We start from the raw sequence: 288,358 nt of genomic DNA on the forward strand, positions 1-288,358 counted from the left end.
AGTTAAACATGATTTGCCCTTAACAAATCCGTGCTGGATTCCTTAACTAATCCACATTTGTCCATGACTGTTAATTTTGTCCTGCATTATTGTTTCTAAAACTTTTCCCATCACCGAGGTTAAACTGACTGACTTGTAGTTGCTGGGCTTGTCCTTACTCTTTTTTGAACAAAAGTGCAACATTTACAATTCTCCAGTTCTCTGGCACCACACCTGAATCTAAGGAAGGTTGAAAGATTATGATCAGTGCCTCTACAATTTCCACTCTTACTTCCCTCTGTGTCCTTGGATGCAACTGATCTGGTCCTGGTGACTTATCAACTTTAAATGCAAACAGTCTTTATGATATCTCCTCTTAATCAATTTTTTGCCCATCCAATGTCTCAGCTGCTTCCTCTTTCACTATGACTTTGGCAGCATCTTCTTCCTTAGTAAAGACAGATGCAAAGTATTCATTTCGTGCTTTAGCTGTGCCCCCAAGCATAAATTTCTTTTTTGGACCCTAATCAGTCCATTGCTTCTTTTACTACCCTTTTACTATTTATATACCTTTACAGAAGAATTTTGGATTTTCTTTTATATTAGCTGCCAGTCTCTTCTCATACTCTCTCTTTGCTGCTCTTATTTCTTTTTTCACTTCCCCTCTGAACTTCATATATGTAGACTGGTTCTCAGTGTATTATTTAGATAAGATGTTAAACCAAGATCCCATTTGCTTAGCTAGATGGACATCATCCAATCCATAGCACTAGTTGAAGAAGAGCTGGGAGTATGTGGAGAGGCTAGACAATCATGGATTGTTCCCCTTACAGCAGTGAAGGTTAAAGGGAGATTTAATAGAGGTGTTCAAAATTATGAAGGGTTTTTTATAGAGTAGATAAGGAGAAACTGTTTCCACTGGCAGGAGGGTTGAGAACTAGTGGACACAGATTTAAGATAAAAGGACTAGAAAAGGAGATGAGGAGAATCATTTTTACACAGTGAGTTGTTCTGATCTGGATCGCACTGTGTGAAAGGGTGGTGGAATCAGATTCCATAGTAACTTTCAAAGGAGAATTGGATAAATAACTGAAAAGGAAAACATTGGGGAAAGGGCAGGTGAGTGCGACTAATTGGATAGCTGCTTCAAAGAGCCAGGATGGGCTGACTGGCCTTCGTTTGTGCTGCATAATTCCATGATTCTCCCAGGCTCCATTCCTCCCTCAACCATTGCCACCAAAAGCAAATTACCTGGTCAATTCTCTCAACTGATGTTTGTTGGGACCTATGTGAGGCCTCATACAAAATGGCTGCCACGTCTGTCTCACTAATAGCAACTAAACTTAAAATTGATGCATTAGTTGAGACACATTTTGGGAGAACATGATAATTTGCTGAACATCAATTCAAGTTCCTTCTTCAAAGAAACATCCTAATGCATTTCACAAACTGGAGAGGGGGGCAATTGAACTTCAAGCAAGGGTAAGAGTAGAGTAGCAAAGTGGTTATTGTTACTGTGCTAGTAATTCAGAGGCTAGGGTAATTATGCTAAGACATGAGTTCAAACCCCACCACAGCACCTGGGGGATTTTAAATAAGTCTGGAATTAAAAAGATAGTATCTGTACTGGTGGCCATGAAGCTATCAGATTGTTGCAAAATCCCATTTGGTTCCTAAATGCCCTTCAGGGAAGGTAATCTGCGTTCCTTACTGTGTCTGGCGCTGGACCCACAGCAATGTGGTTGACCCGTCAGTGGCCTAACAAGCCAATCAGCTGTATTGAAGGAGGTAGCTCACCACCTGTAGATGAGGAGAAACGGTTTCCAAAAGGTCAGAGAGAGGGGAGCAGAGGTTTAAAGAGCATGCCAAAAGCCTGGAGACAGAGAGGAGCATGGCAGGAGCAGAGGTTTAAAAAATGTGCCGACAGAGAGGGCAGGAGCAGAGCAGGAAAAAAAATCAAAAAGTGACATTACAATCAACAGTGAGAGCAGGGAAACAGACAGCTGCTGGGGTGAGTATACAGGTAAGCATTTAATTTAAATCAAACATAGCATCAAACATCACAGGCAAGCAGGTAGGTGATTGGTTTGGAAAGAAGCTACCTGTTTGGTGAGTATCTGTTCAGTGATTAAGGTCCATTTTAATGCTAACGTTTAAAATAGTAAAGGAACTAGTAGTAAGCTTAATAAAATATATTTTTAAAAGTGGAATAAAATAATGAAGTAGTTAATCAAAACACATTAAGGATGGCAGGACAGGTGATGTGTCACGGCTGCAGCATGTGGGAGCTCCTGGATACCAGTGTGATCCAGGGCAAACACGTCTGTAGTAAGTGTTTGAGGCTCGAAGAGCTTCGGCTCAGAGTCATTGAACTGGAGTCCGAGCTGCAGACACTGCGACACATCAGGGAGGGAGAAAGTTACCTGGACATTTTGTACCAGGAGGCGGTCACACCCCTTAGGATAGGGTCTTCTGTTGGTCTGTGGTTAGGGACAGGAGAGTGTGGCTGCAGCTGAGGCAGGTAAGGGGACCCAGAGGGCAGGAGTACAGGAGCCTCAGCCTTTGAGATTGCCCAACAGGTTTGAGGTTCTTTCAGCTTGTTTGGATGAGAGTGGGGGCTGCCGGGTGGGTGAGCAACCTGACCATGGCACCATGATACAGGAAGCCATTCGAATGGAGGAAGAAAAAAGGAATGTAGTGGTAGTAGGGGACAGTATAGTTGGGGGGATTGGCACTTTTCTCTGCAGCAAAGAGCAAGAGTCCAGATGGCTGTGTTGCCTGCCCAGTGCCAGGGTTCAGGAAATCTGCTCAGAGCTGGAGAGGAACTTACAGTGGGAGAGGGAGGATCCAGTCATCGTGGTCCTTGTAGGTACCAATGACCTAGGCAGGACAAGGAAAGAGGTTCTGCATAGTCAGTACGAGGAACTAGGTACCAAATTAAGAAGCAGAACCTCAAAGGTAATAATCTCTGGATTAAGAGAAATGAATGCATGGCTCAAAGACTGGTGTTGTAGAAGTGGGTTCCATTTTTTTTAATTCATGGGATGTGGGCGTCGCTGGCTAGGCCAGCATTTATTGTCCATCCCTAATTGCCCTTGAGAAGATGGTGGTGGGCTGCCTTCTTGAACCGCTGCAGTCCATGTGGGGTAGGTATACCCACAATGCAGTGAGGAAGGGAGTTTCAGGATTTTGACCCAGCGACAGTGAAGGAACGGCGATATAGTTCCAAGTCAGGATGTTGTGTGACTTGGAGGGGAACTTGCAGGTGGTGGTGTTCCCATGTATTTGCTGCCCTTGTCCTTCTAGTTGGTAGAGGTCACGGGTTTGGAAGGTGCTGTCTAAGGAACCTTGATGTGATGCTGCAGTGTATCTTGTAGATGGTACACACTGCTGCCACTGTGCGTCGGTGGTGGAGGGAGTGAATGTTTGTGAATGGTCTGCCAATCAAGCGGGCTGCTTTGTCCTGGATGGTGTCGAGCTTCTTGATTGTTGTTGGAGCTGCAGCCGTCCACGCAAGTGAAGAGTATTCCGTCACGCTCCTGACTTGTGCCTTGCAGATGGTGGACAGGCTAAGGGGAGTCAGGAGATGAGTTACTAGCGGCAGGATTCCTAGCCTCTGACCTGCTCTTGTAGCCATGGTATTTATATGGCGACTTCAGTTCAGTTTCTGGTCAATGGTAGCCTCTAGGGATTCAGCGATGGTAATGCCATTGGATGTCAAGGGGAGATGGTTAGATTCTCTCTTGTTGGAGATGGTCATTGCCTGGTACTTGTGTGGTGTGAATGTTACTTGCCACTTATCAGCCCAAGCCTGGATATTGTCCAAGTCTTGCTGCATTTCTACACGGACTGCTTCAGTATCTGAGGAGTCACGAATGGTGCTGATCAATGTGCAATCATCAGCAAACATCCCCTCTTCTGACCTTATGATTGAAGACGGTCATTGATGAAGCAGCTGAAGATGGTTGGGCCTAGGACACTACCCTGAGGAACTCCTGCAGTGATGTCGTGGAGCTCAGATGATTGAACTCCAACAACCACAACCATCTTCATTTGCATTAGGTATGCCTCTAACCAGCAGAGAGTTTTCCCCCTGATTCCCATTGACCTCAGTTTTGCTAGGGCTCCTTGATGCCATACTCGGTCAAATACTGCCTTGATATCAAGGGCAATCACTCTCACCTCACCTCTGGAGTTCAGCTCTTTTGTCCATGTTTGAACCAAGGCTGTAATGAGGTCAGGAGCAGAGTGGCCCTGGCGGAACCCAAACTGAGCGCCACTGAGCAGGTTATTGATAAGCAAATGTCGCTTAATGGCACTGTTGATGACCCCTTCCATCACTTTACTGATGATTGAGAGTAGGCTGATGGGGCGGTAATTGGCCGGGTTGGACTTGTCCTGCTTTTTGTGTACAGGACATGTCTGGGCAATTTTCCACATTGCCAGGTAGATGCCAGTGTTGTGGGACACTGGCACCAATACTGGGAAAAATGGTGGCTGTACCGTTTGGACAGTCTACACCTGAACCGTGCTGGGGCTGGTGTTCTAGCAAGCCACATAACTAGGGAAGTAGAGAGGGTTTTAAACTGAATAGTGGGGGCAAGGGATTAAATTTGGGAAAATATGGTAAATTGAAGGAGTAGAGACAAGGCAAGAGAGAAAGGTTTTAATACCTTTGGGAAATGATAAACAGACTGTGACAGGAAGGGACAGAGCGTACAAAGCTAAGAGTAAATCAACAGATAAGGCTAAAGGTTACAAAAATAATAAAAGGACAAAACTAAAGGCTCTGTATCTGAATGCACATAGCATCCAAAACAAAACAGATGAACTGAGAGCGTGAATAGAAATAAATAAGTACGATCTGATAGCCATTACAGAGACATGGCTGCAGACAACATAAATTGGGACCTGAATATTGAAGGGTACATGGCATTTAGGAAGGACAGGAAGCTAGGAAAAGGTGGAGTGGTAGCTCTGTTAATTCATGATGGTATTAGCGCAATAGAGAGGGATGACCTAAGTTCAGGAGATCAGGATGTAGAAGCAGTTTGGGTAGAGATGAGAAATCATAAAGGCAAAAAGTCACTTGTGGGAGTGGTGTACAGGTCACCTAACATCAACCACACCATAGGACAGGGGATAAAGGAAGAAATAATGGCAGTTTGTCGGAAAGGTACTGCGATAATTACGGGGAATTTTAACCTACATATAGACTGGAAAAATCAGATGGGCAGAGGGAGCCTAAATAAGGAGTACATAGAATGTTTTCGGGATAATTTCTTGGAACAATACGTTCTGGAGCCAACCAGAGAGCAGGCTATACTAGACCATAGTTAAGGTGCCCCTAGGTAGCAATGATCATAATATGATTTAATTTTACATTCAGTTTGAGGGAGAGAAGAATCAGTCCAAGACTAGTATTTTAAACTTAAATAAGGGCAATTATGAGGGTATGAAAGCCGAGCTCGCTAAAGTGAACTGGCAAATCAGGTTAAGGGATATGTCAATAGAGATGCAGTGGCAGACATTTAAGAGGATATTTCAGAATATACAGAACAGATACATTTCAACGAGAAAGAAAAATTCCAAAGGTGGGACCCGCCATCCCTGATTAACTAAAACAGTTAAAGATAGTATCAGACTTAAAGAAAAAGCCTATAATTGCGCTAAGATGGAAGGCAGGTCAGAAGATTGGACAGAATATAAAAAACAGCAAAGAATGTCTGAACAATTGATAAGGAAGGTATAATTAGAGTACGAGAGATAGCTAGCTGGAAATATAAAGACAGATAGTAAAAGTTTCTATAGATATTTGAAAAAGAAAAGTTAACAAAGTGAGCATTGGTCCTATAGAAAGTGAGTCTGGGGAACTAATAATGGATAATAAGGAGATGGCAGATGAATTGAACAGTTCTTTTTCATTGGTCTTCACTATTGAGGATACAAGTAACATCCCAGTATTAGCTGTAAGTCAGGAAATGGGAGGGAGCGAGGAACTTAAGAAAATTACAATCACCAGGGAAGTGGTACTGAACAAATTATTGGAGCTGTGGGCTGACAAGTCCCCGGATCCTGATGGTCTTCATCCTAGGGTGTTAAAAGAAGTGGCTAGTGAGATAATTGATGCGTTAGTTTTAATTTTCCAAAATTCCCTAGATTCTAGGAAGTTTCCATTAGATTGGAAAATAGCAAATGTAACTCCTTTATTCAAAAAGGGAGGGAGACAGAAAGCAGGAAACTACAGGCCAGTTAGCTTAACATCTGTCTCAGGGAAAATATCAAAAGCTATTATTGAAGGCATTTTGGCAGAGCATTTAGAAAAATTCAAGGTAATCAGGCAGAGTCAACATGGATTTGCGAAAGGGAAATCATGTTTAACCAATTTATTGGAGTTCTTTGAGGGAGTTACATGTGCTGTGGATTAAGGAGAACTGGTGGATGTATTGTACTTAGATTTCCAGAAGGCATTTGATTAAGTGTCACATCAAAGGTTATTGCAGAAAATAAAAGCTCATGGTGTAGGGCTTAACATATTGGCATGGATAGAAGATTCGATAGCTAACGGGAAACAGAGAGTAGGCATAAATGGGTCATTTTCTGGTTGGCAAGAAGTAACGAGTGGTGTGCCACAGGGATCTGTGCTGGGCCTGAACATTTTACAATTTATATAAATGACTTAGATGAAGGGAGCGAAGGTATAGCTGCTAAATTTGCTGATGACACAAAGATAGGTAGGAAAGTAACTTGTGAAGAGGACATAAGGGGGCTACAAAGGGATATAGATAGGTTGAGTGAGTGGGCAAAGACCTGGCAAATGGAGTATAATGTGGGAAAGTGTGAAATTGACCACTTTGGCAGGAAGAATAAAAAAGAAGCATATTATCTAAATGGTGAAAGATTGCAGAGCTCTGAGATGCAGGGGGATCTGGGTGTCCTAGTGTATGAATCGCAAAAGGTTAGTATGCAGGCACAGCAGGTAATTAGGAAAGCTAATAGAATGTTATTGCGAAGGAATTGAATATAAAAGTAGGGAGGTTATGCTTCAGCTATAAAGGGCATTGGTGAGACCACATCTAGAGTACTGTGTACAGTATTGTTCTCCTTATTTAAGGAAGGATGTAAAGGAGGCAGTACAGAGAAGGTTTACTCGACTAACACCTGAAATGGGCGGGATGTCTTATGAGGAAAGATTGGACAAGCTAGGCTTGTATCCGTTGGAATTTAGAAGAGTAAGAGGCGACTTGATTGAAACATATGAGATCCTGAGGGGTCTTGACAGGGTGGATGAGGAAAGGATGTATCCCTTTGTGGGAGAACCTAGAACTAGGGGTCACTGTTTAAAAATAAGGGGTCGCCCATTTAAGACAGAGATGAGGAGAAATGTTTTCTCTGAAGGTCGTGAGTCTTTGGAATTCTGTTTCTCAAAAGGCGGTGGAAGCAGAGTCTTTGAATATTTTTAAGGCAGAGGTAAATTCCTGATAAGCAAGGGGGTGAAAGGTTATGGGGCTAGGTGGTGGCAGAGCAGGCTCGAAGGATCGAGTGGCTCCCAATTTGGTATGTTCATATGTTCGTATGTACCTTCACAAGGGCAATAAATTCACCCAGAGAATGAATGGGGAAAACAATGTGAAGACTTGGAGGGTGGGTGTTTGGGAAATGAGCAATGACAGAAGAACATATTTGCAAGTATGGAGGGATGTAGCCAGGGGTTTAGACGAGAAACGTACAAAGTTCAGAACCCCTTACTATTGCCAACATTCTCAAAGCCACCATTGGCATTGAACTCCTATGAAGAAGATAAAGGCAGAGGTTGCTCTGCTCAGCAGATTAATCTCTTGATGTGTTGTTAGTCCTTAACAACAAGGGTTTTCTCTGTGCAACTTTCCTTTTTTCCTGCTTGTTTATTCATTACTTGCTCTTTGAAGTAGTTATTATATTACAAAGAGTGAGATTTCTACCTAGAAGTGCCTATTAAAGTGATAACTAATCTTGTTTACAGATTTGTTTAGATTTGATGCTGCAATGATCAAAGAATAAAATCACAGAAACCTCAAGTAATCCCAGCATTCAAACAGACAGAATTTTAAGAAAAGGAAAGGTTTATTAATTAACTCTTTCCTACAACCAGAGAGTATGGCAGATAATCAGGATTGTGTTCAAAGCCATGAAGAATCATAGAATATTATCGCACAGAAGGGGAAATTCGACCTGCCATGCCTGTGCTTGCTCTTTGAAAGAGTTGCCCATTTACTGAATGACCTTCATCAAAGGTCTCTCCGTTACTTCATCAAAGAACTGCTACTGATCCAATGGTTCTATGATCTGCAAAAGGAGTCTCAAAGGTCCTCACATTGGAGGAAAGATGGACATGCGCAGGAGGTGATGGGAGAAACCTATGCACAGTCAAAGAGATATATTTTTAAGAACATAAGAAATAGGAGCAGGAGTAGGCCATTCAGCCCCTTGAGTCTGTTCTGCTATTCGATAAGACTATGGCTGATCTTCTACCTCAACTTCAATTTCCTGCCCCATCCCCATACCCATTGATTACATTAGTGTCCAAAATTCTATCGATCACTGTCTGAACATACTCAATGACTGAGCATCCACAGCTGGTTGGTTAGAGAATCCCAAAGATTCACAACCCTCTGAATGAAGAAATTTTCTCCTCATTTTTTTTAAAGGGAGGCAGATAGGTCTCCATGGATGTAGTAATGTCCCCAAGACTGATGGGGAATAATCCAGGCAGAGGGACAGAGGTGGGGCATCAGGCTGATAACATTTCCCCTCCTCCAGTTAAGGTGGGACAAGGCTGGGCATGGATTTGAAAACAAGAATGATCATCTCAAAATCAGTTTGTCAGGTAGAGAGAGCCAGAATAGCTTGGTGAGGACAGAGGGAAGAGATCTTTATAGTCAATAAAGTACTTTTTGAAGTGGAGTCACTGTTGTAATGTAGGAAACGTGGCAGCCAATCTGTGCACAGCAAGCTCCCACAAACAGCAATGTTTTTTTTTTATTTCCAAAATATACTTTATTCATAAAAATCTGCAAAAATTACATTGCCAAACAGTTTCAAACAGCATCAAAAAATACAAACATTGCAAGGGAGATCAGTTTCCTTCTATACTATCATGAGATTCTTCACAACCCTTCCCTTTCACAATTGTCATGCCAATTACAGTTTTACATTTACAGCAAATGAAAATATCAACGATACAGTTCGAGGGGTTTCCCATGGATCCAGCCTCTCAGTTCAGCTTGGTGGGGGGACCTTACACTGTGGTCTTTCCCCATTGAACCTTTGCTGCGGCTGCCCCAAGCTTTAGTGCGTCCCTCAGCACGTAGTCCTGGACCTTGGAATGTGCCAGTCTGCAACATTCGGTGGTGGACAACTCTTTGCGCTGGAAGACCAGCAAGTTTCGGGCAGACCAAAGGGCGTCTTTCACCGAATTGATAGTCCTCCAGCAGCAGTTGATGTTTGTCTCGGTGTGCGTCCCTGGGAACAGCCCGTAGAGCACAGACTCCTGTGTTACAGAGCTGCTTGGGATGAACCTCGACAAAAACCACTGCATCTCTTTCCACACCTGCTTTGCAAAGACACATTCCAGGAGGAGGTGGGCGACCGTCTCTTCCCCACCACAGCCAATGCGGGGGCACTGAGCGGAGGGGGCGAGACTTCGGGTGTGCATGAAGGATCTGACGGGGAGGGCCCTTCGCACCACCAGCCAATCTACGTCTTGGTGCTTGTTTGAAAGTTCTTGTGATGAGGCATTCCGCCAAATGACTTTGACGGTTTGCTCGGGGAACCATCCGACAGGATCCACCGTCTCCTTTTCCCGTAGGGCCTTGAGGACATTCCGTGCAGACCACTGCCTGATGGACCGGTGGTCAAAGGTGTTTTCCCGCAGAAACTGCTCCACGAAGGATAGGTGGTACGGCACAGCCCAACTGCATGGAGCGTTCCGCGGCAATGTGCCCAGGCCCATCCTTCGCAACACCGGGGACAGATAGAACCTCAGCACGTAGTGACACTTGGAGTTTGCGTACTGGAGGTCTACACACAGCTTGATGCAGCCGCACACGAAGGTGATCATCAGGATGAGGGCCACGTTGGGTACATTTTTCCCACCCTTGTCCAGAGATTTGAACATCGTGTCCCTCCGGACCCGGTCCATTTTAGATCCCCAGATGAAGCGGAAAATGGCTCGGGTGACTGCCACGGCGCAGGAGTGGGGTATGGGCCAGACCTGCGCCACGTAGAGCAACAACGTGAGCGCCTCGCACCTGATGACCAGGTTCTTCCCCACAATGGAGAGAGATCGCTGCCCCCACATGCCCAACTTTTGTCGTACCTTGGCTACTCGCTCCTCCCATGTTTTGGTGCACGCCCCGGCCCTTCCGAACCATATCCCCAGCACCTTCAGGTAATCTGACCTGACGGTGAAGGGGACAAAGGATCGGTCAGCCCAGTTCCCAAAAAACATGGCCTCGCTCTTGCCGTGGTTAACTTTGGCTCCCGAGGCCAGTTCGAACTGGTCGCAGATGCTCATCAGTCTGCGCACGGACAGCGGATCCGAGCAGAAGACGGCGACGTCATCCATGTACAGGGAGGTTTTAACCTGAGTGCCTCCGCTGCCTGGGATTGTCACCCCTCCTATGCTCGCATCCTTCCTAATGGACTCAGCAAAGGGTTCAATACAGCAAACAAACAAGACCGGGGAGAGAGGACAGCCCTGTCTGACTCCAGATTTGATCGGGAAACTTTCCGATTCCCACCCGTTGATTGAGACTGCGCTACTGATGTTTGTGTAGAGCAGTTGGATCCAATTGCAGATTCCCTCCCCAAACCCCATTTTGGAAAGCACGTCCATCATGTAGGTGTGCGATATCCTGTCAAAAGCCTTCTCCTGGTCCAGGCTGATGAGGCAGGTGTCCACCCTCCTGTCCCGTACATAGGCGATCGTATCCCTGAGTAGCGCAAGACTATCAGAGATCTTCCTGCCGGGTACAGTACAGGTCTGATCGGGGTGAATCACCAACTCCAGAGCAGATTTGACTCGACTGGCTATGGCTTTGGACAGAATCTTGTAGTCAACATTAAGCAGTGAGATGGGCCGCCAATTTCTGATTTCTGCCCTCTCCCCCTTCTGCTTGTAAATGAGGGTGATGATGCCTTTCCTCATGGATTCTGCCATGCTGCCGGCCAAGAGCATACTCTCGTATACTTCCAGCAGGTCCGGGCCGACCCAGTCCCACAGGGCCGAGTACAACTCGACCGGTAAGCCGTCGCTCCCGGGAGTTTTACTCGTCTCGAAGGACTCGACGGCCTTTGTCAGCTCGTCCAGAGTTAGCGGCTTGTCCAATCTCTCCCTCCTGCTGTCATCTAAGACCTCTGTGATAGATGACAGGAAGGACTGGGAGGCTCTGCTGTCTGTGGTCTTCGCGTCATACAGCCCAGCATAAAAGGATTTGCTGATCCTTAGTATGTCGGACTGCGAAGACGTTACCGAGCCATCTTCTTCCTTTAGGCTGCTGATAACAGAGCTCTTTCTGTGTACCTTTTGGAAGAAGTAACGCGAGCACGTCTCATCCTGCTCGATGGAGCGAACTCTGGACCGGAAGATGATCTTGGAGCCCTCGTTGGCAAAGAGCGAGGCCTGCTGGCTCTTCACCTCTTGGAGGTCCTCTTTGACCTCGACCCCCATTGACTGCAACCGGAGTAGATTTTGCATAATTTTCTGGAGTCGGGACATTTCCCTCTGTCTCTCTCTCGCCCTCTGAACACCTTTGTGGATGAAGAACCTCTTGATGTTCTCCTTGATCGCTTCCCACCAGTGAACTGGAGACTCAAAGAGGGGTTTCACGGTCCTCCAACCTTTGTAATCCCTTTTGAGTTCCTCAACGTTCTCTGGGGTCAGCAGTGTAGCATTGAGCTTCCACGTCCCTCTGCCAACCCGCTGGTCGTCCTGTAAGTGACAGTCGGCCAGTAAGAGGCAGTGGTCGGAGAAGAACACCGGCTTGACGTCGGTGGATCCGGCCGTGACAGCACGGGACACAAACAGGAAGTCAATCCTGGAACGGGCAGACCCGTCCGATCTTGACCATGTGTATCTGCGCTGCGCTCCGTCTGCAGGTTTGCTGAAGACGTCGTGCAGTTTGGCATCTTTAACTGTTTCCATTAGGAATCTGGACGTAGCGTCCAGTTTGCTGTCGTCAGTGCCGGATCGTCCAGCCGCATCGATGATGCAGTTGAAGTCACCGCCTTGGATGACCGGCCTGGACGTCACCAGCAGCAGTGGGAGCTGCTGGAAGACGGTCAGCCGCTCGCTGCGTTGTACCGGGGCGTACACGTTGATCAACCGGAGCGGAGCGTTGTTGTACATCACGTCTGCTACGAGGAGGCGACCACCCACCACCTCCTTAACTTCGGAGATGGTGAAGTTACCTCCCCGCACAAACAGCAATGTGATAATGACCACGCCATTCCTTTTAATGATGTTGATTGAAGAATAAATATTGGCCAGGGCACTGGGAGAACTCCCCTGCTCTTCTTGGAAATAGTGGCTGTGTAATCTTTTACATTCACCTGAGAGGGCAGAAAGACGGCACCTCTGGCAGTGCAGCACTCCCACCGAGTCTTCTTTTTGGTTTCAGCAGTGAAGCTTTGGAGATAGGAAGGCGAGTTTGGAAAGCGTGCTGGGATATGAGGTGGTGAATAGATTGGAGCTGCTTTGCAGCGAAGTGACTTTTGATTGAGGAGGTGAGAATGACTGGCTCCACAAAACGTGCTGAAGTTTCAATGTTTTGGGGAGATGTTTCCAGTAGGATGTGGGGCTGGTTTAAAACAATAAATCTGAGTTCAAATAGAACTTTTCAAATTGGATGAAACTGAGTAATTCGCCCCTCCTCCTAACAACTCCCCTGACAACTCTATGAGTTTCTCCAGCGGGTGAGCCATATAGAAAGGAAAGGTCCCAGACTCAATTTCCCAGCCTGACCAGATACCAGCTGAGGAGGTGACTAAGGGCCCAGTCATTGGTTTGAGGGATAAAAACAAGAAATGCTGGAACCACTCAGCAGGTCTGGCAGCATCTGTGAAAAGAGAAGCAGAGTTAACGTTTCGGGTCAGTGACCCTTCTTCGGAACTGTGTCACTGACCCGAAACGTTAACTCTGTTTCTCTTTTCACAGATGCTGCCAGACCCGCTGAGTGGTTCCAGCATTTCTTGTTTTTATTTCAGATTTCCAGCATCTGCAGTATTTTGCTTTTATATTGGTTTGAGGGAGATGGAAATTAGCTGAGATTTCCAGCCTCCTGTTCAGCGAATCATTGAACCTTACAGTGCAGAAGGAGGCCATTCATCCCATCGTAACTGTGGCAGCTCTTTGAAAGAACCATCCAATTAGTCCCACTCCCCTGCTTTTTCTCCATAGCCCTACAAATGTTTTACTTTTTAAGTATTTATCCAATTCCCTTTTGAAAGTTACTACTGAATCTGCTTCCACCACCATTTCAGGCAGCGCGTTCCAGATCACAACTCCAGTGCAAAAAAAAAATTCTTCATCTCCCTCTCTGGTTCTTTTTGTCAATTATCTTCAATCTGTGTCCTTTGGTTACTGAATCTCCTGCCAGTGGAAACAATTTCTCCCTGTCTCCTTCTTCAAAACATCTCATAACTTTTAACACCTCTATCAAATCTCCCCTTAACCTTCTTTGCTTTGAGGCGAGCAATCCCAGTTTCTCTTGTCTCGCCGCATAACTGAAGGCCCTCGTCTCTGGTTCCAAAATGATGAATCTCCTCTATGTTCTATCCGGGGAAGAAGTTTTACTACAGCTGTGTAAAGCCCTTGGTCGGACTGCACTGTCAGAGGTGCCTTCTTTTGGATGAGGCATTGAACCGAGGCCCTGTCTGCTTTCTCAGGTGGATGTAAAAGATCCCATGGCCAGTATTTTTGAAGAGCAGATGAATTCTCCTCAGTGTCCTGACCAAAATGTATCCTTCAACCAGTATCACTAAAACAAATTATCTGATCATTTCTGTTTGTGGGAGCTTGCTGTGGACAAATTGGCTGCTGTGTTTCCTATGTTACAAGAGTGACTACACTTCAAAAGTTCTTCATTGGATGTAAAACACTTTGGAGTGGCCTGAGGTCATGAAAGGCACTATAGAAATGCAAGTTCTTTCTTTTCTTTATGTCAACAATGATGTTTGACTCTTAACATGTAGGTTTTTATAGGGGTCCTGGAGATGATCCATGTACTTGGCTCTGACAATATCGTAGAGATGCATAAAAGCTCACTGTACATTCTGGGAATCCACCTTGAGGATCCCTAGGCTGCAGAAGGTCCAGGAATGTTATTTTCAGCAGTAAAACTAAGTTTGGTGGGGACTGTGAACGTTCTCCATTAACCGTGGTAATGTAGGAGTCCAGTGAGCCTTACACTCCTCAGGGATTTAAGACTTTGAAACGTGGGTGTTCGTTCAACATTTTAAACAAGAGTGTGGGGAGTAAATACAAAGAGAGCAATGTGGACAAGCGAGAGAGGGAATTACTTCTTGTGAAAAGCATCATTTGTTCCATCTCCAAGGTGTTGAAATGTCATCAACCTGAGTCAGCATCTTCGGGGAGAGGAAGTGAGAAAATGGGGGAGGAGGGGAAAGGAGGGATGTTAATGAGGTGTAAACACCCAGTCGGGATTGAACAAAACATGGGGTTCATGCCAGTGTCAAGGAAGCGGACTGCCACAACGCTTCAAGGATATCAATCAAGCAGCACAAAAGGGATACTGGAGCCTGGTGTCAGCAGTCATTTACATTACAGCTGAAAACTATTTAACACAGCCCGTTGCCCTTTGGATGGTTGCCATGGTGAGGAACTGTCATACACGCTCTGTAACACGCGTTACAAAGTAAGTGTGGAGGAAAATGAATTGGCTGCGATTGAGGAGTGACTCTGACAGCTCTGGAGCACACAGCTCTCGCACTGTGCTTCCCTGGGACACATTCTGAGCCAGACGTTGACTATTGCTACAATATTATGAATCTGGCCCAAGATGTTCTATGGTCTGCTCAGTATCTGCCAGTTCTCCTAATAGATATTGACTGGCATGGTCCATGCTCTGGGATTAAGGTGTTTAGGAATGTAATGAAGCTCAGTCCAACGCCTCCAAGGAGAATATCGTGACTGACTGCCTCCTAAATTCGATGCAGTTATGTGCAAAACCTGAGAGTATCCGTAATGCACCTTTCAGTTGGAAGCAATCAACAAAAGATGTTTTATCCCATTGAACAAAATGTGCATCGAACCTTAAGGCAGCTTTGGGTGTGTCTTTTGCTATTGTGTGATTTAAAAATCCCCTTCTATAGTATAAAGTTGTTGTTTTCCCTTACATTGGTATTCTTGAGGATTGTCCTGATGAGTGCAAGACGTCTCGACAACATGTCTCTATTTTCAGCAATCCCCTTCTCTTGACTTAATTGACACTGAAATATTTCCATTTGAAACCTTCCAAGTGTCAGCTTGGCTCATTTGGTTTTCAAGGTATTTGCTGAGGTTCAGTAAGCAACACTGTCATCCCTGAGTCAGATAGTTGTGGGCTCAATCCCACTCCAGAGACTTGAGCATAAACTCTAAGCTGAGGGAGTGCTGTCCTGTCAGAGGTGCCATTGTTGAAATGAGTTGTTAAACTGAAGCCCGCCTACCCTCTCATGGGGATATAAAAGATTCCGTGGCACTATTTCAATGACGAGCAGGGGAATTCCCCCTGGTGTCCTGGGTACATCTCATTTTCTATTTGTGGGAACTTTCTGTGCAATAATTCACTGCTATGTTTACTGCGCGTAACATGCAATTCATTGGCTGTGAAGTACATTGGAATATTCTAAGGATGTGAAAGGTGCTATATAAAGGAATGTTCTTTCTTTATGCAGTGAAAAGCTCCCACTAATCTTCCCTGATATGATTTAATCTCGACCTTACAACCTCCTCACCACCCCAGTGCAGGAACAGAAATATTCCTTACACCAAGGCCAAGATATTTGACAACACCCATCTTGAGCCTTGGGCTTCATTGCAACAACAATAACTTGCATTTAAATAGCACCTTTAACGTAGTAAAACATCCCAAGGTATTATCAGACAAAATTGACAGTGAGTCACATACGGAGATATTGGGACAGAGAAGTTGGTCAAAGTGGTAGGTTTTAATGGAGCATCTTAAAGGAGAAGAGAGAGAGAGAGAGATGGAGATGCAGAAATGTTTAGAGAGGGAATTTCAGAGATAAGGGCTAGACAGCTGATGGTGCAGCCAGCAATGGTGGGGCGATTAACATGAGGGATGGTTAAGAGGCCATTACCGCTGACTGGCGACTTGAAGACATTAAAAGGCACTTCATCACCACGTGGGCCTCAGATAGTTGGGGAAGGATGAGGGTGGATGACACGGAAAGGGGTTATCAGGTCAGGAAGGACACGGGCGGTTGTGTTGTGGAGGAGGTAGCAATGACTTTCAAGAGGAACAGTGGCCAACAGCAACCCACGTTCTTTCAATGGGGGGTGGGGTCAGGAGGAACACTTAACTTGTTGGTCTCATTCCTATCATCCCTATGCTTGCTGACCTACATTTACTCCTGGTTAAGCATCTCCTCAATTTTAAAACTCTCATCCTTGTTTTCAATCCCTCCAGGGCCTTGCCCCTCCCTATCTCTGTAATCTCCTCTCCAGCCCTACAATCCTCTAGGATATCCACGCTCCTCCAATTCTGGCCTCTTGAGTATTCCTACTTTTAATCATTGGCGGCCTTGTCTTCAGCTGCTTAGGCCTTAAGCTCTGGAATTCCCTCCCTAAACCTCTCCGCCTCTCTTTCCTTTTTTAAGACGCTCCTTAAAACCGACCATCACACCAAGCTTTTGCTCATCTGCCCTAATGTCTCCTTATGTGCCTCAGTGTCAAATTCTGTTTGCCAATTCTCCTGTGGAGTGCCTTAGGATGTTTGGCTATTTTAAAGGCACTATATAAATACAAGTTGTTGTTGTTAGTTGTGGGCTGTCGTGGTCCCTTTAAGGGTGGCTTATCAGGCTGCAGGCAGGCCAGGTTTTCCTGAGAGCTGCGTGGGGCCAAACAATCTTGCCGTGGGGGCACTCAACTAGGGATTAAGCCCATTACCTGAATACGCAAATGAACCCAATGCGTGTTTCAGGCGCAGGCACTGCAGGTTGCTTTTGGTCTCGGGCCGTAACCGATACGGGAGCAGGTGAACCAGGCTTGCGTAGGGGGGGGATTCATGGCCCAGTGTGTCTTTTTGACCTTCCTGAGGGAGAGGAGATTGTCAACTTGATGCCAGTATGGGTGCTGAATTGGAAAGGGTCAGATTTGAGACACCCACATGTTTGCCGTCACAGACATCAAAGAGCACAGGTATTTCATCCCATCAATCTTTTGGATTTGAAACCCAGATCCCAGAGATGAAAGGGCAATGTTCGAATGTCAAACGCGCCAAGCGGCCTCTCTTTCTCTCCCCCTGCCTCTTGTGGTTTCAAATAAAGAGCTGGGACTGAGCCCAGATCAGTGTGGTAGCCATGGCAATGAGGCACCCACTTAGCCTACTGCAAGGCTGTCTGGCCTTAATATTATCTTTTCCCACCTTTGCTGCATCCAAAATTACATATGACTAGAAAGTATCCAATCTGCAGGGCTAAAACATGAGAGTGTTATGTATTCCCCACTGCATTTAGGTGGAATGAGTGGTGGTGTTAGGGAGGTAGGGGAGGGGGGAGGTGGTGGTGGTTGTAGGTGGGAGGTGTACTGTCTCTATCACTGCCAAGTCTCATATATCAAAACAGGGCCACTTTTAGAACCTGTGTTTGGAGCCAAAATTCTGTTGTGAAGATCAAAGACAACCTGGAACTGGGTTGGCATCTGTCCACCAGCTCTTCACATTTCAACTGGAAAACAAACCATCTCACTAATGCCACAGGTTGTTTCAAGGGAGGGGGATATCAGTGTCTTAATGGGTTTTCTGTACATCCCCACCCTCACTGCTTTTACTTACTGAGAAAGAACTAATACAAACTTCAACAGGGAATAGGCTGCTTATTTCTGAAGACTTTTTGGCCAGTTTTCCAAGGCCTCACCTTACTGGAAAATTGTTGACTGTGATTTTTAGTCCACTAAATCCTGAAAATTCCATCCATGAGCCATTGACAATTGTGTAGGTTGTGGGTTCAAGTCCGACTCCTGGCCTTGATCACAAAATCTAGACTGACACTCTAGTGCAATACTGAGGGAGTGCTGCACTGTTGGAGGTGGCCGTGCCTTCAGCTGCCGGTCTTTCAGATGAGATATTAATCCGAGGTAACGTCTGCCCTCTCAGGTTGACGTAAAAGATCGCTTGATGCTATTTGAAGAGCAGGTGAGTTCTCCCCAGTGTCCTGACTAATATTTAGCCCTCAATCAACCTCAGTAAAACAGATGGTGTGCTTAAGGATCCCAAGTGTTTACTGCTGGACTTTAACCAGCCTTTTTTTAATTCTTTCATGGGACGTGGGCATTGCTGGCCCATCCCTAATTAACTGAGTGGCTTTCTAAGCCATTTCAGAGGGCTGTTAAGAGTCAATCACATTGCTGTGGGTCTGGAGTCACATGTAGGCCAGACCAGGTAAGGACGGCAGGTTTCCTTCCCTAAAGGACATTAGTGAATCAGATGGGTTTTTACAACTATCGATATGGCACCATAACCGAGACGAACTTTCAATTCCAGATCTTTATTAATTAATTGAATTTAAATTCCACTCGCTGCTGTGGTGGGATTTGAAACCATGTCCCCTATGGCATTAGTCTGGGCCTTTGGATTACTAGTTCAGTGACATTATCACATAGGTACATAAAGATACAGCAAGCAGTTAGGAAGGCAAATGGTATGTTATCTTTTGTTACAAACGCTTTGGAGTATAAGAGTAAAAAAAAATCTTACAACAATTATACAGGGCATTGGTAAGACAACATCTGGACATACATGCCCTGGAGAGGGTGCAATGAAGATTCACTGGATCGGTTTCTGGGATGAGGGGATTGTCCTGTGGGGAGGGATTGGGTAAACTAGGCCTATATTCCCTGGAGTTTAGAGGAATGAGAGGTGATCTCATTGAAACATATAAAATTCTTAAGTGGTTTGACAGGCTAGATGCTGAGAAAATGTTTCCCTTGGCTGAGGAATTTAGAACATGGAGTCACAGTCTCAGAGCAAAGGGTCGGCCATTTAGGACTGAGATGAAGAGAAATTTCTTCTCTCAGGAGGTTGTGAATCGTTGGAATTCTCTACCCCAGAGGCTGTGGATGCTCAGTTGTTGAGTATATTCAAAACAGAGGTCAATAGAAATTGAGAGATATGGAGATAGTGCAGCTTGTGCAAAACAGTACTCCACCATCGACATGCAGAATTTGTCTTCCAAATTTTTTCACTCGATGTGCTGCAGTAATGGTTGTGGCCGTTCTTGATTTGCTCTATCTGGTATTCTCACTTGTCAGCTAATACTTGAGACTGCTTCTCTCAGAAAATGCCCTCCCTCAGCTACGAATCAGCGAGTTGAGCCTTGTGTCAATCACTAAAATGTACAATGTTCGCAACATGTTCAGCCATCAGTGAGGTGAACCTTGTGTCAATGAATAAAACACGCGAAGTTCACAAATGGCCGATTTCATGGTGGACCCGAGATTTCATGGTCCGTGACGCATTTTCCATGGCTGTGAATTGGTAGGGCCCTATGTCTAAATGCAAGTCTTTATTTCCACCTTAAAATGAGTCTGGTGGTGAGAAATTCTCTCGAGGTGTTCTCTTTTGTCTGTGTATAATCCTACTTAAATGTTCATTTTGTTCAAAGCCGAAACTTTTCCTCCATTAGTTTCTATGGGAACGTGTCCTGGGTAATACATACACACAATGCATTGTAGTTTAATGGCCCAGTTATAACATGATCTGTTAATGGTTTATCTTAATAAGTGATTCAACATTGCAGATTACTGAGATGAAATGCCTTTCAAGTCTATCTCTGGTCTATCCATACTTTCTGCATTCTCACAGCTAGGGATTCCCTCACTTTAACAGACTAATTATTTGTCGTGCTAAGAATCTTGAAACTGCACCAAACATTTGTTTTGAAGTTTTCTCCCCTGCCCCTCCTCACCCCCACAGCCCCGCTCTCCCAAAGACATGGAATGGGGAGACTGCAAGATCTATGCCCAGTCCAGCAACAAAAATAAAACTCAGGTTCAAATTGGTCATATCCTCACCCCCCTCTATCTCTGTAACCTCCTCCAGCCCTACGACCTTCCAAGATCTCTGCACTCCTCCAATCCTTTTCTCTTGCGCATCCACAATCTCCAATGGCTAACGGTGACCATACCTTCAGCTGCCTGGGTCCTAAGCTCTGGAATTCCTTTCCTAAACCTCTCCATTTCTCTACCTCTCTCTTCTCCTATAAGATGCTTCTTAAAACCTACCTCTCTCACCAAGCTTTCGGTCAACTGCCCTAATATTGCCTTAAGTGGTTCTGTGTCAAAATGTTGACGCGCTATGTTAAAGCTGGAGTCTTTTTGATGAGTTAACGGAGAGGATTGATGAGGGCAATGCTGTAGTTGTGGTGTACCTGGACTTCCAAAAATAATTCGATGAAGTGCCGCACAACAGATTTGTGAGAAAAGTTATAGCTCATGGACTAAAAGGGACAGTAGCAACATGGATACGAAATTGGCTGAGTGATAAGAAACAGAGAGGAGTGGTTAATGGATGTTTTTCGGACTGGAGGAAGGTTTATAGTGGAGTTCCCCAAATGTTAGAACCCTTGCTGTTCCTGATATATATTAATGATCTAGACCTTGGTGTACAGGGCACAATTTCAAAATTTGCAGATGATGCGAAACTTGGAAACATTATGAACTATGACAAGGATAGTGTAGAACTTCAAAAGGACATAAACTGGTTGGTGGAATGGGCAGACAGGTGGCAGATTCAGTTTAGTGCAGAGAAATGGGAAGTGATTCATTTTGGTAGGAAGAATGCGGAGAGACAATATAAAATAAAGGTTGCAATTCTAAAAGGGGGTGCAGGAGTAGAGGGACCTAGGTGTATATGTGTGTAAATCATTGAAGGTGGCAGGACAGGTTGAGAGAGCGGTCAATCGAGTATACAGCATCCTAGGCTTTATAAACAGTGGCTTAGAAAAGATTCACGAGAATGGTTCCAGGGATAGATTGGAGAAGTTGGGACTGTTTTCTTTGGAGACGGAATCAAAATCATGAGGGGTCTGGACAGAGTAGATAGAGAAAAATTGTCCCTATTAGTGGAAGGATCGAGAACAAGAGGGCACAGATTAAAGGTAATTGGCAAAAGAAGCAATGGTGAGGAAAAACGTTTTTACGCAGCAGGTGGTTGGGATCTGGAGTGCACTGCCTGAGAGTGCGATGGAGGCAGATTCAATCCAGGCCTTCAAGAGGGAATTGGATTATTATCTGAAAAGGAAGAATGTGAGGGCGACTGGGAGAAGGCGGTGGAGTGGCACTCGGTAAGTTGCTCTTTCACAGAGCCAGAACAGACACAACGGACCAAATGGCCTCCTTCTGAGCTGTAACAATTCTGTGATTCAGTGACTTGGGTCGTTAGAGTGTGAAGGAGCAGCAGAATCTTCTCCAAAAGGCCATCTTAGTAGTTGGGATGGGAGCTAGGTGTCAGCAAGTAAATGCATTGAGTTTGTTACTAAAGGAAGTGTGACAGCAGGATGCATTCAGCAGTGGGGTTGGATCTAAGCTAATAGTCTCCCTTTATGAGCTGGTCCCACAGCAGTCTGACCAAGGCACAATAAGGAATGAGTCTCCACTACCTTCTCTAGAATCCTATTCCAAAGCTCAATCACCTTCTGGGAATAATAAAACCTTTGGACAGAAAATTCCCCCCCCCCGCTCCCTCAGTTTGTACGGGTATATATTAGGTGTTATGTAGAGCATTTCACAACCTCACCACGTGCCAAAGTGCTTTACAGCCAATGGAGTGCCTTTTGAAGTGTAGTCACTGTTGTAATGTAGTAAACATGGCAGCCCATTTTCACACAGCAAGATCCCACAAACAGCAATGAGATGAAAGACCAGATAATCTGTTTTAGAGATAAATATTGGCCAGGACACTGAATAGAAGTCCCCTGTTCTTTTTCAGACAGTAGCCATAGGATCATTTACCTGAGAATGCAGACAGGGCCTCAGTTTAACATCTCAACCAAAAGGAACTACCTCCGACAGTGCAGCACTCCCTCAATACTGCACTGGGAGTGTCAGTATTTGACCAGTTCATCTGTCATCCTGAGTCTAACACACTCCAGCTTCCGCTTATTGCACTTACATTGTCAAAAAGTCAGAATATGACTATAGTCCTTGCCACAGGTCATTGAACAAAAGATAGAACTAGGTTCATAAGCAATAAAATAACACGCAGAAATTGCTTGAGGGATTCTGTGGGATCAGAACAAGCCGGGAAAGGGATTTGGTTCCATCTGGAATGTTTCTCCCATCTGATAACTATTAAATAATATTTCACACATGTCAGTTATTACTTTTCCATTTTGACTGTGTGATTGATGAGTCATCTAACTGTCATACACCTGACAGCATTCAAACATAATTCTGGCTTCAAAGTTTTTGAGTTACCAAATCAAATTTTTGTTTTAGCCTTCCGAGAACTTAAATCAACAAACTGACTCCCAGTACTGAGCCTCTTCTGCAAAGAGGTGAAATATTGGCAGGTAGACTGTTTTGTTGTTATACACATCACGCAACACATTCCGAGGAACAACACTGGCCCCTTTCGGTGCGTTTTTTAAAGGCATTTTACTCCATGTTTCCTCCCCTGCTCTTCAGATGACCCTATCCCTATAGCCTCCTCCAGCCCTACAACCCTTCAAGATCTCTGCATCTCTCCAATTCCGGCCTCTTGAGCATCCTGGGGAGGTGGTGATGTCATGGTATTGTCACTGGACTATTAACCCAGAGAACCCTGGGTATTGCTCTGGGGACATGGGTTTGAATCCCACCACGGCAGAAGGTAGAATTTGAATTCAATTAATAAATCTGGAATTAAAAAAGCGAGTCTACCCATCGGGTTCACTAATGCTCTTTAGGAAAGGAAATCTGCTGGTATGGCCTACATGTGACCCCAGACCCACCACAATGTGGTTGACTCTTAAATGGCCTAGCAAGCCACTCAGTTATCAAATTGCTACAAAGTCAAACTCCCTTCCTAACTGCACTGTGGGTGTACCTACCCCACATGGACTGCAGTGGTTCAAGAAGGCGGCTCACCACCAGCTTCTCAAGGGCAATTAGGGATGGGTAATAAATGCTAAGATAGCCAGTGACACCCACATACCATGAACGAATAAAAAAAAGCCCTGTTTTAATCGCTCCATTATTGGTGGCTGTGCCTTCAGCTGCCTCGGCCCAAAACCCTGGAATTCCCTCCCTAAACCTCTCCTTCTCTCATCTTTCCTGTTTTAAGACACTCCTTAAAACCCATATCTTTAACCAAGCTTTTGGTCAATTGTCCTAATGTGGCTTGGTCCCAAATTCTGATTGACAACACTCCTGAGAAGGGCCTTGGGACGTTTTACTGTATTAAAGGTGCTATATAAATGCAATTGTTGTTATTGATCTAGCTGCTGGGGTGTACTGTGGCACTCTACTGCTACCCTGCCTAAAATCTGCTCACCTACAAACACAAAAGACTGCAGAGAATTGGAACCCACTCCCCAAAAAAGTTATGGACGCTGGGGAACCACCAAGGCTTTCAAGACTGACCTCACTAGACCTTTGTTGGGTAAAGGTATCAAGGGATATGATGCAAAGGTGGAGGAATGGAGTTGAGACGTTGATCAGCCTTGATCTACCTGAATGGCAGAGCAGATTTGAGGGATTGGATTGCCTACTCCTCTTCCTGTTTTCTTATAAATGGTACAGAACCAGACTGGACAGTCTACCCATTGAAGCTCGTTGCCAGCCAAGTGATGAACTTGCATATAGTTAGGAGGTTTGAGCATGGAGCAGAGATTTTTAGACCAGAGAATTATAGAATGGTTAAAGCACAGAAGGAGACCATTCAGCCCATCACGTCACAGAATCACAGAATAATACAGTGCAGAAGAGGCCCTTCAGCCCATCAAGTCTGCACCGATGCATTAAAGACACCTGACCTGTCTATCTAATCCCATTTGCCAGCACTTGGCCCAAAGCCTTGAATGTTATGACGTGCCAAGTGCTCATCCAGGTACTTTTTAAAGGATGTGAGGCAACCCGCCTCTACCACCCTCCCAGGCAGTGCATTCCAGACCGTCACCACCCTCTGGGTAAATAGTTCTTCCTCAAATCCCCCTTAAACCTCCTGCCCCTCACCTTAAACTTGTGTCCCCTAGTAACTGACCCTTCAACTAAAGGGAACAGCTGCTCCCTATCCACCCTGTCCATGCCCCTCATAATCTTGTACACCTCGATCAGGTCACCCCTCAGTCTTCTCTGCTCCAGCGAAAACAACCCAAGCCTATCCAACCTCTCTTCATAGCTTAAATGTTCCATCCCAGGCGACATCCTGGTGAATCGCCTCTGCACCCCCTCCAGTGCAATCACATCCTTCCTATAATGTGGCGACCAGAATTGCACACAGTACTCCAGCTGTGGCCTTACCAAAGTTCTGTACAACTCCAACATGACCTCCCTGCTTTTGTAATCTATGCCTCGATTGATAAAGGCAAGTGTCCCATATGCCTTTTTCACCACCCTATTAACCTGCCCTTCTGCCTTCAGAGATCTATGGACAAACACGCCAAGGTCCCTTTGTTCCTCGGAACTTCCCAGTGTCAGGCCATTCATTGAATACTTCCATGTCTCTGCAAGAGCAACTCAGTGAGTCCCACGCCCCCTGCCCTTTCCCTGTAGCCCTGCAAATTTTTTCCCTTCAAGTACTTATCCAATTCCCTTTTGATAGCCACAATTTAATCTGCCTCCACCACAACCTCAGGCAGTGCATTGCAGAACCTAACTACTCACTGCATTAAAAATGTTTTTCCTCGTGTCGCCATTAGTTCATTTGCCAATCACCTTGAATCGGTGTCCTCTAATTCTTGATCCTTCCGACATGGGAACAGCTTCTCCCTATCTGCACTGTCCAGACCCTTTATGATTTTGAACACCTCTATCAAATCTCCTCTCAGCCGTCACTTCTCTAAGAAGAACAACCCCAGCTTCTCCAATCTATTCATGTAACTGGAGTCCCTCATCCCTCGAAACATTTTCATAAATTTTTTCCGCACCCTCTCTAATGCCTTCACAGAAACTTCACCGTTCGGCATTTTAGTACTGCAGTGCAGTCTGTGTTAAATACTGAGTGTACATTGGGGTCATGAAGTGGGGAGGGGGGGCCAGTTGTGGAAGAAAGGATTTAATAAGAAGTTAACAGTAGGAGAAATGGCAAACCTCTGACAGCTGTTTCTCGCTGATTAATCACCTTGTTGTGACAGGTTTTGTGATGGAAATTTTCACTGAAGACCCCCATTTAAGGGACTGTCAAATAAACACTCGGCTGATGGCCTGTTGTGTAGTCCCTGTTGGGAGTGTGGTGACCAAGTGTTTGAATGCTATATCACACTCCTGCTAACACTTTACAATCCACATTATCTGGCTTTCTCATAGAGAGAAACTTCCTCCCTTGAACAATACCTTGCAGTGAAGGTGACTTTTGAATTCATTTGCCAGTTTTCTCTTCCATTCTCTTTGTCTGTCACTGGGGTTTAGCTCCACAGGCTAATTCTGTCCTCATCAGTCATCCAGTATCCCACACTTTCCACTAGAAGTCACTGGACAGTGACCAGAAAGATAGACATTCAAGACCTTTGGATGTCCCAAGACTTTACAGCCAATGAAGTACTTTTGACTGTAATAAATATATTAATTTGTAGAATGACAGCAGAAAAAAACTTCTATTTTTTATTATTAAAAATCTTCAAACTCTCACTCCTACCTGATCCAGCCTATCTGTTATTTTATGTCATTCCATGTTATGTGATTGATTGTTAATACCCTCAAGGGAGCTAGGATGGGCAAGAGATATTGCCTTGTCAGTGTTGCCCACATGTCTCAGAAGAGCAGGGGGGTACTCCCCAGTGTCCTGGCCAATATTTATCCCTCAATCAACATCACAAAAAAGTAAATGATCTGATCATTACCACATTGCTTTTTGTGGGAGCTTGCTGTGTGCAAATTGGCTGTTGTATTTCCTACTTTACTACAAAGACTACATTTCAAAAGTGCTCCATTGGCTTTGGGACGTCCTGAGGCTGTGAAAGGCACTATAGAAATGCAAGTTCTTTCCTTTTTATTGTTTCCTTCTTTCATTGTCTTCGGTCCCCACTCCAAATTCCGTTCCCTAGCCACTGATTCCGTCCCTCTCCCTGGTAAACGTCTGCGGCTGAACCAGACTGTTCGCAAACCTAGTGTCATATTCTGACCACATACCTGCCTCATCATCAACACTGTCTATTTTCACCCCCATAACATCACCCAATCCTGTGCCTGTCTCAGTTTATCTACTGCTGAAACCCTCATTCATGCCTTTCTTACCTGTAGACTTGACTATTCCAATGCACTCCTGCCTGGTCTCCCGCCTTCTACTCTCTGTAAACTTGAGGTCATCCAAAACTCTGCTGCCCATGTCCTAACTCGCATGAAGGCTCAATCACTGGCCATTTCTCTGCTTGCTAACCTACATTGGATCCCAGTTATACAACACTGCGATTTTAAAACTTTTAACCTTGTTTTCGAATCTCTCCGTGGCCTTTCCCCTCTCTATCTCTGTAATCTCCTCAACCCCACAACCCTCCATGATATCTGTGCTCCTCTAATTCTGGCCTCTTGAGCACCCCTGATTTTAATCGCTCCACCATTGGTGGCCGTGCCATCTGCTGCCTGGGTCCCAAGCTCTGGAATTCCCTCCCTCCACTTCTCTTTTCTCCTTTAAGACCCTCCTTAAAACCTACCTCTTTAACCAAGCATTTGGTCACCTGTCCTAATATCTCCTTATGTGAATCAGTGTCAAATTTTGCTTGATAACTGTGAAACACCTTGGGGCAGTCTGACTGAACTGGCCACTAAAGGAATGCTGAATGCTGAATGGTGTGGTGACATTGACTGGAGTGAGCTTTTTTCTCACTTGAAGCTGCCAAAAGGATGCACACGGTTTGCTTTTGGGTCAGTTGGATAGGCAATGGAGCAATGAGACAAGGAAAGATAAGGAGAGAGAAGTACGTCAGAGATGCTTTCTTTATAATTAGCAGAGCTTGTGACACCTAATACACATCCCACAGCAGTGCAGTAATGTATGGAGCTCAACACAGAAACACTATCATGTCATCCACAAGTAATTCTGGATATTGCTGTGTATTCAGCCTCCTTGTCACTAGATATCTTTGACCAAAAACACCAAGGAAATAGGACATTGGCCATTCGCACACCATTAAACGTTAACAATTGTTGGGTCTTGTTTGGGCGTTTTTCTCTCTGCACCCTCCCCTTTACTGAGGAGTGAATAAACACTGAACAAAGGTGAGAAACTGTAACACTGACTCTCATTTTACAAAATGACCAGACTGAAACCTTGTGTTTGCACAACAGATTTTCTTTCAGTCAGGTTCCTGCCACTGCGAGTTCTTGTGTATTTTCGGCTGAAACTTCAATGTAGTATCAAGGGAGCGTTGCACTGTTACCTTTCCAATGAGAGTTTAAACTGAGGCTCTATCTACCCTCTCAGGTGGACTTAAAAGATTACATGACACTATTTGAAGTAGAGCAGGGGAGTTTGCCCGGATGTCCTGGCTAATATTTATTCCTCAACCAATAACTAAAAAAAAAGATTATCTGGGTATTAGCTGTATTTATATAGCACCTTTAACATAGTGGAACATCCCAAGGTGCTTCACAGGAGCATTATCAACCAAACTTTGAGGCCATATAAGGAGATATTATGGCAGACAGCCAAAAGCTTGGTCAGAGAGATCTTAAAGGAGGAGATAGAGGTAGAGAGGCAGAGAGAGATTTACAGAGAGTATTCCAAATCTTAGTGCCTAGGCAGTTGAAGGCACAGATTCCAAAGGTGTAGTGAGTAACATTGGGGATGTGCAAGAGACTAGAATTAGAGGAGTGAAGAGATCTCAGAGGGTTGTAGGACTGGAGAAGGTTATAGACATGGGGAGGGGCAAAGTAATGGAGGGATTTGAACACAAGGATGAGAATTTTAAACTCAAGTTCGTTGCTGGACTGGGAACCAAAGTAAATCAGCAAACACAGGCAATGGGTGAACAGGTGTTGGTGTGGGATAGGATACAGGCAGCAGAGTACTGAACGAGCTCATAAAGCCAGAGATGCTTGGTACCAGACTTCTTCTTCTTTGGCCTCCTTGTCACGAGAGACAATGGGTAAGCACCTGTAGGTGGTCATTGGTTTGTGAAGCAGCGCCTGGAGTGGCTATAAAGGCCAATTCTAGAGTGACAGACTCTTCCACAGGTGCTGCAGATAAAATTGGTTGTCGGGGCTGTTACACAGTTGGCTCTCCCCTTGCGCTTTTGTCTTTTTTCCTGCCAACTGCTAAGTCTCTTTGACTCGCCACACTTTAGCCCCGCCTTTATGGCTGCCCGCCAGCTCTGGTGATCACTGGCAACTGACTCCCACGACTTGTGATCAGTGTCACAGGATTTCATGTCACGTTTGCAGACGTCTTTAAAGCGGAGACATGGACGGCCGGTGGGTCTGATACCAGTGACGAGCTCGCTGTACAATGTGTCCTTGGGGATCCTGCCATCTTCCATGCGGCTCACATGGCCAAGCCATCTCAAGCTCCGCTGGCTCAGTAGAGTGTATATGCTGGGGATGTTGGCCGCCTCGAGGACTTCTGTGTTGGAGATACGGTCCTGCCACCTGATGCCAAGGATTCTCCGGAGGCACCAGACTGATGAGTACCTATACCCACCAGGCCATGTTTGTTCTTTAAGATGTAAGCCTAGAACTTAGAACTGCCGCATTAATGAACAAACATCAAACATGCTTATTTGGCATTCCTCTGCTAAAGCAGCAGAGGATTAGGATCTTAGTGCCTGCATTTAAACAGTAGACAGAGGAATGTCATAGGAAAGCATTAAGCATTCATCTCTGAATGTTGGCATCAATAATCTCTGGAATTCCTCGAAGAAAGACTTTGCTTTTATATGAACCTTATCACATCACAGCAATGAGAGGAATGGTTTTCTTATATGGTGTTGGAATGAGGGATGAACATCACCTTGTCCTTCTTCAAACCTTGGTTTAACATTTCAGTTGAAGGAAAGCACCCATGGCTCCTAGGAACACAAAAACAGGAATATAATAGAAAATGCTGGGAATACTCAGCAGATCTGGCAGCACCTGTGGCGAGAGAAACAGAGCCAAAGGCCAGAATTCTATGTGGAGGCGGAGGCCCCCAGCCACCATCTTAAAAGTCAGGGGAGAGCCCGTCTCCACTGGCTCAGGCCTTTAATTCACCTCAGGCGGGAATTCCGCCAATCAGCGGGCTGGCAGCTCTTCAGTCCCAGCAGTGCCACCGGGAGCCACTCCTGGGGCTGCACCCAGCGTGAGGAGCAGCATGGATGCCAGCCCTGTAAAAGGTAAGTGGGGTTTCGGGCTTTGCTGGGGACAATTGTTTGTGCCCCGGCGAGGGGGGTGGGAGTCAATCAGGAGGACAAGGGGAGGTGCTCTGAGGGTGGGTGGCTTGTGCTCCTGGGGGGGGGGGGCGTCCCTTTGTGTGGAACAGGGTGCCCGATCAGGAGGGTCCCACCTCCTCCTCCCAGGACCCACAAGGAGGCCACCTACTATTACTGGGCAGCTTCCTCAGCTGACAAGTGATCTGCCACCGTTGATAAGATATCAGCGGCGGTGGGAGGAGGCCCTTAAGTGGTAAGTAATTGGCCGCTTAAGGGCCCCAATTGGCCTGGGACGGGCGGGCTATTTGCCACCTCCCCCGTTGCTGGTAAAATGGCAGCGGGGGTGGGTAGGTGACAGGAATGGCACTCCCCGCTTTCCACGTGACGTTATGCCCCCCTCCCCACTCCAACCCTGCCTTCAGCCCGCTCGCAGGAGGGGCGTCAAATTCCGGCCAATGTTTCAGGTTGATGACCTTTTATCAGAACTGGGAAAAGTTAGAAATATAACAGGTTTTAAGCAAGTAGAGAAGCAGGGAAAGAATGGAGTGAGTGAAAGAACAAAGGGAAAGGTCTGTAATAGGGCGGAAGGCAGGAGAAATTAAAGGTCAAAAGGGCTGATGGTGCAAGGCCAAAGGAGATGAAAACGGGACAAGAAAAGAAACAAAAGATGGATCTAGAGGAGGTGTGAATGGCCACAGCAGAATCATTACCAGCACCTGTCTGCAAAAATGGGAGCGGAGGTTATGATCTGAAATTGTTGAACCTGATGTTGAGCCCAGAAGGTTGTAAAGTACCTAATTAAAAGATGAGGTGCTGTTCCTCATGCTTATGTTGAGCTTCATTGGAACAGTGCAGGAGGCTGAGGAACAGAGGGGCCGGGGTGGGACGGATAATTAAAATGACAAGTGAGCAGAAGCTCAGGGTCACGTGTGTGGACTGAACAGGGGTATTCAGCCAAAGTGATCATCCAATCTGTGCTTGGTCTCTCCATTGTGAACAGCAAACACAATATACTAAACTGAAAGACATACAAGTAAATCACTGTTTCACCTGGAAGGAGCGTTTGGGGCTTTGGATGGAGGGAAGGAAGAAAATGAAATGGCAGGTGGTGCAAGAATAGGATGAGGCCATTCAGTCCCTCGAGGATATTCCACCATTCGATTAGATCGTGACTGATAAGTATCTTAACTCCATTTACCTGCCTTGGTTCCATACCCCTTAATATCCTTAGTAACAAAAATCTATGATTCTCAGTTTTGAAATTTATAATTAACCCCCAGCTTCAATAATTTTTTTTTGTGGGGGGACGCGAGTTCCAATTTTCGCTACCTTTTGTGTGAAGAAAACATCATCCTTGAACAGCCTGGCTCTAATTTTAATGTTCTGCTTCCGTGTTTTGGATTCTCCCACCAGAGCAAATAGTTTCTCTGAATTTACCCTATCAACTCTTTAATCATCTTAAAACACCTCAATTAGATCACCCCTTAATCTTCGACACTCAAGGGAATACAAGCCTTGTCTATGCAACCTGTGCTTATCATTTAACTGCATTAGCCCCCGATCTTTTTCTGGTGAATCTGCGTTGCACCCCAAGGCCGTTATATCCTTCCTAAGGTGTGGTGCCCAGAACTGAATATAGTTACTCCAGATATGGTTTAACCAGAACTTTATACAATTCCATTAATCATTTTAATTATATTTTTGTACCTGTCAACTCTCTTTCACTGACTTCTGTATACGGACCCCTAAATCTCTCCAATCCTTCGCTACGCCCCAAGTCCGGAAGAGAGTTCCAAAGCCACAGCCTTCTGACTCAAGAGATAAGAATGCAACTAACTGAGCCAAGCTTACACTCAAGCTGCGATCTTAAGAACCCCTGGTACTCATTAAGTGCATTTAAACATGGAACAGTTTCTTCCTAAAGACAGATCTTGTTGGGCCTCTTGTGTGTGTGTGTCTGTGTGTGTGTGAACTGGCAGTGTCTGAAAGTATTTAGCCTGTCATTAAAGTATTTTTTTACTAAAGGTTCCACATCTATACTATCAGAACAATAAAACTATCAGCAGCTCTTTGAAATTAGATGAGAAAGATGGGGGGGGCGGGGGCGGGGGGGGGGGGAAGGGGGTGGGATCGCAATTCAACACCTTGTGCTCCACAGCTTTTTATTTCTTCGCTTAAAAAAATCTCATACATGGGAAACCCATTTGCTCAAAAACACACTTTTATCTCAGAGAACAGTGAAGGATTGCTTTTAATAAAATGGGAACTCGAAACCAGCGTTAAGGGGATAATTAATAAAATCAGTTGGACAGCTTAGTGCCGGATCGAGGAAAGAGCAACATACATATGTGCCAGCATTGCCAAGTAGAGCCATTCTATAGAGAGTCTTCTTAAGAGTAAGGCGGCAGACCTGTGATAGTGTGGGGTGTAGGTGAGGGTACAGGGAAGGGATGGTAGGAGGGCCGGGGGGGATCTAGGGTGTAACTACAGGCAGATATTAGAAATTGATATGCAACAACATGAAAGCATGGCTCAAATGGTCTTTTGTTTTCAGACTAAACTGCTCGACAATGCACACAACCTGTGCGTAGTATCAATTACACTTGTGTTATTAAAATAATTTATCATCATGACCTTGTGGAATATCATGAAAGTTTCATTCTCTGCCACTTGGTGCCCCCATTCTAGCATTTTGCTCCAAGTAGGTATTTGTTTTGAGGTGTGCTTGCCCTAGCTCACTGCAAGCTCAGTCACCAAATGCTTCTCTTCTCTCCTCTTTCTCTCCTACTTTCCTTTTCAAGAGGCAGTGTCAGCTCTGTGCTTGATTGTAATGGTTCACAGAAGCCTGTTGCATGTGACAGAGCTAGGCAGGTTCAGCGAGCGGGGCTGACTGGGAGTATTTGAAGGGGTGGGGGAGGAGGTGCGGGCAGTGGGTGAGGGTGCAGGGTGTGTCGGGGGCTTTCTAGGCAGGTCATTCCACAGGGGAGTACAGAGTCATTTACAGCTCAGAAGGAGGCCATTCGGCCCATCGAGTCTATGCTGGAGACTTACTGCCTTCTCTGAGATGTGAGAAAGGCAAAAAATGGAGGAGACTAAAATGACAACGGGCAACTGTCCAGTGCACAGTCGAGCTGTGCAGACCAGGAAGGACTCATGTTCAAACCCTAGATACTGGTTGAGAAGTAAGATTGGGCTCAGTTGTGGTCAGATGATGGCTTTTAGCCTCCTGTGTCAGTCATGGCTCAGTAGGTTCAACCTGAGCCAGAGAGTTATGGATTCAAGTCTCCTTCCGGAGACTTCAGCACAAAAATCTAGGCTGATGCTCCCTGTGCAGTACTGAGAGAATGCTGCATTGTCAGAGGTACAGTCCCTTAAATAAGATATTAAACTGATGCCCCATCTACTCTCTTGAGTAGATGTGAAAAAGCGCATCACACAACAGAGTTCTCCCTGGTAGCCTGGCCAGCATTTATCTCAACCAACATCAATAAAACAGATTATCTGGTCATTTATTTCATTATCGGGTAAATAGCACCTTGATTTTAAAATTCTCATCTTTATTTCAAATCCCTCCACAGCCTCTTCCCTCCCTATCTCAGTAATATCCTCCAGCCCTACAACCCTCCGAGATTTATGCGCTCATCTAATTCTGGCCTCTTGCGCATCCCTGATTTTAATCGCCCCACCATTGGCGGCTGTACCTTCTGCTGCCTGGACCCCAAGCTCTGGAATTCCCTCCCTAAACCTCTCTGCCTCTCTATCACTCTTTCTTTCTTTAAGACATTCCTTATAACCCACCTCTTTGATCAAGATTTCGGACATCTGCCCTAATATCGTCAGTGTTGCATGTTGTTTTATAATACTCCTGCAAAGCACCTTGGGACGTTTTATCACGTTAAATGCTCCATATAAATACCAGTTGTTGTTTTTGTTGTTGCTACTGTTTGTGGGAGCAAATTGGCATTTCTTATGTTACAACAGTGACCACACTTCAAAATTATTACATTGGTCATGAAGCACTTTGGGGTGTTCTGAGGTCATGAAAGATGTCGTGCAAATGCAACCTCTTTCTCTCTCTCCCTTGCTGTGGGTGTTGCAAACTTGGCTGCTGCATTTGCCTACATAACAGGGCCTGTACTTCAAAGGCCAAGTGATTCATTGGGTAGGCAACACTTTGGAATGTTGTGAGGGCATTAAAGTCTCCACATGGTGAGTGTCCAATCTCACCTAGCCGTCTGATGTTTGCACTTTATTCTGAGCTTCAATCACCTCCTGCTTTCCGCACTTTATTTTTAATCAGTGAATAATGACTCCTTTTTGCTTGTAAGGTCTCCTAATGCCTAATGAGCTCGTCCTCCCAACCATCATCTGGGGCGAGACAGAGCCTCAGCCGTCATGAATCAACTTGGGGAAGGACACACTCAAAATAGAAGGAATGACTTGCATTTATATAGTGTCTTTCATGATGTCCCAAAGTGCTTTACAGCCAATGAAATACTTTTGAAGTGTAGTCACTGTTGTAATGTAGAAAACACAGAAGCCAATTTGCTCACAGCAAGCAAGGTGATAATGACCAGAATATCTATTTTTCCAGTGTTGATTGAGGGATAAATATTGCCAAGTACCCCAGGGAGAACTCCACTGCTCTATGAAATAGTACCATGAGATTTTTTTACACCCATCTGAAAAACAGCACCTCCATCACTGCAGCACTCCAGTGTTGGCATTGATTTTTATGCTTAAATCCTGGATTAGAATTCAAATCCACAACTATCTCATCCAGAAGTGAGTGCTACCCACTGAGCCACAGCTGACAATGGCTAGCAGAGTCGTCGCCTCACAGCCTGCAGTCTGACTGCAATGATACCCTTAAAGTAGTAATAGGAGCTGACCACCTGCTTCTCCATATCCACGAGTGCTGAGATGTAAGGAAGTGGCTGCTTTTCTTGCTTGACACATTTAAACGGTCTCTGATGTGTAGGTGGTGACAGGTAGTCATAGCAGCGTAAAGTGTCAGCTTACTGGAAATGTTGATGCATAAGATTCCCTCACGTCTGGAGTGGGTTTGTGAAGCGTTTGTAGAAGCATCGGCTGTGGCTGTGTGGATAGCGTTTGCACCTCCAAGTGAGAAGATTGTGGATTCAAGCTGCACTCCAGAGACATGACCACCTAGCCCAGGCCAATACTCCCAGCACCAGTACCGAGGGGATGCTGCACTGGCAGAGCTACTGCTGTTTGGATGAGATGTTAGCCCCTGTCTTGCTCTCTCAACTGGATACAAAAGATCCCTCGGCACAGTGGCGCAGTGGTTAGCACCGCAGCCTCACAGCCCCAGGGACCCGGGTTCGATTCTGGGTACTGCCTGTGCGGAGTTTGCAAGTTCTCCCTGTGTCTGTGTGGGTTTCCTCCCGGTGCTCCGGTTTCCTCCCACGTCCAAAGACTTGCAGGTGATAGGTAAATTGGCCGTTGTAAATTGCCCCCAGTGTAGGGAGGTGATAGGGAATATGGGATTACTGTAGGGTTAGTATAAATGTGTGGTTGTTGGTCGGCACAGACTTGGTGGGCCGAAGGGCCTGTTTCAGTGCGGTATCTCTAAATAAAAAAATAAATAAATAATTTAAAAAGCCGTGGAATTCTCCCTAGTGTCACATCAACACGGAGAGGCTCCTGAACCCATTCTGCCATTCAATGAGATCAAGGCTGCTCTGTACCTTAACTCCACCCACCTGTCTTACTCCCAATTCCTTAATATCCTTAGCTACCAAAACTCTATTGATCTCAGCTTTAAATGTATTAATTGAGCATTTAACTGCTTTTTGTGGGAGAGAATTTCACACACTTCTACCACCCTTTGTGTGAAGAAGTCTTTCCTAACTTTTCTCCTGACTGGCCTGGCTCTGATTTTAACATTATGCCCCTTTTTCCTAGATTCCCCCAACCAATGGAATATTGTTCCATCCACTTTATCAATTTCTTTCAAAATCCTAAAAGTCTCGATCAAATCGCCCCTTAACCTTTAATATTCCAGGGAATACAAGCTTAGTTTATGTAATCTCTCCTTATAATGTAACCCTTAGTGCCCTAGTAACATTCTGGTGAACACAGCAGCCAATTTCCCCTCTGTGAGATCCCAAAATCAGCAATGGGACGTATCTAATTCTTAAAAAAATGATTCATGGGATGTGGGCCCATGCCTTGTTGTCCTGAGTATTAAGAATGAACATAGCATGGAGCTGGAGTCGACTGGAGGTCAGAAAGGAGGGAGAGAGAAAATAGGGAGCTATAGGCCAGTTAGTCCAACATCAGGAGTAGGGACAAAAACTGGAATCTATTATTAAGCCAATTATAAAAAGGCACTTGGAAAATCACAATATCATTGGGCAGAGTCAGCACAGCTTTATGAAAGGGATTTTATGTTTAACAAAGCTATTTGAGGGTGCACTAGCAGGTTAGATAAGGGGGAACCAGTGGATATAGTATACTTGGATTTTCTGAAGGCATATGATAAGGTGCTACACAAGAGGTTGTTAGAGTCATAGAGTGATACAGCACTGAAACAGGCCCTTCAGCCCACCAAGTCTGTGCTGACCATCAACCACCCATTTTTACTAATCCTACATTAATCCCACATTCCCTACCTTCCCTCAATTCTCCTACCACCTACCTACACTAGGGGCAATTTACAATGGCCAATTTACCTATCAACCTGCAAGTCTTTGGACGTGGGAGGAAACCGGAGCACCGGGCGGAAACCCATGCGGTCACAGGGAGAACTTGCAAACTCCGCACAGGCAGTACCCAGAACCTCACCCGGGTCGCTGGAGCTGTGAGGCTGCGGTGCTAACCACTGCGCCGCCCATGGGATTGGGGGATTTGTGCCCATGGGATTGGGGGCAATATACTAGCATGGATTGAGGATTGGTTAATGGACAGGAAACAGAGAGTGGGAATAATTGGTTCATTTTCAGGATGGTAGGCTGCAACTCGGGAGGGCTGCAAGGATCAGTTGTTAGGCCTCAACTATTTACAATCTATATCAATGAGATAGACGAAGAGACTGAGTGTAATATATTCAAGTTTGCTGATGATACAAAGCTAGGTGGGAAAGTAAGCTGTGAGGAGGATGCAAAGAGGCTGGAAAGAGATGTAGACCAGTTAAGTGATTGGGCAAGAAGCTAGAAGGAGCAAAATGTAGGGAAGGGTGAAATTAACCAATTTGATAGGAAGAATAAAGAAGCAGAATATTTTTATAAGGCAAGAGACGAGTATATGTTGGTATTCAGAAGGATTTTGGGGATCCCTGTACACATATTACAGAAAGCTAACGTGCAGGTACAGCAAGCAATTAGGAAAGCAAATGGAATGATACAATAACTCGGAAAGAAAAGCAGAAAGTGCTGGAAATACGCAGCAGGTCAGGCGGCATCTGTGGAGAGAGAAACAGAGTTAATGTTTCAGGTCAGTTCTGATGAAAGGTGACAGACTTGGAATGCTAACTCCGTTTCTCTCTCTACAGATGCTAGCAGACCTGCTGCATATTTCCAGCACTATCTGTTTTTATTTATTATTATAAATGGAATGTTAGCCTTTATTGTAAGGGGATTGGATTATAAGAATAAGGAAGGCTCACTGCAATTGTACAGATCTTTGGTGAGACCCAAGAGTACTGTGCGCAGTTTTGGTCTCCTTACCTAAGATATACTTACTTTAGAGGAGGTGAAACGAAAGTTCCTGATTGATACTTGGCATGAGAGACTGAGTAGAATGGGCCTATATTCTCTGGACTTGAGAATATGCGGTTCTTTCACTGAAATGTATAAAATTGTTAGAGGACGTGACAGGGTAGATGCTGAAAGGCTATTTCTCCCTGGCTGGAGTCTAGGGGTTAAAGCTTCAGGATAAGGAGCCGACCTTTTCGGACTGAGATAAGGAGAAACTTCTTCACGCAGAGGGTTATGAATCTTTGGAATTCTCTATCCCAGAGAGCTGCGGATTGGTTTGATGGATGGTCAGTCGTTGAGTATATTCAAGACAGATATTGATAGAATTTTGGGCACGAAGGAAATCAAGGGATATGGGGATGAGGCAGGAAAGTGGAGTTGCGGTAGAAGATCAGACGTCATCTTATTGATTGCGGAGCAGGCTCGATAGGATGAATGGGCTACTTTTTTTTTTCATTCATGGGATGTGGGCGTCCCTGGCCAGGCCAGCATTTATTGCCCATCCCTAATTGCCCTAACTGAGTGGTTTTTTAGGCCATTTCAGAGGGCATGTAAGAGTCAACCACATTGTTGTGGCTCTGTTTCCTGTAGGACAGACCAGCTAAGGACAGCAGATTTCCTTCCCTAAAGGACATTAGTAAATCAGATGTGTTTTTAGAGCAATCGACGATGGTTTCATGGCCATCATTAGACTAGCTTTTTAATCCCAGATTAATTAATTGAATTCAAATTCCACCTTCTGCTGTGGTGGGATTTGAACCCATGTCCCCAGAGCAATACCCTGGGTCTCTGGGTTACTAGTCCAGTGACAATACCACTATGCCACCGCCTCCTGTTCTGCTGAAAATATTGTTGTTGGTTCTTTAGCTTCCACTTAAACACATAGATATACTTCAGATTAACATCTTATCCAAAGGACAACAGCTCCAACACTGCAGCACTCCCTCAGTACTGCACAGAAGTGTCTTGATTAGCCTTCTGACTCAATAAAGGCACAGGTTCCACCAACTGAGCCAAGCTGACACATCAGTACAGTATGTCAGAGAACTTAAGCCATGACGTTCTTTCCTATCTTGTCACCTCTCCCCGTCCTAACCTTCTATGGACTTGTCAAAACACATTTGAGGACATCTGGTGAGGGTATCATCAGGAACTCTTAGATGTCCACTTTCCCTCATCCCCCCCCTTGCACCACCCCACCACCCCCCCCCCCCCCGCCCCCCCCCGCCTCACTGATACCCCCATCCACCACCCGGACTTCAGGAAAGAAGGATGGCCATGTAGGACACACCATGGAAAATAAAGAGAATTGGAATGTGCAATTTCAAATTTTGTGAATGACAGCAAATTTGGGAGGGGGGGGGGGGTGCGGAGGTGTGGTTAATACAGAGGAGAACTGCAAAAAAATACAGGAAGACATTAATAAACTTACAGAATGAGTGTATAATTGGCAAATGAACTTCATTATAGATAGTCACTTGGTGGTACAGAACTTGAGTATTGCTGAAAAAAGAGACATGAGTCAAAGCTTTTCATCTTGCACACATCAGGACAGATGCAAGAATACCACATTGACAAGACCTGTCCTCTGCAGGCAAAAGGAACATGTCCAGGCTTTGTGCCTTTCTTGAAGTAATCAAAAGCGTGAGGGACAATAGTTCCCTGGCACATTCTCCAAGGCAATGCCTCAACTAATCTTGACAACCAATCAGCACCCCTTTTCTCATGCAATATAAATTGTTGCTATTTTGAAATTTGGCATTCTTGCATCTGTCCTGATGAGTGCAAGACAAAAATCTTCAACAACGTGTCTCTTTTTTCAGCAATATTTCATTCTAGCTAAGTGTGAGGTGGTAGATTTTGGTAGGAGCAATAAGGAGATCACATACTTGTAAAATAAGTGCCTAAATGGGGTAGAGGAACAGAGGGATCTGGGGATACAGATACAGCGATCAATAAATGTAGTGATGGAGGTTAACAAGGCCATAAAAAAGCAAAGCTCTGGGGTTTATTGCTGGAGGGTTGGAATTGAGAAAGAGAGATGTTAATCTTGTATAGAACGGTTATACCACACATAGATTATTGCACACCATTCTGTTCTCCATAATTATAAAAAGCTTATAGAGGCACTGGAGAGGGTGCAAAAAGGATTTACTAGACTGATACCAGGACTGAGAGGTTATTGAAGAGGCTGGGCTCCTTTCTCCAGAAAAACTGAGGGGTGACCTGATAGAGGTCTTTTAAATTATGAAACAGTTTGATAGGGTAGACTTAGAGAAGATGTTTCAACTGGGGGGGGAGGGGGGGGGGGGTGGTGGTGGGGGGGACACCAGAACTAGGGGCCATAAGTATAAGATACTCACTAATAAATCCAAACATCTTTACCCAGAGAGTGGTGAGAATATGGAACTTGCTACCACGTGGAGTAGTTGAGACAAATAGCACAGCTGGATTTAAGGGGAAGCTGGATAACACATGGGGAAGAAAGGAATAAAATGTTATGCTGAAAGGGTGAGATGAGCAGGGGTTGGAGGAGGCCTATGTGGACCAGTTAGGTTGAATGGCCTGTCTCTGTGCTGTGCATTCAGATAACCAAAGACTGATACACCACAGAAGGGGCCACTTGGCCCATCATACCTATGCCAGCTCTTTGGTAGAATTATCCAATTAGTCCCAAATGCCCTGCTGCTTCCCCACAGTCTTGCAAATTATTTTCCTTCCAGTGTTTGTCCAGTCCCCTTTTCAAAATTAGGAATCTGTTCCCACCTTCCTTTCAAGCAGTGCATTCCAGATCATAGCATCGCGCTGTGTAAAAAAAAAACGTTTTGTCATGTTGCCTCTGGTTCTTTTATCAATTACCTTAAATCTGTGTCGTCTGCTTACCAGCCCTTCTGCAACTGGAAATATCCTTATTTACTCGATCTAAACCAATCATGATTTTGAACACCTCCATCAAATCTCTCTGTAAGCTTCCCTGCTGTAAGTAAGGAGAACAAACCCAGCTTCTCTTGTCCACATACCTGATGGGCCTCATCCTGGTTCTATGTAATTATAATTCACGATCTCAGGACATCTCAAAGTGCTTTCCAGCCAATGACGTATATTTGAAGCATAGTCACTGTTGTAATGTAGGAATGGTTTTGGTTGACCCTGGATACACATTCCAGCATCCGACCCAGGAAAGAGAGGAAAATTGGGAAAAACTAACCTGTGGAAACAGTATTTCAGTGAGCGAGTGGACAATCTCTAGGGAGACGGTGGAAGCAGATAGTATTAACATTCAAATACAAATTAGATAGATTTTCAGAAAGTAACAAATTGGGATACAGTATGGAAATAATTTGAGACATGATGTGTGAGGAATGTAGCGAGCTCAGGAGGAACAGGTGACTTTGACTTTGAATGGTTCCCAAAGCTCCCCACCACTGGGCGGTTCCCTCACCTCATGTCTGGGTCTGTTGTAGACTCGTTGATGGAGATTGGTCGCTGTGATTAGTCAACGACTCCATTATCGTTGTATTGCATGACTGTCAGAGTGGTAGAAGGTGAATTAGATGGGCCTTGGGTCTTTATTTGTCTGGCAATTCCCATGTTGCTAAGAAAGAAGTTGATTAACAGCAGCAGATGGGTGTAATGATGTCCTGGCTTGGCACTCTCCTGTTTATAAGGTAATGCATCTTGTAAGACACTTTACCTCATGATCCTACCTCTTTAACCTTTCGACCACCTTTAAGTTCTAAGAGTTTCGTTTTTGTTTTCAATCCCAGCAGGAACCCCGTCTCCACTCACTCACACCCGAGCTGAGAACAGCCCAATGGCTCCAACCCAGTGCCAGTGTTGTGTGGTCTGAAACACGGCTCGAGTGCTGGTCCAACATCTTCCCTATATCGTCTTTCTCTCCCGCTGTGCAAACTCTTCCAGAATGATACATGCTACCCTCCCGCTGCCCAGTGACAGTTGACATCAGCTGGGAGGTCAAAGGTCAACACCCCCAACCCGGAATCCAGATATTAAGTACTGTGAATGCCTTTGGATGGGGGAGAGGCTTTTGAACAGGCCGCCTGATGGATGCCTTTTACGTGATATGTATCATCAAACTCAAAAGCTCAGAAGAAGGCAGAACAGTTCTGCTCAGCATGGAACTGTCACTGAATGATTTAAGTTCTTAAGTACTGTAATGAGATAGAAAGTTGCAACTTTAAAGGGGGGGGGGGGGGGGAGGTGGTCAGACAGTCACATAATTTTTGCGGCATTCCTACCTTTTGTGGAACAGACTTAAAGGAGGCCAATGTATCAACAGCTTTTGTATTTATAGAGTGCCAAAATAGCCCAAAGTGCTTCACAGGACAAGAACTTGGTCAAACAGGTAGATTTTAAGGAGTCTCCTAAAGGAGGGACGGTAGAGAGGTGGAGAGGTTTAGGGATGGAATTCCAGAGCTTAAGGCCTAGGCAGATGAAGGCATGGCCGCCAATAGTGGAACGATTAAAACCAGGGACGTGCAAGAGGCCAGAATGGAGGAGGGCAAAGATATCAGAGGTTACGGAGATGGAAAGGGAGTGAGCTCATGGAAGGATTTGAAAACAAATGAGAGAATTTTAAAATTGAGGCGTCGCCAGACTGGGAGCCAAGGTAAAGTCACCGAGTATAGGGATGATGAGTGAATGGGACTCGCTGCAAGTTAGAATACAGGCAACATATTGGATGACATGTAGTGAAAGTTGGTTCAGTCACAGTCCAATTAAAGTGGCCACCTATTGGTTGTTATCGGGGATACATGGCACAAAGTGTACAGTTATGGAAAATGAACCACGAAGTGGTCCAGCTGCACATAGAATCACAGGAGGAGGCCATTCAGCCTGTGCCAGCTCTTTGAAAGATCGATCCAATTAGTCCCATTCCCCCTTCTCTTTCCCCATAGCCTGCAAATTCCCTTTTGAAAATTACTATTGAATCTGCTTCCAACTCCCTTTCGGGCAGCGCATTCCAGATCATAACAACTCGCTGCATTAAAATAAAACATTCTCCTCATCTACCCCTCTGGTTCTTTTGCCAATTATCTTAAATCCGTGTCCAGGGATTTCCGACCCTCCTGCCAGTTGAAACAGTTTCGCTTATCTACTTTATCAAAACTCCTCATGATTTTGAACACCGCTATTCGTATATTTTAAAATGCTGGTAGTTTTTTTAAAAAAACATCATTCTCAGGATGTGGGCCTGGCTAGCAAGTCCTGCGTAAATTGCCTATCCCAAGATGCCCTTGAGAAGGTGGTGGTGTGCATTCATGTATGTGGCCAGGTGAGTACAGGATCATGGTTGGCTCTGATAGCCTGCTGATACTCACTGTCAATAATCATTGTCAGTTGGGTAAAATATCAGAGATCGCAGTTAATTGTGGAACTGCATCTCAGTAAATGGTCAAGCCCCACTCAAGGACTTCAGCACAAAAATCAAGGCTGACACTCCCGTGCAGTACAGAGAGAGAGGGCTGCACTGTCCGAGGCGCCATCTTTCGGATGAGATGTTAAACCAATGTCTGCCCTCTCAGGTGAACGTTAAAGATCCCATTTCAATTTCAAAGACGAGCAGGAGAGTCCCCCTTTGTGTCCTGGGCCAATATTTAACCCTCAACCAACATCACCATTGTCATGTCATGGTCATTGTCACATTGCTGTTTGTGGGAGCTTGCTATGCGCAAATTGGCTGTTGGCTTTCCTACATTACAGCAGTGACTGCAAACACAAACCATTGGTTGTAAACCATTTTGGAACATTCCAAGGAGTTGATAAGGCATTTTATGAATTCAAGTCCTTGATTTTTGTAGATACGATTGCTAAAGATTGATCAGGGATTTGTTGGTGTTTGACGTCTGGATTGTGGCACCTGCACTCAAAATTTTTACACAATTAGTTAGATGAACAGAATGCATAAAATAGAAAGCAATTTGAAGACATAATAAAAGTGATTTCCTAAAGCACATCTCGGTCATCAAAACACCACGCAAAAAACTTCTTTCACTTCTGAATGGCTTTTTGGGCAAAAAATTTAAGGAATTGCACCCTCTTGTGGCAATCATTAGTAATTCAGATATTTTCACCCTTTCGATGCTAATCTTTATCTCTCACTTCTTTTAAACTTGAACTTACAGCACAGAAACAGGCCGTTTGGCCCAACTGGTCCATGCTGGTATTTATGCTCCACATGAGCCTCCTTCCACCTCTCTTCACCTAACCCTATCAGCATATCCTTCTGTTCCTTTCTCCCTGGTGGTTATTTTGCTTTCCCTTAAACGCTATTCGCCTCAACCACTCGGTGTGGTAGCGAGTTCTACATTGCCACCACTCTCTGGGTAAAGAAATTTCTTCTGAATTTCCTATTTGATTTATTAGTGACTACTTTATGGACCCTAGTTCTGGTCTCCCCCACAAGTGGAAACATATTTACTATGTCTACCCCTATCAAACTCCTTCATAATTTTAAAGACCTCTATTAGGTCACTCCTCAGTCTTCTCTTTTATAGTCAGGAGCAATAAGTGTGTGATTAAAAAAATCTTTAAAAATGTAACTCCGTTGCCAAACTCAAATTTTTTCTCCATTCCCTTGTCTCCTTAGGTGCTGACTCCTTGTCGAAGTCTGAATCTTCAGTTCATCTCATTCTGAGCAGGGTTACTATTGCAAGAACACACCATCAGCAGAGTTAACAAAAATGGAAAATACTGCAGATGCTGGAAATTTGACATAAAAACCAAAAATGCTGGAAATGGCAGATCTGGCAGTATCTGTGGAGACAGAAACAGAGTTAACATTTTACATTAACATTAGGGAAAGGCAACATAATGGTAATCCAGGGACATAAGTTCAAATCCCATTATGGCAGCTGGGGAAATAAAATTCAGTTAATAAATACATTTAGAATTTAAAAAAAATCTAGTCTCAGTAATGGTGACCATGAAATACTGGATTGTTGTAAAAATCCATTTGGTTCATTAATGGCCTTCAGAAAAGGAAATCTGTTGTCTTTACCTGGTCTGGGCTACATGTGACTCCTGACACACAGCAATGTGCTTGGCTCTTAATTGCCCTCTGAAATGGCCTAGCAAGCAAGCAGTTAATTAGAGATAGGTAATAAATGCTGGCCTTACCTGGGATGTCCACATGCTGTGAATGAATAAAAAGGCTGATGACTTTTTGTCAGTAGGGTAAAACTAGCCTGCCTCACTGGTATAAACCCAGCTCATGATCCCTATTAGATTTTTTTTGATTTAGAGATACAGCACTGAAACAGGCCCTTCGGCCCACCGAGTCTGTGCTGACCATTAACCACCCATTTATACTAATCCGACACTAATCCCATATTCCTACCACATCCCCACCTGTCCCTACATTCCCCTACCACCTACCTACACTAGGGGCAATTTATAATGGCCAATTTACCTATCAACCTGCAAGTCTTTCAGCTGTGGGAGGAAACCGGAGCACCCGGAGGAAACCCACGCAGACACAGGGAGAACTTGCAAACTCCACACAGGCAGTACCCAGAATTGAACCCGGGTCGCTGGAGCTGTGAGGCTGCGGTGCTAACCACTGTGCCACCTATTAGTGGGTGAGCAATCCAATGCTTGGTGAATCTTACTTTGCAATGACAGGAAGAGCTGTGATTGCTAGTATAGTCAGGCTTGCATAGGTGTATACTTGTCATGTGTGAAACTAGACACAGCAGTATCAACTGTGGCTCTGTGGTAGCACTCATGCCTCTAAATTGGGAGATTATGGGTTCTAGTCCCACTCCAGCACTTAAACACCAAAATCTAGGCTGACATTTCAGTACTGAGAGAGTACTGCCTTTCAGAGGAAACTCTAAATAGAGCCTCCACCTGCCTAGTCAGGTGGATGTAGAAGATCTTATGTCACTATTTCAAAAGAGCAGGGGAGTTATCCATGGTGTCCTCACCCAATATTTATCCCTCAAACAACATCACAAAAAAAAATTATATGTTCATTATCATATTGCTATTTGTGGGTGCTTGCTGTGTGAAAATTGGCTGCTACATTTCTTTTATTACAACAGTGACTACACTTCAAAAATACTTCATTGGCTGTAAGTGCTTTGGTACATCCTGTGGTTGTGCAAGTGCCATAGGAATGCAAGTCTTTGTTTTTCCTGACAGTTCTGGAAAACTGTCCACAAGTTCTAACAGGTTATTCAACCAAAGTGCAGGAGGGAAGCATCAAGGAGAAGCTAATCTGGAAGGTTACTGGGTTTGCAGATTTCACAGTAAATGGGCAAAATAGTAGAACACAATTCCCAAAACACCAGCGGGAAAAAATCCAGTCTTTAACCTAGTAAAACATCTCAAGGCGCTTTGCAGGAGCGTAATCAGATAAGAACCGACACTGAGCAAATGAAGACGATATTAGGACATGTAATCAAAAGTTTAGTCAAAGAGGTAGGTCTTAAGGAGCATCTCAAAGCCAAGTCTGATCCTCCTCTTATTCAATGAGCGTGGGGAACTTTCAACAGCAATTACTGGATCACAATCAGGAGCATGAACCCTGAATGGTCAATTCACCTCTCCCCCCACACTACCCCACCTCCCAGCTCCAAGGAACAATGGGAAACTGCTAGACCATAAGAACATAAGAAATAGGAGCAGGAGTAGGTCATTCAGCCCCTCAAGCCTGCCCCGCCATTCAATAAGATCATGGCTGATCTGCCCCAGACCTCAGCTCTCCTTTCGTGCCAGCTCCTCATAGCCCTCAACTCCCCGAGATTTCAAAAATCTATCCACCTCCTCTTTAAATATTTTCAGTGATCTAGCCTCCACAACTCTCTGGGGTAGAGAATTCCAGACATTCACTACCCTGAGAGAAGAAATTCCTTTGCATCTCAGTTTTAAATGAGTGTCCCCTTATTCTGTAACTATAGAGTCAAAAAGAAATACAGCACTGAAACAGGCCCTTCGGCCCACCAACAGCCACCCATTTATACTAATCTTACATTAACCCCATACTCCCTGCCACATCCCCACCTCCCCTCAAATATCCTACCACCTACCTACACTAGGGGCAATTTACAATGTCCAATTTACCTAGCAATCTGCAAGTCTTTGGCTGTGGGACGAAACTGGAGCACCCAACGGAAACCCACACGGTCACAGGGAGAACTTGCAAACTCTGCACAGACAATACCCAGAACCAAACCCGAGTCACTGGAGCTGTGAGGTTGCAGTGCTAATCACTGCGCCACTGTGCCACCCCTAAAACTATGTCCCCTAGTTCAAGATTCCCCCACTAGTGGAAACATCTTCTCAACATCTACCCTGTCAAGCCCCCTCAGAATCTTGTATGTTTCAATAAGATCACCCCTCTTTCTTCTAAACTCTAATGACTAAAGGCCTAACCTGTTTAGCCGTTCTTGATAAGTCAACCCCTTCATCCCAGGAATCAGCCTAGTGAATCTCTTTTGAACTGCCTCCAATGCCAGTATATCCTTTCTTAAATACAGGGACCAAAACTGTACACAGTGCTCCAGGTGCGGCCTCACCAACACCCTGTACAGTTGTAAAAAGACTTCCCTACTTTTAAACTCCAACCCCAGCATTAAAGGCCAAAATTCCATTTGCCTTCTTAATTACTTGCTGCACCTGCAAGCTAACTTTTTGTGTTTTATGCACAAGAACACCCAGATCCCTCTGTGCTGCACTTTTTGAAGACTCTCCCCATTTAAATAATAGTCTTCCTACCACTTCCTACCAAAGTGCATCACCTCACACTTTCTTACATTAAACCAGGTTTTTGCCCACCCACTCAACCTATCTATATCTCCTTGCAGATTCCTTATGTCCTCATCACAACATGCCCTCCCACCTACTTTTGTATCATCAGCAAATTTGGATATATTACACTCTGCCCCCTCCTCCAAGTCATTAATATAGACAGTAAATAATTGAGGCCCCAGGACCGATCCTTGTGGCACTCCACTAGTTACGTCTTTCCAACCTGAAAAAGACCCATTAATCCCGACTCTGTTTTCTGTGAGTTAACCAATCCTCAATCCATGCTAATACATTACCTCTAAGACTGTGAGCTCCTATCTTTTGTTATAACCTTTTATGTGGCACCTTATCAAATGCCTTCTGGAAATCTAAATACACTACATCTACTGGTTCCCCTTTATCAACTCTGCTTGTTATATCCTCAAAGAACTCTAGCAAATTTGTCAAACATAATTTCCCTTTCACAAAACCACGTTGACTCTGTTTGATTGCGCTAAGCTTTTCTAAATGTCCTGCTATTTCTTCCTTAATAATGGACCATTTTCCCAACAACCGATGTTAGGCTGACTGGCCAAAAGTTTCCTGCTTTTTGTCTTCCACCCTTCTTGAACAGGGGCGTCAGCTAGGACCCTCCTGGAATCCAATGCATTCTGGAATATTTCAACCAATGCCTCCACTATCTCTGCAGCCACTTCCTTTAAAACCCTTGGATGTAGGCCATCAGGTCCTGGCGACTTGTCTTCCTTTAGTACCATTAGTTTGTCGAATACTTTGTCCCTCATGATAGAGACTGTTACAAGATCTTTCCTCCCATTAGCTCCTTTCTTATCTGATATCTGTGGGATGTTTATAGTGTCTTCCACTGTGAAGACCGATGCAAAATATTGGTTTTAATTATCTGCCATTTCCCTGTTATCAATTCTCCAGTCGCATCCTACAAGGGTCCCACGCTCACTTTAGCTACTCTTTTTATATACCCATAGAAGCTCTTGCTGTTTGTTTTTATATTTCTTGCCAATTTACTTTCATAATCAATTTTCTCCCTCTTTATTAGCTTTTTAGTCATCCGCTGCAGGTTCTTAAAAAATTCCCAATCCTCTGGCCTACCACTAGTTTTCGCTGCTTTGTATGCCTTAGTTTTTGATTGGATACTCTCCTTGACCGCCTTTGTTAACCATGGGTGGTTCATCTTCTCATCGAGTCCTTCTTTTTGACCGGGATAAATTTTTGCTGAGTGTTATGAAATATCTGCTTAAATGTCTGCCAGTGCTCATCCACTGACCTTCCCCTTAGTCTATTTTCACAGTCTGCTTTAGACAACTCTTTCTTCATACCTCCGTAATTGCCCTTGTTTAAGTTGAAGACACTGGCTTGAGACTCGAGTTGCTCGCCCTCAAACTGACGCAGCATAACCCCAGGATTCAATATGGGATTTCTGGTCTATTTGGAATGTTGTATCATGGAGAGCAACATAGCTGGATCCAGTCCTCATCTGAGTTGGCAGCACTCTCACCTCTCTGAGTCACAAGGTTCCAGGTTTAAGTCCTGCTTCAGGGCTTAAGCACAAAAAACAAGCCTGACACTCCATTGAAGTACTGAGAGTGCTGCACAGTAGCAGCTGTCAAGTTTCAGATGAGATCTCAAACCAAGGCCTGTCTGCTCTGTCAGGTGAATGGAAAAGATCTCATGGCACTATTCTGAAGAAGAGCAGGGGAGTTCTCCCTGGTGTCCTGGCCAATATTTATCCCTCGATCAACATCACAAAAGCAGATTATTACATTGCCGTTGGTGGGATCTTGCTATGTGCAAATTGGCTGCTGCGTTTTCTACATTAAAATAGTGACTACACTTCAAAAGTTTTTCATTGGCTATAAAGCGCTTTGAGATGGTCGGTGGTCATGAAAAGCGCTATATAAATGCAAGTCTTTTTTAATCTGCGATCCACAGATGCAACATTTCCAGCAGGGATCACTGCATCAGTGAAGAAGCCTGACTTACTTCACACCAGGAAAAGGAAGGGAAGGAAGGTGAAAGAAGGGAAGGATAGGACAAAAGGAAGAGAGGGAAGGAAGGAAGAAGAGTGCCTGAGTCCATGACCTCAGGACCAAAGCACTTTAAAGTCAATGAAATATTTTTGAGGTATATTCACTGTTGTAATAGAGAAAACAAATGAATTAGAACCTCTAAGCTGACTTGAGCCACTGCAGCTGACAGTTTATCTGCTTCCCTTCTGTTGTCTCTGGGACCATACCTAGTTGTGACCTCCTGCCAGTCCTTTATGAATAACAGTCTGTACACAGCCACTGGAAATCATTGGTCTCTGGCCACCTCTTGGTAATTCACTGTGTGGCAAAATAACTTTGAGCCTTTACAAAAAAATTAATTATTTGGATGTGGGCAAGGCTGGCATTTATTGCCCATCCCTTGAGAAGGTGGCAGTGAGTCTTCTTCTCGAATCATTACAGTCCAACAGCGTTTAAGTAGGGTGTTCAAGGGTTTTGATCCAGTGGTAACACTGGGTTGCCTAAGAAATGATGGATACAAATACCAAGTCTGTTGCTCACCAATACCTCTCCTTGGCCAATGCCTGAGGCTGAACCAGACCGTCCTCAATCTTGGTGTCCTATTTGACCCTGAGACAAGCTAGTATCCACATTTCCAATCCTTCAACAAAATCGTCTACTTCCACCTCCATAACTTTGCAGTCTCCAGCCCTGTCTCAGCTTATCTACTGCTGAAACCCTCGTCCATGCCTTTGTTACTTCTAGACTTAACCATTCCAATGCTCTCCTGGTCAGCCTGCCATATTCCACCCTCCATAAAGTTGGTCTCATTAAAGAAAACTCTGCTCTTTCTATCCTAACTTGCATCAAGTTCCGTTCATCCATCACCCCCCCTGCTCGCTGACCTACATTGATTCCAGGTCCAGCAATGATTTAAAAATTCTCTTCTTGCTTGCTTTCAATCCCTCTATGGCCTTGCCTCTCCCAATTTCTGTAACCTCCTCCAGGCTCATCACATTTTTTCTGTGCTCCTCCAATTCTGACCTCTTAGCCATCACCAATTTTAATCGCACCACCATTGGCAGCTGTTCCATCAGCTGCCCAGGGTCCGAAGCTCTGGAATTCCCTCCCTCTACCTCTCCGTTTCTCTCTAATCCGTTAAGACCTTAAAAACTACCTCTTCAACCAAGATCTTGGTCACCTGCCCACATATCTCCCTCCTTATGTGGCTCAGTGTTAAATATTGTTGGATTATGCTCCTGTGAAGTGCCTTGAGATGTTTCACTATGTCAAAGGTGCTATATAAATGCAAGTTGTTGTCAAACCTGTCTTGTATAAAATAGCAATCCTTCTGGGGTGGCAAAAGTATTACTCCTCTAAAAACAATGAAAGAAAGAACAGATTCCTCCCTGCCATGGCCTAATGGGTAAAGGCACTGTGCAATACCACACTAAATCATACAGTAATCAGGACAGGTCCAATTCCAACTCTGAGCGGAGCTCATTGATCTCTGGTGTGGGCTCAGCTGCTATGCCCTCATAGATCAGACATGAAAAAAAGGATGCTGGACCAGATGCTGGAGAGCTCTTCACAGCTGTGAAACTACCAGGTCAAGAATCAGTGGCTGCATGATATAATCTTGGGTGGGAAAAATAATGTATTTTTCAAACTATTTAACCAAAACCCCCATACATATATGTAAAATGGTCTTGTTACTTTTCCTTCCAATTTTCTCCCCTTACTCACCACCCTCTGGTGAAGGTGACTGATGCTGGCTTTTTAACAACCAGTGGTAGTGGACTTGCAATTTTTAGCATTTGCAGTCGTACCAATGAACACAGCTGAAAGGATGCAGTTCATCTAAAAATACTTGCATTCATATAGCGCCTTTCACAACCTCAGCATGCTCCCAAGTGCTTTCCAGTCAATGAAGTACTTTTGAAGTATAGTCTCATCCTCTTTTGGATGAAATGTTTAGCTGAGGCCCTGTCTTTCCTCAGGTGGACATAATCGATCCCATGATTACTATTTCCAAGTACAGCAGTGGAGCTTTCCCCAGTGCCCTGGCCAATGATTACCCCTCAATAAACATTGCTAAAAAAAAATTATCTGGTCATTATCACATTGTGGTCTGTGGGATTTTGCTGTGTGCAAATTGTCTGCTGCGTTTCCTACATTACAACAGTGACTACACTTCACAAGTACATCATTGGCTGTAAAGTGCCCTAGGAAGTCATGAGAGGCGCTATATAAATGTCTTTTTTTTCTTTAATGCAGGAAATACAGCGGCCAATTTTCACAGAGTAACGTTCCACCAACAGCCATGAGATTATGACAGGATTATCTGTTTTAGTGAAGTTTGTTGAGGGATAAATATTAGTCAGCACACCTGAGGGAACTTCCCTGCTCTTCTTCGAAACTGCGTCATGGGATCTCTTATGTCCACCTGAGCGAGCAGAAGGGGCCGGGGTTTAACGCCTCATCTTAAGGACAGGACACAGGATAGTGCAGCACTCCCTCAGTACTGCACTGAGAGCATCAGACTAAATTTTGCACTCAGGTCTTGAACCCACAACTTTCTGACTCAGAGTGCTACCAACTGAACCATGCCTGACACCTAAACAGGGTCTTGTACTGTTTTCCAGCAAGCCCTGGTATCCTCTAGCAATCTATTTCAAATTGTTTTTCACAAAGCCCTTAACTATTGACTGGACTATTGCTAACTCTGGAAAACTATCATCTAGATTTTTTTTATTAACAAACTTAGGCAAGATTGAAGAGCAGGTAAGTAAGAAGTATTAGCTGGGTAATGTCTACAGCTTTTAAAATCCTACAGACTGTGTTTTAAGAGGTGTCAAGAGGAGAAGCATTTGGTATGTAACAGGTAGTGGATCTGAGGGAAACCTGCACTGTCAGAGATGCTATCTATCAGATGAGATGTTAAACTGAGGCCCCATCTGCCATCTCAGGTGGATGTGAAAGATTCCACAGCGCTATTTGAAGAGCAGAAGAAGTCTCCCTTGTCCTGCCCAATCTCTGGACCAACATCACTAAGTTTTTAATTGGTCATTGGTTGCATTGCTGTTTGTGTGCAAACTGACTGCCCCATTTCTCTACATTAAGGCAGCGATGAAACTTCAAAAGCAATTAATTGGTCGATGAGAACTTTGGGAGGTTGTGAAATACAGGTTCTTTCTTTACCACAAGGTAATTTAATGCTTTTGACAAAATAAATCTTAAAAAAAGAATAGAGGGGAGAAAAGGTGGACTTAGAGCATTGACGACAAAGCAATGAGTCTTTACAGCATAGATAGAACATTACACATATCAATCTCACTTTTCTTTCCATTTGAAGGCCACTCAGATTTTATTCCAGCACTGTGTTTACTGAAAGTCTTCTTTCCAAGTCCGCCTGAGTAAGCTTGGGTTCTTTCATGAATGAATTCTTTCCATTTACCTGTCAGCTTTGATGTCACGTTCCCCCTTTGATCTGCTATACACAAGGCTTTGCAAGAGAGATGGTCATGGAAACTTCAATGAGAAAAATAAACTGCCGAACAGATTGCTAATCACACGGCTGTTTACACTGACCTTTAGATCCAGTGGTAAACTGTAGGCTTAGGCTGTTAATCCATGTGTAGTGCTCTGTGGCTTTACGTTGTGAACGAGTATGAGAGAGCAGCTGGATGCTGAAGGCCCATTTAAGCATCAAAAATTCCAACAACTTAATCTTGTGAAGGCATTGCCTACTATAGTATGAAGTCTTACAGACTTGATAGTGCTTGGTCGAAGCTGTCTAACTTTGCTGGTGCAGCAGCTGAGTGCTGCCATTTGTCTTAGGGCACCTGGGCTAAGGAGGATACAAATCACTAGACGTACCCAATTTCTATCCAAAAAATTCACGCACGTCTATAAGATGAAAAGGAAATCATTTGCTGTGATACTGTCCATTCAGCCTACCTGGGCTATACTAGTATTTATGCTCCACACAAGCCTCCTCCCACCCTTCTTTAACTAGCTCAATGGTGCTCAAACTGGGGTTCGCAGACCCCTGGGGTTCCATTAAGATGTTCCAAAAAGTGCTTATGTGGGCAGTGGAGGCGGGAGCTGAGTGCAGCCATCACATGTGCAGGCTGCTGTCTCACCTAGGAGGGGAGCATGCATGGAGAAGTGCACGATCAGTATATTTTAAATCTGAAAATACTTTTGAAGTATTAAAACACTCTTCGCATGTAACACTTTCATTGAATATTATATTGTATTATAATTTAGATGGGCAGCCCATGATTGCTTATCCATTAGAAAAGGGGTCCTTCGACCAAGAGTTTGAGAACCACTGATCTAACCCAACCAGCATATCCTTCTATTTCCTTTCCTCCCTCATGTGCTTATCTAACTTCTCACTAAATGTACAGAGTGGCCTGCCAACACTCAATAGCTAGACACAGCATATTAAGACTGGCTTCCTTTTTCTTCCATTTTGGAGATAACTGTTACATGCCAACACAAGCCCCAATATGCCAGTCTGGCTCACATCTGTTGCACCATATCCTGCTGCCAGTTGGCAGCCATCTGGCTGCTTACTCTGGATTAATGAAGGCAAGATAAAAGATAAAAAGACAAAAAAAAATTGCACACATCAGTAAAGAAAATGTGATAGCCATGGGGAGTCAATTCTGTGACAAATTAAGGTCAGCGTAGTGCCTTGCCGCCAACTGACTTGAGGCTAACCAATCTGACTTTACATGGTTATGGGGAAAGAGCAAGGGGTGGAACAAATTGGATAGCTTTCAAAAAGCTGGCCTTGGTATGATGGGCTGAATGGCCTCCTTCCGTGCAGCTGTCAAGAATTGTTGGAGCTTGACACTCAGAAGTTCAGAAAATGGGAAGCCCAGAGCCAAGCAAGCAGAGACTAAATCCTTCTTCAATTACTATAGATCTTTATTAAAATGAAAATCTTAAAAATAATACCCTCTGGATAATCTTAAACCCTAATTTGGATGATCAGATTACACCTTGGGATTCATTTTGAAACACTCTGAACAAATAGATGAGCTTGCCTGGTGGCTCAGAGATTTTAATCAATGAGTAATTGAACCATACAGGCTAAAAAGGTATGAGGCTTGCTCCCTAATTTGTGCCGTTAGCCAGTCTCAATTTGGCAAGTGATGGGGTGGTTATGGCAGTCCTCAGTGTCCCAGGAACACAGGACAAATCAACCAGAAAGCAAAATTTTATACAAAAAAAGTTAACACCCCTCATCCAGCAAATATTGTTGGGAATGCATTGGGTTTTACCACCTTGTCTCCTCTTAACTGAAATTATTGACACTTGGTGGGTTACAGTCCCATAGATACTGAAGAAGTTCCCAGGTTTAATTTCTGGCCTGTGTAACAATAACTCATCTCTGATGAATAAGTGTACAACAACAAATTACTATGTTAAAGGCATTCTATAAGAGCAAAGCATCCCAAGGCACTTCAAAGGAGGATAATTTGGCAAAATCTGACAGTGAGCCACAGATATTAGGGATCGGTGACCAAAAGCTTAAGGAGTGACTTAAACGAGGAAAAAGAGAGACAGAGAGGTTTCGGGAGGGAATTTCAGAACTAAGGACACAAGAGGCCAAAATTGCAGGAAAGCAGGGATGTTGGAGGAGCTAGGGCTGGAGGTTAGAGATAGGGAGAGGTAAGGCCTTGGTGGGATTTGAAAACAGGAATAGAATTTTAAAACTGAAGCATTTGCAAGACAGAAGCCAACATGGGATGATGGGTGAGTGTGGGACTTGGTGCAAGTTAGGATAAAGCCAGCAGAGTTTTGGATGAGCTCAAATTTAGGAGGGTAGTAGGTGGGAGGCCTGCAAGGAGAACATTGGAATAGGTGGGGAGGCAGTGGCGTAGTGGTAATGTCACTAGACTAGTAACCCAGGCTAATGCTCTGCGGATATGGGTTTGAATCCTACCACAGCAGATGGTGGAATTTCAATTCAAATGATAAATCTGGAATTTTTTAAAAAAGCTAGTCCAGTGGTGATCATGAAACCATTGTCGATTGCTTGCCCCTTAGGGAAGGAAATCTGCCATCCTTACATGGTCTGGCCCACTTGTGACTCCAGACCCACAGCAATGCCCTCTGAAATGGCAGCAAGCCATTCAGTTGTATGAAACCGCAACAAAGTCTAAGAAAAGGAATGAAACTGGATGGACCACCCGGCATCGACCTAGGCACTGGAAACGACTATAGCAAACCCAGCCCTGTTGACCCTGCAAAGTCCTCCTTACTAACATCTGGGGGCCTGTGCCAAAATTGGGAGAGCTGTCCCACAGACTAGTCAAGCAACAGCCTGACATAGTCATATTCACAGAATCATACCTTGCAGACAATGTCCCAGATACCTCCATCCCCAGGTATATCCTGCTCCACGGGCAGGACAGACCAACCAGAGGTGGTGGCACAGTGGTATATAGTTGGGAGGGAGTTACCCTGGGAGTCCTCAACATTGACTCTGGACCCCATGAAGTCTCATGACATCAGATCAATCATGGGCAAGGAAACATCCTGCTGATTAACACCTACCGCTCCCCCCTTGGCTGATGAATCAGTGCTTCTCCATGTTGAACACCACTTGGAGGAAGCACTGAGAGTAGCAAGGGCACAAAATGTACTCTGGTGTACTCCAATGTCCATCACCAAGAGTGGCTTGGTAGCACCACTACTGACTGAGCTGGCCGAGTCCTAAAGGACATAGCTGCTAGATTGGTGGTGAGGGAACCAACAAAGGGAAAAACATACTTGACCTCACGCTCACCAATCTACCTGTGGCAGATGCATCTGTCCATGACAGTATTAGTAGGAGGGATCACCGCACAGTCCTTGTGGAGACCAAGTTCTGCCTTCACACTGAGGGTACCCACCATCGTGTTGTGTGGCACTACTTCTTCTTTGGCCTCCTTATCTCGAGAGACAATGGGTAAGAGCCTGGAGGTGGTCAGTGGTGTGTGGAGCAGCGCCTGGAGTGGCTATAAAGGCCAATTCTAGAGTGGCAGGCTCTTCCACAGGTGCTGCAGAAAAATTTGTTTGTCGGGGCTGTTACACAGTTGGCTCTCCCCTTGCGCTTTTGTCTTTTTTCCTGCCAACTGCTAAGTCTCTTCGACTCGCCACACTTTAGCCCTGCCTTTACGGCTGCCCGCCAGCTCTGGCGAGCGCTGGCAACTGACTCCCACGAATTGTGATCAATGTCACAGGACTTCATGTCGCGTTTGCAGACGTCTTTAAAGCCACTGTGCTAAATGGGATAGATTTCGAACAGATCTAGCAACTCAAAACGGGGCATCCATGAGGCGCTGTGAGCCATCAGCGGCAGCAGCAGAATTGTATTCAACTTTGGAAGATCCAATTCAAGAGTGAACTATACAGTAAATGGAAAAGTCCTGGGGAAAATTGATGTCCAGAGAGATTTGGGTGTTCAGGTCCACTGTTCCCTGAAGGTGGCAACGCAGGTAAATAGAGTGATCAAGAAGGCATACGGCATGCTTTCCTTCATCGGACGGGGCATTGAGTACAAGAGTTGGCAGGTCATGTTACAGTTGTATAGGACTTTGGTTCGGCCACATTTGGAATACTGCGTACAGTTCTGGTCGCCACATTATCAAAAGGATGTGGATGCTTTGGAGAGGGTGCAGAGGAGGTTCACCAGGATGTTGCCTGGTATGGAGGGCGCTAGCTATGAAGAGAGGTTGAGTAGATTAGGATTATTTTCATTAGAAAGACGGAGGTTGAGGGGGGACCTGATTGAGGTGTACAAAATCATGAGAGGTATAGACAGGGTGGATAGCAAGAGGCTTTTTCCCAGAGTGGGGGTTTCAATTACTAGAGGACACGAGTTCAAAGTGAAAGGGGAAATGTTTAGGGGGGATATGCGTGGAAAGTTCTTTACGCAGAGGGTGGTGGGCACCTGGAACGCATTGCCAGCGGAGGTGGTAGATGCGGGCACGATGGAGTCTTTTAAGATGTATCTAGACAGATACATGAATGGGCAGGAAGAAAAGAGATACAGAACCTTAGAAAATAGGCGACATGTTTAGAGAGGATCTGGATCGGCGCAGGCTTGGAGGGCCGAAGGGCCTGTTCCTGTGCTGTAATTATCTTTGTTCTTTGTTCTTTGTTCACAATCTGTAACCTCATAGCCCGGCATAGCCCCCACTCTATCATTACCATCAAGCCGTGGGACCAACCCTGGTTCAATGAAGAGTGCAGGAGGGCATGCCAGGAGCAACACCAGGTATACCTAAAAATGAGATGTCAGCCTGAAGAAGCTACTTGCATGCCAAATAGCGTAAGCAGCATTCAATAGACAGGGCTAAGTGATCCCACAACCATGGATTGGATCTAAGGTCTGCAGTCCTGCCACATCCAGTGATGAATAGTGGTGGGCAATTAAACAAGTGACAGAAGGAGGAAGCTCCACAAACATCCCCATCCTCAACGATGGAGGAGCCCAGCACATCAGTGCAAAAGGCATGGTTGGAGCATTTGCATTAATCTTCAGCCTGAAATGTTGAGTGGATGATCCATCTCGGCCTCCTCCTGGGTCCCCAGCATCACAGATGCCAGTCTTCGGCCAATCTGATTCACTCTACGTGATGTCAAGAAACAGCTGAAGGCACTGGATACTGCAAAGGCTATGGGGCCTGACAACATTCTGGTGATAGTACTGAAGGCTTGTGCTCCAGAACTTGCCGCGCCCCTTTCCAAGCTGTTCCAGTACAGCCACAACCCTGGCATCTACCCGGCAATGTGGAAAATTGCCCAGGTATGTTCTGTGCACAAAAAGCAGGACAAATACAACCTGGCCAATCAACGTCCTATCGGTCTACTCCCGATCATCAGCAAAGTGATGGAAGGGGTCGTCGATAGTGCTATCAAGCGGCACTTACTCAGCAATAACCTGCTCAGTGACGCTCAAAACTGCCAGGGCCACTCAGCTCCTGACCTCATTACAGCCTTGGTCCAAACATGGACAAAAGTGCTGAACTTCAGAGGTGAGGCGAGAGTGACTGCCCTTGACATCAAGGCAGCATTTGACCGAATATGGCATCAAGGAGCCCAAGTAAAAGTGGAGTCAATGGGAATTAGGTGAAAACTCTCTGCTGGTTGGCGTCATATCTAGCACAAAGGAAGATGGTTGTGGTTGTTGGAGAACAATCATTTCAGTCCCAAGACATTACTGCAGGAGTTCCTCAGAAGAGTGTCCTAGGCCCAACCATCTTCAGCTGCTTCATTAATGACCTTCCCTCCATCATAAGTTCGGAAGTGGGATGTTCGTTGATGATTGCACAATGTTCAGCACCATTCGCAACTCATCAGATACTGAAGCAGCCCGTGTCCAGATGCAGCAATACCTGGACAACATCCAAACTTAGGCTGATATGTGGCAAGTAACATTCGCGCCACACATGTGCCAGGCAATGACCATCTCCAACAAGAGAGAATCTAACTGTCTCCGCTTGACATTCAATGGCATTACCATCACTGAATCGCCAACTATCAACATCCTGGGGGTTACTATTGACCAGAAACTGAACTGAATCAGCCATATAAATACCGTGGCTACAAGAACAGGTCAGAGGCCAGGAATTCTTTGGCGGGCAGCTCACCTCCTAACTCCCCAATGCCTGTCCACCATCTACAAGGCACAAGTCAGGTGTGTGATGGAATACTCTCCACTTGCCTGGATGGGTGCAGCTCCAACAACTCAAGAAGCTCGACACCAACCAGGACAAAGCAGCCCACTTGATTGGCACCTCATCTACAAACATTCACTCCCTCCACCACCGACGCACAGTGGCAGCAGTGTGTACCATCTACAAGATGTACTGCAGCAATTCATCAAGGCTCCTTCAACAGCACCTGGACAAGGGTAGCACATGCATGGGAACACCACCATCTACAAGTTCCCCTCCAAGCCACACACCATCCTGACTTGGAACTATATCGCCATTCCTTCACTGTCATTGGGTCAAAATCCTGGAACTCCCTTCCTAACAGCACTGTGGGTGTACCTACACTGAAGGACTGCAGCAGTTCAAGAAAGCAGCTCACCACCACCTTCTCAAGGGTAATTAGGGATGGACAATAAATGCTTGCCTAGCCAGTGATGCCCAGTGGCAAAATTAGAGTACAAGAGAAAGCTGGCAAGAAATATAAAGACAGATAGTAAGAGTTTCTAGATTCAAAAAAGAGTTAACAAAGTGAGTGTTTGTCCTATAGAAAGTGAGTCTGGGGAATTAATATGGGAAAATAAGGATATGGCAGGTGAATTGAACAGATATTTTGCATCGGTCTTCACCATAGGGGATACAAATAACATCCCAGAATTAGCTGTAAATCAGGAAATGGAACAAAGGGAGGAACTCAAGAAAATTACAATCAGCAGGGAAGTGGTACTGAACAAATTGTTGGAGCTGCGGGCTAACAAGTCCCCGGACCCTGATGGACTTCATCATAGGGTCTTAAAAGTGGCTACTGAGATAGCTGATGCGTTAGTTTTAATTTTCCAAAATTCCCGAGATTCAGAGAAGGCTCCATTAGATTGGAAAATAGTGAATGTAACTCTTTTATTCAAAAAGGGAGACAGAAAGCAGGAAACTACAGGCCAGTTAGCTTAACATCTGTCATAGGGAAAATGTTAGAAGCTATTATTAAAGAAGTCATAGCAGGCAATTTAGACAACTTCATGGTAATCAGGCAGAGTCAACATAGTTTTGTGAAAGGGAAATGATGTTTAACCAATTTATTGGAGTTCTTTGAAGAAGTAACATGTGCTGTGGATAATGGGGAACCAGTGGATGCACTGTAGATTTCCAGAGGCATTTGATCAGGTGCCACATCAAAGGTTTTTGCGAAAAATAAAAGCTCATGGTGTAGGGGGTAACATTGGCATGGATAGAAGATTGGCTAGCTAACAGGATACAAAGTAGGCATAAATGGGTCATTTTCTGGTTGGCAAGATGTAATGAGTGGTGAGCCACAGGGATCTGTGCTGGGGCCTCAACTTTTTACAATTTATATAAATGACTTGGATGAAGGGACTGTAGGTATGGTTGCTAAATTAGCTGATGACACAAAGATAGGAAGAAAAGTAAGTTGTGAAGAGGACATAAGATGCTGAGAGGTGACCTGGTGAAAGTGGACTGGATACGGCTACTTGAAGGAAAATCAGTGGCAAACAGTAAGAGGCATTCAAAAGTGAGATTCTACAGGCACAGCGTAGGCATGTCCCCACAAAGATAAAGGGTGGTACTGCCAAATCTAGAGCCCCCTGGTTATCTAGCGGCTCACAGGGTAAGTTAAAGCAGAAAAAGAAAGCTTATGACGATCACAAAAATTTTAATACTTTAGAAAGCCTAGAGGAGTATAGAAAGTGCAGGGGTGAAGTAAAAAAGGAAATTAGAAATGCAAAGAGAGGACAAGAAAAATTATTGGCAGGTAAAATCAAGGAAAACCCAGAGATGTTTTATCAGTACATGAAGAGCAAGAGAATAACTAAGGAAAGGGTAGGGCCTATCAGAGATGTACAAAGTAACTTATGCGTGGATGCAGACATGGGCAGGGTTCTTAATGAGTTTTTTTGTCTCTGTCTTCACAAAGGAGAGGTTTGATGTAGACATTGTAGTTAAAGAGGAAGAGTATGAAATATTAGATATGATAAGCAAAATGAGAGAGGAAGTACTATAGGGTCTGACATCCTCGAAAGAGGATAAATCGCCAGGGCCAGATGGATTGCTTCCTAGGTTGTTAAAAGAAGCTAGTGAGGAAATAGCGGACACGCTGAGGATCATTTTCAAATCCTCACTGGATACAGGAGGTACCAGACGATTGGAGATCTGCAAACATTGTACCATTGTCTAAAAAGGGTGCGAGGGATAGGCCAAATAATTATAGGCCAGTCAGTCTGACCTCAATAGTGGGTAAATTGTTAGAGTCTATTCTGAGGGACAAGATAAACTGCCACTTAGAAAGGCACGGATTAATTAGGGATAGTCAGAATGGATTTGTTAAGGGAAGGTCATGTCTTACTAACTTGACTGAGTTTTTTTGAGGAAGTAACAAGAAGGATTGATGAGGGAAGTGCAGTGGATGTTGTATTTATGGATTTTAGTAAGGCATTTGACAAGGTCCCACATGGCAGACTGGTCAGTAAAATGAAAGCCCATGGGATACAGGAGAATGTTGCAGGTTGGATCCAGGAGTAGCTCAGGGACAGGAAACGAAGGGTAGTAGTCAATGGAGGTTTTTGTGAATGGAAAGCTGTTTCCAATGGTGTTCCATAGGGCTGTGTGGAGTCCCTTGCTGCTTGTGGTATATATTAATGATTTGGACTTAAATGTGGGAGGCATGATTGGAAAATTTGCTGATGACACCAAAATTGGCCATGTAGTTAATAATGAAGAGGACAGCCGTAGACTCCAGAAAGATATCAGTGGTTTGGTCGAGTGGGCGGAAAAGTGGCAAATGGAATTCAATCCAAGTAAGTGTGAGGTAATGCATTTGGGAAGGGTAAATAAAGCGAGGGATTACACAAACAGTATTGTGTACAGTTCTGGCCACCACATTTCAGAAAGGACATAATTGCTCTGGAAAGAGTACAGAGGAGATTTACAAGAATGTTGCCAGGGCTTGAAATTTACAGCCATGAGGAAAGATTGGAGAGGCTAGGGTCGGTTTCCTTAGAACAGAGAGGCTGAGGGGTGACTTAATAGAGGTGTACAAAATTATAAGGGGCCTAGATAGAGCAAACAGGAAGGACCTGCTTCCCCTAGTGGAGAGGTCAATTACCAGGGGGGTCACAGATTTAAGGTGATTGGTAGAAGGATTAGACGAGACAGGAGGAAAAACTTTTTCACCCAGAGGGTGTCTGGAATTCACTGCCAGGAACAGTGGTGGGGCAGGAACCCTCAATTCTTTTAAAAAGGTACCTGGACATGCACCTGAAGTGCTGTAACTGGCAAGGCTACGGACCAGGTGCTGCACAGTGGGATTAGATTGGGTGGCTATTTTTTTCTGCTGGCATGAACATGACGGGCTGAATGGCCTCCTTCTGTGCTGTAATTTTTCTTTTGGTTCTATAAAGCGGATACAAAAGGGATATAGATTGGTTAAGTCAGCGGGCAAAGATCTGGGGTATAATGTGGGAAAATGTGAAATCGTCTGTTTTGGCAGGAGTAATACAGAAGCATATTATCTAAATAGTGAGAGATTACAGAGCTCTGAGATGAAGAGGGATCTGGATGTCCTAGTGCATGAATCGCAAATGGTTAGTACGCAGGTACTGCAAGTAATTAGGAAAGCAAATAGAATGTTATAATTTATTGCAAGGGGAATTGAATACAAAAGTAGGGAGGTTATGCTTCAGTTATACATGACATTGGTGGAGTACTGTGTACCGTATTGGAGGCAGTTCAGAGAAGAATTACTAGACTATCACCTGGAATGGGCCAGCTGTCTTATGAGGAAAGGTTGGACAGGCTAGGCTTGTATCCGTTAGAGTTTAGAAGAGTAAAAGGTGACTCAATTGAAACATATAAGATTCGGAGGGGTCTTGGCAGGGTTGATGTGGAAAGGGAGTTTTCTCTTTTGGGAGAATCTAGAATTAGGGATGACTATTTAAAAATAAGGGGTTGCCCATTTGAGACAGAGATGAGGAGAATTTCTTTCTCTCAGAGGGTCATGACTCTTTGGAACTTTCTTCCTCAAAAGGTGGTGGAAGGAGAGTCTTTGAATATTTTTAAGGCAGTGGTAGATAGGTTCTTGATAAGCAAGGGGGTGAAAAGTTATTAGGGGTAGGTGGGAACGTGGTGTTGAGGTTACAATCAGATCAGCCATGATCTTATTGAATGGCGGAGCAGGTTCGAAGGCCGAGTGGCCTACTCCTGCTCCTAATTCGTAACTTTGTATCTAACAAATTAAAAAAAAAGTCAAGTTTGAAGGTAACAAAGACATGCATAAGGGTTTCAGCAGTAGATGGGCTGACATAGGGGCAGAGACAGGCAATGTTAGAGAGGTGTTAGTAAACAGTCTTGGTGATGGAGAAATTGTGGGTTTGGAAGCTCAGATAAGGATCCAACGGCTAAGCGAAATTGCAAACAGTATAAAGAACAAAGAACAAAGATAATTACAGCACAGGAACAGGCCCTTCGGCCCTCCAAGCCTGCGCCGATCCAGATCCTCTCTCTAAACATGTTGCCTATTTTCTAAGGTTCTGTATCTCTTTTCTTCCTGCCCATTCATGTATCTGTCTAGATACATCTTAAAAGACTCCATCGTGCCCGCATCTACCACCTCCGCTGGCAATGCGTTCCAGGTGCCCACCACCCTCTGCGTAAAGAACTTTCCACGCATATCCCCCCTAAACTTTTCCCCTTTCACTTTGAACTCGTGTCCTCTAGTAATTGAAACCCCCACTCTGGGAAAAAGCCTCTTGCTATCCACCCTGTCTATACCTCTCATGATTTTGTATGATTCAGCCTCAGTAGCCAGGGTGGGGTGCAGCAGGGTTGGAGTTGGTGGCTAGGGTACAGAGTTTGTGGTGATGACCAAAGACAAAGGCTTCCATCTTCCCAAAATTTAATAGGAGAAAATTTCTGCTCATCCAATATTCAAATATCTGACAAGCAGTGTGACAAATCAGAATCAAGGGAGGGGGTTCAGAGAAGTAGCGTAGTGCTACCATTGGCTTTAGCAAACCCTGCCCATAGGGCCAGATAGTCTGTTGCCATTGTGCCCTGACTCACAAATGAAGAAAGGCGTCCTACAAGGTACTAGAAACAGTGGAACTCTACCCAGACTCAAGTTCATGAGGACAGGAGAGGAGAAAAGGGGGATTGGGGTGGGTGACAGGGAGGGTGGTGAGAGGGATTTCTGAAAAGAAAACAACAGTCATTCATCTAAGTTTTCAATTTATTGTAAAATACAGATACACAAATGTATACAACGTCTAGACTGCAGAAATAAGCCAAATTAGGAGTTTTTGCAACACTGAACATAAAACGAACACAGAAATGTGACTTATTCCATTGCATTCACATACTACAAAAGGTAACTATTCTGACAAGGTTCTTTCATAATTAATGTAAAAAGTTACAAGATTAAACAAGTGTGGGAGGTTTTTCTCTCAATATTTTATAGTTCAGGGCCCAGTGGTACATTGAAGTACAAGACCTGTAAGGCGCAGCACATAAAAGAGATGGCCTGAACAACGAACTTGCTGGCTATTTAAAAGGAAAACATCAGTAACAACACCAATGATCACGGTCACTCACACCAGGAGCTGTTAATATGCACTGCTTATTGTCGTGAAGAGTTTTAAAAAAAAATAAGGACAAAAACGACAGAGCAAAAGACATTCTCCATAAGCTTTGCAAGTTGAAAACAAAGACTGTTCATTTTATTTCCAGTTGGGGGTGGGGAAGAGATAGAAGTGGAAGAGACACACCATAGCGCTTCTCCAAAGCAGCACTGTATGCAGGAAGTGGGAGAAGGCAAAATCTCATTTCAGTGATGTCAGCATAAATTAAATACAAATGACTACTATCAGCATACAACACTGATTGCTGGAGAAAGACGACTTTTTGGGTGTATGTGGACTTCCACTACTAGGATAGTACAACATTACTAGTAAGTTTTAATGTGCCTTTTACTCTCCTCCTCCAGGAATTTCTCTTTTATGCGTTTTCTATTGAAATTAAAACTCACAACAGCCTTACCACTTATTGCAAGTGAACATTTACCTTGTTGCAGCTAATTACTGAACAGCACCGCTAACTACTAAAGATCAGCAAAAGTTTATTCTAAGACCCCCCCCCCCATCAACACTCAAAATTAGAAATGATGTCTTGTCCAGAAACTGACATATTATACATCATTTGAACATTCATTCCTGTATCGCACCCAAATTGCCTTCATTTGAGCGCAAGCCTTGACAGTGCGTCAGAAACCTACCTGACTATGAAGCTCAACAACACCTGCTTTCAAACCTGCCCTCACCCTGCGTCCAGCAAGCTGCTGCTGGATAGCAAATGGAAGCAGGAGCCTTGACCAAACCTTTTTCTTCACTTAAGCTGGAGGAATCTTTTGCCTTAGCTGTGCTCAGCGAACCCGGCTAAGATTGAAAATCAAACGAGAGACCTTCTAGTCAGAGGTAGTCCTTTGACCTCTAAGCCAAGATTATACTCATATCACTTTATCTGAAACACCTTTGACAAGTACACACGATACAGGGTGTTACAAAAAAAACTTTCCACATTAGAAACTGGCTTAAGGAACTCTCAAATGGGTGAGTTTTTTAAAAATACAAATTAAAGGGTAGTATGAATAGCAAGCCTTTAACTGTAATTCAAAAGACTCAACATTAATTTTAAAGTATTTCACAGAAATAAATTTCTAACACAGTTAACAGGAAAGCAAGTGGCAGCAAAACTTAAATTGCATTAAAACCATCAGCTCATTTTAACAAGTGAATAGTTAATTAAGCTACACAATGACATGCCTTTAAACATTAAAATGCTGCTCCTTTCGCGCCAGTGTGTTAAAGTTAAGCATCTCACTAATGTAATTTTTTTTTACATAAATAGAAACAGGTCAAGTAATCAACTCAACACTATGCTGGAAAAATCCACTCAACCCTTTAAAAACTGGATTCAAAGAAGTTGGTGTACTGCATCATTAAATTCTCTAAGACTACTTACATTCATTAAATTCTCTAAGACTACCTACATGGAGCATGAGGACAGCTCCCTCCAATGGCCTAGTATAGAAGTGCACCATCCACTGCAGTGTTTGGTCCCAGGTTTAATATCTGTTCCATGCTGAGCTAATTTGATTTTCAGCTAGGCAACTGAAGCTGGGGTGGAAAAAGGAATCAGCCTGATTTCCTGTCCCCGACTGCCATCCAGGCAAATTATGTGCCAGTCAAGATGTCAAATGAGGGCAAGATTAGATTCAACTATGACGGTTGCATGGGATGCTGATGCTTGCTTCCCAGGTTCATGTGAGAAATATCTACACGGGGCCTCTGGAAAAATATCTGCACATGGACTCAGTACACCCACCTCCTCCAGTGTTCTCCTGTCTCTTTACTTTGGTCAGTTCCTCTTCCTGTAACAAGCTCTGATGAACAGCCACAGCCCAATGCATTAATCCTTTACAAATTAGCCCACAGCATTTGAGGTTTTTATTTGAAGTCAGTATTTATAGTTCCCCCCATCCCACCCCCCGTTTAAGGGATTGCTTAATCTAGAATAGGAAAATACTCCCTAAATTCTCTAGTTTACTAGTCAGCATTCCAATACTTTCCAGTGGGTTTGTCTCCAGTTAAGAATAATTGCAGCTACAAATGTACATCACTGCACAGCCCTAAATGGGAGATGCCACCAATACTCAATTTACCGTAACCAATATCCCCTTTCTGCTCCCAAGATGCTGACACATGCTGGAATGCAGTTCCACAGGCAGCAGCAAGCGCATCCCTCATCCAAGTGTTCATTTTTCACGGAGTGTAGCATTGACTGAATACAGGCAGGCAACAAGACTAGAAGGGGAGGGACCACAGCTGGAGTCCTTATGCTGCATTGACGCATATACTGCAGTTAGCAGATAGCAACAGTGAACAGAAATCCTGACACGATTTCACCTCCTCCACACCTTCCAATAATCCACAGGCACTGAAACTGACTGTAGTCTTAACTTGGCACAGACCAGGGATGGAACATAAGCTGTTATGTGGCGCTCAGTTGCACCCTGCTTTTAGTTCTACAACAGTCTTGAATACATACCCCAATCTTAAATTTTGCTTAAAAGTCTTTAACCCAGGAAGTGACATTGAGCATTTCCCCCAGTCATTTTAATCAAGCTTTCAGCAGGTGTGGTCACTTTCTCTTCAGCTCCAGTGTGTCGATTCAAGAAAAAGGCAAAAACTCCATCCAGTGTAAGCAGTGGATTCCACCTTTCCCTGAATGAGCCAGTTACCGCAAATCGCTGAACAACCAGCACATTAAAAAGGGGAATTAAACCCAAACTATGAAGTAATTCTGGTATTTTCTCAGTAATGTGGGACCTTGCTGCATGCAAAACTGCCAGATTCACCTCCAATGCAGTAATGCAATTTAGAAGAAACTAACTGTATTCTTAGATGCCTTGAAATGCAAGTCAGCACAATTTAAAACGCAAAATTTTATTTACCATTTCATTCTTTCAAATCATGAGTTGATGTCGTACTTGGGTTTCCTGGGTAACCATGATGCATCTTGCTGCACTTTATTGGTAAGTTCTGTCACTAAGACACTTACTGTAAAGCTCATCCCAAGCAAGAGCAGTTAAACCAACATCTAAAATTATTAGATGCTTTGATGGATCAGAAGGAAAAGTCTTAATTGAGGAAAGTGGCCTTTTCTCATACTCGACCATTTTTGGTGGAATATCAAATGTGTTGTTGGAATCATTATCCTTCAAGCCCAAAACACCAGCTGAATAAAGAAACTGGATTGTTACAGCGGTTAAATGAACATGTCCTTTTGTCTCCGAGACACAGATTTCAATTCATCTCAGAATAACGACAAAATATTTATTTTTCTGTCTTCCCTCCTCTTTTATAATCAGTGACTAATGCAGGGGTCAGGTCCACAGACATCAGCTGTACTAATGTTCCGAAGAAGGGTCGCTGACCCGAAACGTTAACTCTGCTTCTCTTTCCACAGATGCTGCCAGATCTGCTGAGTGATTCCAGCATTTCTTGTTTTTGTTTCAATGTTCTCACCCTGTTGGGCTCTGTTAGCAGGCTATTAAAATCCTGGAGATCATTCCATTCACACCCATGTCTCAGCAGGCATTACTGGATACAGGGGAGCCAGATTTTCACCCTCAGCTACGCCAGCGGAGACTGGGTCAATTATATTTCCATTTCTGTTGCCATGGTTGAGATTAACTAACTCAGCACAGGTCAGATCAGAAACTTTTCCCCATCTGTATATTTCAACACCACACCACACCACCAACCCAACCCACTGGTCTTTGCCTGGTGACTGCAAGCATCCTAAGTGCGATGATTATCAGCAGTTTCAACCCAATTCCTTAGTAAATAGAGGGCACAAATTGGCCATCTCAGAGCCCATCAGAATGGTTGGCCTGGGAAGTGGAAAAATTCAAGATTACTGTACTGGAAAGTGCTCCTTCAAAATTTGGAATAAGGGAGGTTGCTGCAGAAGCATCGAGAAAACTTTATTCTGCATCTATCAAAACCTATCATGGCTTTAAGAGTACCGGATGTTCAGGACAGTCTTTCAAAAGTAGGAAAAATGTTTTGCGTCTCAGTAGAGACATCTCTCACCTTTAGTCTTTACTTCCCCTAGCCCTAAAACATGTCAAGTAAATTTCTGAAACATTCCTCATCTTAATCAGGATGGTGGCTCCACCTGCTGTCAGTACACATGGACTAGGGTGGACTGAAGAAAAGTAAAACCAGTGTCTCAGAGAAAAAAAAGAACACGCTCCAATAATTACCAACATTCAGTTTCTTTACTAAGCTGGTGTCCAGTGTTTGCAGGATGGCTAGCCAAGGTTCCCACCCCAAGTTGCTATCCAGTGCTCCCTGCTGCTTGTGGGGGCATGCGTAGACATGGATGAAGACAAGATCAGGGTCAGCTGAGCTGGTTAACACTCCCTGTCTAGGCGCAGATTGGAGGAGTGGCCACTTGGCCTAGCAGTGAAAGGTGTCAAGCACAAAAGTACCTATATACCAGAAGAGTAGGGGGGAGAAAAAGAGAGAGAAATTTAAGTGGAAGATAATTTCTGAAACCATTCATGAATCTTGATTTCCAATTATCATCTAACGGCACGTGGTTGTCTCTGATCCCCATTTTCCTGGTAGTGTGGACTAGGAGGACAGGCACGACAGTCTCACTCACTACTATATCCACCACTGAATCTGATGCAGAGACAGGATGCATCAAGGAAAGCTGACTGAACCGAAGGCGTCCAATGAAAACTACTGCCGAACAGTTGGACCGAGGAAATATGGAAACACTTAATTAAAAATAAACTTTCATTAAATAAGCTTGACTGGTCACCAACGAATGCTGCATTACAGCCACATAGCCAGAAAGTTAATAGGCTCAATCGTTGATCTTATTGTCTCCATACTAGTTGAGAGGAGAGGGGAAAAGGAGAAGAGAGCACTAAAAAAAAAGAGCCAGAGTTTGCACTCCTGGTAAGTAGCAGGTACAGATGTTGCGTAATTCACTGTATGAGCTCGTACAAGTACCAGAGGAATGTCACACAACCATATTCCAGCATAAGTCAATGGCTTAAGGATAAGCAAATTCAACCTCCAGTACCAAATGTACCTAGAGGAGGATGTGGTGCTTGAACAATGTTGCTCATGAATAATGTTCAGTCACATATATATCTACCTCTGCATGACTTTTTTTAAACTTAATTTTTGCAATTTCAACAGAGGCTAAAGTTACATTTTTTTAAAAAAAGCTCAGTGCTCCTTTAAATAAGTATCATGGGCAGGCAAGTTTCACATGCGGACCTGTCTTTGGCAAGATTATCTTCCTGGGACAAAATAAAAAGCAAAAGAATGCTTAAATCAGAGGTAATCGGAGATGGGCGGGAAGACATCAATGGTGCTCAAAGGGAGGGGGTAATAAAATAATGAATGAAAATACATCAAAATTGTAATTTATTTCCCCCTTAGATGAACATCTTGGAGAACCCCATGCAGGTGTCTTCAAATTTAAACATGCCCAAACTGACTTGGTTACAGGTTTAGGTGTAGACTGTTACGAATATACCCAAAGTAGCATAATGAATCATTTTATTGTACAGCTACTTCAGAACTATTTACATTACTTACATTAGAAATGTTCATTTCTGAATTGCTTTCTTCTGAATTTTTAATTTCCAAAATCTTTATTCCCTCACCATTTACATCCTGATTGCACACACTCACATTGTCTACTTCCACTGTGCCTGCTTCTGGATGGTTCTGCAACTCCATTGCCTCTGGACGGTTCTCTAGCTCCACCGTGCCTGCCTGAGGACATTGTTCCAGCTCCTCGGCGCTCGAAATCGGATGGGGATCCAATTCCAGAGCACTTTCACCTGAATGGTGCTCTAATTCCACTGTGCTCAACTCTGGATGGCCCTCCAACACAGTATTAGACTCCAGATGGTGCTGTAACTCCACTGTGCTAGCTTCTGGATGATGCTGTAAGTCCACAGCACTAGGCTCCAGATGGTTCTGTATTTCTGTAGCAACAGCCTCCAGATGGTGCTGTATCTCTGTAGCAACAGGGTCTGGGTGGTGCTGGATTTCCATGGTGCCAAGCTCTGTATGGTGTTGTATCTCTGTAGCAACAGGTTCCGGATGGTGCTGTATCTCCACCTCACCAGGCTGCAGATGGTGTTGTATCTCTGTAGCAACAGGTTCCGGATGGTGCTGTATCTCCACCTCACCAGGCTGCAGATGGTGTTGTATCTCTGTAGCAACAGGCTCCTGATGGTGCTGTATCTCCACCTCATCAGGCTGCAGATGGTGTTGTAGATCTGTAGCAACAGGCTCCGCATGGTGCTGCATCTCCACCTCACCAGACTGCAGATGGTGTTGTATCTCTGTAGCAACAGGTTCCGCATGGTGCTGTATCTCCACCTCACCAGACTGCAGATGGTGTTGTATCTCTGTAGCAACAGGCTCCTGATGGTGATGTATCTCCACCTCACCAGGCTGCAGATGGTGTTGTATCTCTGTAACAACAGACTCCTGATGGTGCTGTATCTCCACCTCACCAGGCTGCAGATGGTGTTGTATTTCCGTAGCAACAGACTCCTGATGGTGCTGTATCTCCACCTCACCTGGCTGCAGATGGTGTTGCATCTCTGTAGCAACAGACTCCTGATGGTGCTGTATCCCTGCCTCATCAGGCTCCAGATGGTGGTGATGAAATTCTATGGCACTGGGCTGCGAATGTTGCTGTAACTCTGTGGCACTCTGTTCAGGACAATGATCAACCTCCATAGTGCTCTCTTCTATACAGTGGCTCAACTCCATATCACTTGTCTCTGGCTGTAGTTCCACAGTACTTTCCTCCAGATGGTGCTGCAGTGTCATAGCACCCTCCTGTACATGGTGCTGCAACTCCACAGTGCTGGTCTCCAACTGTGGCTGGAGCTCCACTGCTCTCACCTCAATAACTTCGCCTTCTGTATGGTGCTGCAATTCTACACCATTCACTTCTGAGTGATGTTGTAATTCTACACCATTCACTTCTGGATGGTGGATCACCTCCACCACTCTTCCCTCTATGTGGTGCTGCAGTTCCACACTGCTTTCTACAGGCTGCTGGCTGACCTCAGCCTCTTCTGGATGGTGTTGCAATTCCACACTGGGCTCGGCCGAATGCTGGGTCACAATCATGGTGCTTCTCACTGGAAACTGTTGCAGCTCTAAATCACTCCCCACAGTATGCTCGGTCACTTCTATGATAGTCTTGTCTGGATTTTGACAGACCTCCATAAGACTTCCCGCTGACTGGTGATGCAATACCACTCTGCTCCCCACTGTGTGGCTCGCCACCTCCATGCAGTCACCATCTACTTCATACACTGTTCGAGTACCTGTATTCAAATTATTTATCTCCATACTGCTTCCATCATGATTGTTTACATTCACATTATCTGAATCAGTCACATGGGGCAGCTGCATTTTCTCTGGGTACAGCTTAGCATAGGTATCGACCATCATGTCATAGTCATGCTTTGCATCATAATTGATATGGATCAGTGCCAGACTGCTCGTCCTCTCCTCGACCGGAGTGACTTTCAAATATGCTTTGAGTCGTTTCCGTCCTATTTCACACTTATCAGTTTCAAGCTTAATAATAGGCAGGTTGGAGACAATTTTAAGCAAAGTGTATACATTTGGAAAGAACTTGATGTCAGGATGGCGCAGCGTATCAAAAATCGTGCTAGGAAGTTCGACATCTCTGCTTCGATGCTTCCATTTTATCTTCCAACAGTGAAGTTCTGCAGAAAGGGTATCTGGATTTGGGAGATCGTCTTTATATAAATCAGCCATGTTTTCCTCCCCAGTGTTATATTTCAGCTGTGCCATGACGGAAGGCACCAATGACAGGCACTTGAGGGCCTTTAACTGCTGCTCAGAGAACATGTCTTTGATTTCCAATATAATGTGGTCCAGAAATGGTGCAGTGATTGCTTCTTTGTAGTAATTTTCAGGAGTCTCCTCAGAAACCTCTTCACTTTGAGGTTGCCTGCGGCACCTCCATGGCAACTTTACTTCAATCCCCATTTTAAATGACAAATTGGTGGCTTCCTCTAACCAGAACTCATGATACACGTCAATATTGTCCCTCATTTCATTTAACGAGTGCAGAACTGCAGTCAAAGTGCTCGAGGCAAAATAGGTGTCCGATGCTTGACCCTGGAGATTTTTGCCAAAGGCTCTTGTGTACGAGAGGACGTTCTTCAGGACCATAAGAGAGACAACTATTTCAAAATCTCTCATGGTTGAGGACAGCATGCTAGCCTGGGTTGCTATCTCAGCGTTCCACCTACCACATGTATCATAGCTGATCTCATCCAAACAGGTCACCAGTATTTCATAAAGATCTGCCAAGATCTCAAAAGTATCATGTCTTTCATACCAATTGATTTGAAAAAGTTTTTTCAGCTCCTTCGCCTTTTCCTCATTTGTTTGATAGATGCTGTCAATGCCAACATCAAAAACCTTCTGGAGCTGAGGTGACAAACTAAAAAACGATACAATGTTCTCCATCAAGCTCAATACCATGTTAATACCAAAAATCAGGCTGGACTTTGCTATCCATATGTTTAGGGGGTAGGAGGAACACGGGGTACACAGTGCCTTTGGGCACTGCTGTAAAATGCTTGCCACAACAACTCGCTTTTTGTAAGACATTGTCCCTGAGCCATTATACGCTTGTCCGCGACAGTAATACATGTTCAGACCCCACTTTTCTGTAAGCGTCTCGTGGATCCGACTCGCCAAGAACTCTCCATCAAGCTCACATGGTATGAACCCAACAAACTCTTGCCTCAGACAGTCAGAGTCATCGACAAACCTAATCAGCAGGGACACGTGGTCGATGCCTGCTACACTGATCACTTCATCAGTCACAATTGAGAAGAAGTTGCTGTCACGGACTTCTCGGAGTACCTCCTCCCGTATGCACATCTCACTGATGTCTAACAGGTCTTTCTGCAAGTTCTTTGGACAGTACACTGCATTCACAGCAGTCGTCTCAAACCTTTTCCTAAGAATTTCATCACCTGCATTCATTCTGAACTCTAGCAGCGCTTGAATGTTGTCAGGAGTATTGCACAAATTACTCAAGTTTTCAGTAGCAGATCCGCCCAATGGAACATTTTGCCTCCCCAACAGCAGTACAGTTTCAAATAAAACTTTGAGAAACTCTTTGTTCCCTTTCTCTTCAGGTGTCAAGTTCAAAGATTCGTCCAGGAGAGCAGATTCCTCAAGGCTTTCTGTGGCTCCTTCCAGGTCTGTTTTGTCTAGTTCATCGATTGCCTCCTGCTTACACTGCAGACCTCTCAAGACATCACAGTCGGCTTAAAATATAAAAAAAAAGTTTATGAGGCTATTGTAAAACATTAATATCACACATTAATATAAACCTAAAAGTAAAAAAGTTGACTCTACAAACTTCGAAGAATGACACTATGCTAGAAGTAGATTCTAACACAAGGGCCAGATACTCATCCAATTGACATCACTGCCCCTGGTCAGGAAATCAGTTTTTAAAAAATAAAATCTATACATAATTATAAATAATTGGAAGCAAGAAAGCTATAATTCAAAAATCTCAAGAAATGTTGACCAGTTACCAACCCAATTAAATTACTAGTTTGCCTCACTTTTGTCACCTTTAATTTCTAATCTCAAAAAATGAGAATAAAATTAACAATGGCTGAAAGTAGCGCTGAAATAAATACTGATTGAAAACTGAGTGGCCATTATTATTCCATCACTGTACAATTTCACAATTCGAAAGGCATGGGAGGAGAAAACTGCAAGGGAATTTCCAGATTTATGGTGATGCAGCATTTAAGGTCAGTAAGCACTGACATATGTCCTAAATAAACGAAAAAGGATTAGAACAAAGAACAGTACAGCACAGGAACAGGCCATTCGGCCCTCCAAACCTGCGCCTATCATGATGCCTGCCTGCCTAAACTAAAACCTTCTGCACTTCCGGGGTCCGTATCCCTCTATTCCCATCCTATTCATGAATTTATCAAGATGCCTCTTAAACGTCGCTATCGTACCTGCTTCCACCACCTCCCCCGGCAGCAAGTTCCAGGCACTCACCACCCTCTGTGTAAAGAACTTGCCTCACACATCCCCTCTAAACTTTGCCCCTCTCACCTTAAACCTATGTCCCCTAGTAACTGACTCTTCCACCCTGGGAAAAAGCTTCTGACTATCTACTCTGTCCATGCCTCTCATAACTTTGTAAACCTCTATCATGTCGCCCCTCCACCTCCGTCGTTCCAGTGAAAACAATCCGAGTTTATCCAACCTCTCCTCATAGCTAATGCCCTCCAGACCAGGCAACATCCAGGTAAACCTCTTCTGTACCCTCTCCAAAGCCTCCACGTCCTTCTGGTAGTGTGGCGACCAGAACTGCACGCAATATTCTAAGTGTGGCCTAACTAAAGTTCTGTACAGCTGCAGCATGACTGGCCAATTTTTATACTCTATGCCCCAACCGATGAAGGCAAGCATGCCGTTTGCCTTCTTGACTACCTTATCCACCTGCGTCGCCACTTTCAGTGACCTGTGGACCTGTACGCCCAGATCTCTCTGCCTGTCAATACTCCTAAGGGTTCTGCCATTTACTGTATACTTCCCACCTGCATTAGACCTTCCAAAATGCATTACCTCACATTTGTCCGGATTAAACTCCATCTGCCATTTCTCCGCTCAAGTCTCCAACCGATCTATATCCTGCTGCATCCTCTGACAATCCTCATCACGATCCGCAACTCCACCAACCTTTGTGTCGTCCGCAAACTTACTAATCAGACCAGCTACATTTTCCTCCAAATCATTTATAAACTACAAACAGCAAAGGTCCCAACACTGATCCCTGCGGAACACCACTAGTCACATCCCTCCATTCAGAAAAGCACCCTTCCACTGCTACCCTCTGTCTTCTTTGACAGAGCCAGTTCTGTATCCATCTTGCCAGCTCCCTTCTGATCCCGTCTGACTTCACCTTTTGTACCAGTCTGCCATGAGGGACCTTGTCAAAGGCTTTACTGAAGTCCATATAGATAACATCCACTGCCCTCCCTTCATCAATCATCTTTGTCACTTCCTCAAAAAACTCAATCAAATTAGTGAGACACGACCTCCCCTTCACTAAACCATGCTGCCTCTCGCTAATAAGTTTGTTTGTTTCCAAATGGGAGTAAATCCTGTCCCGAAGAATCCTCTCTAATAATTTCCCTACCACTGACGTAAGGCTCACCGGCCTATAATTTCCTGGATTATCCTTGCTACCCTTCATAAACAAAAGGAACATTGGCTATTCTCCAGTCCTCTAGGACCTCACCTGTAGCCAATGAGGAAGCAAAGATTTCTGACAAGGCCCCGGCAATTTCTTCCCTTGTCTCCCTCAGTATTCTGGGGTAGATCCCATCAGGCCCTGGGGACTTATCTACTTTAATGCTTTGCAAGACACCCAACACCTCCGCCTTTTTGAGAATGAGATGACTGAGACTATCTACACTCCCTTCCCTAGGCTCATCATCCATCAAGTCCTTCTCCTTGGTGAATACTGATGCAAAGTACTCATTTAGTACCTCGCCCATTTCCTCTGGCTCCACACATAGATTCCCTTCTCTGTCCTTGAGTGGGCCAACCCTTTCCCTAGTTACCCTCTTGCTCTTTATATACGTATAAAAAGCCTTGGGATTTTCCTTAATCCTGTTTGCCAATGACTTTTCATGAACCCTTTTAGCCCTCCTGACTCCTTACTTAAGTTCCTTCCTATTGTCTTTATATTCTCAAGGGATTCGTCTGTTCCTAGCCTTCCAGCCCTTACGAATGCTTCCTTTTTCTTTTTGCCGAGGCCCACAATATCCCGCGTTATCCAAGGTTCCCGAAACTTGCCAAACTTATCCTTCTTCCTCACAGGAACGTGCTGGTCCTGGATTCTAATCAACTGACGTTTGAAAGACTCCCACATGTCAGATGTTGATTTACCCTCAAACAGCCGCCCCCAATCTAAATTCTTCAGTTCCTGCCTAATATTATAATTAGCCTTCCCCCAATTTAGCACCTTCACCCGAGGACTACTCATCCTTATCCACAAGTACCTTAAAACTTATGGAATTATGGTCACTGTTCCCGAAATGCTCCCCTACTGAAACTTCGACCACCTGGCCGGGCTCATTCCCCAATACCAGGTACACTGCGGCCCCATCCCTAGTTGGACTATCTACATATTGTTTCAAGAGGCCCTCCTGGATGCTCCTTACAAATTCTGCCCCATCTAAGCCCCTAGTACTAAGTTGGTTCCAGTCAATATAGGGGAAGTTAAAATCACCCACCACTACAACCCTGTTACCTTTACATCTTTCCAAAATCTGTCTACATATCTGCGCCTCTACCTCCCGCTGGCTGTTGGGAGGCCTGTAGAAAACCCCCAACATCGTGACGGCACCCTTCCTATTCCTGTGCTCCACCTATATTGCCTCGCTGCACGACCCCTCCGAGGTGTCCTCCCCCAGTACAGCTGCGATATTCTCCTTAACAAGTAATGCAACTCCCCCACCCCTTTTACATCCCCCTCTTTCCCGCCTGAAGCTTCTAAATCCTGGAACATTTAGCTGCCAATCCTGTCCTTCCCTCAACCAAGTTTCTGTAATAGCAACAACATCATAGTTCCAAGTACTAATCCAAGCTCTAAGTTCATCTGCCTTACCTGTTATACTTCTCGAATCGAAACAAATGCACTCAGACCACCAGTCCTGCTGTGCTCCGCAACATCTCCCTGCCTGCTCTTCCTCTTACTGGCCTTATTTACTCGTTCCCCCTCATTTATTTCACTTGCTGTCCTACTGCTCTGGTTCCCACCCCCCTGCCACACTAGTTTAAACCCTCCCGAGTGACGCTAGCAAACCTCACAGCCAGGATATTTGTGCCCCTCCAGTTTAGATGCAACCCGTTCTTCTTGTACAGGTCCCATCTGTCCCTGAAGAGATCCCAATGGTCCAGATATATGAAACCCTCCCTTCTACACCAGCTGTTCAGCTGCACTATCTTCCTATTTGTAGCCTCACTGGCACGCGGCACAGGGAGTAATCCCGCGATTACAACCCTAGCGGTCCAGTCTTTTAACTTTCTACCTAACTCCCCCTGCAGGACCTCATCACTCTACCTGCCTATGTCATTGGTACCGATGTGTACCACAACCTCTGGCTGTTCACCCTCCCCCTTCAGAATGCCCCCTGTCCATTCAGAGACATCCTTGACCCTGGCACCAGGGAAGCAACATACCATCCTGGAGTCTCTTTCACGTCCACAGAGCGCCTATCTGTGCCCCTGACGTTAGAGTCCCCTATAACTATTGCTCTTCTGCGCTTTGTCCCTTCCTGCTGAACAGTGCCAGCCGTGGTGCCACTGCTCTGGCTGCTGCTGTTTTCCTCTGATAGGCCATCCCCCCCAACAGTATCTAAAACGGTATACTTGTAAGAGAGGGGGATAGCCACAGGGGATTCCTGCACTGACTGCCTGCCCCTTCTAGCAGTCACCCAACTATCTGCCTGCTCCTTGGGTGTAACCACTTCTCTAAAACTCCTGTCTATGACGCTTTCTGCCACCTGCATGCTCCTAAGTGCATCAAGTTGCCGCTCCAACCGATCCATGCGGTCTGTGAGGAGCTGCAACTGGGTACACTTCATGCAGGTGTAGTCGTCCGGAACGCTGGAAGCGTCACGGACCTCCCACATCTCTCAGGTGAAGCACTTCACCCCTCTAACTTACATTTCTAGCACTAATTAATTAATTTAAAATAAATACTTACCATTATCACTGAATCGGGGTATACTAGGTACTCGAGCATGGTAAATATACATTATGAGAAAGCAATTGGACTAGAGCGACAATGGTGAGTGTATCAGCTTCAGACTGCTGGAAATAACAACCATGGCATTTACTGAGTGCTTAGACTCTTTGGTCATTTATATTTCTAGTTGGTACATTTTCAGCAATTATTCAAATGTGAATATGGAAAAGTTAAATCTGGAAATTACTTTAAACTGTTAGTGAGAAACAATGAATTGAAGGTTTAAACAAGTAAAAGGCATATTTAGGACGGATATCAGGAAATCTTTACAATGAATGAATACTCAGAAAAGAATAATGGAAGCCTGAATCCTAGCATCATTTAAGAATCACATTAAGCAATGCACCAAGGCTCCTTAGACAGCATCTTCCAAAGCCGCGACCTCTACCAACTAGAAGGACAAGGGCAGAAAATGTATGGGAACACCAGCACCTGCAAGTTCCCCTCCAAGTCACACACCATCCTGACTTGGAACTATATCGCCGTTCCTTCACTGTCGCTGGGTCAAAATCCTGGAACTCCCTTCCTAACAGCACTGTGGGTACATCTACTCCAAATGGACTGCAGCGGTTCAAGAAGGCAGCTCACCACCAGCTTCTCAAGGGCAATTAAGGATGGGCAATAAATGCTGGCCTAGCCAGCGACGCCCACATCCCTGAATGAATTTTTTAAAAAACATGGCTGTTGCAATGGGGAAGAGTTTAAGGTTGTTTTGGAGGACGCACCAAATGACCTCTCTCATCTGTTATTATCTTGTTTGAGCTGCTGCTTACAAACATCAACATCCAATAGGTTCAGGTTAATTGGAAATGCACTAAGGGGATATTGCGGATAGATGGTCCAAAGGTCTTGCCTCAAAATGTTGTGTTACTATTATGGAAAACAACAGAATGGTATCTAACCCAGAGAAAAGCTTGGAGGTGTCTACACGTTAAAAACATTTCCCCTGATGTCCTAGTTATTAAACAGCCACCAAGTATGAAGCAATGTAAATTTCTCAAGTCCTTCTCGCTTCCCTTAGCATCTATACCCAGCAACTCTCAGCTGGTGATTTCAATCTGAACTTCAACACCCTTTGCTCTTCTCCTCAAAATTCACTCCACCTTTCAAGGGCAACAGATGCATAGGAACACCACCTGCAAAGTCCATACATGTCACACACCATCCTGGCTTAGAACTATATCACTGTTCCTTCACTGTCGCTGGGTATAAATCCTGGAACTTCTTCCCTAAAAGCACTATGGGTATACCTATACCACATGGACTGCAGTGGTTCAAGGTAGCTCACCACCACTTTCTCAAGGGCAATAAATGCTGGCCTTGCCAGCGAAACTCACATCCCAAGAACAAATTTTTTAAAAAGCTCCCCATTGTAGGCTGCCCACTCAATCCCGTAATCGCTCATGGTCACTCCGCACACAGTCTCTTGACAAGGATTTCTCTGATGTACGAACTAGGAGCAGGAGTAGGCCACTCAGCCCCTCAAGCCTGCTCCGCCATTCAATAAATTCATGGCTGAACTGATTACTCCACATTCCCACCTACCCCTGATAACCTTTCACCCGCTTGCTTATCAAGAATCTATCTACCTCTGCCTTAAAAATATTCAAAGACTCTGCTTCCATTGCATTTTCAGAAAGAGAGTTCCAAAGACTCACGACATTCAGAGAAATGTTTTTCCTCATCTCTGTCTTATATGGACGACCCCTAGTTCTAAATTCTCCCACAAGAGGAAACATCCTTTCCATATCAGCCCTGTCAAGACCCCTCAGAATCTCTTATGTTTCAATCATGTTGCCTCTTACTCTTCTAAACTCCAGCAGATACAAGTCTAGCTTGTCCAACCTTTCCTCATAAGACAACCCTCCCATTCCAGGTATCAGTCTAGTAAACTTTTTCTGAACTGCCTCCAACGTATTTACATCCTTCCTTAAATACGGAGACTAATACTGTACACAGTACTCTAGATGTGGTCTCACCAACGCCCTGTATAACTGAAGCATAGCCTCCTTACTTTTGTATTTAATTCCCATTGCGATAAACGATAACATTCTATTAGCTTTCCTAATTACTTCCTGTAACTGCAAACTAACCTTCTGCGATTCATGCACTAGGACACCCAGATCCCCCTGCATCTCAGAGCTCTGCAATCTCTCACCATTTAGATGATATGCTTCTTTTTTATTCTTCCTGCCAAAGTGGACAATTTCACATTTTCCTACATTCTTCTCCATTTGCCAGCTCACTTAACCCTTTGTAGCCTCCTGACATCCTCTTCACAACTTACTTTCCTACCTATCTTTGTGTCATCAGCAAACTTAGCAACCATTCGGTCCCCTCATCCAAGTCATTTATATAAATTGTAAAACGTTGAGGCCCCAGCAATGATCCCTGTGGCACACCACTCGTTACACAGGCGGCGCAGTGGTTAGCACCACAGCCTCACAGCTCCAGGTACCCGGGTTCGATTCCGGTTCATGCCTGTGTGGAGTTTGCAAGTTCTCCCTGTGTCTGCGTGGGTTTTCTCCGGGTGCTCCAGTTTCCTCCCACAAGCCAAAAGACTTGCAGGTTGATAGGTAAATTGGCCATTATAAATTGTCACTAGTATAGGTAGGTGGTAGGGAAATATAGGGACAGGTGGGGATGTTTGGTAGGAATATGGGATTAGTGTAGGATTAGTATAAATGGGTGGTTGGTGTTCGGCACAGACTCGGTGGGCCGAAGGGCCTGTTTCAGTGCTGTATCTCTAATCTTGCCAACCAGAAAATGACCCATTTATGCCTACTCTCTGGTTCCTGTTAGCCAATCTTCTATCCATGCCAATATGTTATCCCCTACACAATGAGCTTTTATTTTCGCAATAATCTTTGATGTGGCACCTTATCAAATGCCTTCTGGAAATCTATGTACAATACATCCACCTGTTCCCCTTCACCCACAGCACGTTACTGCCTCAAAGAACTCCAATAAATTGGTTAAACATAATTTCCCTGCCACAAAACCATGTTGACTCTGTCTGATTACCTTGAATTTTTCTAAGTGCCCTGCTATAACGTCTTTAATAACAGCTTCTAACATTTTCCCCATGACCCCCATGACAGATGCTAAGCTAACTGGCCTACAATTTCCTGTTTTGTGTCTCCCTCCCTTTTGAATAAAGGAGTTACATTCGCTATTTTCCAATCTAATGGAACTTTCCTGAATCTAGGGAATTTTGGAAAATTAAAACCAACTCATCAACTATCTCAGTAGCCACTTCTTTTAAGACTCTAGGATGAGGTCCATCAAGATCCGTGAACTTGTCAGCCCACAGCTCCAACAATTTGTTCAGTACCACTTCCCTGGTGATTGTAATTTTTTTGAGTTCCTCCCTCCCTTCCATCTCCTGATTTACAGCCTGTTCTGGGATGTCACTTGCATCCTATATAGTGAAGATCGATGCAAAATACCTGTTCAATTTGTCTGCCATCTCCTCATTATTATTAATTCCCTAGACTCACTTTCTACAGCACCAATGCTCACTTTGTTAACTCTTTTAAATCTCTACAGAAACTCTTACTGTCTTTATATTTCTAGCGAGCTTTCTCTCGTATTCCAATTTTACCTTCCTTATCAATTGTTTAGTCAATCTTGGCTGTTTTTTATATTCTGTCCAATCTTCTGACCAGCTACCCATCTTTGTGTAATTATATGCTTTTTATGTTTGATACTAACTACCTTTAACTTTTTTTTTTAAGTTAACCTCAGATGGTAGTTACTCCCCTTGGAATTTTTCTTTCTCATTGGAATGTATCTATTCTATGCATTCTGAAATATCCCCTTAAATGTCTGCCACTGCATCTCTGTTGACCTATCCTTTAACCTAACTTTCCAGTTCCTCACCTCCCTTACCCTCCTCCAATCCCACTTTCACCATCGACACATAAAATTCTCCGTTCAGCTTACTTACACCCACACTACCCCCCAGATCCCTCAGTTTTGACCCTGTCCTTGTCATGACAACACTGCAGCTGCCAGCTTGCTAAACTGCTGCTCATCCCTACCTACAGTGATCTTATCCCCAGCAAAACAATCACCATCTTCCATTCCAAGTTGGCAGATTCCAAACTTAAGCGTATGTAACACACAACTATCCTAGTTCTTGATCAATAGACCAAGCTTAGCCTGTCAAGCGCTCTCCCACCACCAAAATCAAAGCCATACATGACCTTTTGAGGGCGGCACAGTGGCGCAGTGGTTAGCACTGCAGCCTCACAGCTCCAGGGACCCGGGTTCGATTCCGGGTACTGCCTGTGTGGAGTTTGCAAGTTCTCCCTGTGTCTGCGTGGGTTTTCTCCGGGTGCTCCAGTTTCCTCCCACAAGCCAAAAGACTTGCAGGTTGATAGGTAAATTGGCCATTATAAATTGTCACTAGTATAGGTAGGTGGTAGGGAAATATAGGGACAGGTGGGGATGTTTGGTAGGAATATGGGATTAGTGTAGGATTAGTATAAATGGGTGGTTGATGTTCGGCACAGACTCGGTGGGCCGAAGGGCCTGTTTCAGTGCTGTATCTCTAATCTAATCTAATCTAATCTACATCTACTTAGTTTTTCACTCCTCTTGATCCAGGACCTAAATTCCCCCATCTCACCCTCCGCCATGTCCCTCATTCACTCCAGCCCTAAGCTCTAGTTCTCTACAGTTTCACTTCTGCCCTCTCCAAGCTTATCTCATTCATGAAACCTACCTCCTGTTCTCTTGATTCTCTCTCCTAACCAACCACCTCCCCTTCCTGGCCCTCAAGCTAGCTGGTATCATCAATGCTTTCCTCTCTGGCAATATCTTCTTTTCAAAACTGCTATTATCGCTCTCTGCTCAAAAAAACTCAACTCTTCCACTAGTGCCCAGTAGCCCACATCTCAACTTCCCTTCCTTCTTATTTATTGCTTTGGAATGTTCCAAGGTTGTGAAAGGAGCATTTTTATTTTCTTTGCAACTTTCAATTAGTCCTCCTATTCGCTTCTTTTCTGGCTTGGCATCCTAGTTCTATATTCTTATAAAGGACATACTCTGAAAGGCATTATATAAATGCACATTGTTATAGTTCAGCTACTCATCATCATAACTAGCTGAGCAATCAGGATGCATTTTCGAAAACATGGAAAAGCTAACTATTTTACAAATGTTTTCAATGCTGAAATAACTTCCTTTGATTTCAAACTTAAATATCCAGTTAATTTGCCTACCACAAAAAATACTAGCCCCAGAACATAGATGATCTGTACACATATTTCCTGGGTCGCATGCTTTCATTGTGTAATGGAGCTACTTACTTCTTGGTGCCTTCACCCTCAACAGATCTTCCTCAGTCTATAACAAGAAGGGAGAAAAGGAAAAGACTTTACACTATCTTAACATATCAAAAGGTACACAAAATGAGATACCACACAAGTGACGATCATCGTTGTGAATTGTATAAAGGCAATATCTTACCAATTCTTTTATCCTCTTGTGCTTTCTGTGTTTGCCTTCGGGTTTATTGAGATGACTTGTTAAGTCAAACAAAGTTGGCACTGCATTATCCTTAAGGACTGTTCTGTAAGGGCTCTGGAAACAAGTTAATGGTTTTAAATAACACTAGATGATTTATTGTTGATGTCAAATGCTTTTCTAAAACAAAAATCTTTTAGTTCTCCCATCTACAATTTCTCCATTGCTCTCTCATAAGTTCTAACAGACCTCTAATTCTTCAGTCAGTTCCTCATGTTTAAGCCAGACAATGAGCACTACAAGCGATTTGACAGTTACAGACATCAGAGTCCACCAATTACAATAATGCCTGGCCACAATGAGTAAAGCAATTAGGACGTTGGGATGAATTAAGAGGCTAATATTCAGCCGAAATAGTAAACTAATTCTGCTACTTTATAAATCTCAGTTCTAGACAGTTTAATAAGAATATTGCACCTCTCGAGCTGATACAGATGACAGCAACCAGACTGACTGACGGGATACAGGAACCAAATTATTTTTATTTAGAGATACAGCACTGAAACAGGCCCTTCGGCCCACCAAGTCTGTGCCGACCATCAAACACCCATTTTATACTAATCCTACATTAATCCCATATTCCCTACCACATCCCCACAATTCTCCTACCACCTACCTAGACTGGGGGCAATTTACAATGGCCAATTTACCTATCAACCTGCAAGTCTTTGGCTGTGGGAGGAAACCGGAGCACCCGGCGGAAACCCACGCGGTCACAGGGAGAACTTACAAACTCCACACAGACAGTACCCAGAATTGAACCCGGGTCGCTGGAGCTGTGAGGCTGCGGTGCTAGCCACTGCGCCGCCCAAGCGTGATTATGCAAATTGGTCTGTTGTCACTGGAAAAAGGAAGCTTGAGGGGTGTTATGATTTCTGATTTTAAGATTTTATAGGAAATAGATAATGTAGACCAGGACAGGCTGCTTTATTTTATCTGGGTCAGTAAAAGGAAAAGGCATGGCATGCAAATTTAAAACAAATCCACAGAAACAATATTTCAGTGAGCGCAAAATCAATCTAATGAACTGGCTCCTTAGAGAGACTGGGCATGCAGAAAGTGCCGATTCATTCAAATGCAAATTGGATTGATATTTTTCAGTATAATATTTTGGAATATGGTACATGAGTAATTTGAGACATGATGATAGGTGTGACATGCTTGGGAGGAACAGGTGACCTTGCTCCTACAGTTTCCAAAGCTCTCCACCACTGGAGGTTTTCCTCAGCTCATGTCTGGGCCTGTTGTAAACTAACTGACAGAAACTGATTGCTATGACTAAGTCATTAACTCCATTATCACCTTCATGACACTACCAGGCCAGTGGAAGACAAATAAGACAGACATCGGTCTTTTTCATCCAACAATTGCTACATATATTCATTATCAGGAACCTGTCCTCTGCAGGCAAAAAGGAACATGTCAAGGCGTTGCACCTTTTTTTTTTTGAATTAAACAAAGCTTGGGGGACATAAGTTTCCTGGTGCATTCTCCATGGCAACGCCTTGACCAGAGTCAACTTGCCAAACAATCAGCACCTTTTTCCTCATGCAGTATAAACTATTGCTCCCTTTGAAATTTGGCATTCTTGCGCCTGTCCTGATGAGTGCAAGACAGAAGCTTCGACAACATGTCTCTTTTCTTCAGCAACACTCAAGTTCTGTACTACCAAACAACTAATTGCTATGGTCCTAATTGTGAATGTCTGAGGAAAACTAGCACTAAACCTTCCAGCAGGGATTATAGTATTTCAATCACAGGCAAGAAAGAACGTTGATCAATTTTTCTCCTCATGCGTCCTGAAATTATGAGGCCAACTGTAGAATTCCTATGGCTGGCTTGCCCAAATTGGCACAAGCTAAGAACTGAACCAGAACTAGCTATATTGTATGGCTTAGTTCTGCACTTAGCAGTAAGTTTGGCCGCTAAGCCATTGGGAGAATATTTCAGTTTTTATAATCACAACCAACTTAGCTCTATGCTCAGCGAAAGGTGATACAACATTTCCCCCCCCAAAAAAGTTGGTCATTTCCCCCCCCCAAAAAAGTTGGTCACTGAAACAAGGAAACAGAACTAGTCTGAAAACAAATTCTAGCAGTTTCAAGAATTTCTATATTACATGTTGATGAAAAGGCCATAAAATTTGAAAAGTCTCCATTTAAAAAAAATTTATTCCCCACCTCGCTCGACTTTAGTGCCTTTACGACCCCCCCTCACTTCAGTACTTCTCCTTCAATTTTGTTTCCCCCATTCTGTTCCATTTTTGTTAAATCAGTTCACTTCCTTTCCATTTGTCATTTTGCCTGCTTGTCTCTGCAACCGTGGGCAAGAAGTGGCAGTAGCACCTGCACTGAAATTAGCACACAGATTATAAAAAACAGCATCAGTGGTCACTGTGTCAGAGGATATTGGGAAGGGATGTTAGGTTTTATTAGGTAAATGCACGAAAGAGTGTAGAACAAAGGTGGATAAATGGAGTTGAAGTACAAATCAGCCACAATCTAAATGAATGGTGAGCAGGCTTGAGGGGTGAACGGCCTACCCCTAGAGCAGTACAGCCAGGAACATGAGATGCATGCCAATCAAGTGCATCACTGCCAAGAAGGTCTGCAGTACAGTCTGATTTTTTTTTTAAATTTCTGTAACCTTACAGAGGAGTCTTTTCTGCTGGAAGATCAAATAGTCAAGCTACAAACTTGATTAGATTTAGAAGCAGGTTGGGATTTGGGCATCTAGATTAGTTTTACACAATTGTTGGGATTTGGGCATCTAGATTAGTTTTACACAATTATTCCAACTATTCGTTATTATTGTGAACAGTTTAGTTTAGAGATACAGCACTGAAACAGGCCCTTCGACCTACCGCGTCTGTGCCGACCATCAACCACCCATTTATACTAATCCTACACTAATTCCATATTCCTACCACATCCCCACCTGTCCCTATATTTCTCTACCACCTACCTATACTAGGGGCAATTTATAATGGCCAATTAACCTATCAACCAGCAAGTCTTTGGCATGTGGGAGGAAACCGGAGCGCCCGGAGGAAACCCACGCAGACATAGGGAGAACTTGCAAACTCCACACAGGCAGTACCCAGAATTGAACCCGGGTCGCTGGAGCTGTGAGGCTGCGGTGCTAACCACTGCGCCGCCCTGTGTCATAGTATTGTCATAGTATAAGCTGGAAAAATTCCAACTTACGTTTGTGCATATCAAGGATTGTTCGAAGTGTCTCGCACATAGTCTGTATTGCTTGTGAAGCTGTTCAGCAGACCTGTTCTCCAAGTCTGCTCGCCGACAATTCTCTACCCACTTCTGACACCTGCAATAACACAAGAAAAACAATGATTTTTAATACCCAATATCTGATAAAGCATTTTGCAGTTCAGTCTCCTTAATTGACAATAAATGTGCACATTGAGTACATTTTCTTTGTAGGATATTAAATGTAATTTTTTTTTCAAACAACTGTCCCTGTACATGCCAAAGAACAAAGAACATTACAGCACAGGAACAGGCCCTTCGGCCCTCCAAGCCTGCGCCGATCCAGATCCTCTATCTAAACATGTCGCCTATTTTCTAAGGGTCTGTATCTCTTTGCTTCCTGCCCATTCATGTAACCGTCTAGATACATCTTAAAAGACGCTATCGTGCCCGCGTCTACCACCTCCGCTGGCAACGCGTTCCAGGCACCCACCACCCTCTGCGTAAAGAACTTTCCACGCATATCCCCCCTAAACTTTTCCCCTCTCACTTTGAACTCGAGACCCCTAGTAATTGAATTGGGAAAAAGCTTCTTGCTATCCACCCTGTCTATACCTCTCATGATTTTGTACACCTCAATCAGGTCCCCCCTCAACCTCCGTCTTTCTAATGAAAATAATCCTAATCTACTCAACCTCTCTTCATAGCTAGCGCCCTCCATACCAGGCAACATCCTGGTGAACCTCCTCTGCACCCTCTCCAAAGCATCTACATCCTTTTGGTAATGTGACGACCAGAACTGCACGCAGTATTCCAAATGTGGCCGAACCAAAGTCTTTACAACTGTAACATGACCTGCCAACTCTTGTACTCAATACCCCGTCCGATGAAGGAAAGCATGCCGTATGCCTTCTTGACCACTCTATTGACCTGCGTTGCCACCTTCAGGGAACAATGGACCTGAACACCCAAATCTCTCTGTACATCAATTTTCCCCAGGACTTTTCCATTTACTGTATAGATCACTCTTAAATTAGATCTTCCAAAATGCATCACCTCGCATTTGCCCTGATTGAACTCCATCTGCCATTTCTCTGCCCAACTCTCCAATCTATCTATATTCTGCTGTATTCTCTGACAGTCCCCATCACTATCTGCTACTCCACCAATCTTAGTGTCGTCTGCAAACCTGCTAATCAGACCACCTATACTTTCCTCCAAATCATTTATGTATATCACAAACAACAGTGGTCCCAGCACGGATCCCTGTGGAACACCACTGGTCACACGTCTCCATTTTGAGAAACTCCCTTCCACTGCTACTCTCTGTCTCCTGTTGCCCAGCCAGTTCTTTATCCATCTCGCTAGTACACCCTGGACCCCATGCGACTTCACTTTCTCCATCAGCCTACCATGGGGAACCTTATCAAACGCCTTACTGAAGTCCATGTATATGACATCTACAGCCCTTCCCTCATCAATCAACTTTGTCACTTCCTCAAAGAATTCTATTAAGTTGGTAAGACATGACCTTCCCTGCACAAAACCATGTTGCCCATCACTGATAAGCCCATTTTCTTCCAAATGGGAATAGATCCTATCCCTCAGAAAACCACAAGAGGCATGGCTTCAGCCCTAGATGACAGTAATCTAGACCTAGTTAAAGTCTGAAACTTTTGCTGCTTATCGCAAGGTTCCCTTCTCTCTTTCCCTCCCCACAGTAGGAGGTTGCAACCTTCCCCATGATATATATACACAATTAAGACACCTTACGATATATGCAATCCAAAACAAATGTCAATTCTTGTCTGCTTGCACTCCTGTGGTTTCCTCCATTAAAAGTGCTAGATAAATTTTAATTTTTGCTGTTGGCCTCTACCTAAATTGGGAATACCAAGCAGTTTAGGACATCATCTTGGAGAAAAAACTTGATACTCTTCCCTCATTTCTCCCCCCCACTCCCGCACAGCAGTACGGCTGACCTAACAGGAGTTGAAAATGGAGCACAGAAGAGGAAACAAGCCAGAAAGTGTGACTCGCTTAAAGAGAGGCAACGACAGTGACTCGCACCAATGACTGACAGGTAAAACTTGCCCCACTGCCAACAAGATCCTAATTACATTGACCTAATAGAACACAGGGAGCTATCAAGAACTTTTACTCTATCAGAGATACTCATCCTAAAGCACTTTTATGTAATAAGAATGCAGCAGATGGCGAGAGACCTCCCTTGGCTGCACTTCACAGCATCAACAAGCCTAGCTGCCTTATCTCAAAAGCTGAATTATAGATTCACATTTTCTAGTCGAGGCAGTGGAGTTGATTTTAGTAAACAGAGAATCACCCTATATGTTTTCCGGCCACGGGATTTGGTACAAAAGTGAAACCCAGCGTGCCAAAGGAGACACTCACCCAGCTCCAAATCTAGAAGCAGTATCGCTCCCAAAAAGCAGGGTCACCATTGAAATGCAAGTTTTTGTATTACAACAATGCACTGCTCCTAAGCACACTTTATGGAGAAATAAATACATACTTATGTTCTTATATATATATATATATATACACACACACACAAAAAACATAATGTAAAAATATTTTGTGCTGGAAGTGCAAGAGGTCTATGGGCAAACAGCAAAGGAATGGGGCTAATTGGATAGCTCTGTGCTACTAGAGAGTAGTTAGAATGTGTAATTCAGTACCAAATGGAGTAATTGAGGCAAACAGCATAACCGCATTTAAGGGGAATGAAACAGAAATGCTGGAAATACTCAGTACATTTGGCAGCATCAATGGAGAAACAACAGTTAATGTTTCAGCATGATGACCTTTTGTCAGAACTGGGAAATGTTAGAGATGTTACAGGTTTTAAGCAAATACACAAGCAAGGAAAGAGAACAAAGAGGGAAGATCTTTGATAGGGCGGAAGGCACGAGAGATTAAATGATAAAGGGGGTAGTAATGGGACAAGTGAAGAAATAAAAAGATGTATCTTGAGGTGCAAATGGGAAAAGCAGAAATCATTACTAATATCTGCCATCCAAAAACAAAAATAAACCCAAAAATGGAGGCAGAAATTATAATTTGAAATCTTTCAACTTAATGTTGAGTTTGGAAGGTGGCAAAATGAAGTGCTGTTCCTCAAGCTTACATTGAGCTTCACTGAAACAGTGTTGGAGGTGGAGGACAGAGTAGGAGTGGAGCAGAAAATTGAAATGACAGGCAGCTGGAAGCTTGAGGCAACACTTGCAGGCTGAATGGAAGTGTTCCACAAATTTGAGTTTGGTTTCCCCAGTGTGCAGAAGACTGCATCGTGTGTAATGAGCACAGTACATTAAATTGAAAGAGTACATTTAAATCACTGTTTCACCTGGAAGTAGTATTTGGGGCCCTGGGGAGTAAGAAGGGAGGAGGTAAAAGGCCAGGTGTTGCAACTCCTGTGCTTGCACAGGAAGGTGTTGTGGGCAGGGGAGGGGGTGTTGGGGATAATTAAGGAGTGGACCAGGGTGTCATGGAGAGAACGGTCCCTACAGAATGCTAAAAAGGGAAGGGGAGGGGAAGACATGTTTGGGAGTGGCATCACGCTGGAAGTAACGGAAAATCATACCTTGAATGTGGAGGCTGGTACAGAGAGAGAGAGGCGAGGACAAAGGGAACCATATAGTGGTTCTGGGGTTTGGTGGGGGTGCGGGGTAACAGGGAAGCGAGGGCATAAGTGCTGGTGGTGGGACGAACACAGTTGAGGGTCCTATCAACCACAGTGGGGGGAATCCTCCGTAGAGGAAAATAATGTAGCAGAAGCTCTGGTAAAGTGTTGCATTGTCAGAACAGATACCACGGAGACTGAGAAACCGGGAGAACAAAAGTGAGCCCGTCCAGGATGCTGGGGGTGAGGAACTGCAGCCAAGTAGCAGGAGTCAGTGCGCTTTACAGTGAACAATGGGGGGGGAGGGGGGGGGGGAGGAGAGGAAGAGAAGCTGAATAAACTTGAGGGAGAAAGGATATGTTGATAGGGTGAAATGAAGAAAGGTGGGAGAAGGTTCGTGTAGTGCATGAACATAGGATGGAGCAGTGGGGTCTGTTTGATATACATTCTGATACACAATATGGGGGGGAGGGATTGTTGGTTCTGCGCATGCGCCCTTCCTGCCGCCCACCCTGGACGGCAAGGCCTAGCGACGGAAAGTGGAAACACAAGCCCGAGATAAATTTTGAAGCAACATCCCCACTCGCACAGCTAAAACCCGTTACCAGCTGCCGAATAATGCTCATGATCCCTGAACTAGCCACTGCATATTTTTGTTAAAAAAGATTTAAATAGGAGAATGCTTTTATTTAAAATTAAACTATATTTATAAATGGTCAGTCCTCACCTCTCGGGGTCTCTGGGGAACCTGAAGAAAGGTAGGTCTGGATAGTTGGTGCTCCCCCTGCTACAGTTCGGAGCCGCGCAGAAATTCGGCATTTTTCTACAGTTTTTATTATTATTCCTTGTCCTTTTGATTTAAAGACAGGAGTTTTCCCCCAAAAAGGCAACGATGCCTGTCCTTTCGCCGCGTTGCTCTGCTACAGATGCTGACTGGGAGCTCAAGCTGCTCCTCCGCTATACCACAATGCGCAGCGCCAACGCGCCAAAATGTATACAGATTATTGCAATTTATCAGCTTCAAGCTGTCACTGCACTGACATTCAGAAGGCTGCAGGCAATGGCAACTGCAATGCCACCAAGAGATTCAAAATGTCTTATCATCAAAGATGTTCCAAATTATTTCCAATTTTAAAATTAATTCTGTAACGACCAGTGATTTGAGGGGTAGGGAAAACCGCTACTTTTGTTTTAGGAGGTGATAATGAAAATTCACAACGCATCAACCCAACTGTATTTAAAAGATTTTGCTGTGAAAAATATATTTTCAATTGGACTCAACTTTCATCCCATTTAATACATTTATTTTAATTGGCGTTTTATAAAGCTGTAGAATGTTAAAGGTCAGACATGGCATCTCTCAATTACTGTAAACAGTGACTACACTTCAAAAGTACTTCATTGGCTGTAAAGCACTTTGGGATGTTCCGATAGTGTGAAAAGCACTATATAAATGCAAGTTCTTTTCTTTCTTTATAGAAATCTTTTTCATAGATCAAGCCTACCTATTTGCCAAATGGTTCATTAATGTCCTTCGGAGAAGGGAACCTACCACACCTACCCTACCCATGATTTTAGCGCAATACTAAAAGTCCTCTTAAAAATGAATTGAGGTAACATGTTCTCCTGAATTACAATAGTGGGTGTCACACCTGTTTGCCTGAAGGGGCTGAATTTTTTTAAATCATAGTACCTCGCTCAAATAACTGGTGCAATAGTGCTGCCTGTTAGGTTGTAGTGAAGATAAGAGCACACAAAGGCGGTCAATAAAGGTGATTGAGAAATTACAAGGAAAGGTTAAGGAAGCTGGGCCTCTTGGGAAAGGAGAAATTTTAATGATATAATTGAAGTTTTCAGGTCTAACTAGTGAACTGAAAAAACGACCCAAGAAAATTGTTCCAATATGATTAAAGATTAGAGGAGCATAAAAGGATATCAGGGATTGCTTTTCCCAAAGGGCAAAAGGATTGTGGAATTAGCTGGTAAGAGCAATGAAGTAAACAACATTAATGGGTTCACAAGAGAACTGTTGACACTTCTGGAGAGAGGGGGATTGAAGGGGTATGGTGAGAAGGCAAGTTGGTAGGCTTAATCTATGAAAAAGGTATCTAAAGAAAGAAAAAGAACTTGCATTTATATTGTGCTTTTCACAACGTCAGAATATCCCAAAGCACTTTACAGCCAATGAGGTACTTTTGAGAAACACAACAGCCAACTTGCACATAGCAAGCTCCCACGAACAGCAATGTGATACAAAAGGTGGTAGAAGCCTGGAGTTCTCCTGCCAACAGCAACGGACGCGAGATCAATTGTGAATTTGAAATCCAAGATTGAAAAACAGGTATATGGAGTTAGGTCACAGATCAGCCACAATCTCATTTGAATGGCAGAACAAACTCGAACAAATCAAATTTCCTTAAAAATTGGATTGCAAGCTTTTGCACAAAACTGGATAAAGGCCATGGAAGTGACTGGTATCAGTTTGAGTTCTGATAAATTTTAATTAAAAATTGTCACATCTTAAACTTTGCAAAACATGGCTAAAATCCTATTGAGCTCTTCGAATCAATTTTTACAAGACCCTTGAGTCTTGATCAAGCAGGGTAAAGTAGTTAATTCGATGTCAAGTACCTGGTAGAATTTAGTATCTTTGTAACTCTTGAAGCTAGTGTCGGCATTGGGTCCAAGAATTGGTGCACTAGCATATATAATTTTTTAAATGGAAACGATTTAGAAACTCAATTAGGTAATCTCAATAAACGAAACAAAAGCTAAAAAAAGCACAGTACAACCTAAAGGAAGACTTCCTGCCTACTGAATTCTAATATAGTCTTATCCTCACATTTAACAAGATGTTTTGCTCTACTCATCTTTATTTTATTTATGACAAACTACATCAAAAGCTCTGTGTCCAGCCGACCAGTTCCTCTTTTCTGAAATTGGTTACTGTAAACAGAGAAAGACCCAGAAATATTGTGTGAGGAGGGTTATGCAAACCAAGTCTTGGATGCCTTAACGCACACTCAAATAATGCTAGTCAGCAAAGTGACAGTGCTGGAATGTAGCTCCATTGGCACTGAGACCTCTGTTACCTCGCTTGAATGAGAGAGCCTGGACAGCAACTGCTAGCCAGCTACTGGCCATGAACGTACTGCTGCCAAGTTTAATCCAATCCTCATCAGATAACCACACATGCACTTTTCAACAATTAACTGGATAGCTATCAGGAGCAGGCACCCTGGATAATTTCCCTTCCCTAGTGATATTTAAGGCAATTGCAGTGCCTATACTGCCAAGCCAGCTAAGATCAGCTAACTCAGCATAGACAAGTAATCTCATTTCCAATAATCTGATCTGTGAAGTTTATTTTATTTTTTATTTATTTAGAGATACAGCACTGAAACAGGCCCTTCGGCCCACCGAGTCTGTGCTGACCATCAACCACCCATTTATACTAATCCTACATTCCTACCACATCCCCACCTTCTCTGTATTCCCCTACCACCTACCTATACTAGAGGCAATTTATAATGGCCAATTTACCTATCAACCTGCAAGTCTTTGGCTGTGGGAGGAAACCGGAGCACCCAGCAAAAACCCACGTGGTCCACAGGGAGAACTTGCAAACTCCACACAGGCAGTACCCAGAATTGAACCTGGGTCGCTGGAGCTGTGAGGCTGCAGTGCAAACCACTGCGCCGCCCAAGTTCAGTGACATATTCTCTTCATCAAGCAAGCAATCAGGCAGGTAATAGTTGCTATACCTTGGGTATTTTACAGCTCACTTAACACAAGCTTATTATAATTTTGGAAGGTCGGCTTGTATTAATTTTTTATAAAAATATCACACAGTTGCCCAGTGCTCCAGAACCAGATGAATGCACCCAAGCTGATCTGAAGAGCTGTAAAACAACATCTGGCCTCAATGCCATTGGAAAAGGTGATACAGAGAAAGCAGCAAGGATTCTAACTCCCGATTACTATCTAGTAACTTCTGTTGCAAGATTTCTGGGTGCAGACATCAGATAACAGCACACTGGGTTCAGCAGCAATGGCAGAGTGGCCTCTGACATTCACCTAACCTTTATAAAGGCACCTATGTAACCATCCCAACAAAAGTGAACAGCATCAGCACTTCAGAGAACGTTGGCAAAATTAAAAGCATTAAGGCAGAAGGATGATCCCTGAGCTTAAGTTCTGGCAATATGACCTTTATGGCAGAATTGAGAACTGGCAAATCTTACCTCAAAGTGGGGATCCCAAAATGACGCAGATTATAGGGCAATATGTTAGAAGTTTTACATATTACAAAAAGATGAGACAGGGAAGCTAGAAGGAAACAGTTTCCAGTAGTTGAGTGGCCAAGAGCAAAAGGTCATATATACAAGATTAAATGTAAAAAAAATTCAAACAGAGAGCAGGAGAAACCTCTTTATGGAAGTGTGAGGATGTGCAATACACTTCCAGGGATAATGAGTTAGGCAGTTCCAACTCAGCCTCAGCTAAAATTCACCTGATATTGCTGAAATTGTTTGTAAATGGATAAGCCAAAGTGAAAATTAAGGCCTGCAATGCAGCATACTACCAAGATTGAGGCAAGGGGGGGTGGTGCGGGGGGTGTAGGGCAAGAAAGCACTCCCAGATAGTCAGCTAATTTACCCAGAGAGAACAGACCAGATTGCAGTCAGAGCAGAGAAAATGAGGTAAATCAGGAAAGTCATTAGGTAGTAACTAACTTGAGTCTTAAAAGTCTGAAGATTGTAGTTGGAAGGATTGAAGTTTCACAATTTTGAGGTTCTGAGAAAGAATGTAGTTAGTGTAGGAGATCTATTAAACTTGCTGGTTTAAAGCTTAAACTATGTACCAATCCTGGGGATTATCATTGACCAGAAGCTGAACTGGACCAGCCATTTAAATATTGTGGCTACAAGAGCAGGTCAGAAGCTGGGAATTCTGCAGCGAGTAACTCACCTCCTGACTCCCCAAAGCCTGTCCACCATCTACAAGGCACAAATCAGGGGCGTGATGGATACTCTCCACTTGCCTGGATGAGCACTGCTCCAACAACACTCGAATCTCAACACCATCCAGGACAAAGCAGTCCGCTTGATCGGCACCCCATCCACCAATTTAAACATTCGCTCCCTCCACCACTGGTGCGTGGTAGTAGCGTGTACCATCTACAAGATACACTGCAGCAACTCACCAAGGCTCCTTCGACAGCAGCTTCCAAACCACGACCTCTACTATCTAGGAGGACAAAGGCAGCAGACGCATGGGAGCACCACCACCTGCAAGTTCCCCTCCAAGCCACACATCACCTGACCCCAAGGAAAGACTACTGAGCATTTCCAACCATAATTGACTCCAGTTCCCAAAGCCATCACATAGACTCCCCTTCCCCCTAGAAAGGATAATAAAAGTTAAGATTTATTTCTCATTAAATGATTATTGAGGGTTTTAAGTTCCATTTTTATTTACTGAATTGTAGCCAGAGTATCAGCTGCAAAGACTTCTCTTCATACTCCTGCACCATTACCTGTGGAGTTCCCCCAAAGATCTATCCTTGGCCCCATTCTGCCTTTCACCAACCTGCTGCCATTCAGCAATATCATCCAAAAACACATCAGGTTGCACATGTACACTGGCAATACTCAACTCCATATCATCACCTCTCTCGACCCCTCCACCTCCTCTGATTTGTCATATTGCTTGTCCAACATCTAGTACTGGAATTTCCTCCAACTAAATATTGGGAAGACCAATTGTTTTTGGTCCAGCCGCAAACTCCATTCCCTAAATTCCAACTCCACCCCTTTCACTGGCAACTGTCTGAGCCTGAACTAGACGGTTCCCAACCTTTTGACATTTGACCCCAAGATGAGCTTTCCACCACATATTGCTGGTTTCGCTAAGAATGCCTATTTCCACCTCCGTTGCATTGCTCTACTTTGTTCCTTCCTCAGCACATCTACTGTTGAAACTCTAATCCATAGCTTTATCATCTCTAATCCTTGTTCCAATGCTCTCTCGGCCAGCCTCTCATCTTCCACCCTACATAAACTGGTGCTCATTCAAAATTTGTTACCTGTATCTTAACTTGCACCACGTCTCATTCACTCATCACCTATGTGCTTCCTGACAGACACCAGTTCTCAGTCCAACAATGCCTCAATTCTAAAATTCTCATGTTTTTTTCAAATCCCTCCATGGTCTCAACCAACTCCACACCCCAAACATCTCTGTAACCTCCTCAGTCCCCACCAGCCTTCAGGATCTCTTTGCTCCTCTAATTCTGGCCTCTCCAGCATCCCTGATTTTAATCACTCCACCACTGACAGCTATACTTTCATCTGCCTTGGCCCAAGCTCTGGAATTCCCTCCCTAAACCTCTCTCTCCTCCTTTAAGATGCTCTTTGACCAAGTTTTTGGTCATCTGTACAGAGGTCTCCTTCTGTGGCTCAGTATCAATTTTTTTTTTTAATTGATTGTTTATTGATGATATACAGTACAGAAACAGACTATTCGGCCCAACCAGTCTATGTCAGCATTTACATTCCACTCGAGCTTCCTCCTGCTTTTCCTCGTCTAACTAGAGCATAACCCTCTATTCCCTTCGACCTCGTATGCGTATCTGCCTCCCCTTAAATGCATCTATACTATTCTATGATAGCGAGTTGCACATTCTCACCACTCTCTGGGGAAAATTTCTTCTGAATTCCCCATTTGATTTTTTGATGATTAACCATGGCCTCCAGTTTGGCTCATCCCCCTAACTGGAAATATTCTTTGTGTCTATCCTAAAATGATTAAAGGTTTTAATAAAGACCTCAATTAGGTTACCCCTCAACCTTTTTTTTAAAAAAGAGAAAAAGAGACCAAGCCTGTTCATCCTCTCTTGACATTCCTGGTATTATCCATGTAAATGTTTTTTTGCACTTGCTCCAATGCCTCTTTTTTATAAGATGTATAGCAGAATTATATTAATTTGTACACTATATAGGAAGAAAGGTGGGAGGAGGCTCATGTGGAGATATATAATCTTGCCTCAGGTGCACCTCCTGCAAGTACACCTTACTTCCAGTTACATTTCAGACATTACAATCTCCTCGGAGATTGATTTATTGTTACTAACTCATTCTATTTATTGTATAGTTATCTACATCAGTACCATTCTTGATATCACTGGCTCAGTCTCCCAGCCCAGGTGGGGTGGAGGGGAAGGGGAACTCAATTAAACATCAGTCGAGCAGTCCTCCAGCAGATTTTCTGAGGAACTACAAGGAAATAACCATGGCCCAGTGGCAACTCTCTCGTTTGAGTTAGGTTGTCACATTAAGTCCAATTCCAGGAACTTCAGCACCCAATCTAAACTGATACTGAAACACTGTCAGAGATGTCATTTTTCAGATCAGATGTAAACCCGAGGCCCCCTTGCAGATGGATGTAAAAACGCTACAGCACTATTTCAAAGAAAAGCAGAGCAGCTATCCCCCAATGAACCTAACTGAAACAGATGATCTGACCTTTAAGTCAGTGTCATTTGTGGGACCTTGCTGTGCACTCAAAACTGGTTGTCATGATTCCCTACATCACAACGACAACCACACTTCAAATCGCCTCCATGTGAAAGCCCTTTGGAGTGCACGAAGGTGGGAGCAAGTGCTGAATAAATGCAAATTTCTTTAGCTAACACCACCCTAAGCTGACTCAGCACAGGGCACTTCCGGGCTGGGCAGAGCAAATCACCTCAAATCACAAAGTGGAAGGCTTGTGGGGGGGGGGGGGTGTAGAAAAGAGAAAGATTTTCCCCAGTGTGGGGACTGTGAAGTGTGTGATGGTGCTGGGTGGGAGTGTCCCTTTAAGAAGGAGAACAGCGCGCTTACGCACTTCTCACCATCCGACATGTTGGGAGAGGCCTGGGGAAGGATGAAGAAAATAAACCGAGGAACATAGATAAAGATTAAACAAAAAGCAAGGAAATGATTTCTATCCATTACTCCCTTCCATATCTTTTGCAGGCGGTAGAACATTCCAGCAACAGACAGACACAAACCCGCCTCACCTCTCGGGGTCTTTGGGAAACCTGAAGAAAGGGATGTCGGGGCAGTTGGTGCTTTTCCTGCTACAATTCGGCGCCGCGCAGAAGTTCGGCATCGTCTTTGATATTTAATAATTATTTTGGGTTTTTCCCCCAGCGCCAACCTCTTTCCAACACTCTGCTTAAAAATGACAGACGGCCACCGCCGAACGATTGAAAATCGCCAGAGCTCCGGGGCTTTGATGCGTCCTGCCACTACACGTACGTGATACTACGTCAGCACGCACGCAGGAGGAGCTCCCGGTCTTCCTGTATCCCACAGTGCCACGCGCTTCATGGTATCTTTTGTTGCAAATGCGTTCTATTATGTCCATGTAGCAGCTTGAAGCGTTGGCTCTGCTTCTGTCTTCACAGATGCTGCCAGACCTGCTAAGTATTTCCAACATTTTTATTTCACATTTCCAGTATCTGAAGTATTTTGCTTTTATCATGCATCTGACTGCTCACTGCCTCTGGTCCAGTGCACTTACTCAGCATCTATGCTCCAACACGCTGCTCCCCACCTGAAGTTAAAGACTAGTTCTACGAGGGAATCCATAATATCATTAGTAGCATTCCTATTAACAAACATTTGTCCCTGTTGGGGGACTTTAACGCCAGGGTTGGTGCCGACCATGACTCATGGCCCTCCTGCCTCGGGCGCGATGGCATTGGAAGGATGAATGAGAATGGACAGAGACTGCTTGAGTTGTGCATCTATCACAACCTCTGCATCACCAACTCATTCGTTCAAACTAAACCCTGTTACCAAGTTTCATGGAGACACCCAAGATTAGATTAGATTAGATTAGATTAGAGATACAGCACTGAAACAGGCCCTTCGGCCCACCGAGTCTGTGCTGACCATCAACCACCCATTTATACTAATCCTACACTAATCCCATATTCCTACCAAACATCCCCACCTGTCCCTATATTTCCCTACCACCTACCTATACTAGTGACAATTTATAATGGCCAATTTACCTATCAACCTGCAAGTCTTTTGGCTTGTGGGAGGAAACCGGAGCACCCGGAGAAAACCCACGCAGACACAGGGAGAACTTGCAAACTCCACACAGGCAGTACCCGGAATCGAACCCGGGTCCCCGGAGCTGTGAGGCTGCGGTGCTAACCACTGCGCCACTGTGCCGCCCCCATCATGTCATTGGCACCAGCTGGACCTCATTGTCACAAGGCGAGCCTCTATAAACAGTGTCCAAATCACACGCAGCTTCCACAGTGCGGACTGTGACACCGACCACAACAAAGTTAGACTCAAACCAAAGAAGCTACATCACTCCAAGCAGAAGGGCCGCCCGCGCATCAGAATTTCTTACCCACAGCTGTCACAAAAGTTTCTTAATTCACTTGGAAAAGCCCTTCAAAAACACTCCTGCAGAGGTTGCAGAGACCAAGTGGGCCCACATCTGAGACACCATCTATAACTCAGCAATGACCACCTTTGGCAAGCATGAGAAGCAGAATGCAAACTGGTTTCAATCACATTCTGAAGAGATGGAACCTGTCACAGCCACTAAACGCACTGCAAAGCTGAACTACGAGAAAGCCCCCAGCGAGTTAACATCCTTAGCACTTAAAACCGCCAGAAGCACTGTGCAAAAGAACAGCCAGGCGCTGTGCAAATGACTACTGGCAACACCTATGCAGTCGTATTAAGCTGGCCTCTGACACGGAAACATCAGAGGAATGTATGATGGCATTAAGAGAGCTTTTGGGCCAACCATCAAGAAGATGCCCCCCTCAGGTCTAAATCAGGGGAAACGAACACTGACCAACGCAAGCAAATGGACCGCTGGGTGGAGCACTACCTAGAACTTCTTTTCTTTTTTCTTTCTTTTGGGCCTCCTTATCTCGAGAGACAATGGATACGCGCCTGGAGGTGGTCAGTGGTTTGTGAAGCAGCGCCTGGAGTGGCTATAAAGGCCAATTCTGGAGTGACAGGCTCTTCCACAGGTGCTGCAGAGAAATTTGTTTGTTGGGGCTGTTGCACAGTTGGCTCTCCCCTTGCGCCTCTGTCTTTTTTCCTGCCAACTACTAAGTCTCTTCGACTCGCCACAATTTAGCCCTGTCTTAGAACCTAGAACTGTACTCCAGGGAAAATAATGTCACTGATACCATCCTCATTGCAGCCCAGTCTCTGACACTCATGGATGAACTGGAGGAACAGCCAACAAAATCGGAACTCAGTAATGCCATTGATTCGCTAGCCAGTGGAAAAGCCCCTGGAAAGAACGGCATTACTCCTGAAATAATCAAGAGTGCCAAGCCTGCTATACTCTCAGCACTCCATGAACTACTTTGCCTGTGCTGGGATGAGGGAACAGTACCACAGGACAAGCGCGATGCCAATATCATCACCCTGTATCAGAACGAGAGTGACTGCAACAACTACCGTGGAATCTCCTTGCTCAGCACAGTGGGGAAAGTCTTCGCTTGAGTTGTTTTAAACAGACTCCAGAAGCTGGCTGAGCGTGTCTACCCTGAGGCACAGTGCGGCTTTCGAGCAGAGAGATCCACCATTGACTTGCTGTTCTCCCTTCGACAGCTACAGGAGAAATGCTGCGAACAACAGATGCCCCTCTGCGTTGTCTTCATAGATCTCACCAAAGCTTTTGACTTCGTCAGCAGATGTGGTCTCTTCAGACTACTAGCAAAGATCAGATGTCCACTAAAGCTACTAAGTATCATCACTTCATTCCATGACAATATGAAAGGCACAATTCAGCATAGCGGTGCCCCATCAGACCCCTTTCCTTTCCTGAGTGGTGTGAAACAGGGCTGTGTTCTCGCACCTACACTGTTTGGGATCTTCTCACTGCTGCTCTCACGTGCATTCAAGTCTTCTGAAGAAGGAATTTTTCTCCACACAAGATCAGATGGCAGGTTGTTCCACCTTGCCTGTCCTAGAGCAAAGACCAAAGTACAGAAAGTCCTCATCAGGGAACTCATCTTTGCTGACGATGCTGCATTAACATCCCACATGGAAGAGTGTCTGCAGAGACTCAGCGACAGGATTGCGACTGCCTGCACCAAATTTGGCCTAACCATCAGCCTCAAGAAAACGAACATCTTGGGACAGGATGTCAGAAATGCTCCATCCAACAATATCGGTGACCAGGCTCTGGAAGTGGTTCAAGAGTTCACCTACCGCTATAAAGGCGGGGCTAAAGAGAGGCGAGTCGAAGAGACTTAGCAGTTAGCAGGAAAAGAGACAGAAGTGTAAGGAGAGAGCCAACTGTGTAACAGCTCCGACTTCCAATTTTATCTGCAGCGCCTGTGGAAGAGTCTGTCACTCCAGAATTGGCTTTTAGAGCAACTCCAGGCGCTGCTCCACAAACCACCTCTAGGCGCTTACCCATTGTCTCTTGAGACAAGGAGGCCAAAGAAAAGAAAAAGAAAACAGATGATCAGGCCATCATCACATTGCTATTTATGGGAGCTTGCTGTGCATAGATTGGCTGCCATGTCTTCTACATTACGACAGTGGCTGCAACGATAACAACTTGTATATATGTTGTACAGATAATGCAGTAAAACGTTCCGAGTGATCAAACACAATTTGACACCGAGCCACATAAGGAGGTAACCAAAACCTTAATTAATGAGGTAGCTGTTCAGGAGCATCTATAGGAGAAAAGAAAGGTAGAGAACCGGAGAGATTTCGGAAGGGAATTCTAGAGCTTAGAGCCTAAGCAACTGAAGGCACAACTGCCAAAGATGGAACAATTAAAATTGGAATTGCGCAAAAGGCTAGAATTGGAGGAACGCAAAGATCTCTGAGTGTTGTAGGGCTGGAGGAGATTGCAAAGATAGGGAGAGATGAGGCCATGGAGGATTTTAAAACAAGGATAAGAATTTTAAAATTGATACTTGCTGGACAATGTACGACAAAAGTACTTCATTGGCTGTGAAGCGCTTTGGGATGAATAGAGATCATGGATGAATATGCTCTACACGAGCCTCCTCCCACCCTAATACATCCAAACCTATCATAACCATCTATTCCTTTATCGCATATCTGGCCTACCCTTAAATGTATCTATACTAGGGGAGGCAGTGGCATACTGGTATTGTCACTGGACTAGTAACCCAGAGACCCAGGTATTGCTCTGGGGACATGGGTTTGAATCCCACCACAGCAGAAGGTGGAATTTGAATTCAATTAATAAAAAAAAAATCTGGAATTTAAAGCTAGTCTAATGATGGCCATGAAACCATTGTCGATTGTTGTAAAAACCCATCTGGTTCACAAATGTCCTTTAGGGAAGGAAATCTGTCCTTACCCGGTCTGGCCTACATGTGACTCCAGATCCACAGCAATGTGGTTGACTCTTATATTCCCTTGAAATGCCCAGTTCAAGGGCAATTAGGGATGGGCAATAAATGCTGACCTGGCCTGCGACGCCCACATCCCATGAAAGAATTAAAAAAGAACTATTCACCTCAACTGCTTTAGGAATTGGTGGATAATGATCAGGACTGGGAAACCTGTCCGTTCTTTCCCGTCCAGTGGTGCACAGGCTAATTTTGCCATGGATCATCTAGCTCAACAATATTAATTAGGAAGAATGAAGAACTTGCATTTATAAAACCCCTTTCACCTCAAGATTTCCTAAAGTTCTGTAATCACTGTTGTTCTGTAGGAAATGCAGGAGCCAATTTGTGCACAGCAAGATCCCATGAACAGTGCTGAACTGATAACCAGATAACCTGCTTTTTGTGTTGTTGGTTGTGGTCATGGATGCATTTCAAGGTAAGCACAAGGATTTTGAAATTGGCTTGAAGAGGCACAGGGTGTCAGTGGAGCTTGCCCAGAACCAAGATGATGGAAAGTCTGTAGTTTGAGTGAGTAAGGATGTGGACAGCAACATTCTGAAAGAAACGTAATTAATGAAGAGCAAAAGCAGGAAGGCCGACTAGAGAAGTATTTGAAACCCCGAGCCTTAAGGTGATAAAAGCATGAATTTGAATCTCAGTAGTAGTTGGGAATTTACATACGAACTTACGAATTAGGAGCAGGAGTAGACCACTCGGCCCTTCGAGCCTGCTCCGCCATTCAGTAAGTTCATGGCTGAACTGATTACTGCACATTTCCCACTACCCCCGATAACCTTCCACTCCCATGCTGATCAAGAATCTATCTACCTCTGCTTAAAAAATATTCAAAGACTCTGCGTCCACCGCCTTTTGAGGAAGAGAATTCCAAAGTCTCATGATCTTCTGAGAGAAAATATTTCTCCTCATCTCTGTCTTAAATAGGCGACCCCTTATTTTTGAACAGTGACCCCTAGTTCTAGATTCTCTCACAAGGGTAAACATCCTTTCCGCATCCACCCTGTCAAGACCCCTCAGGATCTTATATTTCAATCAAGTCACCTTTTACTCTTCTAAATTTCAGCGGATATAAGCCTAGCCTGTCCAATCTTTCCTAGTAAGACGGCCTGCCCATTCCAGGTATTAGTCCAGTAAACCTTCTCTGTCCTGCCACCAACATATTTACATCCTTCCTTAAATAAGGAGACCAGTACTGTACACAGTACTCCAGATGTGGTCTCACCAATGCCCTGTATAGCTGAAGCTATACTTTTGTATTCAATTCCCCTTGCGATAAACTATAACATTCTATTAGTTTTCCTAATAACGTGCTGTGCCTGCATACTAACCTTTTGCGATTCATGCACTAGGACACCCAGATCCCTCTGTATCTCAGAGCTCTGCAATCTCTCACCATTTAGATAATATGCTTCTTTTTTATTCTTCTTGCCAAAGTGGACAATTTCCCACTTTCCCACATTATATTCCATTTGCCAGGTATTTGCCCACTCACTTTCTCTATCTATATCCCTTTGTAGCCCCCTGATGTCCTCTTCACAAGTTACTTTCCGACCTATCTTTGTGACATCAGCAAATTTAGCAACCATACCTTCGGTCCCTTCATCTAAGTAATTTATATAAATTGTAAAAAGTTGAGGCCCCAGCACAGATCCCTGTGGCACACCGCTCGTTACATCTTGCCAACCGGAAAATGACCCATTTATGCCTACTCTCTGTTTCCTGTTATCTAGCCAATCTTCTATCCATGCCAGTATGTTACCCCTACACCATGAGCTTTTATTTTCTACAATAACCTTTGATTTGGCACCTTACCAAATGCCTTCTGGAAATCTAAGTAAAATACATCCACTGGTTCCCCATTATCCACAGCACATGTAACTCCCTCAAACAACTCCAATAAATTGGTTAAACATGATTTCCCTTTCACAAAACCATGTTGACTCTGCCTGATTACCTTGAATTTTTCTAAATGCCCTGCTATAACGTCTTTAATAATAGCTTCTAACATGTTCCCTAAGACAGATGTTAAGCTAACTGTCCTATAGTTTCCTGTTTTCTGCCTCCCTCCCTTTTTGAATAAAGGAGTTACATTTGCTATTTTCCAACCTAATGGAACCTTCTCCAAATCTAGAGAATGTTGAAAAATTAAAACTAACTCATCAACTATCTCAATGGCCACTTCTTTTAACACCCTAGGATGAAGTCCATCAGGACCGGGGACTTGTCAGCCCGCAGCTCCAACAATTTGTTCAGTACCACTTTCCTGGTGATGGTAATATTCTTGCGTTGCTCCCTCCCATTTCCTGACTTACATATATACTGGGATGTTACTTGTATCCTCAATAGTGAAGACCGATGCAAAATATCTGCTCAATTCATCTGCCATCTCCTTATTATCCATTATTAATTCCCCATACTCACTTTCTATAGGACCAATGCTCACTTGGTTAACTCTTTTTAAAATATCTACAGACACTCTCACCCCCTCACAACCCCGTCCCAGCCCGCCCCCCCCTCGCACCATCTTCACCCCGCACCCCCTTCCCCTGCACCCCCCCCCTCCTCCCTCTACCCCTCCCCCTTGCATCCCCTCCTCCCACCGGCACCATCCTACACCTGTGTAGGGGCCCCAACAACCCCACTGCCTTGTGGGCGTCTCGGGAGAGACCAAGGCTAAGGGAGTAAACCCTAACAGAAAATCCGGAGCGGAACCTCGTAGGCGGTCATGTGTCACCTTTGGCATGTTTCCGGCAGTTCCTGCAGCCATACTGGTGCCAAACGTCGTGTCCTGCACTCCTTTGGACCCCACCAGAAAGGCCGAGAGGGGGGTTTTGACGACTGGGCAACTCTCAACCTCCATAAATTTGCCCAGGCATGCGCCGGCGCGTATCCATTGTCTCTCGAGATAAGGAGGCCCAAAGAAGAAGAAGACAGACACTCTTACTATCTGTCTTTATATTTCTAGTTAGCTTTCTCTCGTACTCTAATTTTACCTTCCTTATCAATCTTTTAGTCATTCTTTGCTGTTTTTAATATTCTGTCCAATCTTCTGACCTGCCTCCCATCTTTGCGCAATTATAGGCTTTTTCTTTAAGTTTGATTCTTTAACCGTTTCAGTTCACCATGGATGGTGGGCCCCACCCTTGGAATCTTTCTTTCTTGTTGAAATGTATCTATTCTGTGTATTCTGAAATATCCCCTGAAATGTCTGCCACTGCATCCCTATTGACCTATCCCTTAACCTGATTTGCCAGTTCACTTTAGCTAGCTCTGCTTTCATGCCCTCATAATTTCCTTTATTTAAGTTTAAAATACTAGTCTTGGACCCACTCTTCGCTCCCTCAAGGGCGGAGGTAGGCAATGTAAAGACATTGAAGGCTATCTTCAGAATCAAGCAGCATATTAATATTGTGTATCAGAATGATACCAGAACTGAGAGTTTATACCTATTAGTAAAGATTGAACAGGTTGGTACTCTTTTTTTCTCGAAAAGAGCAGACTGAGGGATGACCCGATAGAGGTCTTTAAGATTAAGAAAGCGTTTGATAGGATAGAGAAGATATTTCCCTTTCTGGGAAGGCTAAAACTAGAGGCCATAAATATAAAACAGCCACTAATAAATCCAATAGGGAGTTCAGGAGCGGCTTCTTTACCCAGAGAGTGGTGAGAATGTGGAATTTGCTACTACAAGGAGTAGTTGAGGTGAATAGTAGAGATGCATTTAAGGGGAGGATACATAAGCACATGAGGGAGAAAGGTATAGAAGGACTTGGTTATGGAGTTCAATGAAAAGGCTGGGAGGAGGCTTGTGTGGAGTACAAACATCAGCATGGACCATTTAGGTCGAATGACCTATTTCTGTGGTGTAAATACTTTGTAATCACTGCACTTAGCCTGAAATAGTAGTCAGGAAAGTTGATGGTATTAATGGAGACGTGCAGGAGCTAATGGGAACCAAAAGGCATGCTGTTATGAATTCAGGACAGACCTAGGATATCTTCTTGAGTTCAATGGCGGTGGTCACTCCCTAAAGCCGCCTGAGCGTCTTTATGGGAGTTGAGACACTGTTGTTTACTCCTCGTAGCATAACCCAGGGAGATGTAACAATTACATCTTATTACAATCTGGACCAATAAAGTATTATCACATGTGTTTTTTTGTTAATACCACCCACCCCCCCCCCCCCCCCCCACAAGTTGGACCAATTTAACCCTAGGTTTGAAACATTAAGCTACTTTATTCCACAGAAACGTGAACGTAAAGATCAACAGTTATGTTCAAGTTCATTTCTTTCAATCAGTATGACTTCTTATTACGAAATTATACCAAATAAAGAAGAAGCCGCACTCTCCCACTTGACACCTACTTGACTTATTTGACTTGCTCCACTAACTTCATCAGGGGAGCTTGGCAGATATGAGTTCTGAGAGCACCTTTTCAGTCCTTCTCTAATCAAGTGACATTTATGTTTGCATTAATAATCTTTCTGCTGTTCATTGCATGCATATGTAGTGGAATATTATTTTCATACAATTGTCATTGTTTGTATCTGTGTCCTCACATTTATTTTCTTTCTATATACTGGAATGCGCTGCCTGAAAGAGTGATGGTAGAAGATTGAATAGTAATTTTCAAAAGGGAATTGGATATATACTTGAAAAGGAAAAAAATTACATCGCTGTAGGGTGGAGCTGAGGAGAGAAACTAATTGGATAGGTCTTTCAAAGAGCTGGCACAAGCACGCTGGGCTGGATGACCACCTTCTATGCTATTAGTTTCTATGATTTCACTATCCTTCAATGTGTGCTGTGTTCTGCTGCTACAGATTCCTCTCCACGAAACAGCTTCATGTTATCTCAGCCAGAATGTACTGAATACCATACAGGAAGTTGTGGTGAATGTAGATATGCTTGTGTGGGCTGTATATTTGCATTTAATTAAAAAAAAACCTTTGCACACTGTACTGGAAATTCTGACATGATAATTCGTAACCAGCACTGCCTTACGAACTATGTGAATGGAGGACATCCTAAGGAAGAAGAGGTTTGCAATTGTGAATCTTTAAAAAAACGCAGATTACAATCATTAAATTCAAAATGATAGAATCTTAGAAAATAAAATTGTACAGCATAGAAAGAGGTCATTTGGCCCATCATGCTTGTGCTGACTCTCTGGGAGCTATCCCCTGCTCTTTCCCAGATTTTTCCCTTTAAAGTACTTATCAAACTCCCTGTTGAATTAGAAGAAATGCCTTTTTTTTTTGCTGCTGACTGTTTTCGTTTTCCCAATTTTCCTGAAAGAGAGCACCAGAAGTGGCTGCTAGCTTGTTCAACTGGCTGCTGTGTGTGTATGAGCCTGAATAGTAAATGCCTGTAGGTAATTTGAACACAGAAAGCACAAGGCTAAACTGATCCTTTGATTGCCAGGTTCATTAGAAAGAGAACAGAAAGGGGAGCCCAGGCTGTGTTTTCTGCTGCAAAGTTGCTGAGTTCAATTATGCCCTCACAACCATGCTGGGTTTAATCGGCTAGCTCAGTGCTATAGCATACCGAGGGGCTGGAACCCATGTAAAATGCCTCAGGTTGTATGCACCACAGAATATTTGACATGGAATGTAAATGTACATTGTAAATATAACCTGTAAAGGCAAGTGTCGTGAGGCACCTCATGTACTGTATTGAAAGAAACTGATCTGTGTTGCACTTTATGCAATGTCAAATTTGAACTGTTGTGTAATGTATTTTTACAAATTTTCTGTATAAAATATATTTTGGGGGAAAATCCAGTAGCTCATTGTTCTCTGGGAATAATATCTATCAAGAGCTCAAATGGGGGTGTGCTAGCCAGAACTATGGGGTCTGGTAGTGCAGTGGTTATGTTACTGCCCTGGTAATCTAAAGATTGGGAGTTCAAATCCCACTAAGGTGGTTTGAGAATTGGAATTCAATTTTAAAAAAACAGTAAAAGTGACCTTAAAGCTGTTGGATTGTTGCTAAACAAAAAAGAACTAATGCCCTTTAGGGAGGGAAAAATGCCATCCTTAGCCTGTATGTGACTGCAGTTCCACACCAATGCAAGTAAGTCTTAACTGATCAGTTGCATCGCTGCTCAGGACACTGAGTGATGGGCAATAAATGTGGGCCTTGCCATTGATGCCCTCATCTGAGAATTATAAAAAGAGAAGAAAGCCTAGAGGCTGAAAGATTATCCAGGATACGTTTTGGTATCTTTTGACTGCCTTCCCCAACAGCCCTCCCCCCCCCCACCACACCCCTAACCTAAGTCTGATCTTTTAAGAATCCTGGTGCAAGCCCCATCATCAAATTTTTTTGGATGCTCCACCGACAAAATCAGAAAAAAGTGAAATGACAATACAACTGACATTTATATAGCATATATATAAAACATGGAAAAACATCCTAAGGTGTTTCATGTAAGCATAATCAGACAAAATCGACACCAAGCCAAAGTAGGAGGAGTGAACAAACTCTTGATCAAAGATGTGGGTTTTAAGGAGGATTTTAAAGGAAAAGCTGTGACTCAGTTTGTAACACTCTTATCTCTGAGGCAGTAGGTTGTGGGATCAAGTTCTGTTCCAGAGATTTGAGCATATAATCTATGTCTCCTGGCAAATATTTATCCCTCAAACAACATGACTGTAACAGATAAACTGGTAATTTATTTCATTGCTGTTTGTGGGTACTGTTATGTACAAATTGCCAGTTTTCATACATTACAACAGTGATTAAAGCACTCTAATGGTTGTAAAGATGTCCAGAGGTCATGAAAGGTGCTACATAAATGTAAGTCCTTCTTTTAAAGGAGGAGAGTGAAGTGTAAAAGCAGAGACTTTTTGGGGGGAAGCTCTTGTGGCTAAGGGAGTTGAAGTTCTCAGAGGGTTGTAGGGATGAAAGAAGGTTATGGAGATAGGGAAAGACCAGGTCCTGAAGGGATTTGAACATGAGGATGAAAAATTAATTTGAAGCATTGGCGGACCACAAGTCAATGTAGGTCAAAGAGCAGTGGGTGATTGGGACTTGGTGCCATTAGGATACAGCAGACTGTTGGATGAGCTGAAGTTTATGGAGAGTAGAGGTTGCGAGGCCAGCCAAGAGAGCATGGAATAGTTAAGTCTGGAAATGACCATGAAATGGATGAGGTTTCATCAGCAGATGAGCTGAGGCAGAGGGGGTTGATGCTACGGAATTGGAAGTAAGCGGTCTTTGCAACTATGAGGATATGGGGTCGAGAGCTCGGCTTAGGATCAACCCGCATGCCTTGGTCACCTTTGGTTTACCTTGAGGCAATGGCTGTGGAAGGGGATGGAATTGGCAGGAAGGGGACGGAGTTTGATGTGGTAGTGGGTGGGGGTGCGGGCTGCTGAAAATAATGGTCTTCTCAATGATTGATTGTAGAAAATTGCAGCTCACCCAGCACTGGATGTCGAACAGTTCGACACCAGGTAAGAAAGGATGGGAAGCAGTAAATGCCCTTGCAATCTCATTTGGATCTTTCTGCAGTTGTAGGCTCAGTTATGTTGAATTGGAGAAGCTCCAGAAATCTTGCAGCAGCATAATGGAACAATACCTTGGCACAATGGGTCTTCTCCCCATTTGTTCTTTGTTACGTTTGGACACTGAGTGCTCCCTAAGGCTCCACAAAGCGGAAAATCATTCCAGTCAGCTCTGCGGGCTGTAAATTTAGAATAGTATACACTCATGCCAAATGTGAAGAAGGGAGTTTGGTAATTGAGGGAATTCAGTAGGAGGGGAACCATAAATTAAGAAGAAAATAAATTTGAGTACACAGAGTGCAAGGTGGGAGTTAGGTGCGTGAGGCAGAAGCTCCTTTTTTTCTTTCTTTCTTCTACCTTTTTTCAGCCTCCAGTAGCTGCCTCTCTCTTCGGTACAGGGAAGAAGTTGATTGGTGAGTAACTGGTAAGTTATTTTACTACTCATTGTAATAAAAAGTTTTTAAAGTTACGTTACGGCAGGTCAGCTCGGCCAAGTGGAATGTACATCCTGCAGTATGTAGGATGTCATGGACGCACCATGTGTCCTAGATGAATAGATCTGCAGGAAGTGTCACCAACTGCAGAAGCTTGAACTCCGGGTTTCGGAACTCGAGCGGCGGCTGGAGTCACTGTTATGCATCCGCGAGGCGGAGGACTATGTGGATAGCACGTTTATGGAGGTTAGGAGCATGCAGGCAGAGAGGGAATGGAAGGCAGTCTAAGAGAACCAGGCAGGCAGTGCAGGAGTCCCCTGAGTCTATCTTGTTTGCTAATCGGTTTTCCATTTTGGATACTGGTGAGAGCGATGGTTCCTCAGGGGAATGCGGCCAGCGCAATGTCCGTGGCACCACGGGCGGCTCAGCTGCACAGGAGGGGAGGAAGAAGAGTGGAAGAGCAACAGTGATAGGGGATTCAATAGTCAGGGGATCAGACAGGCATTTCTGTGGCAGTAAACGTGACTCCAGGATGGTGTGTTGCCTCCCTGGGGCCAGGGTCAAGGATGTCACGGAGCAGCTGCAGGCCATTCTTCTGGAGGGGGGTGAACAGCCGGAGGTCGTGGTCCACATTGGTACCAATGACAGAGGTAGGAAGAGGGACGAGGTCCTGAAAGCAGATTTTAGGGAGTTAGGAAGGAAATTAAAAAACAGGCTCTCCAAAGCAGTAATCTCAGGATTACTCCCAGTGCCACGTGCTAGTGAGCATAGGAATAGGAGGATTGATCGATTGAACACGTGGCTGGAGAATTGGTGTGGGAGGGAGGACATCAGATTTCTGAGGTATTGGGACCAGTTCTGGGGCAGGTGGAACCTGTACAAGATGGACGGGCTACACCTTAACAGAACCGAAACTAACATCCTCGCGGGGAGATTTGCTAATGCTGTTGGGAAGATTTAAACTAGCTTGTCAGGGGATGGAAACCTGAGGGGTACTTCAAATTGGAAGGAAGTAAATCTGGTAACAGGAGGTAGAAAAGTAGCAAGTGACATTAGAAGGCAGTCGAAACAAAGGCGAGCATTAACTAGGCTTTGAATGCAGGATGTCAAGAAGACAAGGTTAAGGGCACTCTACCTGAATGCATGCAGCATTCGCAACAAGGTAGATTACTTAAAGGCCCAAATAGAGGTAAATGGGTAGGATCTAATTGCCATAACAGAAACGTGGCTACAGGGTGACTAAGACTGGGAACTGAATATTCAAGGATATTTGACATTTGGGAAGGACAGGCAAGGAAAAGGAGGTGGTGTTGCGCTGATAATAAGGGATGGGATCAGCACATTAGTAAGGGAGGATTTCCAATTGGAAGAACAAAAATGTGAAATCTGTTTGGGTGGAGCTAAGAAACAGCAAGAGGCAGCAAACATTGGTAGGAGTTGTTTATAGGCCACCAAACAGTAGTGGTAATGTAGGGCATGGTATAAATCAAGAGAGTAGAGAAGCATATAGCATGGGTAATACAATAATCATGGGTGACTTCAATCTGCATATAGACTGGGTAAACCTAATGAGCACTAATGCTGTGAAGGACGAGTTTCTGGAGTGTGTTAGGGATGGTTTTCTAGTGCAGTATGTTGAGGAACTGATTAGAGAACAGGCTATTTTAGATCTAATATTATATAATGAGAAAGGGCTAATTAATAATCTTGTTGTAAAAGAACCTTTAGGGATGAGTGACCATAATATAATAGAATTTTACATTATGTTTGAAAGTAAGGTAGTTCAATCTGAAGCCAGGGAGTTAAATTTGAACAAAGGAAATTATGAAGGTATGAGGGGCAAATTGGATGAGGTGGATTGGGAAAATACATTAAAAGGTATAACAGTGCATAGGCAAAGGATAGTATTTAAAGAAATATTACATAATTTACAGCAACTATACATTCCTTCAAGGCACAAAACTCCAAAAGTAAAGGCAGTCAACCGTGGATAACAAAGGAAGTCAAGTATTGTATAAGATTAAAAGAAAAGGCCTATAAAGTTGCCAGAAATAGTAGTAAACCTGAGAATTGAGAGGATTTTAGAATACAGCAAAGGAGGACAAAGAAACTGATAAAGAAAGAACAGAATATGAATGTAAGCGAGCAAAAAATATAAAAACAGACTGTGAAAGCATCTATAGGTACGTACAAAGGAAACATTTGGCTAAGAAATTAGGGATAGCATTAGATCCAAGGAGGAGAAATATAAAAATGGCCAGAACAAGCAGCAAACCTGAGGATTGGGAGCAGTTTGGAAATCAGCAAAAGAGGACAAAGGGATTGATTAAGAAGGGGAAAATAGAGTATGAGAGTAAGCGTGCAGAGAACATAAAAACTGACTGTAAAAGTTTCTACAGATATGTGAAGAGAAAAAGATTAGTGAAGACAAATGTGGATTTCTTACAGTCAGAAACAGGGAATTTATAATGGAGAACAAAGAAATGGCAGACTAATTAAATACATACTTTGGTTCAGCCTTCACAAAAGAGGACACAAATTACCCCCAGAAATGTTGGGGAACATGGGTCTAGTGAGAAGGAGGAACTGTATGAAATCAGTATTAGTAGGGAAATGGTGTTAGGGAAATTGATGGGATTGAAGGCCAATAAATCCTCAGGGCCTGATAATCTACATCCCAGAGTACTTAAGGAAGTGGCCCTTGAAATAGTAGATGCATTGCTGGTCATTTTTCAAAATTCTATAGACTCTGGAACAGTTCCAACGGATTGGAGGGTAGCTAATGTAATCCCACTATTTAAAAAAGGAGGCAGAAAGAAAACAGGGAATTATAGACCGGTTAGCCTGACATCATTTATTTATTTATTTAGAGATACAGCACTGAAACAGGCCCTTCGGCCCACCGTGTGTGTGCCGACCAACAACCACCCATTTATACTAACCCTGCAGTAATCCCATATTCCCTACCACCTACCTATACTAGGGGCAATTTACAATGGCCAATTTACGTATCAACCTGCAAATCTTTGGCTGTGGGAGGAAACCGGAGCACCCGGCGAAAACCCACATGGTCACAGGGAGAACTTGCAAACTGTGCACAGGCAGTACCCAGAATTGAACCCGGGTCCCTGGAGCTGTGAGGCTGCAGTGCTAACCACTGCGCTGCCCTGTGGGGAAAATGCTAGAGTCCATTATAAAAGATGTAATAGCAGAGAACTTGGAAAACAATGACAGAATCGGACAAAATCAATCATGGAGTCATATGTCATGCTTGACAAATCTACTGGAATTAGTATAGTAGATAAGGGAGAACCAGTGGATGTGGTGTATTTGGACTTTCAGACGGCTTTCGATAAGGTCTCACATAAGAGATTAGCGTGCAAAATTAAAGCACATGGGATTGGGGTAAGGTACTGACATGGATAGAGAACTGGTTGGCAGACAGGAAACAAAGAGTAGGAATAAATGGGTCTTTTTCCGAGTGGCAGGCAGTGACTAGTGGGGTACCGCAGGGGTCAGTGCTAGGACCCCAGCTATTCACAATATATATTAATGATATAGATGAGGGAATTAAATGTAATATATCCAAGTTTGCAGATGACACAAAGCTGGGTGGGAGTGTGAGCTGTGAGGAGGATGCAGAGAAGCTCCAGTGTGATTTGGACAGGTTGAGTGAGTGGGCAAATGCATGGCAGATAATGTGGATAAATGTGAGGTTATCCACTTTGATGGCAAAAACAGAAAGGCAGATTATTATCTGAACGGTGATAGATTAGGAAAGCGGGAGGTGCAGCGAGACCTGGGTGTCCTTGTACACCAGTCGCTGAAAGTAAGCAGGCAAGCGCAGCAGGCAGTTAAGAAGGCAAATGGTATGTTGGCCTTCATAGTGAGAGGATTCGAGTACAGGAACAAGGATGTCTTGCTGCAATTATACAAGGCTTGGTGAGACCACATCTGGAGTATTGTGTGCAGTTTTCGTCTCCTTATCTGAGGAAGGATGTTCTTGCTATGGAGGGAGTGCAGCGAAGGTTCACCAGACTGATTCCTAGGATGGCAGGACTGACGTATGAAGAGAGATTGGGTCAATTAGGCTTGTATTCGCTAGAGTTTAGAAGAATGAGAGGGGATCTCATAGAAACCTACAAAATTCTAACAAGACTGGACAGACTAGATGCAGGAAGGATGTTCCCGATGGTGGGGGCTCCAGGACTGGGGCCACAGTCTAAGGATAAGAGGTAAGCCATTTAGGACTGAGATGAGGAGGGATTTCTTCACCCAAAGAGTGATGAACCTGTGGAATTTTTTACCACAGAAAGCAGTTGAGGCCAAATCATTAAATATATTCAAGAAAGAGTTAGATAAAGTTCTTAGGGCTAAAGGGATCAAGGGATACGGGGAGAAAGCGGGAACAGGGTACTGAGTTTGGATGATCAGCCATGATCGTATTGAATAGTGGTACGGGCTCGAATGGCCTACTCCTGCTCCTATTTTTCTATGTTTCTACGTTTCTAAGACAAATGTGGGTCCATTACAGGCAGAGTCAGGAGAATTTATAATGGGGAATAGAGAAATGACAGAGAAGCTAAATGAGTACTTTGTGTCTGTCTTCACTGAGGAAGATACAAGAAATCTCCCAGAATTAGAGATCCAAGGGATTAGGGGGAATGAGGAATTGAAGGAAATTAATATTAGTAAGAAGGTTGTATTGAGATATTAATGGGGCTGAAGGTTTATAAGTCCCCAGGACCTGATGGTCTACATCCTAGAGTGTTGAAAGAGATAGCTATGGAGATAGTGGATGCATTGGTGATCATCTTCCAAAATTCTATAGATTCTGGAACGGTTCCTGCAGATTGGAAGGTTGTAAATGTCACCCCACTATTTAAGAAGGGAGGGAGAGAGAAAACAGGGAATTACAGACATGTTAGCCTTACATCAGTCATTGGGAAAATGCTAGAATCTATTCTAAAGAATGTGATAAATGGACAGTTGGAAAATAATGATATGATTGGGCATAGTCAACATGGATTTATGAATGGGAAATCATGTTTGATGAACTGTTGGAGTTTTTTGAGGATGTTTCGAACAGAATTGATAAAGGAGACTCAGTGGACGTGGCATACTTGGATTTTCAAAAGGCCTTTGATAAAGTCCTCCAGAGGAGGTTGGTTAGCAAAATTAAAGCACATGGGATAGTAGGTAATATACTGGCATGGATTAAGGATTGGTTAACAGGCAGAAAACAGAGAGTAGGAATAAATGGGTTATTCTCGCATTGGCAGGCTGTGACTCGTGGGGAACCGCAGAGATCAGTACTTGGGCCCCAGCTGTTCACAATATATATCACTGATTTGGATGGGGGGACCAATTGTAGTACTTCAAAGTTCACAGATGACACAAAACTAGGTGGGAATGTGTGTCGTGAGGAAGATGGAAAGCGGCTTCAAGGAGATTTGGAAAGACTTAGTGAGTGGGCAAGAATGTTGCAGATGGAATATAATGTGGAAAAATGTGAGGTTATCCACTTTGGTAGGAGGAATAGATGTGCAGAGTATTTCTTAAATGGTAAGAGATTAGAAAGTGTAGATGTACAAAGGGACTTGGATGTGCTTGTCAATAAGTCACTGAAAGCTGACATGGAGGTGCAGTAAGCAATTAAGAAGGCTAATGGTATGTTGGCCTTTATCGCAAGAGGATTTGAGTACAGGAGTAGTGAAGTCTTGCTTCAATTGTATAGAACCTTTGTTAGACCACACCTGGAGTACTGTGTGCAGTTTTGTTCCCCTTATCTTATTGCCATAGAGGGAGCGCAATGAAGGTTCACCAGACTTGTTCCTGGGATGGCGAGACTGTCCTATAAAGAGAGATTGGGGAAACTGGGCCTGTATTCTCTAGAGTTTCTAAGAATGAGAAGTGATCTAATTGAAACCTATAAAATAGTTAAAGGGATAGACAGGGTAGATGCAGCTAAGGTGTTTCCCCTGGTTGGGGAGTCTAGAACCAGGGGACACAATTTCAAAATAAGGGGGAAGCCACTAAGGACAGAGAAGAGGAGAAATTTCTTTACTCAGAGGGTTGTGAAACTTTGGATTTCTCTACCCCAGAGGGCTGTGGAAGCTCTGTCACTGAGTATGTTTGCAGAGATTGACAGATTTGTAAATACAAATGACATAAGGGGATGTGCGGGTAGTGTGGGAAAAAAGCATTGAAGTGGATGATCAGCCATGATCGTATTGAATGGCAGAGCAGGCTCGATGGGCTGAATGGCCTACTCCTGCTCTTATGTTGCTTCTGACCACCCTCTATGGTGGTATCTTTCTATGGGGCCTGGACCAATTTAATTGAAGCAAAAATTTTGTTAGTGGTTTACCCAATGTCACTGGGAAAGAAACCAACACGATAAGCACAGAATGAAACAAAATTACAATTTCATTGTTGTAATCAATAATGCACTTAACATTGGGCACTGCCCACCAATTGTGGAATATATATGACCGAGAATTGTGCTGCCTTGCATTCTTTATATTTTTGCATTTAAATGGTGCACTCTAGTAAATTTTAAAAACCCTTTGATACTTTACAACTGGTAGGATTTTTATGCTTATGTTACAACCAAGGTCTTTTCTAGTCCCACTTCTCTGCAGGTCACAACATATATTTTAAAAATGTTTATCCAGTTACCAATTCAGTCAATCATATACTCTACTTTTTGTCCCAGAATAAAATAGACCAACCAGGTTTCTTTAATAAACAACAAAATTACCAGTTTATTATAAAACAAGACTTATCCAGTAATGAAGCAAAGCATTAACACAAATTGAGATATGAAAGTTCCCTTTTTAAACCCCACAAACACTGAAAATAAATACAGAAGTTATCTCTGCAGACGTCTGCTTAAAAAAAAGACAAAAGAAACTTTGGCCAAATACTTGCTAATTCTTGCAGAAAAAAGAGAAGATATGGAAGGACGTCAGTTGCCCCTTTTTTGGTCTGGCGTCTGTGTATACAGAGACAGGTCACTGGGATCTTTTCTAAAGCAGTTCTTTTCAGGCGGCGTTGAGAATTAAACTGGTAGGTTTTTCCAGCTTATCAGGAGAGACACAGCACCAAGGATTTTAGCTCTCCCACACTGGATCTTTGCAGGGTTTCTTCAAAGAGGTGGAGAAAAAGGTGAGCTGAGTGGTTTTCCCAGTGCAAGTGGATCTCCAACTATCTACAAAACAGTTCACACCCCAACTGAACCAAAATAATCTCTCAGAAACAAAACCACAAACAGAAATTCAACCTCCTGATCTCCATAAACCTTGACATGTGGCTTCTCTGTAAATATCTTTCCCAGATCACTGAGGTTTCTTTTGTTTATTGAGCTTAAAGCACATGATTTCCAGCAAAGGTTGTTTTCAAACAACATCTCGTGTCCTTTCAGTGAACTTGGTTAAAAATAATCCATGGAATCTTTTCAGTTTTAAAACACAAGTCCTCAAAAACAAAAGAAAAAGTGGAAGCACTTTTGTAAAATGTACAAAATATTTAATGTGTGAGCCTTGGTTCAATGGTAGCCCTCTTGCCACTGAGTAGAAGGTTGTTCAAGCCCAGTGCAGAACACATAATCTGACCTTTAACGTAGCACCGAGAGAATGTTGCATTGTTAGAGGTGTCAGTCTGTATCAGACGTTTTGGAACGTTGTCGTCGATTTGACCCTGAACTGAGCTTCTGCCCACCTATCTACTCCATCATCAAAACTGCCTCCTTCCACCTCTGTAAAATTCCTCTGCAATCCGTCAGGTCACAGAATCGTTACAGCGCAGGAGGCCATTTGGCGCATCATGTCGGCACCAGCTCTCTGAAAGAGCAACTTCCTCAGTTCCATTACTCTGATTTCTCCCCGTAACCCTGCACATTCTTCCTTTTCATATAACTGTCTAATTCTCTTTTGAATGCTTTAATTAAACCTACCTCCACCACGTTCTCAGGCAGTGCATTCCAGACCTTAACCACTTGCTGTGTGAAAAAGTTTTTCCTCATGTCACTTTTGCTTCTTTTACCAAATGCTTTAAATCTGTGCCCTCTCGTTCTCGAACCATTCATGAGTGGGAACAGTTTCTCTCTATCTACTCTGTCCAGACCCCTCATGATTTTGAATACCTCTATCAAATCAGCTGTTAGTCTTCTCTTCAAGGAAAACAGTCCTAACTTCTCCAATCTATTTTCATAACTGAAATTCCTCATCCCTGGAACCATTCTTGTGAATGTTTTCTGTACTCTCTCCAATGTCCTCACGTCTTTCCTCAAGTGCTGCGCCAAGAATTGGACGCAATACTCCAGCTGAGGCTGAATTAGTGTCTTATACAAGTTCAACATTAATTCCTTGCTCTTGTACTCCAGGATACTGTATGCTTTCTTAACTGCTCTCTCAACTGTCCTGCCACCTTCAATGGCTTATGCACAGAAACACCTCTGCTCCTGCACCCGCTTTAGAATTGTACTCTTTATTTTATAATGTCCCTCCATGTTCTTCCGAACAAAATGAATCACTTCACATTTCTCTGCATTGAACTTCATCTGCCACCTGTCTGCCCATTCCACCAGCTTGTCTATGTCCTTTTGAAGTTCTACACCATACTCCTCACAGTTCACAATGCTTCCAAGTTTCGTATCATCTGCAAACTTTGAAATTGTACCCTTTACACCAAGGTCTAGGTCATTAATATATATCAGGAAAAGCGAGGGTCCCAACACTGATCCCTGGGGAACTCCACTACAAACCTTCCTCCAGCCCGAAAAACATCCAATACACCACTACTCTTTGTTTCCTGTCAATCAGCCAGTTTTGTATTCATGTTGCTACTGTTCCTTTTATTCCATGAGCTACAAGTTTGTTCACGGGTCTGTTGTGTGGCACTGTATCAAACGCGTTTTGAAAGTCCAGGTACACCACATCAACAGCATTGCCCTAATCAACTCTCTCTGTTACCTCCTGAAAAGTTTAGAGATACAGCACTGAAACAGGCCCTTCGGCCCACTGAGTCTGTGCCGACCATCAACCACCCATTTATACTAATCCTACACTAATTCCATATTCCTACCACATCCCCACCTGTCTCTATATTTCCCTACCACCTACCTATACTAGGGGCAATTTATAATGGCTAATTAACCTATCAACCTGCAAGTCTTTGGCATGTGGGAGGAAATCGGAGCACCCGGAGGAAACCCACGCAGACACAGGGAGAACTTGCAAACTCCACACAGGCAGTACCCAGAATTGAACCCGGGTCACTGGAGCTGCGAGGCTGCGGTGCTAACCATTGCGCCACTGTGCCGCCCAGCAAGTTGATTAAACGTGACTTTCCCTTAAGAAATCTATGCTGGCTTTCCTTAATTAACTCACATTTGTCCATCTGACTATTGATTTTGTCTCAAATTATTTTTTTCTAGAAGTTTTCCCACCACCGAAGTTAAATTTTAAATTAAAAAAATTCTCGTCGCCGGCCAGATGGCTTGCGAGGCTATTTCAGAGGGCATGTAAGAGTCAACCACATTGCTACGGATCTGGAGTCACATGTAGGCCAGACCAGGTAAAGACAGCAGATTTCCTTCCCTAAAGGACATTAGTGAACCAGATGGGGTTTTACAACAATCAACATCATTAGACTAGCTTTAAATTCCAGATTTATTAATTGAATTCAAATTCCACCTTCTGCTGTGGTGGGATTCGAACCCACGTCCCCAGAGCAATACCTGGGTCTCTGGGTTACTAGTCCAGCCTGGTTCTCAATAGTATTTTCTACCTGGCATCTGTCTTAAGCACACTTTTTGTTCTTTATCTTAATCTTTACCTATATTGTCATCCAGGGAGCTCTGGATTTGTTTGCCCTACTTTTCCCCTTCAAAGGAACATACCTTGACTGTGCCCGAACTCTCTCTTCTTTGAAAGTAGCCCATTGTTCATCTACCAGTTTTCCTGTCAGCTTTTGACACAATTTATTCGCCCCAGCTCTATTCTTACCCCATTGAAGTTAGCCTTCCCCCAGTTAATTATTTTTACCCTGGATTGCTCTTTGTCCTTTTCCATAGTCAGCCTAAACCTTATGATACATTGATTACTATCCCCTAAATGCTCTCCTCCTGATACTTGATCCACTAGGCCCACCTCACTCCAAAGAACCAGGTCAAGCTGTGCTTCCTTTCTCCAACATACTGTAGAACTTTTTCCTGAACACACTCTAAGAACTCTTGCCCCTCATTGTCCTTTACACTACTATCATCCCAGTCTATGTTTGGATAATTAAGTCCCCTTTTATAACTATCCTATAATTTTTGCACCTCTCTGTGTGCAAATATGTTCCTCCATGTCCTTCCCACTAGCTGTTTGTGGGAAATTGCTGTGCAAAAGTGACTACCCTTCAATCAGCTGCTCCCTCCCTTCAAACTGCTCTGCCCTCAATTGCATTGGGTTCAATGGGAAAGGGGAGGGAACAGCTGATTGGCCACGGCCCCGTCCTGCCTAAGCCCCGCCCCTTTGGGAGTTTACGCTGTGCACTGTGGGATAGTGGAGGAGCTGACAATTTGTTGGCGGCCACTGTTTTCTTAGCCGACAGCGGTAGTGTGGAAGCCGGGAACTTTAATTTGTTTTAAAATAAGATCTACACTATTCCCCCTTTCCCCTGCGTGGGGAAAAGAAAACAAACTAAAGGATGTCGAGTTTTTGCACAACCCCCGAACCGCAACAGGATCAGCGCCGAGCTCCGTTGCCCAGAGACGCCGAGAGGTGAGGGCGGTTCTTGTGTGTTTTTTCTTCTTACTTGAGACCGGGGGGCACTTCATGGAATGTTCTAGAGAGGGGGAAAATAGCCATTGCTGCTCGGTTACGGATTGACTCCGAGTTTTATATTTAACCATCGCCCGGTTTGGCCTTTTTTAAATTTGATTTTATTTCCCCTCTTCTGACTGGGCCGCTCCGGGCCCGCTCAGTGCGGGAGGTAAACATTGGCCACTACGCATGCGCGCTCCTCGGCCATTGAAGGAAGGGAACACTTGATTTTATTCATTCACTGGCAAGGCCAGCATTTCTTGCCCATCCTTAATTGCCCTTGAGAAAGTGGTGGTGAGCCTCCTTTTTAAATACAACTGAGTGACTTGGCCATTTCAGAGGGTAGTTAAGAATCAGCCATAGTGCCTGTGGGTCTGGAGTCACATAGGCCAGAGTTGGGTAAGGATGGCAGATTTCATTCCCAAAACTACAGTAGGGCACCAGATGGTTTGTACAATAATCTGGTTATTTTGTGGTCACCATTACTGATGGTAGCTTTTTATTTCTGATTTGTTTAATGGACTGAATTTAAATTCTTTAACTGCTATCTTTTAACTAGGGTTGTTAGATAAGGCTTTAAACTAAATAGTTGAAAGGAAGTTTAAAAAGTCGATAAGTAACGAGAGGGCAGAGGTGCAGGGTAGTGAAGAAGCATACATTTATCAGAGTGTGGCAGGAAGGGACAGAGAATACAAGCATAAGAATACAGCAGAAATTAGAACCAGAGTAGGTAAAAATGGTAAAAAGTCAAAACTTAAGGCTCTTTATCTGAATGCACGTAGCATTTGTAACATGATAGATGAGCTGATGGCACAGATAGAAACAAATGAATATGATTTGACAGTTATCACAGAGACGTGGTTGCAGGATGACCAGGACTGGAAACTCAATGTTCAAGGATATACGACATTCCAGAAGAATAGGCAGAAAGGAAAAGGAGGTGGGGTAGCTTTGTTATTAAAGGAAGGGATCGGTGCAGTTGTGAGTAACGACATAGGTGTAATAGATCGTGATGTAGAATCAGTTTGGGTGGAAATAAGGAATAGCAAGGGAAAGAAATCACTGGTGGGAGTGGTCTCTTTGTAGGACAAAATATGAATCAGGAAATAATGGAGGCGTGTAAGAAGGGCACTGCAATTATCATGAGTGATTTTAATCTGCATATAGACTGGACCAATCAAATTGGCAAGGGTAGCATGGAATACGAATTTGTAGAGTGCATCAGGGATTGTTTCTTAGAACAATACATTGCAGAACCTACCCAGGAACAGGCTATTTTAGATTTGGTAATGTGTAATGAGGTAGGATTAATAAGAGATCTCGTAGTTAAGGATCCTCTAGGGGGAAGCGATCATAACATGGTAGAATTTCAAATTCAGTTTGAGGCTGAGCAACTCGGGTCTCAAACCAGTGTCTTCAACTTAAAAAGGGCACTTACAGAGGTATGAAGAAAGAGTTGTCTTCAGCGGGCTGGGAAAATAGACTACAGGGAAAGTCAGTAGAGGAGCAGTGGCTTTTAAGCAGATATTTCATAACATTCAACAAACATTTATTCCGGTCAGAAGGAAAGACTCGATGAGAACGATGAATCACCCGTGGATAACAAAGGAAGTTAAGGAGAGTATCAAATCAAAAACAAAGGCGTACAAATCGGCAAAAGCTAGTGGTAGGCCAGAGGATTGGGAATTTTTTAGAAACCAGCAGCATACCATCAGGCCCTGGGGTAATAAAAGCAAAATACTGCGGATGCTGGAAATCTGAAGTAAAAACAAGAAATGCTGGAAATACTCAGCAGGTCTGGCAGCATCTGTGGAAAGAGAAGCAGAATTAACGTTTCAGGTCAGTGACCCTTCTTCTGAACTGGCAAGTATTAGAAATGTAAAAGGTTATAAGCAAGTAAAGCTGGGGTGGGGCAAGCGATAACAAAGGAGAAGGTGTAGTTATCTCTTGTCTCTACATCTTCTCCTTTTGTTATCTCTTGCCTCTGCACCTCCTTTGTTATCTCTTGCCCCACCCCTGCATTATTTGCTTATTACCTTTTACATTTCTAATATTTGCTAGTTCTGAAGAAGGGTCACTGATCTGAAATGTTAACTCTACTTCTCTCTCCACAGATGCTGCCAGACCTGCTGAGTATTTCCAGCATTTCTAGTTTTTATTTCAGATTTCCAGCATCTGCAGTATTTTGCTTTTATTACCCCAAGGCCTGATGGTATGCATCCCAGAATACTTAAGGAAGTGGCCCTAGTAATAGTGGATGTGTTGCTGGTCATCTTCCAAGATTCTATAGACTCTGGAACAGTTCCTACAGATTGGAGGGTAGCTAATGTAACCCCACTATTTAAAAAGGGAGGTAGAGAGAAAGCAGGTAATTATAGACCAGTCAGCCTGACGTCGGTGGTGGGGAAAATTCTATAGTCCATTATCAAAGATTTTATAGCAGAGCACTTAGAGAACAGTGGTAGAATCGGGCAGAGTCAGCATGGATTTACGCAAGGGAAATCATGCTTGACAAATCTACTAGAATTCTTCGAGGATGTAACTAGTAGAGTTGATGAGGGGGAGCCAATGGATGTGGTTTATTTGGACTTTCAGTAGGCTTTCAACAAAGTCCCACATAAGAGATTAGCATGTAAAATTAAAGCACATGGGATTGGGAGTAGTGTATTGCGATGGATAGAAAATTGGTTGGCATTCAGGAAACAAAAGGTAGGGATAAATGGGTCTTTTACTGAATGGCAGGCAGTGACTAGTGGGGTACTGCAGGGATCGGTGCTGGGACCCCAGCTATTCACAATATATATTAATGATTTAGATGAGGGAATTAAATGTAATATTTCCAAATTTGCAGATGACAAAACTGGGTGGGAGAGTGGCAGAGAGGCTTCAGGGTGATTTGGAGAAGTTGAGTGAGTGGGCTAATGCATGGCAAATGCAGTATAGTGTGGATAAATGTGAGGTTGTCTACTTTGGTAGCAAAAACAGGAAGGCAGATTATTATCTGAACGGCTATAAACTGAGCGAGGGGAATATGCAGCGAGACCTGGGTGTTCTCATACACCAGTCGCTGAAGGTAAGCATGCAGGTGCAACAGGTGGTAAAAAAGGCAAATGGTATGTCGGCCTTCATAGCGAGAGGATTTGAGTACAGGAGCAGGAATGTCTTGTTGCAATTATACAGGGCCTTGGTGAGGCTACACCTGGAATATTGTGTGCAGTTTTGGTCTCCTTATCTGAGGAAGGATGTTCCTGCTATACAGGGAGTGCAGTGAAGGTTTACCAGACTGATTCCTGGGATGGCGGGACTGACTTATGAGGAGAGATTGAGTCGGTTGGGATTATATTTGCTGGAGTTCAGAAGAGTGAGGGGGGGGATCTCAGAGAAACCTATAAAATTCTAACAAGACTTGACAGGGTAGATGCAGGAAGGATGTTCCTGATGGTGGGAGAGTCCAGAACCAGGGGTCATAGTCTAAGGATACGGGGTAGACATTTCAGGACTGAGATGAGGAGAAATTTCTTCACCCAGAGAGTGGTGAGCCTGTGGAATTCGCTACCACAGAAAGCAGTTGAGGCCAAAACATTGTATGTTTTCAAGAAGGAGTTAGATATAACTCTTGGATCTAAAGGGATCAAAGGGTATGGGACATAAGCGGGAACAGATTACTGAGTTGGATGATCAGCCATGATCATAATGAATGGCGGAGCAGGGTTGAAGGGCCGAATGGCCTACTCCTGCTCCTATTTTCTATGTTTCTGTGTTTCTGTCTATTGTGCATACACCCACAGTGCTGTTAGGAAGGGAGTTCCAGGACTTTGGCCCAGCGGCAGTAGAGGACTGGCGATATATTTCCAAGTCGGGGTGGTGTGTGACTTGGAGGGGAACTTGCCAGCGGTGGTGTTCCCATGCATCTGCTGTCCTTGTTCTTCTAGGTGGAAGAGGTCAAGAGTTTGGAAGTTGCTGTCTAAGGAGTTTTGGTGAGTTGTTGCAATGCATCTTGTATATGGTACACACTGCTGCCACTGTGCATCGGGGTGGAGGGAGTGAATGTTTAAGGTGGTGGATTGGGTGCCAATCAAGCAAGCTGCTTTGTTCTGGATGGTGTTGAGCTTCCTGAGTGTTGTTGGAGCTGCACTCATCCAGGCAAGTATTCCATCACACTTCTGACTTGTGCCTTGTAGATGATGGACAGGCTTTAGGGAGAGAGGAGGTGGGTTACCCACCACACAATTCCCAGCCTCTGACCTGCTCTTGTAGTCACAGTATTTATGTGGCTGTTCCAGTTCAGTTTCTGGTCAGTGGTAACCCAGGATGTTGGTTGTGGGGGATTCAGCAATGTTAATGCCCTTGAATGTCAAGGATAGATGATTGGATTTTCTCTCATTAGAGATGGTTATTGCCCGGCACTTGTGTGGCACAAATGTTCCTTGCTACTTATCAGCCCAAACTTCAGTGTTGTTCAAGTCCTGCTGCATTTGGACACGTGCTGCTTCAGTATCTGAGGAGTTGCGAATTGTACTGAGCATTGTATAGTCTTGGGCATCCCTGATTTTAATCGCTCCACCGTTAGTCTTAGCGCCATCAGTTGCCTAGGCCCAGTTCTGGAATACCCTCTCTGCCTCTCCACCTCACTTTCCTCCTTTAGGACACTCCTTAAAACCTACCTGTTTGTCCAGGCTTTGGGTCATCTGCCCTAATATCTCCTTTTGTGTCTCGGTCTCAAATTTTGTTTTATAATGTTCCTGTGAAGCGCATTAAAATGTTTTATTATGTTAAAGGCGCTATATAAATATAAGTTGTTGTTGCAGTTGGTCTCTGTGACCCTAGCTAAGGAAGGGAGAAAAATTCTCCATGGCTGCACTAATACGTGTTTGCGCTTCAGGTAAAGATAGGAGCAGGTTTGAATTTGAGTTCTATGGTTAATTAGCCGCTGACTCGCTATCTAAGTGTATAGCAGCTTGACCGTGGTCCCAGAATATTGTTGGTATTTGATACTGTATCGAGCAAAGTCTAAACCTTCAAAAAATGAAACTTCTACATTTTAAACTTTTTTGGATTTATGTTGCAATTAATTGCATATTTTCCTGTTATGGACAAAGATTTTTCTGCAGTCACTCCCAAAAAGTGTTGGTATTTTGAAAATAAAGTAAGGAATTGCGAATGAGTTCACTGAAAGAGCTTTAATATTTGACAGTACCATTTCATATTTAGAAAGAGTGAAAATACATGAATGGGTTGCATTTTGGAGGGATAGATGTATGTTTATTTGTCATTGTTGGTGATATTTTCCTCCCAGTGATTTACACATTTGTCTAAAGCTTTTAAATGGAAGAACTAAATCTGCCCAACACTGTTGGGAGGGAATGTTAGGTCAAAATTCAAACTTGCAGCATATTTTTTCATAAATATTTTTACCTTTGGGAAATGCATTAGGAAATTATTGAATCCTGTCCTTACCATTTTTTTCCTTGCCTGAAGGAAATGAAACCTTTCTGGGATTCTGTTCCATAGATGCTGGCTGGCTGGATGCCTCCTAATAGTCAATGTTCATCTCGGAATCTTAATGATCAGTGTTGGCAGAGTGTTCGCCATGGAGAGTATCACAGCTAAGGCTGACCCTGACTATAATCTGATGTCTGCTTTATGTATACGTTCAGTGGAAGTTGCTGGATAGTAATCAGAAGTAAGGTTTTCTATTGTCCTGTCTGGAATCCACTAACTGAGTGCAGTATAGGGATCAAGAGGTTCCTTATCAAAGTATATTTATTTTCTCCCCTTTCTGTGGACGCAATGTACCTCTGAGGATGGTTGACCTTCCACTGGTCTGTAAGTTTTTAGGAAAACTGGCTGCTATCGATGTTGCTTCCTTGTACTCCCCTTATCAAAGTGCCTTTCACTGACCCTATCTCTCTTGATCAAAACCTCAGCATTGTGGGAATACACTTGTCCCGTCACTTGTGAGCTTCATTGTACAGTCCATGGTAATCTAGTTCATAATGCATTTGCCACTAACTTGTGGTTATGATTACAGTGGACTTATAATTAGTTATTTTCATCTGGTTGATTGATAGTGGTGTAAAGTTGGACTGGTATTTGTATTCCTCACCATCCCCTGCCACAATGCAAATTGAATATACAAATTTTTAAAATTTGTTCTTAGGATGTGTACAATATTAGAGAAGCTACATTTTTGCTTATTCATAGTTGCTCTGAGAAAGTAGTGGCAGCCCTTCTTGAACTGCTACAGTCCTTGTGCTGATGGTGTTAGGTAGGAAGTTTCAGGATTATGACCTAGAAATAGTGAAGAAATGGAGGTATCAGATCAAGATGGTGTGGGAGTTGGAAATGATATTGTTCCCGTGATCTTGCTTTTGCCATGCTTTACAGAAAATCCACTTGGGCAGGTATGTTTTTTAAATGAAGATGGCCCATGGTGCAGGATACAATTGGCCTTGAAAGGTTGAATAAAGAAGTAGAGGTTATATGACTATATAGAGCTTAGGATCAAAAGTTACCTTCCTCTTGCATAGTTTAGACATCATAGGAACGAGTAAGTTGGATAATGTGAGCTGAGCCTTAATTGCGATATAAGTGGCAGTTCGATGTGTTTTTGAAATATAGTAGGGACGAGCGAAGAAATTTCAGAGGAGCAATGGCCGTAATTTCAATTAAAATTAAGACAAATGGATGTTTAAAGCCGGAGGTGTACACTTTTTTTGGGAGAACGTATCCTATGGAAGTGGAGCTGAGAATGAATGTGATGAGAGAAAGTCCAAGGGTCTGAATAGATGGAATGGAAAAGGACAAAGAAGGAGGGGAAAAAAAGCAGTCATTTAAACTCAGAGAAAGTATGCAGGACAAAGATGTGCATGACCATGTATTGCATTGCTGATTGCAATGAGGAGTAGATGCTCACTTATACGTTCTAAAGAAGCTTCAGGAGTGGCGCTATAGTTGCTGAAGTACAGAAATAGTCTTTTTGGAATCAATCTTTACCTTGGTGTTGCAACCTTGGCACTATTGGAAAAGCTTCAAAAATTCTAAGCAAGATCTAAACGTTTTTACATAATCTTTGCAAATTTTGAAAACTCATTCACATAAAAGTCCAAACTTTTTGAAATCTAGGGCTGGAATTTACCAAGCCCACAACGTCAGGCTCTGTGGTGACTGGGTGGGGAATTGTTCTGGCAGAGGCCCGCTATGGAGGCCGACGCCAGGAGGGCTTGGCCCGACCCTCCGGGCGGCGGCAAGTCTCCGTGGCGCCCCCCCCCGCCCCGCCCCCAATGCCGCTGGGAGACAGGACCTGGATTTAAATAATTAAATTACTGACATGCATACATTTAAATCAACTTTCCCTAAATCCTCCGGGCTCGTGGCGGCTGGCATTCCCGCGCCTTCAATTCTCCGTCTGGGGAAAGCTGGCGTGACGCTGTTGGGAGGGGAAAGGAGTTAAGATTTTCAGTGCAGGGGTGGGGTAACAAGGTCAAATAAACATAATGGGTGTTGGGGGAGGTGGGAAGGATGAATTTTAAACTTTGTGCAGTCTGGGGGCGGGGAGGTCAGATTTAAAAGCTAAATGTTTTGGGGGGGAAGGGCAATTAGTTAATGTGATTGTTATTTGGGGGTGGGAAAGGGGCATCAGAAATTTATTGTATAAATTTTGGGGCGATACTGCTTTAACAATTCAAATTGACTAGCAGGGCTGGCTGCCCTTTAAAAATGGCGCCTGCGCACAGGCAACTGGCACCATTGCCGGGGAAAGACAGCCTGCCCCCTCCATGTGATTGGGGGGGGGATTTAGTGGGGGGGGGATTTAGTGGGGGGGGGATTTGGGGGGGGGGGCGGGCCACCTGGCTATTTAAATGAGCCACCTTGCAGGAGATAGCGGTGGCTCTTTGACATGCGGGCCGCCATTTTGTGAGCAAGTGTTAAACTGGCTTCTGAATGTACAGCGGAGATGACGTAGTGGTAATCTTTCGGAACTAGTATTCCAGAGACCCAGGCTAATGCCCTGGGGACACATTTTCCATTTCCACCATGCCACCTACTGGAATTTAAATTCAATTAATTAATAAAAATCTGGAATTGAAAGCTATTCTCAGTTTCATGGCACCATTACTATCATCAATTGTCGTAAAAGCCCAGCTGGTTCACTAATTTCCTTTAGAGAAGAAAATCTGACATCCTTACCTGGTCTGGCCTACATGTGACTCCAGATCCACAGCAATGTGGTTGACTCTTAACTGCCCTCTGAAATAGCCTAGCAAGCCACTCAGTCGTCATGGACAATAAATGCTGGCCTTGCCAGTGACGGCCACATCCCATGAAAGAATAAAAAAAGTATTGCTTATCTGTTCTAGCAGTGATTTTTACACTGTCATGTTTATGAAGTAAACATTTTTTATAAGAAAGATTTTTAAGTTACATTCTTTTTTTATTGTTGCCAATGACAGCTCTATCACCATGAGCTCTTCATCCTAGTTCAAACTTTTCTTCAGCCACAAACCGCGTTGGACAAGATAAAATCTGTAATTGTGTTGCTAGTTATTTTTCATGGTTGTCATGGGCTGAGTGTGAAACTTTTACACACTATTAATTTTTGGTGAATTCTTAACAGTAACACTGGACCTAAAGAGGGAGTGTTTCTTGTAGTGTTGATGAGTTTACATGATGAATTGTAGTTTCTACTTCATTTGGAAAATGCTTCAAAATAAACGTGGAGTCTTGCAACTTCAGTTGAAACGGAGATTTTTCTACTATTTCAGTGTTATAAACTCATGTCACTTCTATTTCAAAAATGTTTGTGTACATTAGTTTCTTATTTCAAAAAAAATTGCTGTGTTGTGACAGAGGAGTTAAACCTCATTCTTTTCAATTTAGTTGCAGAGTTAGGCTGACCCTGTAGGACACCGCCCACCGCTATGCCTGCTGTTTGGCCAACTCTTCTGGACCTCAGCAGGGATGAGTGCAAGAGAATACTCCGAAAACTTGGTAAAACATTGTGGATTATTTTTTCTTCTGCTACAATCAACTTCTGTTTAGTGAATAACTGGTTTTCCAGATTCAGTCTGTTAACTCAACTGATCTTTACAGGGACGTGGTAATGGTGTTACAATTGGTCTCAATGTCCCTGAATCAGGAAGAGAGGGAAAATATTCGGCCACGGTTCTTGCTCCTGATGAGTATATCCAGTGATCTCCCATTGATAAATCTATGTGTAGACATTAAGTGATGAAAGCATTGCACCTGGATTTGATGTGAATTGTGTTCAAGTAGTCTGCCATTTACTATCAAGGATGGAGTATGAGTAGTGAGGCACCGGTGGTGGGGTGCAGGCATCAAGGAGAGAAATGGAGAAAATTGATTGGGATGATGAACTGTTTTTTCCTCCAGCAGTTTATTTACTTATTAGGAAAATTGTAGAGAGGAAATGCCTTATCTTTTCTTGCATGCTTTGAATAGAATAAAAGATTGTAGAATACTAACCTGCTTAAGTTTGGTGTTGTGTTGAAGTGGGTTGTTCAGAAGGTGTAAGTTCTAAATCTGTTGTTACAGCCGTGGCTACAAATTGAAAATGATTTCAGATTTTTGCTTCTTGTAATTGGATTTAATTTCCTGTAAATCCATATTCAAAATTATACTTTCTGTGTATAATGCTGGAGTCAAACTAATGTTAGAGTTACTAGTCATAGGCTAGAAGCTGGAAGTTATTCTGAGCAGAAGCACTGAACCAAAATATTCCTTTGTGTTCAGCTTTTAAAATGCTGAGAGACTGGCCACCTGGTAGCTCCTTGGTATTTTCAAAGAGTGGAATTTGCTGTCTTCTATAAAATCCTTCTGTCGCTTTTGGAGTGAGCATTCAGTATGGCTCCTTGTGTGGATGAATCGGGTTGGGGAACTATACTTTGAAATAGTAGGTTCGACAGGCATACGTTGAGTGAAAAATTTTGAAGAAATAAAGGAAGATCTTAAATAGTTGCAAAATCAATTGATTGGTAAGCATACACAATGCAGCAGAATGTTAACATTTTCCTGGGATGAATGGGAAGTATGTAGGTTAGAAATGTGATTTGCTGTTTTATTCTCTTACATTTTAGAACTGGAAGCTTATGCTGGCGCTATCAGTGCGCTCCGTGCACAAGGCGACCTTACAAAAGAAAAGAAGGACCTCCTTGGAGAATTGGCCAAGGTTCTTAGGTAAATGTTATAAGGAGCCAAAATCTGTTTTGATAAGTTTTGCTTTGGTTTCGTGCTCACAATTTGTCGCTTTTAAAAATCCTCATCACACCCTCTCAAATTCAGTGAGAATGTATTTCTTTTTTTTATTCTTTCACGGGATGTGGGTGTCACTGGGCCAGCTAGCTAGGCTAGCCCATCCCTAATTGCCCTTGAGAAGGTGGTGGTGCGCCACCTTCTTGAACCGCTGCAGTCCATGTGATGTAGATTCACCCACAGTGCTGTTAGGGAGGGAGTTCCAGGATTTTGATCCAGCAACAGTGAAGGAACAGGGATATTGTTCCATCAAGATGCTGTGTGACTTGGAGGGGAACCTGCAGCTGGTGGTGTTCCCATCTATCTGCTGCCCTTGTCTTTCTAGGTGGTATAGATCGCCGGTTTGGAAGCTGCTATCGAAGGAATCTTGGTGAGTTGCTGCAGTGCATCTTGTAGATGCTACACACTGCGCCAGTGTGCATCGGTGGTGGAGGGAGTGAATGTTGAAGGTGGTGGATGGGGTGCCAATCAAGTGGGCTGCTTTGTATTGGATGGTGTCGAGCTTCTTGGCTGTAGTTGGAGCTGAACTCATCCAGGCAAGTGGAGAGTATTCCATCACACTCCTGACTTGTGCCTTGCAGATGGTGGACAGGCTTTGGGGAGTCAGGAGGTGGGTTACTCGCTGTAGAATTCCCAACCTGTAACCTGCTCTTCTAGCCAAAGTACTTATATGGCTGGTCCATTCAGTTTCCGGTCAGTGGTAACCCCCAGGTGTTGATAGTGGGGGATTCAGCGATGGTAATGCCATTGAATGTCATGGGGAGATGGTTGGATTCTCTCTTTGAGATAGTCATTGCCTGGCACTTGTATAGCATGAATATAACTTGCCACTTATCAGCTCAAGCCTAATTGTTGTCCAGGTCTTGCTGCATATGGACACGGACTGCTTCAGTGTCTTTCATGCCTTTTTAATAGCAGTTTTGAAATTATTGTGGGCATGTTGTTTACAGTGATCTTGCAATGGCTTTGCTTTTATATTAAATTGTTTTTTGCTTTTTTTTTCCCCTGTGGAGAAATCCCTAGCCTTTGATTGTGACACTCAACAATGTTTGTATTTATGTGTAGCACCTTATCACATCAAAATGCCTCAAAGCGCTTCACATAAATTGCTTTTGTTGTGTTGTGATTTATGAAAACAGATCATTTCACATGTAAAATTCTTCAAATGCTAGTTCTGTCAAAAGGAAGAACATCAGTAATACAGTTGCAGTAATGGAAAAGATCCTCTCCATGAATTAAGAAGATGTGATTATATATGTCCTATCTCCTGTTTCTCCAGCAAGGTTGTTTAGAAGCGAGTGGCAGTCTGAAATATAAAAACACAGCAACACTTGTATTTATATAGATCCTTTAACATAGCATAATATCCCAAGACACTTCCCAAGTGTGTTGTTAATCAAAATTTCACACTGAGGCACAGATGGAGATATCAGGGCAATTGACCAAAAGATTGGTCAAAGAGATAGATTTTAAGGAACATCTTAAAGCACAGAAGGGTGGAAAGGTTTTTGGAGAGAATTCCAACGTTTAGAGCCTAGGCAGCTGAAGGCTTGGGCCCCCACTGGTAGACTGGTTAAAATTGGGGGTGCGCAAGATGTCAGAATTGGAAGAGCGCAGAAATCTTGAAGGCTTGTGGGGGTGGACGAGGTTCCAGAGATTGGGAGGGTGAAACCATGGACGTATTTGAAAACCATGGTGAGAATTTTTAAATGGATGCTATGCTGGAGCGAGAGCCAGTGTAGGTCAGCAAGCATAGGAGTGATGGGTCAACAGGACTTGGTGTGAGTTAAGATATGGGCAGCAGAGTTTTGGATGAGCACAAGTTGATGTAGATGGGAGGCCCAGGCTGGAGGACATTGGAATAGGCAAAAACTACATCTGTTATCGATGAATAAATTGAAGATTTTTCTTTTCTTTAATAATAGCATTTCGACAGAACGTCACCGTGCAGAAGTCCGTAGAGCAGTTAATGATGAAAGACTAATGACCATTGCACATCAGTAAGTTTCTTTGCAAAGATTCTATTTATTTTCTCAAGAATTTTCTTTACAGTTTGCCTGACTTTAGAAGTTAAAATCAGTTGTATTGTTCAGTACAACATAATAGTTTCCTAGCAGGGCTGTTTTCCACAGCACTTTTAACTTGTATTGGCATGTGTGCAGCGGCATCATATCCTTAATTCCCACTACCCATTGTAAATATGTTATCTTCTGAATTGAATCCCACAGTTACCAACTGATTTGGACTCAGTAACTGCCCAGCTGAGACAGAAGTTTTGCACGGGTCTGTGTGTTTTGAGGATGAGATATAAAAAAAAATTCCCTCTAATTTTCTCAGAGGAACATGCTGATCAATAGTATGGTATTGTTTTACAGGAACCAGAAGCCCTCTGCACCTCACTCAAGTGGTCATTCATTGTCTAGACTGACTCTGGAAGAATGTCAGCAGGACTGAAGAGGGGTTGTGGGGGTTGGTGTTGGTGGGTGGGATGGCAGAGAGGGAAGACACCACAGCTGAAGTCAATCCTATTCCTATAAATGCTCATTATAAACATGTTTTCTATTTTCCAGCAATGGTCAGAAGATAGTCTAGGGTATAGAGACAAGTTGTGGTTCCCCTGCTGCCATCAACTGAGATTAGTTAACTATACAAACTGGGATTCAATCCTGAGACCTGTTGGTCAGGATTGCTGAGCTACAGACTCCCTTTATCAGCTGAGCCACTGGGGGAGCTAAGACTTCTTGTTATTAACACATTGTTTCCCTCAGCGTGCATTGCTTGGCTTGAGGGCTGCAAATTTGTCCAGGACCTTTGCTCTGAAGCAGGCAACTAGGAAGCGCATCTCCCTACAATGGCACAGCTGAGAACAGGAAATCAATGTGCAACAGAAATTCAGCCACGACCCATATTGTCCAAGTCTGATGCATCATCAAAGGAAAACTATGGTCTTGTGATGTTGCTATTACGGTCGCTAATCTGGTGACAAATGTGAAATAAAAGGGATTGACTAGAGTCTTTCCACAAAATATCAACTCGTGCATGTAATTGACAAATAGCGAATGTAAAATTGTCATTTTTGTAAATAAGAACAAATTGTTTCTTTTTCATTGGCATCAATTTTCTTTAAAGCAACAATATGTTTTTTTTTGCTCACCAAGAGTAGATGAGGGAATCTTCCTATTTAGGTTGCTTTCTGTCTTAAGGGATATATGTTAGCTGAAATCCCCTTGTTCAATGCAAAAATACTGTTTCTTAGAAAGAGGTGAGTATGGTTCTCCGAACTTGGTTTTGGGGGGTAAGGGGGGAGTGAGAAGAAGGTGGAGTGATAGCAAAAAGAAGTTTGAGAACTTCTGCACTAGTACATTTCCTGTAGTGTTGCTTGTGGATTTATAAGAATTCAACTCCTGTCGTTGACCCCACATCAGGTGTTGGTCCTTGATGCATTTTGGTCAGAAATGGAATCATTCCTGTCTCCCTATGATATGTTAGTTCATAATTTCTTCTGCCTACTCCACGCTTTGCTTAGTGTCTATCCTTTTCTATTTTCCATTCCTTTTTCTTGAAAACAGTTCAAATAATGGTTAGAAGTCAGCTGACTAATGGGTCCTAGCATTGGTGCTCTGGCTGCTGGGAATTGTAATCTCACTGGGGGATGTGTTTTTGAGGTCACCAAAGTGGGTCAGCTGGGTAGGTGTGTGTGCATGTGCACTTGGAGCCCAGATGTTTAGAGGCTCAGCAGGGCATGTTAGTGCATTGTTTTTGAAGTGCAAAGGAAAGTTAATGGGGCAACCTTATAAGTAATTTGTGTTTGTATCGCTTTAAATCTTGAGTTGTGGAACAAGCAGGTGACTGAATCTTGGCTGATTTTTTTTTTCTTGATGGAATTGATTGGGAAGAAACATTTTTCGTCGTCATGATCGGAAAATGGTGATAGCAAAAAATAAAAAGGAGAAAAATGCAACTACTTAAGCACTTAACAAATGAGGAGGAAGGAATTCACCAGCTTGACCTAATTGGGTTTTGCTCCTGACAAACAAAACCTTATAATAAAGATGTATAAAATTTTCTGCAATGTATTTCAGTTTTAGGATTTAAAATAATTAAGCAGGTAGCAACTTAAAGTTGCATCTTCTGATGAACAGCATAAACAAAAGAAAACGTGGTTGTGTGTTGGACGAATATATCATGTACTCTTCTATTATCTGCAGCATGTCTGGGCCTAACAGCTCTGCTGAATGGTCCATTGAAGGTCGTCGACTTGTCCCTCTCATGCCCAGGCTGGTTCCTCAGACAGCATTCACAGTGACAGCAAATGCAGTAGCTAATGTGGCAGCTCTGCATAATGCCACTCTTCCATCACCAGCTGAAACTGGAAACAAAGAAGGTGAGTTTTTTTTTATTGGCCCAAGATTAGTCTTTTTACAATTTGTTTTTGAAACTAAGAAACATATAGCTTGCTATTTAGAAAGAGGAGGGGGTTACAGATGATGCAGTGAATTAGTCACACGGCAATTTAGTTTTGGAATTAATTCTAATTCGGCTCAGACTAATGGGATGACAATGCTATTTCTCGTCAGCATGAAGCATTTATTTGTATTTCTTTTGATTTTTGCAACTGCTTAGCTCAAATCTCATATAAAGCAGCAACAAATGGTACATTAACCGCCTATTCAATTGCAGTGAGAAATGGGCAGTCAGCAAACAACAACCATTAAAATGAGAAATGAAATCAAAGAAGTGTCTGCGTGGGTTTCCTCCGGGTGCTCCGGTTTCCTCCCACATGCCAAAGACTTGCAGGGTGATAGGTTAATTGGCCATTATAAATTGCCCCTAGTATAGGTAGGTGGTAGGGAAATATAGGAACAGGTGGGGATGTGGTAGGAATATGGAATTAGGGTAGGATTAGTATAAGTGGGTGGTTGATGGTCGGCACAGACTCGGTGGGCCGAAGGGCCTGTTTCAGTGCTGTATCTCTAATTAAAAAAAAAAAGTCTCTCCTAATACTTTTGCAAACCTTCTGACCATCATCTTGTTTTCTCAGTAATCAGAGTATGAACTGCTGAAGATAAGCTTTGTATCATAATTAATCAAGGCTATTAACATTGTGAAGCATTTTGATAGGGTCCTTTTGGAAAAGACTTTTTCTAGTACGATTGTTGTCCAATGTTTTTGGTTGAAGAAGCTCTTTTAAAATGGATTTGTCATCACGGGCCCCCCATCTAAATTGTAATATATAATGTTCAGTATAAAACTACTGCATGTAAAGAGTGTTTTAATAATGCTTTTAAGAAAACATGTATTTACCTATAGATATCAGTGAGGATGGGTGTGCTTGCTTCCCACTGCAGACTCTGTCTATCCTATGCGATCCCCATCTGTCTACACATGTAGCGGCTGCGCTTCATTCCCTCCTCCAAACTCGCATTTTGAGGACCCCCTGGAAATTCTCTACAGGTACCGGGCGGCACAGTGGCGCAGTGGTTACCACCGCAGCCTCACAGCTCCAGCGACCCGGGTTCGATTCTGGGTACTGCCTGTGCGGAGTTTGCAAGTTCTCCCTGTGTCTGCGTGGGTTTCCGCCGGGTGCTCCGGTTTCCTCCCACCTCCAAAAGACTTGCAGGTTGATAGGTAAATTGGCCATTGTAAATTGCTCCTAGTATTAGTAGGTGGTAGGAGAATGGTGGGGATCTGGTAGAGAATTTGGGGTTAGTGTAGGGTTAGTATAAATGGGTGGTTGTTGGTTGGCACAGACTCGGTGGGCCGAAGGGCCTGTTTCAGTGCTGTATCTCTAAATAAAATAAATAAATACCGGTTTGAGAACCACTGCTCTAGTTTGGGGGAATTCATGATGAGGGATTGTCTGTAAAATCCCCACTGAGTGAGGACAGTGATTAAGGAACAGTTTCTTTATTCAGAGTGTTATGACCAAGGTGGGAGAAGAGCACTGTCTTTTCTAGTTCCACTTCTCCACAGGTCACAACATATATTTAAATGTTCACCCAGTTACCGATACAGTCAATCATAGACTCTACATTTTATCCCAGAATAATGTACACCAACCAGGTGTCTTTTATAAACAACAAAATTATCAGCTTATATAACAAGACTTAACCAGTAACAAAGCAAAGCATTAACATACAGAGTGAAATATGAAAATTCTCTTTTACCGTGGCCTCACCCCACCCCACCCACACACACATACCCCCCCCACCCACACACACGTTAACCAAATAAATAGAGATTGTCTCTTTCAAGCTCTGTTACAAAAAAACTTTGGCCAAATACTTTCAAATTCTTGAAGAAAAAACAGACGATATGGAAAGATGCCAGTTGTCCCTTTTTAGTTTGGCATCCCAAATACACGTAGATGGCTGTCACTGGGATCTTTCTAGAACATTTCAGGTGATGTTGAAGGCCAGTTTGGCAGGTTTTCTAGGAGAAATGCGACAACAGGGGTTTCTGGCATGCTTTTCAGGAACTGTGATTAATAATCAGCTAATAGAGCAGTCACCATCAGCACCCTCTTCTATCTCCGAGAACTTCCTGAGAATCAAGTGCACAAAATAGAGAAACTGATGCTGCATTTCTCCTGAAAATCATGCCAGAAACCCCTGTTGTCGCATTTCGCCTAGAAAACCTGCCAAACTGGCCTTCAACTCCAATAAGAAGAAATTTTATAGTTGCATAAAGGGAAAGCGGGTGATCAAGAAAAATGTAGGCCCACTAAAAGCTGAAAATTGAGATATTGTCATTGATAATGGGGAAATGGCAGACATGTTGAACAATTACTTTGCCTCAGTATTTACAGTTGAAAAGGAGGATAACTTGCCGGAAGTCCCGAAAAAATTAATAGCTGATAGGGGACAGGGACTTAATACAATTAACGTAAGTAAAATATCAGTAACAGTGAAATTAATGGAACTAAAGAGTGAGAAAACCCCAGGACCTGACGGTTTCCATCCGAGGGTGTTAAAGGAAGTAGGGGAGCACATTGTAGATGCCCTAACTATAGTCTTCCAGAGTTCCCAAGATTCAGGAGTGGTCCCTCTGGATTGGAAAGTTGCACATGTCACTCCACTTTTAAGAAGGGTGAAAGGGGGAACCAAGGAAATTACAGACCAGTTAGCCAGACATCTGCGGTGGGCAAGTTGCTGGAGTCTATAATCAAGGATAGGGTGACTGAACACCGAGAAAAATTTCAGTTAATCAGGGACAGCCTGCATGGATTCATGATGGGAAGGTCATACCTGACAAATCTCATTGAATTTTTTGAAGAGGTGACTAAGGTAGTGGACAGGGGAATGTCTATGGATGTTATTTATATGGACTTCCAGAAGGCATTTGATAAAGTCCCACAGAAGAGACTGTTAACTAAGATAGAAGCCCATGGAGTTGAGGGCAAATTATTGACGTGGTTAGGACGTTGGTTGAGTGGTAGGCGACAGAGAGTGGGGATAATGGGTAAATACTCCGATTGGCAAGATGTGAGTCGTGGTGTCCCGCAGGGATCTGTGTTGGGGCCTCAATTATTCACATTATTCATTAATGACTTGGATGATGGCATAGTAAGTCATATATCCAAATTTACTGATGATACAAAGTTAGGCGGCATTGTAGACAGTCTAAATGATAGCATAAAATTGCAAAGAGATATTGACAGACTAGGTGAGTGGGCAAAACTGTGGCAGATGGATTTCATTGCGGGCAAGTGTGAGATTATCCATTTTGGACCAAAAAATGATAGAGCAGGGTACTTTATAAATGGGAAGAGGTTAAGTACAGTGGATGTCCAAAGAGACTTGAGGGTTCAGGTGCATGGATCTTTAAAATGCCAAGAGTCAATGCAGAAAATAATCAAAAAGGCTAATGGAATGCTAGCCTTTGTATCTAGAGGATTGGAGTATAAAGACACAGAGGTTATGTTGCAGCTGTACAAAACCCTGGTTAGACCCCACTTGAAGTACTGTGAGCAGTTCTGGGCACACTCACCTTAGGAAGGATACATTGGCCTTGGAGGGAGTGCAGCGTAGGTTTACAAAAATGATACCTGGACTACAGGGGTTAAGTTACGAGGAGAGATTGCACAAATTAGGTTTGTTTTTGCTAGAATTTAGAAAGTTAAGGGATGATCTGATTGAAGTCTTCAAGATATTAACAGGAAAAGACAGGCTAGATATAGATAAACTATTTCCACTGGTTTGAGATTCTAAAACTAGGGGGCATAGTCTAAAAATTAGGACCAGACCGTTCAGGAGAGATGTTGGGAAGCATTTCTTCACGCAAAGGGTGGTAGAGGTTTGGAACTCGCTCCCACAGACAGCAGTTGAAGCTAGAAAAGTTGTTAATTTTAAATCTGAGACAGATAGATTTTTGTTCAGCAAAGATATTCAGGGATATGGGCCAAAGGCTGGTATATGGAGTTAGGCCGCGGATCAGCCATGATCTCATTGAAATGCGGGACAGGCTCGAGGGGCTGAATTGCCTACTCCTGTTCCTATCTTCCTATGTTCCTATAGTTTTCTCCAGCTGCCTTCAAAACCGTTCACACCCCAACACTGTCCAAAGTGAAACCAAAAACAGTATCTCAAGAGTCAAGCCTCCTGACCCCTATAAATCTTGACCTGTCACTTCTCTAAACATCTCCCCCAAGTCAAAAGGCCCTGCTGAGTATTTATATGAAGATGGATGGCTTCCAGTAAATGTTGTTTTCAAACAAAGCCTCTCAATGTACTTTCAATGACACCAATGGAAAAAAAAACAACTATGGAATCCTTTTCAGTTATCCCAAATAAAACAATATCCATAATTAGAATCATAGAAAGTTTAAGGCACAGAAAGAGGCCACTTGGCCCATCGTGTCCGGGCTGGCTGAAAAACAATCCACCTATTCTAATCCCACCATCCAGCATTTGGTTCGTAGCCCTGCAGCCTATGGCACTTGAGATGCATATCCAGACACCTTTTGAATGAGTTGAGGGTCTCTGCCTCAAGTACCCTTTCAGGCAGTGAGTTCTAGACCATCACCGCCCTCTAGGTGATAAAGTTTTCCCTCATCTCCCCTCTAATTTTTCTACCGATCACATTAAACCTATGCCCCCTTGTCACTGATCTCTCTGCTAAGGTGAATAGACCCTTCACCTCCACTCTATCCAGGTCCCTCAAAAATTCTAAAATACTAGTCCTCAAGAAAACCTAACAAAAAATATAGAAACACTGTCTTAACAAGAGTTGTTAGAGCTTAGAATGTTTTATCACAAACAGTATTTGAGAAAGAGAATGTTTGATTTTTTTTTTTAATCGAAAAGTACATAAATATTTGAAGTAGAGGCAGGTACAGAGGTGTGGGGGAAGAGCAGAACAGTGGGATTGTTTTCAGTCAGTGGGCACAGAAAAAAATGAAACAAATGGCTTCTCTCTACTGTAAAAATGTTTTGCTTCCAAACACACACATGATGTAATTCACAATGAATTGATTAAAATTACCTCTACAGTTACTTTTTTTCATTTTTGAAATCTCATATGATGGATCCTCTGGAGAGCTGCTCTTTTCAGTGCTTGGAACAATGGATAAAACTACCAAAATACAGGTTGAAGTTGATAACACATTTTGAAACAAGGTGGGGTCGTACCTGGATTTTATTTTAATGATTAGCTATTCACAGAACACCCCAGAGGGTTGTGGATGCTCCGTTGTTGAATACATTTAAGGCTGGGATAAACAGGTTTTCGGTCTGTCAGGGAATCAAGGGATATGGCAAGTGGGTGGGAAAGTGGAGTTGAAGCCCAAGATCAGCCATAAGCGTTGTGAATGGCGAAGCAGACTCAATGGGCCATATGGTCTACTCCTCCTGTTTCTTGTCTTCACTGCTCGCTCTTGCCCTTTCCTCCCCCTCACTGATCCCCCTCCTGTGATAGAAAGGTTCTAAGGGGTGACAACAATGAAAATTGCGGGAAAGTTATTTGAAGCTGTTAACAAGAAAAGAAACTACAACTTGCATTTATATTTTCATGCAGGCCCCCACCTGCCAAGAATGAGGCATATTAATTTTGTCACATGGACACTACGTTTCAAATTGTTGTTGGGAAGAAGAGAAAGCCTGTTACAAAGGGTTGCCAGGCCCCTGGCTGGAAAGACATTTTTGCATATTAACAGACAGTGGTTGTATGCAAAGGAGCTATTCCCTGCTCCAATTCAATCCACAGACATATGTGGTCACACCAGTTAGTCACATGACTAACTGGCTGTTGTGCATTTTTGAACAAAGCCTGTGGAGAAAGCTCTTGGCTCCTGGATTGAACAGACCTCTCCTGGCTGGCTTGCCACAGCCTCTCCTAGCTGCTCCCATATTTCTCACAGAACTCCAAAAACCAACTGAAGATACAGGAACCCCAAGAGAGAAAAGTCTCCTACAGTGAACAAGGTTTTGCAAGAATACTGGGCCCCAACGAAAAGCAAAATTTACCTATAAGCAAGGACTCTACAGTGAGCTCGAAGACCTATAACAAAACCTCTTCAGATATTGCCTCAAACCTTTCCACTTTATTTTTCTTCTCTTTTCTGTCTCTATTTGCATGCGTGTATTGCACATGCATGCTAGCGTGGGTGCGTCGTGTACCGTAGGCGCCAACCAAATTAGAGTTTAAGTTTAATAAAATTTCACCTTTAAACCTAAGAAAGCCTGTTTGTGCTCATTTTTGTGCCTTATAATTGGAAAGCGGTGAACAAGAATTCACCAAGGGGGCGCTAAAACACAGTGTGTGCAAAAGTAAAACCCTGTTACAGTAAGACCAGGTGAAGGCTGAAAGGGAACCCTAGATCTCTTTCTCACCTGGTCGGAACAATATCATACCTTTAACAAGTATCCCAGTGCACTTTAATACTGGAAAGGTAAATGTGAATTTGTTGCTGTTTGTGTAAAACATCAAAACATGAGCTCTTGGCCGCTGATAATTTGACAGAAAAAAACAAAGTATACTAAATACTAGCTAATATGTGACATTGCTAATGTGTTGCATGAGGTATTGAGCATAGTTGTGATGTTTTGCTCAGTTTAATCTGTTGCCTATTTGTTTAAATTATTTCAGCAAGTCATGTGCAAATGTGAGCATTCTTTTAAGTGTTACACCGATCTGTAATATGCATCAGTTTCTTGTATCTACCTACTATAAAAATAGAGCTAGTGCAAATTTCGTGTTACTCACATGACTACTTAAAAAAAAACTTATGTCACACTTTGTGGGGAAGGAAGTACAAAGAAGCAAAGGCAGCATTTGGAATATATTCATCAGGCCTGTGAAGTTGTCTTCACACAATATCTAAAAGCAACTAGGATTTTCCAACAACCAGTCAAAAACACATTTTCCGTCCAAATGCTTGTGAATCTTTTACAATTACTATGCTCCCCCTCCCACCCCAAGATGTGCAGGTGCGCAGCCGCACAGCAATCTTGAATGTACTGCACAGTGCAATAAACAGACCATGCACAACAAAGAAAAAAATAGAGGGAACTTTGGTCGATGGGTATTTCAAGACTGAGGTTTTTGGGCGCTAAGGAAACTGAAGAATAGGGCAGGAAAATGAACTTAATGTAGAATTTTAGCTCTGATCTTCTTGAATGGCAGAGAACATGCCGTGGACTGTAAAGCCAACTCCTGTATCTATTTCTTGCGTTCTTCTCCTCTTATTGTCATTGTGTACCCCTGCATAAGCAAGTCCATCGAAGACTGAAAGAAAAAATACAGGCTGATGTATTGTTACGACAGGCAAATTTGGTGGAATCTGCTTGATGAAGAGTGTTTTCTTGAAGTGCTGAATGCTCTTAAATACTGGCTGTCTTTCCATCATTTTCTGTTTCTGCTTGAAATTGGAGTTAGAGAAAGTTTACAGCACAAAAAGAGGCACTTGGCCCATCATGTCTGCACCGGCTGGAAAAAAAAGAGTCACCCAGCCTAATCCCACTTTCCAGCATTTGGTCCATAGCCCTGCAGGTTACGGCACTTTAGGCACCCATCCAGGCACCTTTTAAATGAGATGAGGTTTTCTACCACCCTTTCAGGCAGTGAGTTCCAGACCCCCATCCTTATCTATCCTCTAATCCTTCTGCCAATTGCTTTAAATCTATATCCCCTAGTCACTAACCCCTCTGCTAAGGTAAATAGGCCCTTCCCATCCACTCTATCTAGGCCCTTCACAATTTTGTACATTGCAATCAAATCTCCCCTCAGCTTCCTCTGTTTCAAGGAGAACAACCCCAGCCTATCCAATCTTTTCTCATAATTGTAATTTTACAGTCCTAGCAACATCCTTGCAAATCTCTGAACTCTCTCTAGTGCAGTTACATTCTTTCTGTAATGAGATGACCAGAACTGCACACACTACTCAAGTTGAGGCCTGACTAATATTTTATATTCTTTTTTCTTTCTTTCTTTTCTTTTCTTTTCTTTTCTTTTGGGCCTCCTTATCTCGAGAGACAATGGATACGCGCCTGGAGGTGGTCAGTGGTTTGTGAAGCAGCGCCTGGAGTGGCTATAAAGGCCAATTCTGGAGTGACAGGCTCTTCCACAGGTGCTGCAGAGAAATTTGTTTGTTGGGGCTGTTGCACAGTTGGCTCTCCCCTTGCGCCTCTGTCTTTTTTCCTGCCAACTACTAAGTCTCTTCGACTCAAAGAGTCGTATAATTCCAGCATAACCTCCCTACTCAAATATTCTATGCCTCGGCTAATAAAGGAAAAGATTCCATATGCCTCCTTAACCACCTTATCAACCCATGCTGCTACCTTCAGGGATCTGTGGACATGCACTCCAAAGTCCCTCACTTGCTCTACATCTCTCAGTATCCTCCCATATATTGTTTATTCCTTTGCCTTGTTTGACCTCCCAAAATGCATCATTTCACACTTATCTGGGTTAAATTCCATTTGCAACTTTTCTGCCCTCCTGACCAGTCCATTGCTATCTTCTTGCAGTCTGCAGCTATCCTCCTCGCTATCAACCACACAGCCAATTTTTGTGTTGTCTGCAAACTTCCTGATCATGCCCCCTGCATTTATGTCCACAAAATGCCCATATATACCACAAAAAGCAGGGGATCTAGAACTGAGCCCTGCAGAACCCCACTGGAAACGGCCTTCCAGTTGCAAAAACACCTGTCAACAATTACCCTTTTGTTTCTTGCCACTGAGCCAATTTTATATCCAGCTTGCTACCTTCCCCTGGATCCCATGAACTTTTTTTTAAATCAGTCTGCCATGCGGGTCCTTGTCAAAAGCCTTGCTAAAATCCATGTAGACCACATCAACTGCAGTACCCTCATCAATCCTCCTTGTTACTTTCAAAAAAATTCAATCAAGTTAGTCAGACACGACCTTCCCTTAACAAACCTATGCTTACTATCCTTGATTAATCCGTGCCTTTCTAAGTGACAGTTTATTCTGTCTCTCAGAATTGATTCCAATAATTTGCCCACTACCGAGGTTAGACTGACTGGCCTGTAATTATTCGGTCTATCCCTCATTCCCTTTTTAAACAAAGGTACAGCGTTAGCAGACCTCCAGTCCTCTGGCACCACACTTGTATCCAGTGAGGATTGGAAATTGATGGTCAGAATTTCCACTATTTCCTCCCTGGCTTCTATTAACAGCCTGGGGTGCATTTCATTCGGCCCTGGTGATTTATCCATGTTCAAGAATGCTAACCCCTTAATACTTGCCCTCTCCCTATGTTTATCACATCCAATACTTCACACTCCTCCTCCTTAACTACAGTGTCTGTATTGTCCCCCTCTTTTGTGAAGACAGACACAAAGTATTCATTAAGAGCCATAGCCACATCTTCTGCCTCCACACATAGGTTACCGTTTTGGTCTTTTATGGGTCCTACTCTCTCCTTAGTTATCCTCTTACTCTTAATGTATTGATAAAATATCTTTGGGTTCGTCTTGATTTTACTTGCTAATATTCTTTTATGTCCTCCTTGTTGCTTTCCTCGTTTCCTTTTTGATATCACCCCTCCACTTTCTATGCTCCTCTGTTTTCTGTAGTATTGAGGTTTTGTAGATTTGGCAGTCCCACCCTTCCTCTTTGTGGGAACATGTTTACTCAGAACCCTTTGAATCTCCCCTTTGAATGCCTCCCACTGCTCTGACACTGATACCTTCAAGTAGCTGTTTCCTGTTCACTTCTGCTAAATCACTTTTCAGCTTACTAAAATTGGCATTACCCCAATTTAGAACTTTAACTCCTGTTTTATCTCTGTCTTTTTCCATAATTACGTTAAAACTAACTGAATTATGATCATGACCATCAAAATGCTCCCCCACTGCCTCTCCTTCCACCTGCCCAGCTTCATTACCTAAAAACAAGTCCAGAACTACACTCTCTTTTGTTGGACTTGCTACATACTGGCCAAAAAATTTCTGCTGAATGCACCTTAAGAATTCTTTTCCCTCCATTCCTTTCAAACTAAAACTATCCCAGTTAATATTGGGGTGGTTAAAATCCCCTACTATTACTGCCCTGTTGTTTTTGCACTTCTCAGAAATTTGCCTACATATTTGCTCTTCTATCTCCCTCTGACTGTTTGGGAGTCGACAGTACACTTCCAGTAGTATGACTGCCCCTTTTTTTGTTCCTCAGCTCAATCCATATGGCCTCAATTGATCCTTCTAACATATCATCCCTCCTCACAGCTGTAATTGCCTCTCTAACCAAAATTGCCGCCCATTCCCTTTTTATTCCCCCCTCTCTCAACTGAAAACCGTGTAACCAGGAAAGTTGAGCTGCCATTCCTGTCCTCCTTTAAGCCATGTTTCTGTAATAGGTATGGTATCATACTGCCTTATTTCTATCTGTGCCCTCAACTCGTCTGCTTTATTTGTTATCCTACTTGCATTGGTGTACATACCCTTGAGCACTACCAATTTGTTTTATTATTTAATCCTTCATTTCCTCTGCCTTCCAGACCCACTCACTAATTTTCTGCCTTGCATTTCCATATCTAATTTTGCCACATCTGAGTCTACCCTCAGGTTCGCATCCCCCTGCCAAACTTGTTTAAACCCTGCCCAGTAGCACTAGCAAACTTCCTGGCAAGGATTTTGGTCCTGGCCCTATTGAGGTGCAAACTGTCTGGCTGGTACAGATCCCACCTCCCCCAGAACTGGTCCCGATGCTCCAGGAATCTAAAGCCCTCCCTCCCACACCATCTCTCTAGCCACGCATTCATCAGCTCTAACTTATTTCTATGCTCACTAGTCCGTGGCACTGGGAGTAATCTGGAGATTACGACCTCTGAGGTCCTGCTTTTTTGTCTTACCTAGCTCCCTAAAATCTGCTTTCAGGACCTCATCCCTCTTTCTACCTATGTCATTGGTACCATTGTGAACCACGACCCCTCGTTGTTCACCCTCTCCCTTAAAAATATCCTGCAGCTTCCCTTTTTTTAAAATTCTCTACTCATAGATCTTGTTCAGATAAGATTATTATAATGCGATTAAAGAAACCTTCATGTAAAATACTTTGTTTTTCATTGCTATATTTAATATATTATGTAATATATTTGTAACTTAAAGATTTATCCTAGTACTAGTAGGAATTTTATTAATAGCTAGATTTAGAAAGGTTTGTGAGATGTTTCTAGTTTATCTCTTGGTATCCTGGTGACCTAGACATTGAAACTAATGCCTTGCATCAAGATTATGATGTTGTGACACTGGTGCTGATGTACCATAATCTACAGCAGCCATGATAATTCTACTCTTCTCCAATTGGTGTCATTAAGCACAAATGCTGCTACTTACTGTGTTACATATCAACACACGAGGTCATTTTGCAGCTGTTAAAGATTGAGAACTAATGTGTTGGAACATTAGCAGCTCAATAGCAGAACAACCCAAATCTGGACTGTGCAGATTTGCAACTCCAACTGCCAGTGTCAGTCAGATCTATTATTTTGCCCTAGCTCATTGTAATAGAAATGAGCTTGGTCAGGAACCTGTAATTGATTAAGAGTGAGGAAAATGACAGGGATTTATCCTTCTATATTCACTGATGTGGCAGGTTCCAGTGACAAGATAGTCAGGGTGACTGGAGGTTGGTTGCTGTAGATAATGTGTGCCAGAATGAATGCCCAAAGTAGTCCACAACACCTTACTGTAACTGAAGTTACAAGGTGAATGTTCCTATGCTGGAATTGCTGCTTTAGGCTTGTATACACTTGAGAACATATTCCTTAATGTTCAGTGATGAATACTCATCTTGATTTATTTGTCAGCACTTGCCTCTGGGTCACCTTGCTATTTTGAGTCTTGCATCAAGACCTGAGTGCATAATCTAGACCAGGGTTGTCCAACATACGGCCGTGGGCCAGGATCCGGCCCGCCAAAGGTTTCCATCCAGCCCACGGATGTATTTCAGAGATGAGAAATTTTCCATTGTTGTCTTTCAGATTGGCTTTTTAAAAATTACGCGCTGTCCGTTTCGCAGCTGACAGGTGTTGACTTCGGGAACAGCAGTTTCCCAACTTCGGACAGATTCAGGGTTTTTCCAACAGACTTTAGTTTAAAAAAAAAAGTCAGAACCTGCTGGAAAACCCCGAATCTGTCCGAAGTTGGGAAACTGTTGTTCCCGATGTCAGCACCTGACACATGTGAAACTGATAGCACAGTGTTTTTTTTAAAAACAGACCAACCACAAAGCTGCTTTGCTGAGCGCTCCTGCCCCCTGCAATTGTCAGAGGGGGAAGAGGAAGGGAGAGGGAGAAGAGACAGCAGGAGGGAGAGGAGGGGGGGGGCGAGACAGCAGGAGGGAGAGGAGAGGAGAGGGGGGAAGGGACAGCAGGAGGGAGAGGAGGGGGGGGAAGGGACAGCAGGAGGGAGAGGAGGGGGGGAAGGGACAGCAGGAGGGAGACTGATACTACATCGCAGTTAAAGTGGGGGCATTAAACTGAGCTCTTTCCTCACTACTTGTGGAAGTTCAAGTTGGAATGGGAAGACAGTAGGATTGGTATTATGGAAGAAAGAGTTCAGATGACTAAAAGGCAAATACCGAACGTGGAATCTATTTAAAATCTAAATTTGCCGGTTTACTGTTTTGGCTGCAGGTGAAAATGTGTCATAGGGGACATTATACTTTCTTTCCTGATCATAAATAACTAACATTTCCAGTCAATATCAGTGATTTCAATGACCCCGTATTGCTGAATTTAATTTCTTTTCTGTATAACATGGTTATTGCAGATCATATCAAAAAATTGTTTTGGTTGCAGTGCAGACTTTGACCAGATGGTGGCACCAAATGAAAACTTACACTGACAGACTACCAGAATTGACAAAGTATAATTTTGTAATGATAGTGATTTCTACCAAAGATTTTATTTTCTCAAAAAAGCCTCAATTTCTCTTTTCTTCTAGTGATTGTTTGTTACTCCTACACGAGTACCACTCCTACGCCAGCTTCAACTACAATGCCTGGTGGGAGTGTAGCAACGGTCAAATCTCCCAGACCTGCCAGTCCAGCTTCCAATGTTGTTGTACTGCCAAGTGGTAGCACGGTGTATGTCAAAAGTAAGTGCCATTTGTTCTGTTTAAAATTAATATGTGAAACCAGTGCCCGTGCCCAACTCTAACAGTTGAAATTGTCTGTTGAACATACTGTGCTGTATTCTGGTTTAAGATAGTGCAAAGTTAGACATTCTGTTCTTGCTCTACCATACAGTTCCCTAACTGAGGGTGTGGGTTGGTTGTCTACTCTGTGGTATCCACCACAGCAGGCCAATGGGCAAATTAAAGAGGAAAAGAAAGGGTTATGCTTTTTGGGGAGAAGCTCAGAACTCTTAAATCAGTATCAACAAGGTCCAGCTTTTTGAATCTTTCTAGCCAGTTCCATTCACTCCATGTGTTATCAAGAAACGGCTGAAGGCACTGGATACTGCCAAGGCTATGGGTTCTGACGACATCCTGGCTGTAGTACTGAAGACCTGTGCTCCAGAACTAGCCGTGCTCCTAGCCAAGCTGTTTCAGTACAACTGCAACACTGGCATATACCTGACAATGTGGAAAATTGCCAGGTATGTCCTGTCCACAAAAAGCAGGACAAATCCAATCAGCCCCATCAGTCTACTCTTGATCATTAGCAAAGTGATGGAAGGTGTCGTCGACAGTGCTATCAAGTGCAACATAACAACAACCTGCTCACTGATGCTCGGTTTGGGTTCCGCCAGGACCACTTGACTCCTACCCTGATTACACCCTTGGTCTAAACATGGACTCAAGAGGTGAGGTGAGAATGGTTGCTCTTGATATCAAGGCAGCATTTGACTGAGTGTCGCATAAAGGAGCCCTAGCCAAATTGAAGTCAATGGGAATCGTTGGAAAACGCTTCACTGGTTGGAGTCATACCTAGCGCAAATGAAGATGGTGTGGTTGTTGGAGATCAATCATTTCAGACCCAGGATATTGCTGCAGGAGGTCCTCGGGGTGGTGTCATAGGCCCACCATCTTCATCAATGACCTTTCCTCTATCATAAGAACAGAAGTGGGGATGTTCACTGATGATTTATATGATATTCAGTACCATTCGCAACTCCTCAGATACTGAAACAGTCCGTGCCCATATCCAGCAAGACTTGGAAGACATTCAAGCTTGGGAAAGTGGCAAGTAACATTCACACCACACAAGTGCCAGGCAATGACCATTTTCAACGGCCATTTCCAACAACAGAGAATCTAACCATCTCCCGACATACAACGGCATTACCATTGCTGAATCTCCCACTATCAACACTACGGGTTGCATCTGAACTGGAGGGTCACCAATATCCTGGGCGGGAGGTTTGCTATAGTTCTTCAGGAGGGTTTAAACTAGTTTGGCAGGGGGATGGGAACCGGAGCCACGGATCAGTGGATGGGGTAGCTGTTGAACAGGCAGATACCGACTGCAGAGAGTCTGTGAGGAAGGTTAGACAGTTGACAGGGCAAAGTTGCAGCCAGTATGATGGGTTGAAGTGTGTCTATTTTAACGCAAGAAGTGTCAGGAATAAAGGTGATGAACTTAGAGCATGGATCAGTACTTGGAGCTACGATGTTGTGGCCATTACGGAGACGTGGATATCACAGGGGCAGGAATGGATGTTGGATGTTCCGGGGTTTAGATGTTTCAAAAGGAATAGGGAGGGAGGTAAAAGAGGTGGGGGAGTGGCATTGTTAATCAGGGATAGTATCACATCTGAAGAAAGGGAGGTCGTCGAGGAGGGTTTGTCTACTGTGGCATTATGGGCGGAAGTCAGAAACGGGAAAGGAGCAGTCAATTTGTTGGGAGTTTTCTATAGACCCCCCAATAGCAACAGAGACATGGAGGAACAGATTGGGAGGCAGATTTTGGAAAGGTGCAGAAGTAACAGGGTTGTTGTCCTGGGTGACTTCAACTTCCCTAATATTGATTGGAACCTCCTTAGTGCAAATAGTTTGGATGGAGCAGTTTTTGTCAGGTGTGTCCAGGAAGGTTTCCTGACTCAATATGTAGATAGGGCGACTAGAGGGGAGACTATGTTGGACTTGGTGCTTGGCAACGAACCAGGCCAGGTGGCAGATCTCTCTGTGGGAGAGCATTTCGGTGATAGTGATCACAACTCCCTGACCTTTACTATAGTCATGGAGAGGGACAGGAGCAGACGGGATGGGAAAATATTTAATTGGGGGAGGGGGATTTACAATGCAGGAACTGGGGAGCATAAATTGGGAACAGATATTCTCGGGGAAATGCACGACAGAAATGTGGAGGTTGTTTAGGGAGCACTTGCTGCGACTGCTGGACAGGTTTGTCCCGATGAGGCAGGGAAGGGATGGTAGGGTGAAGGGACCTTGGATGACAAGAGATGTGGAACAGCTAGTCAAGAGGAAGAAGGAAGCTTACGTAAGGTTGAGGAAGCAAGGATCAGACAGGGCTCTAGAGGGTTACAAGGTAGCCAGGAAGGAACTGAAGAATGGACTTAGGAGAGCTAGAAGGGGATATGAAAAAGTCTTGGCGGGTAGGATTAAGGAAAATCCCAAGGCGTTCTACACTTATGTGAGGAACAAGAGGATGGCCAGAGTGAGGGTAGGGCCGATCAGGGATAGTGGAGGGATCTTGTGCCTGGAGTCAGAGGAGGTAGGGGAGGTCCTAAATAAATACTTTGCTTCAGTATTCACTAGTGAGAGGGACCTGGTCGTTTGTGAGGACAGCTTGGAACAGGCTGATATGCTCGAACAGGTTGAGGTTAAGAGGGAGGATGTGCTGGAAATTTTGAATGATATGAGGACAGATAAGTCCCCGGGGCCAGACGGGATATACCCAAGGATATTATGGGAAGCGAGGGAAGAGATTGCTGCGCCTTTGGCGATGATCTTTGCGTCTTCACTGTCCACTGGAGTAGTACCGGATGATTGGAGCGTGTCAAATGTTGTTCCCTTGTTCAAGAAAGGGAAAAGGGATAACCCTGGGAATTATAGACCAGTCAGTCTTACGTCGGTAGTGGGCAAATTATTGGAGAGGATTCTGAGAGACAGGATTTATGATTATTTGGAAAGGCATGGTTTGATTAGAGACAGTCAGCATGGCTTTGAGAGGCAGGTCATGCCTCACAAGCCTTATTGAATTCTTTGAAGATGTGACAAAACACATTGATGAAGGAAGAGCAGTGGATGTGCTGTATATGGATTTTAGCAAGGCATTTGATAAGGTTCCCCATGATAGGCTCATTCAGAAAGTAAGGAGGCATGGGATTCAGGGAAAGTTGGCTGTCTGGATACAAAATTGGCTGGCCCATAGAAGTCAGAGGGTGGTAGTCGATGGAAAGTATTCAGCATGGAGCTCGGTGACCAGTGGTGTTCCACAAGGATCTGTTCTGGGACCTCTTCTCTTTGTGATTTTTATAAATGACTTGGATGAGGAAGTGGAAGGCTGGGTTAGCAAATTTGCCGATGACACGAAGGTTGCTGGAGTTGTGGATAGTGTGGAAGGCTGTTCTAGGTTGCAATGGGACATTGACAGGATGCAGAGCTGGGCTGAGAAGTGGCAGATGGAGTTCAACCTAGAAAAGTGTGAAGTGATTCATTTTGGAAGGTCGAATTTGAATGCAGAATACAGGCTTAAAGACAGGATTCTTGGTAGTGTGGAGGAACAGAGGGATCTTGGGGTCCATGTCCATAGATCGCTCAAAGTTGCCACCCAAGTTGATAGGGTTGTTAAGAAAGCGTATGGTGTGTTGGCTTTCATTAACAGGGGGAATTGAGTTTAAGAGCCGTGAGGTTATGCTGCAGCTATATAAAGCCCTGGTTCGACCACACTTGGAATATTGTGTTCAGTTCTGGTCGCCTCATTATCGGAAGGATGTGGAAGCTTTAGAGAGGGTGCAGAGGAGATTTACCAGGATGCTGCCTGGACTGGATGGCATGTCCTACGAAGAAAGATTGAGGGAGCTAGGGCTTTTCTCATTGGAGCGAAGAAGGATGAGAGGTGACTTGATAGAGGGGTACAAGATGATGAGAGGCATAGATAGAGTGGATAGCCAGAGACTTTTTCCCAGGTTGGAAAGGGCTATCACCAGGGGGCATAATTTTAAGGTGATTGGAGGAAGGTTTCGGGGAGATGTCAGAGGTAGGTTCTTTACACAGAGAGTGGTGGGTGCGTGGAATGCGTTGCCAGCGGTGGTAGTAGAAGCAGATACATTAGGGGCATTTAAGCGACTCTTGGATAGGTACATGGATGATAGTAGAATGAAGGGTAGGTAGTTAGTTCGATCTTAGAGTAGGTTAAAGGTTTGGCACAACATCGTGGGCTGAAGGGCCTGTACTGTGCTGTACTGTTCTATGTTAACATCCTGGGGGTTACTGTTGACTGGAAACTGAACTGGAACAGCCACATGAATACAGTGGCTACAAGCGTAGATCAGTGGTTAGGAATTCTGTGGTGAGTAACCCACCTCCTGACTCCCCAAAGCCTGTCCACCATCTACAAGGCACAAGTCAGGAGTGGGATGGAATACTCTCCACTCGCCTGGATGAGTGCAACAGTGGGTGGTGCAGTGGTTAGCACCGCAGCCTCACAGCTCCAGCAACCCGGGTTCGGTTCTGGGTACTGCCTGTGTGGAGTTTGCAAGTTCTCCCTGTGACTGCGTGGGTTTCCACCGGGTGCTCCGGTTTCCTCCCACAGCCAAAGACATGCAGGTTGATGGGTAAATTGTCCATTGTAAATTGCCCCTAGTGTAGGTAGGTGCTAGGAGAATTGAGGGAAGGTGGGGATGTGGTAGGGAATATGGGATTAACGTAGCATTAGTATAAATGGGTGGTTGTGGGTCAGCACAGACTCGGTGAGCTGAAAGGCCTGTTTCAGTGCTGTATCTCTCTGTGACTGTATGACTTTAACTCCAAAAACATTCAGGAAGCTCGACACCATCCAGGACAATACAACCCACTTGATTGGCATCCCATTCACCAATTTAAACATTCACTCTCTCCACCACTGACACACATTGGCAGCAGTGTGTACCATATACAAGATGCATTGCAGCAACTCACCAAGTCTCCTTCGACAGCACCTTCCTAACCCGCGACTCCTTCTACCTAGAAGGACAAGGGCAGCAGACGTGTGGGAACACTGCCATTTGCAAGTTTTTCTCCAAGCGCACACTTGGAAATATATTGCCGTTCCTTCACTGTCGCTGGATCAAAATCCTGGAACTCACTCCTGAAAAGCACTGTGGGTGTACCCACACCAAATGGACTGCAGCGGTTCAAGCAGGCAGCTCACTACCACCTTCTCGAGGGCTATTAGGGATGGGGAACAAATGCTGGCCTAGCCAGCAACACCCACATCCCATGAAACGAATAAAAAAAAAAAAAGTCCTGTGTGCTTTCAAGATACCTGTAGGGCCACATGCACATTTAATACATTCTGGGCTGCATTACATGAAAAGTCATGTATATTTAATTAGTAGATTTCCTGTAGCTTTGCTTATGCTAAGTTGATCTGTGTGGTGTTTTATAATGACAGGGTCATATAATCCTCTAATGCTGTGTTTTTTATGTTTATATTTGGGCTTAACCAGACCAGTCCCTTCAAAATTGAAATGTCAAGTTGCTTTAGCTGGGCACTTGGAAAAACCCGAGGTAATCGGGAATAGTCAGCATGGTTTTGTGAAAGGGAAATGATGTTTAACCAATTTGTTGGAGTGACATGTGCTGTGGATAAAGAGGAACCCATTGACATACAGTACTTGGATACCCAGAAGGCATTTGAGAGGGTGCCACATAAAAGGTTATTGCGCAAAGTAGGAGCTTATGGTGTAAGGGGTAACATATTAGCATGGATAGAAGATTGGCTGGCTGGCAGAAAACAGAGAGTATGCATAAATGGATCCTTTTTTTGATTGGCAGGATGTAACGAGTGGAGTCCTGCTGGGGTCTGTGCTGGGGCCTCAACTTTTTCCAGTTTATGTCAATGACTTCGATGAGGGGAGAGATGGCATGGTAACTAAATTTGCAGATGACACAAAGATAGGTAGGAAAGTATGTTGTGAAGAGTATATAAGGAGGTTGCAGACCGCTATAGATAGGTTGAGTGAGTGGGCAAAAATCTGGCAGATGGAGTATAATGTGGAAAAATGTGAAGTTGTTCACTTTGGCAGGAAGAATAAAAAAGCAGAGTATTACTTAAACGGAGAACAACTGCAGAATTCTGAGGTGCAGAAGAATCTAGGTGTTCTAGTGCATAAGTCACAAAAAGTTAGTATGCAGGTAGAGCAAGTAATAAAGAAGGTTAATGGAACACTATCCTTTATTACAAGAGGAATTGAAAATAAAAGTAAGGATGTTATGCTTCAGTTATACAGGTATTAGTGAGACCACATCTCGAATACTGTGTGCAGTTTTGGTCTCCTTATTTAAAGAAGGATGAAATGCGTTGGAGGCGTTTCAGAGGAGGTTTACTAGATTGATACCTGGCATGAGCGATTTGTCTTATGAGGAAAGGTTGGACACACTGGGCTTGTTTTCACTGGAGTTTAGAAGAGTGAGTGGAGACTTGATTGAAGTTTAAGATCCTGAACTGTCTTGATAAGGTGGATGTGGAGAGGATGGTTCCTTCTGTGGGTGAGTCCAGAACTACGGGGGCACTGTTTTTAAAATTGGCTGCATTTACTGACATTGCAACCAATAGGCAGCGCTGCACTAGCACATGCACAGCTGCCAGGACTAAAGATGGGGCTGCTCAAATAATCATACAAAGGCAACATAAACCCATGGCAGCACACAATGGCCAGAGAGAACGGGCGGTTGGGAGGGAGGAGGGAGGGAGGAGTGCACTTGCAGCTGCCGCCACCAAGGTCTTCGGCCACTCTCTCCCCTGCTTTCCCCCCTCTCTCTCCCACTTCCAGCCCCACTCTCTCCCTTGCTTTTCCCCCACCCCCGCTCTCTCCTCTGCTCCCCCCCCCCTTCCCCGTGTTACGCGATGACGTCATCTGCACATGCGCCAACCAGTCCTGGCAATGCGGAACATCGCGCACATGCAGAGAGCAGGAGCCCGTTTGCGCATGTGCGTGTCTTAGCGGCTGGCTGCGTTGTCAAGAATCACTTTTTTTTGTTTAAAATTAGGGGTCGCCCTTTTCGGACAGAGATGAGGAGAAATCTTCTCTCCAAGGGTTGTGTGACTTTGGAACTTTCTGCCTCAGAAGTTGGTGCAGGCGGGGGTCATTGAATAATTTTAAGGCGGAGGTAGATAGATTCTTGTTAGGCAAGGGAATCGAGGGTTATCGGGGGTAGATGGGAGTGTGGAATTTGGAACACAAACAGATCAGCCATGATCTTATTGAATGGCGGAGCAGGCTCGACGGGCCGAATGGCCTACTTCAGGTCCTAATTCGTGTGACTCGCAATTGGGGGTGGAGAAAAATATCAGTTGCCAATCCTGTTTGCTATTCATGAACCCCTGCTTGGGTGAAATTGTTGCCTGTGGATGCTAGGTGAGGGCAGGATCGTGCTTGGATTTGTTCATTTTATGGTTGAAAGATTTGCTAACGCTCATCTTCCTGCCTCTCAAATAAGGAAGTCGTGGAGCTGACAAATGGGGGAATGAAGGAATTAATAAATCTTTCAACAAAGGTAAATTGCTTCTTCTGTATCTCATTAATGATGACACTTCCTTTTAAACTATGTGTAGGCGTTAGCTGTGCTGATGAAGATGACAAACCTCGCAAACGCAGGCGTACAAATTCATCAAGTTCTTCCCCTGTGGTGCTTAAAGAGGTTCCTAAGTCGGTCACGCCAGTCGCCAAGTCGATTGCTGTTCCTGTTGGCAGTAGCCCGAAAGTAAGCAACATCATGCAGAGCATCGCAAACTCCATTCCCTCGCACATGTCACCAGTGAAAATTACTTTTACCAAACCCACGACCCAAACAACAAATACAACTACTCAGAAGGTGAGTTAGGACTCTGCTGTTGTCTTTGCTTAAACCATTTTTTGAAAAAAAAAAGCCGTTTCTGATTGTTTTCTGGTAACCACTGTTAGAAATCACCTTTATATGGATTTTGGATAGGAATATAGGAAGGAACATAGGAGCAGGAGTAGGCCATTCAGCTTGTCGAGTCTGCTCCGCCATTCAAACAGATCGTGGCTGATCATCAACTTCAACTTTTCTGTGCTAGCCCCATTTCCCTTGATGTCATTAGAATCCGGATATCTATCGATCTCTGTTTTGAACATGCTCAGTGATTGAGCTTTTACAGCCCTCTGAAGCAGAGAGTTTGAAAGATTCGCCATCCTCTGAATGAAGAAATTCCTTCTCATCTTAGTCATAAATGGCCTACCCCAGGATAAGAGCAGTATTGGGCTAAGCTCAAATAAAAACAAGAAATGCTGGAAATACTTAGTTGGTCAGGCAGTATGCGTGGGGAGAGAAAGAGCATTAACGTTTCTGGGTTGGTGACCTGTCGTCAGAGCAGTTAAGATTTGACATCCAACAAAAGGTTGCAGTCCTGAAAGATTCTCTCTCCACAGATGCTGCCAGACCTCCTGCGGACTTCCAGCATTTTCAGGTTATATTGCAGTATTTTTCTTTTGTATTGGGATAAGCTGCATTGTCTCCACAGTTGAACAGCCTTTCGCCACGCTCACTTGAATGGCCACAAGGGTGGTGTAAGAGGACTGCCAGGGCCCACAGAGTCAAACTGCTGCAAGAGTCAGTGTCTCTAGGAAGGGGTGGTAACAACTTGGTAACAAAACCGTGCAGGTATCATAGAAAACAGGATTGTGGAAACTTACTCTGTAGCAAGTACAGCATCTTGAACTTCACAATCTTTCACTAAGGCAGCGTATTTCCTTCGAGCTCCTCTGTTTTGGTCCTGTTGGGTCCCCAGTAAGGTCTTTACTGATGCTCGGAGTGTTGCATGGTTCATACCTGTGAATAAAAGTTTTGTTTTTAACTACACATAGGGCTGAATTTTACAGAGCCCCCCACCCCGACGTTGGGGGTTGTGGCGGGTAGGGGGGGCCGAAAAATGACTCCGGGAGAGGGCCACCACGCACCCCGATGCCATGAGGGCCTGGGCCGATATTGCCGGCGGTGGCGAGGCCTTGTGGCGGCCCTCCCGCCACTCGGCGACGGGACCGCCATTAACATATGTAAATAAATTTAAATCACTACATTAATTACCTTTACGTCCCTGCCGTCTGTCCCGGTCCGATATTTGTGCCGGTGGCCGGCACTCCCATGCCTTCAGATTCCTGTCCGGGGAACCGAGGGTAACACTGGTTTGGGGTGGGGGGGAGGGGAGCAGGTCAGTTTCTCAGTGCGGGGTGGGGATGGTGGCGAGTAGGGGATGGTGGGAAGGGTTAGAGTGTAAAGTTTATGTACTTTGTGGTGGGGGGGAGAGGGGGAAGGTCAGGTGGGCAAGGAAGTGTTTTGGTGGGGGGACAGGGCAAGAAATGAATTGTTAATGGGGGGGTGGGAGAGGGGCAGAATAAATGAATTAAATTTTTAAAATTAAATTCTTCTTTAAATATGTAAATTGAAAGTTAGGGCTCGAAGCCCTTTAAAAATGGTGTCAGCGCCTACACACAGGCAGCTGATGCCATTGCAGGGGACGGACAGCCCGCCCCCTCCACGTCTTTGAGGGGGCGCAGTGGTCTGCCCCGGCTACTTAAATGAGCCGCTTCACGGAATATCGCGGCAGATCCGTGACGTGTGACCCGCACGGGCGGACTCCATTGTTTTTGCACGCCGCCGGACTATAGATTTCCGCCCATAGTTTCTGTTAGTTGAATAAGCCATGATCAACTATAATTTTTATTGCAGTAGCCCTTATTTTATGACATTACTCCAACAGTGCTGCAATTAACCACTTAAAGGTTCTCTTTTTGTGTTTGTTCAAAAATAGGTGATAATCGTAACTACATCGCCAAGCTCAACGTTTGTACCCAATATTTTGTCCAAGTCTCACAATTACGCAGCTGTCACCAAGCTTGTACCAACGTCCGTCATCACCACCACCACTCAAAGACAGCCAGTGGTTATCACTGCCACGCAGCCGCATTTTACCGCTGGCAGCACCCCTTCTTCCTCAACGTCCATCACTGCTGCTGCCACATCTATGATTTCGTCATCATCTTCTGTTGTGATGTCAACAATAGCTCAAGGTAATGGAAAGAATGCACAGGTTTAAGAAATCTGACTGCCTCATTGTGCGTCCTTTCAAAAATTCCTGCCAATGTTTGTACTGAAAATGGATATATGTGAAGATTACATAAAGTATAATAACTATTGAGATTGAAGAAATATCATAAACTGCAAGAATGAAGCTTGAGCTGTTAAATGAGACCCTGCAAGGTGTCAGCCTTGCCTGAGTGGCAGCACGTTCACCTCTTGAGTTTAGAAGGTTTAACCCAAACTCTGGAAGTTTTTTCTTTTCCTCAATAATCAAAATGTGTTGAACACTGTTGTTTTCGGGATGGTAATGTTTTATTCAGTTTTTTACAATGGCGCTACTCTGGTTCTCAGTGATTTAAGAGTAGCTTCCACATTCAAATTAATGTGAACTGAAGAAATAACTGCACCTAGTGATTTGAGCTACAGTCCATTGGGCTACTTTTTGCTGTCATTTATTAGAGGGTAGTATCTCCTTGCTTATAGGAAGAAAAAAACTTGCATTGTCAAAGCACCTTTGATAACATCAGGATGCTCCAAAGCACTTTACTGTCAATGAAGTGTAGCCTCTATTACAATGTTGGGAAACTTAGCAGTCAATTTGCACACAGTCCCACAAACAGCAATGAAATAATGCCTTGATGATCTGTTTTTGTGATGTTGGTTGAGGGACAAATATTGGCCAGGACACTGGGGAGAACTCCCCTGCCTTTATTTAAATAGCATCATGGGATAATTTACGTCCACCTGAGAGGGAAGCTTGGTTTTACATCTGATCTGAAAGACTTAACCTCTGACAATGCAGGACTCCCTCAGTACTGTTCAACTTCGAGTAATTGTTCAAGTCCCTGGAGTGAACTTATATTACAATTAGCTGATGTTACTAATGGAATTGGGGGTAATATATTAGTGTGGATAGAGGATTGGTTAATGGACAGGAAGCAGAGAGTAGGGATAAACAGGGCATTTTCAAGTTGGCAGGCTGTGACTAGTGGAGTGCTGCCAGGTAAAGCCTGGCTACCTGACCCGAACCCGAACAAATCCGACTACATTTGTCGGGTTCGGGTCGGGTCTGTTTTCTGCGTCCAGCATTCGGGGTCGGGTCGGGCTGGACTGTACTGTTTTGTTTCATATTATTTTAGTTTTAATCTACGATTTTTTTTTTCTGTTTCAGTAATATGTTTGTTATTGTCGGGTCGGGCATTTAAAAAAATTAAAGGACTCTGGGCCCGGGTCGGGTGCGTGTTGGCTGTTGTCAGGTCGGGCCCAGCCCAGGTCGGGTTTTAATTTTATACCCGAGCCGGGCTTTACTGCCAGGATCTGTGCTAGAGCCTCAGCTATTTACAATCTAAGTTAATGACTTAGACGAAGAGACCAAGAGTAATGTATCTAAAATAAAAACAAGAAATGTTGGAACCACTCAGCAGGTCTGGTAGCATCTGTGGAAAGAGAAGCAGAATTAACGTTTTGGGTCGGTGACCCTTCTTCGGAACTGGCAAATATTAAAAATGTCAAAGGTTATAAGCAAGTGAGGCAGGGGTGAGGCAAGAGATAACAAAGGAGAAGGTGTAGATTGGACAAGGCCACATGGCTGACCAAAAGGTCATGGAGCAAAGGCAAACAATATGTTAATGGTGTGTTGAAAGACAAAGCATTAGTACAGATAGGGTGTTAACAGACTGAAAATTGAACATCAGCAAGTACAAACATGAAAAAAAAACAGTGGGTAAACAAACTGAACAAACTAAGATGAAATGAAATAAACATTAAAAAAAAATTGTAAAAAATGTAAAAAAGAAAAAAACAAAGAATAACTAAAAATAAAAGTAAAATGGGGGCCCGTCATGCTCTGAAATTATTGAACTCCATGTTCAGTCCGGCAGGCTGTAGTGTGCCTAATCGGTAAATGAGATGCTGTTCCTCGAACTTGCGTTGATGTTCACTGGAACACTTCAGCAAGCCCAGGATAGAGATGTGAGCATGAGAGCAGGGGACAGTGTTGAAATGGCAAGCAGCCGGAAGCTCAGGGTCCTGCTTGCGGACTGAGCGGAGGCGTTCTGCAAAGCAGTCACCCAGTCTGCGTTAGGTCTCCCCAATGTAGAGGAGACCACATTGTGAGCAGCAAATACAGTATACTACATTGAAAGAATTACAAGTAAATCGCTGCTTCACCTGAAAGGAGTGTTTGGGGCCTGGGATAGTGAGGAGAGAGGAGGTAAATGGGCAGGTATTACACCTCCTGCGATTGCAGGGGAAGGTACCATGGGACGGGGACGAGGTGGTGGGGGTAATGGAGGAGTGGAGCAGGGTGTCGCGGAGGGAACGATCCCTTCGGAATGCTGACAAGGGAAGGGAGGACAAGGGGAACCCTGTCATGGTTCTGGGAGGGAGGGGAAGGGGTGAGGGTAGAGGTGCGGGAAATGGGCCGGACATGGTTGAGGGCCCTGTCAACAACACTTTCCCTCCCTCCCAGAACCGTGACAGGGTTCCCCTTGTCCTCACTTTCCACCCCATCAGCCTCCGTATCCAAAGGATCATCCTCCGCCATTTCTGCCACCTCCAGCGTGATGCCACTACCAAACGCATCTTCCCCTCCCTTCCCCTGTCAGAATTCCGAAGGGATCGTTCCCTCCGCGACACCCTGATCCACAAGCAGGACCCTGAGCTTCCGGTTGCTTGCCATTTCAACACTCCCCCCTGCTCACATCTCTATCCTGGGCTTGCTGCAGTGTTCCAGTGAACATCAACGCAAGCTCGAGGAACAGCATCTCATTTACTGATTAGGCCTGCCGGACTGAACCTTGAGTTCAATAATTTCAGAGCATGACGGGCCCCCTATCTTACTTTTATTTTTAGTTATTTCTTTTTTTCTTTTTTACATGTTTTACAATTTTTTTTTTAATGTTTATTTCATTTCATCTTAGTTTGTTCAGTTTGCTTACCCACTTTTTTTTTCATGTTTGTACTTGCTGCTGTTCAATTTTCAGTCCATTAACACATTATCTGTACTAATGCTTTGTCTTTCAACACACCATTAACATATTATTTGCCTTTGCTCCATGACCTTTTGGTCAGCTATGTGGCCTTGTCCAATCTACACCTTCTCCTTTGTTATCTCTTGCCCCACCCCCGCCTCACTTGCTTATAACCTTTGACATTTCTAATATTTGCCAGTTCCGAAGAAGGGTCACCGACCCGAAACGTTAACTCTGCTTCTCTTTCCACAGATGCTGCCAGACCTGCTGAGTGGTTCCAGCGTTTCTTGTTTTTATTTCAGATTTCCAGCATCCGCAGTATTTTGCTTTTATTATAGTAATGTATCTAAACTGACCACCTCCAGGCGCGTATCCATTGTCTCTCGAGATAAGGAGGCCCAAAAGAAACAAAAGATCTAAGTTTGCTGACGATACGAAGCTAGGTGGGAATGTTAGTCGTGAGGAGGACACAGAGGCATAGACAGGTTAAAGTGAATGGGCAACAAGGTGGCAGATGGAATATAATGTGGGGAAGTGAGAGATTATTCACTTTCGTAGTAAGAACAGAAAAGCAGAATATTTTTAATAGGCGCGAAACTTGTAAATGTTGATATTCAGAGGGACTTGGGTGTACTCGTACAAGGAACAAAGAAAGATAGCTAGCAGGTATAGGGTTAGGAAGGCAAATGGCATGGTGACATTTATTGCAAAGGGATTGGAGTACAAGAACAAGGAAGTCTTGCTGCAGTTGTACAAGGCTTTGTTGAGACCATACCTGGAGTACTGTTTCAGTCTCCCTATTTATATATTTACATTAGAGGTGGTACAGCGAAGGTTCATTAGATTGGTTCCTGGGATTATAGGGTTGTCCAAGGATGAGAGACACAGTAAATTGGGTCTATACCTTCTAGGGTTTAGAACAATCAGAGGTGATTTCATTGAAACTTGCAAGATTCTGAAGGGCTTGAAAGGGTAGACACTGAAGGGTTGTTTCCCCTAGCTGAGGAGTCTAGAACATGGGGGCACAGTCTCGAGATAAGGGGATGATTACTTAGGACTATTATGAGGAGAATTTTCTTCACTGAGGGTTTTGAATCTTTGGAATTTTCTACCCCAGAGGGTTGTGGATGCTCCAGTGTTGAGTATATTTGAGACTGAGATAGACAGATTTTTGGTGTCTCGGAATCGAGGGACATGGGGAGAGGGTGGAAAAGTGGAGTTGAGGCCGAGGATCAGCCATGATCGTATTGAATGGCGGAGCAGGCTCGAGGGGCTGTGTGGTCTACTCCTGCTCCTGTTTCTTATGTACTTATATAAAAAAAAATGGTTGTTTTGTCTGAATGACAGGTGCATCTGGTACTGCAGTAAAAGTTACCGCAGCTAGGCTTCAATCCCCCAAAGCACTTATGGGCTCCCCAACCCAGATCTTGACGCAGTTTCCCAAACAGCAACAGCAACAGCAGCAGCAAATGTCTCAATCTCCGCAGCAGCTGTCCCAACAATCTCAAACCTCACCTGGTGTCAAACCCACCATTCAGATCAAACAGGAGTCAGGTAAGTTGAAAATGCAGTAATAATTTTATATATATATATATTTTGTTAGTGAAGAAAAATCAAGATACCCAGCAGTGACAAAAATACTGATTTCAGTGCATGATGCATTGTGTAGCATTCATCTGGAGATGAAATCTGTTCAGTTTTTTCTTGTGTTTGTGCATTATAAAAATTATTCTCTATAACCTGGGTGTTTACATATATATCATAACTATATGTTGCATCAACTTACAGCATATTTCTTCCTCTTTGACATGCAGTCTTGACAAGCTTGAGTCCTTAGTAATCATTTTAATTTTTTTCTGGTTTGTGTTTTATGTTTACAAAGTTTTTTTTAACTGTTATGGACAACATGCATGATATGGAGACATTAGGGGATTACGTTTAGCTTCTTCAACTAACTAATTATGAAGTTGTCCTGTGTTTTTGAGTAAACATTGTATTCCACTGTTTGATACTCTTCATTGATGACCAAATGGGCAACAGCAGCCTATTTGAATTTGTAACTATAGTGACCAAACTGTTGAAAAATGTATACACCCATTTTTTTTATTAAGTAGAGAATTGCTGCAGGAAGTAAATTATAAAACAGGAGATGGCACCCCTTTGGAGACTTGGGTAACATCTTTCCACTATTTCGGCATAAAGAAATTCTGTAATTGCACAACGCAAAGCTTTAAGAGGCTCAGTCAATGTCCCCTTGCTGCAAAAAATTGTTGAAGCTTTTTGATCTTTGGGGGCCATTTACATGCATATTATGGAGCCTCATGGGCCATAAATAAAGCTTAAATCTACGATCCCATTAGTGTACACCCATCACGGGCGGCGCAGTGGTTAGCACCGCAGCCTCACAACTCCAGCGACCTGGGTTCAATTCTGGGTACTGCCTGTTTGCAAGTTCTCCCTGTGTCTGCGTGGGTTTCCTCCGGGTGCTCCGGTTTCCTCCCACAGCCAAAAGACTTGCAGGTTGATAGGTAAATTGGCCATTATAAATTGCCCCTAGTATAGGTAGGTGGTAGGGGAATGTATGGACAGGTGTGGTAGGAATATGGGATTAGTGTAGGATTAGTATAAATGGGTGGTTAATGGTCAGCACAGACTTGGTGGGCCGAAGGGCCTGTTTCAGTGCTGTATCTCTAAATCTAAAAAATCTCAAGCTGCTGGTACTAACATCTTGGTGTTGTGATTTAGTATTTATCTACTGATAGTGAACAGCACTAATAACAGCCCATGAAATTCAAACAGTTACAGAACTGTAAATAAGAAATACAAACACAAATAGATCTAAGTTGACTGTGCTTTGAGGGTTGGATTGCCCGGGCTCTCCAGCTACATGCATTCCAGGAGCTGTAGTTTGGACATCTTGATCTTGGTAGTTAAAGGCAGCAAACCATATAGACCAGCAGCTCCCAGCTTCAATCAGTCATTGTTTGCTCATCTTAGACAGGGCAGCTAATTAGTGTGCTTTGATTAACGAGTAGGATAAAAATATCAGCATGAATTTTCTGATTATTATCCAGTCACACCTGCTGGAAAGTGAATGGATATGGTCATTGGGTGAAGGCAGGATAAGATTTGACAGCAATGCCGCCCCCCCGCCACAGACAATTACTCTGACATATTATTTGTTCATGGGATGTGAGCGTTGCTGCAAGGTCAGCATTTATTGCTCATCCCTATTTGCCCTTTGGGGTGAGCGCCAGGAGGCCTTCCAGCAGTAGTGAAACTATCCCAGCATGAATTTATGCCTTCAGGGCAGAATCACAGAACGTGGAGGGGGAGGAACAAAATTGAAAGTAAAGCAACTTCTTTCTTTCTTAATTTATTCAGTACTAAGGGCACCTTTTAGCGCTGTTTGTGCTGTGGCCCCTGGTCCCAAGATGATGCCGGAGGGCGTTGTTATTTCAGGTTTGCACAGTGAATGTGGATTATATCAAAAATGGCCTCAATATCTCGAATGCTATCCTGGTACTTACAAACCAAAAAAGATGAGAGTTGAACCTTGCAATTTTACATAGAATTGCATAGAGATGCAGAGTCAGCCTTGGCTCAGTAGGTAGCACTCTTGCCTCTGAATTTGTAGGTCATGGGTTCAAGCTCCACTCCAGAGACATAATCTAGGCTGGTACTCCAATGCAATACTGAGGGAGCGCTACATTGCTGAAGGTGCCATCTTTTGGATGAGATGTTGAACCAAGACCCAGTGTACCTGCTCAGGTGAATGTAAAAGATTCATGACATTATTTCAAAGAAGAGCAGCGGAATTCTCCTTGGTGTCCTCGTCAATATATATCCCTTAATCAACATTAGTAAAATAAATTATTTGCCATTCATACTGTTGCTTGTGGGGCCTTGCTGTGTGCAAATTGTCTGCTGAATTTTACATTAAATTGCTGACTTCACTTCAGGGGCTGTTCTTTCCTTCAAGGGTTGGAACCCAGATGTAATTCAGTCTCCATTGTAAAATCATACATTCTGTCTTTTGTATTTACATTACAAATGTCTATGTATATGTTTATAATGGACAGCCTCCTGCCAGTGATACTGCAACATCTCTACTATCCCCAGCCTGAGAGATTTTACTGTGGCTTATGAGCAGGAAATAGGAGGTATTGAGGTGTGCAACCTGTGAACCGAGAGCCATTGTTGGTGTGATGCCAACAAATGGAGGAGACAGGACAAAGTGAGGTCTACAAGTGGGGTAGGAGAGGGGGCAGTTGTGATGTGCGACCCATGGGTCTGTATGCAGTGATAAAAGGAAATGGTGGTTTTCACCGGCATCCCCTGCTTTTGGCCACTCCCCATTCCCCACCCCCACTCTCCCTCCCATGAGAGAGTTTTCCAACCTGGCGCTTGGATTGTGTGCATGCAAGAGGAGTTTTCTGATAATTTTCTGAGCTCCCAACACCTACCTCAATGAGGAAACAATGGAGCAGGGTAGCCTTTTTTTTGTAAAACAAGGCTCCATCCTCTTTCCCCTAGACCTCTTGGGATCCCACTTCCAATGCAGAATTCCGTTTCAATAATGACACGATTTGTTAGTGGAATATATGCTGCCTTAGGAGGAAAATGCAACAAATATACATCTGTGATATTTTGTAGGTAGACCAGGAGATTATCAACAAATCAAAATAAGGCCTATGCTTTTATCACAACAGCATTACCTTTTCTATCTGTTTCACTGCTTGCCTGAATTTTAATCAAGTATGTTTTATGGTGATATTCTTCCCCTCTCAGTTAGCCTCAGTGAAGGAAGTATCCAGATGGTTCCTGTTAACAGCTTCTCACATCGTTGTACATGCTCTGCATTCCGTCACTTTGAATTTAGACTCTTAATTTTAAATAGTGCCATCAGCTGAGCCACGTCAACTGCATGTCTGTAATCAGCTGGCAACCTGCTTCAGTTGTAAGTGGCCTGAGAGTGGCAGAAAACCAGTACTTTAAGACAAAATGCTTCATAAGTTTGAAGCGCCAGTGGATGGGGGAAAAAACTGATTGGAATTATAAGCAAAGTACCCTGTTGGAAACATTTTTGTCCTGTGACTTTTGCTGCATTGGGGAATAGCAATTCTCCTACCTGCTGTGGTCGCTGATGGTCAGCTGATGTTTAAAATGTACTTTGTTCTTCATGGTGCAATGCTTTTCAATAACTATCAGTTGCATCTTTGCTGCATACAGGTTAGCCATCGCTGTTAAATTTGTACTTTTCTTAGGGATAGGAGAGGGTGTTATATTAAACCATGTAGTTGGGTCTGTCACTGACAACCTGAATTGTAGCTTATGTTTTTGACAGGCGTCAAGATTATAACTCAGCAGATGCAGCCAAGTAAAATCCTGCCAAAACCAGTTACAATGCCTAGTACTAGCACTTCGCCCATCATGGTGGTTAGCAGCAATGGTGCCATCATGACAACCAAGTTGGTTACTACACCAACAGGTAAGCCTTGGCGTAACAGAACATTAAAAATCATGTAAGCAGGTCAGCTCATCATTGGTCTGTTCTTGTGATTTGAAACAGATTGACATTTTCTGTTTAAATAAATGTCAAAAATAATTATAATTTACATTGTTGTGGAGCTCATGAAAATATTTTAAATTGTAAGTGCCTTTACTCATGTAACAGGTACACAAACTACCTACACACGTCCTACATTGAATCCCACCATCAGTGCCCGTATGGCAGCATCTACAGGGTCTACCACCTACATGAAAACTACGAGTGGGAGCATCATTACTGTAGTACCAAAGTCACTAGCCACATCCCTCGGAGGAAAGATTATCAGCAGCAGTATCATGTCTGGTTAGTGTTCACTGGTACAACTGTTCATAATGAAAATTGCCTAAAGACTGGTCTGTAGGGCAATGCCACATGGGTAGTGTTTGAAATTTTGCAGTTTTGATACATCCTACAGCTCTGCAGTGTTGGAACTTTCTAGGTCCTATATTTAAATCTTAAGGAATTGCTTTTTCTGGAGCTTAAATCTTTTCCTGCTTACGTAGGTAATTTGCTCTAAGATCAGTTAAATTGATTTATGTGGGAAGTGTTGGTTCATTTGGTAAAATTATTGACTTAAACTACGCAGCTACAATTATGTAATTTAATGCTTCAGTGCATCTGCGCACTGTTTCCTGCCAAATCTTTTTCAAAATTCTTTATAATGCTGTTGATTTAAGATAATGTCGGTCTTGTGTCTTGTTTGTATACTGTGCTAGTCTTTGTCCCACAGATCATGGAGGCAGATGGAAAGAATTGAAATTTATCTAAGGGAGGGGATAGGAACAGAGTTGCTGAAATTTCTCTCTCTGTGAAATTTGTCTTCGATACAGATGACCCTGTTCCTACTTGTGTGTCAGTAATTTGTAACCTTTTTTTTACAAAAAAGATGGTAACCTAGGTAAAGGGCCTAAGTTCATAGTGCAGGACATCACTGAACTTGTAAAAGAGTAGGTGAGAAGATGTTATTAATAGGGAACTGTTTGCAGTTAAATTAATATGTATACAGGGTGGGAACTAGACCTTTTTGTGTCATGTGGTCCCTTAATCAGTGTGTTCAAATCATGGTCATGTTGTCACAGTCACAAAGTATTTACTGTACAGAAATAGGCCATGTTCTGTATTATAGGCTACAGCATTCCCCTTGCCTTATTTACTTTTATTCTTGATTTGACTGCACACATACAGAAGGGGAATACCCCAAAAAAGTTTGAAAAAAATTAAGCTATTAATTGATTTTGATCCAAGGATATTTTTCTCCAAAGATGTAAATGGGAGAAGATGTCCATGGGATGAATTTTCGAATTCCTTTTCCTTTTTTTTGTTCAAGTTAATGATTTTCTGTCTTGCGTTTTCCCCCTATTTTCTTTTACCACTGTTCATGTTCCTCTTAGTCTTAAGGGGCTGGATCTTATGAGCCCCCCTGAGGTGGGGGACACATAATCACAGGGGCGGAGGGTCTGTACCCAAGTGATTTTTGCCGGGGTCATGATAGGTAGCTGGCGACCTTCCAACCCAGAGGCCAGTTGAGGCCCTTAAGTGGCCTATCAACGGCCACGTAAGAGCCTCTTCCTGCCCCCACTGGGCTCTAACCAGCGGTGGGGGAGGGGGGGGGGTGCCTTAGCCACGCGGGGAGCGCACCTTATAAAATGAGGTGCCCTCTGCCCTCCCTGATGGGTGGGGGGGGTCGCTCCTTTGTGGACACTCTGCTGTTGCCCATGGAGGATCCCCGCCAGCAAAAACCTACAACTCCATGACCCCCTCCCACTGGTCTTCACACCCACCCACCCCGTCCCCTTCATCAGGGCCTTCCGTACCAGCCCCAGCGACTGCACATCACTTATCTGAGGTCTGGGGTTCCAGCACTGGGCCTGGGCTCGAGGCCTCTGCAGTACCAGCAGTGGCCACTGCTAGTGGTGGCGCTGCCAATACTGCTGAGCTGCCGGCCCTGTGATTGGCTGGCAGTTCTTGGAGGCGAGATCCCTGTCATTAAAGGGACAGGGATTCCGGTGCGGGACACTTAGGGAGCAAAACAACAGAAGATCGTTCAGGGGGGTGGGGCACGAAAAAGTCAGCCTTTTCATCCCGGCCCTGGGACCCCTGCCTCCCCCACAAAATGCAGCCCAAGGTGTGGGAATAATAACTATCAGTAGGGATATGTGTCAGTGTACCTTATTTTATAATTTTTTTATATCTCTTAATTTCCTTGCTTAAAGTTGCCTTACCCTTGGGAGCTCATGTATTTTTATTCTTTCTCGGGATGTGAGCGTCGCTGGCAATTTGTTGCCCATCACTAGTTGCCCTTGAGAAGGCGAATCTTGGGCATGAATACATGTGGTACCATTGATTTAGTGCTGATAAGCCAGCCTAATAGCAATTGTATATTCCTTTTTAATGCATTTCTACTAGGAACAACAACAAAAATAACTACTATCCCAATGACGTCTATGACGTCTAAGCCAAATGTCATTGTTGTGCAGAAGACCGCAGGGAAGGGGACAACCATCCAGGGTATTCCAGGAAAAAACGTAGTCACAACATTGTTAAATGCAGGGGTAAGTTCATATTTAATGTTTGAAAATTTAATATCAAGCTCCAACTCCACAGTAATTCCATTTACCACTGCTTAGTCCCTATGCAAAAGTCAGTGAAAAGTTTCAGGTTTCACAAAATTAGGAAACAAGCGACTGCGGAACACCAGCAATATGCATTTAGATATGGCTGTGCACCAATAATTCCCCAGCATCACTGACTTCCCAGCCTCAGTCTTGACCAAAAGAGGGAGTGGGTAAAATAAATAGGGAGACAGTAAGTCATTCCAACCAGTGCTGTGCATCTCCTAGTGGCTGGTTTTAAAGGTATAGTTTGCTTGTCTGAATGGTTTGGGGTGAAAGGATTGGGAGCTGATCCAGTTGAGAGAGGAAAGAAGTAACTTAGGAATATATAATGAAAAGTACCTAAATTTGCTTAGAAACTGAAGTTCATGTAGAGACCATATCTCATTTCTAGAGCAATGATACAGTCAACAACACCAACTAGTATTTATATAGTGCCTTTAATGTAATACAACGTCCCAATGTTCTTCACGGGCATTATAAAACAAAATATAACACCAAGCCACGTAAGGTGATATTGGGGAAGATGACCAAAAGTTTGGTCAAAGAGGTAGGTTTTAAAGTGCATCCTAAAGGAGGAAAGTGCAATAGAGCGGAGAGGTTTAGGGAGGGAGGAAATTCCAGAGCTTAGGATCCAGGCAACTGAAGGCACTGCCATCAGTGGTGGAGCAATTAAAATCGTAAGTGGCCAAGAAGCCGGAGTTAGAGGCACACAGAGATTCCAGAGGGTTGTGGGGCTGGAGGAGATTAGAGATGGGAATGGGATGAAGCTATGGAGAGATTTAAAAACCAGGATAAGAATCTTAAAATTGAGGCATGGCTTAACCGGGAGCCAGTGTAGGTCAGCAAGCACAAGGATGATGGGTGAATGGGACTTGATGCAAGTCAGGGCATGGGCAGCGGAGTTTCGGATGGCATCTAGTTTACAGAAGGTAGAACATGAAAGGCTACCCAGGAATATGTTAGATCAGTCAAGTCTAGAGGTAACAAAGATATGGATGAGGGTTTCAGCCGCAGATGAGCTGAGGCAGGGTTGGAGTCCAGTGATGTTATGAGGTCTTGGTGATGATAATATGTGGTCAGAAGCTTATCTCTGGGCCAAATATGACACCAAGTCATAAAATTATATTGTGTCATTTGACTAAGACAGGGTTGAAATGTGATTAAGTAAGTTATTCGGGTACTTAGACAATTTTGCAAACTTTAAATGTACTTTTAACATTTATCAAAATAATTTTTAAAGACACAAAATTCTGAGCATTTATGTGTCTGTCCATATACTGAATTTGGGTTGAAAAATTATACCTTAGCCCTCAAAGCATTTACTTGTCTGTTCTTCCCCCACCCCTCCTTTTTCAATCTGCCTGCCAGGGTGAAAAGACCATTCAGGCAGTACCTGCAGGGACAAAACCAGCAATCATCACTGCAACAAGGCCCATCACTAAAATGATTGTGGCTCAGCCAAAAGGGGTGGGTTCGTCAGTACAACCCACCACAAAAATCATCCCCACCAAAATTCTCTATGGACAACAAGGGAAAACACAGGTGAGTGGGTTCAAAAGCTGGGGAAATAAAAAGCAGAAAATGCTAGTTGATGAAGGGTGCCTTCTGAAGTATTTAACTTGCTCATTTTTAGATCCTTTTGACTTGTACACTTGCATCTTTTTTTTATCTCTCACATTCACAGATTTACCTTTCATCCCTAAGAGTATTGATATCTTTTTGCATATGCATATGTTTTGATAAACTATGGTATTTAGCTACATTTGTTGTCAGTCCTGATCTCCATTTTGTTACCATTCTTCACTGGGCAAGTTTGACCGTAGAAGTTGATTTTTACATATCGTGTGCAGGATGGATTTCTTTTCTTGAGTTTTGAGTTAGAACCTAAGTCGTCACCTCTTCTTCTTTACCCTTGTCCAAAAATGGGCTTGCATGTGTAAATATTCCTGTTGAAAGCAGGAAGGAGGTCTTTACTTTTTCATGCAGCTATCTCAAGCATCATCATCTTCCTGTGCTTATTTTACTTCACCAGCTGTGTTGCTGTTCGTCATAAGTTTCCACCGTGAGTTCCTAAACTTGGGCACATTGTTGGGAAAATGAGGAGAGGAGGTTGGATGTTTGCCCATGCATGGGGAATAGTAATATGGCTCAAACGTATTCAGTCATAGTGAGAGTGTCATGGGAACAGATTCTCAAACAGCAGTGGGGCAGTCATTGCCAGATTGCGCTCATGCAACTGGGTCAGGGAAACAGAGCCTTGGTGGCAGGCGCCCTATCAGCAGGAAGAAAGCTGCTGCCTTAGCCATGTATGTCGGAGACAAGTAGGAAAGGGAATGGAGAAAGGGAGTTTACTCACATTTTGAAACTGCCCTATATTTGAAAAAGCAAATCATCTTGCAGATGGTGCTTTATGATCTTGGAGCATGTCTGGTAAATGATTTGGAATATTAGATGGGCAGTGTAAAAGATGCCTTTTGCTTTGTTGTTTGAATAAGTGGATTAAAGTAAGCACAATGTATTCTGATGTATACTGAGTGTGCAGTATTGAGAGCCTGTTTGAAGTAAAATATTTTAAAGAGGGGAAACAGATGAAGCTGTTAAGACTTGTTCAGTCTTTAAATCATCCTTCACCTCCCAGGCATTTCTGTTTAATTGCTAAGTTTTAATAGCCTGTGACATCTATGGTAATAAAGGATACTTTCCATCTGCATTGCAGGTTCTAATTAAACCAAAGCCTATAGCCTTCCAAGCCACGATGGTGAGTGAGCAGACCCGCCAGCTGGTTAGTGAAACTCTTCAGCAGGTCTCGAGGGTCACAGAGGGAAGCAGCTTGTCTGGACAAGAAGGCACTCTGAAAGAAGAGGCACAATCCTTCGCTGAGGGCAGCAGTGGGAATGGTTCCTCTAGTGATTCTGTACAAAGCTCACATGGTACAATTCACAAAATGCTTTATCTTTTCATGGTTTTTTTTATTGGGGAATTTGGGGATATAATATATCTTTCGAGGCTTGTGCGTGCATTGAACAGGAAGTGTAAGGTAGGAAGATTAGACTTAAGAGGAAGTGGAGCTGAAGTGTGAGCAACAGATTTAATGGCCGAATGGGCCTATTTTTAAAAAAGGATACAGTTACAGTACTTCCTTATGTCTGTGTGTCTCCATTCCACCCTCTCTCTAACTGTCTTGTGTTTTACTTTGGTGGGTCGGAAATCCCAAGGCAGTCACATAGGCCATGCATAAGCCTCTAGTTATCAGAAGAGAGAGCAAAGGGCAGTAAGATTTTTCCTACTGGTATCAGTCATATTTTTCTAACTTTAAATGCAATCTTGTTTAGTGTATATTTGAATTAAGTCATACGTAAACAAATAGCTACCATGCTACTCCATTTATATTCATTTCATGGAATGAGTTATGGAGGGCAATCATCAAAACACCAATAAAAATCATGGATTTACAGACAAAATTCGATTATTCAGTCACCATAAGCAGCAGCTAGTTCTATCATTGTGAGAACTTGTTCATTAATTTCAATATGCTTTCTGACTTCAAATAAGCTGTTTCGTCCTTCCCTCCCAGCAACCCACTGACCACACATTATTCTCTGATCAAGAATTAGTGTGTAACCTTTTCCTACAATTTTGCCATTCCTTTCCCAGTTCTGCTGTGTATTTTGAACGCTTGCCTCAGACATCTGTTTCTACATGTTGATCTGTAATCAAAGACACAATTAGACTTTTATTCCTTTTGTCAGATATAAATGCAAGTACTGCAGATGCTGGAAAACAAATAGCAACAGAAAGTGCTGGACATACTCAGCAGGTCTGGCAGCATCTGTGCAGAGAGAAACAGCATTAGCGTTTCAGGTTAATGACCTTTCATCAGAACACACACCCTCGACAAAGGGTCATTGACCTGAAACGTTAACTCTGTATTTCTCGCTGCACAGATGCTGCTGGACCTGCTGAGTATTCCCAGCATTTTTGGTCCTTTTGTCATCAGATAGTGAATTTTCAATTTTGGCTTTCATTTGTCTGGTTTGGAAATTTCCATGTCTTGTTTTGTGTGTGTGTGAACATTAAACCTAACACCATAAGTAATGTGCAAAAGTTGCCGATTGCTAAAAAGGTTTAAACGAATAGATAAAACACATACTTTTAATTTTAAATCAACATGCAGATTATGAAATGGCCAAACTTAATTTTGTGTAAAACATGCTTAAAATTGGACCTAGGTTTGGAAATTAGATATCTGCAATATTGCAAGTTCATGCTTTTTATCATTAGGTTCCAAATTTTATATATTGACATCCACTTTTTTACCTTTTTTTTTGTACTGGTTTCAGAATGTTGACTGCATCTTTGGCATGTGTTTCTCGGAGAGGGGGGAGACTTTTTTGTCGAGAATATTTCTACCATGGTATTAACTTAATTGGGCCAACAGCTATCTGTAGAGCTTGGTGCATTGGTGTTCCAGCAAGCTGTGTCGCAGAGTGGTTGTTGATGGCATGCCCGACTACTTCCTAATCTCTGCCTTGCCATTGTGAAAGATGCTGAGTGGAGCCAAGACTTTTTTTGCTTGCTGTGAGCAGTGACCACCACACTCCTGAAGTAATTCCACTGAGTGAAGGCCTCTAAGGTGCTAAGTAAATGCAAGTGTTTTTATATTTGCTCTTGCGTACCTCCTCGCGGTTGATGGCAGAACAGGATCAGCGAAGTTTGTCTCTCCTCTCATCTGGGAATGGTGTGAGTTACAAGGTCATGCGAAAGGGAAACATTGCTTTAACATTTTAAATGGATGATCTTGTAGCTAAATGAGGGATTAGCATGGGGCCAGGTTCAGCATAAGCTTCGGTGGGTCAGAGCACACTGTAGTATGATGTTTGATGAGCTGTCTTGTTTAGTTAATGATTAGAACAGTTTTCAGTATTGACCAACAGGGAATTTAGTTCTGTACTCATTGAATAAAGTGGAGGTGGAGTGCATCGTAGATTTGACATTTACTTTGTTGAGGTGGCATTTCTAAATACAAAGCTTTGTGGTCTTCCTTAACCCCTGCTTGTTGTTTTGTCTTAATTGTCATACTAGGCAAAAGCAGATCGTACATCGAGATACAGAAAACCCGAAATAATTATTTGAGTAAGTCCGGATATTGTGCCCTCCCTGTTACTTTTTAAAACTGCCCACCCCTTGTAAGTCTACATGGGATGTGATTCACAACATGTATTTTGTATCTCCTTCCTCTTTTTAGTCTTACCTTTTATGAAGTAGTGTTGTCCATTTCAACTCATCATGTGGAATCTTTTTTTTAATTCATAAGACTTATCACAATATTCCCATACATGCTTTGTTTGTCATGTTTTCATTCCTTACACCCCTTCCAATTGAATTATTCTGTTTAAACTGATGCAATTCAACATTCTGGTTATGCTGAAAACAACATACTGTATGCACATGTGGGTTGGAATATTCTGGCAGGATGAGTTGACGTGGAAATATAAATTTGCACACCTTTCAAGGTGAAAAAATATAGTTAAGTTAAAATGATGCAGAGGAGCTGTATCCTTAATATTACACCCCTGGAGTAAGCTAAGCATTTCAATTAGATCATTTATTTGTGTTAAATGTGAGTTGTAAGTAACTTGTTGACATTTATACCATTTAGTTTAAATTCATTTTGTACCAGATGCATGTAATAGTCTCTATATTCTTATATGGAGGGATGGTTTTAAGAGGACACACACACACTTTTCCTGTTCTTGCCCTCTGGAGTCCACAGGTCCCTCTTGGCTATTCCTTGTATTTCAGATTTTTTTCTGTTGTAAGTACTTTTCCATTCAGATTTGATCATCTTGAAGGTCTTGAATCTTAATGGCATGACACTTTGTTGAATAGTATATTCTATTTAATTGAACAAAAAAGGATTCTATTTTTGCTTGACTATCCCAGTGCTTAAATATTAAATGGGTGTGCAAAATCTAGTTTCTAATTAAGCTACACATTCTGCAGGTTAATGGCCCAGTTATACTTCCACTTATTCATTCCTGCAAGGTGGATTCATTCTTTATAGCGACTGAAAAGTAGCAGGATCAACTCCAGAGTCAGGTCTTGATCTGAGCTGCAGCAGTGTGAGATCCTTAAGGCATGCTGTCTAACAGCACCTGGGGAGTAGAATCCCACTGTGGAGTTGAGCTGAGTTTTACAAAGTTCTCAGGGTCCATTGTACACTACCTCAGTTTTTATTGTTTTAGTTTGACTGTTGTTATTTCTTTTGTCACTTGAATTTATATGACAGTAATTCCAGAAGTTGGAACTGAAGCAGCCTGTGTCCATATGCAGCAAGACCTGGACAACATCCAGGCTTGAGCTGATAAGTGGCAAGTAACATCGCAGCATGCAAATGCCAGGCAAACCATCTCAAACAAGAGAGAATCTAACCATTTCCCCTTGACGTTCAATGGCATTACCATCGCTGAATCTCCCACTATCAACATTCTTGGCATCACCATTGACCAGAAACTGAACTGGACCAGCTCATAAATGCTATGGCTACAATAGCAGGTCAGAGGCTGAGAATTCTGTGGCAAGTAACTCACCTCCTGACTCCCCAAAGCTTGTCCACCATCTAAAAGGCACAAGTCAGGAGTGTGATGGAATACTCTCCACTTGCCCGGATGGGTACAGATCCAACAATACTCAAGAAGCTCTATGTCATCCAGGACAAAGCAGCCCCCTTGATTGGCGCCCCATTCACCACCTTCAACATTCACTCTGTCCACCACCCGACGCACAGTGGCAGCAGTGTGTACCATCTACAAGATGCACTGCAGCAACTCAACACTGCTCCTTCGACAGCATTTTCCAAACCCATGACCTCTACCACCTTAAAAGGACAAGGGCAGCAGATGCATGGGAGCACCATCAACTGCAAGTTCCCCTCCAAGCCATACACTATCCTGACTTGGAACTATATCGCCGTTCCTTCACTGTCGCTGGGTCAAAATCCTGGAACTCCTTTCCTAACAGCATTGTGGGTGGCCCTACACCTCAAGGACTGCAGCAGTTCAAGAAGGCAGGTCACCACCACCTTCTCATTGGCAATTACGGATGGACAATAAATGCTGGCCTAGCCCAAAAGAATAATTTTTTTAAAAAAGAGATAAGCTGAGAGTAACTGGGTTTTTCCAACACTGAAGTTTTGTTACCGTCCTACTTTACATCTTGTCCACCTGTGTAAGTGCAAATATTTGCAATATTTCAAAAATACCAATACTTTTTTCCGCTTAAATCGGGACACGTTCCTGTTCTTTGAAAAATATTCCTCAAAGATAATGACAAATTGGTGTTGTAGGGGACATCCCAAAGGATTTTGAAAAAAGAAATTTTTTTTTTAACCAGCTACCATTTTTAATGAAAAATAATTTAAACTGTTTCACCAGGTTTGGAATATTTTCTTATTTTCCCTCTTAAAATTCTTTCCACCACCCCCACCCTCTCAGATATCTCCACTACTCTCCAGAAGACATTGTCACATGATTTTAGGTACATTTCCAATGTAACAAAAGCGTTCCAGTAGCTGTTTTCTACGTGTTGAGCCTGCATCATGCGTATTGACTGTGGGGAAAAATCATAGCTAGCCTTGATCCTGCATTCCACAGTTGTACATTGCTGCTTTTCTCCCTTCAGCAGGCACTGAAGCTTTTTAAATTCTTCCATGGGGTGTGGGCATCACTGGCAAGGCCAACATTTGTTGCCCATCCCTAATTGCCCTTGAACTGAGTGGCTTGAGAGTCAATCACATTGCTGTGGGCCTGGAGTCACATATAGGTAGATTTCCTTCCCTAAAGAACATTATTGAGCCAGATGGGTGTGGGATTTGAACCCATGTCCCCATGGCATTTGCCTGGGCCTCTAGATTACTAGTAAAGTAGCAGTATCAGCACTATCTTCCCATCAAAATGTTGCTCCTATGCAGTCCTGAATGTGTATTTGTTTTCTTCAGCAGTGCTTTTAATTACAGTCCATGTAGAAGAATTCAACTTATTTTGGGACACAAGGCAGGCTGGGTTGGTAGGAAATGAAGGAAAGCAAATTAATTATTTTATACTAATTTTCTCATTGGAATCTTGAGTCTCTTGAGTCTCACCCTTGTGAGTCAGGGATTGTGGGTTCAAGCCCTGATCATGAGACTTGTAATCTGGGTTGACACATCAGTGCAGTACTGAGGTGTCAGCTTTCATGTGAGACATTAAACTGAGGGCTCATCTGCCCTTGTGGATGCAAATAATCCCATGGCACTATTCAAAGAAATGCAGGAGAGCTCTCCCCAGTTTGCTGATCAGTATTTATACCTCAACCAAAATTGTCTAGTTACTCATCTCATGGCTGTTTGTGAGCCTCTGCTGTGTGCACATTTGCAGCTGTGTTTCCCTGCATTACAACAGTGACCAATTCATTGGCTGTTAAGGCTTTGTTGAAGAGTGAAATGTGCTATATTCATGCTTTGTATGGTAAAGTCAGATCAGTAGTACCTAGCTGAGTTATCTTGTGTTAAGAGAAGTTTGTAAATTTCATCAAGAAAGGAAATTAAGTAAATGTGGCCCCATTCGTCATTGTCCTTACAAAGTGCTTGCATATTTCCCCAAATTATTGCTTTTGTGTTGGGGCTTTGAACATCACTGTAAGAGGAGCACTGTCACTGCAAAATACACTTAGGGTCAAAAAGTAATCAAAAAGGTTAATATACCATTGGACTTTATCTCAATGGGACTGGAATACAAAGGAAGGGAAATGACACTTAGTTTTACAGAACCTTGTTTAGACCTCAACTGGAGGATTGCATTCAGTTTTGGGCATGCATTTCAGGAAGGATATATTGGCCTTGGAACGGATGCAGCATAGATTCACCAGAATTATACTGTGGCTTAAAGAATTAAATTGCAAGGGTATATTGCATAAATGTGCCTTCTATTCCCTTCAGTTTAGAAGATTGAGGAGTGATCCAGTTGAGGTGTTTAAAGTGATCAGGTTTCATAGAGTAGATATTGAAAAGCTATTTCCTCAGGTAGGAAATCCAGAGCAAGGAGGCTTAATCTTAAAGTTAGAGTTTCAGAGTGAAGTCAGGGAGCAGTTCAAGGGGGGTAAATGGAGTTGAGGTACAGATCAGCCATGAACTGATTGAATTGTAGAACTGCCTCAAGGAGCTGAATGGCTTACTCTTGTGCCCACTGTTTTTCCTGAACAAATACATCAATTTTCTCACCTCTTCACTTTGAAAGTACACGTTCAGGCAAAGGGGAATTGGTTCTAAGGGTGGCAGCTGTCCTCCAACAACCTTTGGCTAAGTATTCCTTTTCTGGGAGCCAAAATGGTGAGTATTAGTGGGATATTTGATCATGGGGGTAATTAAAGATGATCCAGTTAGAACATAGAACAGTACAGGCCCTTCGGCCCACGCTGTTGTGTCGAACATTTAACCTACTCCAATATCAAACTAACTACCTACCCTTCATTCTACTATCATCCATGTACCTATCCAAGAGTCGCTTAAATGCCCCTAATGTATCTGCTTCTACTACCACCTCTGGCAGCGCATTCCACGCACCCACCACTCTCTGTGTAAAGAACCTACCTCTGACATCTCCCCGAAACCTTCCTCCAATCACCTTAAAATTATGCCCCCTGGTGATAGCCCTTTCCACCCTGGGAAAAAGTCTCTGACTATCCACTCTATCTATGCCTCTCATCATCTTGTACCCCTCTATCAAGTCACCTCTCATCCTTCTTCGCTCCAATGAGAAAAGCCCTAGCTCCTTCAATCTTTCTTCGTAGGACATGCCCTCCAGTCCAAACAGCATCCTGGTAAATCTCTTCTGCACCCTCTCTAAAGCTTTCACATCCTTCCTGTAATGAGGCGACCAGAACTGAACACAGTATTCCAAGTGTGGTCGAACCAGGGCCTTGTATAGCTGCAGCATAACCTCGCGGCTCTTAAACTCAATTCCCCTGTTAATGAAAGCCAACACACCATACGCCTTCTTAACAACCCTATCAACTTGGGTGGCAACTTTGAGCGATCTATGGACATGGACCCCAAGATCCCTCTGTTCCTCCACACTACCAAGAATCCTGTCTTTAAGCCTGTATTCAGCATTCAAATTCGACCTTCCAAAATGAAACACTTCACACTTTTCCAGGTTGAACTCCATCTGCCACTTCTCAGCCCAGCTCTGCATCCTGTCAATGTCCCGTTGCAACCTAGAACAGCCTTCCACACTATCCACAACTCCAGCAACCTTCGTGTCATCCTCAAACTTGCTAACCCAGCCTTCCACATCCTCATCCAAGTCATTTATAAAAATCACAAAGAGCAGAGGTCCCAGAACAGATCCTTGTGGAACACCACTGGTCACCGAGCTCCATGCTGAATACTTTCCATCTACTACCACCCTCTGACTTCTGTGGGCCAGCCAATTTTGTATCCAGACAGCCAGCTTTCCCTGAATCCCATGCCTCCTTACTTTCTGAATGAGCCTACCATGGGGAACCTTATCAAACGCCTTGCTAAAATCCATATACACCACATCCACTGCTCTTCCTTCATCAATGTGTTTTGTCACATCTTCAAAGAATTCAATAAGGCTTGTGAGGCATGACCTGCCCCTCACAAAGCCATGCTGACTGTCTCTAATCAAACCATGCCTTTCCAAATAATCATAAATCCTGTCTCTCAGAATCCTCTCCAATAATCTGCCCACTACCGACGTAAGACTGATTGTTCTATAATTCCCAGGGTTATCCCTATTCCCTTTCTTGAACAAGGGAACAACATTTGCCATCCTCCAATCATCCGGTACTACTCCAGTGGACAGTGAAGACGCAAAGATCATCGCCAAAGGCGCAGCAATCTCTTCCCTCGCTTCCCATAATATCCTTGGGTATATCCCGTCTGGCCCCGGGGACCTATCTGTCCTCATATCATTGAAAATTTCCAGCACATCCTCTCTCTTAACCTCAACCTGTTCGAGCATATCAGCCTGTTCCACGCTGTCCTCACAAACGACCAGGTCCCTCTCACTAGTGAATACTGAAGCAAAGTATTCATTTAGGACCTCCCCTACCTCCTCTGACTCCAGGCACAAGTTCCCTCCACTATCCCTGATTGGCCCTACCCTCACTCTGGCCATCCTCTTGTTCCTCACATAAGTGTAGAACGCCTTGGGATTTTCCTTAATCCTACCCGCCAAGACTTTTTCATGTCCCCTTCTAGCTCTCCTAAGTCCATTCTTCAGTTCCTTCCTGGCTACCTTGTAACCCTCTAGAGCCCTGTCTGATCCTTGCTTCCTCAACCTTACGTAAGCTTCCTTCTTCCTCTTGACTAGCTGTTCCACATCTCTTGTCATCCAAGGTTCCTTCACCCTACCATCCCTTCCCTGCCTCATTGGGACAAACCTGTCCAGCAGTCGCAGCAAGTGCTCCCTAAACAACCTCCACATTTCTGTCGTGCATTTCCCTGAGAACATCTGTTCCCAATTTTTGCTCCCCAGTTCCTGCCTAATAGCATTGTAATTCCCCCTCCCCCAATTAAATATTTTCCCATCCCGTTGTCACATAACATCCACACGCTGATACTTCCCAGCCTGTTTCCCTGGATGGAGATCATGAACAGGATCCTGGCTGACTTTCTCCATCTGAGGAGTATTTAGGCGGATTGTAGTCTCCTCACAGCTAAACCAGCTGTGATCAATGAACTCGGCCCAAACTGGGAATTCAACCTTCTGGTCTGTGCAGCTGAACTGCACACTACCATTCTCAACTGAGCCATCAGAAAAGCTTCCTCTGTATATGTATAAGGGAAGAGAAAGTGTTTGACTTTGTGTGCCAGCTGCAACATAATGTCCTAACCATATGGACTTCTTGTTTAGCAAAGTGAAAGTTAAAATTGTGAGGTCCCACGGATTTAATAAACTTGTGCTTTTTAATTGCAGACTCTCAACAAGTGGTTCATGTCATTTCATCAAGGAGCCAGGATTGGGCAGAACATGAAGTTGCCATGGACACCATCTACCAAGATGTTTCTGGGGAACCCCAATCAGCAACCTCCACAATTAAAGCGCTGCTGGAACTCCAGCAGACAGGTGTGCATCTCAATTTTTACTGCTAGTTTCATCCTCCAACAAAGTGGGGAGAAGTATTATGATGGTGGAATTGTGGGCAAATTCTACGAACTGCTGACAGATTTAAGGAAACCTTTGTCTCCCTTAGCCAGAAAAGTTTTTAGTTTGCGAACAGGGATGTTGAAGTAAACCGCGTCACAGTAACAAACTATTTGCATCAAAAAAATCCTTTAACTTACTATTAATCTTGGACTGCTACAGTAAGCTCAGGTCCTGCTGATGCCTGAATTACTGAAACTCCAGAGTTAACGAATCCCAATAACTATTCCGCCACCCCCTCACCCAGTTCAAGTCACCATGCTCCCAAAAAGCCTTTTCCCATCTGTTTCTGCACTCATCAGCGCTTTTATTTTAATGGTGGTTGTATCTTAATGTGCTGGCGCTGTGCCTCTCTCGGCTTCTCTGCCCATGAAAGAATTTACCAGAAAGACTTGAATTCAATACTTCTGATTTTTGCCATCCACTGGCACTTTAATTACATTTAATTTGAACCTGTGATGGTGAGTGCCTTTGTCTTTCCTCCCCTCCCCATTCCTTTAGCTCCACCCATGCCATGCACCTTTCCCAAGGAAAATAGGTTGGGCAATACGTTCTCAGGCTCCTTCGAGTCCCACTCTGACTGTGTAGTGTGCAATAAAGACCTGCTACTCGACCCGAACCGAACCAGACAACCTGTGTCTATTCGGGCTCGGGTCGGGCTGGGTCGGACACACTGTATCACGGGTAAGTGGCTCTGCTGTAAATTAAATTTTTGGACTAGAAAAGTGGTTTTGTTATTTTAAGCTTGTGGAGATCAACAAGAAAGTAAAAAATGGAAGGTAAGTTAACTGATGGCCGGGTCAGGCTCCGGTCAGATGTGGTTCTGTCGGGCTTGGGTTAGGCTTTTTTTTTTGCAGACCCGAGCAGGCCTTCAGTGTGCAAAGGCTTGAAATAAGCTTGGCTAATTTCTTTTTTTCCAACTTTGGCTATTCAGGCATAGATTTCAAAAGGAAATTGGATGGATACTTAAGGGAACTAAACCTACAGGGCTACGGGGATAGAATTGGGAAATGGAACTGATTGGATTTCTCCACAGAGATCTGTCATGGACTCATTGAGCCGTTATGATTCTATGACTGAGATGGGCTGAGACAAGGGGCTGTATGGCAAGGAGAGAACTAAAAGAATGAGTTGGTACCATAGTCAGAAAGAATTACCTACAAATTTCACCTCATCGCTAGCTATAATTGAGTGCTGATTGCCAAAATAAACTTTGAAAAGCTATTTATAATCCTTTATTCAGTGAAGTACTCCAGGAATGGCTTTCGTCTTTGGCCTCCTTATCTCGAGAGACAATGTGTAAGCGCCTGGAGGTGGTCAGTGGTGTGTGGAGCAGTGCCTAGAGTGGCTATAAAGGCCAATTCTACAGTGACAGGCTCTTCCACAGGTGCTGCAGAAAAATTTGTTTGTCCGGGCTGTGACACAGTTGGCTCTCCCCTTGCGCTTTTGTCTTTTTTCCTGCCAACTGCTAAGTCTCTTCGAATCGCCACACTTTAGCCCCGCCTTTATGACTGCCCGCCAGCTCTGGCGAACGCTGGCAACTGACTCCCATGACTTGTGATCAATGTCACAGGACTTCATGTCGTGTTTGCAGACGTCTTTAAAGTGGAGACATGGAAGGCCGGTGGGTCTGATACCAGTGGCAAGCTCGCTGTACAATGTGTCTTTGGGGATCCTGCCATCTTCCATGCGGCTCACGTGGCCAAACCATCTCAAGCGCCGCTGATTCAGTAGTGTGTATAAGCTGGGGATGTTGGCCGCCTCGAGGACTTCTGTGTTGGAGATACGGTCCTGCCACCTGATGCCAAGTATTCTCCGGAGGCAGCGAAGATGGAATGAATTGAGGCGTCGCTCTTGGCTGACATACGTTGTCCAGGCCTCGCTGCCATAGAGCAAGGTACTGAGGACACAGGCTTGATACATTCGGACTTTTGTGTCAGTGCGCCATTTTCCCACACTGTCTTGGCCAGTCTGGACATAGCAGTGGAAGCCTTTTCCGTGCGCTTGTTGATTTCTGCATCTAGAGACCGGTTACTGGTGATAGTTGAGCCTAGGTAGGTGAACTCTTGAACCACTTCCAGAGCGTGGTCGCCAATATTGATGGATGGAACATTTCTGACGTCCTGCCCCATGATGTTCGTTTTCTTGAGGCTGATGGTTAGGCCAAATTCATTGCAGGCAGCCGCAAACCTGTCGATTAGACTCTGCAGGCACTCTTCAGTGTGAGATGTTAAAGCAGCATCGTCAGCAAAGAGGAGTTCCCTGATGAGGACTTTCTGTACTTTGGACTTAGCTCTTAGACGGGCAAGGTTGAACAACCTGCCCCCTGATCTTGTGTAGAGGAAAATTCCTTCTTCAGAAGACTTGAACGCATGCGAAAGCAGCAGGGAGAAGAAAATCCCAAAGAGTGTGGGTGCGAGAACACAGCCCTGCTTCACGACACTCAGGATAGGAAAGGGGTCTGATGAGGTGCCGCCATGTTAAATTGTGCCTTTCATGTTGTCATGGAATGAGGTGATGATACTTAGTAGCTTTGGTGGACATCCAATCTTTTCTAGTAGTCTGAAGAGACCACGTCTGCTGACAAGGCCAAAGGTTTTGGTGAGATCAATGAAAGCAATGTAGAGGGGCATCTGTTGTTCACGGCATTTCTCCTGTAGCTGGCGAAGGGAGAACAGCATGTCAATGGTCGATCTCTCTGCACGAAAGCCACACTGTGCCTCAGGGTAGACGCGCTCAGTCAGCTTCTGGAGCCTGCTTAAAGCGACTCGAGCAAAGACTTTCCCCACTATGCTGAGCAGGGAGATTCCACGGTAGTTGTTGCAGTCACCGCAGTCACCTTTGTTTTTATAGAGGGTATTGGCATCGCGCATGTCCTGAGGTACTGCTCCCTCGTCCCAACACAGGCATAGCAGTTCATGCAGTGCTGAGAGTATAGCAGGCTTGGCACTCTTGATTATTTCAGGGGTAATGCTGTCCTTTCCAGGGGCTTTTCCGCTGGCCAGAGAATCAGTGGCATCACTGAGTTCCGATTTGGTTGGCTGTACGTCCAGCTCATCCATGACTAGTAGAGGCTGGGCTGCATTGAGGGCAGTCTCAGTGACAACATTCTCCCTGGAGTACAGTTCTAGGTAGTGCTCAACCCAGCGGTCCATTTGTTTGCGTTGGTCAGTGATTATGTCCCCTGATTTAGATTTGAGGGGGGCAATCTTCTTGATGGTTGGCCCAAAAGCTCTCTTAATGCCATCATACATTCCTCTGATATTTCCGGTGTTTGAGGCCAGCTGATATGACTGCATAGGTGTTGCCATTAGTCATTTGCGCAGCGCCTGGCTGTTCTTTGTGCAGTGCTTCTGGCTGCTTTAAGTGCCACGGATGTTAACTCGCTGGGGGCTTTCTTGTAGTTCAACAGTGCAGTGCGCTTAGCAGCTATGACAGGTTCCAGCTCTTCATTATGAGATTGAAACCAGTCTGCATTTCTCTTCGCACGTTTGCCGTAGGTGGTCAAAGCTGACTCATAGATGGCGTCTCTGATGTGGGCCCACTTGGTCTCAGCATCCCCTGTGGGAGTGTTTTGAAGGGCTGTTACAAGTGAATTTAGAAATTTTTGTAACAGCTGTGGATGAGAAATTCTGCTCGTGTTGATGCGCGGGTGACCCTTCTGCTTGGAATGAGTCTAACCTTGCTGCACACCAGGGAGTGGTCGGTGTTGCAGTCCGCACTGTGGAAGCTGCGTGTGATTTGAGCACTGTTTAAGGAGGCTCGCCTTGTGACGATGAGGTCTAGCTGGTGCCAACGACGCGATCTTGGGTGCCTCCATGAAACCTGGTGACAGGGTTTAGTGTGAAAGAACGAGTTGGTAATGCAGAGGTTATGATAGGTACACAACTCAAGCAGTCTCTGCCCGTTCTCATTCATCCTTCCAACGCCATAGCGCCCAAGGCAGGAGGGCCATGAGTCATGGTCGGCCCCAACCCTGGCGTTAAGGTCCCCCAGCAGGAATAGGTGTTCGGTGTTGGGAATGCTGCTAATGATATGGAGTTCCTCATAGAACTGGTCTTTAGCTTCAGGTGGGGAGCAGAGTGTTGGAGCATAAATGCTGAGTAAGTGTACTGGGCCAGAGGTGGTGAGCAGTCGGATGGACAGTATGCATTCCGAGCCATTTGAGGGAGGCTCTATCATGCTGAGCAAGGAGTTTCTGATGGCGAAGCCCACTCCATTCTGTCTTGGTTCTTCAGGATCCCTGCCCAGCCAGAAGAAGGTGTAGTCTGGTTCTGCTAGAGATCCACTCGCGGGGAGGCGTGTCTCCTGAAGTGCTGCAATGTCTACATTGAGTCTACTGAGCTCGTTGTTAATGATGGCGGTCTTCTGAGAATCGTTGATTTGTGTAAGGTCTTCCGACAGGCTAAGACACACAGTTCTGACGTTCCAGCTTGCAAAGCGAAGGGATGGTACCTTTCCTTTTTTCATGTTGTTTGGTGCGGTGTTGCTGTCCACCTTTCGGGCAATGACCCTGAGCTCAAGCACCCATTGAAGCAGGTGGACTGTGGTGGGTCAGAACCTTATTGACCGGGGGCTGCCCGGTTTGAGTCAGGCGGTAGCTGTCCAGTGAGGTGCGATGACCTCTCTCACCGACAAAGGCAACCCGTGGCGCCCAATCTCTACGCCAATTTAGCTGGACTTATAACCCGTAACTGCTGCCTTCCGTGTTGTTTCAGTTGCTGTGAGGCAACTATGGAGTGACCTCTCCATGGCGCATGCCTAGGCAAATGTGTGGAGGTTGAGAGTTGCCCAATCGTCAAAACCCCCCCTCTCAACCTTTCTGGTGGGGTCCAAAGGAGTGCAGAGCACGACGTTTGGCACCGGTATGGCTGCAGGAACTGCCGGAAACATGCCAAAGGTGACACATGACCGCCTACGGGGTTCCACTCCGGATTTTCTGTTCGGGTTTACTCCCTTAGCCTTGGTCTCTCCCGAGATGCCCACAAGGCAGTGGGGTTGTTAGGGCCCCTACACAGGTGTAGGATGATGCCGGTGGGAGGAGGGGGTGCAAGGGGAAGGGGCGGAAGGAAGGGGGTGCGAGGGGGAGCTGGGAAGGGGGCTGTAAGGGGGTAGTGGGGGTGCAGGGGGAAGATGGTGCGGGGGGCGGCTGGGAAGGGGTTTTGAGGGGGGTGCGGTGGGGGGGGTGCGTGAGCTGAGAGAGTGGACCGGGGAAGGGGAGAGGGGGTGGGGAGAGGGGGTGCAGGTAATAAGCCATTTCCTCAGTTCCCAGCATCAACGCCTGGAAATCTCCTCCGCGTCCTTCGGGAGGTGAGCGACATCCTCGTGCGCTGGTACCAGCATTGCCGACAGTGCGCTGCAGATGCTCTCCGAGCCATCTCCCGCGGGCGTTTTGAAATTGCGGCCGAGGAGCCGTTTGTGGATTTTTGGGTGTTCAGGGCACCTTTTCACAAGGCTTCCCTAGGGTCCCTGCTCCTCCTCCTCTTCAATGGACTTACCGCACGCCATGGCCGCGGACATTCTGGACGGTGAAGACAGCAGGATTGGAGATCAATGTATCACCAGCTGTACTTTTCAGTTTCATCCGGACTGCGATCAATTTGGTTGAGAAAACAAAGAGCAGGTATGGCTTGGGGAGGGCAGTGGGCCCAGGTAACATAAACTAGCTGTTAGCTTGTAGTTAGGGCTAAAATGAACTGTTTAAGAAACCAGGGGAGTTTAAACAGTTTAAGAGGGTAGATTTGGGGGAGAAAACACTAAGAATGAGAGCAGATGGTCATAGATAGATTTGAACAGCTAGGGAGCTTACAGCCCAGGAGCCATCTTACCTCTATTACCTTAACTCCAGGAATGGCTTTATTACTTAAAATATGTACCACTAGAAGTTGTTTGTACCTTGACAAAAAGGACAGAATGTTGGAAATAGATGATGGCTTCTGTTCTATTTCAAGTAAGTAGCCTGACCTACATTGCCAATGATTGATTTGTGAGTAATTTGTTGGAGTATCTCAATTATTTTGCAGCACAGGTCATTTGTCAATTGTGTAAGTGCCAGTTCTTGCTGCAGCAATCTAAAACTAATCCTACTGCCCTTCTTGCTGTCTCACCGTAGCCTTGTATTTTCCTGTTTTGAATATTCAGTTTTTTCTTAAAAGATGCAATGGTTTCTGCCTCAACCACTTCCTTTAGCAAAGCATTCCATGCTCCAGCAGCATTCTGTATAAAGAAACTTCTCCGAACCTTTCTCCTCTTGATAATTTTAAATTGATGAACCATTGTCACTAACTTCCTAAACAGAGGAAGGAGTCTTCAGATTCACCTTACTAAAACCTTTCCCAATTTGAAAACCTTTATTAAATCTTCTTACAGTCTTCTTTGCTGCAGTGAAAGTTGTCCCAGCATCTCAAGTTTGTCCTTTATAAGTATAGTTTCCCATCCCTAGTGTCACTATGGAAAATCTGTGCTCTGTATTCTCTATGGCTTGAATGCCCTTACTTTAATAGGGTGCCTAAAAGTATACAAACTGTGACTTTCCCATCGCTTTATACAAATTTATTGTATAATTGTTGCGTATTTACTTTTTTAACTCCAACCCCGTGACTTTATCTCCTTGTACTTTCATGAGTGTGTGTTTAATCAATCTCTGCCCCCCGCCCCCAATACACACACACATTGCAGCAGACGTCAGTGGATAGCCATCTGTAGTGGTCTTTGGTCTGCTCTGACTCAGCTGACCTGACCTGGTGTGAAGAAATCAGCCAATCCGCTCGAGATTGCTATCCAGTAACTCCTGCTGAAATGTTTACACGTGCAATCTTTGATTTAACGCACACGACTTTTGAGAAGTTTGTTTGAATCGATCTTAATGTGGAACCAAGTGGGCTGATGGAAATGATTTTAGGCGATTTCTTCTTTTGTACTTGGTATAGGAAAAGAGAAGCTGGAGTCTAAATCTCGGCAGCCCACTATTGACCTCAGTCAGATGGCAGTCCCAATCCAAATGACACAGGAAAAGAGACAGTCACCAGAAAGTCCGGCCATCACTGCACTCGACTCGGAGCTGGCTTCTGAGTACTTCAGCTCTGGTAAGTATCCTCCCAAGGTGGCTTGAGTTTAAAAGAAAGCAAGTTTATGAAATTCCAGTTACATGCTGAGATACTAAAGGGAGATTTATTTTTGATTTTTTTTTAAGTAATTGGAGTCTCAAAAGCATTCTCTTTCAGTCACCACCTGCAATTTCGCACCAGTAGGTCACAGAGCCTGAGAGGCTTAGAAACTTTGTAAGCTGATCTAGTGCCAGTTTATAATAGATTTACTGTGATAATGTGGACACTTAATATCTGTTCTTTGTTGCTAATCCAGTTTTAGCCCATTTATGTTACCCTTTAGGTTCCTTTGAGGTGTGTGCCACAATTAGTCTTGGCTCCTCTAGCTTGAGGAGCAGTGGAACAGCAGAAAGATCTATTGATTGGCATCCACTGGCACCTGCTTAAAAAAAATTTGGGCAATACGGGCATTGGGTGACAGAGTCGGGTTCAACTGTGAAGGCTTCCATAGTCGAAGGGCCTGCAAACATTAACTGTCTAAAATTTGCCAATGCTAAATGGCTATCCAGGTGAAGTGCTGTAAGGTGAGCAGCGACCTTGTTGCATGTGCCACTGCCTTCAGGACGAAAAATTGCAGAGTGAGAAGGAATAGAAAATTATTTAAAAGCTCAGTTGATTTGTATTTAATGTAGAGTGAATCCAGTTTTATAGTGGCAGTGTGATCCGATCCATTTTGCTGCCAACTCGTCTCCCTTGTGTGTTCTGAAGCATTGCAGTACAGAATCCTCACAGACTTGCCAAAGGAGCATTCCTTGTGAGAAGCAAGCTTGCTGAATATTTAACCCTTTAGGGATTACAGTAACAATAGCTATCCAAGGTGACACTTTTCTGAATAATATGTGAAGAGGGCATTGGACTGTCCATCAAACACTTTTTTTTTGTTCTCTCTGATGTAGTTATTAGCAGTAACTCCTATGTGTAAGTAAGATTCTACAACTTGGTCGAGTTTAAAAAGTCAGCTAGCTTGAGGCCAGTTATTTTCCGATTTCCAGTAAAGGCAAAAGAAACTCGGCTTGCGACTAACCCCAGTGTCTTTATCCTTTCATTTCCAAACTTTCTTTATTTCTCTTTTATTACTTGCTGCATTTTGTCCTTTATTGGATCATTTCCTCTGGGGAAACAGTCTTTGGTGAGTGAAATCAGACAAATAGCTCAGTGTTTTAAAAGAAAAAAAAATCCCATTGGACTAAATCTCAATATATTTTATACATAGTGGGCAGTGAAGGGGATGAGGCATTACTTTTAAAAAGGCATGGGACAGACATTGAGTGCGTCAGTATAGGAATATATGTGAGAGCCGTACAAGATTTTTGGGAAACGTGCAGGGAAAAGGCAAAGGGGAGACCTGGGCAGAAATGGAGATGCAGACACTAAAATGAGCATAGCTCGTGAGTTGTAAGCAGACAGCGAGTGGCAGGCAAAGACATAGATGAACACGAACGAGAGTGGGAAAGAGGCAGAAAATTACACGAAGATATTTTTATTGTCATGGAAATTTTTAAGTGATCGAGGTTTAAGTTGATGAATCTCGGTAATTGGTCTGCAATTTGGAATATAAGGGGCTGAATTTTGTTGAGCTCCCGATTTTTGGCTCTGTGGCAGGGGGCGGAGGATCGCAGGGACAGCGGCCTGCCATGGAACCCGATGCCAGAATTGCCAGACTTGATCTTCCTGGCAGCGGCAAGGCTCTGTGGTGGCCCCCTTGCCGCTCAGCGACAGGACCTGACTTTAAATATTAAAATTAGCTTTATGCATGCATTTAAATCCAATTCCCCGCGATCTTACTTTCAGATCCGGATCTTCAGTGCGATGAGCGGCACTCGTGCCTTCACTTTCCCGTCCAGGGAAATCTACTGCCACCGAGGTGGGAAGGGGAGATCAGAGCATTTTTAGTGTAGTGTGGGCCAGAGGGGGAGGGAATGGGGTCAGCTCTGCAATTTTAGTGTTTGGGGGGTGGGGGAGGGGGGGGTGCGGAGGGGTGATTTTTGTGCAGTTGTGAGAGGGGAGAAGGGGTCAACTCTTCAATTTCTGTGTATTGGGAGGAACGGGCCAAACATTTATTTTTAGTGTAGTGAGTGGTGGGGCAACTCTGCATTCTCTGAACAGGGCTGGCAGCCCTTTAAAAATGGTGTCAGCGACTGCGCAGAGACAGTTGACGCCGTTCATGGCGTCACCGAGGCCACCCCCATCATGTGATTGGGTGGGAGCGGCAGCCCTGCGCAGAAGATCGTGGCGATCTGGGCTGCCATTTTTTTGCGACAGGGAAGTAAAATCCAGCCCAGTTTTCCTGGTCATTTTTTCAAAAGCCTCCAGGTGGCAGCATTTCGGTAGTTTTAGGGGCAGCTCTGGAGTAGGAAGCTGACATTAGAAAGTCCAGCCCAGCCACTATATATATATATATATATATATATATGTGTGTGTGTTTGGCGGGGGGGGGGGGGGGCGCGTAGGAGAAAATGCTTCTGCAGCAAGTGTGGAAAACTTGCATATTGGGTATTGATTGGAATTTTACATGCATGTGAAAAGGAAAATTGACGCAGCATTCAGTGATTTGCACTTGTGTGCCTTGAATTCTCACTTGTCATCATCAGATATTTGTAATTTTTGTTTACTATTCCCTTTGACACTGCCTGCCCTTTTTACACAAACAAACTGACAAACTATAGATCTATGTATGTTAGAGCAGAACTTAAACACTTGCATTTGTTTCCGTTATTTTAGTAATTGAGAACTGAAGCCAGCAAATTCTCACTAGCTGTAAGATTTTGGAAGTCTGCCTTTTGCTTGCTCACAACTATCTACTAAACTAGCATGCTTCTCCTTGGGTTATATGTAAAAGCGGTTCAGGGGAAACGTTCTTATTTAATTACAGGCCAGTTTAGGGTACTTTTCAGGTGTTGATTGTGTGCCTGCTTTAACGTTTAAGCTGTGTTGTTACAAAGACGGTAGTGGTGCAGCTTCAAATGAGTCAGTCCACATTTATCCTATGGTCTGTCTGTGGTGATGTGCACCAGAACTTGGCTGGGACACGAACAGCCTGGCACAGGGACTCTATGGATTGGCTTTTGTGGTCTGACTGGCTTCTTGTTCAATTCAGTACCAGATAATGTTTTCAACTACCTGCAGTCACCCTGTGCTGCAGTTAACCACTGCATCTGCACTAAATTCCTGCAACCTACCTCTTGAGAAAGCTAAAGTGTCGATTCTGAGGTAGAGAGGTTTCTGAGCCAGAAAACAGCAATAAAATGAAAAAACCAAGTAATACTATTCTCTATAGCCTATTTTGTAACACAGCCAGTTGTGAATCATGGTGGACAATTAAACAAGTAACTGGAGGAGGAGGCACCCACAAATATCCCCATTCTCAATGATGGGGATGCCCAGCACATCAGTGCAAAAGATAAGGCTGAAGCATTTGCAACAATCTTCAGCCAGAAGGACTGAGTAGATGATCCATGTCTGCCTCCTCCTAAAGTGCCCAGCATCACAGATGCTAGTCTTCAGCCAATTCTATTCACTCCACGTGATATCAAGAAATGACTGAAGGCACTGGATATTGCAAAGGCTATGGGCCCTGACAACATTTCGGCAATAGTACTGAAGACCTGTGCTCCAGAACTAGCCGCTGGCATCTACTCGGCGATGTGGAAAATTGCCCAGATATGTCATGTACACAAAAAGCAGGACAAGACCGCCCCATCATTCCACTCTCGATTGTCAGTAAAGTGACGGAAGGTGTCATCAACAGTGCTATAAAGCGGCACTTGCTTAGCAATAATTTGCTCAGTGACGCTCAATTTGGGTTCCGCCAGGGCTACTCAGCCCTGGGCGGCACAGTGGCGCAGTGGTTAGCACTACAGCCTCACAGCTCCAGGGACCCGGGTTCGATTCTGGGTACTGCCTGTGTGGAGTTTGCAAGTTCTCCCTGTGTCTGCGTGGGTTTTCTCCAGGTGCTCCGGTTTCCTCCCACAAGCCAAAAGACTTGCAGGTTGGTAGGTAAATTGGCCATTATAAATTGTCACTAGTATAGGTAGGTGGTAGGGAAATATAGGGACAGGTGGGGATGTTTGGTAGGAATATGGGATTAGTGTAGGATTAGTATAAATGGGTGGTTGATGGTCGGCACAGACTCGTTGGGCTGAAGGGCCTGTTTCAGTGCTGTATCTCTAATCTAATCAGCTCCTGACATCATTACAGGCTTGGTTCAAACATGGACAAAAGAAGTGAGGTGAGAGTTGCTGCCCTTGACATCAAGGCAGCATTTGACAAAGTCTGGCATCAAGGAGCTTGAGGGCAGGCGTGGACATAATGGGCCGAAGTAAAGCATGGCTACCCGACCCGAACCCGACAAGATCCGACGTCGTGTGCAGTTCGGTTTGGGTCGGGTCAGGCATTTGGGATTGGCTCGGGTCGGACTGGATGTGGACACAGTGCTGCTTTGCTCAGGGAGGGAAGTAATCTTCAAAATTAATTTTATTAGGGTGGTTGGGTCGGGCGCGGGAAAAAATCAAAGGACTCTGGCCCGGGCCGGGTTCGGGTTGGATGTGGTTGGGTCGGGTTTCAACTTCATACCAGAGCAGGCCTTTAGCCCAAAGGGCCTATTTCTGTGCTGTATAACTGTATGACTCTAAGGAGCCCTAGCAAAACTGGAGTCAATGGGAATCAGGGGGAAAATTCCCTGCTGGTTGGAGTCATACCTAGTGCAAAGGAAGATGGTTGTGGTTGTTGGAGGTCAATAATCTCAGCTCCAGGACATCACTGCAGGAGTTCCCCAGAGTAGTGTCCTAGGCCAAACCATCTTCAGCAGCTCCATCAATGACCTTCCCTCCATCATAAGATCAGAAGTGGGGATGTTCGCTGATGATTGCACAATGTTCAGCACCATTCATGACTCAACAGATACTGAAGCAGTCCGCGTAGAAATGAAGCAAGACCTGGACAATATCCAGGCTTGGGCTGATAAGTGACAACTAACATTCGTGCCGCACAAGTGCCAGGCAATGATTATTTCAGACAAGAGAAAATCTAAACATCTCCCCATGACATTCAATGGCATTACAATCGCTGAATCCCCCACTATCAACATTGACCAGAAACTGAACTGGAGTAGCCATATAAATACCGTGGCTACACCACCAGGTCAGAGGCTAGGAATCCTGCAGTGAGTAACTCACCTCCCGACTCCCCAATGCCTGCCCACTATCTACAGGGCACAAGTCAAGAGTGTGATGGAATATTCTCCACTTGCCTGGATGGGTGCAGCTCCAACAACACTCGAGAAGCTCAAGGTGCCAGCTTGATTTGCACCCCATCTACAGACATTCACTCCCTCCACCACCAACGCACAGTGGCAGCAGTGTGTACCATCTACAAGATGCGCTGCAGCAACTCTCCAAAGCTCCTTAGCCAGCGCCTTCCAAACCAGTGACCTCTACCCTCGAAGGACAAGGGCAGCAGATGCATGGAAATACCACCACCTGCAAGTTCCCCTCCAAGCCATACACTATCCTGACTTGGAACTATATTGCTATTCCTTCACTGTTGCATACTTAGCCCACCTGGACTGCAGTGGTTCAAGAAGGCAGCTCACCACCAATTCTCAAGTGCAATTAGGGATGGGCAATAAATGCTGTCCTAGCCAGCAATGCCCACATCCCATGACTGAAAATTACACTCACCAGGGAAGTGGTACTGAACAAATTGTTGGAGCTGCGGGCTGACAAGTCCCCAGGTCCTGATGGACATCATCATAGGGTCTTAAAAGAAGTGGCTAGTGAGATAGCTGGTGCCTTAGTTTTAATTTTCCAAAATTCCCAAGATTCAGAGAAGTTTCCATTAGATTGGAAAATAGCAAATGTAACTCCTTTATTCAAAAAGGGATGGAGACAGAAAGCAGGAAACTACAGGCCAGTTAGCTTAACATCTGTTTTAGGGAAAATGTCAGAAGCTATTATTAAAGATGTTATAGCAGGGCATTTAGAAAAATCAGGCAGAGTCAACATGGTTTTGTGAAAGAGAAATCATGTTTAACCAATTTATTGGAGTTCTTTGAGGAATTACATGTGCTCTGGATAAAGGGGAACCAGTGGATGTACTGTACTTAGATTTCCAGGAGGCATTTGGTAAGGTGCCACATCAAAGGTTATTGCAGAAAATAAAAGCTCCTGGTGTAGGGGGTAACATATTGGCATGGATAGAAGATTGGCTAGCTAATAGAAAACAGAGTAGGCATAAATGGGTCATTTTCTGGTTGGCAAGATGTAACGAGCGGTGTGCCACAGGGATCTGTGCTGGGGCTTCAACTTTTTACAATTTATATAAATGATTTAAATGAAGGGACCGAAGGTATGGTTGCTAAATTAGCCGATGGCACAAAGATAGGTAGGAAAGTAAGAAGTGAAGAGGACATAAGGAGGCTACAAAGCGATATGGATAGGTTAAGTGAGTGGGCAAAGACCTGGCAAATGGTCTGTAATGTGGGAAATTGTCCACTTTGGCAGGAAGAATGAAAAAGTATATTATCTAAATGGTGAGAGATTGCAGAGCTCTGAGATGCAGAGGGATCTGGGTGTCCTAGTGCATGAATCGCAAAAGGTTAGTATGCAGGCACAGCACGTTATTAGGAAAGCTAATTGAATGTTATCGTTTATTATGAGGGGAAATCAATACAAAAGTAGGGAGGTTATGCTTCAGCTATACAGGGCATTGTTGAGACCACATCTAGAGTACTGTGTACAGTATTGGTCTCCTTATTTAAGGAAGGATGTAAATGCGTTGGCAGTACAGCGAAGGTCTACTGGACTAATACCTGGAATAGACGGGCTGTCTTACGAGGAAAGGTTAGACAGGCTAGGCTTGTATCCAATGGAATTAAGAAGAGTAAGAGGCGATGTCATAGAAACATAGAAAATAGGAGCAGGAGGCCCCTTGGGGCCTGTTCCGCCATTCAAAAAAGATCATAGCTGATTGTCTAATTCAGTACCCGGTTCTCGCTTTCTCCCCATATCCCTTGATCCCTTTAGCATTAAGAAATATATCTATCTCCTTGAATATATTTAATGACTTGGCCTCCACTGCCTTCTGTGGTAGAGAATTCCACAGGTTCACCACCCTCTGAGTGAAGAAATTTCTCCTCATCTCTGTTCTAAATGACATACCCCATATCGGGTGAGGACACAATCAGGTGTGACCCCCCCCCCCCTGGCCAACCTATCAAAAACCTGTCTGCACACCATTGAGCTTCATGTAGGAATAATTGATCACTTGGGTGTGGTATCAGAGAATCCTGAGACTGTGACCCCTGGTTCTGGAATCCCTAGCCATCGGGAACATCCTCCATTGAAACATATAAGATCCTGAAGGGTCTTGACAGGGTGATTGTGAAAAGGATGTTTCCCCTTGTGGGAGAATCTAGAACTAGCAGTCACTGTTTAAAAATAAGGGTCACCCATTTAAGACAGAGATGAGGAGAAACTTTTTCTCTCAGAGGGTCATGAGTCTTTGGAATTCTCTTCCTCAAAAGGCAGTGGAAGCAGAGTCTTTGAATATGTTTAAGGCAGAGGTGGTTAAATCCTTGATAAGCAAGGGGGTGGAAGTTTATCAGGGGTAGGTGGAAATGTGGAGTAATCCATTCAGCCATGAACTTACTGAATGGCGGAGCAGGCTCGAAGGGCCAAGTGGTCTACTCCTGCTCCTAATTCCTATGTTCGTATGTTTAAAAAAAAAACACATCATTGGTGCCAGTGTTGGAAATTGAGCCAGGAATGCGACATGCATATTGGTCCGTTAGCTTTTAGAAGTCTATCACTTTTGTTAACTCGATGTAAAAGTCCATGGAAACAGTGGATTTTTATTAAATAAAGTAGAAACAAGCTGGAAGCTCTTGTTGCCCATTTTCTTTTTGTAAATTCTGTCTGTCAGCAGTATCGTGTTGCTAGGGGTACGGGATGGTGTTGGAATATATCTTCGCTCAGAATGAGGGATGAGAATGACAGGAAGGGAAGGTTGCACTTTGATTTAGTAGCAGGCCTTTCATTTTCTTCTAGCTTCATTTGCGCACACACACACACTTGTGCAATTTTGCTCTTCACGGTTTTATAGTTCATCTCTCGCACATACTTCTATTAATGACCACGCATCCTTTTTAACATAGGAAAAAATATCAAACCGGCAGTGTCCAGTTCGAGTGTTGGTTCTGGCGAAGTGGCACTGACGTCACTTTTACCAAGTGGTCAGCAGCAGCAGATGACACAGCCTCCTGCAGTGATGAAATCAGTCCCAGTATCATCGGCGATTGCAGTCACACACATCCTACAGCAGGTAATTACTTGGCTCAGATAATGCACCTAGTCTGTTTATAAATAGCACTGCCAGTGGAATTAGTAAATTATATATAGGGAATTTATTAGCTGTAATAGAGGGCACCCCTTGCAGGTGGAGTGTGGAAGCTGGTAGATAATAGAGAGCTCCATGGTTGCACTGGGTTTCGCCTTTCTGAATTTTGGCTGGCTCTTCCCATCCCCTGTTTCAACCCTCTGCGCCAGCACTCCTCACCATTGTTCTTGCTGCAGGAGCAGAGACGATCAACTGGTGCCAGCATTGCTGCTCAGCTGCACTGTTGGCTTGGAGCTCTCACACTTGGTACTCCAGTTGCTGGATCAGCCATAGGCTCAAAGGAGTCGGCAAAAATGTCTCCTGGATCAAGCTGCAGAGGTTAGTGCTCAGGACATCACATACTCTGCTCCAGTGACATCTTAGTAGCCTCCACGGAAATCAGCACTTGGGAGCTGCTGACTTTAAAGTCTAAGGCAGTAGAATTCTACAATTGCTCCTCTTATAGAGAGGAAAATCAGCCAAGCTTTCCACTCCTGATTGCTATTCATCAAATATAGGGAGTGTGATGTGGATATCAGGTGAGATGATCAGCTGTGACCCCCCACCACCCCCCTATCAAAAACCTGTCTGCACACCATTGATCCTCGTGTAGCAATAATTGGTCACTTGGGTGAGGTATCAGAGGGCAACTGGTACTTTTGGGTACTTGACTTCAAGATCAATATAAAGAGAGAAATTCCTTTGAGACACTATTTTGGTTTGTCCAGCTGTTGCTCTATTTTAGCATATTTTTCAGAACTCCACTCATGCTGCAGAATCACATTGACCAAGGGAAGGTTGATCTAATAGATTCAAAGCACCCACTCAGATTGCAATGCCATTCATTATAAATCATTGTCAGGAAAACTTGACCCTCAACAAGAAAATGGAGCTACCTGCTCCCTTGATCGATTTATTGACTTTCTACACGTCTGGAGCTTGCTTAACAAGGCTTTCGGGAGTCGGGAAGAATTTCCCAGCGTTTTTCCTGAAATTGGTCACTGGTTTTTCCCCTTCTCTCAGTAGTTAGCCTTACAAACAGTTGGGGAGGGTAGTATATGAGGTTGCACTGTCTAATGGGTTGAGTGTGCATTGATGGGCTTGATGGGGCTTTTCTTGTCCTTTTTTATCTGCTTGTATGTACAGGTTAGAGTGCTGGAAATATGATTATTTTACATTTAGCAACGCAGGACTGAACATATATGAAAAGTTAGCCAGTGCCCCAAGTTTGTATACAGTGTAACTGACTGGAATAAAGAACTACTTGATTAGCGTTAATAGTGTGTCTCAAACATAAATCAAACTAAATAAACAACCATTTTGCATTCAGCAAGATCCAGCAAACAGCAATAAAACAATAACCTGTTTGAAATTATTAATAAACTACAATGAAAATCTAAGCATTCATCTTTGTGGGAACTCCATTCTGCTGCTGTCTTATCTACCTCAAGTTCTCCTATTTTGCTTTTATTTCCTCCCCCAATTCTCCATTCACTGCATATGGACCTTCCCCAGGTGTCCAGCAATGCCACACAGTGGCTGACCACATGAAGGGCTGCCACAGTGGCTCATTATGTGGCTTTGTGTCTCTTATGGGCTAGAGCCTGGTCTTCACCCAGTTTGGGTGAAAATCACAGGCCACCCCCCTTTCCAATGTCCTCTGGTCACCCTGATTGAGTTCTAATTCTACCATGGCAAACTGTGAAATTAAATTTGTGGACTTGCTAAAATTATTGGAATCCATTTGGTTTACCAATGTTATTCAGTGAAGGAAACCTGCCATACCTACAAACACTATCTGGCCTACAAGTGACTACAACTATGGACTCTGTGGTTGTACCTTGGTATCCTTGAAGCAGACTAGCAAACCATGCAGTTGTAAAAATCAGTTGCTCAGGAAGAAAGCTTGTTATCGAACAAATAGGGATGGGCAATAAATGCTGCTTTGTCAACATCGTTCACAACTTGAGAGCAAGAAATGTAATGTTTTTCTAATCCATATAGTCCTGTTAATTTAGTTTACTTTCAAATTGTTGTTCCTGGTTCAGATTTTTGTAGATCTAACCAGTACAATGCCTTTTGAACAAACATCATGGAGCTTAAAATTGTCAATTTCAATCATGCTTATTGGCCACGTGCCTGACAATGTAAAGATTAAATTTTTTAAAAAATGATACGAGCGATTTAAGTAATTCAGAGTGCAGAAGAATTAAAACCTGTTTTTCATTTAAAAATATGCAAACGAACCGTAACTTAATTTTTACGAGAAGACTTGACGTTTAATCACATCTCAGAAATATCAGTGCTTCACATGCAAAGAATTACTATAAAGCACAGTAACTTGTTATATGGCAAATGCTGAGCCTGTTGCATGCATGCGATACCACAAATCACCAGGCAACACATTTTTGATGGTCATGTTGACTGAGGAAAAATTATTTGCACAAAGCTATCTAAATTATGCTCTTGAAATAGTGCCATGGGATCTTTAATATCAACCCGACCCTTTGGAACTTGCAGACATGGCCTCTTTTTAATGTCTCATTCAAAGGATGGCCAGTGCAACAGTCCTCAGTACTGCACTGGTGGGTCAGTCTAGATCATGTGCTTAAGTCCTGGAGTGGGACTTGAATCAACACCTTCTGGCTCAGGGATTTCAATGCAATTGATAGGCCAGGCAGCATCTGTGGAGAGAGAAGCAGAGTTAATGTTTCAGGACTGTGACCTTTCATCAGAACTGGCAAAGTCTAGAAAAGAATTGGGTTTTAAGCAAGTAAAGAGGGAAAGAGGGTTTGTTGGGGAAGGGAATAAAAGGGAAGGTGTGTGATAGGGCAGAGGGCAGGAGAGATTAAATAACAGCTGTCATGGGACAAAGGCAAAGAGTGTGTTAATGCTTGTGGTGAAAGACAAAGCATTAGTCCAGAGAGAGTGTTAATGGCAAAATAATGTGTAGCTCTGTCCACATGAAAAATAGGCACATGGTTAAAATGTAAAATAATTTTTTTTTAAAAAGGCCAGTCATGCTCTGAAAGTGTTGAACTTAAGGTTGAGTCCGCATAGCTGTAGAATGCGTAATCGAAAGATCAGATGCTGCTTCTCGAGCTTGCGTTGATGATCACTGGAACACTGCAGCAGGCCAAGGACAGATATGTGGGCATGAGAGCAAGGGGTGCAATCATCCGGAAGCTTGGGGTCATGCTTTCGGACTGAGTGGAGATGTTCTGCAAAGCGGTCACCTAATCTGCATTTGGTCTCCCCAATGTAGAGGCGACCGCATTGTGAGCAATGAATACAGTATACTAAATTGAAGGAAGTACAAGTAATCACTGCTTCACCTTGAAGGAGTGTTTGGAGCCTCGGATGGTGAGGAGAGAGGAGGTAAAAAAGCAGGTAATACACCTCCTGCAATTGCATGGCAAGGTGCTGTGGGAAGGGGACGAGGTGTCGGGGGTGATAGAGGAGTGGATCAGGGTGTCGTGGAGGGAATGGTTTCTTCAGAATGCTGATGGGAAGAGATAGATAGGAGATATTTGATAGTAACATCACGCTGGAAGTGGCTGAAATAGCGGAGGATGATCCTTTGGATGTGGCGGCTGGTGGAATGGAAAGTGAGGACAAGGGGAGCCCTGTCGCATTTCTGGGAGGGTGGGGAAAGGTGAGGGCAGAAGAGCGGGAAATAGGTTGGACGTGGTTGAGGGCCCTGTCAACCAGTGGGGGGGGGGGGGGAATTCATCAGTTGAGGAAAAAAAAAGACATGTCAGAAGCGATTTTGTGGATGGTTGCATCATCAGACTAGATGCGCTGTAAGCGGAGAAACTGGAAGAATGGGATGGAGTCCTTACAGGAAACAGGGTGTGAGGAAGTGTAGTCTAGGTAGCCGTCGGAGTCGGTGGGCCTATAATGAAAGTAGACAGCCTATCCCCAGAGATGGAGACAGAGAAGTTGAGGAAGGGAAGGAAAGTGTCGGAAATAGACCATGTAAAAGTGAGAGAAGGGTGGAAATTGGAGGCAAAGTTGATGAAATTTTCCACTTTGGGGTGAGAGCAGGAAGCAGCACCGATACAATCATCAATGTACTGGAAAAAGAGGTTGGGTACATGGCAACACCTTTTATTTGAAGGAAGTGAATGGAGTTGAAGGAGAAGTTCAGTGTGAGAATAATTTCAGTCAGGCGGAGGAAGGTGGTGGTGGATTTTTTAAAAATTCATTCGTGGGATATGGGCCTCGCTGACCAGGCCAGCATTTATTGCCCATCCATAAATTGTCTTTGAGCAGGTGTTGATGAGCTGTATTCTTGAACCACTGCAGTCCATGTGGGATAGGTACACCCACAGTGCTGTTAGGAAGGGAATGCCAGGATTTTGACCCAGCGACAGTGAAGGAATGTCGATCCAGGTCCAGGTCAGGGTGGTGTGTGGCTTGAAGGGGAACCTGCAGTTGTTGGTGTTCCCATGCAACTGTTGCCCTTGTCCTTCTAGCTGGTAGAGGTTGCAGGTTTGGAAGGTGCTGTCGAAGGAACCTTGGTGCGTTGCTGCAATGTATGTTGTAGATGGTCTCTGTTCAAGGAAGAAGCAGAGAGTCCTCAGACCGTCCAGGTGGGGGATGCAGGTGTCGGGAGATTGGACGTCCTTAATGAACAGGAGGCAGTTAGGGCCTGGAAACTGGGTACCCACTTGGGTGCTAGTTATGCCTGTCTTTTTGTGGGATATGTCGAATATTCCTTGTTCCAGTCCTACTCAGGCACTCTCCCTCACCCCTTTTTCCTTGCCCTCACATTCCATCCCACAAGCCTCCACATCCAAAGGATCATCCTCCGCTATTTCGGCCACTTTCAGCATGATGCCACCACCGACCACATCTTTCCCTCCCCTCCCCTGTCAGCATTCCGAAGGGATCGTTCCCTCCATCACCCCCGACACCTCATCCCCTTCCCATGGCACCCTCCCATGTAATCACAGGATGTGTAATACCTGCCCTTTTACTTCCTCTCTCCTCGCCATCTAAGGCCCCAAACTCTCCTTTCAGGTGAAGCAGCGATTTACTTTCTGCTTCCTTCAATTTAGTATACTATATTCGCTGTTCACAATGCGGTGGCCTCTACACTGGGGAGACCAAACACAGATTAGGTGACTGCTTTGCGGGACACCTCTGCTTAGTCTGGAAGCATGACCCTGAGTTTCCGGTTGCTTGCCATTTCAACAAGCACCCCTGCTCTCATGCCCACATTTCTGTCCTTGGCCTGTGTTCCAGTGAACGTTATCTTGAAGCCCCCCACCTGCCAAGAACGAGGCATATTAATTTTGTCATATGAACATTAATTTTAAACTGTTGCTAGAGTGAAGAAATGACTTGTTTTTTTAAAAAGAGGTCACAAGACACCAGGCTGCAGGACATTTGCATACTAAGAGACAGTTTTTGGAAAGACAAAAGAATTGCTCACTGATTCAGTTAAGAGATTGGGCTGGGCAATGGTAATCCATATCTCCATATCTCGTCGGTGTAAGAGACAGCAATACACGCACCCCCCCCCCCCAACTGAGAACTTTAAACAAACTCCTGTGTTTGTGGATTTCAAACAGTTAGTCACATGCTGTCCAACTTGGAGTTTTGAAATGCGCTCACAGGACAGTTTGCTCAGACTGCAGATTGTAACTAAACTTGGAACAAGACAGCCTCTCTTCTGGCTGGCGCTTTCTCACAAGCCTCCGGACCCACTGAAGTTGTTTCAACCTCGAGAGAAAAGACTCCTACATTGAAACAAATTGAAGCGTGCTCTGAGCCCCAACGAACAGCAAGACTTACTGGCAACCAAAGACTCCACATTGAGCTTAAAGGACCGTAAATAACTACCAGATATTGCCTCAAACTTTTCCCCTTTATTCCTTCTACTCTTTCTGTCTCTATCTGCGTGTGTACTTATCGAAGAGGCATGCTAGCATGGTCGCGTTGCGTACTCGTAGTCATTAATCGAATTAGAGTTTAAGATCAATAAACTTCCACCTTTCTTGTTTGAATCTAAGAAAACCTGTCTGATTTCTTTGCCTTACAATTACAAAGCAGTGAACAATGATTCACTGAGTTGGGGGTGGGGCGGTGGGGGGGAATGCTAAAAACGCAGTGTTTTTAAAAATAAACCCTGTCACGGTTAGACCAGGCAAAGGCTGAGAGGGAACCCCTAGACTCTTATCTCACCTGGTCGTAACAGAAATTTGGGGGCTCATCTGAAATTTGACCCACAAATAAATGAGAAATTGGAAGTGGGAAGCCAAATTGATCACAATCAAAAAGAGAAAAGATTTCAGTACAGGTTTTCTTGTGGTTCTGTGTGCTAGAATACTAACATGTCTGCGACTGAAGCTAGTAGCTCCCCAAGCCAGGGTGAAGTAACTTGGGATAAGTTAAAAGCACTATCTATGGAGGAGTTGAGGAAAATGGCTGAGCAGTGTGGGATCACTGTACGTGGCAAGTCTGAAGTCTGAACTCCTAAGACTAGTGGCCAGCCATTTTTCCCTTGCATCTGAAGAAGCAGAAACAGGGTTAGAAGTAGACTCAGACAGAGTATTGCTAGCAAAGATACAATTGGAATAGAGGAAACTTGCATTTGAGGAAAGAGAAAAAGAAAGACAGGAGAGAGAGAAAGCAAGCGCCTTTTAGAAGGAATGTGGAGAGAGCTGAGGCAACTTGATTTAACTAGGGGGCAACAGAGTAACCCCAGTGAAAGCATAGCCAATATGGAGGAGTGTAATTCAGGGCTGGGTACAGAATTGTTAAAACTTTCCCAACTGATCCTGAAATTCAATGAGGGAGACTTGGAAGCGATTTTTGTGTCTTTGAAAAACTGGCAAAGCAGTTAAAGTGGCCAGCTGAGGCCGAGACTCTCCAGTTACAAAGCAAGATAACCGGAAAAGCCCATGAGGTTTATTCCCTGTTGCCAGATGAGAGTTCATCAAATTATGAACTGATAAAAAATGCTATCCTCGGGGCATATGAGTTGGTACCAGAAGCCTATCGCCAAAAGTTTAGAACCCTCAAGAAGCAAACTGATCAAACTTACCTGGAGAAATAAGCAGCTGGCTTTTGACCAGTGGCTGAGGGCTCTTAAAGTGCAGCTCAGCTATGAAAATCTCAGAGAAGTAATTTTGCTCGAGGAATTTAAAAACTCTCTCCCACTCTCCATAAAGATACATGTAGAGGAACAGAAGGTTCATAGAGCCCGGCAAGCTGCAGTACTGGCTGATGAGTTTGCTCTTATTTATAAGTCGGTTTACCAGGGGAAAACCTTTCCTAATCACCCCCACAAATCCGAAAAGGACAAAGGGTGGGAAGGTGATAGAAGTTCAAGCAGTCCTGGGAGGGAAACAAAAGCAGGAGACACAGGGGGCCCTCCTCCAACCAAAAAGGAAGGTGATGTAAGTTGGAGTGAGACCCGGAGACCTGTGTGCTTCCATTGTAATAAAGCAGAGCATTTAAGAGCTAACTGCTGGAAACTAAAGGGAAAAACTAAAGAGCCCACCCGCTCAGTGAAGGAGAAGGTACCCTGATGGAAAGCACAGCAGAACAATCTGGCTTTAACTGCAGTAAGAGTGAGACCCAGGAAGCTTGCGGCTGCAAGTGCAGGAAAATTTAATAGGATTCCTGAAGGTTATCAAGGTTTTGTGTCTGAAGGGAGAGTAACACTATACCCCTCGAGCGGGGCCAGCAAGCCCATAGTAATTCTCGGGGACACGGGGGCGACTAGATTGTTTTTTTACTGGGAAAAGGACTGACCTTCCCCCAGAGAGTGCAATAAACACCAGAATGGTGGTGAATGGTATTGGAGGGCAGTGTACCTTTACACCGGGTGCACCTGGAGTGCAACCTAGTTTCGGGACTGGTGACCGTAGGGATTGCCCCTAGTTTGCCTGTGGACGGGGTTGACTCTGCTCCTAGGTAATGATCTGGCGGGGACGAAGGTGGTAGCTTCCCCAGTAGAGAAAGAGAGACTGCAGGAGGTCAGAGAAACAGGGCAGGTCCCCTGCAGTTTCCTGAATGTATAATGAATCAGGCCACGATCAAACCAGCTCCCCTAGAGGAGACTGAATTGGCACTGCAGGCAGATGACCATGAGGTCCGTCTGACTGAGACTTTCTTTGAAAAGTTAGAAGACCCAGGGAATAAGTTAAATGGATCTTCCCTAGCTGAGGCTTAGCGAGCCGACCCAGTATTGAGAGGGTTAGCACAGGCTGCCCAGTCTGAAATTGAAGCAGGGAGAGTCCCTGATTGCTACTATTTAAAGAATGAGGTGCTGATAAGAAAATGGAGTTCTCCTCATAGACCTGAGAGCAAGGAGTGGACAGTGGTTCACTAGTTAGTGGTGCTGCAGAAGTACTGGAGAGAAATATTAAGAATGGCCCATGAGATTACAGTGGTTGTACATGTCGGTATACGAAAAACCAAAGCCCGCATAAAACAGTGGTTTGACTAGCCAAAACTCCACAAAGATGTGGTGGAGTACTGTAGGAGTTGCCACATGTGCCAGGCTGAGGGGAAACCCCAACCTACAGCAAAATCTGCATGCTAAGTCCTGTATCGATGTTTGGAGGGCCCTCCAGCAGAGGGCTGGTGAACCATAAGGGACCTCTGCCGAGAACAAAAGGGGACAGGCTGGCAAAAGGTTAGATAGGAAAGAGGGAAAAGGGACCAAGAGGGCAGATTAAAGGAAGTGCAGGAGGAATCCCAAATGGAAACCCCTACCCCAGAATGTAAATGCAGACACTAGAAGCACCCCACCAAAGTTGCTAACAGCATTTACAGGAACCTGCAGAGACAAAGAAAGTCCTCAAGAGGGCAGAGAAACCATGAGGGTGATGCCTCACCTAATTGAAGTGCTGCAGGGAGTGCAGTAGAATCTGGACAAATACCTGCAAGCAGGAGTGTCCAGAGGACAGAGGGAAGATTAGCAAAGAATCCTCCCCCCACCCCCCCCCCCCCCCACAGTCAGGGGAAAAGGGAACCAACCATCCCCTAAGGTGAAAGGCCCTTGCGTGACTTCAAAGCACTGAAAGGGAGTTCAGAGTAGAACCGCGCACTGCTGACGTCCTTAAGCAGAACTCCCATTTAGGGCTAATTAAATCTAACTCTCCCGCTGCAGACCTCAACAAGAACAAAGACACTCTAGGCAGTCATGGAAATGTGTAAACTGAAAAACTTACCCAAAAACCACATGTTTATTGGGATGCCAAAAAGAGCAGTTCAAAACAGCACTGCTACCAAGAAAAGACAGGCTGTAACAACTGTTAGGATTTCTGAACGAATGAGAGAAATGCATGTGTGTTTTCCTGTACTTATCTTCTCTAATCCATTTTAATGAAATGCTCTTCTTAAAAAAAAAAATCACATTTCATTCTGCTGGGTGTGGAGGTGTCGTGAAGACCCCCACCAGACAAGAATGAGGAATATTAATTTCATCATATGAACATTAATTTTAAATTGTTGCTGGAGTGAAGAAATGACTTGTTTAAAAAGAGATCAACAGACAGCTGGCTGCAGGACATTTGCATGCTTAAGAGACAGTTGCCTGGAGAGACTCTTTGAACAGTGCAGTGGTTAGCACTGCAGCCTCACAGCTCCAGCGACCCGGGTTCGCTTCTGGGTACTGCCTGTGCGGAGTTTGAAAGTTCTCTCTGTGACCGCGTGGGTTTCCACCGGGTGCTCCGGTTTCCTCCCACAGCCAAAGATTTACAGGTGGTTAGGTAAATTGGCCATTGTAAATTGCCCCTAGTGTAGGTAGGAGAATTGAGGGAAGATGGGGATGTGGAAGGGAATATGGGATTAATGTAGGATTAGTAAAATGGGTGGTTGTTGGTCGGCACAGACTCGGTGGGCCGAAGGGCCTGTTTCAGTGCTGTATCTCTCTATGACAAAATAATTACTCATTGATTCAATTAACAGTGATTGGGTTGGGCAATGGTAGTCCACATGTTGTTGGGGTAAAAGACAGTACTACACCCCCCCACCCCCCAACGAGAACTTTGAAATACACAGACACAGGAGTTTGTTTAAACAGTTAGTCACATGACTAACCTGCTGTCCAACTTGGAGATTTGAATTGTGCTCACAGGACAGTTTGGTCAGACTGCAGATTGCAACTGAACCTGGAACAAGACAGCCTCTCTCCTGGCTGGCGCGCTCTCGCTTTCTCACAAGCCTTCGGATCCACTGAAGTCACTTAAACCTCAAGAGAGGAAAGACTCCTACATTGAAACAAATTGAAGCGTGCACTGGGCCCCAATGAACAGCAAGACTTACTGGCAACCAAAGACTCCACATTGAGCTTAAAGGACCGTAAATAACTACCAGATATTGCCTCAAACTTTTCCCCTGTATTATTCCTTCTACTTTTTCTGTCTCGATCTGCGTGTGTGTTTTATGCATGCTGGCATGTCGCATTGCGTACTCAAACTCTAATTTGGTTAACGACTATAAGATTAATAAACTTCCACCTTGTTTAAATCTAAGAAAACCTGTCTGATTTCTTTGCCTTACAATTAGAAAGCAGTGAACAAAGATTCACTGAGCAGGAGGGGGTGGAGGGAGCTAAAAGGTGTTTTAAAAATTAAACCCTGTTACAGTAAGACCAGGCAAAGGCTGAAAGGGAACCCCTAGACCCCTGGTCGTAACAACATCAATGCAAACTCGAGGAGTAGCACCTGATCTTGCGATTAGGTTACAGCCTTGCACACTGAACATTGTTCAGTAATTTCAGATCATGACTGGCCTTTTTTATATTTCTCTAAATTTTTATTTTTTTTCTACTTTTTAACCCTGTGCCTGTTTTTCACGGAGATGAAGCTGCTCATCATTCTGCTATTCTCACTCTCTCTGGACTAATGCTTTGTCTTTCACCACAAGCATTAACACGCTCTCTGCCTTTGTCCTATGAAAGCTTTGTTATTTAATCTCTCTTGCCCTCTGCCCTATCACACACCTTCCCTTTTGTTCTCTTCCCCACCAACCCCCTGTCCCACTTTATTTGCTTAAAACCTAATTGTTTTCTAGCTTTTGCCAGTTCTGATGAAAGGTCACAGACCTGAAACGTTAACTCTACTTCTCTCCACAGATGCTGCCAGACCTGCTGAGTATTTCCAGCACTTTCTGTTTTTATTTCAAATTCCAGCAGCTGCAGTATTTTGCTTTTATTGATCATTTTTGCTATTGCACTAAACAATCCAGTACAAGATCTCTTCCCTACATCATAACCTGGTCTGTGTTTCTCTTCCCCCATACCTCAAAAAATGGAAAACTTTGAAATGTTGAGTTCCAAATGTGTCTTGCATTAATTTTCTGTTGGTTGCTTCATTCCTAAAATCTGCATCCAGATCCCGATAAAATTACAAGCAGTCACTGGTCAGGGTGCTGTAGCCAAGCAAGATGACTCTGAGGCCGAAGAAAGTGAAGTAGAAGAGGGCGACACGTTGGACCCACAAACAGGCCTCTTCTACAGGTCCAACACCTCGTTGCAGCCATCCCAACATCAACAGAAACAACTGCATCAACCTCAGGAGGTGGCACAGACCAAATCCCCAGCACTGCAGCAGGTGTCAACAGCAACAACCCAGACACAACAAACCATGCTGCAGGTGATCGCAGTGAAAGCACAACAGCAGCAGCAACTGCCAAAGCTGCTGTACCAAGCACAACAGAAGCCACAGATGCAACCCCCTTCACATCTACAGCATCAGCCGGATAAGACCCAGCTAACTATAAAACAGCAGTCTGTCTCATCAGAACAACCTCTTCCTGGCCAGGTAACACCATTGCATAATAGCTGGGAGCATATAATACCAGTCAGCAATTACAGCACGTTTTGGTCATTACCACGTTCTAAAGATAGCAGGGATCAGAGTAAGTAATAGTATGCTGTGTGAACTTGGTCAGTAATATTCACACTAAAGGTTTGTGCTGTAGTCACTGGAATTTTCTGAAGTGATCTGGACTTGAGTACCATAAGTGTTGTTGGTGTGTATTTTATCCTAAATGTTTATGCCCTTTCCTCCTCCTGGGTAATGATCAGTAGCTGGAAATTTTGCCCATCACCCCATTCCACAGCAGCAGTGTGAGGCCAAATGTAGCAAACCTGCTACTGTCCTAGCTGAAAACTGCTAACTTGCCTTGAACAAGGGATTGGACTTGTATATGTTTAATTACAAATTATAATTCTTTGTTTCACACATTGAATTTCAGAAGTTCAGAACATGCCCCATTATTTCCTTTTTCCAATACCTTGATAGGCGCATGTTGTTAAATACAGATTTTTCTGATGAGTGGTTAAGCAGAAGGAATGAGTATGAAGGCATTGTAAAATTAGAATGAGTTTAGAAGATTAGAAATCAGTGACTAGAGATTGCTAGAAACTGCCTCAATTAATTTGCTCTCAGTACTATCTACTAATCATGTATAATGAATATTTTGGTGTCTTTTCAGAACAGTTTGTATGGCATTGAGTCTGCTCTGCCATTTTGTTAGCCATGGCCATGTCTTGCCTTTTTAATCCAAATTTATTGTCCTTTTTCTCCATATTCCTTAATACCTGTACTTCCTTATGACTACCTTCTGGGACATTGTACTCTGCATTTGCAACCCTTTATTTTGAAGGAGATTTTTCTGGATTTACTGTTAACCAGCTTAGTTATATTCTAAGATTTTGGCCCACTTCTGGAACAGAAAGTTTGTAGCTGATAAACACACTTGGTCTCTGCATGTTGCATTAATTGGCTCAGTATTTCTTCCCTCATTCCAGTTTAAAACACACTGGAATGCTTATTAATTTCAGTTGCAGCATGAGAATTGCAGGACCTGCTTTGCCAAGACTGTAGTGTCAACAGTAGATGAAGTGAGCCTGCTCACTTGGAATAGTATAAAGAAGTATAGTGCTTTGGGGCTCCAGAATGATATGCTAAATAGTGATCAGGATGGAGTTCCTCATGGTTTATTCCCGATATCCGTTGTGCTGTCTAGGCAAGTCACATGTCCGATTGGAAGGATTGGAGGTTGGATCCTCCAAGCCACTCTGCATCTTGCAGCATCACTGGAAAAGGTCTAGGAACATGTTATAACCTTCAGGAAAGATTGAACTAGAAAAGAGAAGGCTGAAGGGGTGAGCTGATAAAGGTCTTTAAATTAGGAATGAGTTTGATAGAGTAGATGTAGAGAAGATTTTTCCACTTGTGCATGAAGTCCAAAACTCGGGGCCATAAATATAAGATGGACACCAATGGATCCAGTAGGGAATTCAGGAGAAATCTCTTTACCCAGAGAGAGGTTAAAATGTGAAATTCACTACCACAAGGTGTACTTCAGGTGAATAGCATAGATCTATTTAAGGAGAATCTAGATAAGTACATGAGGGTGAAAGGGATGCCGATTGGGTTAGTTGAAATATGCTGTAAGGAGGCTCGTGTGGAGCATAAAACACTGGCACAGACCCATTGAGTTGAATGGCCTATTTCTGTCTCTAACTACAATGTAGTACCTGCTAGTAGTACCTTGCCGCTTGGCCAGTAAATTGTTGGGTCATTGGATTAGATACTGGTCTTTCACCTCTGGATTCTACTGTGTCTTGACATTCTACCTCGGCCAAAGACTTAGCAAGATGTCCTATACTACGCCTATGAGATTTTCCCAATTCCTGGACCAGCCATTCTGTGGCCTCGGTGACTAGGATTGCCTATGTCGTGTCAAAATAGAAGCAGTTTGGTGCAGTGGGTCCTGCCCACCAGGAACTAAATTGAGACTAAGCTCATTTTACAGTGAACAGGCAGGCAAGACTTTCATCTCGTCAGTTTGTAGCCTCTTCACACTTTCCTAGTATCATTGTGTACAGGAATTGATTTGCTGTATGTTAGCCAACAGGGCTGGTGGAGCAGGTCAAATTTAAGAAATTTTAAAAAATTATTTCCAGAGGGCTAAGTATAAGGTAATGTTTCCTTTTTAACTTCTATTTTAGCTAGTCTAAAGTTGTAAGTATTACAAATTTAATAATTTATTTCATAAGCACTGTAAATATTCTCATTTCCTTGCATAGCTAGTTTTTCTTTTCCCTCCCTCCATGCTGAACTACAGCTTCATGGATTCTGGCCGTTCTCACGTATCTTGCACAAGTGACCAATCTTCATGCGTGAGCTTAGATAGTGTGTTGGGAGGCTATTTGACTGTGGGCGGCATCACAGCCAATCCTAATCCTACGTTCGCCTGCGCGCAAGCAAATTTAAGGAGCAGTCATTGAATAACAATCAGGAATGGATGGAATTTACTATTCACCTCCGTCACTATCCCAAAATACTGTGGACAATTATAGAATCCCTACTGCTGATCTGTTTAAAGATCCAGTAGTTCAGTGCAGACAGGAATCAAACCTGGAAATTTCCTGGTCTGTATGACTCAGTTTGACACTCAGCAGTGCACTTAGAACTGATCCATGTGAGGAACACTGACTGAATCTGATGGAGAATGGGTGGGTGGGGGAGGGCTCAATCCCTAGATCAGCCTACTGTGACATTCCAGATCTTGACTGATTCAGAGATACAGAGCAAAAAAAAACCTTCAAATGCTGGAAACTGAAATAAAAACAGAAAATTCTGGAAATACGCAGCAGCTCTATCGGAGAAAAGATGGATTAATGTTTCAGTTGTAGACCCTTCATCAGAAGTGGTCTGATTCAGAGTAACTTTTAAAAACGTTCCAGGCTGTTCTGCTCTGTTCTCCCGTTGTCGTGTAATGGTTACTGTAGGGCTTCTGTTGACGTTTACAGGCACAGCCACCCATCATAACGCAAGGAACAACGGTCACCAAAATAACCTTTGGAAATTACCAAGCCACTACCATCACGAAAACAGCCAGTGGCAGCTCAGAAAGTTCAGTAATGGCGACAAACTATTACACAGTGCAGTCTTCCAAAAAGTCAATGGAAACAGACATCTTAAAGATTTCCATGATGGAGGCCCAGATCGAAATGAACGAGGAAGCCTCCAGCATAGACACTAGCAAAGAGAGAAAGCCCACTGCACACAAAGTAAGCTCACTACAGCCAGCCCCTTCAAATCAGTTCCAGAAACCAGCTGCAACCCCTGTGCTAAAAGAACAGCAAAGCAAACCGCCCCCAGAGAAGACCCTTCCACCTAGGGAGGCCGAGGTATCTGGCAAGGCTGTTCAAAGCCATTTTCTTCAAATTCAGAATGTAACACAAGAGAAGTCCGATGAAATATCTGCAGATATTCTTATTCAGGTAAGCATGCATAATCTGTTTAAGGTTTTGACGCAGCCTGGAAGTGCGTGCAACATACAGGCACTTTGTCCTGTAACATGTCAACTGCACCGAGAAAGAAATGATCCCAAGACAGATTAAACCACATTTTTGCGAAAACAGCGCCAGGGAGAAGTTTAATTCCAGATGCAGTCGTAAATGGCTGGTACTTTTTTTTTCTAGATTAATACCAAGCTTGGGTTACAGACGTGCAGTTATGTTTTTCTGTAATCTGCATCTGACCAAATATTCTTACGAATTCAAAAAAAAAAGTTTAAACTCATTTATGATGTCCAGCTTCACTGAAAATATGTTACTACAGACAATGATACTAGAGTATCATCTTAACTTAAACTTCTTGAAATGAAACAGCAAAAAAAAAAATTTTTCCTAATGTTGCAGATGAGTTTCCTCATCTGGTTGTTGTCCAACTCTGGGGGCTGCTGATGGGTTAGCTAGTCCTCAGTGTCTGTTCCTACTTTTACACTTAAAAGGTGTCAAAGTTTGATATAGTCCAATCTGTGATGCACCTGCATCTGTCTTCTAAAGTCTTGCTGAGAAAATAAATTTCTGCCAATGAAAATACAGTATTTGTAAAAATATGCTCCCACCTTCAAAATGGACATTAGATAACCAGGGTAAAGCAGGGTAACAAAAAGCCCAACATGAATTTATTTAAAGGATAGGAGGAGAGTTAGGATAGTCTTCTGCACCACAACCCTTGCCCTCCAACCCAGCTTAATAAACCCACTTAGTCAGTGAGTAGCTGAGCCATACAGTGTATGTAGATGCCAGGTTCAAGGCCTGGTCTGTGTGAACTTGGCTGACCCCGCTTGGGGTGGTGGTATACCTGTTAGAATTGGCCTGGGTTATGGTGGGGGAAATCTGCCAGCTTTCTGCTCCTGATTGCTATCTGCAACTCCCACTGGAAACGCGCATGCAAGAATGCCAGTTGAGGACAGGATTGAGCTTGGTTGTGATGCACCCATTAGTTGAATAGACTGCTGGGGCTCGCTTTCGAGGCTGATTTGTGAATTAAGGCCATGTTGACTATCAAGTGATGACCAGCACAGGTGGGACTGCACCTAGCTGTGGTTACTGACTTTTGCAGAGACGGAGAAGGGGGTAAATCAGGAAGAGTGAACTAGCAATGAAGATTGATACATCCAACATGCTACATTCACTTTTGTCTGCGTAAAACTTTTTTAAGGGAAGAGTAGTTGGCATTGAAAGAAAAAAGCTAAAGAAAGAAATAGGTCACGATAAGAGGAGAATGAGGAAAAACTAAGTTTACTTATATAGGATTAGTACAATAATGAAGCATTTACACTAGAGGGGCTTATAACTGTAATTTTTGTATCTGCGTGCAATTTGATAACTTACAAACGAAGGTTGCAAATTGCCTTGTACTGTTGGAGGTTAGAGGATTGCCGTTTTATGTCGTATGTCATGCTTTTATTTTAAGTGTAATTTCGCAGTTATCCATAGCAGAACTCTTGCAATAATCCTCCGTTAGGGATTTGATTTTTGTGAAATTCTGGGGAAAAGTTTTTTTTCCTATGATGTAAAATCAGTAAATTGGCAGTCTTTCTTCAGCTGTATTTGGAAATGATGTCAACATAAAAAAAACAGTACTAGAACTGGTGTGTATAGGTTTGATGTGCATGCATATTATCACAGAACACTACATGGCTAATTTAGAAACCAAATAATCTGTACAGCAGAGCGAATTAATGAGAGAAGACAGACCCATCAGATCTACAAAGAGCTAGTTGAACTAATGAGGGAAAGGGAATCTGCCTAGCATCGGTATAGTATTGAAATAAAGACTTGTTACATAGTCTGGTTTAACTGGAATAAAAACAGAAAATGCTAGAAATACTCAGCAAGTGAGGCAGCATCTGAGGCGAGAGAAAGAAAGTTAATATTTTAGGTCGATGGCCTTTCATCGGCAACTGGTTCTTCGGAATTCAGAATTTGAAACAAGTTCCCTCTCTTTCATTCAGTTTAAAACCCAAGCTTAATCTCATACAACCACCTTTAGATTTACCACCTTTTCTGATATTTTCTTTCTATACTTTGATTTCTTTCCTTGTCTTTGGGCTTTGTCCTTTATTGTATAGCGCATTTTGACATAGAATGCTATCCTTTTACGTATCACATAGTAATTAGAGACTGTCATAGAGATGTTTGTAGCTTCAGAGATCAGAAGGGATAGTGCAGTGGGAAAACGATTATCATATACATTAACTCAGTTATATATATCTGAATTTTACATATGCAGTTCCATACATTTGGCTACAGTTAGTGCGTGTGCTCTGAGTACTAAAAAAATTCAACAGAATAATACGAGAAATGAGAAGTTATAACTATGAGGAGTCACTTGAAAAATTGGAACCTTTTTTGGAACAAAAGGAGATTAAGGGGGAAATCTAATAGAGGCTTTCAAAATTGTGAAATTCGAAAGAGTAGATAATGAAAGATTGTTTTCACTGGTTGACAAATCAGTAAGAAGGGGGCAGGTGCCAGCACTGACTCAGTGGGAGCACTTTTGCCTCTAGTCAGAAGATCCTAGGCTCAAATCCCATTCCAAAAACTTTAACGCACAATCCAGGTTGACACCTAAGTGCAGTATTGAGGGAGTGTTTCACTGTCTGTGGGTGCCATCTTTCAGATGAGACATTAAACAGAGGCCCCATCTGCCCCTTCAGCTCGGATGTAAAAGGTTCCATAGCCATTATTTGAAGAACAGGGGAGTTCTCCCTGGTTTCCTGGCTAATAGTTATCCCTTAACCAACATCACTGAAAAAGCAGATTATCTGGTCATGCATCTCACTACTATTTGTGGGATCTTGCTGTGTGCAGACTGGCTGCTGCATTTCCCCACATTTTAGCAGTGATTTTTTTCAAAAGTACTGTAAAATGCTTTGGTGCACCTTGAGGTCATGAAAAGTCTTATCTAAAAACAAGTTCTTTCCTTTTATAGATTTATATTTAACTCTGGAAGAATGATGGGGAAAGTTATTATATTTTTCTGCAGTGTTATTCGAACATGTGGCCATTGACGCATTTTGTTATTTCCAAGGGAATTTAATAATTTAAAGAATACAAGGAAATTGGATAATTTATCAGTTTAAGAGCTAGCATCTTCTTAGATGCAGTGGGCCAAATGGCCACCTTCCAGGTTGTAATTTCTGTGATTCGATGATCAATAATTTTTTTTCTTTCCTAGTCTATACCTCAGTATTCCATACCCAGTCAGTCCAGCTCGAATGTAGTGGTCGAACCCAGTGGTCTCTTGGACATTACAAACTTTACCAGCCAGCGAATCGCTGATGAGGAGTCTCTACAGTATTCAGCCATGGAACAAGATGTGGACAGCAGTAATGAAGAGGGTACAGAGCCCAGTTCAACAGAAAGCACCACTGGACAGTCACATTGAAAGAAAAAGGGGCAGAAACAAAACTTATGCCAAGACATTCTTCAAAGTTTGGAGAAAGCTCTCCACAAAGAGACAAATGTGTTTTTTTTTAAAATATGTACATAGAAACTTTTTTAATAAGAAAAAAAATGTAAAGAAGGTTCTGTATACATATATTTAGACTTTTAAAAGTGAATCTTGTGAAGGAAGTCCTTTTTGTAAAAAAAAAAGCTTTTCTGTATGATTTAGAGAAGGTCCCAACATTTCCACCTTTCCACTTCTGTGTGGAAATTGACCACACCTCTAACAATTCTTTTGCTTAGCATTCCCAATAGAAATACTAGAACTCTGATGGGCATGTTATTGTGATTCTTTCAACTGCTTCCAGAGATCGCACACCATTGTGATAGCAGATCGGGACTTGAGATGAGGTGTTCCTCGAGGTGAGGGTGGGGGGGATTGCATGTGAGGACGTGACTACCATTAATAATAAAGGAAAAACATTTCCATAATTCATCTCGCTGAAGTAAATTCCCACCCTTGTAATCTAAGACATCTAGAATGTCTGTCTATTGAGCTGGTTTTGCATGGCCACATTTTGCCAGGAGAATGTTACTTTGAGGATTATTTAGCCACTTATTGAAGCCTGCAGTGTTCATTGTATTATTTGTTATTCAAATCGTGTGGAAATGTTGGTTATCCACAAGTTGAAAAGATGAGGAAAATCTATGGGTAAGTACAGTGCACAGTAAGTAGATCATTATTCCTACTTCAATAGAAAAAAACCTCTAGTGAGAAAGTGCATGCAAGTTAATTTATTTTAAGACCTTGTCTTAATAACCACTAGATTCTTGGGTAAGAAATTAAGGTAAAACTTGAAATAAAAAAAAAATGCAAGTCCATCAATATCTGAAAGCATAGAGACAGGTTAACATTTCTTCTGGTAGAGACTTTTTGTGGCCCTCAACAGCTGCTTTGATTATTGGAACAATTCTGCTTCTCTGTGGGCATTTCCAGGAAGCTGCATTGCTTATAAATGGCAGTGGCAAGGATGCAGAGGTGCTAGATGCTGAATATATACTCCCCTGACAGCGTGTACTGATCTGAAATAAATCTTAATCTAGTGACCTATTCCTATTCTAGTGGCCAGCCCTTTTAATTTATCCGGACACAACCTGTAAAGCAGCTAGTAAAGGCCTGCTACCCGACCCGGACCCGACGATGTGTCTGGTTCGGGTCGGGTCGCTCTTTCGGGCTCGGGCCAGGTCCAGGTCAGACGCACACAGTACTACCTTTTGCTCTGCTGGGAGGAAAAGGGAAGTTGAGTAAGTAAGCGTCAAAATTTGAAAAGCCTGCCTGAGCTGGGAGTCCGCGATGTCAAGGAGGGAAACGTGCACCCGGACTGCACAGACAGTGAGTCTGCGCAGTGAGCGAGTGAGCGTCTCTATGATGTCATCGCGTTCATGCTGCAGCTTCCTTCCATTCCATCCAAAAGTGGTAAGTGCAGTGAGTGCACTATTGATGTAAAATGAATGCTGTCAACTGGAGAAAGTGAACATTCTGGGGGTTGGGTCGCGCTCGAGAAAAATGGAAGGACTCGAGCCGGGTTGGGCTCGGGTCCAATGTGGTTCTGTTGGGTTCAGGTCGGGTTTTTGTTTCCAGACCCGAGCAGGCCTTTAGCAGGTAGTAACATATAATAGTTTTATTTCAGCTGATTTCTCCCATATCATTCTTGGCACTCCAGAAATATGCATGATTAGCGTATAATTACACTGTTATTATCACATTACATAGAAACACTTTGTGCATTAAAAAATGAAGTCTAAAACATAAGATGATTGTACATTTCCTTAGCTAAAGAAATTGGTGCAAGCTCACTCAGGTGTGTGCGTGTGTATATATGCATCAATCTCCCCTGGAGTATTCTTTTAGGATTAAAACATAGGCACATAAATCTATCTGTTTTCAGACAAACTCCACTTTTACCATTCAAAAACTGGCTATGGCATCAGGGAGATTCTAAATACATAGAAATAATAAGTGGGTATACTTGCCATGGCTTGCAGAGCCAACAAATAAGAGTTAAAATTATTTATTTTGTAATTGAAGGAAGGGGAAATTCCAGCACCCAGATGCGAACAGGAACTTTCAAAGAAAGACTGGCTACCAGTTGAAGCAGAAAAAGACAGATTGGTTTGTGGTTTCCACCGGGAGACACAATTATGGAATGTAGTTCCCATTTTAAGAGTACCATGTAATAGATACCCAATTAAATTTAGTCACCATTACAGAGTGGCCCTGTCCCTTTATTTATAGAGCTGATTGTAATCATTGATGCTGGTTCCCAGGGGAGTTGGTGGTGTAGTGGTAATTTCACTGGACATGTAATCCAGAGGACCAGGCTAATTTCCTGGAGGGACAGGTTCAAATTCCACCACAGCAGTTGGTGGAATTTAAATTCAATTAATTACAAAAAATCTAGAATTGAAAGTTAGTTTCATGGCACCATTACTAATTACTATCATCGTTCGTGGTAAAAACCCATCTGGTTCACTTATGTCCTTTAGGGAAGGAAATCTGCTGTCCTTACCTGGTCTGGCCTACATATGACTCCAGACCCACAGCAATGTGATTGACCCTTAACTGTGCTAGTAAGCCACTCAGTTGGGAAGGGCATTTAAGAACGGGCAACAAATGCTGACCTGCCAGCAATTCCCACATCCTATCAAAGAATTAAAAAAAAAGACCACTTGTTCACTAGGAACAGGAGTAGGTAATTTAGCCCCTCAAGCTTGTTCCACCATTCAGTGGCATCATGGCTGATCTGTGACCTAACTCTATGTGTCTGCCAATCACCCTATGTGTGTAGAAGTGTTTGCTAATTTCACCCTAAAAGGTCCAGAAATAGATTTTAGACTATGGTACCAGTCCTAGAGTCCCCAACTAGTGGAAATCCACCCTATCTTGAAAACTTTGATCAAATCACCCCTTAACCTTCTAAACTCCAGAGACTGCAACTCTAATTTACAGGATTTACTTTTGCTATGTCATGTTGACAGATCATTATTACACCAAGTAGCACTTGTTATTCACACCACATTACCATTTTTTCTTCTGTGAAATTTAGTTCAGAAATGCCCAGCTCACATGCCGAATTTTATTATTTTTTCCACAGATTCCATTGATGCATTTTTTTGTGATCTTTTCATGAGTGCTATTATTTTATTTTAAAACAAAGATTTTGTTAAGGTTACCTCATTGCTTGCTGCAGAGGGATTGGACAAGCAATAAAATTTACTGCTGTGTTTAACACCAAGCAACTCAAGCCTGGCATACTTGCTGTTGTATATTTCCTATAAAATTGGGTAGTGATGCAAATTAGACTTCCAAGTATCCATTTTGGTGTAGGCTGTCACTGCCAGACCTGTTCCTGGCCTCATTTAATTTTTAATCCCCTCTCCCTAGCTCAGGGGAGGTGAACCCACTTAGCAGTGACCCCATTGCTCGCTCAGGCTGAGATTAGCTATCACTCTGGAGATTGAAACTGGACCATCTTTGATAAATTGATTCAAAAAGATTATAGAACAGTATCTCTTAAAAAATTTCTTGAGCATGTTATACCTTTCGGGGTGGGTGGGCATCTTTTTAAGTTTTTGTGCTATGAAATTCGGGGATACTGCTGATGTGGAATGGAATGCCCTGTGCTTCAGGAATCCAGTGTTTGCAGCAAATGTTCCCATGTCAGCTATAGGATGGTTAGAGGCAGTGATTGCCAATTTTGTGCTATGGATCACTGACTACTAAGAGCTGGATTGAGACTGCTCAAACTGATTTCTCCTTATCAGAACAAGAGATTTCCATCCCATCAGTTGGGGCTGGATTTGAATCAACAACAACTCATTTACATAGTGCCTTTAACAGAATAAAGTGTCCTTAAGGCACTTCCAGAGCAGCATTGTAAAACAAAATATGATACATGCCACATAATGAGATATTAAGTCAGATGACCAAAGTCTGGTCAAAGAGATTGATTTTAAGGGGTGTCTTAAAGCAGGAAAGTGAAGTGGAGATGTGTAGGGATATTATTTGAGAGCTTAGGGCCTAGGCAACTGAAGGCATAGCCACCAATGGTGGAGCAATGAAAATGTGGATGCTCGAGGCCAGAATTAGAGAAGCGTAGTTATCTTGAAGGGTGGTGGGATTGTAGGAGATTACCAAGATAGGGAAGGGTGAGGCCATGGAGGGATTGGAAAACAAGAATGAGAATTTTAAAATCAAGATGTTGCTTGAGAGCCAATGTAGGCCAACGAGCAAAAGGGTGATGGGTGAATGGGTCTTGGTGTGAGTTAAGACACAGGCAGCAGACGTTTTGATAAGTTTATAGAGAGTAGAATGTGCGGGACCAGCCAGGAGTGCATTGAAATAGTCAAGTCTAGAGGTAATGAATGCATGAATAAGGGTTTCTGCAGCAGATAAGCTGAGATGGGCGAAGTTGGGCGATGTTATGGAGGTGGAAATGGGCAATCTTGCTAATGGTGTCAATATGAGGTCAAAAGCCCATCTCTCGGTCAAATGTGACACCAAGGTTGTAAACAGACTGGGTTAATCTCAGACTATTAACAGGGAGAAGGATGGGGGAGTTGGTAGCATGGAAATTGAGTTTAGTGCAGGGACCGAAAACAGTGGCTACTGCCTTCAAAATATTGGAGGAAATTTCTGTTCATCCGGTACTGATGTCAGATAAGTAGCTTAGAATTTAGCAACAGTGGAGGAATTGAGAGGTGGTGGTGAGGTAGAGCTGAGTGCCAGTGTACATGTGAAAACTCCCTACAATGTACTTTTAGATTATGTAGCCAAGGGGCGGCTGTAGATGAGAAATAGATTGGGGGCCAAGGATAGATCCTTCGTAATGGCATGGGAGCAGGAAGAGAAGCCATTACAAGTGGCTACGGTTAGGTAGATGCGAATGAAACCAGATGAGAGCAGTCCCACCCAGCTGAATGACAGTGCAGAGGCGTTGGAGAAGGATGGTGTGGTTAACTGTTTGAAAGGCTACAGACAGATCAAGAAGAATCGGGAGGGAAAGTTTACCTTTGTCACAGTCACATAGGATGTCATTTGTGACTTTGATACGAGCTGTTTCGATACTGAGGCAGGGGCAGAAATCTGATTGGAGGGATTCAAACATGGAGTTCTGGAAAAGATAGGAATGGAGTTGGGAGGTGACAATATGTTCAAGGACTTTGGAGAGACTTTGGTAGTTTGCAACGACATTGGGGTCAAGTCTTTTTTTGAAGAGAGAGGTGATAGGTTTAAAAGAGAGGGACAACATCTGAAGAGGGAACCATTAAAAATATCAGTCAACCTCGGGACCAACAGAGGAAGTTGGGTGATCAGTTTAGTGGGAATAAGAACGAGTGAGCAGGAGGTGGGTCTCATGCACAAGATGAGCTCAGAGAGGGCAATGAGGTGAGATAGAAGAGAAAGATCTGAGTTCAGGGCCAAGTCAGGGGGAGCTTAAGAGAAAGTATTTGCTAGAGTGGTTGGGGAAGGTTTAACTAAACTGGCAGGGAACCTTTGCAAGGTGTCAGAGGAGTGGTGGTGGGTGGGGTGGGGGGGGGGGGGGGGGGTGGGGGAGGATCAAAGACAACAACAAAAGACAGGGGAATAAGAAAAGTGATAGGCAGAGAAATCATGGGCCAGAATCAAACAGGGCCACAGTGGAAAATAGTGGGAAGGGGACAAGTAATGTTGAAAAGACAAGCCTTAAGGCTTTGTGCCTTAACGTGCGGAGCATTCGCAATAAAGTGCATGAATTAATTGCACAAATAGATGTAAACGGGTATGATATAGTCGGGATTACGGAGACATGGCTGCAAGGTGACCAGGGATAGGAAATGAACATCCAGGGATATTCAGTATTTAGGAAGGACAGACAAAAAGCAAAAGGCGGTGGAGTTGCATTGCTGGTTAAAGAGGAAATTAATGCAATCGTGAGGAAGGATATTAGCTCTGACGATGTGGAATCTGTATAGGTAGAGCTGAGAAACACTAAGGGGCCAAAAACATTAGTGGGGTTGTATATAGACCCCCAAACTGTAGTGGTGATGTTGGGAATGGCATTAAACAGGAAATTAAGAGATGCATGCAATAAAGGAACATCTGTAATTATGGGTGATTTTAATCTGCATATAGATGGGGCAAATCAAATTAGTCACAATACCGTAGAGGAGGAATTCTTGGAGTGTATATGGGATGGTTTTCTGGACAATTACTTTGAGGAACTAATTAGAGAACAGGCCATCCTAGACTGGGTATTGTGTAATGAGAGAGGAATAATTGACAATCTATTAGTGCAAGACCCCTTGGGGACGAGCGACCATAATATGATGGAATTCTTCATCATGATGGAGAGTAGCGTAATTGATTCTGAGACTAGGGTCCTGAATCTTAATAAAGGAAACTACGAGGCTATGAGGCGCGAGTTGGCCATGAAGATGGGAAACGTTACTTAAAGGGATGACGGTGGATAGGCAATGGCAAACATTTAAAGAGCGCATGGATGAACTGCAACAATTGTTTATCCCTGTCTGGCGCAAAAGTAAAACGAGAAAGGTAGCCAAACCATGGCTTACAAGGGAAATTAGAGATAGCATTAGATCCAAGGAAGAGGCATATAAATTTGCCAGAAAAACAACAGACCTGAGGATTGGAAGCAGTTTAGAATTCAGCAAAGGAGGATTAAGGGATTGATTTAGAAGGGGAAAATAGAGTACAAGAGCAAGCTGGTGGCGAGCATAAAAACTGACTAAAAATTTCTATAGGTATGTGAAGAGAAAAAGATTGGTGAAGACAAATGTTGGTCCCTTACAGTCGGAAACGGGGGAATTTATTATGGGAAGAAAGAAATGGATGACCAACTAAATGCATACTTTGGTTCTGTCTTCACAAAAGAGGACACAAATATCATACCAGAAATGTTGGGGAACACAGAGCTTAGCAAGAGCGAGGAACTGAAAGAAATCAGTATGAGTAGAGAAATGGAGTTGGGGAAATTGATGGGATTGAAGGCCGATAAATCCCCAGGGCCCGATAGTATGCATCCCAGAGTACTTAAGGAAGTGGCCCTAGAAATAGAACATAGAACAGTACAGCACAGTACAAGTCCTACGGCCCACGATGTTGTGCCGAACCTTTAACCTACTCTAGGATCAAACTACCTACATACCCTTCATACTTCTATCATCCATGTACCTATCCAAGAGTCGCTTAAATGTCCCTAATGTATCTGCTTCTACTACCACCGCTGGTAGTACCATTCCATGCACCCACCACTCTCTGTGTAAAGAACCTACCTCTGACATCTCCCTGAAACCTTCCTACAATCACCTTAAAATTATGCCCCCTGGTGGTGGCCCTTTCCACCCTGGGAAAAAGTCTCTGGCTATCCACTCTATCTATGCCTCTCATCATCTTGTACCCCTCTATCAAGTCACCTCTCATCCTTCTTCGCTCCAATGAGAAAAGCCCTAGCTCCCTCAACCTTTCTTCGTAAGACATGCCCTCCAGTCCAGGCAGCATCCTGATAAATCTCCTCTGCACCCTCTCTAAAGCTTCCACATCCTTCCTATAATGAGGCGACCAGAACTGAACACAATATTCCAAGTGTGGTCTAACCAGGGCTTTATAGAGCTGCAGCATAACCTCGCGGCTCTTGAACTTAATTCCCCCTGTTAATGAAAGCCAACACACCATACGCTTTCTTAACAACCCTATCAACTTGGGTGGCAACTTTGAGCGATCTATGGACATGGACCCCAAGATCCCTCTGTTCCTCCACACTACCAAGAATCCTGTCTTTAAGCCTGTATTCTGCATTCAAATTCGACCTTCCAAAATGAATCACTTCACACTTTTCTAGGTTGAACTCCATGTGCCACTTCTCAGCCCAGCTCTGCATCCTGTCAATGTCCCGTTGCAACCTACAACAGCCTTCCACACTAGTGGATGCATTGGTGGTCATCTAATATTCTATAGACTCTGGAACAGTTCCCACAGATTGGAGGGTAGCTAATGTAACCCCACTATTTAAAAAGGGAGGTAGAGAGAAAGCAGGGAATTATAGACCAGTCAGCCTGACGTCGGTAGCAGGGGAAATTCTAGAGTCCAGTATCAAAGATTTTATAGCAGAGCACTTAGAGAACAGTGGTAGAATCGGGCAGAGTCAGCATGGATTTACGAAAGGGAAATCATGTTTGACAAATCTACTAGAATTCTTCAAGGATGTAACTAGTAAAGTAGATGAGGGGGAGCTAGTGGATGTGGTTTATTTGGACTTGCAGAAGGCTTTCAACAAAGTCCCACATAAGAGATTAGCGTGTAAAATTAAAGCACATGGTATTGGGGGTAGTGTATTGCGATGGATAGAAAATTGGTTGGCAGACAGGAAACAAAGAGTAGGGATAAATGGGTCTTTTTCCAAATGGCAGGCAGTGACTAGTGGGGTACCGCAGGGATCAGTGCTAGGACCCCAGCTATTCACAATATACATTAATGATTTAGATGAGGGAACTAAATGTAATATCTCCAAATTTGCAGACGACACAAAACTGGGTGGAAGGGTGAGTTGTGAGGAGGATGCAGAGAGGCTTCAGGGTGATTTGGACAAGTTGAGTGAGTGGGCAAATGCATGGCAGATGCAGTATAATGTGGCTAAATGTGAGGTTATCCACTTTGGTAGCAAAAACAGGATACGGGGTAAACCTTTCAGGACTGAGATGAGGAGAAATTGCTTCACCCAGAGAGTGGTGAGCCTGTGGAATTCGCTACCACAGAAGCAGTTGAGGCCAAAACATTGTATGTTTTCAAGGAGGAGTTAGATATAGCCCTTGGGGCGAAAGGGATTAAAGGATATGGGGTGAAAGTGGGAACAGGTTACTGAGTTGGATGATCAGCCATGATCATAATGAATGGTGAAGCAGGCTCGAAGGGCCGAATGGCCTACTCCTGCTCCTATTTTCTATGTTTCTATGTTACCCTTGGTGGCTGTGCCTTCAGTTGCCTAGGCCCTAAGTTCTGGAATACCCTCCCTACCTCTCTCCGCCTCGTTTTCCTCCTTTAAGACACTCCTAAAAACCGCTCTTTTTGACCAAGCTTTTGGTCATCTGACCTAATATCTCCTTTTGTGGCTCAATGAAATACTTTGCTTGATAATGCTCCTGTAATGCGCCTTGGGACGTTTTGTTACGTTAGAGGCGCTGTAGAATGTAAGTGTTGTTGCAGTTGTCCTAAACACACTCTTGACAATGCTAAATCTGTACCCACAAAGCACATTGCAGCAAGTTCTGTTCCAGTTACTTTCATGATGTTTTCTAGTCTAGCATCAAGATTGTCACCTCTTACTGTCTGATTACAGTAATACCATCTGATAACTTTCTTTGGGGTTCAATGTGACACAGAGACAGAGAGAGCCAGTATTTTTTTTCCTGTTCTGATGAACGGTCACTGACCTGAAACGTTAACTCTGCTTCTCTCTCTACAGATGCTGCCAGACCTGCGGAGTATTTCCAGCATTTCTTGTTTTTATTTCAGACTTCCAGTATCTGCAGTATTTTGCTTTAATTTTTTTCTTATTTCTTTTATAGACCTTTATTGACCATACATATAACCAATCAGTATTGATCTAGATTTTCTCTTTAATCATACAATTCGTAAGAGATTACATTTTAATCTTCCGTGCTTGAATCTGTCTGCCCAGACAACTCTTCAGATCTTCTTATCCATGCCCAGGATAACCTGTTGACTTTCCACACTATCCATCTCCAGGATTTAAGAACACAAGAAATTGGAGCAGGAGTAGACCTTACAACCCCTCGCGCCTGCTCCGCCATTCAATAAGAACGTGGATGATCTTTGACCTCACCTCTTGAGTTCAGCTCTTTTGTCCATGTTTGAACCAAGGCTGTAATGAGGTCAGGAGCTGAGTGGCCCTGGCGGAACCCAAACTGAGTGTCACTGAGCAGGTTATTGCTAAGCAAGTGCCACTTGATGGCACTGTCGATGACACCTTCCATCACTTTACTGATGATTGAGAGTAGGTTGATGGGGCGGTAATTGGCCGGGTTGGACTTGGCCTGCTTTTTGTGTACAGGACATACCTGGGCAATTTTCCACATTGCAGGGTAGATGCCAGTGTGGTAGCTGTACTGGAACAGTGTGAGTGGGATTACTCAGTGTTAATCCATTTGACAGCACATAATTATCTGCATGAATAACTTGGACAATAAGGAACAGCATTGATTAAAGCACTTTGGGGAGAATAATTGGCAACCAAGTAATTCAGGGATCAAACTGACATTGTTTGCATTTTACAATTTTGTAATTGACTACAAGGAATCGTTCAGTATTAAGAAAATTGGCCCAGGTCTTCATGGTAACATAATGCACCAATTAAAGATTGAAATCATCAGTTCAGCTCATGAACTGCCAAAAAATGCCACAGATTAAAGTGTAATTGTAAAATATAAGATTTACACCCTTATAGTTCTCTTGGTATACCTGAAAAAGCACAGTGGTGTGTGTCTCTGCTATAAAACATAACAGTGGGTGCACATGTATGGCATCGATTTGTGAAAAAATTCAGTAATAGAATTAGAGATTTTATTTTTTCAATGCCCGGAGAGCATTTTGAGCTTCTCAGTCAAAATGTTTAAATCTCACTCCAGTACCTGAGTGCCTAACAAAAGCAAAATACTGCTGATGGTGGAAATCTGAAATAAAAATGCAAGATGTTTGACATACTCAGCGGATTAGGCAGCATCTGCAGGGAGAAAAATAGTTAACATTTCACTCTGCTTCTCTCTTTGCAGATCTGCCTGAGCTGCTGAGTATTTCCAGCATTTTCTGTTTTTATTACATACTGTAGGTTAACACTTCAGTGAATTATTGAGCAAATGTTTGACTGCCTGGGGTTTTTTCTTTCAGTTGAGGTGTTCAGCTGAGCCCCTGTCTGTTCAGGTGGAAATTAAATATCTCAGTGCTGTTCAAGGAGGAGCATTCTCCCAGTTTTGTATAAGTCCAAAGACTTGCAGGTGATAGGTAAATTGGCCGTTGTAACGTTTGCTAACGCTGTTGGGGAGGGTTTAAACTAATGTGGCAGGGGGATGGGAACCAATTGAGGAGGTCAGTTGACAGTAAGGAGGTAGTAACAAAAACCTGTAAGGAACGAGATAATGAAGTCAGTGTGACTAAGGGGAAGAGCAGGCAGGGAGCAGATGATGAATGTAAAGGGACTGGTGGTCTGAGGTGCATTTGTTTTAATGCAAGAAGTGTAGTAGGTAAGGCAGATGAACTTAGGGCTTGGATTAGTACCTGGGAGTAAGATGTTATTGCTATTACTGAGACTTGGTTGAGGGAAGGGCATGATTGGCAACTAAATATCCCAGGATATCGATGCTTCAGGCAGGATAGAGAGGGAGGTAAAAGGGGTGGAGGAGTTGCATTACTGGTCAAAGAGGATATCACAGCTGTGCTGAAGGAGGGCACTATGGAGGACTCGAGCAGTGAGGCAATATGGACAGAACTCAGAAATAGGAAGGGTGCGGTAACAATGTTGGGGCTGTACTACAGGCCTCCCAACAGCGAGCGTGAGATAGAGGTACAAATATGTAAACAGATTATGGAAAGATGTAGGAGCAACAGGGTGGTGGTGATAGGAGATTTTAATTTTCCCAACATTGACTGGGATTCACTTAGTGTTAGAGGTCTAGATGGAGCAGAATTTGTAAGGAGCATCCAGGAGGGTTTTCTAGAGCAGTATGTAAATAGTCCAACTCGGGAAGGGGCCATACTGGACCTGGTGTTGGGGAATGAGCCCGGCCAGGTGTTTGAAGTTTCAGTAGGGGACTACTTTGGGAATAGTGATCACAATTCCGTAAGTTTTAGAATACTCATGGACAAAGACGAGAGTGGTCCTAAAGGAAGAGTGCTAAATTGGGGGAAGGCCAACTATACCAAAATTCGGCAGGAGCTGGGGAATGTAGATTGGGAGCAGCTGTTTGAAGGTAAATCCACATGTGATACGTGGGAGGCTTTTAAAGAGAGGTTGATTAGCGTGCAGGAGAGACATGTTCCTGTGAAAATGAGGGGTAGAAATGGCAAGATTAGGGAACCATGGATGACAGGTGAAATTGTGAGACTAGCTAAGAGGAAAAAGGAAGCATACATAAGGTCTAGACGGCTGATGAAAGACGAAGCTTTGAAAGAATATCGGGAATGTAGGACCAATCTGAAACGAGGAATTAAGAGGGCTAAAAGGGGTCATGAAATATCTTTAGCAAACAGGGTTAAAGAAAATCCCAAAGCCTTTTATTCATATATAAGGAGAAAGAGGGTAACTAGAGAAAGGATTGGCCCACTAAAGGACAAAGGAGGAATGTTATGCTTGGAGTCAGAGAAAATGGGTGAGATTCTAAACGAGTACTTTGCATCGGTATTCACCGAGGAGAGGGACATGACGGATGTTGAGGTTCGGAACAGATGTTTGATTACTCTAGGTCAAGTCAGCATAAGGAGGGAGGAAGTGTTGGGTATTCTAAAGGGCATTAAAGTGGACAAGTCCCCAGGTCTTGTTCCACAGGGATCCGTGCTGGGACCACTGTTGTTTGTGATATACATTAATGATTTGGAGGAAAGTATAGGTGGACTGATTAGCAAGTTTGCAGACGACACTAAGATTGGTGGAGTAGCAGATAGTGAAGGGGACTGTCAGAGAATACAGCAGAATATAGATAGATTGGAGAGTTTGGCAGAGAAATGGCAGATGGAGTTCAATCAGGGCAAATGCGAGGTGATGCATTTTGGAAGATCCAATTCAAGAGTGAACTATACAGTAAATGGAAAAGTCCTGGGGAAAATTGATGTCCAGAGAGATTTGGGTGTTCAGGTCCACTGTTCCCTGAAGGTGGCAACGCAAGTAAATAGAGTGGTCAAGAAGGCATACGGCATGCTTTCCTTCATCGGACGGGGTATTGAGTACAAGAGTTGGCAGGTCATGTTACAGTTGTATAGGACTTTGGTTCGGCCACATTTGGAATACTGCGTGCAGTTCTGGTCGCCACATTACCAAAAGGATGCTTTGGAGAGGGTGCAGAGGAGGTTCACCAGGATGTTGCCTGGTATGGAGGGCGCTAGCTATGAAGAGAGGTTGAGTAGATTAGGATTATTTTCATTAGAAAGAAGGAGGTTGAGGGGGGACCTGATTGAGGTGTACAAAATCATGAGAGGTGTAGACAGGGTGGATAGCAAGAGGCTTTTTCCCAGAGTGGGGGATTCAATTACTAGAGGACACGAGTTCAAAGTGAAAGGGGAAAAGTTTAGGGGGGATATGCGTGGAAAGTTCTTTACGCAGAGGGTGGTGGGTGCCTGGAACGCGTTGCCAGCGGAGGTGGTAGATGCGGGCACGATGGCGTCTTTTAAGATGTATCTAGACAGATACATGAATGGGCAGGAAGAAAAGAGATACAGACCCTTATAAAATAGGCGACATGTTTAGATAGAGGATCTGGATCGGCGCAGGCTTGGAGGGCCGAAGGGCCTGTTCCTGTGCTGTAATTTTCTTTGTTCTTTGTTCTTTGTCCCTAGTGTAGGGAGATGATAGGGAATATGGGATTACTGTAGGGTTAGTATAAATGGGTGGTTGTTGGTCGGCACAGACTCGGTGGGCCGAAGGGCCTGTTTCAGTGCTGTATTTCTAAATAAATAAAAATAAAATAAAAAATAAATAAAGTCAACACTAAAATGGTTATTTTTGTGCAATTTTCTGTGTACTGCCAGGCTGCTTTTCTGCCAGGAAAAAATGAAAGGCCTTGGGCCGGGTTGGGCTTGGGTCGGATGTGGTTCTGTCTGGCTCAGTTCGGGTTTCATTTGCAGACCCAAGTGGACCTTTACTTCCCATGACAAAGGTTTATGAGAATAATTCCAGTGATGAGCGACTTCAAATACGAGGATAAATTGGAGAAGCTGGGGCTGTTCTTTTTTGAGAAGAGAAGGTTGAAAGAAGATTTGATGGTGGTGCTCAAAAATCATGAGGGGTCTGAACTGGGTAGATAGAGAGAAACTGTTCCCATTGACGGAAGGATTGAGAATCAGAGGGCACCGATTTAAGGTGAACGACAAAAGAACCAAAGGCCATATGAGAAAAACATTTCTTATGCAGCGAGTGGTTAGCATCTGGAATGCACTGTCTGAGAGTGTGGTGGAGGCCGATTCAATTGAGGCTCTTGAAAGGGAATTGGATAATAATCTGAATAGAAAAAAGTGCAGAGCTACGGAGAAAAGGCAGGCGAGTGGGACTAGCTGAGTTGCTCTTGTAGACAGCTGGCACAGATGTGACAGGAGGGAATGACCTCCTTCTGTGCTGTAACCATTCTATGGTTCTACTCGGTAATGTAGTGCATACATAGCCTCAGTCAAGCAGGGATTGCAGGCACATTTAATGTGCATTAACTGTGGCAGCAACATAGGCTGTGACAGCCTCAGGAGGCTGTGGTTCTTATCAGTGCATCGTCTGCATTTACTCCAATGACCATATGGCTTTGAGCCACCACCAACTAATCCAAACTACAGTCATCGCTGTTAGTGCCATTATTTCCTATCATTATCCAACAGAAACCATATTCATTTCCTTAATCCTTGTTGTGATAAAGTGCACCGCACCAAGGCTCCTTAGACAGCACCTTCCAAACACACAACCTCTACTAACTGGAAGGATATGGGCAGCAAATGCATGGGAACACCACCACCTGCAAGTTCCCCTCCAAGTCGCACACCATCCTGACTTGGAACTATATCACCATTCCTTCACTGTCGCTGGGTCAAAATCCTGGAACTCCCTTCCTAACAGCACTGTGGGTGTACCTACCTCACATGGACTGCAGCGGTTCAAGAAGGCAGCTCACCACCACCTTCTCGAGGGCAATTAGGGATGGGCAATAAATGCTGGCCTGGCCAGTGACGCCCACATCCCATGAATGAATAAAAAAAAAAGTTATGGTTTTACTTCTTTACCACAGACTGATCGGAAGAGAGTAATTAACCTTGCTTTCTTTTGTTTGGCAGCTCATCTGACTGCTGCCAACATCAGGTGATTTTTGTGAATTGCCAAAACAATTACAGCTGATTCGTTTGTCATGAAATGACTAAGCCTGTTTAAACTTGGTAATCTGTTACAGACAGGTGTTACTACTATGAAGGATCTCTCATTGGGGTTCTTTAAACTCCCTCGAATTTGGCAGCGTTTCAGTCTGGAGAAGGTTGAGCAGACATTTCTCTGCATCCCATTTTCTCTCCCGTTGCAAAAGAAGATGTCTCTTGCTGGAGTGACAACAGAAAAAGTTGGAAACACTCAGCAGATCAGGCAGCATATATGGAGATAGAAATAGAAATAATGTTTCAGAGTCGATGACTTTTCATTAGAGCTGGTGATAGCTCATGTTCATCAACTTAAAGCTGTCTCCACAGATACTGCCTGACCTGCTGAATGTTTCCAGCATTTCACAACAAAAGCTCATTTCACACACTCCTGGTTAACATGGTGCAATTTCCTTTGTTTACACATTAGTTTATGCTTTATGTAATAGAAAATGTATCATATAGATCAAGTCAGTGATGAAATTAATTTGTTAATTCCAAAGCTTTATAATTTGATATCTTATGTAAACCATTGAAGTCAATTTGCATTTACAATTTGAGGAAAAAGTGTACATCTTCTACCCTCTAAAGAATTGATACAAAGCGTGAAAATCATTTTTTTATTCGCCCATGGGATGTGGGCATCACTTGCTAGGTCTGCATTTATTGCCTAACCCTAATTGCCCTTGAGAAGGTGGTGGTGAGCTGCCTTCTTGAACCGCTGCAGTCCATGTGGGGTAGGTACACCCACAGTGTTGTTAGGAAGGGAGTTCCAGGATTTTGACCCAGCGACAGTGAAGGAACGGTGATATAGTTCCAAGTTAGAGTTGTGCATGGCTTGGAGGGGAACTTGCAGGTGGTGGTGTTCCCATACATTTGCTGCCCTTGTCCTTCCAGTTGGTAGAGGTTGCCAGTTTGGAAGGTGCTGTCGAAGGAACCTTGGTGCGTTGCTGCAGTGCATCTTGTAGATGGTACACACTGCTGCCACTGTGCATCGGTACTGGAGGGAGTGAATGTTTGAAGGTGGGGTGCCAATCAAGCGGGCTGCTTTGTCCTGGATGGTGACGAGTTTCTTGAATGTTGTCGGAGCTGCACCCATCCAGGCAAGTGGAGAGTATTCCATCACACTCCTGACTTGTGCCTTGTAGATGGTGGACAGGCTTTGGGGAGTCAGGAGGTGAGTTACTTGCCGTAGAATTCCCAGCCTCTGACCTGCTCTTGTAGCCATGGTATTTATATGGCTACTCCAGTTCAGTTTCTGGTCAATGGTGACCCCCCAGGATGTTGATAGTGGGGGATTCAGCGATGGTAATGCTGTTGAATGACAAGGGGAGATGGTTAGATTCTCTCTTGTTTGAGATAATCATTGCCCGGCACTTGTGTGGCGCGAATGTTGCTTGCCACCTATCAGCCCAAGCCTGGACGTTGTCCAGGTCTTGCTGCATATAGACATGGCTGCTTCAGTATCTGAGGAGTCGCGAATAGTGCTGCACATTATGTAATCATCAGTGAACTTGACGGCAGATTTAAACTGCTGCCAGGAAAAGAGAAAATCATGACACTGACCACAAAATCTGGGCCCATAATGCGAAAATTTCTCAATTCTATCTCGCGCTTGTGATTAACAAAGTATAAATGTTGAAGTCAGGCTGATGCCAAAACTAAACAGTGGCAGCAGGTTAAAACCTGTCAAAAGGTGGAGTCTCAAAATCTGCTGACAGGACTACTGACTAACAGCCTTTTGTGTTTATTCCTGGAGTTTTTGTTTTGAGGATTAATGAGCTCCTTAAGGGAATGAGTCAAATAAAATTCCTCAACTTGATGAAAAAGTGCTCAATTGAGTTCAACATATATACATTTACGATGACCAAAATTGCACAAGCTCCAATGTTAATTGCTGAAGCCACTACCGATAGTGACTCGGTTCCCTTGTGGTCTGGGATTCAATAATTCCTCCAAGCCAGATCCCCAATGGAGATGTTACTGTTTCACACCTCCACCCACCCCCCACCCCCCACCCCCACCCGACTGCCAGTATTAAATGAATCACAGAATTGTTACAGTGCAGAAGGGGGCCATTCAGCTCATCGTGTCTGCACCGGCTCTCTGAATGAGCAATCCACTTAGTGCCAGTCCCCCTCTTTCTCCCGTAACCCTGCACATTCTTCCTTTTCCATATAACAGTCTAATTCCCTTTTGCATGCTTCAATTGAACCTGCCTCCACCACATTCTCAGGCAGTGCATTCCAGACCTTAACTCGCTGCGTGAAAAAGTTTTTCCTTATGTCGCTTTTGCTTCTTTTACCAAATACTTTAAATCTGTGCCCCTCTCATTCTCGATCCTTTCACGAGTGGGAACAGTTTCTCACTATCAACTCTGTCCGGACCCCTCGTGATTTTGCATACCTCTATCAAATCACCTCTCAGCCTTCTCTTCTCCAAGGAAAACTTCTCCAATCTATCTTCATAACTGAAGTCCCTCATCCCTGGAACCATTCTTGTGAATCTGTTCTGCTTTTCTGGAACAACAAAATGATTTAAACATGATGACACAAGTCTTTATTCGTTTCAAAACAAAATACATATATACCAATGATGTGAAATCTTTTCAGAATACCTAAGTTGTTCTCTCTTAGCAGCGGAGAAGGAGGTGTCACCTATGGAAATCGATCAACCAGCCTGGAACAATTACGCACTGAATTCTGGAAATGTGAGCTAATGCAGAAAATCTGTAATTGAACTGATTCTTGGCAAGGTACCAACATTGTTTGAGTTCCACTCTTTGATACAGTATATTGTTCCTTTCTAACGCATTCCAGACTTACTCCTATTCTTTGGAGTCCTGTGAATGTAAAATGATTAAAATGTCATCAAAATAAAGACTTGCATTTATATAGTGCCTTTCATGATCTCAGGATGTCCCAAAGTGCTTTACAGCCAATGAAATCCTTTGAAGTGTATCAACTGTTGTAGTGTAAGAAATGCAGTAGCCAATTTGTGCACAGCAAGCTCCCACAAACAGCAATGTGATAATGACCAGATAATCTGTTTTGGTGATATTGATTGAGGTATAAATGTTAGCCAGGACACTGGGAATAGCTCCCATGTTCTGTTTCAAAATAATGCGATGGGATTTTTTATGTTCATCTGACAGTATAACATCTCATCCAAAAGACAGCACTTCCAACAATGCAGCACTCCCTTAGTAATGCACTTGGAGTGCCAACCCAGATTTTTGTGCTCAAGTCTCTGAAGTGGGACTTGAACCCACAGCCTCCTGACTCAGGCAAGAGTGGTAATACTGAACAGCGATTGACGCATTTTATATTTCTTCATTTTTTAATTGGCACTGAGGATGTTGCTGTGATTAATATTCTATTCATAGTCCTTTTCCTCTCTGAGACATTTGCAATTGCATGAATGAGGTTTGTAAGGAATTTTCCATGCAGTCACAGAGACTAATCTAACCTCTGTGTGTCTTGGATAGAAGCAAAGTCCCTTTTTGTTATTTGATAGAGGTAATAGACAATAGAGATCTTTAAAATTATAAATGGGGTTTGTTAAGGCAAAAAGTAGAGAAGACATTTTTACTAGGGGGGAGTCCAAAACTAGGGGCCATAAATATAGGGTAGTCACTAATAACTAATAAATCTATTAAGGAATTCAGAAAATATTTCTTTACCCAGAGAGTGGCAAGAATGTGGTCCTTACTGCCACATGGAGTGGTTGAAACAAATAGTATAGATGCATTTAAGGGGAAGCTAGATAAGTATGTGAGGGAGGAAGAAATAGAAGAATATGCTGTTGGGGTTTGATTAATTAGGGTGGGAGGAGGTTCTTGTGGGGCATAAACATGGCGTAGCCCAGTTGTTTCTGTGCTGCATGTTCCATTTATTGGGAAGTGTGTTAGAGCAGTGTTTCCCACAGATAATGTTGAGACTGGAAACTTGTTCTTCCAGAGAGTGCAAGTAGGTTATAAAATAAAAACAAGAAATGTTGGAACCACTCAGCAGGTCTGGCAGCATCTGTGGAAAGAGAAGCAGAGTTAACGTTTCGGGTCAGTGACCCTTCTTCTGAACTAGCAGATATTAGAAATGTCAAAGGTTATAAGTAAGTGAGCCGGGGGTGGGGCAAGAGATAACAAAGGAGAAGGTGTAGATTGGACAAGGCCACATAGCTGACCAAAAGGTCCTGGAGCAAAGGCAAACAATATGTTTATGGGGTGTTGAAAGACAAAGCATTAGTACAGAAAAGGTGTTAACGGACTGAATATTGAACAGCAGCAAGTACAAACATGAAAAAAAACAGTGGGTAAGCAAACTGAACAAACTACAATGAAATGAAATAAACAAAAGAAAAAAATTGTAAAAAAATGTGAAAAAAAAAAGAACTAAAGATAAAAGTAAAATGGGGGGCCTGTCATGCTCTGAAATTATTGAACTCAATGTTCAGTCCGGCAGGCTGTAGTGTGCCTAATCGGTAGATGAGATGCTGTTCCTCGAGCTTGCGTTGATGTTCACTGGAACACTGCAGCAATCCCAGGACAGAGATGTGAGCATGAGAGCAGGGGGGGAGTGTTGAAATGGCAAGCAATCGGAAGCTTGGGGTCATGCTTACGGACTAAGCGGAGGTGTTCTGCAAAGCGGTCACCCAGTCTACATTTGGTCTCCCCAATGTAGAGGAGACCACATTGTGAGCAGCGAATACAGTATACTACATTGAAAGAAGTACAAGTAAATCGTTGCTTCACCTGAAAGGAGTGTTTGGGGCCTGGGATAGTGAGGAGAGAGGAGGTAAATGGGCAGGTATTACACCTCCTGCGATTGCAGGGGAAGGTACCATGGGACGGGGACGAGGTGGTGGGGGTAATGGAGGAGTGGACCAGGGTGTCGTGGAGGGAATGATCCCTTCAGAATGCTGATGGGAAGGGAGGGGAAGATGTGTTTGGTAGTGGCATCACGCTGGAGGTGGCGGAAATGGCGGAGGATGATCCTTTGGATATGGAGGCTGATGGGGTGGAAAGTGAGGACAAGGGGAACGCTGTCACGGTTCTGGGAACCCTGTCATGCTTTGTGGAACACCTCCGCTCAGTCCGCAAGCAGGACCCTGAGCTTCCGGTCGTTTGCCATTTTAACACTCCCCCCTGCTCTCATGCTCACATCTCTATCCTGGGCTTGCTGCAGTGTTCCAGTGAACATCAACGCAAGCTCGAGGAACAGCATCTCATTTTCTGATTAGGCACACTACAGCCTGCCGGACTGAACATTGAGTTCAATAATTTCAGAGCATGACGGGCCCCCCATTTTACTTTTATTTTTAGTTCTTTTTTCTTTTTTACGTTTTTTACAATTTTTTTTCTTTTGTTTATTTCATTTCATTGTAGTTTGTTCAGTTTACTTACCCACTGTTTTTTTTTCATGTTTGCACTTGCTGCTGTTCAATCTTCAGTTCGTTAACACTTAATCTGTACTAATGCTTTGTCTTTCAACACACCATAAACATATTGTTTGCCTTTGCTCCAGGACCTCTTGGTCAGCTATGTGGCCTTGTCCAATCTACACCTTCTCCTTTGTTATCTCTTGCCCCACCCCCGGCTCACTTGCTTATAACCTTTGACATTCTTAATATTTGCTAGTTCCAAAGAAGGGTCACTGACCCGAAATGTTAACTTTCTCTTTCCACAGATGCTGCCAGACCTGCTGAGTGGTTCCAGCATTTCTTGTTTTTATTTCAGATTTCTAGCATCCGCAGTACTTTGCTTTTATTTTAGTGCAAGTAGGTTCTTGGTTTTCCTAATTGAGAGTACCATCACAATGACATCCTCAAAATTCTAGCTTCACCATTCCAAAAGGTGCATGTGTTTTGTTTGGCATTTTCCGATGGAACTTTCAAGGCAACTGTCACTGCTTTCTTACAAACTGTAACCTCCAACTATCCATTCTCCAGTTTCGCCAACCTTCCTGCCCAGAGAACCTGCTGGGGGCTAATCTCACCAACCTCCTTCCCATTCCACTTGCCCAAGCCGTCATTGTCCCCTCAGACTATTGCTAATAGATTAATCAGCACTCCTCTCCAGGATTACCTTTCACTCACAAACAAGGCCCTTGCCATCCATGACCTTACTCTGGGCAATTGCATTGATATCATGACTTGGCTGAAAATTGACTTACAGGTAGCAACAGCTGAAGCCTCCCCACCTGTGAATACTTTCTATCATCTGTCCTGCCCAAACTCATCTGGCCTCTACCACCAAATCACACTCTTTGGCCAAGCTTCTGATCATCCCTCCTTATAACCCCTTTTTTTGGGCTTCCTGCCCATTTTTGACTGAAGTGGTTTAGGCGTTAATATGCTCTATGTTAAAAGCACTACATAAATGCAAGTTGTTATTGCTAACGATGCAGAGGTTGTTATTTCTCCCTCGCAGTCTTTCTCCTGCCTTAGCTGATCTCTGGTGTCTTAATTTTTAATAATTGTTGATGTTTATAGAAAACGCCCTCAAGGGCTTTGAGATCAAGAGTTTGGCAAAGTCAAAGTGTTAGATATCTCCCTGAATGGCCAGACATTGCTAGTAAAACTGGCCATTGTTTTATATCTGCACCAAACAACTGCTGATCCTGCATTTAAACCACCTCACATGGAGCCATCTAGATAAACTATTCTACAACACTGGGCATCTACCCGGCAATGTGGAAAATTGCCCACGTATGTCCTGTGCATGAGAAACAGGACAAATCCAACCTGGTCAATTACCACCCTATAAGTCTACTCCCCATCATCAACAAAGTGATGGAAGGTTTGTCGATAGTGCTGTCAAGTGGCACTTACTCAGCAATAACTTGCTCACTGATGCTCAGTTTGGGTTCCGCCAGGGCCACTCAACTCCTGACCTCATTACAGCCTTGGTCCAAACATGGACAAAGGAGCTGAACTCCAGAGGTGAGGTGAGAGTGACTGCCCTTAACAACAAGGCAGCATTTGACCGAGTATGGCATCAAGGAGCCCTAGCAAAACTGGAGTCAATGGGAATCGGGGGGGAAACTCACCGCTGGTTGGAGTCATACCGAGCACAAAGGAAGATAGTTGTGGTTGTTGGATGTCAATTATTTCAGTCCCAGGTCTTCACTGTAGGAGTTCCTCAGGGTAGTGTCCTAGGTCCAACCATCTTCAGCTGCTTCATCAATGACCTTCCCTTCAGAAGTGGGGATGTTCGCTGATGTTTGCACAATGTTCAGCACTGTTCATGACACCTCAGATACCCAAGCAGCCCATGTCTACAAGCAGCAAGACCTGAATAACATCCAGGCTTGGAATGATAAGTGGCAAGTGCCAGGCAATGACCATCACAAACAAAAGAGAATATAACTTGACGTTCAATAGCATTACCATCACTGAATCCCCCACTATCAGCATCCTGTGGGTCACCGTTAACCAGAAACTGAATTGGAACAGCCACATAAATACTGTGGCTACAAGAGCAGGTTAGAGGCTGGGAATTCTGCAGCATGTAACTCACCTCCTATCTCCCCAATGCCTGTCCACCATCCAAAAGGCACAAGTCAGGAGTGTGATGGAATACTCTCTATTTGCCTGGATGAATGCAGCTCCAACAACTCTCAAGAAAATCGACACCATCCAGGACAAAGCAGCCCACTTGACTGGCACCCCATCCACCACCTTCAATATTCACTCCCTCCGACGCACAGTGACAGCAGTGTGTGCCATCTACAAGATGCACTGCAGCAACTCACCAAGGCTCCTTAGACAGCACCTCCCTAACCCCCAAACTCTGCCACATAGAAGGACAAGGGAAGCAGATGCATGGGAACACCACCACCTGCAAGTTCCCCTCCAAGCCACACACCATCCTGACTTGGAACTATATCGCTGTTCCTTCACTGCGCTGGGTCAAGATCCAGGATCTCTCTTCCTAACAGCACTGTTGATGTACCAACACCCCAAGGACTGCAGTGGTTCAAGAAGGCAGCTCACCACCACCTTCACAAGGGCAATTAGGGATGTGTAATAAATGCTGGCCTAGTCAGCGATGCCCACATCCCCCAAATAAATTTTAAAAAAACTCCCTTTCAGGCAAGCCTCTGCCTAAAACACATTAAAATTGCTCATATTCCAAGTCTTTCTCATGGAGAAATTGAGTACAGAGTCTTGAATGGTGACAGACGTTAAACCAAGACCCCATTTAAGGTGGACATAAAGGATCCTATTTCACTATTTTGAAGAAGAAGTGTTCTCCCAGCTCTCTGACCAACATTTACTCCAAAACAGAATATCTGATCATTTATCTCATTACTTTTTGTGGGACCTTGCTGTTGGTAAATTGGCTGCTGCATTTCCTACAAATCAACAGTTGAACAAAGAAAATTACAGCACAGTAACAGGCCCTTCGGCCCTCCAAGCCTACGCCAATCCAAATCCTCTATCTAAACCTGTCGCCTATTTTCTAAGGGTCTGTATCTCTTTACTTCCTGCCCATTCATGTATCTGTCTAGATACATCTTAAAAGACGCTATCGTGCCCGCGTCTACCACCTCCGCTGGCAATGCGTTCCATGCACCCACCACCCTCTGCGTAAAGAACTTTCCACGCATATCCCCCCTAAACTTTTCCCCTTTCACTTTAAACAGTGTTAAACATGTTAAACTTGTATAGAACCTGGGTTAGACTGCATATGGAGTCCTGTACACAGTTCTGCTCTCTATATTACGAAAAGGACAATGAGACATTGGAAAAGGTACGAAAATATTTACAAGAATAATATCAGAACTGAGAGGTTATAACTATCACTAAATACTGAATAGGCTGGGGCTCTCTTCTCTGGAAACGAGAAGGTTGAAGGCTGACCTGATTGAAGTCTTTACGATTATGAAAAGGTTTGATAGGGTCAACCTGGAGAAAATGTTTCCACTTGTGGAGGAAATCAAAACTAGAGGCCAAAAATATAAGATAGTCATGAATCCAATAGGGAATTCAAGAGAAACTTCTTTACCCAAAGAATGGTTAGAATGTGGAACTTGCTACCACAAGGACTACTTAAGGCAAATAGCATAGATGCATTTGAGGTGAAGCTACACAAACACAGGAGGGAGAAATGAATCAAAGGGTTCAATGAAGAGGGGTGGAGGATTAATATGTAGGGCAGTTGGGTTGAATGGCCCGATCCTGTGCTGCAGACTCAATGTAAAACTTTAAAAGTCTTTCATTGGCCGTGAAGTGCTCTGAGACATTATGAGGATGTAAGAAGTGCTACATAAATGCAACTGTTTTCTTCTTGAGACACAGAAGCTGAAAAAGTGGCACAGTGGCGCAGTGGTTAGCACCGCAGCCTCACAGCTCCAGCGACCGGGGTTCAATTCTGGGTACTGCCAGCGTGGAGTTTGCAAGTTCTCCCTGTGTCTGCGTGGGTTTCCTCCGGGTGCTCCGGTTTCCTCCCACAGCCAAATGACTTGCAGGTTGATAGGTAAATTGGCCATTACAAATTGCCCCTAGTATAGGTAGGGGAATATAGGGACATGTGAGGATGTGGTAGGAATATGGGATTAGTGTAAGATTAGTATAAATGGGTGGTTAATGGTCAGCACAGACTCGGTGGGCTGAAGGGCCTGTTTCAGTGCTGTATCTCTAAATTAGAAAACATTAATAATAAAATAAAAAATATGTAGAGTTCAAAAAAAGTGCGATGCAACTCAAAAACATATAGGTACAATTAAATGCAGCGCTTTTTAAATATATTGCCGAACATTATGAACAATTGTAATGGTGTGCAGACAGAAGCACTTCTGTGTGAACAAAGAACAAAGAAAATTACAGCACAGGAACAGGCCCTTCGGCCCTCCAAGCCTGCGCCGATCCAGATCCTCTATCTAAACATGTCGCCTATTTTCTAAGGGTCTGTATCTCTTTTCTTCCTGCCCATTCATGTATCTGTCGAGATACATCTTAAAAGACGCTATCGTGCCCGCATCTACCACCTCCGCTGGCAACGCGTTCCAGGCACCCACCACCCTCTGCGTAAAGAACTTTCCACGCATATCCCCCCTAAACTTTTCCCCTTTCACTTTGAACTCGTGTCCTCTAGTAATTGAATCCCCCACTCTGGGAAAAAGCCTCTTGCTATCCACCCTGTCTATACCTCTCATGATTTTGTACACCTCAATCAGGTACCCCCTCAACCTCCGTCTTTCTAATGAAAATAATCCTAATCTACTCAACCTCTCTTCATAGCTAGCGCCCTCCATACCAGGCAACATCCTGGTGAACCTCCTCTGCACCCTCTCCAAAGCATCCACATCCTTTTGGTAATGTGGCGACCAGAACTGCACGCAGTATTCCAAATGTGGCCGAACCAAAGTCCTATACAACTGTAACATGACCTGCCAACTCTTGTACTCAATACCCCGTCCGATGAAGGAAAGCATGCCGTATGCCTTCTTGACCACTCTATTTACCTGCGTTGCCACCTTCAGGGAACAGTGGACCTGAACACCCAAATCTCTCTGTACATCAATTTTCCCCAGGACTTTTCCATTTACTGTATAGATCACTCTTGAATTGGATCTTCCAAAATGCATCACCTCGCATTTGCCCTGATTGAACTCCATCTGCCATTTCTCTGCCCAACTCTCCAATCTATCTATATTCTGCTGTATTCTCTGACAGTCCCCTTCACTATCTGCTACTCCACCAATCGTAGTGTCGTCTGCAAACTTGCTAATCAGTCCACCTATACTTTCCTCCAAATCATTAATGTATATCACAAACAACAGTGGTCCCAGCACGGATCCCTGTGGAACACCACTGGTCACACGTCTCCATTTTGAGAAACTCCCTTCTACTGCTACTCTCTGTCTCCTGTTGCCCAGCCAGTTCTTTATCCATCTACACCTTGGACCCCATGCGCCTTCACCTTCTCCATCAGCCTGCCATGGGGAACCTTATCAAACGCCTTACTGAAGTCCATGTATATGACATCGACAGCCCTTCCCTCATCAATCAACTTTGTCACTTCCTCAAAGAATTCTATTAAGTTGGTAAGACATGACCTTCCCTGCACAAAACCATGTTGCCTATCACTGATAAGCCCATTTTCTTCCAAATGGGAATAGATCCTATCCCTCAGTATCTTCTCCAGCAGCTTCCCTACCACTGACGTCAGGCTCACCGGTCTATAATTACCTGGATTATCCCTGCTACCCTTCTTAAACAAGGGGACAACATTAGCAATTCTCCAGTCCTCCGGGACCTCACCCGTGTTTAAGGATGCTGCAAAGATATCTGTTAAGGCCCCAGCTATTTCCCCTCTCGCTTCCCTCAGTAACCTGGGATAGATCCCATCCGGACCTGGGGACTTGTCCACCTTAATGCCCTTTAGAATACCCAACACTTCCTCCCTCCTTATGCCGACTTGACCTAGAGTAATCAAACATCTGTTCCGAACCTCAACATCCGTCATGTCCCTCTCCTCGGTGAATACCGATGCAAAGTACTCGTTTAGAATCTCACCCATTTTCTCTGACTCCAAGCATAACATTCCTCCTTTGTCCTTTAGTGGGCCAATCCTTTCTCTAGTTACCCTCTTTCTCCTTATATATGAATAAAAGGCTTTGGGATTTTCTTTAACCCTGTTTGCTAAAGATAATTCATGACCCCTTTTAGCCCTCTTAATTCCTCATTTCAGATTGGTCCTACATTCCCGATATTCTTTCAAAGCTTCGTCTTTCATCAGCCGTCTAGACCTTATGTATGCTTCCTTTTTCCTCTTAGCTAGTCTCACAATTTCACCTGTCATCCATGGTTCCCACCTGCCATTTCTATCCCTCATTTTCACAGGAACATGTCTCTCCTGCACGCTAATCAACCTCTCTTTAAAAGCCTCCCACATATCACATGTGGATTTACCTTCAAACAGCTGCTCCCAATCTACATTCCCCAGCTCCTGCCGAATTTTGGTATAGTTGGCCTTCCCCCAATTTAGCACTCTTCCTTTAGGACCACTCTCGTCTTTGTCCATGAGTATTTTAAAGCTTACGGAATTGTGATCACTATTCCCAAAGTAGTCCCCTACTGAAACTTCAAACACCTGGCCGGGCTCATTCCCCAACACCAGGTCCAGTATGGCCCCTTCCCGAGTTGGACTATTTACATACTGCTCTAGAAAACCCTCCTGGATGCTCCTTACAAATTCTGCTCCATCTAGACCTCTAACACTAAGTGAATCCCAGTCAATGTTGGGAAAATTAAAATCTCCTATCACCACCACCCTGTTGCTCCTACATCTTTCCATAATCTGTTTACATATTTGTACCTCTATCTCACGCTCGCTGTTGGGAGGCCTGTAGTACAGCCCCAACATTGTTACCGCACCCTTCCTATTTCTGAGTTCTGTCCATATTGCCTCACTGCTCGAGTCCTCCATAGTGCCCTCCTTCAGCACAGCTGTGATATCCTCTTTGACCAGTAATGCAACTCCTCCACCCCTTTTACCTCCCTCTCTATCCCGCCTGAAGCATCGATATCCTGGGATATTTAGTTGCCAATCATGCCCTTCCCTCAACCAAGTCTCAGTAATAGCAATAACATCATACTCCCAGGTACTAATCCAAGCCCTAAGTTCATCTGCCTTACCTACTCCACTTCTTGCATTAAAACAAATGCACCTCAGACCACCAGTCCCTTTACATTCATCATCTGCTCCCTGCCTGCTCTTCCCCTTAGTCACACTGACTTCATTATCTAGTTCCTTACAGGCTTTTGTTACTACCTCCTTACTGTCAACTGACCTCCTCAATTGGTTCCCATCCCCCTGCCACATTAGTTTAAACCCTCCCCAACAGCGTTAGCAAAAGCACCCCCAAGGACATTGGTTCCAGTCCGGCCCAGGTGTAGACCATCCAATTTGTAATAGTCCCACCTCCCCCAGAACCGGTCCCAATGTCCCAAAAATCTGAACCCCTCCTTCCTGCACCATCTCTCAAGCCACGCATTCATCCTGACTATTGTTTCATTTTTACTCTGACTATCACGTGGCACTGGTAGCAATCCTGAGATTACTACCTCTGAGGTCCTACTTTTTAACTTGGCTCCTAACTCCCTAAATTCTGCTTGTAGGACCTCATCCCATTTTTTACCTATATCATTGGTGCCTATGTGCACAACGACAACTGGCTGTTCACCCTCCCCCTTCAGAATGTTCTGCAGCCGATCTGAGACATCCCTGACCCGTGCACCTGGGAGGCAACATACCATTCGGGAGCCTCGTTATCGACCACAGAACCGCCTATCTACTCCCCTTACAATCGAATCCCCTACGACTATAGCCCTTCCACTCTTTTTCTCGCCCTTCTGAACAGCAGAGCCAGCCACGGTGCCATGAACCTGGCTACTGCTGCCTTCCCCTGGTGAGCCATCTCCCTCAACAGTATCCAAAACGGTATACTTGTTTTGGAGGGAGATGACCGCAGGGGACTCCTGCGCTGCCTTCCTGCTCTTTCTCTGCCTTTTGGTCACCCATTCCCTTTCTCCCTCAGCAATCCTAATCTGCGGTGTGACCAATTCACTAAACGTGCTATCCACGACCTCCTCAGCATCGCGCATGCTCCAAAGTGAGTCCATCCGCAGCTTGAGAGCCGTCATGCGGTCTAACAAGAGCTGCAGTTGGACACACTTCCTGCACGTGAAGGAGTCAGGGACATCAGCCATGTCCCTGAGCTCCCACATTGAGCAAGAGGAGCATGACACGGGTCTGAGATCTCCTGCCATTTTTAATCTTAAGCTTAACTTAGTTAAATGAAAAAGGAACGAAAAGTTTTTACCAATCACGATAAAACCAGAGAAATAGAAAAAGCCTTACCTTATATACACCCCACCGAGTCCTTTTTTTTGGTTAGAGGAGGAGGGCGGGTGGGAGACACTACAAGTGTGGTGTCTCGGGTTCAGAAACCGCCCAAATATATAGTGTTTTACTTACCCAGCAGCCCCCTGGCCTCCGCCGAAAACAAAAGGAAATTAAGTTTACTTTCAAACTGACCTTCCCAGCTGCTCACTCGCTCGCACTCTCTGCTCCCGAAAAAGCTGCTGCAATGAAAGGAAAGTTATTTTAAACCGCCCAAATATATAATGTTTTACTTACCCAGCAGCCCCCTGGCCTCCGCCGAAAACAAAAGGAAATTAAGTTTACTTTCAAACTGACCTTCCCAGCTGCTCACTCGCTCGCACTCTCTGCTCCCGAAAAAGCTGCTGCAATGAAAGGAAAGTTATTTTAAACCGCCCAAATATATAATGTTTTACTTACCCAGCAGCCCCCTGGCCTCCGCCGAAAACAAAAGGAAATTAAGTTTACTTTCAAACTGACCTTCCCAGCTGCTCACTCGCTCGCACTCTCTGCTCCCGAAAAAGCTGCTGCAATGAAAGGAAAGTTATTTTAAACCGCCCAAATATATAATGTTTTACTTACCCAGCAGCCCCCTGGCCTCCGCCGAAAACAAAAGGAAATTAAGTTTACTTTCAAACTGACCTTCCCAGCTGCTCACTCGCTCGCACTCTCTGCTCCCGAAAAAGCTGCTGCAATGAAAGGAAAGTTATTTTAAACCGCCCAAATATATAATGTTTTACTTACCCAGCAGCCCCCTGGCCTCCGCCGAAAACAAAAGGAAATTAAGTTTACTTTCAAACTGACCTTCCCAGCTGCTCACTCGCTCGCACTCTCTGCTCCCGAAAAAGCTGCTGCAATGAAAGGAAAGTTATTTTAACCCGCCCAAATATATAATGTTTTACTTACCCAGCAGCCCCCTGGCCTCCGCCGAAAACAAAAGGAAATTAAGTTTACTTTCAAACTGACCTTCCCAGCTGCTCACTCGCTCGCACTCTCTGCTCCCGAAAAAGCTGCTGCAATGAAAGGAAAGTTATTTTAAACCGCCCAAATATATAATGTTTTACTTACCCAGCAGCCCCCTGGCCTCCGCCGAAAACAAAAGGAAATTAAGTTTACTTTCAAACTGACCTTCCCAGCTGCTCACTCGCTCGCACTCTCTGCTCCCGAAAAAGCTGCTGCAATGAAAGGAAAGTTATTTTAAACCGCCCAAATATATAATGTTTTACTTACCCAGCAGCCCCCTGGCCTCCGCCGAAAACAAAAGGAAATTAAGTTTACTTTCAAACTGACCTTCCCAGCTGCTCACTCGCTCGCACTCTCTGCTCCCGAAAAAGCTGCTGCAATGAAAGGAAAGTTATTTTAAACCGCCCAAATATATAATGTTTTACTTACCCAGCAGCCCCCTGGCCTCCGCCGAAAACAAAAGGAAATTAAGTTTACTTTCAAACTGACCTTCCCAGCTGCTCACTCGCTCGCACTCTCTGCTCCCGAAAAAGCTGCTGCAATGAAAGGAAAGTTATTTTAAACCGCCCAAATATATAATGTTTTACTTACCCAGCAGCCCCCTGGCCTCCGCCGAAAACAAAAGGAAATTAAGTTTACTTTCAAACTGACCTTCCCAGCTGCTCACTCGCTCGCACTCTCTGCTCCCGAAAAAGCTGCTGCAATGACTGGGGGCAACAAATAGAAGTAAGTATCAGTTGGCTCAGTAAGTAGTACCCTTGCCTTGGAGACAGAAGATTGTGGGATTGAGCCAGGACTTGAACTTATAGTAAAATAAAAGCAAAATACTACGGATGCTGGAAATTTTATATTCTTGGCTGACACTTAAGCGTTTCTCTGAGGGAATGCTGCACTGTTGGAGGTGCCGTCCTTCAGATGAGATGTTAAACCGAGGGCCCCTCTGCTGATTTGGGTGGGCATTAAAAGATCTAATGGTATTATTTCATGAAAGACCACTTTCGATGGTGTATGGAATGCAACAAGGAATAAGAAGGAAGTTATTCCATAACTTGTCTGCAGTCTGAAATAAAGCTTCAATTTTTAAGTGCTTCTAACGGTCATATATTGTAGCTAGTCAGCTGGAGATGAGGAATAATTCAACAAGAAAATTGATGCCTCGAAAAAGTCAATGCCCCTTTTGATGTTTTTAGTTCCCTGTTTAAAATTAAACACATGTTCGGCCAACTCGCATGTGGTATTAATGTTTGAAAAGGGAAAAGTGAGTGAATGTTTAGTCTAATAAGAACATTCATACACTGGGATTTGATTTATCCTTTAAATATTTCAACATAAAGTTGCTCAAGGTTAATATATAAGCTTTCTTTTTCCAAAAATGTATGATTCGGCCAGGCCTGTAAAGGGAATCTCTGCAGTTGTGATTTAGTGTAATTTAAGAGCAAACAGAAATTCCAAGGAAAGTTTTGCAAATGAGTAGCTCAAGGGAGTTGAATGATAGAATTTTAGGGAAAACCTTGCTTAATATTTCCCCAACTCTTTGTTAAAAGAAGGAAATGTTCACCTTGGAAATCTGTTAATGCAAAACATAAATTTTAAGATATATTTTGCCAGTGGTATTTGGCACATTGACCACTAATTAGTTAGTAACGTGAATCAGTCACCATCATCCTGTCAGCTTAGAATGTAAAGCTGGTTGTTGTTAATCAGTAAACCTACAGTGACTGTCCCAATCATTAGTATTTCAACGTGGATACCCCCATAGTCTCCGCTGTTTATTTATTATTAGTTGACCTCCAATGATGTTGCACACACACAGTTTAAACCGAGTCAGCTTGGCTTAATCATTAGCACTCTTGCCTTCAAATCTGAATGCTGCATTCAAGCTCAGAGACTGGAGTGCATAACCTAGGTTGACATTCCAGTGCAGTACTGAGGGATTGCTATTCTATCGGAGATGCCGTCTTTCAGATGAGATGTTAAATTGGGACCCCATCTAGCCTTTTAGGTGGTCATTAAAGATCCACCGGCCACTGTTTTGAAGAAGATCAGGGGAGTTCTCCCTGGTGTCCTGGCCAATATTTATCCCTCAACCAACATCACAAAAAACAGTGAAATAAAAGCAAAATACTGCGGATGCTGGAAATCTGAAATAAAAGCAAGAAATGCTGGAAATACTCAGCAGGTCTGGCAGCATCTGTGGAGAGAGAAGCAGAGTTAACGTTTCGGGTCAGTGACCCTTCCGAAGAAGGGTCACTGACCCGAAACGTTAACTCTGCTTCTCTCTCCACAGATGCTGCCAGACCTGCTGAGTATTTCCAGCATTTCTTGTTTGTATCACAAAAAACAGATTTACCCCGTTATTTATTTCAATGTTGTTTATGGGAGTTTGCTGTGCAGAAATTGCCTGCCACATTTACCTACATTTCAACAGTAACTACACTTCAAAAGTATGTCACTAACTGTAAAGTGCTTTGGAAAATTGTGAGGATGTGAAAGGAGCTATATAAATGCAAGTTCGTTCTTGGGGGTGAAGTGAGGTTAGAGGATAGGGAGCCAGGGTGCACAGCCCTAATTCAATCCCCATTTTAAATTCATAGCATTCTATCCCTTTTAAAATTTTTCCATTATAAATTTCAATGTCCACCTTTATAATGGGAACTGCCTATGTAAACCTTTCATGCTGTAATTGCATCTTCCTGCCAGTGATGGCACTACTGGAGTTTCTAATAGAAACAAGTTGATGCAAAGTGTAGTTAGCAGTAAAGTTTTAGTACGTTTCTCAAAAACCTACCGCCTACTGACCCAGCAGTGAGAGTGCTACCAATTGAGCCAAACTCGCAGGTTAAATGCAGTAGCAAAAATGTTCCAGTTGTTCAGGATAAAGAAGAGACACTTGCAGCTCCTGTGTACAACAGACACATTTAGGTCATTATAAAAATGGTAAGGCTCCTGACGTATATAAAAAAATAAATACTGGACGTGCACACAGAGTTGTCAGAGGACCGGAGAGAAAAGATAGATTACATTTCAACTGGGAGCCCTTTATCAGAAATGGTCAGTGTGTAGTTTTCCTATATTAACTTTCACTGGCGGCTCTTTCCTCAGGTGGTAGAGACCAGAACAATGGGGCAGAACCTTGGTGTTTCACACTTCTTCACACAAAGGAAATCTGGAACTCTTCCAAAAAAGCTAGGGGTGAATTGAAAATTTCAAGATTGCGTTTGATAGGGTATTAAGGGTTGTGGAACCAAGATGAATAGATATAGTCGAGATATAGGTCAGCCATGATCTAACTGAATGATGGAACAGGCTTCCTGTTTCTATAAACCACCTTGTGTTCTAGAGGATATTGAACATATTGGTATGTATTACAGAGTTTACACTAGTGTGGAAGGTACATAATTCACAATTAGGAGCTATCCCTATTGACACCAAATCCATTATTGCATCCTTGCCACCATTACAGCCTATTTAATGCACTGTTTAAATTCAGTAAAAGTCGGTTTTGGAATTTCAGTTAACGATTCTAAGTGAAATTTTGGGACAATCTTGACCCAGTCAGCATGGAGCATGGGCCCCAACAAAAACCTACCCGGAGCTTGGCACAGTATTAATGGCCGCGCTTGGAGAACTTCCAAGAATGCTTAGTGTGAGATGTAGAAATATAACACTGGTCGGGGGTTCTGATGATAGTGTGAACCATGGGAATGCTGTTGGAGGAGTTTGCTAATCTCGCTACAACTGAATTATGGCTGTCAACTCCTTTCCCTGGTATAAACTTGAAGCAACGCACTGCACTGCAAGGAGGCCGTTTTTGCAAAGTGTGTGCCAAAAACCCCTCTGGATCAATGATTCTCTGAGTGAGTGGACAGGCCATGAGTATGGGGCAGTACTGTGTATGTGGTGTGCACATGTGTTGTGTGCACACACGTATATGTGTGATTAAAGAGAGGCGTAAATAGCTAATTTTTCTTTACAGATACCTTGTCCTGTCATTTCTCCAAGTGGGGCTGAGGCACTTTTCGGAGGGTGTGTACTACAGTGTCAAAGTGAAGGATGGTGTTCCTTCGCCCTGACTCAGAGTGGAAAATGTATCTCTTATTTGGGTGAGAAAATCTCAACGGTTTGTGTGCTGGTTCAGCTCACTGAAAGATTGCCATATTAATTGCAGAACAGTGTGAACTACTGCAATGTATAAGGGGAGGTGGTGGCGTAGTGGTATTGTCACTGGACTAGTAACCCAGAGACCCAGGGTATTGCTCTGGGGGCATGGGTTCAAATCCCACCACAGCAGAAGGTGGAATTTGAATTCAATTAATAAATCTGGAATTAAAAAGCTGGTCTAATGACGGCCACGAAACCATTGTCGATTGTTAGAACATAGAACAGTACAGCACAGTACAGGCCCTTCGGCCCACGATGTTGTGCCGAACCTTTAACCTACTCTAAGATCTAACTACCTACCCTTCATTCTACTATCATCCATGTACCTATCCAAGAGTCGCTTAAATGCCCCTAATGTATCTGCTTCTACTACCACCGCTGGCAGTGGTTCACTAATATCCTTTAGGGAAGGAAATCTGCTGTCCTTACCCGGTCTGGCCTACATGTGACTCCAGACCCACAGTAATGTGGTTAACTCTTACATGTCCTCTGAAATGGCCTAGCAAACCACTCAGTTGTATCAAACTTCAATATCAACAGTGGTTCATAAAGCAAGCCAACCACCTCTCAGGGGCTGGGTAATAAATGCTGGCCTTGCCAGTGATACCTGCGTTCCGGGAATGGATTTACATTTTTAAAATTCATTTATTCCTACTTTTTCTTAAAGCAGCAATGAGTCTGATAATGCAGTGAAAAGCCACCACAGTGACCCCCTCACTCTTGCGTTTTGGCTCCTGGTTACCGTGCAAGAAATTGACCCTCTTACAAAAAGCACACATCAATAGAAATATTGCAGTGAAATGAAGAAGAATAAATTGTGATTTTTGAGCGTCCCCTTGAGCTTTCAGACTGTGCCTGTTTCCTTTAAACAACTAATAAATCAGCCCAAGAAAGGAATATGGTATTGGTGCAGTAAAAGTGTCTCGTCTGCTGCCTGGAATTTCTTTTTCACACTGTTTCCAGGACCCTGACATGGAACAGACTTGGCTCCTTATTCACCTCAACAGAGTGGGTGAGAACTTCTTCAAGAAATGCATTTTTTTCATATAGAAAGAAACTTGCTAAAAGATAGAAATTACTGTTCAGACCCCTCCTGACCCCTGGGATGGATTCTATTGAAAAAAAAAGGCAGCTTGAGAGAGAATCTGAGTTCAGTTCAATTGGTTTCAGTGATATTATAAACCATGAAAATGCAGCTGCAGTAATTTGTGGAGCTGGCTGGAACAATTTGCCAAAAAATTATAGCTCTGAACTCCTTTTCCTCATATCATAACATGTTATACAATGAAAACATTTTTTCTTTACTCGTTCATGGGATGTGAGCATTGCTGGCCAGGCCAGCATTTATTGTCCATCCCTAATTGCCCTTGAGGAGGTGGTGGTGAGCTGCTTTCTTGAACCGCTGCAGTCCATGTGGGGTCGGTACCCACAGTGCTGTGAGGAAGGGAGTTGCAGGATTTTGACCCAGCAACAGTGAAGGAATGGCGATATAGTTCCAAGTCAGGATGGCGTGTGACTTGGAGGGGATCTTGCAGGTGGTGGTGTTCCCATGCATTTGCTGCCCTTGTCCTTCTAGGTGGTAGAGGTCGCAGGTTTGGAAGGTGCTGTTGAAGGAGCCTTGGTGAGTTGCTGCAGTGCATCTTGGATTTGATACACACTGCTGCCACTGCGTTGGTGATAGAGGGAGTGAATGTTTGAGATGGAAGGGGTGCCAATCATGTGGCTGATTTGTCCTGAATGGTGTCGAGCCTCTTGAGTGTTGTTGGAGCTGCACCCATCCAGGCAAGTGGAGAGTATTTCATCACACTCCTGACTTGTACCTTGTAGATGGTGGACAGGCTTTGGGGAGTCAGGAGGTGAGTTACTCGCCGCAGAATGGTGATAGTGAGCTGCCTTCTTGAACCACTGCCGTCCGTGTGGTGTAGGAACACCCACAGTGCTCTTAGGGAGGGAGTTACAGGATTTTAACCTAGCAACAGTGAAGGAACGGCGATATCATTCCAAGTTGGGATGGTGTGTGACTTTTGCAATGAGTTTGTTTTGTCATCTATCTCTCTATCTATTTACCACCATCTGCCTTGTTCTGTAAAAGAAAAAAACAGTCTTGCATTTATATAGTACCTTTTATGACGACTGGATGTTCAAAAGCTGATGAAGTACTTTTGAAGTGTGGTCACTGTTGTAATGTAGGAAATACAGGAGTCAAGTTGGTATTGTTCTTAATGAATACTTTGTGTCTGTCCTCACAAAAGAGAGGGACGATTGCAGATATTGTAGTTAAGGAAGAGGGGTGTGAAGTATTGGATGTGATAAACATAGGGAGAGAGGAAGTATTAATGGGATTAGTAACCTTGAAAGTTGATAAATAACCAGGACCAGATGAAATGTACCCCAGGCTTTTAAAAGAACCAAGAGAGGAAATAGAGGAAGGTCTGAACATCATTTTCCAATCCTCACTGGATACAGGTGTGGTGCCGGAGGATTGGGGAACTGCTAATGTTATACCTTTGTTTAAAAAGGGAGCGAGGGATCGACTGAATAATTACAGGGCAGTCAGTCTAACTTCAGTCATGGACAAATTATTGGAATCAATTCTGAGAGACAGGAGAAACTGTCACTTAGAAAGGCACAGGTTAATCAAGGATAGAAAACATGGATTTGTTCAGGGAAGATCTTGTCTGGCCAACTTGATCGAATATTTTGAAGAAGTAACAAGGAAGATAGATGAGGGTAGTGCAGTTGATGTGATCTACATGGATTTTAGCAAGGCTTTTGACAAGTTCCCACACGGCAGACTGGTTAAAAAAGTAAAGCCCATGGGATCCAGGAAAATGCAGCAAGCTGGATACAAAATTGGCTCAGTGGCAGGAAACAAAGGGTGTTTTTGCAAATGGAGAGTGGTTTCCAGTGGTGTTCCGCAGGGCTCAGTACTGGGTCCCCTGCTTTTTGTGGTATATATTAACAACTTGGACGTAAATGTAGGGGGCAAGATTAAGAAGTTCGCAGGTGACACAAAGATTGGCCGTGTGGTAGATAGCGAGGAGGATAGCTGTAGGCTGCAGGAAGATATTGATGGTCTGGTCAGATGGGCAGAAAAGTGGCAAATGGAATTCAACCCGGAGAAGTGTGAAGTGATGCATTTGGGGAGGTCAAACAAGGCAAAGAATACACAATTAATGGGAAAATACCGAGAAATGTAGAGTAAGTGAGGAACCTTGGAGTGAATGTCCACAGATCCCTGAAGGTAGCAGGACAGATCGATAAAGTGGTTAAGAAGGCATATTGAATCCCTTTCCTTTCTTAGACATGGTATAGAATATAAGAGCAGGGAGGTTATGCTGGAACTGCATAAATCATTGGTTAGGCCACAACTTGAGTACTGTGTGCAGTTCTGGTCACCTCATTACAGAAAGGATGCAATTGCACTAGAGTGGGTGCAGAGATTTACGAGGATGTTGCTGGGACTGGAAAAATGCAGCTATGAGGAAAGATTGGATAGGCTGGGGTTGTTCTCCTTGGAACAGAGAAGGCTGAGGGGAGATCTGATTGAAATGTACAAAATTGTGAGGGGCCTGGAGAGAGTGGAGGTGAAGGGTCTATTCACCTTAGCAGAGAGGTCAGTGACGAGGGGGCATAGATTTAAAGTGATTGGTAGAAAGAAAGGAGGGGAGATGAGGAAAAACTTTTTCACCCAGAGGGTGGTGGGGGTCTGGAACTGACTACCTGAAAGGGTAGTTGAGGCAAAAACCCTCAACTCATTCAAAAGGAGCCTGGATATGCACCTCAAGTGTCGAAATCTGCAGGGCTACGGACCAAATGCTGGAAGGTGGGATTAGAATAGGTGGATCGTTTTTCGGCCGGTACAGACACGATGGGAAGAGTGGCCTCTTTCTGTGCCTTAAACTTTCTATGATTCTATTTTGTGCACAGCAAGCTCCCACAAACAAGAATGTGATAATGACCAGATAATCTGTGTTCTGTTTTTGTGATATTGATTGAGGGATAAATATTGGCCAGGACACTGGGGAAAACTCCCCTGCTGTTCTTCAAAGTAGTGCCACAGGATCTTGTACGTCCACCGAGAGGGCAGACGGGGCCTTGGTTCAACATTGTACCTGAAAGGCAGTGCCTCTGATAGTGCTGCATTGGAGTGTCAGCCTTGCATTTTGTGCTCAAGTCTCTGGAGTGGGACTTGAGCACTCGACCTTCTGATTTAGGGGCAAGAGTGCTACCCACTGAGCTATAGTCTCAAAGTGGACATGTGCTCCCAGATCTCAGTGATTGACTTGTTCTAAGCACCCAGAATGATCCACCCCTTCAACTTTCTTTCCCCCGCACCCCTTTTATATATTATTGCATAGGTCTTCATAGAACTGCACAGCACAGAAGAAGGCCCTTCAGCCCATTGTTCCTGTGCTAGCTCTTCAAACAGCTATCCAGTTAGTCCCTCATCCCTGGTACCATTCTTGTAAATGTCCTCTGCACCCTTTCCAAGGCCTTGAGATGCTTCCTAAGCACAATGCTTCACCACACACCAGCTGAGCCCTAACCAATGATTGATGAATGTTTCGCATAACTTCCTTGCTTTTGTACTCTAGGCCTGCATTTATAAAACCCGATATATAAAATCTTTTATAAATATTTGTTTTGACCAGTTGCACAAGGGCTGCATTTTCCCATTTCGTTTTACGTTGTAGAAAATAACAAATCTAAATCGAGATGGGTGAGTGTGTGAAGTTAAATTTAAAGCCATTGTAGGAATGGAAGAAAGCTTGTAATACTGTTCCTTTCACATTTCTCAAGCATTGCCTGCTAATCAGTATAAATATTTGGAACAACCAGTTAAGAGGTGATTGGAATATAAGCTTTTGAGATAAAAATGGTGCAATTAAGATTTTGGAGGTCTGACATATAGCCTGGGGTAGCGAGGTCTTTAGAGATGTCACTTTTGAAATGTGCACTGAACGTTTTGCTGGAATAAACTCAAAATTGTCTGGGAATCGCTGTCAACTCGACTATTAGGCAATAAACAAGGATGTCTGGAAGACATTCCACAACTTGAGAAAGAGCACAAAAATGGAAAGTAAAAGACTTGCATTTATATAGCACCTTTCATAACCTCAGGACATCCCAATGTGGTTTACAGCCAATGAAGTAATTTTGAAGTGTAGCACATGTTGTAATGTAGGAAATGCAGCAGCCAAATTGCACACAGCAAGATCCCACAAACAACAATGTGCTAATGACAAGATAATCTTAGTCAGATTGGCTGAGGGATAAATATTGCGGAAGACGCTAAGGAGAACTCCTCTGCTCTTCAAATAGTGATATGGAATCTTTCATGTCCAGGGCAGATGGGGCCTTGAGTAACTGTCTCATTTGAAAGAGAGAGCCTCTGACAGGGCAGCACTTCCTCAGTGTTGCACTGGAGTGTCAGCCTAGATTTTGTGTTCAAGTGTCTGGAGTGGGACTTAAACCCATAATTTAATTGGATTTAGAAGCCAGGTGCTACTAACTGAGCCACAGCTGACACCCAAGGTGAGAGCAAAACTGAATAAGATTTGTTAGCAGTTTACAATATTATGAGAGATTTAAATAAGGTAGACAAAGAAAAGCTGTTCCCATTAGCTGATGGTACAAGGATAAGTTTTTTTAAAATTCATTCCTGGTATGTAGGCGTCACTGGCCAGGCCAGCATTTATTGCCCATCCCCAATTGCCCTTGAGAAGGTGATGGTGAGCTGCCTTCTTGAACCGCTGAAGTCCATTTGGGGTAGGTATACCCACAGTGCTGTCAGGAAGAGAGTAAAGTGGATGCAGATTTAAGATTTTGGGAAACTGTTGCGGGGGGAACGTGAGGAAGGACATTTTTATGTAGTGAGTGGTAATGACCTGGAACTCGCTGCCCATGAGGGTGGTGGAAGCAGAGACGATCAATGATTTCAAAAGGAAATTGGGTGGGCACTTGCAGGGTTACGGGGATAGAGTAGGGAAATTGGACTGATTGGATTGCTCTACAGAGAGCCAGCATGGACTCGATGGGCTGAATAGCCTCCTGTACCGTAGTGGCTCTATGACTCGCATTTCAATTCTGACTTTTTGCTTGAAGGGCAGTGAGCGGACCAAGTCCAGGTTTGTCTCAGGAAAAGTCTTTGAAAACATATATTTGCTGTGGCCTTTTTGTTTGTCCACTGCAAGTCTTACCTCAACCTTGGGCTAGGGATTTCGACATTTCTAATGTTGTCCTCCTCCACAAATACCACAAACCTGCCTCTCCCCTTCTCACTCTTCCCTATAGACGTTATCATCCTGCTCAATTCTCTTGTTGTTTACGTGCCACATCCTTGTTTGCCTTCCTCTTACCCGCTGACGCCCCAAACCCAAAGACTTTGCAAAACAAGTGCTTCCACAATGAGGAAATCTTAACTATTGAATAACCACATTTTGTCTGTTCTTCTGTGCACATCAGTTACTAGTGTGCCTTTGGAGGAAAAGGGGAGATGTGTATATTTCAAGGGGATCGGGAAGGACAACTGGAAAGATGGTCACACAAGCCTCATGGTTCTTTTAAGATGAAAATGAGTACTGCTACCGTTGAGGGTAAACTTTACATAGTGAGTTAAAAAAAACCACACAGTAAACCGATTCTTTTGTTCTTAATGATGAAACTCCAGTGTATTACCTGCTGACGACTAACTTGCTGCCAGTGCTTTTGCTGCCAATCTGGAAAATGCGCAAACACCAAACTACAGATGAAAGAAAAGAAACAGCCCTGGGAATAGACCAATGTCTTGCAGCTGCACTGAAAGTGCAGTTGGGTGGCAACCTATCATGAACATTCAGAGGAAAATTGTGAGCAGTGGTTCAGTTAGCAGCACTCTTGTCTCTGAGTTCGAAGATTGTTCAAGTCCCACTCCACAGATCTGAGCACATAAATCTAAGCTGACACTCCAGCACAATACGGAGGGGGTTCTGCAGTGTCAGAGGTACCACCTTTCAGATGAGATGTTCAACCAAGGCACAACCTGCCCTCTCAGATGGACGTCAAAGATCCCACAGTATTTATTTTGAAGAAGAGCAGGGGAGTTCTCCCCGGTGTCCTTGCCAATAATTATCCCTCAATCACCATCACTAAAACAGATTATCTGGCCATTATCAAATTGCTGTTCGTGGGAGCTTGCTGTGCACAGATTGGCTGCCACGTTTCCCACATTACAACAATGCATGCACTTCAAAAGTACTTCATTGGCTGTCAAGCACTTTGAGGTGTTGTGAGGTCGTGAATGGCACTATAGATATGGAGGCAGCATTTGACCAAGTGTGGCATCAAGGAGTCCAAGCAAAATTGAAGTCAATGGGAATCTGGGGGGGGGGGGGGGTGGAAACAAACGAACATATGAATTAGGAGCAGGAGTAGGCCACTCGGCCCCTGGAGCCTGCTCCGCGATTCTGTAAGTTCGTGGCTGAACTGATTTCTCCGCATTACCATCTATCCCTGATAACCTTTCACCCCCTTGCTTATCAAGAATCTATCTACCTCTGACTTAAAAATATTCAAAGACTCTGCTTCCACCACCTTTTGAGGAAGAGAGTTCCAAAGACTCACGACCCTTTGAGAGAAAATATTTCTCCTCATCTCTGTCTTAAATGGGCGACCCCTTATTTTTAAACAGTGACACCTAGTTCGAGATTCTGCCACAAGGGGAAACATCCTTTCCACATCCACCCTGTCAAGACCAATCAGATCTTATATGTTTATGTTTCAATCAAGTTGCCTCTTACTCTTCTGAATCCCAGTCAATACAAGCCTAGCCTGTTCAATCTTTCCTCATAAGACAGCCCACCCATTCCAGGTATTAGTCTAGTAAACCTTCTTTGAACTGCTTTCAGTGCATTTACATCCTTCCTTAAATAAGTAGACCAATACTGTACACAGTACTCCAGATGTGGTCTCACCAATGCCTTGTATAGTTGAAGCAGAACCTCCCTACTTTTGTATTCCCCTCATGATAAACGATTACATTCTATTAGCTTTCCTAATTACGTGCTGTACTTGCATACTAAACTTTTGCACAAGGACACCCAGATCCCTCTGCATCTCAGAGCTCTGCAATCTCTCACCATTCTGGGTACTGCCTGTGCGGAGTTTGCAAGTTCCCTCCCTGTGACCGCGTGGGTTTTCGCTGGGTGCTCCGGTTTCCTCCCACTGCCAAAGACTTGCAGGTGATAGGTCATTGTAAAGTGCCCCTAGTGTAGGTAGGTGGTAGGGAATATGGGATTACTGTAGGGTTAGTATAAATGGGTGGTTCTTGGTCGGCACAGACTCGGTGGGCTGAAGGGCCTGTTTCAGTGCTGTATCTCTAAAAAATTTTTTTAGATAATATGCTTCTTTGTGATTCCCGCCAAAATGGACAACTTCATGTTTTCCAACATTATACTCCATCTGCCAGATTTTTGCCCGTTCACTTAACCTATCTATATTCCTTTGTAGCCTCCTTATGTCCTCTTCACAGCCTATTTTCCTACCTACATTTGTGTCATCAGCAAATTTAGCAACCATACCTTCGGTCCGTTCATCTAAGTCATTTATATAAATTGTAAAAAGTTGAGTCCTCGGCACACATCCCTGTGGCATACACTCATTACATCTTGCCAACCAGAAAATGACCCATTTATGCCTACTCTCTGTTTCCTGTTAGCTAGCCAATCTTCTATCCATGCCAATATGTTACCCCCTACACCATGAGCTTTTATTTTTGCAAAAACCTTTGATGTGGCACCTTATCAAATGCCTTCTGTAAATCTAAGCACAATACAGTCAGCGGTTCCCCTTTATTCACAGCACATGGAGCTCTCTCAAAGAACTCCAATAAATTGGTTAAACATGATTTCCCTTTCGCAAAATCATGTTGATTCTGTCAGATTACCTTCAATTTTTCTAAGTGCCCTGTCTTTAATAATAGCTTCTAACATTTTCGTTAAGACAGATATTAAGCTAACTGGCCTTTAGTTTCCTGCTTTCTGTCTCCCTCCCTTTTTGAATAAAAGAGTTACATTGGCTATTTTCCAGTCCAGCAGAATCTTCCCTGAATCTAGGGAATTTTGGAAAACTATCTCACTCCACTGGTTGAAGTCATACCTAGCACAAAGGAAGATGGTTGTGGTTCTTGGAGGCCAATCACCTCAGTCCCAGGACATTACTGCAGGAGTTCCTCAGGGTAGTGTTCTAGGCCCGACCATTTTCAGCTTCTTCATGAATGACCTTCCCTCCACCATAAGGTCAGAAGTGGGAATGTTCGCTGATGATTGCACAGTGTTCAGTACCATTTGAAACTCCTTAGTTACTGAAGTAGCTCGTGCCCACATGCAGCAAGACCTAGATGACATTCTCTCTCAGCAAGTGATCCAGGGATGGCCTGGTAAGATACAGCAAACATAGCCAGCAGTATGGCAGTACTGGTCTATCAGAGATGACATCTCACGAGAAGATGATGTTCTGCTGGCCAGATCCAGAATAATCACCCAAAACAATGCAGGAAGACCTTCTACAAAAGATACATGAAGGCCACATGGGAATGGAGAAGTGTAAGCTCAGAGTCAGATCAGCTGTGTACTGCATAGGCATAGACAAAGATATCAAAAATATGGTGTCTACATGCAATGTATGCCAGAAGTACAGAAACACACAGCAGAAAGAGTAGACAATAGCTACTGTAGTACCACCCAGACCATGGCAGACTGTAGGAGCCGATTTATTTGCACACAATCAAGAATAGTATCTGGCAGCATCTGTGGGAAGAGAAGCAGAGTTAACGTTTCGGGTCAGTGACCCTTCTTCGGAACGGGTTCCGAATACAAGACATTGATTGTTTTATGCCACAGTGACGGAGACTAGCTTTCAATTCTAGATTTTTTTAATTCATTAAATGAATTTATTAATTCATTGAATTCTAATACCACCAGCTGTTGTGGTGGAATTTAAACCTGTGTTCCCCATGGTATTAGCTTGGGCCTCTAGATTACTAGTTCAGTGACATGACCACCATACCACCATCTCCCTTGCCTACGCAGGTGGATGTTCTATTTCGAAGAAGCTGAATCCCCCACCATTTCCCTGGTGTACTAGCCATTATTTATTCCTGAACCAAAATCATTAAAATAGAATAAAAGCAAAATACTGCGGATGCTGGAAATCTGAAACAAAAACAAGAAATGCTGGAATCACTCAGCAGGTCTGGCAGCATCTGTGGAAAGAGAAGCAGAGTTAACGTCTCGGATCACTGACCCTTCCGAAGAAGGGTCACTGACCCGAAACGTTAACTCTGCTTCTCTTTCCACAGATGCTGCCAGACCTGCTGAGTGATTCCAGCATTTCTTGTTTTTGTTTCATTAAAATAGAATATTGGCCAACACAATACCGCAGATGCTGGAAGTCTGAAATAAAAACAGAAAATGTTGGACACACTCAACAGGTCAGGCATCATCTGCGGAGAGTGAAATGTGGGGTTAACATTTCAGGCTGATGACATTTCAAAGTTCTGGTAAATAGTTATTGAGCTTAAATATTGAGCTTACTTTTCTCTCTCCACAGAGGCTGCCTGAGCTGCTCAGTGCTTCCAGCATTTTATTTCAAAATTAGACCCCAGCAAAGCTTTAACAGAAAATGTTGCCTGCGGCCATGACCTACACACAATCTGCTCTTCATTTGAGGTGACCTTGACATCAAGGAAGCATTTGAACGATTATGGCATCAAGGAGCCCTAGCAAAACTGGAGTCAATGGGAATCAGGGGGAAACCTCTGCTGGTTGGAGTCATACCTAGCCCAAAGGAAGATGGTTGTGGTTGTTGGAGGTCAATCATCTTGAGCTCCACGACATCACTGCAGGAGTTCCTCAGGGTAGTGTCCTAAGCCCAACCATCTTCAGCTGTTTCATCAATGACCTTCCCTCCATCATAAGGTCAGAAGTGGGGATGTCTGCTGATGATTGCACAATGTTCAGCACCATTCCTGACCAAATGCTGGAAGGTGGGATTAGAATAAGTGGATCTTTTTTCGGCCGGCACAAGTGACCTCTTTCTGCGCTTTAAACTTTATCCTCAGATAATGAAGCAGTCCGTGTAGAAATGCAGCAAGGCCTGGACAATATCCAGGCTGATAAATGGCAAGTAACATTTGTGCCACACAAGTGCCAGGCAATGACTATCTCCAACATCTCCCCTTGACATTCAATGGCATTATGATCACTGAATCCCCCACTATCAACATCTTAGGGGTTACCATTGACCAGAAACTGAACTGGAGTAGTCATATAAATACCGTGGCTACAAGAGAAGATCAGAGGCTGGGAATTCTGCAGCGAGTAGCTCACTTCCTGACTCCCCAAAGCCTGTCCACCATCTACAAGGCACAAGTCAGGAGTGTGATGGAATGCTCTCCATTCCCTGGATGGGTGCAGCTCCAACAACACTCAAGAAGCTCGACACCATCCAGGACAAAGCAGCCTGCTTGACTGTCACCCCATCCACCACTTTCAACATTCACTCCCTCCACCACTGACACACAGTGGCAGCAGTGTGTACCATTTGCAAGATGCACTGCAGCAATGCATCAAGGCTCCTTAGACAGCACCTGAAAAACCCACAACCTCTACCAACTAGAAAGACAAGGGCAGCAGATGCATGGGAACACCACCACTTGCAAGTTCCCCTCCAAGCCACACACCATCCCGACTCGGAACTAAATCGCCGTTCCTTCACTGTCGTCGTGTCAAAATTCTGGAACTCCCTTCCACTGTTGGTGTCCTATCCCACATGGACTGCAGCAGTTCAAGAAGGCAGCTCACCACCACCTTCTCAAGGGCAATTAGAGATGGGTAATAAATGCTGGCCTGGCCAGCGACCCCTTTAACCCATAAGAAAATTAAAAAAAAATTATTGGCTGAGTTTCCTCAATCCCACATAAACATTAAGTCATCATTTCCTGTTGACAGTCACCAAATAGTTTAACCAACCATGTTTCAGGATGTTTTTGACAAAATTCCCCAAACTTGTTGACTAATTAATGAGTTAAACCAGCATTTTCTCCCATATTGGTTGAAAAACTGGTTCAAAGGAAATCTGATTATCAAAGTCCACATAGAAAAACAACAGTCTGACTAAATTCTGGTCACTTTTATCACTCCAACATTGGTGGCTGTGCCTTCAGCTGCCTGGGATCTAAGCTTTGCAATTCCCTACCTAAACCTCTTCACCTCTCTAACATTCTCACCTCCTTTAACCTGCTCCTTAGAACGTATTCTTTGGTCACCTGTCTTAGTATCTCCTTGTGTGGCTCAGTGTTATACTTCATTTCATAACACTCCTGTGAAGCACCTTGGGATGTTCCACTGCATTAACGGCCCTACATAAATGCAAAATGTTGTTGTAGTGACCTCTACTTTATTAGACGAATGTCAGCCCATTTTGCATGTGAGCTTTGCGCACACAAAAAATAATGAGGAAATCATAACTACATCCAAATTATGGTGTTCAAGATTCTCATGTTTTGATGGTGCCTTTCCAGGCAAAATGACGCAGAAAACATAAAGGGTGTAGCAGGATTAGGGGAGAGCTACAGTTCATCAAAAATGGTTGAGACACAGTAGAAAAGTACAGATGAAACCACGAAGGAGCAAAGTCAAATAATATACATGATGTTATCACCCACAATTTGGTTATGTCGTCCTCCCAATCTGGGGATTTTCTCACCCCTTTAAAGATACAATGTGAGATGATAAACACTCAATTGTCTGATAATTCCGGTGCACTTGCGGTAGAAATGGGCAATTCCTGTCAGATTCCATTGGTGTAAGTATGTAATTTATTCCATAAATAGTTCACACACATTGTTAAGGTATGTGTCACTCTTAGAATAAAATTATACCTCGTGAGAAACTGTCATGGCTAAATGCACACCAGCTGTTAGAAAAAGAAACACTCACATTTATGCAACACCTCAGGACTTCCCAAAGCGCCTCGCAACCAATGAAGTACTTTTTGAAGTGTCGTCGCTGTTGCAATGTAGGGAACGCAACAGGCGATTTTGTGCACAGCAAGCTCCCACAAACAGCAGTGAGATAACTCATCCGATCATCTGCTTTAATGTTGGCCAGGACACACATTATAGCCATTATTTATCATACCATTATTTATCAAAATGCGTTTTTAAATGCCTCATGTTTTAGTTTGAAACAACATCAGCCAATGTGATATGGAACTATGGTTGCAGCAGATGGTGGTATTTGACTTAGGTTGTGATGCCTCCACTGTTGTATACCCTGCTGTCAGTCATTATCCTGGCTAATACATAAAGAACTTGGGAAGGGACAGGGAGAGAGCTGGAAATCCTACCATTCAGGAAAAGCAAGGGAAGATTTTCCTATTGTGTAAAACTGCAAACCCCAACCTGGGATCTCCCGTCCACAAAAACAACAACTTGCATTTCGATAGCACATTTAATGTAGGAAAATATCCCAAGGTGCTTCACAGGAGCAATTATTGGCCAAAAATTAACATCAAGCCGCATAAGGTGATAGTAGGTCAGGTGACCAAAGGCTTGGTTGAAGAGGTAGAGTTTAAGGAGCATCTTAAAGGAAGAGAGAGATAGAGAGACGGGAGGTTGAGGGAGGGAATTGCAGAGCTTAGAGGCCAAGGCAGCTGAAGGCACGGCTGCCAGTGGTGGCTAAAGGAGGTTACAGAGATAAGGAGGAGTGAGGCCATGGAGGGTTATGGACAGAAGGATTAAAATTGAGACACTGCCAGAATGAGAGCCAATGTCGGCCAGCGATGGGTGATGTGTGAACGAGAGTTAAGAAACATGCAACAGGACTTTGGATGTGCTCCAAGTTTGTAGAATGTGGAAGATGGGAAAAATCACATACTGAGAGGGTGTGCAATTTCCCTCTTAACACTAAAATAAAAGCAAAATACTGCGGATGCAGTTCCGAAGAAGGGTCACTGACCCGAAACGTTAACTCTGCTTCTCTTTTCACAGATGCTGCCAGACCTGCTGAGTGGTTCCAGCATTTCTTGTTTTTATTCCCTCTTAACACTCCCGGCTAGCATTAGTAGCCCAGAAGAGGAAAATCTCCAATTCTATATAAATGCTATTGTACCACGCAACATACAGTACAAAGTCCAGAGCTGTTACTTCACAGTAATTTTTCTTTCCTGGAAGTATATGAAAACAATTTGTTTAAAAAGCTGTTTGGCAGAGCAGAGAATTGTGCAGTGAGGTGATCTCCAGCCACATTTAAACTAACTAAATATTTTGTTTGTTCAGTGCAGTGGTGCTGCACTAACTCAGCCTCTGCTGCATCCTTCATGATACAGCACTTCCCAAACCAGTGATCTCTACCACCTAGAAGGACAAGGATAGCAGTCACGTGGGAACACCACCACCTGCAAGTTCCCCTCCAAGCCACACACCATCCTGACTTGGAACTATATCGCCGTTCCTTCACTGTCGCTGGATCAAAATCCTGGAACTCCCTTCCTAACAGCACTGTGGGTGTACCTTCACTACACAGACTACTCACCACCACCTTCTCAAGTGCAAATAGCGATGGGCAATCCATGCCAACCTTGCCAGCAATGATAACATCCGAAGAATTAATTTTTAAAAATAACCCCTGTTGTAAACTGAAAGGGAGAGTCATCATTTAACAAAGAGAAGCTCTGTGGTTTTTGTAAGTTTCTCAAACTGTTGGTATGGCATCCTGTCGTTATTACCAAGGGTATTGTTAAATGGTTATCTCTGTCACACATTCTACTGTGTTTGTTATACTCGATTCACACATGGGATTGGTGCCATCCTGTGCTTAAACTCTCTGGGATTAGTTAAGTAGGTGTGTTTTCACAGGGTATCCGTGAATCCCATTAAAATGTCCTCCATCTGCGTTAGGTACTCAACCCTCAATGCAACATTGATTTCTGATATAAAATAAAAACAGAAAATGCTGGAAATGCTCAGCAGATCTGGCAGCAACTGTAGAGAGAGAGTTAGATTTCTATTTCTCTCTCCACAGATGCTGCCAGACCTACTGAGTATTTTAGGCATTTTCTGTTTTTATTTCTGATTTCCAGCGTCCGCAATATTTTGCTTTTGTGTTAATACCACAAGGCCCCCTCCAAGCCACACACCGTTCTGCCTAGGAACTATACCGCTGTTGCTGGGTCAAAAACCCAGAGCCCCCTTCCTAACAGCACTGTGGGTGTACCTGCACCACATGGACTGCAGCGGTTCAAGGAGGCAGCTCACCACCACCTTCTCAAGGTCAATTAGGAATGGGCAATAAATATTTGCTTTGCCAGTGATGCCCACATCCACTGAGTGAATAAAAAAATTGAATAATTTCTTTCATATACTCATTGGATCGCAGCTTGCTATTTTCTCATGGTCCATGTTATAAGATCATTTATTCACATCATGAATTTCATTAAAATTGATAAGACGGTCAAAGCACCAATGGAGAATCTGCATAGTAAAAGATCCCAGGTCCAATTATGTGCTATTTGCTGACATCAAATGGAGGAGCATCTGGGGAGCTCCAACTAAACTCAGTTCCCCTGGGCTAGGGAAGGAGAATTCAATCAGTGTTTCCCACTTCTGATCAGAATGCGGTCCCCTAACTAGACAGTGGACACAAGGTGATGATAGAATCGGTTTGGATTCTGATTCCCTTGCCGTAAACTGTCATGAAGCTACCTGGCAATCATATAGGAACAGTGGCCACTTCGCAAGGTATACCAGACAGTCAGCTGTGACTCAGTGGTAACACCCTTCTCTCCTGAGTCAGGTAGGCTGTGGGTTCAAACTCCACTCCAGATACATGAGCACAAAATCTTGGCTGATGCTCCCAGTGTCGAACTGAGGGAATGCTGCAGTCTTGGAGGTGCCATCTTAACCAAGACTCCATCTACTCTCTTAGGTGGGTGTAAAAGATCACACAGCCACTATTTTGAAATAGAGCGGGGAGTTCTTCCTGGTGTCCTGGCCAATATTTATTCCTCAACCAACATCGTGAAAAAAACATTATCTGGTTATTACCTCATTGATGTTCATGGGATCTTGCTGTGTGCAAATTGGCTGCCACGTTTCCTATATTACAACAGTGACTACACTTCAAAAAAGTACTTAATTGGCTGTAAAATGTCATGAGGTCATTAAAGGTGTGATTATAAACAACAACAACTTATGCTTATATATCTCCTTTAACGTAATAAAACATCCCGATGCGCTTTACAGGAGCATTCTAAAACAAAGCATGACATTGAGCCACTTAAGGAGATATTAGATCAGATGACAAAAAGCTTGGTCAAAGTGCTAGGTTTTAAGGAGTGTCTTAAAGGAGGAAAGGGAGACAGAGAGGTGTAGGGAGGGAATTCCAGAGCTTGGGGCCTAGGCAACTGAAGGCATGGCCACCAATGGTGGTGCAATAAAATCAGGGATACTTAAGAGACCAGACTTTAGAGGAGCGCAGATATCTCGGGAAGCTGTGGGCTAGAGGAAATTCAGAGATAGGGAGGGGTTGAGGCCATGGAGGGATTTGAAAACACGGATGAGAATTTAAAAATCAAGATGTTGATTGACTGGGAGCCGATATAGGTCAGTGAGCACAGGGGTAATAGGTGAACGGGACTTGGTGCGAGTTAAGACACGGGCAGCAGAGTTTTGGATGACCTCAAGTTTACGGAGAGTAGAATGTGGGAGACCAGCCAGGAGTGCATTGGAATAGACAAGTCTAGAGGTAACAAAAGCATGACTGAGGGTTTCAGCAGCAGATGAGCTGAGACGGGGCGAAGTCGGGTGATGTTACAGAGGTGGAAATAGGCAGTCTGAATGTTGGCGCAAATATGAGGTTGGAAGCTCATCTCTGGGTCACATGTGACACCAAGGTTGTGAACAGACTGGCTTAATCTCAGACCTCTCAGGGACAGGGGGTGGAGTTGGTTGCTAGGGAATGGATTTTGCAGCAGGGACAAAAAGTAATGGCTTCAGTCGTCCCAATATTTAATTGGAGTAAATTTCTCCTCATCCAGTACTTGATGTTGAATATGCAGACTGATAATTTAACAACAGTGGAGGGGTTGAGAGAGGTGGTGGTGAGGTAGAGCTGGGTTTCGTCAGCATACATGTGAAAACTAATGCCGTGCTTTTGGATGATGTTACTGAGGGGCAGAATGTAGATGAGAAATAGGAGGGGCCAAGGATAGATCCTTGGGGACACCAGAGGCAACGGTGCAGGAGCAGAAAGAGAAGCCATTACAAGTGATTCTCTGGCTACGATTAGATAGATAAGAATGGAACCAGGTGAGTGCAGTCCTGCCCAGCTGGATTACAGTGGAGAGGCATTGGAGGAGGATGGGTGTGTTCATGTCAAAGACAGGTCGGGAAGGATGAGGACAGATGGTTTACCTGGATGTCATTTGTGACTTGATAAGAGCCATTTTGATAATATGATGGGGCAGAAACCCAAAATGGGAGGGATTCAAACATGGAGTTCTGGGAAAGATGGGTATGGATTTTGGGAGGTGACAACACATTCAAGGACTTGTAAGTTCTTTATTTCATTCATAGACCTGTACTATTGTTGGAGTTGAGAGCTTTAGAAGAACTGGTGTGGGGGTGGGTGGGTGGGTTTGGTGGAGAGGAGGAAAATTAACTGACAGATTTATGCAAAGTCCTTTGTTCCCAAGGATTATTTTGTAACAGCCACAGCCTGGTGGAGTTAAGGGTCAGGCAGTTTTGACTTTAGTCCCTCAGCCCTCTCTGAGGACAGTCCAGCTCATCCAGCATTTTCTACGATTTCTGATGTGAAGGGAAAAAAGCTTGTGTTGGTCGGTGTCTTGGGAAAGTTAGCCTGTAGAAACTTGGCCAAAGACTGAAATACATCATGATGAGACAATGTGATCCTGGAACCGAGGAGGAGAGAGCAAGAAAAAAAAAAAGCCCTTTTTATAGCTTCTTGCAGGATATTGCTGTTTGGGACTACATGCAGTCATATTACGTTGCCAAACCTCAGCATATTTCCAAGATTATTGAGAAGATAGCATTGAGCTGTTATGATCTGGAATACACTGCCTGTAAGGGTGGTGAAGCAGATTCATTAGTAACTTTCAAAAGGGAATTGGATAAGTACTTGAAGGGGGGGAAAATTGCAGGGCTATGGAGAAAGGCCAGGCGTGTGGGCCGCATTAGATAGTTCTTTCAAAGAAACAGCACAAGCACGATTGGCCAAATGGCCTCCTTCTGTGCTGTAAGATTCGATATAGTTCAACATTTAAGATGCAAGATTGTAAACAACTCAGTTTCTGCTTAAAATCAAGTCCATTTTCTAACAGGCTCCGTTTTAAAAGGACAATGTTCCTGATTGCAGATTCAGAACAGTCTGTGAAATCTTGATGTCTGCAAACAATATGCAATCAATTCAATGCAGCCCTTGAAATATGTTTTAAAATTTCAAAATTCAATCTCCTCACTCATTGTTGGTCTGTTTATTTTCAGATCCTGGATGTGGAGTGTTTGTTGCTATCACATATCCATCCAGTCCGTACACTGTGGTCTAAAACCACTTGAACTTCCAACTCGATGATAACAACAACAGATAGCATTTATATAGCACCATTAATGTATTAAAACATCCCAACGCCAATGGTAGAGTAATGAAAATCAGGGATGAGCAAAAGTCTAGAATTGGAGGAGTGCAGAGATCTCAGAGGGTTGTAGGGGAATACCTTTTTTTTATTCAGTTGTGGGCTGTGGGCGTCGCTGGTCAGGCCAGCATTTATTGCCCATCGCTAATTGCCCTTGAGAAGGTGGTGGTGAGCTGCCTTCTTGAACCGCTGCAGTCCTTGGGGTGTAGGTACAACAACACTGCAGTTAGGGAGTTCCAGGATTTTGAGCCAGTGACAGTGAAGGAACGGCGATATAGTTCCAAGTCAGGATGGTGTGTGACTTGGAGGGAAACCTGCAGGTGGTGGTGTTCCCATGCATTTGCTGCTCTTGTTATTCCAGTTGGTAAAAATCGTAGGTTTAGAAGATGCTGTCTAAGGAGCCTTGGTGCGTTGCTGCAGTGCATCTTGCAAATGGTACACACTGCTGCCACTGTGTGTCAGTGGTGGAGGGAGAGAATGTTGAAAGTGGTGGATGGTGTGCCAATCAAGTGGGCTGCTTTGTCCTGGATGGTGTCGAACTTCTTGAGTGTTGTTGAAACTGCATTCATCCAGACAAGTGGAGAGTATTCCATCACACTCCTGACTTGTGCCTTGTAGATGGTGGACAGGCTTTGGGGAGACAGGAGGTGAGTTACTTGCCGCAGAATTCCCAGCCTCTGACGGCTCTCGTCGCCACAGTATTTATGTGGCTGATCCAGTTCAGTTTCTGGTCAATGGTAACCACAGGATGCTGATAGTGGGGGATTCAGTGGTAGTAATGACATTGAACGTCAAGGGAAATTTGTGGCATTTGTGTGGCGTGAATGTCACTTGCCACTTATCAGCCAAAACCTAGATGTTGTCCAGGTCCTGCTTCAGTATCTGATGAGTCATGAATGGTGCTGAACATTGTGCAATCATCTGCAAACATCCCCACTTCTGACCTTATGATGGAGGGAAGGTCATTGATGAAGCAGCTGAAGATGGTTGGACCTAGGACACTACCCTGAGGATCTCCTGCAGTGATGCCCTGGGACTGAGATGATTGACCTCCAACAACCACAACCATCTTCCTTTGTGCTAGGTATGACTCCAACCAGCGGAGTATTTTCCCCGATTCCCATTCACTGCAGTTTTGCTAGGGCTCCTTGATGCGCGTTCAAATGCTGCCTTGCTATCAAGGCAGTCTCTCTCACCTCACTTCTTGAGTTCAACTCTTTTATCCATTGCTGAAAATAGAGACATTTTGTCAAAGCTTTTTGTCTGGCACTCATCAGGACAATTCGCAAGAATACCAATGTAAGGGAAACAACAGGTTGATACTGTATGCGAACAGATTGGTAGAGGTGTTGCCATGGAGACTTCACCAGTTTATGGTGACTGACCGTTAACTGCCAAGCTTTGATTGAAATTTAAACCAGGCAGCTTGGCTCCGATTGGTCAAGGCATTGCCCTGAGGAATAAACCAGCGAATGGTTGTCACTTATTTTGTTTAGCTGGAACAGGCACAATGGGTGTATATGTTCTTTCTGTCTGCAAAGAACAGGGCCCTGTGTATTAATCTATGTAGCTTCCAGCACGCGTAAATGTGCCACACTGCGAGCCCTGCTGACAATCTTAAATTGGTTGTCAGCGTAATTCTTAGCACACTGCAGATTATTTAGCAAATGTTGTCCAATCGCAGAATCACATCTAATGTTGGACACTGTGTTTTGAGTTTTGCAAGCACGGGCTGGTTGGGTACGGTCTGTACCTTGCCCGTTGCGAACAGTGAAAGGGACATGTTGTTTGATACGATCAGCCAGTCTTTGGGATGTACGGCTTATATACCCAGCATCACACAGGCATTGAAGTAGCAACACGTGTGGTGTTCGCCACTAACAGGATGCTGTCGCCAAGCCAAAAAGACTTCCTACCTATGAGTAATGTGATATATAAATTTCAACGATGAAGTGGAGCACTGTGCATGTGAAGGTGGGCAGCAACTCTACCCTCATTTGTTTGAGTTCATGTAGAACGTAGGGGGTTATATTGGGTGTTGGTTGGTCTGACTATTAGCTTGGATGAGTCACGTCTGTTTTCCTACTGCACAAACAGCTGTTCAGTCTAGCTACACCCACACAATGCCTTGTTCCCCAACCATCATCGATCTTCACCCACCTAGTGGTTTCCCAGTGTAGAGGTTTCTATAATAACTCAGGGAAGTAACATAGTTCCACAACACCACCAAATATCCCAGAAAAACAGTTTGCATCAAAGTTGTAGCTGGCAATGATGTCACTCACAATTTCCCCACCACATTTCTGGAAACTTCTGGATGATACTTCTGGCTATTGAAGAATGGAATATGCCAGATCTAATAAACTGAAAAAACTACGCCCTGGAAGAATTGAAGTAAGTCTTATTTGAATAGTAACAGGAGTAGGCCATTCAGCCCCTCAAGCCTGCCCCGCCATTCAATAAGATCATGGCTGATCTGTCCCAGGCCTCAACTCCTCTTTCGGGCCTGCTCCGCATACCCCTCGACTCCCCGAGATTTCAAAAATCTACCACCTCCTTAAATACATTTATATTTAGTGACCTAGCCTCCACAACTCTCTGAGGTAGAGAATCTCAATATCTACCCTGTCAAGCCCCCTTAGAATCTTATATGTTACAATAAGATCACCTCTAATTCTTCTAAACTCCAATTAGTAAAGGCCTAACCTGTTTAGCCATTCTTGATAATTCTTCATCCCAGGAATCAGCCTAGTGAACCTTTTCTGAACTTCCTCCAATGCTGGTATATCCTTCCTTAAATACGGGGACCAAAACTGTACGCATTACTCCAGGTGTGGCCTCACCAACTTCCTATACAGTTCGAACAAGACTTCCCTATTTTTAAACTCTAACCCCCTAGCAATAAAGGCCAAAATTCCAATTGCCTTCCTAATTACCTGCTCACCTGCATGCTAACTTTTTGTGTTTCATGTACAAGAAACCCAGATCCCTCTGTACTGCAGTATTTTGTCGTCTTTCTCCATCTAAATAATAATCTGCCTTTTTATCTTCCTACCAAAGCGGATGACCTCACACTTTGCCACATTGAATTCCATCTGCCTCCCAATTATATCATGGCAGACCTGTATATTAACTCTATTTACCCGCCTTTTATTTTTTAGATTTAGAGATACAGCACTGAAACAGGCCCTTCGGCCCACCGAGTCTGTGCCGACCAACAACCACCTATTTATACTAACCCTACAGTAATCCCATATTCCCTACCACCTACCTACACTAGGGGCAATTTATAACAGCCAATTTACCTATCACCTGCAAGTCTTTTGGATGTGGGAGGAAACTGGAGCACCCGGTGAAAACCCACGCAGACACAGGGAGAACTTGCATTTGCCCGACAATTTATCAATCCCCGTTTTGATATTTTTCAATTGAACCCCAGCCTCAACAGTGTTTTTGGGGGGAGTGTGCTGCTGATTTCTACTTTGCTTTGTGTGAAGAAATGCACCTTGACATCATCCCAGATAAATTCTACGGGCTGAGTTTTGCCACCGAGGATCAAGTTCCATCACGGGGGCAGAAGCAGGAGCCAACCCTGTCCGGTGGCAATTAACAGGCCAATTGTGGACGGTGGTCATTCCATAAATCAATCAGATTGCTCTGCCTTTATGTAGGGCCGCTGGAGGTCCCAATTCAGAAACTTCTCATCTGTGCATGCAAGGAAGTGTGCTGTCTCCATTTGCAGATTTAATCTTTTCCAATGGACTTGTAGAAATGTGATGGCACTGGATAGAATTGAGTAAGTTATCAAATCAATGGGTAGCAATCTTGCCTCTTAGTCAGACAGTTGTGGATTTGAGCCTTACTCCAGAAAGTTGAGCACACAATCCAGGCTGGACTTTCAGGGAAATACTGAGGGAATGCTGCATTGCCGGAGATGCCGTCTTTCAAACTGAGGCCCCGTATACCCTTTCAGGTGGACGTCAAAGATCCCAAGGCACTATTTTTAAGAAGAGCAGGGAAGCTGTCCCCAGTGTCCGGAACGATATTTATCCCTCAACCAATGTCACAAAATCTGGATATTATCAGATTTGTGGGAGCTTGCTGTGTGCAAATTGGCTGCCACGTTTCCGACATTACAACAGTGAAAAAAGTGCTCTATTGGCTGTAAAGCACTTTGGGATGCTCTGAGGATGTGAAGGAGCTATTTATATGCAAGTGCTTTCTCTTTTTCAAAGTTTGTAAAAGGAAGTTTTCCCTTTAAAAATAATTCTCGCCAGGGGCTGAATGGTCTACTCCTGCTCCTATTTCCTAAGTTCCTATGTTCTTATCAAGAGAGGCTGTACTAGCCCAATGTACCATGCATGCTTGCTTCACCTTGTGATTCTATGTCAAATATGCAATAATAGCTGGTTTGCAAGACGATTGTGCCTTCTTTGGCATTGGAGTTGTCTACATATTGGAACTCCAACTCATTGGACTACACAGTGGGATGACATGGGCTTCAAATTCTTTATTCCCCCAAGTTACCCATTGAGCCATGCCATTGTATTAGCTCATGGCTGAGAGCAGTTAAAATGAAGGAAGAGAAACAACAATCAACACTTTTGGACATCAGACCGTTGTTGCTTAGCAGAGTTCACAAGAATAGGTTTTCGCGAGATATTGAACTTACATTATCATAGAATAGTACAGCACTAAAGGCTATTCAGCCCAGCAAATCTGCACCAGCTCTTTTGAGGAGCAATCTAGTTACTTTCACTCCTCGGCTCTTCCTCCATATTCCTGCATTTTCTTTTCTCCCTTTTGAAGACTACTATTGAATCTGTATCCAAATCCTAACCACTCGTGCAGAAAAACTTTGCCCCATGTCGCCTCTGGTTCCTTTGCCAACCACTTTAAATTTGTGCCTGCTGCTTATTGACCCTTCAGCCACTGGAAATTGTCTCTTTTATTTACTTTATTTAAACCTTTCATGATTTTTAAACACCTCTATCAAATCTCCTCTTAGTCTTCTTTGCTGTAAGGAGAACAACCCCAGCTTCTCCAGTCTATCCCTAGTATGTTTACAATGTAAGACTTTCCATAGGTTAATGGTTGTCCTAAAAGGATCAAGGAAAGTAACTATCTTTTCAATAATGAGCAACATTGACTAACTGGAGAGGAGTTTTCATTATGAAGATCAATTGTTCAGACTGGATTGGCAATAGAAATTCAGGGAGTTGTGTCAGAAGTTGGAGTTTATTGTTCTGGTATGGGGTTGGCCCCTTTGACTGGCCTATTTCCAAAGGATATAAATGCAAACTGCTCCAGCTCAATTTCCAAAAGGGTAACAAATCTGGGAACACAATGCTTTGTGAGCCCTGCCATCTTCAGTTAGAACATCGGTAGATGTCCTATTGCGTTTTGCATCTGTGGCGGGCACGACAGTTGTGGGCTTAGAAATTGGACTTCATTGTGGCTGCTTTCAGCTATAAAGAGGGTGTCAGGAGGGCCAATTTCAGGGACCAGTGGCCTGCAACCCAAAGACGCCTGAAAGACATCCATCCTGCTCTCACTAACCCCCTGGAATGGGTTGGGCCATTTATTCAGGCGTCTGGGATGGCCGCCTAAGATCAGTGTTAGGCCCTTTACATGAGCTACAAAAAAAGCCTGTTTTAGGACTCCTCTGGGAAATTGGGCCGAATTAAACATTGGGTCTGCTCCGCTTAGGTTTGGCTGGTGGATGCAGCCTAGAAATCAGCTGCCAACAAAAAGTTAAGCAAAAATTAAATAACTTTTGTTTTGATGTGTAGCCTGGAGGATTAGGAAACTTGCCCAGATGGTTTAGATGAGGCCTGAAGCCAAGTTTTGAGCTGGCTTCAGGCCTCTGGGTTCATTATGGCCACATCACTGCCTTGGCGACTGAACCCAGCATCGACAAATTTCCAGCCCTTAGCTGCTAATCCAGCCTGAACCTTGAAGGCCAATGCTCAACTGCTGCCTGTGGGAATCCAGGTAATTGTAGCCAAAGCCAATTAGAGGCCAGTAAATCTCAGGCTGCAATTCAATGACTGGCTTTCCCTCAAGGTTGTTTATATCTGTAACCACTTGCTTCCATAGCCTCCCATACACCTTTTCCTTCCTATTACCCCCTTTCTCCCACCAACTCCCCTGTCACTTTAATATATCCCAACAGTGACTACACTTTAGAAGTCCTTTATAGCTGTAAAGGGCTTTGGGATATCCTAAGGTTCTGAAATGGGCTATATAAATGCAAGTTCTTTCTTTTCTTCCAAACATCCCTTCACTCATTGTTTCCCCTCCTCTTGCACCCTCCATCATCTTCCCCTAAAGTGAAAAATCATGAGGCCAAGAGAATGAAGATGCAAATGGAAGGAGGGGGAGTTCTGAGACCTATAGTTGGGTGAAGCAGAAGATGGACCAGCAAAGGGTGCGGCAGTCAGCTTTAGACCCAACACTTAAAAGGAAAAAGCACCTGCATTTGGATAGTGCCTTTCACGACCACCAGATGTCTCAAAGCACTTTACAGCCAATGAAGTACTTTTGAAGTGTTGTCACTGTTGTAATGTAGGAAACATGGCAGCCAATTTGTGCACAGCAAGATCCCAGAAAAAAGCAATGTGATAATGACCAACATATTCTTCCATATGTCACCAAAAAGGGAGAAGATGGCAGTTGGTGGGGCACCAAGGATGTGGGAAGGTGATCACCCCAGGCACAAAGGTGGTAGGAATATGGGGAATCTGAGACAGATAGATTTTTGTTAACCAAAGATATTAAGGGAGATGGGGCAAAGGTGGGTATATGGAGTTAGATCGCAGATCAGCCATGATCTCATTGAATGGCGGGACAGGCTCGAGGGGCTAAATGGCCTCCTCCTGTTCCTGTGTTTCTCCCCCATCCCCACCACCGCACCCCCCCCCCCCCCAACCAAGCTGGCACCGTCATGGGCATCAGGTTTAAAGTGTTGGGTCTAAGGATGATTGCCCACATGCCTTGCTGTCCGATTTTTTGCTTCATCCGACTACAGACCTCAGAGCCCCTCTCCTTCCATTCGCATTCTCATTCTCTTGCTCTCATGAGAGCATGGGGAGGCTATTGATGCTCGGCTAGACAGCAGGTGAGCATCAGGGATGAGGCGGTGGGGAGGGTGGGCCAAGAAGCATTAAGAATGGAGCAGAGGGGTCAGGAACAGGGTGAGGAAAATGGGCAGCAAAGTAGGTTAAAGGTTGGGGAGGGGGGGATGGAAAGTGAGCATCTGAAAACTGAAGAAAACATGGAGAAAATAAATCACATGATTAAAGCACCACAATACTAGCTTCTGGAGAAGTAAATGATAAGTATAATACAACAGCAACAATTTTCATTTATATAGTGCCTTTAATATAGTAAAACAGCCCAAGCTGCTTCACATGAGAATTCTCAGACTGAGCCACATTAGCGGTGGTCAAAGAAAGAGGACCTAAGGAGCACCTTAAAGGAGGAGAAGTGTAGTGGTGTAGGGAGGGAGTTCCAGAGCAAAGAGCCTATGCAACTGAAGGTGTGGCCACCAATGATGGAATGATCCAAATTAGGGATGCACAATGTCAGAATTGGAGGAATGCAGAGATCTCGGAGGGTTGTAGAGCTGGAGGAGGTTACAGAGATCGGGAGGGGCAAGGCTGTGCAGGGAGGAGAATTTTTAAAATTGAGGTGTTGCCGGAACAGGAGCCGATGGAGGTCAACGAGCGGAGCAACTGGTGGTGAACGGGACTTGGTATGAGTTAGGATATGGACAGCAGAGGTTTGGATGAGCTGAAGTTTAGCGAAGGTGGAAGGTGGGAAACTGTCCAGGAGAGCGTTTCTACAACAATTCTAGGGGTTACAAACAGGTGTGACAAACAGGAAGAGTGTATAAACTACAACACTTTCCTTAGCAATCTGCCCCCTCTAGGAATGGTTCCAGTTTAAGATGGCATGGCACGACGTCAGGTCTCTGAGTTTCAGATGAGGAAAGTTCCTTTGAGAATTTCCTTTCCAGCCCAGTGAGCATTTTGTTGCCAGTTGCTCCCAGCAAAAGGGCGCTGACATAGATGGTTTGAAAACAAATGGGGTGATCAATGGATATTTGAGTCACTAGCAAAAGAAATTCGACTTAAACTTCTCCACAGGGGGAAATACAAAATGATTAATTATGGGAAAAAAGCATACGCACAGTTTTAGGAGCTGATGTTGAAGTTGGCTAAGCTATTGGCTTCAGTCAATGGTTTCCACAGTTGGATTCCAGGAAAGTCCACATCCAGTCCAGTGGGTGCTATACAACGGGCACTAAAACACTAACTCTTGCTGTCATCTGCTTTCATATTAAAGAGGAACACATTCCAAATGGTGATGTTATTCCTGCCATTGTAACGAGAAGACTGATTGCCTTCATGAGCATATGAACAAGCAAATTTGACAGACAGAAAGTGACCATCTGGTCCATTGACCCTGCCCTGCACCATGATGGCCGGAATATCATAACTAAATGCTTCCTCCCTCTCTCCCCCACCCTCGCCCCCACTTCCCCATATCTGTAAAAACTCCTGGGAGAGGCAATAATTCAGGGCCAATAATATTTGGAATCTTTGGAATTGTCTACCCCAGAGGGTTGTGGATGCTCCATCAGTGAGTACATTTAAGGCTGGGAAAGATAGATTTTTGGTCACGCAGGGAATCAAGGGATATGGGGAGTCAGCAGGAAAGTGGAATTGAAGCCCAAGATCAGCCATGATCGTATTGAATGGCGGAGCAGGCTCGATGGGCCATATGGTCTACTTCTGCTCCGATTTCTTGTGTTCTTGAAATAAGGGAAAAAATAATCTGGAGAATTTCTCTCTGACCCCCTCTGACCATCAAAACCAGTCCAGGAGATCACACGGACAATGTTATCTGCAAATCCACTTGACTTCTATATGAAGCAATCTCTGCCCGAGTCAAGAACAGTCCAGCTCCCTCTTGTAGGTAACAGAGAGAGTCAGCAGCCTTTCTGAAAGTCCAGGTACCCACTGATGCACTGAAGGAGGAAACCAATAGCCTAGAACTTACTGTTAGCAATATCAGCTGACGGTTACTTCATGCCTTTCTAGTGATTTACTGTTCCTCTCTCAGTATTCCTTTCAACACTGAAAGTTGATGCTGGGCTAATGTGATTGCGAGAGATGCAGTCATCTATTGCCCTTTGTTTCTGTATAAGTTCAAAGAGGTAGGGTCTTATTTTTGTGGGTAAGTTTATCTCCAGTGATGTTCCCAAGCCACCTTGATATGGATCAAAAAACCTGGCCCCCACATTGGTTAGTGTGTTTGATTGACAGAGAGTGTAGTGGTGGCCCTGGAATTGATGTAGTCCCTCTGAGAGTTTTGAGGAAAGATAAAAAGAAAGGCTTGACTTTATATAGTGCCTTTCAGGCTCGAAGGACGGAAGTTGAAAGCTGGAGACTAGGTCTAGTAAGAATATATATTGTATTCTTTTGAAGAGAGGAGAATCCTTGTTGTCTCGTGATATATTTCATTAGCTGGTGTGCCGAGTAAGGATTCTCTGTATGATCCCTGGGTCTGACTTGTTTACCTAGTTATTGGAAGAAAAAGGTGTGCACTCTGGTTCATAGGAAACATAAGGTGCACTTACAGGATTAACTGATATTGCAGAAACTAGCATAAAAAAAACAAAATGTGACACCTTGTAAGAATATGAGAATGCAGTGAGGTGCAGACCAGCACTGTTTCAGTCCATCTTTTTTTTAAATTCATTCATGGGATGTGAGCGTCACTGGCCAAGCCAGCATTTATTGCCCATCACTAATTGCCCTTGAGAAGGTGGTGGTGAGCTGCCTTCTTGAACCGCTGCAGTCCATGTGGGGTAGGTACATCCACAGTGCTGTTAGGGAGGGAGTTCCAGGATTTTGACCCAGCGACAGTGAAGGAACGGCGATATAGTTCCAAGTCAGGGTGGTGTGTGGCTTGGAGGGGAACTTGCAGGTGGTGGTGTTCCCATGCATCTGCTGCCCTTGTCCTTCGAGGTAGTAGAGGTCGCAGGTTTGGAAGGTGCTGTCTAAGGAGCCTTGGTAAGATAATATTCTTTAACTCAACTCCGCCATTTCTATCTTTTCTTTCCTTGCTTGTTCCATTACCATCCCCTTTGGCCTTACACCATCATCCCTTTCTGCCATCTAATCTTTCCTTCCTTTTCACCCTATCATAGGCCTTCTCTCTTGTTTTTTTTTTGTCCTGCTTCTCTTTCCCTGCCTCTGAACCTGCTTAAAACCTGTCACATCTCTAACATTTTCCAGTTTCGATGGAAGGTCATCGCCCTGAAACGTTAACTCTGTTTCTCTCCCCACAGATGCTGCCGGACCCGCTGAGTTTTTCCAGCATTTTTTCTTTTTATTCCACCATTTCTTATTTTATTCCCCAATCGTATCCATACAGGTAGGTTGTCCATCTCTCCAATATCTCCTTTCATAAATAGTGTAGCTCCGTAATTGGCCGCTGTTGGCAAAATAGTTGTTTGATTGACATGGAAAGGCCAGTTACCTTGTCCCAACTCACATTCCTCTACAGGCCCAAATCAGAATGGCAAACATTGTTCTAATCGCTTGAGTTTCCTTGGGTGACTCAGCACTCTGTAGTTACAGTTACAACAACAACCACAATGATAATTCATGGTTCGAAAGGACTCAGAATGACGATTGATGCAACCTAAATAAATGAGTCAAGACCACAGCACTACGGCCTGTATTCTTGGTTAACCAAGTTTGAGGTTGTAGGAAAAATTTTCAAGAACTTGTTTTTATGCAGTTTCTTGTCTTAAAGGGGAACGGTACCCATCTGAATACTTTCAATCATAGAATTGCAGAGTCATAGAAGAAAGACTTGCATTTATATAGCGCCTGACATCCCAAAGCTCTTCGCAGCCAATAAATTACTTTAATAATTTAGTAACTGTTGTAACGTAGGAAACGCAGGAGCCAATTTCCGCATAGCAAGCTCCCACAAAGAACAATGTTATCATGGCCAGATAATCTGTTTTTTGTAATATTGGTTCAGGGATAAATATTGACACCAGGGAGAACTCTGCTGTTTTGAAAATAGTGCCATGGGTTCTTTTACATACAACTGAGAAGGCAGGTTGCATCAATAATTATTCTGAATCTTTTCAAACTCAGAAATGTACAGCATAGAAATGGGCCATTCGTTCAACTATTTCATGCTGGTGTTTATGCTCCACATGACCCTCCTCCAACCTCTTTTCCTAACCCAATCAGCATGTCCTTCTATTCCTTTCTCCCTCCTGTGTTTAGCCAGCTTCCCTTTGAATGTATCTTTGCTATTCGCCTCAACTACTCTCTATGGTAGCGAGTTTCACATTCTTACCACTCTCTGGGGAAAGATGTTTCTCCCGAATTCACTTTTGAATTTATTGGTCTTATATTTATGGCTCCTGGTTTGGGTCTACACTTCAAGTGGAAACAACTTCTCTACATCTACCCTATAAAACTTATTCATATTTTAAAGACCTCTATTAGGTCATCCCTCAGCCTTCCATTTTTCTACAGACAAGAACTCCAACCTGTTCACTCTTTCCCGATAAGTATAACCTCTTAGTTCTGCTATCATCCTTCTGAATCTTTTTTGCACCTTCTGCAGTGCTTCTGTACCTTTTTATTGTAATATGGAGACCAGAACTGTCCACAGTCTAACCAAGGTTCAATACAAATTTAACATAACTTTTCTACTTTTCAATTCTATCCCTCTAGGAATGAAGCCCAGCTAATAGAATGCTGAGTCATATTGATAAATCCACAGATTATAAATCAGAGGAAGTCATATTCCAACTGTATTGTGCTCTGGTACAGTCACACATTGGGCTCTGTATCCCATTTTTGTCAAGCCTTGGAGAAAGCATCTTCTCTACATTTACCCTATACCTGTCTTATGAGGAAAGACCGGATAATCTCTGGACCTTTAACTTTGAAAGGAAGTAACTGAGAGGGGGCATCATAAAGGTATCAAAAACAATAAAGTTGGATCTGGAATACTATTTCATGGTAAACTGTGACAATAGGGAAAAGAGGCTCAAACTGACAAAAGGCCCTCCCACCATCTCCTCAGGGCAACTAGGGATGGGCCATAAAGGCAGACTTGTCAGCATCACCAGCATTCCAGGAGCAAATAACCGAATGTAAACGTGTGTGAGCAAGGCCAGGAGTTCCTTTTTCACACAAAGAACAGCCAACAATTGGAATGGACAATGGGTAATAAAACCTTGGAACTCTTTAAGAAACAGTTGCATGGCTCAGACAGGCACTTTAGGGGGGAGAAATTCAACTTACAGTCAACCGTTTTGTGGCTGAAAAGCTGGCGGCCTGGTGTAGGAAATTGTGGTGGGAGGGGGCAGGTGATGGAGGGGTGCATTGGCCACAACACTGAAACCCAAGGCAGGCCAGTAAATGAACAAGCAACCGGCCAGTTTGAAACAGGCTTTTTTCTGGGTTTTGGTAGCTCTTTGCCGAAAATACGGCAGGCAATTTAGCACCCCCCCACCCCCACCTCCCTGGTACTTTACAACTGGGAACAGAGAATACAAAGCACAAAGAAGAAACATTTCTTGATGACACTCACATGCTTCCTAGTGGGCAGTTTAGTTCATCTCAGCTAAAGCCCGAAGAGATAGGTCTTTCCTTTTAACCTATAGTCTTGGGTAGCGTTATGAGAAACGGTAACATAGTGAGGATATTACAGGACTAGTAATCCAGAGGCCTGGACTAATGATCCAGAGACAAGGCAACTAGGGAATTTAAATTCAGTTACTTAAATAAATCTGGAATTTAAATAAAAAGCTGACATCAATAATGATGAAGATGAAACTACCAGATTGTCCTAAAAATCCATCTGGTTCATTTAGGGAAGGAAATCAGCCACCTTACCTGGTCTGGCCTATATGTGATCTAGGCCCACAGCAATGTGGTTGACTCTTAACTGCCCTCTGAAATGGTCTAGCTAGACACGCAGTTGTGTTCAAGAAGGCAGCTCACCACCACCTTCTCATGGGAAAATAGGGATCGGCAATCGAGGGGGAACAATCTTATCCTTCAATTAGCAGGTAAAGTCACCACATTGTGTGGAACTGAAGCCTTTCCCACCAGGCTCAATCCACGAACTGTGCCAAATTAACATTTCAGCCTGGCACTACAATTGGCGTTCATTCTCTCTAGATGAGGGAGGAGAGAAATCCCACAGGATCACTATCTCAGATCTCTACCCACTAACCACCCTACTGGAAAGTGTATGTGCAGATACAGGAACAACAACTTGCAATTATATATCGCCTTTAACATAGTAAAACATCCTGTTCCTTTCTCCCTTGTGTGTTTATCTAGCTTTCCCTTAATGCATTGATGCTATTTGCCTCAACGACTCCTTGTAAGAGCAAATTCTACTTTCTATCCTCTCTCTAGGTAAAGAAGTTTCTCCTGAATTCCTTTCTGGATTTATTAATGACCATCTTATATTTATGGTCCGTAGTTTTGGACTCCCCACCAATGGAAACATTGTCTCTACATCTAGCCTATTAAATCTCATCATAATTTTTCTAATTGATCACCCCTTCCCTATTTCCAGGGAAGAAAGTCCCACCATGTTTAATCTTTCCTGATAGTTACAACCTCTCAGTTCTGGTGCCTAAGGGCTACAATTTCACAAGCATTGACAAACCTTTGGTGGCAAGTAGCCATTCTTCAGGTATGAAGCTAGATATCACAGTATTACAGAATCACAGAATTGTTACAGCACAGAAGGAGGCTATTTGGCCCATCGTGTCTGTGCCGGCTTTCCAAATGAACATCTAGTGCCACCCCCTGGCCTTCTCCCCGTAGCCCTCCACATTGTTCCTTTTCAGATAAGCAATTCCCTCTTGAATGCCTTGTTTGAATCTGCCTCCACCACACTCTCAGGCAGTGCATTCCAGATCCTAACCACCCACTGCATGAAGAGGTTTTTCCTCATGTTGCTTTTGCTTCTTTTGCCAATCACCTTAAATCTGTGCCCTCTTGTTCTCCATCCCTCCACCAATGGAAACAGTTTCCCCTGTCTACCCTGTCCAGACCCCTCATGATTTTGAACACCTCTATCAAATCTCCTCTCAACCTTCTCTGCTTCAAAGCAAACAGTCCCAACTTCACCAATCTATCTACTTAACTGAAGTTCCTCATTCCTGGATCCATTCTTGTGAATCTTTTCTGCACTCTCTCTAATGCTTTCACATCTTTCCTAAAGTATGGTACACAGAACTGGACACAATACTCTAGTTGAGGCCAAACCAGTGTTTTATACAAGTTTAACATAACTTCCTTGTTTTTGCACTATTAATGAAGCCTAGGATGCTGTATGTTCTATTAACCACTCTCTCAACCTGTCTTGCCCCCTACAATGATTTATGCTCCTGCACCCCCTTTATTGTCTCTCCATGTTCTTCCTACCAAAATGAATCACTTCACACTTCTCTGCATTGAACTTCATCTGCCACTTGTCTGCTTATTCCACCAACCTGCCTATATCCTTTTGAAGTTCTACACTATCCTCCTCACAGTTGACAATGTTTCCAAGTTTTGTATCATCCACAAATTTTGAAATTGTGCCCTGTACACCTAGGTCATTAATACATATCAGGAATGACAAGGGTCCGAACACCAACCCTTGGGGATCTCCACTACAAAGCTTCCTCCAATCCGAAAAACATCCATTAACTTTCTGTTTCCCGTCACTCAGCCAATTTCGTATCCATATTGCTACTGTCCCTTTTATGAGCTACAACTTTGCTCACAAGTCTGTTGTGTGGCACTTTATCAAATGTTTTTTGGAAGTCCGTGTACGCCACATCAACAGCATTGCCCTGATCAACATTCTCTGTTACCTCCTCAAAAAACTCCAGAAAGTTAGTAAAACATGATTTGCCCTTCGCAAATCCATCTTGGCTTTCCCTAATTAACCCGCATTTGCCCAAGTTGCTAATAATTTTGTCCCGAAGTATTGGTTCTAGAAGCTTCCCTACCACTGAGGTTAAACTGACTGGCCTGTAGCTGCTAGGCTTATCTTTAAATCCTTATTTGAACAAGGGTGTAACATTTGCAATTGTCCAGTCCTCAGCACCACCTCTGAGTCGAAGGAAGATGGATAAATTATGGCCAGTACCTCTGCAATTTCCACTCTCACTTCCCTCAGTATCCTTAGATGCATTTCATCTGGTCCTTCTGCCTTAGGAACTTTAAGTACAGACAGCCTATCCAATACCTCTTCCTTATCAATTTTAAACCCTTCAAGTGTCTGAACTACCTCCTCTTTCACCATAACCTGCACAGCATCTTTTTCCTTGGTAAAGACAGATGCAAAGTCTTAATTTAATAACCTCAGCTTTGCCCTCTGCCTCCATGAGGAAATCCCCTTTTTGGTTCCTTGATCGACCCCACTCTTCCTTTCATTACCCTTTTGCTATTAATACACCCATAGAAAACTTTGGGGTTCCCTTTTATATTAGCTGCCAGTCTCTTTTTATACTCTCTCCTTGCTTCTCTTATTCGTTTTTTCACCTCTTCTGATCCTTTTATATTCCACCTGCTTCTCAGCTGTGTTATCCACCTGGCATCTGTCATTAGCACACTTTTTCTTCTTCATCTTAATTTCAATCTCTTTCGTCATCCAGCGAGCTGTGGAGTTGTTTGCCTTACTTTCCTTTTTGAGGGAATACACCTTGACTGTGCCTAAGCTATCTCTTCTTTAAAGGCAGCCCATTGTTCAGTTACCGTTTTGCCTGCCAACCTTTGATTTCAGTTTATCTGGGCCAGATTCATTCTTACTCCATTGAAGTTGGCTTTCTCCCAGTTCATTATTCTTACTCTGGATTACTCCTTGTCCTTTTCCATAGCTAACCTAAACCTTACGATACAATGATCACTGTCCCATCGAGTGCTGGAATGTTGTTTGACTAGGGGACGCATTACAGCTGAGTGCAATCCCGTTTTTAAATGATATCTGTATTTTACTCAGCTGCTCCAATGCACTCCTGGCCAGTCTCCCATCTTCCATTCTCCGTCAACTTGAGCTCATCCAAAATTCTGCTGTCTGTAACTCGCACTAAATCCTAATCATATATCATCCCCTGTGCTCACTGACTAATATTGGCTCCCGGTCCAGCAACACCTCAATATTAAAATTCTCATCATCATGTTCACGTTCCTCCATAGCCTCACCCCTTCCTATCTTTGTAACCTCCTCCAGCCCTATAACCCTTTGAGATCTCTGCATTCCTCCAATTCTGGCCTATTACACATCCCCAATTTCCAACACTCCACCGTTGGTGGCCATACCTCAGCTGTCTAGGCCCTAAGGTCTGGAATTACCTCCCTAAACCTCTCCACTTCTCCACCTGTCCCTCACTCCTCCTCTAAGACACACCTTAAAACCTACTTCTTTGACCAAGCTTTTGGTTACAGGTAGCGTAGTGGTTATGTTACAGGACTAGTAATCCAGAGGCCTGAACTAATGGTCCAGAGACAAGGCAGCTAGGGAATTTTAATTCCATTAATTAAAGAAATCTGGCATTTAAATAAAAAGCTAGTATCAATAATGGTGACCATGAAACTACCAGCTTGTCATAAAAACCCATCTGGTTCACTGATATCCTTTAGGGAAGGAAATCTGCTGTCCTTACCTGGTCTGACTCCAGACCCACAGCAATATGGTGGACTCTACACAGCCCTCTGAATTAACCCAGCAAGACACTCGGTTGTATTCAAGAAGGCAGTTTGAATGGAAGTGTATGCTGATAGCGTGAGATGAAAAAGAGTGGAGGAAGTGTATGTAGAGTATAAACTCTGACATGGACCTGTTGGGCTGAATGGCTCATTTTTATCCTGTAAATACTCTGCAAAACCATCTGCAAAAAGAGAAGAAAAAGGAAGAATCTGGAAGGGAATAAGTTCACATCTCCTGGGGTTGATTTTCTCTTTGACTCTATGTGTGAGAAAAATATATCCACCCAAGAGATTTTCATTAGTCTGTGACGGTCAAGCCAGGAACCACTGATGACTTGGGAAACAGAGCATCACAGGACATTCAAGGGATGAATAAGGAAGATTCGGTCATCCAAGACGTGGGTGAAACAGCAAATTTGACTCAGAGACAAGAGCTTTATTGTTATACATTTGGAAGAAAGAAAATTTCCTTCATGGCCGGTGTCCCAGATGAAGAGTTTTGGATAACATTTTTTTGGCACTGGTTGGACAGCCAGTCCTGATCTGTTCGAACACATGAAGGCAGTAAGCTACAAGACAGCAGTTCCACCAGCTGGTCCTGGTGACATTGTAAACATAGAGACTTGATGCTCCAATCTGTGTTGACGGCTCTGAGATTCAATGGGCATCTTAAGGGTCACCACTCCCTTTGTGGGTGCATCCTGTTTTGTTAATGAGTAGAAACTTGCCAGCAGGGAGGCCATTACTGATGCTCACGGCTTCTCATTAGTGAGTGCAATGAACAGGCAACAGATGTTATTGTGTGGACAACAACCTGCATTTATATATTGCCTTTATCATAGTAAAATGTCTCAAGGTGCTTCACAGGAACGTTAATAAACATTAAGCCACATAAGGAGATATTAAGACAGGTGACCAAAAGCTTGATCAAACAGGAGATTTAAAGGAGGAGAGAGAGGCAGAGAGATTTAGGGAGGGAATTCCACAGCATAGGGCCTAGGCAGCTGAAGGCATGGCCACTAATAGTGGAGTGACTGAAATAGGGGATGCGCATGAGGCCAGAGTTGCAGAAGCGCAGAGATCTCGGAGGGTAGTGAGGCTGGAGGAGATTACAAAGATAGGGAGGGGCAGGTCCAGGGAGGTGTTTGAGAACATGCATGAGAATTATGAAGTCGAAACTTTGCCGGACCCGGAGTCAATGTAGGTCAACGAACAG

At 43.8% G+C, this 288,358-nt stretch overlaps 2 protein-coding genes across 8 annotated transcripts; one reads left to right on the forward strand and one right to left on the reverse strand.

The window, feature by feature from the left end:
• Positions 1–64,187: 64,187 nt before the first annotated feature.
• On the reverse strand, positions 64,188–99,117 carry LOC137371125 (52 kDa repressor of the inhibitor of the protein kinase-like). Of its 2 annotated transcripts, none has more exons than XM_068033094.1 (5): positions 98,876–99,117; positions 87,165–87,285; positions 83,902–84,015; positions 83,742–83,778; positions 64,188–73,900 (listed from the first exon to the last, which is right to left on the reverse strand). In XM_068033094.1, the coding sequence occupies exons 1-5, from the start codon at positions 98,965–98,967 to the stop codon at positions 70,110–70,112; spliced, it is 4,155 nt and encodes a 1,384-aa protein (XP_067889195.1). In that variant the 5' UTR covers positions 98,968–99,117; the 3' UTR covers positions 64,188–70,109. The 2 variants fall into 2 exon arrangements, with proteins under 2 accessions (XP_067889195.1, XP_067889196.1); XM_068033095.1 differs by lacking the exon at positions 98,876–99,117 and adding an exon at positions 91,538–91,750.
• Positions 99,118–121,744: 22,627 nt separating this feature from the next.
• emsy (EMSY transcriptional repressor, BRCA2 interacting) lies at positions 121,745–220,798 on the forward strand. Of its 6 annotated transcripts, XM_068033096.1 has the most exons (21): positions 121,745–121,968; positions 130,891–131,001; positions 132,108–132,207; positions 134,208–134,282; positions 136,491–136,666; positions 149,690–149,842; positions 157,470–157,729; positions 159,687–159,945; positions 164,275–164,481; positions 168,275–168,418; positions 168,605–168,781; positions 170,885–171,030; positions 172,462–172,635; positions 173,810–174,023; positions 176,176–176,226; positions 183,075–183,224; positions 190,232–190,387; positions 198,561–198,727; positions 210,139–210,567; positions 213,570–214,043; positions 217,294–220,798. In XM_068033096.1, exons 2-21 carry the CDS (start codon positions 130,932–130,934, stop codon positions 217,501–217,503), a joined length of 3,792 nt encoding a protein of 1,263 aa, XP_067889197.1. In that variant the 5' UTR covers positions 121,745–121,968; positions 130,891–130,931; the 3' UTR covers positions 217,504–220,798. The 6 variants fall into 6 exon arrangements, with proteins under 6 accessions (XP_067889197.1, XP_067889200.1, XP_067889198.1 ...); XM_068033099.1 differs by lacking the exon at positions 213,570–214,043; XM_068033097.1 differs by lacking the exon at positions 176,176–176,226.
• Positions 220,799–288,358: the final 67,560 nt, after the last annotated feature.

Source organism: Heterodontus francisci, chromosome 6 (genome assembly GCF_036365525.1).
Source record: "Heterodontus francisci isolate sHetFra1 chromosome 6, sHetFra1.hap1, whole genome shotgun sequence".
Taxonomy (NCBI): domain Eukaryota; kingdom Metazoa; phylum Chordata; class Chondrichthyes; order Heterodontiformes; family Heterodontidae; genus Heterodontus; species Heterodontus francisci.

What these genes read in the sequence shown, in the direction of transcription:
- LOC137371125 (XM_068033094.1), bottom strand. Translation starts at nt 98,967, where the DNA reads ATGCCGAACTTCTGCGCGGCGCCGAATTGTAGCAGGAAAAGCACCAAC. An exon ending in TTTCCCAAAGACCCCGAGAG is followed by an intron (nt 87,286 to 98,875) that starts GTGAGGCGGGTT and finishes GTGTTATTGCAG; the next exon opens with GTGTCAGAAGTGGGTAGAGA. An exon ending in GAGGGTGAAGGCACCAAGAA is followed by an intron (nt 73,901 to 83,741) that starts GTAAGTAGCTCC and finishes TTATATTTTAAG; the next exon opens with CCGACTGTGATGTCTTGAGA.
- emsy (XM_068033096.1), top strand. Translation starts at nt 130,932, where the DNA reads ATGCCTGCTGTTTGGCCAACTCTTCTGGACCTCAGCAGGGATGAGTGC. An exon ending in GACAACAAGGGAAAACACAG is followed by an intron (nt 172,636 to 173,809) that starts GTGAGTGGGTTC and finishes TCTGCATTGCAG; the next exon opens with GTTCTAATTAAACCAAAGCC. An exon ending in TCACACACATCCTACAGCAG is followed by an intron (nt 198,728 to 210,138) that starts GTAATTACTTGG and finishes ATCTGCATCCAG; the next exon opens with ATCCCGATAAAATTACAAGC.